Genomic DNA, 288,358 nt, shown 5'->3' on the forward strand with positions numbered 1-288,358 from the left:
CACAGCAACTATTGGCCCAGTGGTATCTCCTTTGGTAACCAAAAGGTCCACCACTGGTTATCATGCCATGAGATTTGGAATCAGAATTAATGACATTAATGATTGTTATTATTGGGGATTTAAATGAACTAATTGTTGTTTAGAGGCAAATACTCCAATCATATAGTCAGAAGGAGTCTCTGAGATCATGGCTGCTATCCACCTGCCAACAGACAGGACTGCATGCCAGCCATTCCAGAATGAAAGACAAATGTTCTCTGAGACATCAGGGATAAATGCACACACACACACACACACACACACACACACACGCGCACACACACACACACACACACACACACACACACACACACACCCTTCCAACATCCTTCTGCAGGACCATAGTATCTGTACCCTTGAAACCAGCATTAACAACCAGTTAAATAACAGCAGCATGAGGTTTTTCCTCATTTAGCAAAGAGAAGGAATTTAGTTCTCCAAATTACCCGCATTCTAATCCTAGCTCTGGCTTTCTAAAGGATTTAGGACACTTCTTGTCATTTCTCATGTTTCCTTCTTTCCAGATGAAAAACAAGAATAAAGGAATAAAAATAGTGGTGTACCTCACAGTGTCTTCTCTAAATGACTTAATGTTTGGAAAAGTCTCTCTGATTCCTCAGTGATAAATACACTCTATCATTTCTATTTAGCCTCTGACATCCAGCCAGTTCTAGTCAAATAGAGGTAAATAAAAAGATGGAGAAGTACAAATGTGCAAAACTGTTATTTCTAGGATATGATTCTACCTTAGTTATCATGGGGAAAAAAGAGAGAGGAGGGAAGAGATTGTCTGGTGCTATGTACTGCATGGTTGATATAGCCTCTATGTGACAATTATGTTTTTGTTGCTCTTTGTAAAACCTGGAAAAACAAACTCCTAAGAGAGAGACCCTAAGTTCAAGGAGTATGGAGAAAGAGGAAGGGCAGTGTGATACAGTGGAGAGAGCTCTGGAATCAGAGGACCTGGGTTCTAATCCTGTCTCTTATGCTACCAGTATGACCTTGAGCAAGTTACTTCACTATTCTGGGTCTCATTCTTCTTGACTATGGCAGTGATGGGGTAGGGCATGATGGACTCAGAGGTCCTTTCCCAATCTGTCACCCTATGATCATAGCTTTCCTCTAAGACCCAAAGGAGACTATTGGTGACTGGTCTCAGGATATATCTTTTATAAATCTATTCATGAGCTAGGAGCAGAGAAGCATAGCAAGAGGTACCTGGTTGAAAGACACAAGTGTCCATGGATTTTGAGGAGGAAAGAAGTTCCTTGTGGAAAGAAAACTTGTGCTGCAAGAAAATGGAGCAATTAGGTTCAGTGGAGTTAATTATAAGGACTTAGATAGCAATATACAAGCCCTCTAGAAAATTGCTTTATCAATAAGCATTTATTAAGCACTTGCTAAGTACCAGGCATTATATTTGGTATGGGAATACAAAGGCAGAAATGAAATAGTCCCTGCCCTCATGGAGCTTATATTCTATCCATGCAGACAACTTGTATGTATAAAAGATTATTCAAAATGAAATCAAGGTAATTTTGGAAAAGAAGATACTAGCAGCTGGGGATCGGGAAAGGCTTCATGTAGAAGATGACAGTGAGGTATTCTAAGAGGCAGAGGTAGGGAGGGATTGCATTCCAGGCATAGGGCAGGAAGTGATGGGTTTGTTGTTCAGATATTTTAGTCATGTCCAACTCTTTGTGACCCCATTTGGGGTTTTCTTGGGAAAGATACTGGAGAAGTTTGCATTTCCTTCTCAAGTTCATTCTTTATATGAGGAAACTGAGACAATAGGGTTAAGTGACTTGCCCAGGGTCACTCAGCTACTAAGTGTCTAAGGCCATATTTGAACTCAGAAAGATGAGTCTCCCTAACTCCAGGCCCACCAACACTATTCATTGTGGCACCTAGCTACCTTGATATCAGTAGGACAGAACAATTAACTTTGAAATAAAAGCAGCTCTAGGCTAGCTATGTAAGAGCCTGAGTAATGACCTTAAACCCATCAAACTAGAGAGAATGGGTCGAGGGTGAAATGGAAGATTTTTCAGAAATCTGGAGTCTCAATATTTCATAGAAATAAACACTGAGTTGGGGGAACCCCCCCCACTTTACAAACAATATTCTGCAACCTTTTTATTTTACATATGAATAATATAAGGTAGAAAGCAATTAAATGACTATCCTAAGAGCATACAGCTTATTCTGGGACAGAAATAGAGATCGAACCCAATTTTTCTGACTCCCATTTCAGGACTCTACTGTACCGCACTGCGATGACAACAAAAGGGTGTGTGATAGCTGCACAATTTGAACCAGATGTCTTGAAGTATAGGTGAAAGGACCTTAGAAGATTAGAAGGGAAAGGTTCTCTTGTCTGTATTCCAAAACAGATGATTTAGATCTGTAGGAACAAGACAAGACAAGACAAGCCTGATGCTTGTGCCCATTACCAGAGAGAGGAACAGGTAAGGAAAAGTGAGGATGTAGATATAGGTGAAGCCCAGCATGTATCGTCCATATCCAAAGAAAATCCATTAGGAGACCCGAAGAGACTACAAAATTTCCAATACAAGCTATTGGCTAGAGGCCAAGAACTGAGATAAGTCCTAGCCCCGACAATTCTCTGAAAACAGAATACAGTAGACAAAGGACTTATCCAGCAAAAGAGGGAAGAGTTGAGAGTCAATCAGGTTCTCAAAAGCTAAATATCTGTCTCAAAAATAATGTCTAATAGGTTTTATTACATTCTTTATTTCCATTATCACCTCATTCTCGTACAAATTCATTCTTATCTCTGCTGGAAGAGGGTCATCAAATTTAGAACTGGAAGATACCATAGAGACGATCTGGTTCAGAAGTTCATAACCTCTGTATTAGGAACATAAACACACACACACACACACACACAACATATGTGTGTATTTTGATAACTCTGTCGAGTCCAATTTGACTTCCTTTGTACTCCTACATATTTTATGATTAAAAAACCCCACACTATTCTAAGAATGGATTGCCAAAGAAATCTATTGGACAACACATTAAGAAAACTTGATCTAGTTCAATCCAATCATCTTCAGAGGAAGAAACTAAGGTCCAGATGACTAAAATTATTTGCTTAACGTCACACAATAATTAAATGGTAAAACTTGAATCCAAACCCAGATCCTCAAACTCCAGCTTCAGAAGACTAGCAATCAAACTGGTTTTTAAGCTTTTTTTTTTGTGGGGATGGGGGGAGTGGGATGGGGAAGGGAATAGGGGAAGAGAGAGTAGAATTGCTTTAGAATACAGGGTGTCCCAAAAGTCTTAGTGCAATTTTAAGCTTTAATAGCTATTAAGTTTATTCCCGGGAGATGAATTAGGAGGATGATCAAGATTTGTATATGTGTAAAAAGGTCAGAAACCAATTGAAAATTTGGTTTTTAGACCATCACATTTTGTTCCAATGTTTTAAAATCCTTGGGGTTGAAGAACAGAGAGTGAAAGCTTAGCTCTTTAAACAAAGAAAGCTCTAGCAAAAACAAGAGTAAACTCAAGAAACTAAGAATTTAATAGACAAACTTTATACCAATCTACATAAATTAAGTTTTGCTTTTTTTTTTTAATGGAGTGGGGTGAGGAAGGAAGATTAAAGGAATGATAGAGGAAGTAACTTGGCCAGTAAGAGTATCATCTTCCAGTGAGAGAGAATGAGTGAATCTTACTGTCATCAGATTTGGTTAAGGAGGGAATAACATACACACTCAGTTAGGCATGGAAATCTATCTTACCCTACAGGAAAATAAGGGGGAAGGGGATGGTAGAAGGGAGGGCAGATTGGGGGAGGGGGTAATCAGAAGCAAACACTTCTGAGGAGCGATAGGGTCAAAAGAGAGAATACAATAAATGGGGATTGGGATAAGATGAAGGGAAATATAGTCAGTTTTCCACAACATGACTACTATGGAAGTGTTTTGCATGACTATACATGTATAACATCTGTCAAGTTGCTTTGCCTTTTCAATGAGAGTGGGTGGGGAGGGAGGAGGGAAGAGAATTTGGAACCCAAAGTTTTAAAAACAAACATTAAAATTGTTTTTACATGCAACTGGGAAATAAGATATACAGGCAATGGGGTATAGAAATCTATCCTGCCCTATAGGAAAATAGAAGGAGAAGGGGATAAAAAAAGGGGGGGGGGTGATGGAAGGGAGGGCAGATTAAGGGAAAGAGGTGTTCAGAATGCACACAGTCTTGCGGTGGGGGGAAGGGTGAGATGGGAAGAAATTTTGGAACTCAAAATCTTGTGGAAGTGAATGTTGCAAATTAAAAATAAATAAATAAATACATTTAAAAAACGGAAACATTCCAATCTAACCCTCCCTGTTCTTTTTTTTTCTTTTTCTATTTGCTTACAAGAAATATAGTATATAGGGACAGCTAAGTGACACAGTGGATAGAGCACTGGCCCTGGAGTCAGGAGGACCTGAATTCAAATGCGGCCTCAGACTCATAACACTTACTAGCTGTGTGACCCTGGGCAAGTCACTTAACCCCATTGCCTAGCCAAAAAAAAAAAAAAGAAAGAAATATAGTATGTAAAGCCTCGTATCAGAGAAAAGTCATGGAGAGAAGCTTCTAAAAGTAACATATATACACAATACATATATATTCATACATATATATTCATATATATGTATATACATACATATATGTGTATATACATACACACATGTATGTATATACATGTACATACATATGTGTGTGTATATATGTGTGTGTATATATATATATGCTAACAGCAAAGACACTGTTAGAGGTAAGCTTATTTACCTATAAAAAGGAAATAGTGAATTATTTTGTTTTAAGAAGATGATAATGAAAGCATCATCATCAGCAACAGAACATGTTTAGAAAGGATTTTAGAATTTATAAAGTGCTTTACACATATCCTACCACTTAGCCAAGAAAATTTCAGAACCTAGAAAGAGATTCAGGATAAAAGTTGCTTTCCAGTTCTTCCTGGTAAAGAAAACTAAAGCTAATTTAAGCAGTTCTTGACATCAGCAGGAATCTAGTAAGCGAAGGCATGAAATCCTTACTCTATATTGTCTCTTTTTTTAAAAATAAAATTGAAGTTGTATTTAAATCTTGAGAAGCAGAGGGAGGAATAGCAATCTGGTCTTACAGTGAGGGAGACCTAGGTTCCAGTCCTACTTCTGACACATACTATTCTGGCTTGGTGACCCTAGCCAAATTATTCACCTTAGGCTCTTAGAAATTCTCTGACACTTTATGTTGTAGAGCAGCACCAGTGTGTATTGATGGGGGGAGTTTCCTCACTAGCAGCTCCCTGAAGCAATGAAACCAAAGAAAAAAGTTTAAATATTTATATTACTATGAAAAGTTATGGTTTTTTCTATGATGTATACATACTAAATCCTTTGATTCGAGTATTCAGATATGGGAAAGCCTAGTCATATAGCCCACCAAGTAATAAACTAAGTGTCAATGTGATAGGAAAAAACAACTCTGAGATGACCTCTGAAATTTATAATATATGTGTGTGCATATACATGCATGTGTATATTCATATATACTTGTACACATTAAATCTAAATATACATACGCATATATCGGGGTACATGTATATACACAACATACACATATAGATTTAATGTATGCACAGATATATGAGTAGCCACATGTGTACATATGCATGTAATGCATGTACAGCTATATTTTATGTTTCAAAGTTAAATTTATGCATGTATTTACATTTGTAACTGGGCTTATGCGTCTGCTTTAGCATATGTTTGCTTAAATATATGTTGATCTGTCTAAATTTGGTCTGGAGAGCATTGTTTATTTCAGTAAGAGAGAATTTCCATACAAATCTGATTAGAAAGAATTGAAATCAAGGGTTCTTTTAATTCAACATCTTTCAAACATCTTTTAAAACCTCACATTGGAAAGTTTTGTAGAATTTATCTCCTTATGCTTAGCAAGTGAGGGGCTGGAGAACTTCAGCATATTGCAAACACTGAAAGATTATATAGATTTTTGTAGATTTCTACATTCATTTGTGAGCTTATTTATGTAAAGACTTTTTGTTCAGTCAAGCAACAAAGGAATATTTGAAGCCATCATATTTTTAAAACTTCTGTCCATATTATACATTTTCTTCTTTTGAATTCCTTTTATAGGCATGCTTTTTAAAACAATATTTTTGTGGATTAAACATTGCTATAGGATATAAATTGCACTTTTGTATCATTCAAAGTACAGTGATTTGATAACTTTATCATTCAAATTGATTTTGAACATGGATTTGCACATGTCATTGTGAAGGGGTCTGATGCAAGGTTGGGATGAAAATAATATTTGGTGTATTTGCAGAAAACTGCAGTTGAACTTTGTAAAGTTATGATAGAAAAAAAACCTACGATGATTTCAAAGCAAAAAGCAAAGTCCTATTTGAATACCTCAAAAGAAAACAAAGGACAATTTTTAGCCATTTTATTATCCATGATTAATGAGATTTTGCTGTAGATATTTTTGTTCATGAGCTTCAGAAAAGAAAGGATCCTTGACACTCCACCATATTTTTATTTTCCCAGGTCTCGAAAAGTAGGTGGGGCAGAAGAAACTCCAGGGACAGTGGCAAGAGAAAGACTTGGCAGTCATCTTGTAAAACCAGCCCTGGAGATATCTTCTGTCTCTTTTCTGTTCTCTATATCCCTTCAATTGAGTGCTTTCATTTTAATCTTTTGAAAATGAGAGGTTTGGAATAGATGGCCCTGAAAGTCCTTTCCAACCCTAAGCCTATAATTTAGTACATGCTTATGAGGAGGGGACGTTTTGGGAAAAGATGATACTTCCTCACCTTTTGTAAAGGAAAATTTGAGTCACTTGATCATATGTCCTAGTCTAAATTAATGATGTAGTTGAGTTAAATTGTTTTATTATGTTCATAACTAGTTCTAAGCATTTAGCAACTAAAAAGAATCAGGCGAGGAGATATTAGAATGTCAATACATTCAAAGACTGGAATAGGTAAGCCCAACTCAAGTTACAGATCAAATTGGAAAAATGGCTTAGGATGAATGGTGAATGTATTTGAAATTCATCTGGTAGTTTCATATCTGATGACCCAGCAGCTAAATTAAATAAGGATTATGAAGAATTTTGCAGTGGGTATAAGACTCAAAAAGAGCCTAACAGGGAATTGAGGCAGCTTAGACTTTTTGGATAGTATATACAGATATAAAAGGACTATTAGCCTAATACAGAGAGAACTGTGCTAATTTACAAGTGAAACAGGAATGATGGAGGAAAAAAAGATTAATATCCACAAGATAATTAGAATATATGAAACATAATTTGAAATGCAAAAGGATAGAGTTCAGAAGTTCTCAATAGTATAACCTCCCCCAAAAGTGAGCTATTTAATCAACAGAGAGAAATTCACTAATTTACAAGGGAGTTGGTCTGTGTTGCAAAACACAAAACAAAACCAAAAATCTTTAATATAATTAGAGATTCCAAAACTTTATGGGAGAATCAAAAGTAGATTGGAAAGAGTTAAGGGGGAAGAGGGGCTTGAAATACCGTAGTTAACTTGAAACCAATTTAAAAGCTAATAATGTAAAAGTGTTGATGTGGGATGGTAGAAGACTACTCAAATAGATGTCAGGCAGAAATTGAAACGTTTTAAAGAGCAACTGAATCAGGTCTGAGGGGAATGAGTCCAATATCTGACCCTTCAACAGCATAAGCACCTTAATTTTGTGCTAGTACAGCCCTTCATAGATGAGTGTTAGGAGGAGAAGCCCAGGTGGCATGGGTTTTAGATATTGAAGGGATGGGAGAATAGAGAGATGCCCAGGAGATTATCCATTGTGGAGAGCCATGAATGTCTTCTGGGGAAATGCCTGTAATAAAAGTAGGTACCTGGATCACCAAAGGAAGAGCAACCTTCATTAATGTACATTCCCTGCTTGCCCTCTCCATCGAACTCACAATGAATTAAGCTAGAATTCAAGAGGTAGGAGGATGAGAATGATAGTGAGAATTCAAGGTCAGATGGAAAGACAAAAGCCATTAAGGCAGTTTAAAAATAAGAGCTCAGGACAGCTTCTACATGGTAGAGTAGACATTGACTAAGGAAAACAAATGTTTACAAGAAGTCAATCCTCTCTCCAGGGTGTTGTGGAAATATCTAATGCTATTTGAGTATAATCTCACAGATTCTGGAATAAATACTGGTAAGAAAATGGAAAGTTATCTTTAGTAACCTTACTGGAACACCAACTATTTTGCATATATATTTTCTGAGGAATTTTATATTCTCTAGCATATGAGTAATTTCATTTTACATTTGCCATTTTAGTTCTTGGGATCATAGGCTCATAGATTTATTGCTGAGAGGGATCTTGGACACCATCTAGTACAAACCCTTCATTTTACAGATTAAGTAACTATGACACACAGAGGTTATATGAATTTAAGTACATTTGTAGCAAGTGGCAGGTGGGCTGTGCATAAACATTTCATTAGATATACACTTATTAAACACCTAATGTGGCAGGTATTTGGGCTAAACTCTAGGGATTAAAAAAGAGAGAAAAAACCCCATTCCCTGCCCTCAAAGAGTTTACAGTCTAATGGGGAGATAACACATGAACAAATATTTACAAAGCAAGTTATGTACAGGATAAATAGGAAATAATTAAAAGTGGGAAAGCATTGGAATTAAGTGAAGTTGGAGAAGGTTTCTTGTAGAAGATATAACTTTAATTGAGTTTTGGTGGAATGATAAGGTCAGAAGCCAGATTATAAGGAGTTAAGAGAGTGAGAAGAGAGAGAGTGGAAGCACCTATGATAGATGGCCTTTTCAAGGAGTTTACTACAAAGGGCAGAAGAGAAATAGTTCGATAGTTAGCAGAGATGGCAGGATCAAGTAAGAGTTTTTTTTTTTTTAGGATAGGAAAGATGTGGGCATGTTTATAGGCAGTAGAGAATGAGCCAGTAGAGAGAGAGATTGAAAATAAGTCAAAGAGTAGGGATGTCAGAGGGGGCAAACTGTTGGAGGAGACAGGATGGGAGGGGATCACTTGATCCCTTGGTAAGGGCTCTGTTAGCCTTAGTAAAGAGTAAGACCACTTCATCATGTGAAACAGGAATGAAGGAGAGAGTGGTAGAAGGCAACTGAGTAATAGGAGATAAGGAAGAAAGGAAAGGAGGCACTCACTCCAAATCCACTTGCTTCAGATTAAATGGATTTGATGTAAATCTAATTGGATATGCTATATCATATGGTTGGGGGCGATATGACCTGTGGTGTATTTTGATCTTTGTTATAGATAGTATGTAATGCGGTATTGCCACAGCTGTGTATTTATGGTGTATTTATAGCACATTTATGTATTTATTTATAGTGTATATATTTATTTATGTATGTTTTTGTATATGTGCAATCAACATGGAATGCTCAAATTAGAGGGCACATAAATGGAGTATTTTTTTTCTTTTTGTGTAATTTGAAATACATTCAACTGAATTAATAATATTGCATGCTAGCAATACACTTATGTTATAAGTTTTGTGTTATAATTGGTCATATTTGTATTGCATGTTTATAGGTTTTTGCCAACATGTTTTGGAAAAGTTTATAAAGTAATACTGTAAATACACAGCTGTGGCAACACTGCATCACTTACTATCTATAACAATGATCAGAAAAATAGATTTTAGCAGTATTGATGAGAGCTATAAATGGCTTATTAATTTGAATATACTATAAATTTTAAATATCTGGATCACAATGGCAGAGCATAGAGGAGCTCCAAGTATTTATCATTCTCATTTTCCTGTCTATTGTTCATACACTATTATAGTGGTGGACAATTCTGGTAATTCAGCTTCTGAGGATATAGAGGATTTATGTAATAAATCAAAGGCATTAAGTTTGGTCATACATTGGGATTACGGGAGCAAAAGATGGGTTTCCTTTATTCCTTCAATGGTTAAAAGGTTTTTTTAACCTCTCCTATCTATTTTGTATTGATATATCCTCTTATGGTATTATTTTACTCTTTGGCAAAATTAATTTGTTCCACTGATATCTGGTTTGGGTTGCGTTATGATGTTTATGTGATGTGCTATATACGATCAAGTTGTGAAACTGGAAGCCGTGAAGAGATATAAAAAAAGTTTAATAGAAGCAGAACTAATTGGACATGTGCTGTAGAGATGTAGTTAACCAGCTGCATAATATTTATACAGATAGTTTTATATGTTTTGCAATGAATATAAACAGTGGAACTTGCTGTGTGGACTAGAATCCATTGAGACTATAGCTGCTTTTGACTATTTGTTTGTGCTCCTATTTTGATCTTGGTCTCATGGATTGAACAGTTCTATTTTAGTAGATTTTCTGAATTAGAAGACCAAATTGTTGCTAGAAAGTATTACTGTTGTGGTGGGTATGCTAATGAATTAGCGAACCACCAGAAAAGAGAGGATGTTAACAGGCTGCTTACTGGTGCTCATAAACACATTGAAACCACAGTAAAGTGGCACTCTGATTATTGTTATCAGTTCTATGTAAATATGTGAGAATAGAAAAGTGGATCTTTCCAGTGGATAGAACACTGGACTCCAAGTCAGGAAGACATAAGTTCAAATTCAGTTTCAAACACTTAGTAACTATGTAGCTCTAGGAAGTTACCTAATCTCTCTGCCTCAGTTTTCTCATCTGTAAAATGGGGATAAAAATAACATTCCTTCCAGAGTTGTTTTGAGAATAAAATGGAACAATACTTATAAAGAATTTTATAAACCTTAAAGTGGTATATAAATGCAAGATGTTATTATTAGCTTTACTAAGATAGTGGCAGGACTTTCCTAGAGATTTTAGTGCAATGGTGCTCTAATAAATGTTTAAAAACCAGCTCTCTGAAAATACATAGGATACATTTTAAAAATTTAAGTGATATTATTAAATTTTTCTCCATCACTTTTTATAGTCTAAACAAGCAAGAAAATAATGTCAAGCCCTGATTTCTCTCATTTGCCAATTTCTGAGGTATAAATGTTCACATTGAAAATTTAATAGTTGTCTCTCCTGAGCTAGTTAGAGCTGGTTCCAGCACACCCTTACTTTATTGTTTCCCCTTACTTGAAAGGGAAAGCCAACCCCAGTTCTGGAAAAAAAAACCACTTAAGGTCAAAAGAAGATTTCATTTAAAGAAAAAAAACAGACCCAGCCAAAACTTCTTATGTCAATCTATAATTCTCAGACCCAGACCTGACAGGGCACAATCCATGGTACTAGAAATGTCCTTTCTCCTATCCCTCTCACCCTTCAGTCACAGTTAGTCCTCCTATTCTTTGAAATTACTTAATTTCCCTGTAATGATCTTTTGTTCACTACCTAACATTTATGAAGAGAAAGCTCAAATATTTATAAGGCAAGATAGGTAGAAAAAACAACTCATATGCTTCTTCTTTCCATCTAACACAGCTACCACTTTATTGTTATTCTTGTTTCATTCATGTCCAACTTTTTGTGCCCCCATTTGGGGGTCGGTGCTTCCTTCCAAAAATTTCTCTAGCCTTGTAAGTTTCTCTTCTAAGTCATTATTAAATACCTTGCATGAATCGCCTTATACTTTGAATGATAGCTTATAGATCAGAGCTGGTCTGATAGACCTGATAGGCCAACTTGAGGAGCTTCTATAACAAGGGTCTATGCTGTTGTGTCTGTTGTTGTTGGTGGTGGTGGTATTCATTTAAATATTTGAATTACTGTATTTTGATATAATTGATTTACTTTGTAATCCTATGAATTTTATTTTATGCATTTACAAACATTACTTCCAGAAGGAGTCAACAGGCTTCACTACATTGCTAAATGTGTACATGACAAAAAAGGTGAAGAGCCCCCCTCTGCATAGGGTGTATGTAAAAAACCCAAACTCTAACAGGATAAATGCCATTTATCACAGTAATTGACTGTGCTGTCTACCCTGAGCATGCTCTTTTATCCTTGGATTTGCAACTGTAAAATCTCTGAAGTATGTGATGCTGATAAATGATTTTACTCCACAAGTTGGCTTGCATATAGGATGCACTTAACTGTATGCTGAATTGAATTGTTCATCTGGAGCCCTTTTTTCATCAAGAGCTATTCCATTGTTAGAGCTGTAAGTCAGAATAGATACTGTGGTCCTGTTCTGTCTTTCACAGTTACACAGCACAGCTGGAGGTTGTGCACTCACAGAAAATGAGGATTTCAAAATTGTTATTGAATTCCTAGATCTTCGAACGATCTTGTATAGCACAGCTGAGTTTTAGGGAAGAAGATGTATTTCATCAGCAGGGAGAGCCCTGGTGTCCTTGAGCTGACTCTTTTCAATGAAAGGTTAATGAGTTACTGGGCAGCGAGGTGGCACAGGCCTGAAGTCAGGAAGACTCTCATCTTCATGAGTTCAAATCTGTCCTCAGATACTTCCTAGTTGTGTGACCCTGGGAAAGTCACTTAAGCCTGTTTGTCAATTTCTTCATCTGTAAAATGAGCTGGAGGAGGAATTGGCAAATCTTTCCAGTATCTTTGCCAAGAAAATCCCAAATAGGGTCATAAAGTTGGACATGACTGAAACAACTGAACAAAATTAGCTATCAGCATGGGCAAGGCGGGGGAAATGGGGATGTTGATATCTTGCAAACAAAATTCCTTTCCTTTGTTGTGAAGACTGTCTGCAATTCTGCCACATTCTCTACCAGAATTATGAGTGAAGATGCTCCCTAGACTCTCCAGAAGAATTACGTTTTCTTTCTTTCTTTCTTTCTTTCTTTCTTTCTTTCTTTCTTTCTTTCTTTCTCTTTCTTCTTCTTTCTTTCTTTCTTTCTTTCTTTCTTTCTTTCTTTCTTTCTTTCTTTCTTTCTTTCTTTCTTCTTTCTTCCTTCCTTCCTTCCTTCCTTCTTCCTTCCTTCCTTCCTTCCTTCTCCTTCCTTCCTTCCTTCTCTTTCTTTCTTTCTTTCTTTCTTTCTTTCTTCTTTCTTTTTCTTTTCTTTCTTTCTTTCTTTTTTCTTTCTTTCTTCTTTCTTTCTTTCTTTCTTTCTTTCTTTCTTTCTTTCTTTCTTTCTTTTGCATTTGGGGTTAACTGACTTGCCCAGGGCTGCACAGCTAGTAAGTGTGAAGTGTTTGGTCTGAAGTCAGATTTGAACTCAGGTCCTCCTAAGTTCAGGGCTGGTGCTCTATCCACTGCACCACGTAGCTCCCTGTAGAAGAATTAGTTTTATAATGTTCCAGGCTTTTTGATTTTGGCTATTGTACGTCTTTTTGTTTGCCATTTCCTTCTCTAGCTGCTTTTACAGATGAGGAAACTCAGGCAAACAAGGTTAAATGACTTGCCTAGAGTCACACAGCTAGTAAGTGTATAAGGTGGGATTTGAACTCAGGTCTTATTGACTCCAGGCAAGGTACTCTATACACTGCACCAACTATCTGCCTTATAGTGAACATGTACATTTTAGCACCTAATAAATCTCTCTCTCTTTCTCTCTCTCTCTCTCTCTCTCTCTCTCTCGTCTCTCTCTCTCTCTCTCTCTCACTTACACACACACACACACACACACACACACATGCATGCACACAGAGTCAGATTTTCTATTAAAAGTACCAGGAATGAAAATTTTGTGATCACAAATGATTAAAATTTATATTGATCACTTAGAAGACATTATAGCTTATTTTAGATTCCACTCCCATGCTCGAAATACAAATATGCCAATTAATCATACACCAACTTTGCATGGAGAATTTTATCAGCATGGCCCAGTGGATAGAACTCTGGATTTGAGGCTCCTGCCTCAGATACTTAACCTCTAAGAACCTGTTTTCTCATCCGTAAAACAGTTCCGGTTATTCCCGTGCTACCTCATTAGGTAGCTTCGAGGCAAGCACTTTGCAGTCCTCCAAGTACTATATGGATATGAGTTGGTTTTCATTGTTTGCTGTAATATAAAAGTCTAGCCAATGCTCAGCTGTCAAGTATGCACACAGAAAGATAGGATATTATACTTTTCTGAAGTACTTAAGGGACATTTCACGTACCATGTTCAGTGTAAAAAAAAGAACTGAAAAAAAAATCTATCATCTCCATTTAACAAGGCTCATAAAAAGAGAGAGAAGAGGGAGAATGGAAGAAAGAGGAAAAAAAGGAGGGAGATAAAGAGAGAAGATCTTGAATTGAGCCGTTGAATGAAGCATCCAGGAAAACAAGTGGACACTTCCTGCCTCTGAAAGGCCATGCTCCTTTGATTCCATTTCTTTTCACTTTCCAGACCATTATTTCTAGTTCCTCCAAAGTCATAAACTTCCTGGTTCAACAAAGGCAATGTATATCTTCCACCTTGTGATATCACTGGGGAGTGGGGTTGGGAGGCTAGGGGAAGAGAGGAACACAGGAAGAAGATGAATGAGCTGTCTTTCTCCTTCCCATTCAACACATTGGAGATTGCAATGGACATTGTGCCTCCATTTTACCTTTTCCCTTTCAGCCAGGCTTAAGATCTTTCCAATGTGAGGATATGTTGTCCCCTCAAGAAATAGATGAAAACTCTGGAGAGCAAAGATATCCTTTTCCACCCCCATAAAGCTGTTTCTTCAGTTCAGTAATGCTGCTCAACTGTGACTTTTACCTTGGCTTAACCTGACCCTATAGGGGACCTATTCAGTTACTGGAAATGAAATCAAATATAAATCAGTTTATGCTATGGCCACATTAGTTAGTTAAAAATCAAACTGAAAATACCTTGAGGGGATTTTGTTTTCTATGCTGAATTTTTGTTTTGGTTTGCCCTTTGCCCATTTGGCATCTTGCCATCCTGTCCATAGAAAAATGTCATTGGTTTCAGCAGCATTGACTCCTTGGGGCATAGCGACCAAGAAACTAGAAATCTGACTTAATAAAGATAGGACCAGATTAGCATCTTTGTTACTTTTTTTTGCTTATACTATAAAATATTTTTTTTCTTTATGACATGCCCTGTTTGTTTTGTATTGATTCATTAAAATATAGGTTTGGATTTTGGCTGTGTCATGCTTCCAAGCATCTTACAAAGATTGAATGGCTACTCTGAGATGGATTCTATTTGATATCTCAAGTTTATTACACTTTTCAGCTTCACCCAGAAACTGGAAGGTTGGATGGCAGCAATTATCACAGAGACTAATGCAGAATGCTGGCATTGGTTTGTGGGATGGGATGTAGGATAATGGCTCTCGAGATAGAAAATCTTGAATCATGAAACTCAGTTTTCATTTCCAAATTGCACATATTTTTCTAACACTATAGACATTTTCTTAAGTGTGTGCTTTTGGCTGCCATTTCAACCTTTTAACTTTGTGCTGCGTAAGAGATTGTGGGCATAGGGACCAGATTGTAGATTTCATTTGTTTAGGGAATTCCCAGTACAGGAAACTCCCTGTATTAATATAGATCAGCAGTTTTTCTCCAAGGTGTCAGAAGGTTGTCTAAGTTAAATGACTCACCCAAGGCCACAAAGCTAGTATGTTATCAGAGGTAAAACTTGAACCCAGCTCTTTCTGGCTTTGAGATCAGCTTTCTATCTGTTCCATCAAGCTACCTCTCGTGTGTTATGCATAGTGGTTCTTTAATAAAATTGTGTCAAATTGAATTTTGGCTAGTTTGAAAGCTTTATCCACATAGAGCAGTTCCGTTCCTTAAAGTGGTATGCCAGGGTGCTATTTGTACCTCTCTTCCTGCTAACCACAGTTATGCAACATCACTTCAATTGTTGTGTTAGCAGAAAAATACGGTTTATCAAAATCATTGCTGGAACCCATAATAAAAATTCTTGTCCTATAAGGCACAAAGGTATGGTAGAAAAACAATTGGACTAGGAATCTAAAAAACTGAGTTTGAAACCCAGTTCTGTCACTAACTGGCTGTGTGATTTTGGGCAAATCACTTAGAAGTCAGCGTGTTCTAATGAAAAAGATTACTGAATATTTAGTCAAAGGTTCCAGATTTGAATCCTGATCACTTACTGGCTTTGTGACTTGGGGCCAGTCACTCAGTATTCCTGGGCCTCTGTTTCCTCCTTTGAAAAATGAGAGATGAAGCAGATGCTCTCTAAGGTCCTTTTCAGATTTAAATCTGTTATCTGATAAGAAAAGGATATTAGAGATCACTTAATCCAACTTCCTCATTTTAAAGATGAAGAAATTAAAGCAGAGAGAGTTTTTTAAGTTATTCTACTGCAACCTCTGCTTGCTAAGTTAGCCCTTCTGGAGAAGGGCTCTTGAGGGGAAATGAAAGCACTTGTCCTCTACTTATATCCACAGTTCAGATATATCACTGCAAGCTCTCCTTGGTGAGTTGGTTCTCAGACTTGGGAAGGACCCTAATCTTACCCCAAAAGGCTGTGTAAGCTTGCCTAGGACATCTGCCTCCTCTTACCCCAAACTCTCACAATCCTCAATATCTCTCTGTGATTACTCCACTTCAATTAGTTATATTGCAGCTGCTTAGGTAGCAAGCTGTCATCCAGTGTGCACATATGCTCAACTCAGGATGTGTTTGTTGTATTGTCAGGAAGATTACTTCTCTCAGGGCAGAAATGACTAAGAAGCCCTGCAGATTCTTTAAAAGAATTATTTATGCCCTTATTCTTCAACCAGAAAATGAAATTGTCTCTGGGGCTTTGAATTATGTCCCTGGGGAAAAAGAGATAAATATAACTTGAGTACTTCAGTACATATAGTCTTCAGAGACTAAAGTAACTGGAGAGAGAATGGAGCTAGAAGACCTGAATTACTGAGGTCATTGCCAACCTTGTCTTGGCCAACCTGGGTTTGCTTTCCTAGTAGCTTAGAACTTCCCCCAAAGTGAAATATTAAAAAATAAAAATAAAAAATGCTGCAAAATATTTTGGCCACATAATGAAAAGAAAAGACTCATCGGAAAAGACCTGCTACTAGGAAAGATTGAAAGCAACAGAAGGGGAAAGTAGAGGATGAGATGGATAGATAGTGTCATGGAAGCAATGAATATGAGCTTGGATAGATTTAGAGAGATGGTGGAAGATAGAATGGCCTGGCCTTCTATGGCCCATGGGATCACAGAGAGTCAGATGTGACTGAACAACTGAACAAAAACCCCATTAGAATGTACGATGCTTGAGAGTAGGGATTGTGTTTTCTTTGTGTTTCCAGAATTTATAACAGTGTCTGGCACGTTTTAAGTGACTGGTTGGCTAATATTTGTTAGAATAATGATGAGTATAAGAAAGAGACAGAGACAGAGAGAGCCAGAGCCAGAGACAGACAAAGACAGAGGATAGAGAAGAAAATAGAGAAAGATGGATAAACAGAGTGACAGAGACAGAGAGATACATACGCACATGGAGATCTTCAGCTGCTGCGATAATTGGAAGATGGCTAAATCATGCTGCTGTGTACAGAATTTTATTTTTTAAAATTTATTTTATTCTGAACTTCAGAAATAAAACAAGCATTCCCATACCATATTGCAATAGAAAAAAAGATGATTATACATGAAATCACAAATCTGTTACGTACAACTTGCTATTCCTTTTAAATATATAATAAAGTTATCATGTCATTTTCTTTTTATACCCTTTTTTCTTCCTTCTCCTCCCTTCTCCCACCCTAGAGATGGCTACCATTAGACACAAATATGTATGTGTACACACACACACATACACACACACACACACACTATATATATATATATATATATAATACATATATATTATACACACACACACACATGTAAAACCATTCTAAACATATTTCTATTTATCAGTTCTTTCTCTGGATGCAGATAGCATCTTACTTCATATGTCCTTTGTAGTTAATTTGGGCATTTATAATTGTCAAAATGACTTAGTCACTCAAGTTGTTCTCAAAACAATATTGTATTGTACACATCATTCTCTTTGATCTGCTCATTTCACTCTTCATTATTTAATGCATGTCTATCCATGTTTTTCCAAGATCATCAAGCTCATCATTTCTTATAGCACAGTAATATTCCATTACACTCATATACCACAACTTGTTCAGCCATTCCTTGATTGATGGACATCCCAGCAATGGGCAGTTCTTTGCCATCATGAAGAGAACTGTCATAAATATTTCAGAACAGATAGGTTCTTTTTCTTTTTCTCTAATCATCTTGGGAAACAGATCTAGTACTGGTATTGCTGGGTCAAGGGTATAGAAAGTTTGATAACTTCATGGGCATAACTTCGGATTATTCTCCAAAATGGTTGTATTCACCAACAGTGAATTAGTGTCTTATTTTTCCCACATTCCTTCCAAAATTTGTGACTTCCCCTTCAGTCATTTTAGCCAATCTAATTGAAGCAAAATGATATCTCAAAGTTGTTTTAATTTTCATTTCTCTAATCAATGATGTTTTAGAACATTTTTTATATGTCTATAAATTGTCTTCTCATACACTTTGACCATTTATCAATTGGGTAATGACTTGTATTCTTATGGACTTGATAAAATTCTTTGGTTTTTTTTTTATATTAGACCTTTTTTTCAGAGAAACTGTCTATAAAACATTTCTCTAATTCTCTGCTGTCCTTGGCTATCTTTGTTTTGTTTGTACAAAAATTTCAATTTAATGTAATTAAAATTATTCATTTTATATCTCACTCTGTGCTCTATCTGCCGTTTATTCATAAATTGTTTACCTCTCCATAAGTCTGATAGGTAATATATTCCATGTTCTTCAAATTTTTTCATATCTCCTTTATATTTGTGTTATGCATCATATTCCATTTCACTTAAATTGTTACATTTATTGGCATGTAATTCGGCAAAATAACTCATTATAATTGCTTTAATTTCATCTTTGTTGGTAGTATATTTATCCTTTTCATTTTTAATACTAGTGATTTGATTTTCTCTCACTTTTTAAAATCAAATTAACAAATCGTTGATCTGTTTTATTGTTTTTTTTTCATAAAACCAACCCTTAGTTTTATTCATTAATTCAATGGTTTTCTTACACTCAATTTTATTAATCTCACCTTTAATTTTTAGGATTTCCAATTTATCATTTTATTAAGGCTTTTTAGTTTGTTCTTTTGCTAATTGCACACCCAGTTCATTGGTCTTCTCTTTCTCTATTTTATTGATGTAAGCATTAAGAGATATAAATTGTTATCTGATCACTGCTTTTGCTGTATCTCATAGGTTTTGATATGTTGTCTCATTTTTGCCATTCTCTTTAGTGAAATTATTGATTCTTTCTATGATTTGTTCTTTAACCCACTCATTCTTTAATATTAGGTTACTTAATCCCCAATTAGTTTTTTTTTTAGGCAATTGGAGTTAAGTGACTTGCACAGGGTCACACAGCTAGTAAGTGTCAAGTGTTTGGTCTGAAGCCAGATTTGAACTCAGGTCCTCCTGACTTTATGGCCGGTGCTCTAACCACTGCACCACCTAGCTGCCCGCCAATTAGTTTTAACCTATGTTTCTGTGGTCTCTTATTAAATATAATTTTATCATATTGTGACCCGAAAAAGATACTTCTAACATTTTTGCTTTCTGCTTTTAGCTATAAAATTTTTTATGTCCTAATATATGATGACATCTTTGTAAAGGTACCACTAACTTCTGAGAAAAAAAATATATTCCTTGCTATTCCCCTTCAATTCTCTCCAGATAGTTTTCATATCTAGCTTATCTAAAATTCTATTTACTTCCTTGACTTCTTTCCCTTTTATTTTTTGATTAGATTGATCTAGTTCTGAGAGGGAAGATGAAAATCCCCCACTATTATAGTATTACTATCTATTTCCACTTATAATTCATTTAACTTTCCTTTTAAAAATTCAAATACTATAGTTATTTGGTGCATATAGGTTCAATATTGATACTGCTTCATAGTCTATGGAACCTCAAATTTTAATTACCCTGTTTAACTCTTTTAATTAAATCTGTTTTAGTCTTAACTTTGTCTGAGATCATGATTACTAACCCTGTCCTTGCATCAGCTGAAGCATAACAAATTCTCCTCCATTTTAATGCTGTGTGTATTCTCATTCTTAAATGGGTTTCTTGAAAACAGCATATTGTTGGATTCTTATTTTAATCCATTCTGCTATCCATTTCTGTTGTATGGGTGTATATCCCATTCACTTCCAAAATTATAATTTTTATTTGTGAATTTCCCTCCATCTTTTTTAAATTTTTTGAAATTATTGTTCTCCAGAACTATTTATAGCCTAAGACAGGAGAGTCTTCTTAGGGATCCTTGTTTCCTTTCTATTGACATCATGTTTTAAGAGGAAGAAACAAAGAGAGAAAGGCAGAATTTACACTTGCTTTGATATAAGAAGAGGCTTAGAGCTTCTTGGACAAAGGAGACTTCTAGTGAATGAAGAGATAAACTGCATTTTCCAGACTGCTTATGTGAACTGCTTGTCACTGAACAAATGCTGTATCTGTGTATCTGATCTATCTATCTACACATACACAGACACACACATATGTGTGTGTGTATGTGTGTGTGTGTGTGTGCTTGTGTGTGTGTTGAAGATGGTTGTGAGGTAAAACAGCATGTCATTCCTTCACTGACTTGAAAGTGAAATATTGCTTTTGCTTAGCATAACAGCAACTAGGACTAGAAGAGGAGTAGCTAGCAAAGAAATGGCTTTATGGGGTATATATTGTCCCTGAAAGAGCCAAGGACATTAAGTATTGTTGTTGCTTAGGCCACATGAATTTCCATCCTTAGGTCCCTCCTTGCCAAGTGTCTGTATTTTCCCACTATCCCCTCAAAACATTATATACATCAGTGAGACATCATGACCTAGGTATATGAATGGACTATTGTTATTATTATTTTGCCTTCTATTGAGCAAATATTAAGATTATTACTGCTTACGGTTTAGTGCTTAGCAAGTGTTTTGTTTGAAGTTAATAGTATCATATTGACTAATTTTGTATAAATGGGAAGCACTGAAATAGGGGCGTAGTGGTGAGTAGTAGAAGTTTATTTAGCAATACCAAGGATAACGATAGGACCCTGAGAGATGTTGAGTTATAGCCAAGCTGCTGTGGGCATCCATATCTTCTCCTCTAAACTCTCAGGAAAAAAACCTCCAGACCTGCTGGGTGGGAGAGGATAGGATTCATAAGCCAAAAAAAAAGGAAAGAAGAGGGATGTGAGTGCCACATTTGGGTGCCATGCCCATGGATGATATTGACTTCATGGATTGGTCTGATGACTCACCCAAGCTATATGAGGATCACGCAGTTTAATGCTAGTAAGTTTTGGAGCTAAGACATGAAAGCAGGCCTTCTGAACCCAAGTCCTACACTCCTTTCACTATACTACTCTATTTCTCTCAGAATACCCAGAATTCTCAACTATGGAAATCCATTTAGGCCTGCTCTCTGGTTGATAAATTGTCCTGCTTCTTCCATCCCCTATTCTGTTTAAACTTCTCTCTCTCTCTCTCTCTCTCTCTCTCTCTCTCTCTCTCTCTCTCTCTCTCTCTCTCTCTCTCTCTCTCCCTCCATTGCTTTCAGCTGAGTATTAAGAATAAAACATATGATTAGATTAATTTCCACTGAAGTATGAATGATTGATAGGCTGTTTATATATCAGCAGTCTCTGGGATATTTGCATTTTAAAAGAGATAAGCTTATTTATAGGAAGGAATGTGTTTCTGTTAGTGGGAGTTTGGGAGAAAGATGTTTATGCTGGAGATAGAGGTGAAGATGGAGACATTGACTGGGCTCCTAAAAATGTACTATCCAACTGTGTGTTTACCCAGTTTATCTGTAAGGTCAGCCCTAAGACAGGCTCTAAAACTTTGTGCCTTCATCATTTGTGGAAGAGGGAAAAGGCATCCTCTCTTTGAAGTTTCTTTTCAAGTTTCCATTGCTATGATACTCAGAAAAAAGGCTTTTTTTTTTTTGTTCTAGAGTGACTAGAGAATCACCCTGTGACTTCCTGGGTTTGCACGCATAGCTGTGGCTATTGAAAAAGGACTCCAACCACACATACTAGGATGAAGAAGGGTTTTGAATTGATATTGTACAAGAGTCACTTGAAGGGATTGGGGGTGTTCAGCCTGGAGGGTAAACAAAAGAGACTATGATGAAAGACATAAAGTGATGGACTAGGTTTTTGGGGACATGGGGTCTCATCTTGGACATTAGTTTGCTAGGCACCTTCATCAGATGACTTAGCACTTCTGGGCTTCAGCTTTCTAAGTGATAAAATAGGAGGTTTAAAAGTGATTCACAGCCCTAGTCTCAAACTTCTATTACCTTATGAAATATTTATAGGTTTATAATATAGAAGGACTAGAACTATCTTGGTTTGTTCTAGAGGCAAGACTGAGGACCAATAAGTAGGAGCATTTGAGGGACAATATAAGGTGGAACCTTAGAATATGGGTACAAGTCAAAAATTTAACAGGCAAGCCATGTGGATGATGTGAGTGAGCTCCTTTCATTACACATGTTCAAGCAGAGAATGACTATCTACAGGGATGCTTTAGAAAGGATTGCTGTGTTAGGTGGGAAGTTAGGCTACAAGATTCTTAAACTTCCTTCCAAATCCGAATTTATATGATTCCAAATGCATGGCAAGGTTCTGTCCCATAGCCTTCACATGAAGCCAGGCTTGTAAGCTATGTCCACACTACTCTTGCCCCACCACGGAACATGTATGGTCAAGGAGGGGCACTCTGAGCATATATATCTTCTGAAGTCATACTGTGATGATTTGTTTTGGCTTGGATGTGATTGGGTTCTCAAGGGTTATTTCAGTGGTTCACAGTTTTACTAAGTTGGAGAGTAAATGTCTGGTAACAGATTGTGCCCCTATGGTCTAGGAACTAACTTAGCTAAGTTCAAACAGGTTCATTATCATAATGTTATCCAGTCTAGAGATAAGTATATTTTTGGACATAGTTACTCATGAAGCTGTCAACTAAAGTATGGAGAGGTTGTGTTCTGCATTGATAGAGGGTCTCCCCTTTGTGATGTAATCATGATCATCCAGATTTCTGAAGAGGCACTCTTGAGTCACACTTATTGGGATAAAGATGTCCAAGATATGTGCTATGATGATGATGATGGTGATAATGATAATGATGATAGATATATGTCTCTGTATGTGCGCTTTAAAGTTCATAAAGTAACTTTACAGCATTATTTTACTTAATTCTTTTTAATCTCCTTGTAAAGAAGTATATTATCCCTACTTTGCAAATTAGCAAACTAAGGCTAAAGACTTAAATGACTTATCAGCATCTCACAGGGGCAGAACTGGAATTAAATTTAGGTTTTCTGACTCTAAGTCCATTGCTTTTCCCCAAATCCTCTTTTTGCCCCACAAATTTATTAAGTCAGCTCACTACCCCTGCCCCTCTTTCCCCCTTCTAGAAGCAAGAGAATCAAGCTTTTTTCCCCACCTCAAATGTAGGGTTGAGTGTGTGGAGTGGTGAAGGATGAGAATGATTCTCTTATTTTCGTCATCTGTAATCATTCCTATTTAACCTTTCCCATTTTCACTCTGTACACTGTTTAATATGCTAGTCTGTCACTTAAGAGTATGAGGGAGAAAAGATGGGTGGGATTGATAGGGGTGCTCTGGGATGGTTTGCACCTGTTCAGAAGTGGAAGAGTGTAATGAAATCTTCCAGAAGAAGAAATGGCAGTTCTTCTAATTGCATTTTGGCACATTTCCAAATGCAAGGTTCTCATATGTTCTCATCCTTCCTTTAAGATTGCTAAGTCAGCTTGACTTTCTTGCTGATGACACAAGTACCCCCATCAGGGGAAAAAGTAAAGAGAGGTCCCATACAACATAACATTTATTATTGTAATGTTGCTCTTATTATTTATTGTATTATTGCTCCTTGATATGATAGAATACAGCTAGGAATACAGTTTGGTGGAAGAATACACATATTGCATAGACTTTTCAATTTTAATCTTCAATTATTACCAATGTTTGGGACCCTTAAATTTCTCAGTCCTTTGATCTTGAATACTGTGACTTTTGCCTGCTGGATGCCTCAAACCTTCACAACCACTGCAAACCTTGTACACAGAATAGAAATCAGAGATGAATGCCTTTCTCCTCATTATTCATTCATTTCCTTTGAGTTTCCTGAGTGGTTTGTCAGTATATGGTATTTGTTTTTTTCTTTAGGAAACATTACATAATATGGATGATATCATGTAGTTTGTATGTTGTCATATTTAATATATTATTTAAAATGTATAAATATGGGTTGTTTTCATGTGGCCTATTATCAAACTTCTTGTTAAATGAGATCAAATGCATATTATTTTCATAATATCTTCAGGCTTTATAGGCCTTAGTTTGTGTAACTCTTTCATTACCCTTACAGAACTGCACTTTCTTTTACCATAGTGTTATTATAGGCTCTTCTCTTGGACCCCTACCCCATTGAATAGAAGGCTTTCATGCATTTTTTTTATTATATTAAAAGTGGAAATGATGGAAAACCAAGTAGAAGGTTGGAGGTCTCTTATTCATAAATGGAATTTAAAGAGTAATCATAGCTATTATAATTCCATGCTGTATATTTTATACAAAATGTGTTATAGTTTGTACATATTCATAAGATACTATTATTCCTGTTTAAAACAAAAGCTTTTATATAGATATATGCAATTAACATGGACCTTTAACATATCAAAGAAGAGTATCAGAGGCTCAAGTTAACTTTTTTTTTTTTAAAGATGTGCATGGAATTGCAGCAGCCACCATGGACCTCATGCTACTGTAGAATGGCACAGAATCTTTCACCTGACCTGTTTCCAAACTGGGCTGGTTTGTTTCATCTTAACCCTTTTCCCTACCCCCTGCCTTCTAGTATCTCATCATATTGGTGCCAAGGTAAGTTTGAATACCTGATTGGCTTTCACTGTACTATAACTCCAGAGTCTTAAGCAAGCTCAAGCAATCTGCCAGCCTTAGCCTCCCCAGTAGCTGGGATTAATTGTGTGATCCACCACACCCATCCTCAAGTTATTTTTTTTTGGGGCTACGCAATGGGGTTAAGTCACTTGCCCAGGGTCATACACCTAGTCAATTTAATTTTAAAACATGTTCAGTCAATGAATTTAGGGAAGCCTTATCTGGTATATATTTATGAACTTGTTACTATCCTCAATTACAACTAAAAAGATTTTGTTCCAGGTTGAAAATCGAGACTCCCAAATCAAATTAATGAGTTGAGATATTTGAAACTTGGACTCATTTTAAATCTTGTGTCTTTGGTGGATTGAAATCCGGTGGCTTATTTAAATAATGTCAAAGGTGCCTCCTCACTATCTTATCTTTCATTAAATTATTAGTTGATAGCCCAATATGCTTCTAATCACAAGCATAATGAAGAAATCCTTCATATTTTGGCTGAGATGCTCATCTTAGCCCTTGGGTTTCTCCTTCTTAACTACTTACAATATGCCCAGATACCTACCCTATGCTTTCTTAGATATAAAGCAGTATGTAAATACATTTTTGCTATATTGTGTTTCATAGTCACCCTCCATTAAACATGGCAGGTACCCAGAAGGCTCCACATTGATTGGCTCAGAAGGTATATGGGAGTGGTGAAGGAAAGGACCTGAATGATGATTCTCAATACTAAAAAGGGTTTTAGATTTTGCTTTCCTCACCTATAACATGAGAGAGTGGACTAAATGACCTAAGGTCCATTCCAGATTTAAATCCCATGATACTTTATTCCTATTCCAGCTCAAGAAGTGACACCAGGGGCTATTCTACCCTGTGATTCCATGGCCAGAGTTCAGGAACCATAGCCAAGAAGGCCTAGGCTAATATCTGGACATGGACACTTGTGAGCCGCGTGACCATAAGCAATCTCTCTCAGTCTCAATTCGAGGGACAGAATGAGGCAGTGGAAAGAAAATGACTTTGGAGTCAGATATCTAAGATTCAAATCTCGCCCCTGCCTTTACATTTCACATTTCTGGGCTTCAGGTTCCTCAGCTGTAAAATGAGACCACATGGCCTTTAAGGTACCTTCCAGACCTAAATCTGAAAAATAATGAGCAATAATTTTGATCTTTGTGATCTTTTTAATACCTGTTTTAGGGAGGGACAAATTAGATGAACAATAGTTTCAATCAATCCAATTTGGAGTGATTACAACCTTATGGGCCTCATGAACAATGATATAAACAGGGAGTATTATCAAGGCCTCTTTCTTTCACTGGAGGCTGCAAAGAAGCTGTAGCCAGTTGGAACAACTGGACCTTTTGGCTGCTTTTTGATGTTACAATTAAAAAAGAAAAACAAAAGAGGCATTGGCTTCTGTGCTGAGAGCATGGAAGACCAGTTATCAAACTGACGAGTTACCCTTGCTGCTTATACTTTAACTGAAAATACTAACTCTGATTATTAACCTAGACCACATATATCATGCAAAAGGCTCCTAGTAAAATATTGCCAGTTGAAACATAATGAAAAAATGCAGCTAATGTTCAGCTATTGTTTAGAGTCAGATAGGTGGCACGGTAGATAGAGTGTGGGATCTGGTGTCAGAAAGACTGGAGAAAATGCTGCCTCAGACACTTACTAGCTATGTGACTGGGAAAACTCACTTAACTTTCCTCTGTCTCAATTTTCTCATTTGTGAAATGGGGATAATAACAATGGCAATCCAAGGGGTTGTTGTGAGCATAAAATGAGATATTTGTAAAATGAGGTATCTGTAAAACTATAGAAGTGCTAGCTATTATTATTGTTATTAGATATGCACTGCATATTAGTTTTTAATTTTTTTTTCTCGTGCACATTTAGCCTGCATTAGAGCTTTAGCTGTAACTCACACTTGACCTTTTACTCTGTTTGATCACCAGCGGGGGGCCATCTGTGCTGCTACCATTGTTAGGAGTACTTTCAGCTTCTGAACTAATTGTAATGACATAGAAGATAAATTATTATTTTTTTTTAACTTGGGTATAATAAAGGAGTGATCTTGCCTCTAAACAATGACTTGATATCACAAGTATCCAGAACCATTTGATTTAGGAAAAAATACTGGAATTACTCACTGATAGGTATTTTCAAGTCTCTGATACCTACTTACCTGGTATTTTAAAGTGTAGTACTACCTGTAGATAAAGATAAATGAATCAAATAACAGATGCACCCATTTTGGCACTGATAGTTGAATATTCTTCCCAAGATATTGAATTATATATTTTTTACATTATGTAAAAAAGAGAGGTCCTGACAGAAAGAACACCCATCTGGAAGTATCTGTCGAAATCTCCTAGATTGGATGCAATGAAACTATGAAATGTTCTCAAAATGAGTCAGAGAACAGAGAGTGCACAACAGAGGCCAGTCACTAATATTTGAACAAATGAACAAATTAACTTGAAGCCACACAAATGCTATTTTGACTGATAGCATAATCTCCAAAATGTATCATTTTGATATGTGCAGCTGAGCTCTGTAAGGTTGCCTATACCAAGGGATATTGATAGAGCACATAGACAGTATCTAGCTAAGAATAATTATTCTCTCTAACATAAAATATATTACAAGAGAAAACTGATGGTATTTCCTTTAAAATTTATATTATGTTTAAATATTAGGTAATTCACATCTAGAATAAGTAGTAAATCTTTTCTTTGAAAGAAACACTCATGTTTTTCTCTCAAATCCATACATTGTGTGTTTCTCCATTGATATTTAAGCCATATGTTTCCACACCATCTGTTGTTTTCTAGTATCTAGTAATGTTAACTGTAGCAGGAAGATAAAATCCAAAACCCTAAAACTTTTGGAGCTACTAGTTTTCAAAGAAATTAGATTAAAAATTACCTTGAAAAGAATATTACTGCTGTCTCTTTTATCAGAAGGTATTAGAGAACAATGAAGGAAAGATGTAGGTTAGAATGATTTGAGCAAGAGAGAAATAAGATTGCTGATTGTTTTTAATTTTTGGTAGCATGAGGAGAGATTGAATGCTTTCTCTTCACTGAAGATTTTACTTTATTTTCATTGCTTCATTTTTAAAAATTTCCCAAGGATTCTAATGCTTATTTTTTTCCCCTTATGAGTATTTTTTTCTTATGTGGAATATAAAAGTTTGAGGGCAAGTGCCCTGTCTACTCTATACACACAAAGCACAACAGACACCCAGAACTGTGCTTTGAAAAACAAGAACATTTTGCAAAATTGTTAATGATCAATAAATGCATTTTCTGTACTTCCTTTCCTTCCTGGCCTTTATATGACCATCTTTCAATTTCTCATTATACACCAATAAGCAATGGTGAGCTTCTATGAAAGAGAAATACCTTTTGATTCATTCACAAATGATTGATTTGCAAACACACATTTCTTTAAATGACAGGAAGGAGACTGGTTTTCCTATTTGCTATAGTCTAGTCCACATGGCATTCTACTTGGCTAAAGTCTAGCCACTGATAGTAGATGCCATGGGTGGTTCATCTCTTTTCTGCCGCACAGCCATATATCATTAGCCCTTAAGTATTCCACAGATGACGTAAAAAATAATGCTCTGATAAATCATCATCCTTTTCTCCTTTCTTCTCCTTGTCTATTCATGTTGATAAAGATAATGTCATATTTCATACAAAACAAAATTCCCCTGGCCATATATCAATAGGGTATAAAGTATGAGGTTTCTATCCTTCTCCATCCACTCTAGTAATGGGCATTGTTTGTACTAATGTATCCATGTACTATCAACTACTCTTTGCTTTAATGGATGGCATGTTCCCAAAATTGGGCTAGAGTTAAGCACATTGTGTGTGGTCCACACAAGTATCCAATTCATATCATTGGTTTTATATTTACTCTTAACCATCCAGTGTAAGAATTAGTTGATACTCAAGATATAGAAACATTAATATAATCACATGGTTATATTGATGAGTTGATGAGCACTTGATGAGTTCAAGTCACCTGGCCCAGATGAATTACATCCTTAGGTACTGAAAAAAAAAGGTAGAGGAAAATCCTGAGCCACTATTAGTGACTATAATCTTATAGAATAAAACAGGTATTGAAGGATTGGAAAAAAGAAATGTTTTGATATTTTTTTAAAAAGAGAACTCATAATGAAATCTGCAAACTTAAGACTAGTGGGTTATCTTTTATATCTGGCAAAATTATTAAAGGAACAATCAGGAAACATTAGTGGCTGGATGCAAATTTTTCATGTCAGGAACAAATTCCTACAAGTTAGATCTGATCCAAAATGGAATGGTTTGCTTCAAAGATTTTCAAGGAAAAACCAACTACTGAGTACCTTGAAATGGGGAATTATTATTCAGGTAATGGTTAGACTCATTTTGAGATTGTTTTGGTGATTCTGTAATAAGTCATGGATATTCTTCCTGACTATAAGTCTGGGCATTTGTCCATACTACAATGGTGCCTCTCCCTGGTATGAATATATGAAAGGTATTCTTTGTTTCCTCTTCAGATATAAGTACTTTGTATTGCTGGGCCCTTGCAAATAGCTATGGGGCACATAAAACAAATAGTGGTGGGGGAGATTTTTCTCTGGGGTCTAAGAATCCCTAAGTAGACCAATGTCCTTGTGTAGTGATAAGTTTAATTTAGAAATGAGAACATTTAAAATGGCTTTCGTGAGGTCTACAAACTTCCCCAGGAATCAAAAATATTAAGATCATGATGTTTACTAGACTTTACACATGAGTACTTTGAGAGCTTTCTTGAGAATGGGTTTATAACTGTGAGAAGCTTTTACATGGAACATGAAACAGTTAGAGGTTTATTTCACATCTTCTGTGTCCTTAGTACAAAATGTCTTTAGAGCTGATGTAATATGTGAATCATAAATGCATATATGTATTTATGAGTATTTAATACGTACTTGTGCATGTATAATTAGGCTTTCTGAGGATCTATTGTACTTTTTTGACTTCCTGACTTCTCTCTTGTGTATGTGTATTTGCTTGGGTAGAAGAGAGGTCTCTAAAAGTTAGTCGTTGTAAAAATATTTGTCAATAAACACACAAGCCATATCTTCTCAGTGACTATTTCTTGCATGCTCAGTTGTAAAAATGATCGTGATACCACATCATGAAGCAGGAGAGAGTACAATTAGATGCATGCTCTAGAGACATAGTTCATCCTCAACAGTAGCCAACTGCCTTCTTTGTTCTCTCCATAGATACTACTGTTTGCTCAGGTAGAACATTTGAACGATAGACATATTTCAATGGGAAAATATATCAAATCAATGGAAATTAGTATATACTAATAACCTTGGATCTCATTTACAATTTACTTTATCAATTAGTTGTGAGGCATCATTATGCCAGTAAGGTATGTAGGTCGCCTGCACATAGAGATTTGCAGTTTAAAAATCATCTCCCTTGCAACAATACTGTATAGTGAGTATTACAAGTTGCATTGTCTCTATTTGCACATGTCGATAAAGAAATGTATACCCAGGGAGATTAAATGATTTTCTCAAAGTCACATTGTTAATAAGTAGGGGAGACCAAACTCAAATTCAGGTCACTCTAATGATGCCTCACAACTAATGTACCACAATAGAGTGTAGGACTATATGCAAGGACTTCCTTCCTTCCTTCTTTCCTTCCTTCTTTCCTTCCTTCCTTCCTTCCTTCCTTCCTTCCTTCCTTCCTTCCTTCCTTCCTTCCTTCCTTCCTTCCTTCCTTCCTTCCCTCCCTCCCTCCCTCCCCCCTCCTTCTTTCTTTCTTTCTTTCTTTCTTTCTTTCTTTTCTTTTCTTCTTCCTTCTTCCTTCCTTCCTTCCTTTCTTTCTTTTTCTTTCTTTCTTTCTTTCTCTTTCTTTCTTTCTTTCTTTCTTCTTTCTTTCTTTCTTTCTTTCTTTCTTTCTTTCTTTCTTTCTTTCTTTTTCTCCCTTCTTTCTTTCTTTTTCTCCCTTCTTTCCTCTTTTCCTTTTTATATTTTTTTTACTATTGGGGTCCCAGAAATAATTATGGAAACACAAAAATGAGAGGAGATCGTACCCTCTCCTTTTACCCTCAAATAACATTATTAGCGTACTAACCTATCAATCAGTATCAAACCAGCTGGTGATGATTTGACTTGGCTGTTTAACATGTGGATTAACTGACAAGTTAGTATTTCAGTGGTAGAGAATATATGAATTCCAGATGACTTTGGGCATATTTCTTGTGGAATATCAGATGAGCTTTAGAGTTAGGTGGATTTATAGGCCACCTAGGTGGTTAGGTCTTAGAGGCTGCAGTGGGATCCTTTGATGAAATCAATTTCTCCCACTGCCATTCCTGGGCTTAAATTCTATCATTAGAAATCAAATCCTTTGAGTCTTGATAGTGTTTTGGTCTTTATGTATTTCTTTCATTAAAGTACAAGTAGCCCCTGAGGTGTGTGACATTTTAAGCCCTTTATTGGCTAATACCTTAGCAAGAAATAGCTATCTTCTAGCTAAGCAAAAAGTTCAGTTCAAGAAAAAGTGAGTTTGGGTCAGTAGGAGGCCTAGGAGACAACCACTGAAGAGAAGGTGGGAGATCACCAAGAAAAACATCTCCTGTGTCATAATTTTGCCAAGGGTTGACTCTAATGTGAAACACAATCCAAAGTTAGACCTGATCCCAGTGTCTATCTCACTCTACCAAGCCCAGTTTGGAGAGGCAGATGTATTGAATTCCTTTGCCTCATACATCTGATATCAGTTGTTCCATTTTTTTTTTTTAGTGGGAGAGCATCTGGAAAAAAGCAAAACAAAACAAAAAAATAACAAAACTTTCCATTCCCTATCGGATTATAAGTTTGTTCCCCCTGACCATCACTTATTTGGAGAAGAGCTAAAATGATTGTAAATGTTTTGTTTTGCTTCCTCTTTGTATAATCAGATGTGAGATTAATTCATGCAGTAGGTGATGAACAATATTGATCACATAGGTGATCACCATGGTTGGCAAAGACATACAAGCACAAAACAATATCATTACATTTGTCTAGATCAGTAAAGGTTTATTATTTTTTTCTTCTAAGATATTTAAAATCAATGCCATGCTATCTCAGATTATAAAACAGTTTTAATATAGGTAGGATTTTGGCCTTATTCAATGAACTATCTTTCTTTAAAAACAAATGCTATTTCTTTTTATTAATGAATACATCAAAATCTACTTCAGCTACTTAAAAAGCAGATCAACACATCTCTTTATGCAATATGGACCATATTACATATTAAAATTGTGTGTACACATTGTATTCATAGGCATACAGAAATATGTATATCTATTGTACACTTTTATTACTTCATGTATAGGGGATGTATGGTATGCATACAGCATATTCCAGTAGGATACAGTAATTATGCACATGTTTCATGCTGTAGCGTGCACCCTTTTAAGAGAAGCATATTTAAGAGGCCCAGTATTGTATGTACATGCTGAAAATACACTTTGCACAATTTCACCTGGCATTGTGTGCTTTCCTGCTCTACTTGTAACTTTAGTGCTATGCTTGTGGAAAGTAAGATTATTAAAGCAGAGGACAAGGATTAGCTGAATTGAATGAATTACAATGAAGACAATTAGACTGTGTCTCTCTCTGGAAGAGCCTTATACATGGCCTTACACATATGGCCATCATTTTGAAGTCTTGCCTCTGTGTTTCAACCCATACCAGCAACCCATTTCGGTTGACAAAAAGACAAGTGGTTAATGAAAAGCAATAAGACTGTATAGGACCCCAAACTAAATCTACTTCTACCTATTCTCAGCGCTTGCCAAATTAGAGGCTATGGCTTAACTCTTTAAAACTGAGATTTAACAAGGATATGGATGAGATGGGGATTAAAGGGAGAACATTCCCTCTTCAAACCATCCATTTCATGTGCCCCAAACAAAACCCACTTTAGTTCTTTAGGTTATTGCTATGAGGCTAGGACAAATAGAAGTTAAAGGAAAAGTCAACTTGGTAGAAAAGAGACAGTTCTTCCTGCCATCAATATTGGCTGTATATTTCGCATTCAGAAAAAATAAAGCTGTAACTCAGACAGAAAACAATGCATCCACTGACAAACACTTCCTGTGGCCATGACTCGGTTCCTACTTCCAAACATTTTAATGTATTTGCTTCATTGTTTTTTAAGTCTTATTATCCAACAAAATGGCAGGGTTATATGGATACAAAGTCTAATTCCTTCGGATCTTGGAACCATTTCTTCATGTGTGCCAAATTGAAAGCATATTCTAATTCTTGGAACTCATCAACTCAACCACTTTATGAGAATTCAGAGAGGTAAAACAGTCAGATGGGATCTGGCTGGCCTGGTTTGGTCTGAGCTTCTAACATGCCAATTTCTCATAGATACACTAGACTCCATGGAGAGTAGTAGCTCCAAGAAACAATAGGTAAGTGTGAGTTTTCTTTAATAAGATGAGAATTTTTCATTGTGGTTTAGAAAATGGTCGATTCCTTTGTTACTTCCAAGTTTTAGAGATCTCTACAAATGGCTACAAAATGAATATTAGACAAAATATTTCAGAGAGCTCATTCATAGTTCTCTCCAAAGCTCTCCATTTTTCATGGTTTCCAACCCCACCTTCACCTTTTTTTTTTTTTCTGACTCCGTTTGGAGAAAAGTCTCCATCTGTCACTAACTTTTACATGAAATGCCTACTAATCTCCCTGTTAGCAAGGCCTTTTGCCTAAGCTCAAGAAGACGTGAATATCAACACCAGTGGGGAGATCCCAGGATCATGAATTTTGAACTACACAAGACTTTAGAATTTATGTAGTTCAACACCATCATTTTATCGATGAGGAAATAGTAGACCAGAGATGTTAAGTGATTTGCCCAAGATCACCCAGGTGGTAGATGTAGAGAGGTATTTTGGGATAATGGATAGAGCAATGAGCTCAAAGTCAAGAAGACTTAATTTTGGATCCTGCCTCTAATATTACTAGTCAAATGATCATGGGTGAGTCTCTCAATATCTTTGAGCCTCACTTTCCTCAGTTATAAAAAGGAGGGTAATAATACCTACAATACATACCTCAAGGATTGTGAAGAAGCACAAATGAGATAATGTAACTAAAGTGTGAAAGGAATTATGGCATTTTTTAGTAAGTAGCAATGTTGTTAATTAGAACCTACAGGAAATCCAGGAGTCTTTCTGCTGCACCACACTGCAGGGGGATCAGGAAGTATCTGAATCCAGGATGGACTGTCAGCGTATTTAACAGATCTCCAGAACCTTGAACCCTCAATCTTTGAATGTAGATTTTTTCCATTATTTAATTACTTAATCAACCAAACTGTTGCTTTATTTGCAAAGGTCAAGCAACTGGTACATGTGTATGTGTGTTTGTGTGTGTGTGTGTGTTTATTTCACCTACCAGTTGTCCATAGATATATCTTGAATAAACTGAAGCAGAGAATAAAAGCTTGACTTTGAAACATCATGATGAGGAAAACTAAATCAATTAAATGTTTGCATCTATACAAATAAAAGTTTTTTTAAAAAGTGGATATCAATAAAACAGTTACTTGGAAAAGTTCAATTTAGTCAAGAAATGAGATTGTTTTCTTTTTGTTATTATTGTTACTGTTTAAAAATAACAGTTCAACTGGCTGATGTATATAGTCAGGAGTCTCAAAGGTAAGTCTTTATATTTTGCCTGGGTATACTATGCTATACATGAATGATTCAGCATCATCCTATTAGGAGCTATGGTTATCATTATTTGATATATTCAAAGAATGTGAAACTCAGCAAAATTCAACACTAAATATATATATATTTATATATATATATGTGCACACACACACACACACACACACACACACATATATCTTAAAATGGAAACTCCTTTGCAGTTTAAAAGGCTATCCTTCCAAATTTTGATTTGAAAAACTGTCATACATGATGTGAGGAAAATGTTTGGGGTTAAGTTCATACTATACTAATGGCAATCAACACAAAGGTAAATATTATTTGGATTGAAACCCAGAAATTTTAATGGGTGAGATCCTATGGGCAGAAACTCTGGACAATAAAATTTCTGCTGTGTCTTTGTTTATATCAGGAGATATGGGGATAGTGAGAAGGTGAAACGGGAAAACCTACCTACATATATTTATTAGATTCTTCTGAGTTCACCCTGTCCTCAGTTTGATTATAATCTATATCATCAACACAAAGACTATAATTATTGTTTGGATAAAAGGACTGGGTAGCTGAGCTAATGTAGAAGGAATTGATAGTTGGAGTAGGTTTAACATGCTACTGGGGTGACTAGAATGGAATTTGTTTTTTCTTTTCCATTCTCATGGGCCAAATCGAAATATCTCATTCTGTGTTTTAATTTAACAAATACAATCCAACTGTATTTAACATGCCACAGGCACTGGCAGACAAGAAGGACTTTAGAAATATTTTATTCTGGGGTTAGAACCAGGAGCGATTTGAGGCACCATGTTAATCCAGATTAGGAAGAAGTGGAGTCTTCTTCATGACTGACAGCAATAAAGAATTCGTCTTTTTATAGGTTAAGATTTCTCATGTCAGGCAGATCCTGAACAGGATGTTTATATCTATTGGAAATAGTCTTCTCTTGCTCTATCCTCAATTTCCCCTATCTATTTCCTCATTTCTAAAATGATCTGGTCTCTTTTTGGGATTTCCAACCAAACTGCCTGGTGACTAATTTGATGAAACCCTTCATTTTGCAGATGGCTTTGATTCTCCATCCTGCCTTGGACAGGTTTTTTTAAAAACAAAATTAGAAGCTAATTGAGATGAAATCCAGCTCAATAGAAGATATTACATGTAAGAGCTCAAAGAAATTAAAGTTCCATTGACTATTACCTCACGAGAGCCCAAAAGGTACAATGAGCAGCAAGAAGCCCCCATATTCATGCCCATGCCTGTGCAGCTAAGCTCAGTGAGAAGTCTGTAAGGGCAAACCTATTAGGATAGAGACACCATCAAAGGGAGAGCAGAGCAACACAGTACTCTGATAACACAGCAAAATAAAGAAGACATTGGCCTCCTTCCTTTTTAGCTTCCTTTTGGAAAAGTGAAATATGTAGGGATGGATAAATGCACATATGTTACATTATGGTTTTCCATATAAAACCTGACAAAGCCATTGTATCAGCTTGATGCTTTGAAGATCATCTTCACACTATGATATCACTATCCCATTGTCTTTCCTTTCTACTTCTTAATATATTATTTATATATTTAGTGTCTAATTTCCAATAAAAATCACTATATGTTGTATATTATCCTCGGATAGACACACAGGAACAAATAATCCCAATTAAATTAAAAAAGAGAGAGATTTGATTGCTATTATACAGGAACAGACATAACTATAGACACGAAAGCCCTTCTGTGTGATGCTGTCAGGAAACAGGGAACATTGACTTAAATCCATGTCATCCATTGGCTCCTTCCCTTTCCTCATTGCTCTTGGATTGCAAATACTCTTTAAAGTGCAATTCTCCAAAGGAGCAGAGGCCCCATCAGGAGTGTCTTCACTGCTTTCCTTGATTGAACATTTCATACTGATCATGTAAAGTGCTATGGCGTAGTTTTAAAAATTGGGAATCGGTTTTCCCCTTCTTGACTCTTGACTAATCCCTTGGTTTCCCTCTCTCATCTTTGGTCCTTTTTACCTTGTGGCTCCTATGTTCTTGTAATTACACATGAGAAGGTGTTTGAAGGTTTTCTTGAAGGTGGCATTGCACAGCGCATAGCAAGCAGGGTTGATGGTGCTGTTGATGTAACAGAGCCAGTAGCCAATTGTCCATACTGTATTGGGAACACAGGTTGCACAGAAGGTGTTTATAAGCACCATGACATTATATGGGGTCCAGGTGACGATGAAAGCCAATAGGATAGCCAAGATAGTCCTGGTCACTTTCTTTTCTCTTGAAGGAGGAGGTTTCTTTTTTGCAGGCTGCTTAGTCATCTTCACAATCTTGCGGGCAACAATATTCTGTTTATCATCCCCATTCTGTCCCGAAGGACCCACAATCTCTACAGTGGTATTGGTGGGAGCACAGCAGTCACCCTTCTGGGTCTTGGTGACAATTTTGATGCATGTCAGCTTGGAATTCTCTTCTTTGGAATGACCCTGGGAGGTGGAAATTGTGTTTTCCTCTCTGGTTATATCATCTTCTTTGATGTTAGAAGCCACAGCACTGACAGAGGTGGAATCATTGGAACTCTCTTTCTCCTCCCCTTGAATACAGTTTTCAGTCACTGCATCTCTGGTGGCTTTGCCATTTTGGATTTTGTTATGCTCTAGACCATCATCACTGGTGGGGATGTTGTTGTTGTTTGGCTTCACAATTCTGCCTTGGACCAGACTTGGAGAGACTGGATCCTGGTTTGCCACAGCTTCTTTTTTGTCCTTTTTTATCCTGCTCTTGCTGGCTCGGGATATGTGCCAGTACAAGACTGACATGATGATCACAGGCAAATAGAAGGCGGCAATGGCTGTGCCAAAGGTGACAGCAGCATTGGAGAAAAATTGAATGTAGCACTCTCCATCCTTCACGGTCCTTACCCCTACAATGAACTGCCAGAAGAGAATGGCAGGTGCCCACAGTACAAAAGACAGGACCCAGGCAGCTGCAATCATCATGCCTGCCATTTTGGTGGTCCTCTTGACTGGATAGGTCAGTGGTTTGGTGACACAAAAGTATCTGTCAAAGCTGATGATAAGTAGGTTCATAACAGAGGCATTGCTGACAACATAGTCCAAGGCTAGCCAAAGATCGCACACCACAGGCCCCAAGGGCCAGTAGCCAATCACAGTGTAGAGAGTGTATAAGTTCATGGAGAAGGCACCTATGATGAGGTCAGCACATGCCAAGCTGAACAAAAAGTAGTTGTTGACAGTCTGGAGGTGGCGATTGACTTTAATGGAGACCATGACCAGGATATTTCCAATGGTGGTGACCAAACTGAGTGATCCTGCTACCAGTACAATGAATATTACTTCTACTGTTTTATATGGACTTGCAAGAACCATTCCATTGTTAGTGGAGTTTGGGCTCGTTGAATTATTCATTTTGGGTTTCTCTGATAAGGAGCCAGGCGTCCAATTGACCATTTAAACCTGTAGGAAAATGGGAGGAAAAAAGAAAGGACATCATGAGAAAGAGACTTTAATTGCTGTGGAGAGAAGCTTTCTTTCCCCTTTCTACCACCTTTGCCTCTTCTCCCACCTCCCCAACACCCACTGTAAAATAAAGTAAAATGAAGGGGAAAGATTTCAAAATAGGAAACAGCCAATTCATCAATTCAACTCAACCGACATTTAGTTAGGACCTATCATGTATAAGAAATTGTGACAGGTGCTGATAATTCAAACATGAAAACAAAATAGGCCTTACCTTATATTCTATTTCATGGAGGTTGGAAAGGGGCATATAACACACACATAAGTAATTACAAAATAATGGTATGTAGTTTCAAGAGAGAGAAAGTCTTCATACATGGAGCTTTTAGAAAAGGACTTATATAGGAGACAGAACCTTTTAATCCATCTAGGAAAAATGAGTTACATGTGAGCAAGACACATGGGGGGCCTCTTGAGTAAAGCCAAAATGGAAGGAGATGGAATATCATGTATGGGTGACACCTAGAAGGCCAGTACAACTACAACAGAAATATATGAAGGAGGAATAAGGAGACGTATATGACTGATAGGTTAGGTTATGAAAGAGATTGGAGGCAGATTGAGAACGGCCTTAAATGCCAGACTAATGGGAAATAAGCATGGGCAGACAAGTTTTTTTGAGGCCCATTGATTATTGGCCTATGTGCTGAAGATGAATATATGTCTAGGTAAAGAAATAATGACCCAAATCATTGTGAACAAGTAGAAGACTGAAAAATCAAATGAAAGTAGCTCTTGGAGAAGTTGAATAAAGTAAGGTCATTATGAACATTCCATTAGCTTGCTCACCAATTTAACTGAGAAAACTAATGGAACAAATACTAGAAGAAAAGTTTCTTAAATATCTTGAGATTTACAGGATGAAAAAAAAATGAAAAGATGAGGCAGTATAATTGTAGCATTCTTAGCATTAATTTTAAGCTTTGCTTGAATAGGTCCATAACAACTTTTTTTTTCTAGATAGTTCTTAGCGTTCTGTTGTAATGATAACTCAGTTTTAATTGGCTTTCATCCGAAAATTGTCATCCATAGTGGAATGTGCTTAAAAGATGATCCATGGCCTGGATGCCCTGCTGAGCCATTGAAATTTAATCACCATAAACTTTCTTTGACTGAATCACGTGCTTACCTTTAATCTAAAAGGTTTTGTTTTTGGAAATTTTCTTTGGGAATTAATGCATAAGCTGTAATTAAACTTAGAATCATAGAATTCTAATGCTAGAGGGACCTTAGAGATTATCCAGTCCAAACATCTCATTTTACAGATGAGAAGTCAGAGGTGCAAAGAATAACACAGTTAGTACGTTTTACAGTTTTCAAAGCTCTTTTACATCAATTATCACATTTGATCCTCAAAGTTACCTTGGAAGGTAAGAAGAGCTGCTATTCTTATCCCTTCTTTTTTTTGTGGTAAGTTTGGAAATTGAGGCCCAGCAAAGTTAATTAACTTGAGCAGTCACACACTTAGTAAAACACAGGGCCAGGACCAGATCCCATGTCTTTTGACTTGCAATGTTTTCTCCTCACCAAGCTGTGTCCCTGTTTCTTTGAAGGATTTTAATTAGTCTAGAAGTGAGTGTATGCCAGTGTTTGGAATCTGGCTAATAACAAAATATAACAAGAAGAAGCTAGGAGCGATTCCTTTTTCAGGAACTATGTCAAGAAAGCATGTAGTAGGTTTATGTAATCATTTACATAATCAGTTGGTTTTATTTCCACTGGATTGTTATATATATTTGACTTACATAATACTTGCTTAGAGACAGCAATACTGTGTGGAAAACAATGAAAAATTTCTTTCAGAAATAAATACTAATATCTGAATGTGGGGGATATCTTTTTGTTTTCATGTAAGATATTAGCAATATACATTCCGGCATTTTTATCCCTTGGGGATAAAAAAAATGGCTTCTTTCCTTTTTCAAATCTCCATCCTATTTATGCATTAGTAAAAGTTATCACTTCCTAACTTTCACTACCTATGGCTTGCAGTTCAGTGAATGAGAGAATGATGGCAATATCATTAATGAGATCAATTGATCCAGAGACAAAGTGGAGCAGGCAAACTCCTAAGGATCAATTATCCTACTGTTATACATACACATACATATGCATATACACATAAATTTCATATACAATACATATACATGTATATATATATATACACACATATATATATATATATATATATATCTTTATCCATTTGGCATTTTTTGTTCTCAATGAATAAGAAATTAACCCATACCATTAACTTTTATTACTATTAATGTTAATTTTACTATAAATTTAGGATTTGGGGTAGAGCTCCTACTGTTGGCAGAATTTTAACATTGGTGGAGTTTGTCTCTGGTAACTTTTATATAGACTTTCACATAATACTAGTTCATATTTCTTTATAACAACCTTTTGAGTAAGATAATGCAAGTGTTACTCTCATTGTAGGTATAAAGAAACTAAGACTGAGAGAGTTTATATGATTTGCTTCATCCCCTATAGCTCATAATGAATGTAGCCAGAATTTCAACCTCTCTCTTTAATGACTCCAAGTGTAAGACTTTTCCATTATGCCACACTGCCTCTTAATTTCCCCTTTCCTTTGGCCATGCTACTAAAAATTTTCTCCCACTGTTTGTTGAATTTACTCAAGATACTTGAACTGTGCTTACCCCTTTCTGGTAGTACTTAATGTTTTGACCTTGTCCTATTCCATCAGCTATCTATTTCTTAAGTGGGTGAAGGCTTGATAATCTGAGCAAGGAATTGTTCTTATTAGGTATGCCTACTGGCAGAATTATGGAATATCACATTTGAAAAGAAGCTCAGAGGTTATGTAGTCTTCTCTTAAGCAAATTAGTCCATTTTAACAAGGACCATATGAAGAAAGTGTTTTAATAAAAAAAAAAATAACGGCCACAATGGTGGGTCATTAGGCATTGAGCCAGGCCAGCAAGAAAAGTGTAATTTGGGTCAGGAAACAACAAAGAGGTAGCATGTCATAGTGGAAAGAGTCCTGGTTCTGCATCCTAACTCTAACACTTACTTAGCTATGTGAGTGATCATGGTTCAGTGAATGTATTTCTATGAACCTCAGGTTTCTTTATTATAAAACATAGATAAAATCTATGTTACTTATTTGTATTACTTATATTAGAAGAAAAATTCTCCATAAATATAGTAAGCATACTTTACACTTTGGAGACTCTCAAGAGATTTAAAACCTACGTCATACGTTTAGGACAGGGCTAGGCTTATTGATATCCATAGTAGGTCCAACTGTTAACCACAAATCTTTCATTAGAATAATGGATGCCAAATTTGTTTTTTTTCCTCTTGTGTACTATCATAATACAACAATTACTTTTCTTCCTCTCATGTATATGTACATCTCGTTCTACAATCAGCTTCTATATTGCATCATATTCTCTCTATAAATATCTTATTCATTGATATCCTTCATATAGCTATCTTTAGCACTCTGTTGTCATTTTTTTATATAAATAGCCTGTTCAATCAATAAATATTTATTGAGCACCTACTATGTGCCAGATACTGTGGGAAGCACTGGGGATACAAAAAGAGGCAAAAAAAGCCCTTAAGGCACTTAAAATTGAATGGAAGAGACAATACACAGATATATATATATATATATATATATATATATATATATATATATATATGAGCTATAGATAGGATAAATAAGGAATGATTAACAGAATTGAGAGGAGTTGTGAAAGACTTCCTCTAGAAAATAGGTTTTAATTGGGGCTTAAAGGAAGCCAGGAAAGCCTGTTGTTCTGTACAACCTCATAGATAGATATAGATTCATCTATAGTTATATAAGAGATTCCTCTATATAGAACTCAATGCTTTTCAGAGCCAGTAACTGGAATCACCAATCTGTTACTCTATTGCTATATATCTGTTATGTTCTGAGGCTCTATCCTCTTCTACTGTTGTTCATCCTTTCACATTTTCACTATTCCTTCACTTCTCTTCAGGTTTCTTAATACCACTTTAGGGCAATGTTATTGCTTAGGCTAATCAGCACATCTTTAGTTCTGTCTTTAAATAATTTCACAATCTCCACTCTGCTAAAGCAAATTTGGGGCTTTTCAGACTCATTTCTCCATGCAAAAGTTTCTTAGCCCTTTGTCCTAGCTCTGTTATAGTGAACAAATTCCATTTATGTCTATGTCTCTATCCCTACCTACCTTTCTATCTATATGTTCATCTGGCTGTCCTCAACAAAGAGGAAGATGGCTACCCCTTCCTCAACTTAGGAATCTTATGTAAGTCAGGTAAAAGTCTATATGGAGTCATTATGAAAGCATCAAATTCAGTATTGGGAGATACTTTAAAAATTAATCAACCACCACTTCAAGAAGAGATGTTACCTTTCATGAGAACCTTTCCCTCACAAGACCGTAAGATGGGGAGCAACAGAGTATCTTGCTCCTAACCTTTGGCCCAGGAGGTATTGAACTTCCCCATTTAACAGACCTGCTACATACCCTGGAACCACATCTTCCAGGGCCCAAGTGGTAGCTTGATTAACGGGGCTTAAATAATTGTCCATTCTTTTCTACTGTCTCCACGGATCAGTACAGTAACCATTAAAACATAATAGAAATAGAAATTATTTTTATAATATACTTTTTTCCCTGCTTGAATGTTGGCTAATTCCTACTCTTCCTGAATGCAGAGGAAACATTGAATACAGGTCTCTGCTTTGCTCTGATGGTATATTCCATTGTAACCTAAAATAGTAGGTGGTATGGTTGCTGGCAAGTACCTTGACCTTCTGGATCTTGATTTCATTACCTGTAAAATGAATATCTTGGACAAGATGGTATTGACAGTCTGTTCTGGCTCAAACATTCTATAACTCAGCAGTCTGTTCTGGCTCAAACATTCTATAACTTCAGGATACAGTGAATTCTTTCCCAAACTATGTGGCAACTCTGTTCTACTTTGCATATATGTTAAATATGGACAATGAATCAATATTTCTCAAAGTACCTTTTGGGAATTTTTACCAGCATGTTTGTAAAGTTCAACACATGTAACCCTAAACAGTGTTGTGTTAGAACAACTATCTCAAAGCTTTCTCATATGCAGATCTGACCACGGAACCCCATAATCAAACATCTTCAGCAAGCCCTTATTGCTTCTAGGATTAAATATAAAACCCTCACTCTGGCATTTATAATTTTCCACCATATAACTCCACCTCTTTCTCTAGTATTATTGCACATCACCCCCCTTCACCCATCTCTCCATTTCCAGCTATTTCTTGTACACGACATCACATCTCTGTGCTTTTGCACAAGTGTCCCATGTGTCTGGAAAGCCTTCCCTATTCACCTCTGCCTCTTATAATTCTAACTTCCTTAGAAGCACAGGTCTGATGGATACCTTTTACACAAAGCCTTCCATGATCCCTTTAGAGTAACAGTTCTTAGCCTAAAGTCCACAGAGAGCATGTAGATCTATTTCAAGGATCTATGAACTTGGATGGGGAAAAATACATCTTGGATGGGAAAAAATACATCATAATTTTTATTAACCTTTGCTTTCCTTCATAATCTCATATATTCTACTTTATGCATTTATAACATTATTCTGAGGAGAGGTACATAGACTTCACCAAACTACCAAAGGGGTCCAAGAAACAAACAAACAAAAGGCTACGAATTCTTGGTCTAGAGATTAGTTTTCTCTTTTTTTGAAGTTACTTTGAATATATTTGCTTATCTGTGTACCTGTTGCATTCCCCCATCCCACCCAAAACATCCTGGAGGCAGGGATTACCTCTTTTTTGGCTCTGTTTCCACAATACCAAACACAGTATATTACAAAAAGGTACTTCATAGTTTGTTAAATTGATTGGAGTGATCATGGTAATATTTTAATCCAAAAATAACTGAATTATAAGCCCCCATGTTTTCTACCTATGACTAAATATACTTCAGAGCCAGTTCAGTTACTATTCCAAGATTTTTTCCCTCTTTCATATAGATCATAGACCCCGACTTCCTAGTTCTATACCTAAAGAAATGAATGCCCATGGAGACTAAACATCATGCTGAGGCCACATAGCTTGTGAAGAAGAAAGGAATAAACGTTTACAAAAGATCTACTATGTTCCAGGAACTGGGCTAAGTACTTTACAAATATCTCATTGCATCCTCATAACAACCCTGACAGGTAGGTACTATTATTATCCCTATTTTACAGTTGAGGAAACTGAGGCAAACAGAGGTTAAGTGACTTGCCCTGAGGCACACAGCTTGTAAGTATTGAGTCTGGCTTTGAACTCGGGTCTTCCTAACTCCAGGCCCAGTGCTGTATCCATTGTGCCACATAGGCGCATCAGCTAGTATATAGCAAAAGTAAGATGAGAGCCTTGGTCTCCTAGCTCCCATCTCAGTGCTTTTTTCTTTCCCAATATACCATGCCAACTACTCCATATCACATATTTATGTGGAACTTTGCTGAAAAAATAAGCTTTTACCTACTTGATCTCACTTTATCCTCACAAAAGCCCTGTGAGATATATGGGAAAAAATGTATTATTGACTCTATTTTGCAAATGGTTACATGGAATCCTGGGGAATAAAATGTCTTCACAAAGGTCACATAATTATGTTAGGAAAAGGAGCAGGAGTGGAATCCAAGACTTTGTCCATTACATTCCATTGATCTTCCTATGTTGCTTTCCATCTAATGAACATAATTTAGAGGCACTATATAATGCTATTCTTGTGGTCCCTTTTATACCAGTACTGCTTTAACTGTAAGCTTCCTTTCCTCAAATATGTCCCAACCAACTGTTCATGACTCAGTTCTTTGCTTATTGAGCCTGAAATTCTGATGTTTAGAATTATTTCCCCTAGGTTAGACAACAAAGGAAAGGACATTGTCTCTAGGTCACAGTTGACTGCTTTTGACCAGAATCAGTTGTGTGAATTACAGAGGAAAAAGGAGGTATAGTGTGATCTTCAGAGGAAGCTACAGAAAGAATGAGTTTCTGAGGATGAAAATCTAAGACACTTCAGAGGCACAATAACTCCATAAAAGGAACCAGCAGACCAGCATCTCACTGGGTTGATTTCATGCTAGTGTATGAAATCACTTTGACCATGGGTATTAAAGCAGCTATTACGAGCTTTGTTGTTGTTGTTGTAGTAGCAATTTACCTTTTCTAGAACTGATCTTGGGTAATAGCTACTTAGAATTACTACCCCCTCCTCAGAACTGTTCAATGAGGGCCTAAATGTGGATTTGATTGGAAAGAGAAGTCTCCTTTGGATACCTGAAAACATTGTCTAAAGAAAACAATAATGAAAATTCACGCTATCTGGCCGCAGCTCTTTAATATATTTACGAATGTTAGCTTAACTTCTTGACATTTTCATTCTAAAAGTCTTAGAAACAAGACAGGGCAGCTAGGTGGCACAGTGGATAGAGTACTGGGCTTGGAGTCAGGAAGACTCATCTTCATGAGTTCAAATCCAGCTTTAGTCACTCACTAGATGCGTGACTTTGGGCAAGTCAATTAATGTTGTTTACTTCAGTTCCTCGTCTGTAAAAGTAGCTGGAGTAGGAAATGGCAAACCACTCCAGTATCTCTGAAAAAACAAACAAACAAACAGAAAAACAACCAAATTGGTGTCATAGAGAGTCTGACACATCCAAAAAGACTGAACAACACCAACAATAGGAAGAGGCAAACAAGGAACAAATTGAGTGGGAGGGGGGATGGAATGGAAGCCAGAGAGGGTGTCTTAAGAGTGCTGAAATACTTGGGTAAAGGGAAGGAACCACAAAGGGAAGAAAACCTCAAAAGGAGAAACACACTAAAGGCAAAATATTCATTTCAGTGAACAATTCTGTCTAAAGCAGCTGTGAGGCCATGGAACCAACTTAGAGATGAGGTCAACTTGGAGTCTCTTCTATTGACATTTGTATAGCATACATTCCTGTTTGGTCATTTTTAGTACCCACAAGTTCAACCTAACTATCTGCAATTAAAAAAATTCAGATAAAGAATGTTCATCATACAGACTTTGATAGTCCTTAAATCTTTTGGTTTATATGTTGCTCAACAATTTTCATATAACACATTGCAGATTTTGTTCCTAGGAAGGAATGATCTGCAATTTCCATAGGACTGCTGGTTTTGTATCTCTTATTTCTAGTAAACAAAAGATGTTCTGCATAGATAATCTAATAGTGAGGTTAGATAACCTTTCATAGTGAGAATAACCGGTTTCTAGTAAACTAATCCCTGTGTATTTTTCACAAGACATGAAAGTATGAGGATTCAGTTCAATTAAATGATAATTTATTATTAAACATGTACAAAGTATAAGACACTGGAGAGACAAAGAAAAAAAATAAATGTCAAAAGCCCTGTCCTCAAGGCGCTTACATTCTACTGAGGTGATGAGAACAGATGTCTGGAAAACATAGCAAAGCACCTGAAGGAAGACCATGATCTCCTGGGGGCAATTCAAAATAGCAGCAGGAGAGACAGAATAAGATTGAAATCTCATTAGCTCTTGAAGGATGGATTGCATAATGATTTTATTGATAGGATTTCATCCTCTAAAAATTATGAGAAGGGAGAATGTCCTGTCTCTAGTAAAATATAGTTACTCTATTTTTAATAACAAAATTTAAAAATGATCTATCTGCCCAGCCATTGGAGAAAATTCAATAAATTATGATATAGTAATGTAATTGAATATAATGGTGCCATAAAAATGATAAATAAGAAGCATGTAAGGAAATATGGAAGGATTTTGATGAACTGAGACAAAGGGAAATGAGAATAAGAATTGCATACACATTGATGATAAAAGTATTAAAAAAAGAAAATGAAATATGAAGAAAGAAAAATACAAAATTGATGGAACTTCAGACAGTCATGGGAGGGGATACAGAGTGAAAATTCTGTCTTTGCTTGTTCATTCTTTTAGAATTAATTTGATTCTGTTTTTTTTTTTTCCCGTGCTTGATGGAAGTGGGGGAATGGAGGTGCCATGGAACAGTTTTAAGATTAATAGATTATTTGTTGTTGATAATGCTTACTTACTAACCTTCTAATCAAACTTTTTTTTATTTTAAACAACAAGATGAAATAATTGTGCCTTGCTATTTGTAGCAAGTGAGAATCAAAATGGAATAAATTGACTTTCAACCCGATATTGAAAGGAAAGCTTTCTTGGAAGAGAAAATATTGACTACTAATTACATAATCTATTTTATGTTTCTCTAATAGATCTAATATTCTAATTTGCCTATACATCAATTTCAGGATTCCCATTTGCCTGGAAACATTATCAGTGCTTATATTTCAATGGCTCAGAGATTATTCCTAATTCAAGGGACTGATGTTACCTGGTCATTACTGTTGCTTGATGGGGGCGGGGAAGGACTACATCTCTCTCCCACTTCTTTTTGTCTCTGCCTCTGTCCCTCTGTCTCCTCTCTCTCTCTCTCTCTCTCTCTCTCTCTCTCTCTCTCTCTCTCTCTCACACGCACACACACACACACACACACACACACACACACACACACAGAGTAATTCCTTGTTCCTGTTTCTGTAATAATCACTGCTGAAGTACTTCATAGGGACATTATAAAGAAAAATGAATATCTATAAAAGGACTCTGGTATCCCCAGGCGAAAGGTTTCACATACAATATATTATTATTATCTTAATAGCACTGCTTGCTTACATTAGCACGGGTGTTACAAATCACTAATTATGTTTGGACTCATTGTATGACATTTAATGGCCTGGACAAAGAGTTCCTGACTGGGGCCAAAGAGATGGTCTGGCTCTGATACCTGAATGTGCTTTGACTACAAACCATAAGCATTATGCACCCGGCTGCTGCTTCTCTGGGGATATTAAACAAATCCTGACTTTGTTTTGCATCCTATTCACTAGAGGGGAAAGAGCAGAGCCATAACTGGGGTCAGTTGATTGGAGCTCTCCCCTTGGTTGACAGTGTTTGCAGAGGTAGGCTTTCTCTCCACAGCACTCCTCTGGTCTTCTGTCTCTGTGCCTCACAGCCTTCTTCCTCCCTCGCTCATTCACTCAGCTCTTATTTGCCAGCCTTTCACTGCGTCCCACCTCTCCCAGGACTTGCCTTCCCAGCACCTTTCCTCCTAGAGATAAGGACTTTGATAACCATTAACTATCATTTAGAGGCACAGCCTAACTCTTTGGAGGATGGGCCACCTGCTTCTGACACGGATGCTCGAAGACTGGAACATCCATTTCCTGAATCCCTTTACCGTCCTGACTAACCAGTCAATTGATTTTGCCCAAGGTGCAAGAACTCCTACCTACAGCCCTGGTAGATAGACACCAATGTCTCAGTTTAAGGGGGGCATTTAGAACTTGTTCTAGCCTGCCCCTAAACTCCTAAACCCAATGCCAATAGTCGAGGTGTTAGTGAGTGCTGAACTTTTCATTGCCCCTGCTAGGATTGTAGGGAATCATCACTCCTTCTGAGGTGCCCATCTAGTCATTGAATTAATAGCATTTACTGTGTACTGAGCTCTGTACTAAGTACTGTTAAACAAGAGAAGAGTGAGAGAAGAGGGGGAAATGAAAAGGAAATAGAAGGCACACTTTTGCTCCTCAGGGAGCTTTTAATCTATCTAAGAAGGCTAAATACTTCCATAATCTGTGAATTCATCAAGGTGAGCCCTTCTACCAAAGCAACCACACAACCCTGAGCTCACCTTGAAGCTACTAAGTTTCTGTGCTGGGTCCTTTTTTTCTCTAAATCAATATAAAACTACCTTTTCTCTCTTAAAGTCTAAAGGTTGGGAGGCATAAAGTTGAAAATTAACACTAGATGTGGTAGTATATGTGTATAGTCCCTGATAATATTTGGGGCTGAAGCTGATGGATCTCTTGAACACTGAATGCAGAGCTGCTACGGGCTGAAAGCCTTCACTAAATCTGGCATCAATATGGTAGATCCCTGGGAGGTGGGGTGGCCTAGCTAAGAATCTTAAAGAGAGTTGAATCTGACCAAGTTAGAAAAAGAGCTTGTTAGAGTTTTCTTGCAGATCATCAGTGAGGTTAGGCCCATGAGTGGCCACTACATTCCCATTTGGGCAATATAGGGAGAAAAAAGAAGGAGAAAAAGAATGAAAGAAAGAAAAAAAGGAAGGAAGGAAGAAAGAAATGAGAAAGAAGCGAAAAAGAACAAAAAGATGGGTTAAATTCCCAACTTAATCTTAAATCAGTTTTTGAAGGAAGTGAAAAAAAATAGAAAGATTAGCAAAGATTTCTCATACAGGGAACCAGAGCATAATATTGTAGACAGTTTGAACAGTGAATTGTGCAGAAATTCACAAAGAAGAAAGGAATATACGAAACATGGATGATAGGGCACAATTGATGTGGAAGACAGGCAGAAGTGGCTGAGGCAGCATTCTGGGACCTGATTTCAAAATAAGTACAAATGAGGAAGGCAAAGTGCTCCATCAGTTCTCAGAATGTAAGAAACACAAGGATTTTCCTAGTCCTTATTAATAGGTAAACACACACATGTATTAATATGTAAATACACCTACACTCCTCTCACAATCAAACACTTCTCACTGACACAGGAACGGTTCTCCCATTCTCCACATCTGCCAAGTTACTTATTTCTCTGTCTTTTCCTTCAAAATGGAGCTCAAATACTCCATCCTTTGGGAAGACTTTTCTGATCAAAAGAGGCAAGGCAATATCAATCAATCCAGTAACCTCATCTTCACTACTCTCTCCTATTGCCACTTCACCATTACTCTGTCCTCTAACTTCCAGTCCTGGTACACGTTGCAAACACAACATATGCAGGTTAAAGGAAATAAGCCATCCACCTACTTTTAATTGGTAACAATCATTCAATGAATGGATCAATCAGCAATGAAGAAGAAAATGGTCCTCCGGTATTTTTGCCAAAAAAACCCCAAATGGGGTCACAAAGAGTTGGACACAACTGAACAAGAACAGGATTAACAACAAAATCCACAAATATTTTTCAGTGCCTACTCTGTGGTAGGCACTCTGCTAAGTGTTGGGGATACAAAAAGAGGCCAAAGACTCTCGGCCCTCAAGGAGTTTACAGTTTAATGAGGAACACAACAAATAAACAAATATGCACAAACGAGTTGTACAGTATAAATAGGAGATAATTAAGAAGGCGAAGGCCCTGGAATTAAGAACGGTTAGGAAAGGCATTCCATAGAAGATAGGATTTTAGTTGGGACTTAAAGGAAATCCAGTTTCCAGAGATGAGGAAAGAGAAAGAGTTCCAGGCATGGGAATATAGCCAAAGGAAATGCCTTGGAGTGGAGAGACAAAGTGTCTTGTTCCTGAAATAGCCAGTAGGCCAGTGTCACTGGACCAAAGAGTATGTCTGTGAGAGTAAATTGTAGGAATACTTTGAAGGTCAGAGGGGGCTAGGTTATGAAAGGCTTTGAATACCAAGCTGAGAATTTTTATTTGGCTCTGGAGGCAATGGGAAGCCACTGGAGTTAATGAGTAGATGAGGTGACAGGCCTAGGAGTCTAGGAGGATGGTGTTGCCTTTAATACTAATAGGAAAGTTAGGAGTGAGTGGGGAGGTTAAGTGGAAACAGAATGAGTTCCGTTTAGGACGTGTTGAGTTTAAGAAGACTACTGGACAACGAGTTCAGGATGTCCAAAAGTCAATTGAAAATGCAAAATTGGAGGTCAGCAGAGTGGTTACGTTCCATTAAACCAGGACTCATAATACTTGGTCCTTTTGGTGTCTTAAACTTTTAAGAAAATTCATTGAGATATTTCAAAATATTTATAGAATCACTGAATTTGGAAGGCTTCTTAGCTTGACAGGACTTTTAAGAGCTTTGCTCCCATATCATATCTATAGGATTTTTCACACTACAGTGAAATATCAGAGTAGGACTTTGAGTGAAGTAAAATTTCATTGACTAAATAGTGAGCTTCAGAGGGAAGTCTAAATATAATTAGACTCTCAAAAATTAACAAGGCAAATATATAGTATTTACAAGAAGATAAGGAATGAAAGGGAAAAATAAAAAAATAAGCTTCAGCAGTTGGAGTTGTTTTAAAATATTTGAACTGTTTTTTAAAAATTATTTTTAATGTTTCAAGGTGGCCTTGAATAATTCTGTGTTTCTTTAATGTGATGTGGTGGATTTGTTGAACACACTTTAATTTGTTGATTATGCTTTAAATTTAATTTTTTCTCCTCCCCGAACCCATAAAATTTGGCCTCAGATTTGATCATTAGGGCTTTGAATAAAGTAACCTGAGTAAAACGTGCACAGAACTGAGGGTCACTATGACTTTGGAAGCTTTCCCCGGGGGCAAGGCATGGAGATTTTAGAGCAGGTACTTATCTTTGAAGGTACAAAGTTTCTTTCAGGTATCCCTCAAACCCAATCAAATCACAGGTCCAGTTCAAACAACAATAATGGTAACAATAATGTCTGCAGCACTTTCCTCACAAGGTTGCTGTAAGCATTAAATGAGATAATGCATTTAAAGTGCTTTATGTAAGTGCTGGTTATTTTTATTAGGCATAGTGTATACATCCCTGTTTAACAAATAGGGAAACTGAGGATCAGATAGATTAAGTGACCTGCTCAAAGTGATACAGTGAATAAGTGGCGGAGCTGGACCTCAAACTCAAGTCTTCTGTCCTACCAGCTATAAGTCTATGGTCCTCCCCGACTTTAAGACTGGTGAAATTTCTATCACATCCTACATTTGCTGGTATGATCTATGGATACCTAACTGTGGGTATATCTGAAGAATAAGACTATCCATGAGAAAGCGCCAAATATATGGAATCAGACAGAATGTGGGCAATTTTATTAAACCCTGGTTCTTTCTTTTTCAAAGCTATAGGTAATGGTTTAGAGCACTTTAATCTCATACAGATGACTTCGCAAGTGAAAGTTTTTCTTCCTTTTCTTATGTTTAAAAAAAAATAGAGTCATTTTGAAATTCTGCCTGCTCTACCACCCCAAAAGAGTTGCTCCATCTTTCTCTAGCCCAGGTCTTTTTATTCTGGCTTTTACCCAAGAAGGTTGAAGGGAATGGAAGAACTAAACTTTTTTGATTTATTCCCTTAGAACAATAAGGTAATCCAGTCAACAAAACATCGTCTTGGAGATGATGCTCACACGCTAAGAAGGGCCTTGTTTATCACTAATAAACCATTTTAATCTCCTTGGAGGTAGAGATTCTTTTCACATTTTCTTTGTTTCCCTAGTACTCATTGCAGTGCAAGGTACATGTTGCTGTTCAGTTGTTTCAGTCTCATCTGAGTCTTCATGACCCCAATTTGGGCTCTTCTTGGCAAAGATATTGGAGTGGTTTGCCATTGCCTTCTCCAGCTCATTTTACAGATGAGGAACTGAGGCAGATAGGCTTAAGTGACTTGCCAAAGGTCACAAAGTTATTAAGTGCCTGAGATGGGATTTGAACTTAGGAAGAGGAGTCTTCCTGATTCTAAGCCTAGTGCTCTACCCACTGTACTACCAAGGCACATACTAGATGCTTAAAAATGCATATTAATGATTTATAAATAGGCATTGCCAAGCAATATATAGGCATACCCTGACTTAACCTTTCATCCTTTTTTTTGGTGGGGGGGGATGGGGTTAGGCAGTGGTCTACATACACAATTTCAAAATGTGATGAACTCCTATTATGGAGGAGGTTCCTTCCCATGTATGCATGTGTGACTATGTGTATGTTTAAAGGGGGGTGTCTAGCTGAGTCCTAAGAAAGTAGGCTGTAAAATGGAGGAGTCATTCCCAAAGAAGGAGGGGGCTATAAGTGAATGAATGTGAGAAAGTGAGTTCAGTCATGGGATGGAACAATACAGCATATGGGAATTTTGGGACTTGGATCACAGGCCAATCATAGTTTTGGGGAAAATAAGTGCAGTGACCATTGAATACAGGATGACAGGGAGATATTAATGAGCCAAACAGTTCATCATCTGAACTTAAATCTACAACTGGCTAGAATAGATATGGCTGGGGACTATAAAATATTTCTCAAATCACTCTGAAGGTGAGAAAAAAGAGGAACAGCCTTTTTCTCTCCCTAGGTTTGAAGGAATGCTTATTTAAGTTCAGCTTAATTGATCCTCTGGCTTCAACCTCTTACTAACTTGAGCCTTAGCCCTCTATATTCCTGTCTTACTTTTAGGTGCCTTTACTGATTTACTAATGATTCTTTACAGTTTATAAATACCTTCATTTTACATCATTTTCTTTGTCTTTTTCCATCATCTGGTGCTCACTGAAATCTAGATTTGTCTTGAAGATAGACATTTCCCTCACCTTCTTCAAGGGTGGTTCTTCCTCCCATATCTTCCCCACCTCAAGCAAATATACTTATACCCATATCCACCCATCCACACCCACATCCACACCCACCCTCACAACCCCCCCAATCTCTCTCACACACATCCCTCCATAGACACATTCACACTGACACAAACACAGAAACACACACACACACACACACACACACACACACACTTAATCACACAGGGCCATTTGTTAATGAGGAGCTTCCATTTACCTGCATTCAGCTACCTTAAGTACTAGCATAACATCTGGGAGAAGGTGACTCATCTTTCTAGTAACAGAAAATTGTCATAGGCCTGTATAGATATGAATTTATAGCAGATTTCTCTATACTATAAAAATAAAACAATGAGAAATAGAAAATAATTAGTACCAATAATTTTTAATCATTTAAAGATTGTAAAACACTTATTGCAGCTCTAAAAAAGAAATGCAATTTCCAAACCATTTATAGAGGTCATTAAAAATGAAAAATGTGATCCTAGCTGGTAATGAGATATAATGGATAGTACTGGACTTGGAGTCAGGAAAAACTGGATTCAAAATATGCTTCTGATACTTACTGTCTGTGTGATCATGGATAAGTCACTTAACTTCTCAATCTCAGAGGATTCTCTAAAAGTCTGAGTTGCAGATAAAGTGTGATTTGCTTTCTGGAAGGAGTTGTTGTACTGGGAGTTCACATAATAATGCAATCAGAAGTTGATATGTGACACACAAACACAATAGTGCTGTTAAAAGGAAAGTCCTTTGTTTTGGCTTTCACCTTGATTAATGAGGTAAAACTCAGGAAAAAGAGAATTCAAAGTTGTTTTTTTAAAAATACATCGAGGAAGCAATACATTGATGGCTAATCATTAAAGATTAACAAGGGCTTCAAGATGAAGTCAGCTTTTATTGATAACTTTTGTAATGAGATAAAGGCAATTTGCATAGGTCCATGCCAGTAAAAGGGGATGGACTATTGCATCTCAGCTCCTCCCAGTTGCCTGCATGTGATATTTAACTGGATGGGCAGTGGTGCTAACAGCTAGGGATATGTGATGGATAACAGGTAATTTAAAAAATTACAGACTGGGCGATGGTTTTCCGAACACTAATGTCCAAGCAGGACTGGGAACAAAGGGTCACTGAGTCAGCAGAACTTTCAATAACACCTGTAATTTACTATTAAAATATCAAACTAGTATACCAATGCTGTTATACCATCAACCTTAGTAACTCTAGGAACAGATACTGGACCTGCGATTTTATTGGTATAAAGTAAGGAAACTCTCTGTACCAATATAGGTTAATTTTTCTCTGCAATTTATAATCTTAGAGAATCTCCAAAGTCATTGAGAGATTAATGGCCTTGCATGAGGTCACACAGCAATTATGTGTTAGAGGTGTGTCTTGAACCTGGGTCGTCTGGCTTTAAGATCAACTCTGTGTTCTCTGTGCTGCAGTGTTTCTCTAGGCAACTCTAGGATCTAGCCAAATACAATTTAGTTTAATGCATTTTAACAAATATTTGTTAAGTACATAAAATGCGCAAAACACTGTGGTAGACATTAGAGAAAACAGAAAGAAAATAAAACAGGGTCCCTAACTTCATGGAGTGTATAATCTAGTGGGCAGGTAAAATATACAGAAATATAAGCACCTTGAAACTTTTATGCCAAGATGGTGGCACCAGTCTACCATTAAAAATTTAACATATATTTATCATATAATAAAGATTTAACTTATATTACTCACTAGCCATCTATGTGATTTTTGCAATGTCATATGTCTGTATAATCAGTTCAACTGAAACCCTTTGCCAAGTGATGTAATTGGCAAGTTTAGCCACGAAAATCTAAAGAAAGCTTCACAGTCTGTATAATCATCAACTTAGTCAAGTACTTGGGATCAAAGATCGAGTGCTGGCAGGAACTTTAGAGATCATCCAGTAAAATTCTGACATTTCACAGTAGGAGAACAGAAGTCCCCAGACATGGAGTGATCATTACAAGGTCACACAGGGGATGAGTGGCAGAGAAGAAATTTAAACTCAGCTTCTCTAACTCCAAACCTAGCATTGTTCCCATGGTATCATGCATGTTGTTTTGCTTCTGCATCTTAAGGAATATATTGCGGAAAGGAAGAAGGGTTTATTGTGATCAAAGAGCAGTAGATTTTTTACTAATAATTATCAAAAGTAAAAATAATATTCTCCTTGTCTGCTTTGGGATGATCACAAATAGGAAGTCTATTGTATCCTTAATACGAACCAGCACTGTGACACAGCTACAAAAATCCAGTGGAATCCTAGGTTGCATTAACAGAAGTATTATGTCCAGAACAAGAAAAAACACATCCATAGGATGGTAGATTGGATTAGGAAAGGATATGAAAATTATGTTATATGTGGAATAGTTGAAGCAATTACAAATATTTAGCAAAAATTTGAAGAATAGTTATGTGGAAGAAGGATTTGAGCCTAGAGAGCAGAGTTGAGGGGGAAATGAATGGGAATTCTAGATTCATAGATATTGCTTAAGTGAAAGGAAAAACTTCCTAACAATTAGAAAGTTCCAGACATGTAGTAGTCCTCCCTGAGTAGTAATGAGCTCTATGCCTTTGGAAGTCTTCAAGGAGATTCTGGATGGCCACTTGTCAGGGATGTTAAAGAAGGCAGGACTTCTTGAGTTGAGAGATTGGTTGAGTTCAGTGGTGCCAAACTCAGATAGAAAGGCATCCCTGCTAGACCCATACTGACTTAGAAAGCTACGAATTAAAATTATTTATGTTGTGTTGTACTTTTGTTTATTTTGTTAAATATTTCCTAGTTGCAGGATATAAAATAAACCCACAGAAATCATTGGCATTTCCATATATTGCTAACAAAGCCCAACAGCAAGAGATAGAAAGAGAAATTCCATTTAAAGGTACTGTAGACATTATGAAATATTTAGGAGTCTACCTGACAAAACAAACCCAAGAACTATACGAACACAGTTACAAAACACTTTGCTTACAAATAAAGTCAGATCTAAATAATTGGGAAAATATCAGTTGCTCATGGGTAGGCTGAGCTAATATATTAAAAATGCCTAACAAAGGAGCTGGTCTTTTACCCTGGAGGCAATAAGGAACCATTCAAGGTTCCTGAGAAGGACAGTAAGGTAGTCAAAACATTTAACACCTCTTGAACATAGTTTCCTTCTCTGTAAATGAGGGATGAGAAGACTCCTTACACTTTTGCAGTTCCAATGGTCTTTGGTTGATTCCAAGGTGTCCTGATACCCAAAGTTTAAAGTTCATGCTATGTTAGTTTTTATTAGAGCTATACCAGAGAATATTGAGGTGGAAGGGAAGAGAAAGGAATAAACATTTATAAAACACCTACTATGTGCCTGGCACTGTGCTGTGTTTTAATTTTTTAAACAAATATCTCATTTGATCCTTATAACAACCCTGTGAGGTAGAAGGTGTAATTACCTCATTTTAGTGATGACAAAAATGATACGAACCAAAGAAATTAAGTGACTTGCCCAGGGTCACATATAAGCGTCTGAGGCCATATTTCAACCTAGGTCTTCCTGACTTCAGGCCTAGTGTTCTGTCTACTACACCTCCTAGCTGCCTCAAAGGTGAGGAAAAATTGAGTACAGAGGATTTGGGCAGCTCAGTGTAGTGGTTTGCAAATTACTTTTTCCCTTCACTGCTCAGTGTTCTTTTATGAGGAGGGATGGCACAATAAACATTTGAGATGGCAACAGGATTCCTTACAATTTTCCAGGAACACCTAGTGAAAATTCCTTGGCATACCCTTTGGGAATCAGTGATAGCGAATTGTTAATGCATGATGAGAATCTTCAGGATCAGAAGGATTTAAAAGTATAAATTTTCAGGAAATGAAACCAAGATTGTTAGTTGCCTGAGTAAATGATGGCCTATCAAGGTGTTCTATATGACTCCTTGTAATAACACACTCACATGTTTGTAGAAAGATTACCAAAAAGAAAATACCTCTTTCCTAGGAAGAGTATTACCAAGATGCCTTGACATACCCACACATGTAGCCCTGAAACTTTGGGGAATGAGCAACTTCTGCCCCTATCATAATCTTCTAAGCCAATCCATCTGGCCTACCTTTGAATCATACAGAGATGTAATTAGGCTGGAGTGACTGGGGCCTAATCCTGCAGGGCTCAAATTTAGAGAGAACTGAGAGCACTTGATTTCAGCACCATTAAAATAATTGAGTTTACCATTAAGTTAGTAAGAATAATTACTTAAAAGAGGAAGCTTCCTGCTCCTCACCTCCAGGGGCCACCCCCCAAATGCACTTCTCACCCCCTCCAATGACTTCACCAGAAGTAGCCTTGTGGTATCCAAAGGTGTCTGCTCCACCCCCTAACCTCAGTGATGATAGACAGCGTCACAGGGTCTCTCCCCTCCGAACTTTTGTGTTCTAGCATTTCTTCCTCTACTAGATAAAAGTGTCTTAAACTTTTGTTTGAGGAAACACTTCATGCTGCTAGTGGCAGATACCAAAAATTGATCAATGGATAAGCTCTGTGTACAGGAATTCTCTCAAGCAGTAAAGGATGGGTGGGGTTTCCCATAATGTCGTAACTCACTATTTATATTGAGGCCGTCACCAGTTTTCTAGTCACCAGGGGTCACCACTCAAAATCATCCATGATTTCCTTTCCCTCATCCTCAGGAATGAGTTAGCAAGAATTTTTTATTCTACTCCACAATATCTTTCTTATCTGCCTCCATATCTAGTTTAGGGCCCCATCACTTTTTCATATGGACTGCTCTCTCACCATTTATCTCCCTGGTTCCTGTTTCTTCAATCCGTCTTCCAGACATCTACCAAAGTAATCTTCCTAAAGCCCAGGTTTGATCGCATTCTGTCTTCCTGTTGCTTTAATGATGAGATCCAGACTACTCAACTAAATAATGAAAACGCTTCCAGAGTTTGGCTCCAGCCTGCCTTCCATAGGACTCTGTTTCCTGCATTTTGGCTCAAGCCAAACTTCTACACTTGTTCTTGTTACCTTAACTCAACGTTTTGTCTTCCACACTTATCCATAATTTCGCATGCACTTCCCTACATGCTTTGAAGTAATGAAGGCGGGATATAAGTATTGCTCAGGTACTTAGTATGTATCATGCACTGTGATGAACGCTGGGGATGCAAACATAGACAAAGAAAAAAGCCTATTCCTGCAAAGAGCTTATGTTCAATGAGGAAAGACAGAGATCTGAAAAGTAGAAGGAGTCAAGTACAGGGTCATGGTTTGGAAGTTCAGAAAGTCAGGAATAAGGTCAAGAGGGAAAGGGAGACAGGCTTGCCTGGGCCCAACCACAAAATGGAGCCACCAAGGGAAACTCAGCAATGAAAGAAGGGCACTGGATGTTGTGGAGGGATATTCCAGGGTGACTAGAGCTCAGGGTTGGCAGTCTGTTCCAGGGTGAGGAAGGCAAAGGTGCCGAGGGAGATTCTAGGGTGACCCGTGAGTAAGAGGAATCATGATCTCTACCCCAACTTTTTATAATCTTTAGCTTTATCCAAAACTCAGCTCAGGTGTCACCTCTTAATGATTTCTAACAGGAGTGTCCGTTCCTGTCCTCAGATTATCTTATTTCTGCTAAGATATTCCCATGTGTGATGTAAGTGAATTAAAATTACAATGAAATTTATTCAAACTCTTCTTCTTTTATTTCTGGGATAGACAATATAGCTAAAATATGTTATACTCTATCATCCAATAGAATGGAACCTCCTTGGAGGCAGGGTCTGCTTTGTTTGTTATCTGTTTGCCCCTATACCCTAGTACAGTACTATGCTCATGGCAAGTGTTTAAATTGTGGCTGAATTGAATTGAATGGCAGGAAGTTACTTGTTTGAGGATAAATAGAAGTGAATAACAAAGAAATTAAACACTTGCCTTCCTATGTTGACTCAGCCCATTCTTTTTTCTTTCTCCCATGTGACCTTGGATTCCCTGTGTTTTCTGTTCATACTCATTATAATTCACTTTCTTAGCCTGAACTCCCCTACCACCTTTGCTACCTGTATCCTGATACTTACTGAACTACCAATCTATAGCCCTTAACTTATATGCTCTTACCACATTGGGATAGGTAGTCTATGACCTGACTATGGTTCTGGAGAGAGGAAATCTATAACAAGCAACAACTGTTCAATTACTGAAATGAGTGATCTTTTTCATAACAAAAAAGACAACTGTGACCATTTATAACCACCCTCTTCAATCACCAACATGATGTTTTCAAAAGGATATCCAATTTAATTAAGCATTTTTTGCATAATATAGGTAGCCAGGTACTATTTCTATACATAAATACTGCACCATCAGGACGAGATCATCTTTCAGTAGATTAACTGCTAAATGGCTGGAGGGTTGAAGAATATAATCTGTCATACAGGATTTTTTTCCATCAAACAAAATTCATTGTATCCACAGCAGCAAAGCTGGGTGATATGAATGCCAGAAAAGCTAATGCAATCCTAGGCTGCAAAGACTATCCTCTGGGAAATGGAAATAACTTCCTTATATAGAACTGGATTTTTCAGGGCTATTTATTGAAGTGGAATTCTATCTGTAATTATCTATTTAACAGAATATTGCAAAAGGAAAAGAAATAGGAGTTTGACAGAATCTTAACATCAGAACTGGACTCTCCCAGTGTATAATTGGTCATTTAGACAGAGGCAGGAACTTTCCTGTTCTAGAGGAGTGGAAAGTAATAATAGCTTCTAAGTCCCAGATAAGTTTTTTTTTTTAACATGGACCCATGGAGGTTGGCCAACTCTTCCCTACATTATCCATTTCCAAAAGAATTTCATTAATTGGTTCCAGCTAACCCACAAGCATAAGTGGAAATCTCAAAGAAAGACATATTATAGCATATTCTAGCTATACGGTCTACCTCAGAACTGTCAAGAATTTGAAGTCTACTTCAGTGAGCACAACTCCAATGGGCTGTCTATGGTGTTTGAACACCAAATGTATGTTTGTCTAAAAAAGTATTTTGTGGAAAACTTATGCAAGGCAAGCAGTCACACAGAGGTAAGAAGTGACACAATGACACTCTCAAGGTCTCTTTAAAGAACTTTGGAATTGATTGGGAGACATGGGAGAAACTGGCACAGGATCACCTAATACAGCATGCCCACATCAAATAAGATGCTGTGCTTTATGAGCAAAGCAGGATTGCAGTAGCTCAAAAGAAACAGATGCATAAATTGAGAGACCTCTTCACTTTGTGTGTTCATGTGGACTATTTGTGCCCGACCTGTGTACAGCCTTCCAAGCTCATATTGGTCTGGTGAGTCACAACTGGACACATTGAACCTTGACCCCTACATAGTGATGTTATTTTGATCCTCTAAGCAAAAAGTACAACAACTAGTGAATCCCAGAAATAAAAGGAGAAAAGGTTGAATGGGCTTCTGTATAATTTTAATTCACTCACATTGATCTTGCATTTTTAGTTGCTGGCCACAGCCTCCTATTAAGCAGTCTTTATGTCAACTTGCCATTGTTTGAAGGTGAAATCTGATTCTTGTTATACTATGTTTCTATTAACCCAGTAGTTAATAAGAACTCAGTCAACCCAAATGATAAGAGATCTCTGAATTTATGTTGAAAATGTTTACCTTATGTTCCAGAAAAAAAAAACCATAGATGCCAAGCTTGTAGTTCAATGAGAAAGAAGACAATTTCATTCTTTCTTTCTTTCTTTTTTGCAGAAGTTTTTTTTTTTTCCCTGAGGCAAATTTCTGCCTTTGGGCAAATTTAGAACAAACGGTAGAACTAGAAGAGAATTTTGTTGTTGACAAATATAAAAATAGCAAGATTCTACTATATGTCAAATTTGTGAATACTTAAACAGCAATATGGTTTTTCTATGAATATCCCTAAAATGAAATTGTGTTATAATATTTCAGTGAAGTTGTGGATGTCATGTCTTTAAAGGAACTGATTTTTCTAAGATCTCATTTTAGTTGTTTTGCACACCTTCAGACCCGCCAGGTATTTAGATCTCTCAATATATTTAATTTCATAAGCATTGGCAGTTTGCGGTGAGAAGCTCTATTGCTGTATTTGTTGCCTATCTCCTCTCACTCCTACACTACATTTGCGTTCTCTTCTTTTTCTACCCTTTTAATGTACATATTAATTACTCTGTTTCCCATCCACTAAGACATGAATCTACTTATGATACACACTAGCGGACGTTTGTATACCATGTTATAAATGTGTTGATGTATTTTGGTAGGTAGGTAAAATAGAGAGAAAAATTGGACATTTGACTTAAAGATGTTAGTTCATTCTGATTTTTAATTTATGGTTATTATGATATTGACATATATGCAATAGCAATAATACTCTGATCTTTTAAATAGAGACAATTAAGGAATTTACTCTTATTCATTCTGGTAAAGAGTGGCTGCAATAAGCTTCTTTAGAGTCATTACAGCATGCTACGTGGAGCAAATCTTAATATTCCAGACTTCTAAGGCTGCATGAGACATCAGAGCTCATGGAGTGCCCAGGAAAAAAAATACATGCACTATCCCAGATAATATGACCATTTATTAAAACGAGATTCCCCAACCTACTATGAAGGTCCACTCACTGATTTCAGACATTCCATTTTCATTTGCTTTCCCATGATTATCCATGATGAATTTCTTTATTTTAAGCATCTAAATAGCATAGTAGATGAAGTATTGGACTCAAAAATCAGGAAGATCTGAGTTCAAATGTGACCTCAGACTCTGTGTGACTCTATCTGCCTCAATTTACTCATATGTAAAATAAGGATAACAATTTCATTTACTACCCAGGGTTGTTGTGAAGATAAAATGAGATGCTTCTTGAAAAAGTATTTTGAAAACTTTAAAATATTCTATAAATACTAGCTATTTTTTATTACTTAACAAATGAGTTTCAAAGATTACATCCTTAAAGGGTGCTATAAATGTGGTATCATCAGACAACCTGTTAGTATAATAACACTGGCACCTGTGTCTGTGCATCTACAAATACAACCTATGAGGCACTCGCCTCTGGCTCCTCCCTTGTGTTCAGTCCCCTTCAAAGCTCATGGTGAGGTTTGAGGAGCTGAAGTGTTGACCTGCATGGCTATTTTTTTTATTATGATAATAGAGAATGAATGGGTATACAAAATTGACTTTTTTTTAACAATGGCTAAAATAACCATCTAGATATTATTGTGCAATAAAAAATGACAAATAGGAAGAAATTTAGAGAAACAAAAAGACTTTTAGGAATTGTCATAGAACAAAGGAAACAGTGCAAGGAGAACAACGTGCAACACGAGTACGATAATGTAAATGAAAACAACGATAAAAGGCAGCCTAGCTCAGATTGCTTTTAATGACTAATCCCAGCCCCAGAGAATCAATGATAAAGCATACTTTCTTCTTCCACTGAGAGCATAGGGAAGGGGATTATTGGTGCAGAATGTTGCATGTGCTGTCAGATGAAGTCATTCTGTTGTTTCTTTTCATAGTGACAAAGGAGGATTCAATGGGGAAGAAGAGGAACATAATGAAAATAACTGTGATGTAAAAACAAAAGACAGCAATAAGACTTAAAAAATTACAAAATGAAATAACTATTCTGAGTGGTAAAGCATTCTGGTAAAAGAAACATACTGGGAAAGACAATCTATTGGGAACTCAAAGAACGGTACACTTTTTTTTTAATAAACAAAGAAACTTGTTTTATTTCCAAGAGGTATTTAAAATAATCATAGAAGAAGACTTCGACTGGTTAGCTATTGATTATATTATTGTTTTTATCATGCATAGCTGATTATTTTATTATTATTCCAGTGGAGGGGAAAGCATTTTTAAAGGTTTATTTAAAATTACTCAGAATACTTCTTGGTATCAGATGTCTCTTACAAAACAATATTTTGGTAAGTTATGTATAAATGAATCAGAAACATATGGATGATGTTTCTATGAAATAGCCTTGCATGGAATGAGCCAGAGATAAGAATTGATCAAATGTGGCCTTATTAAAATGAAATACAGCATTTGGAGTTGAGGTATAGAGGAACATGGTGAAAAAAGTTCACTTCATTTCTGAGAGCTCTTTGAGAGTTTACTTCAGATGGGCGAAAGCTTCTTTGGAATACCCTACATAGCTTTCCTTTTTCTTTTGCCTGGGTCTTACTCATGGGTGTAGGTTGGGGCCAAACTTTAACTGGCAAGCTGATTGTTAAATTTTTACTGTGAACATTTACTTCTTGGAAATTGGAAAATACTACAAATCAAGGCTCAGTTTAATGTTTTGTTGATTTTTCTAGACTAAAGAAAGTCATGGAGAAAATCTTAATGATTCAGATTCAACTTAAAAGTATGCCATACATGCATTTTTTTTCAAAGACCTGGTTGACTCACATTTACCAGCATGCCCTTCATCTGATTCATTCCACTTAACCTTTTTGATTGGTTTCTTGTGGTGAGATTAGGGGCAGTAAATTGTAGTGGAACATTACTCTGAGATTTCATAGACCTGGTTTCCAGTCCCATCTCTTGCTACTAACTAGCTTTGTCAACTTGTACAAATGACTTTTCTGAGTCTTTTGAGTATTTGTACTAGATTTCTCATGTACCTCCCAGTGCTGACTCTGTAGTTCTGATCTGCTAGTCAGAATTTCCCTACATTCCATATCAACTTACTGTTCACTCTGTTGCCCTGTGCCTGCCTGATTAGTCAGGCCCTATCTTGAGTATTTCCATTCCTGACCCATTACCTAATTCAAACTACACTCCTGACTTACATCTTCTTTCAGATCTGCCCAGATACCCTAGTTCTCCCTGATTGACCATTGACTTTTATGGCTTTATCTCTCATTCATCCATTAAACATCAATTAATGTGTTAGGAACTATGCTACACATTGGAATTATAAGGACAAATATAAGGGTTATTTACTCTCAAGGGCACAGTAGATAGAGCAGTGGCTCTGAAATCACTAAGACCTAAGCTCATATCTGGTTTCAGACACTTATTAGCTGTGTGACGTAGGCTGTTCACTTGACTTTCTCCTCAGTTTCATCATCTATTAAATGGAGATGATAATAATAGAACCTTACTCTCAGGGTTGTTGTGAGGATCAAATAAGTTAATATTCATCAAGTGCTTTGCAAACACTAAAGTACTATATAAATGCTACAATAATAGTTATTATAAATAAACATAACATATAAAGTAAATAAAAAGAACTTAGAGCAATAAGGGCATTAATAGTGGAAGGGGAAATGTTATTTATGAGGTTTGGTTAGAATATGTTATGTGTGAAGTGGAATCATGCACTACTCCTAGAAAGGCAGGCTTCTGTTAAACAGTGAAGAGCTTTATATGCTAGAGAAGTTATAGATATATGTTTGTTTATGATGCTAGTGGCAGCCCATGATTACCTAGCCAATATGTGGGACATGTACGTGGGACAAACTATATCAGAATATTCGTTCTCATAGAGCAGAAAGAGGTCACGTGTATTACGACACATTCATTTAGTTACTAATGTTCTGGAAGCTTAAAAAATAGTAAACAACTGCCAGTATGATGACTCAGAAGAGTTCCCTATTTTAGGCTCTATCGATAGCAAGATCTAAATTACAGGAAAGTAAAAATGAAATAAGGCCAGATCATTAGGCTGTGGGGCATCTTAATGACCAAACTGGATGAATACATCATGTGATATCAGCCTCTACTTTACATATATATAGACTGATCCACACATATATAGTATGTGTGTAATATACTATATAGTATATTGCATATATGTGTATATATAATATGCACGTATGTATGTATGTATGTATATACACACATATACAGCCTGTATATATCTTGTTTGTACACAATTATCGCATGCTGTATCTGTCACTGGATTATAAACTCCTTGAGGGCAGGATATATTTTTGCCTCTTTGTATCTCTAGGGAATAGTACAGTGCCTGGTATACAGTAGGTGCTTAATAAATGCTTGCTGATTTCCTAATTCTAATAGTTTGGTGATATTCTGGTTAAGCAGCTGATGTTAACCAAATACTATTTTTTTCCACCTTAATTTCCATGCATGTCACCTAACTAATTGAACCTCCTTGCCTGATGGAAAGATAGCTAATTTCTGCCTCCTTAGAACCCTTTGCTTTGTTACATATAGCCTTTGTTCAGTCTGTTTTTTTCTATTGTTGTTTAAGTTTTCGATAGTTAGAAAAATGGTATTTTACCAGTTGGACCATGTTGCTGTACCCACTAATAAAATCATTTATTTCCTCATAAGCCTAATAATCTCACCAAGGAGCACATGACAAGAATTTGAGACTAGAGTAGCCACTTAACCTGGGTATCTATGGAACCCTAGATATATTTTATGAGGCCTGTGAATTTAGGTGGGGAAATTACATAGTTATTTTCAGTAACATCTAGCTGAAATTTAGCATTTCCTTCAATTATTTAACAGTATTCTGAGAAAGAGTCCATAGGCTTCACCAGCCTGCTGAAGGGGTCCATGCCCATGACACACAAAAGGGTTAAGAACTCCTGGATTAGAGTTAGTGGAAAGAAATGGTTCCAAGTATCAGGAGTCCAGGCTCTTTTAATATTTTGCACTATTTGGAAAGAGCTACATCCCATGTCTAGGCTCAATTTTCTTATTTGTTCACTGACAAGGTTGGACTAGATGACATCTAAGAATGAAAGCATCAAAGGTAAAGAACTGGAAGAGACCTTAGACATCACTGAGTTCAACTCCTTTATTTTACAGATGAGGAAACTGAAACTCAGAGACACTAAGTGACTTGTCCTGTGTCTTATAATAACTATCCAAGTAATATTTGAACTACAGTCTCCCCACTCAAGGTATAGTTCTCTATCCAAGACAATATGCTTCCTTTCTTTGCATTTTAATAGTCTATGATTTCAGTGTTGCTTCTAATTCTTTTACAATTAAGTTGAATGAGAGGCTACCTGGGATCATGGAGATCATGGAGAGATTAGAAGACCTGGATTCATAGTAATTGTGTGACCATGAGCAAATCACTTCACCCTTTCATTGCCTGAGCAAACACTCTATAAAAAGCCCAGAAGAGTTGCTGATCTTCATTGGTTAAGGGAGTTTCTTTGGTAGGAGTTTCCTACAATGATGAAATCACAGATCTAGGGACACACATTCACACACACGTTGTTGTTGTTGTTGTTTGTCCTTCCTTCTTGAAAAGGGCCAATGATATCACCTCATACACACCTATAATAAAGATGTTTGTATGCGTGTGCTGTACATAAACATGCCCACATGTAGATGTGTTCATCCAGGTCTTTAGTCAGGATAGGGAACTCCCAGTGGAGAAACTTCCTCTCTTTAAATATCTCTATTTCTATCATCTCTATCTCTACAGGTATGTGACTATGGCATAGTAGCATTATTAAGGCACTATAGCTGGAGCATCTGTCACAGACTAACTGCACCCACTGTCACTTGTCCTATTTTCCTAAATATTGTGCATAATGCCCCACTTGTGGCCTGGCCTACTGAGTGGAAATTGCTTCCACCCATTCCATTTGTACTATTTGAATCCCTCTGCCTTATTTATTTATATCCTGCTTGTCCTTGTCTATTGAAATACTTGTCTTCTCTTAGGTTGTTTCTCTCTCCCTCCCTCTGCCACCCTCATTCCCCACCCCCAATACCCTGGTAAGCCTCAGCTTCCCTCTGTGACCCTTCATCCATGCAAACTTGAAAATTAGATTCAAATTGCTATCTGTATCTTCATTTCACTCTCAATATTGGAAACCTCACAAGCATGAACTAATTCTCCCCATCTAGTTCCATATTTACCTACCAACTCATTAAAAAGTGGCTTTAGCACTGGAGCAAGAGATCGTATATTACAGAGACAAAGCAATTTACTTTGCGAGTTGGTGTTCGTGCTTTTCTTGTTGCCATGACAGGAACTTGTCCTTGGGATAAGGGTTCTTTCTACCCTAGACTGGGCTTCTTCTGTTGTCAGATTGCATTCTGCAATTAGCTTTAACTTTCTTTTTTTTTTTTATCACAGGCTTCATCTTGTATTCAAGTGGAATGGTAAAGTAAAAAAGGAGATAGACCCTAAAAAGTATGGTAAAAAGTACAAAGAAATCAGAAAATTGAGGTTCTAGTGCCAGCTCTTTCATGAACTCATTGCAGGTCCTTGAACAAGCAACTACTCATATTTGGATTTTAAAATGTCCATAAGTAAAAAAAAAAAAAAGGTTGGATTGATGATGTCTAAAAGGGTCTCTGGCCAGCCCTGACATTCTTGCTTGTTTTATAACACCAGATAAGAATTGCAAAATATCTTGTATATGGAATGAAGGGGATGACATGAGAGGACTTCTCCACCTGGGATTATATGAGCAAAGAGACTAATTCTGAAGTATCTTTGGTGGAGAGAAACAAATGACGCTTTATGTAGTGAATTCAGGCATCTTTATATAAAGTTGGGTATCTTGCTGAATTTATGAATTTCAAACATATACACATAAATATAGAAAGGTATTTATATTGATCTTTAGCTGGGTATGTAGACATGCCTGCATCTCTCTCTGTCTCTCTCTCTCTCTCTCTCTCTCTCTCTCTCTCTCTCTCTCTCTCTTTCTCTCTCTCTCTCTCTCTCTCTCTCTCCATGCACAGGTTCCCTACCCATACCCCCTTAAAATAATCTGGAACTGATTTTGTCAGTGAAGGAAAGTCCTTGTATGGAAATTTCCTCCACTGATATAAATCAGCCGCTCACCTGAAACTTATCTTAAAGAGTTGGGGTGGGGTTGAGGATGAGAGTGGGTTTGTGTGATACTAAGATACATTTCACTTCCACCCCATTGTCTATGGTTGCACAACTAGTATATGTTAAAGGTAAGATTTGAATCTAGGCCTTCCTGATGCAAAGGATGGTCTTCTATCAACTATGTCCCACTACTCTGGATGGATAAATATTTACAAACACATGTATTTATTTACACATTCAAATACACGTGTGTTTATATTATATTCACATAACACACATATGTAGATTTAGATGCTCAAATGAACATAAATAATTCATATATGTCTGCATACAAATATCTTGAATATGTAAATTTTGTTATCCAACTGTTATCTGCCAACGTGAAGAGACTTTTCATTTTGAACAACCATAACAGTTCAACCAGCAGAAAGACAAATACATTACCTCCTCTTTTGAAACACCACTAATATTTGAGCTCTGACACTTTTGACTATAAAGATGACAGGTTTATTTTTGTATTAAATTCTTCCCTCATCCTCCCTAAGGCCTGTCAGTTCTGTGATGGGGAGGTCAAGAAAGAGGCTAGAGAATGGGAAGGAGGTGCACACTGAGAGAAGCAGGGAGAGCATTTAGACAGGCAAGGTCCTGGTTTCAACCTTTCATTCTTAACTCTTCTTTGCCTGTGTCTATATGTCATCCCAGAAACAGATTAAGTAGTGAACAATTTAATCAGCTCTCTTTCCTCCTTAATATTTACTAAGCAGCCTTTGGCTATGAAAGATAACTTCGGTCAAACCACTGATTACCCATCAAGTGGCATAACACTACCCATGCCACGTGGCATGATGTAAATGGATGCATTTAACTTTATATGGGGCACTCTGCTAGGTTCTGTGGCATACAGATTAAAAATGGTATTAGCCCTGCCCCTGAGGAGTTTACAGTCTATAGATCAGTTAAGATGTACAAACAAATAACTACAGTAAGAATGAGGTACTAAATATCCAGAGGAGGTTCATGTGAAATTCCAGAAGGGAGCCTACATCCAACCCTGGGCAGGGTGGGGCTGAATGGTGGCAAAATACGGAGGAGGGATTAGGGCAGGGTGAGCAGAATGGTGTGGAGAAAGACATAAAGGAAGAGTTGTTTGATTGAATCATTTTTTTTCATGCTTTAGTTGGCTATTTTACATAGACACATCCTCTGGGAGATTCTTTCAGAAATTAAAATAAAAAGTGGGGTGGGAGTGTTAGGATACATTTTACTCCCAGCTCACATTATTTCCCATAGCTTTTTTGGAGTATTTCTCAGATCATGGGACAATTCAATAAGAATTCTGAAGGTAACACATAGGCCGGGCCTCCTTTACATATTCAATAACATGCTTTTCCTCACTTTAGAATGAAGGTGCAGAATGTGCCACCTATCTCTGCCAGTGTTCTTGTCCTGGACTGAGCCAATCTCCAGGACAAGTGGAACATTACTGAGCTGCCGCTAGCTGCTTTCACAAAGTGGTCAATGCTCACACATCTTAGGATGCATGTAAGATGGTCATTCACCAGCAATGACAATTCCCAGACCTGTCCTGCTTACAGCCTACTCCACTTTCTAGCAGTATGTCATTACAAGGATTACCATTCTGTGTGTATGCATGTGTATATGTGCGTGTGTGTGTATGTGTGTGTGTGTGTGTGCGCGCACACATGCACATGTGTTAGTAGGAGGAAGGAGTGGAGGTTAGAGAAAGTCCAAAGAAACAAGGATGAATTCTTCCTGTGCTTGAGTCAGAGACTAGGCTCCTGGTGAGCACGTGATCGCATGTCTGGGGCCAGGTCCACACAGTGCAGAATTAGATGGCATTTTATTAACTATTTTATCGAGATGGAAGGTCCAACTATGTAATAAAAATGCTAAAAATTCAGGAACTGAACTATCCATTTTGACAATCTACATTGATCAGATTAGTCAGAGAATCACAGCCTTCATTCTGCCTTACTTATGTTGCTGACACCAAGGCTGAGACTGCATGCACATAACATCAACAGAACTTTAAAATAAAAAAAAAAGAAAACCCACAGATGAAGCCATTTTTCAGGGATAATTTAGGCAGAGACAGCCAATTGCTCAACTGAATTCAAGCTTTTAATTTTTTTAACTGACTCATTAAAATGTGTTTTGTGTGAAGTTTTTTTTTTTTAAACTTTCTGTTTTATAAAGGTATTAATTATGTTAGGGTATTCTTTGCTATTAGTGCCATAATGTACAATGAGTCTCCTGGTTTTAATGCAGCAGTTCATTGACTAAATGCTATTTGTTTCTTCATTTGGAGAAAGGTATGTGTGTGTATTTCTGTGTATGTGTGTGTTTGGAGAGAAAGAGGGAGCGAGAGAGAGAAAGAGAAAGAGAGAGAGAGAGAGAAGAGAGAGAGAGAGAGAGAGAGAGAGAGACAGAGAGACAGAGAGACAGAGAGACAGACAGAAAGAGACAGACAGACACACAGAGAGAGACATAGAGAGAGAGAGACAGAGAGAGAAAGCATCCAGAATATATCAAGTAGCACAAGTAGCAATCCCTAGTGAAGTGTTGTCCTGGGAGGTTTACTGTATAAATAACAGAACCAGCAGAGAAGAATGAACACTAAAATTAATGAATGTTATAAAGAGAGACAGTAAATAGAATGGAATTTCTCAAAGCTTAAAAACATGGTTTTCTTATGGTTCATTTATTTCCTTTCTATTTAAAAATGTTCATGGAACAATATCCCAAAATAGGGAGAAAACATAGTGGAAAGAGACCTGATGATGGATTCAGGGGACCTGGGTTCAAACCATGTCTTAAATATTTACTTGTGTGTCCTTGGGAAAGTCACTTTATGTTCTTAAGCCCTAGTGTCCTCATCTGTAAAATGAGGGATTTGGATTGACTCTATGACCACTGAGGTCTCCTTCAGCTCCTTCTTGGTCATTTCTCTTTGCCCTTTTTTGTGAGTTGTAATTTTGCTCTCTATCTTGCCTCTTGTACCATTACTGCCACCTGCAACAATTCTCCCCACTTTATTCTAAAGTTAAGTTTGTGCTTTAACCAGGTGCTAGAAGAAGGACATAACTGAGACAAACTCTTCTCTTCTTCCTCTTCCCTCCTGATGTCCCTTGCTGTAACTCTAGAAGCATCACATTTTAATTGGATTTGAGTCACAAGAGACCTTAGAGATCACCTAGTTCAATGCTCCCATTTTACAGGTGGGAAAACAAGGGCCCCAAGATCATGGGGCAATTTGGTGGCAAAGTATGATTCAAACCCAGATGTTCTGACTCCACATATGGTATATTTTCCCCTTCCCCACGCTCCTTCCCTATCCTGTCTCTATCTTAAAGAATTTACCTCCTGAATATTTGTCCTCTCTGGTTCCCTGGCTTTCCTGTGAGGAAATGTGGGGATCAGTATAACTCACTTCAACAAGGTTTTATTTTATACCTACTATGCACCAGGCACATGACAAAGTAAAAAGACAGAAATTAAACAGCATCTGTTCTCCAATTACTTAAGTTCTACTCTGGTGTGCAATTGGTACACCCACATATGTAGTATAAGGACAGTTAAGGAAGGAGGTAGCACAAAAAATGAATACAGAGAGTATGAGGGATCACAAAAACGTCTCAGAATAGGAGGCAGCATCTGGGAGAGAGTCTTGAAGGAAGACACAGCTTTTGAAAAGTATGGTTGGGAACAAAGTACATTCCAGACACTCCACGTAGACAACAAATAATTTGGTGAAGGAGAACAGAGTTCAGTGAGGAGCTTCAAAGTCAGGGATAGTCTGCGTACTTCCTGTCAGGGATAGTAATCAGCAGAATGCTAGCTTGGGAAGGCTACCCCAACTGGTTTGAGTAGTGGCATCACACTCTGGACATAGACGGATGCCTTCAGGCAGCATGTTGACTTCAAAAACCACAAAAGTGTGTCATTGCATGTGATTCTGCATTTTTATTTATTTTGTTCAACATTTCTCAGTTGCATTTTAATCTATGTAGGACATTCAGAGTTTTGCCAGCATATGTCACCTTGCAGGCCATGAGTTTAACATCTTTGGGTTAGAGCATAATACTGATGAGAACTAGGCTGTGGATTCGATTCAGGGAAATAAGTCAGTGACTTTTTCATAAGGAGAACCCTTGTTCCACAACCATAGGCCACATGGAGCCAAGCACTTCCTAAATATGTGCTATTGATGACATAATGAATCTCATGAGACTGTGGATGGGTTAGTGCACCAAATCCCTACACTGGAAAAACAAATTATATAGAGATAAACAGCTTTCTAATGTGTAGGGTGCTTTTATATACATGGTGATATTAAAGTCCCACATCAGCCCTGTGGTTGTCAAAATGCTTTACATAGATTAGATATGTGAAATAATTGTTGCTCAGTGCTGTTACTGCTGTGGCTGTTATTACTCCGGTTATTATTATTATAATTTGAGTGAGAATATTCCAGCTTCGTTCTTTAGAATATTATTCCAGAATAGTTTACCAGGTTAGCTAATTGTCACCTTGTAAGGCACAAAGAACCTTATCCTGAGGGGTAAAATACAGGACAGGTAAGTTTCTGTGACAGCAGAAGCTGGAGGTTAAGAGTGAAGGAGAACAAGGCCCCCCAGTGGGCTTTCAGGAAGTATCAGGAGGGTGCAATGTGCCTCGAGGGTACTGTAAGTGTTTCCCTCTCTGTAAGGGAGGTGCTCTGAGCAGCGCTTGGGACAGCATGATAGCTCTACAGCAGAATTCAGACTATAACAGGTGAGACTTCCAGGGCAAAAAAATTAAAAGGGAGGGGAGAATTAATTAGGTCCTTCAGGGTAAAGTGGTGGAGGAAGTTGCTTAAGAGGAGGCAAATGGAAATAAACATCAGAGGCAGAATTTGAAACCAGAGTGTCTGACTCCTGAGCTAGTACTCTTTCTACTGTACTTTAAGAGAAATGCAAATCAAAACAACTCTAAGGTTTTTATCTCATACCAAGGAAATTGACAAAGATAATAAAAGATGGGCAAAGTCAATGTTTAGAGGTCTGTTGGACTCAAGGAACAACATTATACTGTTAGAGGAGCTCTGAATTAGTTCAACCTTTCTGGGAAACCAATTGGAATCATGCGACAAAATTATTGACCTAATCATATGCTCTGACCCAGGAAAACTTGGCATATTTCCTAGTCAGTTAAAGGTTGAAAGGTCCTCAGATACTCATAGTGGCCCTTTATGGAGGTAGTAATAAAGAGGAAACAAACAAACAAACAAAAAAAGACGACCATTGATTGAGGAAGAGCTTACCAAACTGTAGCATATGAATTAATAAAATATAAATGTTCCATAAGAAACAATGAGATGACTCAGAGAGACATGGGGAAGATTTGTATGAAATGGAGTAAAGAAAGTTGACCCAGAATAATGCAGTCAATAACTACAGAAATGTAAATAAAAACAATTCCAAAAGGCAGCTGAGCTCAGGTTAAATGCAATGACAAATCTTATTTTTAGAGGAAAGATGGAACACTTTTCCCTGTTCTCATCAGAAAGGTGAAACATTCTAGGTATGAAAAGTCACCTGTACTGTGAGTTGGCCACTTTTCTTTAACTGATTTGGTGTTAATTATCAGGCAGAAGAGGGGTGGGGTGCAGGATAAGTTTCTATGGTGGTCTTGGTACTGATTTTCAGAAAATGATTCTTGTATAAAAAAAAGAAATGACATCAATTTTTTTTAAATAAATGCCCTCACTTCAATCCCAGAGGTAAAATTTTACCTGGATATTCAGGGGCAGGGCTGGTACTCCCACTTCATTCAGCGTAGGCATGACTGAGAAACCTCTAAGATAAGAGGCAAATGTCATTCTGGGGTTGGATCTTCCCGTTTGTTGAGAGTTTTCGTGGGTGTGTGTGGACTGTGTGTAAATGAGATACGTGACTTCTATTTGCAGTATATATGATCTTGGCATGGAATGGAGCCATTGTCATTTTCATGGGGATGGGTCACAAGATTATTCATTTATAGGAAGTGAGATTTAGGCTAGACATAAGGATAAATGTCTGGAATCAAAAGTCTGTAGATGTTGAAATAGATCATTGAGGGAAATTACGAATCTCATTCCTGGAAAATGTTAAGGCTAAGACAGGCAGCTATCGTTTTATGGATATCAGACCAGATGACCAGAACTGGTTTCTGGGTAGCATCTTCCAGGGCTTCTTTAGCTGGGACACAGTATGTACTAAGGACAGTGACAATAAACAGTTTCACTTCATTGCTAATGGCAGCTATCAGTGTCTTTTCAAAAGTAATGCCAAGTGCTTACTTTGATTCCCAAAAGACTGATTCTTGAAAGATACTCACTATCTCAAAGCTTCTATAAGCTAAGTCTGCAGGAAATTAAAATGAGAGTGCATTAACTTAATCTGAATTAGTGGATTGGTATATTGGGTAAGATAGAACCACAGAGAGAATGACAATATTTTTACAAGTCCAGATGGGGACATGGGATAGTTAGATCCCATTAGTCATGCCCACTTAGATCTTTCATGTACACAGGTTTGTGATTAATCATGATATTTCTTTTTTAAAAAATTATGTATATAGTTTATTATAATCCTTGCTAGGATGATGCATTCAATTACTCTTTCCATTCACCTATCCCTTTCCTCATTCTTCTTTCTTAATGTCACTTCTTCTTTCTCATCTTTCTTGCTTCCATGGATATAGTCCCCCTTGCCTGTGCAATATAATCCCACATTCTCAGAGGAAGTATCAAGGAAGGACACAATCCATGAATAGGGAGATATTGGAATTTCTGGGACATTTGTATGGTTTATGGGAACAAATAGGCTGCATATTTGGGCATGCATAATCTCTAATAATTGATACCCCAAATGCTCTTAGAGGGAGACATTATCTAAAAAATATATCCCTAATGGGATTATGCATCGAAGAGGTGTATGGAGGGAGAAGAATAATATAGTAAAGTGACTATTCTCAAAGTGTTGTCCAAGGACCCCTCAGGGTCCCTGAGTTCCATTCAGGGGATGCATAAAGGCCAAATTATGGCCCCAACATACTAAGATGTTGTCATTTCTAGTATATAAATAGCAAAAGATAAAACCCACATGAACAAAAATTTTGCAGAATCATCAATAATTAATACTTTAACGAGTCCCTGAGACAAAAATTTTGAGAACTATTATATTAAAACATTAATATGGTATTGAAGGTATTTTTAAGCATTATGATAGAAATCAATGACTGCTTAAATTTCACAATGATGGGAAATGTTTATCATTCTTAAAACAGGAAAAACTATCACTTCCTGTTCTTCATAGTTCTGAATGTTAGCGTGAGGAGAAAGAGCAGGAGGATATAAAGAGAAAACAGGAAAAGCACAGCTAAAGGGAATGGAAATATGGATGTGCTAGTGGAAATGGATGGGTGGTTCCACTCAGGGAAACTAAGTGGCTGAGATTTCCTGTGGACTAAACCCTGGGCTTGATAGTGGCCTTTATCCACATGATAAAATACATTTAAGAAAGAGAAGTGTTGATTGCAAGGAAGATGGTAATCCATGTTGGACCAAGAGAATTGCTGATATTAAGGCGATAGCAACTAATAATAATAGTGGCCATTTAAATAGGGCTTTAAATTTTGCAAAGTACTATAAAGGTGTTATTTCATTTGACCCTTATAAGAAGCCTGTGAGGTAAATGCTCTTATTATCTTCATTTTACAGATGAGGAAACTAAGGATGAATAAAGTTGAATGACTTAACCAAGGTAACATAGCTAGGAAGTGCCTGAGGCAGGATTTGAACTCAGGTCTTCCTGCCTTCAAGTCCAACAAGACTTAGTAATCTAATGAGCTCGATAAAAATTATTAGGGGAACTGTGGGATCTGAGAGAGATGTCAGGAATGCAAGACGAATTGTTTGATTGGAGGGATGGAGGGAACAGTCTACCAGAAAATCTTTAAGAACTGGGACAGGAAGAAATCAAGCAGAGTTATGGAAGAATGGAAATTGAGGTGGACATCTAAGACCAAAGAAATGGAGGCTAAGACTTCCTCTGGTCTGAGTCTCAGAGTCTACTCTGAAATTGATGTAGCCAGTGCCTGTTAGGAGAGAAACTATCCTGAAACTCAGTGAAGCTAGACGTAGGGCTCAGACATGAAACACTTCTAGTTTTCTAGAAATTTAAACCAGAACCTGCAATTTGGCTGAGTTCTGGGTATTGCAGGATGGATTTGAAAAAACAGTAACATTAAGCATGGGGGCCTGAGTACTGAGTGCTAGGTTTGCAACAAGGAGTGTCCTGAAGAGATGGTTTAAATCCTTAAAATTTATGTCAATCTCACTGAGTAATGAATGTGGACTTCAGTGTTTGAATTGACGTCTTTCACACCACGAGCCTGGGAATCCCATGATATTATCAGAATAAGGAGCCAAGGACTGTCTTGAAAATTCTCTGAAGGTGTGAACAAGGACTGTATTAGGCATTTTCTACATTATTGCCTCAGCACTTAGAGGTCCTGGAACTTGACCACTTTATTTTAATTTTTCTTCTTTGGACCACTCAGTTTATGCAATTATTTACACAGATGGTGGCCTTTGGAAATGGATAGGACCCAAAAAAGGCCTAAATTTAGAATAAAGACAAACTGATCATGAAGGTAAAGGTGATGATCTGTAGAATGCCAGGCAATTGTTTAGGCTAGAGGAGGCCCACACATCCTATAACATAAATTCATTAATAAAGCTCTTTAAGAATTCAGTCCAAAGGAGAATATAAATCAATGTCAATAAAATGAAGAGGGTCCTTAAAAACACCTCCTATCACTCTTCTCCCCATCAAATGTGCACATTTTTTAGTGTCCTCTCAATAGCTACTCTGATGACTTGCTTAGAAAAGTAATAGCTGTCAGGAATAGCTGAATACAGTGACCAAGGAAGAGCCATTTACTTAGTACATTCATGACTGTTGTGGAATTGTATGTAATAAATATGAGTCACTACTTTCATCATCTCTATTAATATTTTCCTGGTCTGTCATATTAGCCTTTTTAGTTAAGGTTTCTAACTTATCAATCAATCAATCAATCAATCTACCTATCCATTCCTTTATTCATTTTTATAGAGAATTTTTTTTGACTCAATGTATCTGCCTGTTTCTGAGCACATGTGCCTAAGAGTTGGAGCTTAATGTGAATATGTGCATTGCTGTAGGGTGTGTATATATGTATATATGTGTGTATGTATACATATGCTACTTACAATAATAATAATACTATTTCTAGCCTAGCAGCATTTAAATATTCATTCAGCTTAAGCAAACAAGGTAGATAAAACAACATTTATTAATTAATATACCTTTTGGGGCATCTCTTACTGATATATTTATATTTAAATAGTGTATTCAATTAGCAAATGCTTGACTCTCTTGTGAGTGCATTGTAATGTCAGAAACAGATAGAGACTATGATGTCTAGCCTCAGAGCTAGGGAAGAGTCTTACCAAAACTCTTAGTCTCCCTTCAAATGTGTGACATCAGTGGCCACAGAGAAGTTGGTTTGGCTATCCATAGAATCAAATATTAAAGAATCACCCTGCAGGTTTGAAAAAAAAATAGAACGATAGGGATAGGGAATAGACCTATAATTCCAGTGTATGTTTGGCACCCTTTATTTAACTTAGAATCTTAGAACTGTGGTGTCAAACTCAAATGGAAATGAGGCAAGAGGGGAAGGGGACTACTAACTCATACATAAAGATCCTTTGTGACACTCTTTTTTTTAAAGGCAATTGGGGTTAAGTGATTTGCCCAGGGTCACATAGCTAGTAAGTGTCAAGTGTTTGGTCTGAGGCCAGATTTGAACTCAGGTCCTCCTGACTTCAGGGCTGGTGCTGTATCCACTGCACCACCTAGCTGCCCCCCTTTGTGACACATATTGACTTAAAAATCACATATTAACATTATCTATGTTTTATTGTATTTATATTTATTTATTTTGTTTACTATTTCCCCATTACATTTTAATCTGGTTTGGGTAGTACTCAGTAGTGTTGGGGGCTGCATGTTGTCAGTAGACAGCATGTTTGACCCCTCTAATCTTAGAGAGTTGCCTAGAGTACTGAAAAGTTTAATGGTTTGCCCAAGGTCACAGAGTAAACGGGTCAGAGGTAAGATGTAGTTTTAAATCATCAGCATAATCATCATTGCTAGTATTTCTCTATCATCTATTTCTTTATAGGTACTGTGCTAAGCACTTTAAAAATGCTATCACATTTTATCCTTACAAGAACCCTGAGAGGGGCAGCTAGGTTGTGCAGTGAATAGAGCTCTGGCCTTGGAGTCAGGAGGACCTAAGTTCAAATCTGGCCTCAGACACTTGACACATACTAGCTGTGTGACCCTGGGCAAGTCACTTAACCCTGATTGCCTTACCAAAAAGCAAAAAAAAAAAAAAGAAAGAAAGAAAGAAAAGAACCCTGAGAGCTAGGTTCTATTTTTATCCCCATTTTATAGTTGAGGAAACTGAGACAAGCAGATTAAGTGACTTGCCCAAGATCTCGAGGCTAGAAAGAATCTGAAGTCATATTTGAACACAGATCTTCTAGGCCTAGCCCTTCGTCCAATGTGCTACCTGGCTGGAAGACCAACTCTGTATACCCTATGTCACTCTGCCTCTGTTCCTGGTAATTATAACCACTATCTAGATAGTTACAACATTCTTGAATATGTGCATGCCCACCAGGAAAGAGTCCTTACTTGAATGTATCTGTATGACGGAAGATACACAATCATATGAATAGGATAGTAATTGATAGGGCCAAGAGGAAAATGAATATGACTCTGGGGAGCGTATACTCCGGCTAAGTGCCCTGATGGACCATGCATTCACACCACTGAGGGGATATGACCTGCAGAATCCTCAAGATGAAATGTCCAAGGTTTAGATCTGCCTGCGCAATATTCAAGGACTTTTCAAGCTTTTTATATTTGTTGCAGTATAGAGTAAGTACGGTGGGAGAAGAGTCAATGGAATTGTTGTGGATAGAAGTTGAGCCTGAGGCTGGAGTTTGTGGGATCATCTCCAGGATAAAGGAAAATCTTTAAGTTCAAGTGGCCACACATAAGTGTTCAGCTCTAATGTTTCTAATGTCTAGACAATGTGATGTGTAGACAAAGGGGATTATAACCATGGAGGTGAGGGGAAAAAAAAAGATGAGGAGAAAGAGAAAAGGATGTCACAAGAGGAGAATTGGAAAAGCAGTTGGTGAAAGGAAACAAGAAGGGATTAAAGTCCAGAGAGGGACAAAATGTATCAATGTAGGTGATTTGGAAGAATTCATTGCTTGGTAGTATAGCAATTTAGGACTGTCTTCCTTAATATGGGACATCTGACTTTATTAGGCATGAATCCATATAAGTTTTGAGGTTGATCTGAAGATGTGAATGCGTTCTACATTGAGCCTGGGGTGAATTTGAGCTTTTATTGCAGCAAATATAATTCTTCTAGTCAACTTCCAATCCACTGAAGCATCTTCCAGGCTCCAGGATTAGATTGTTTGTGATGTTTCCTGGGCCTACCCAAAACTTGTCCTAATCTTGATCTGCTGGCCTCTGGGACAAGAGTGCAAAGAAGTGTTTTGGCTCCTCATTTGATGCACCAAAAAAGGAAGGATAGAAGAGAGAGAGAGGAAGGAAGGGAGACAGTTTAGTATGTGTATGGAGGGAAGAGAGACAGAGAGATAGGCAGATAGAGGAGAGAGAGGGAGAGAGAGAGAGAGAGAGAGAGAGAGAGAGAGAGAGAGAGACAGACAGAGAGAGACAGAGAGAGACAGAGAGACAGAGACAGAGAGACAGAGAGACAGAGAGAGAGAGACAGAGAGACAGAAACAGAGACAGAGATAGAGAGAGACACAGAGAGAGAGAGAGAGAGAGAGAGAGAGAGAGAGAGAGACGGAGACAGAATCAGAGGCAGAAAGATAGGCAGAGAGAGACAGAAATAGACCAAGAGAAAAGAATTTGGGTCACATTATCTAAATGATAAATATTGCCAAATGTGTGATTAGGCAATATACTGAAGAAAAAAAGTAGCAGATCCCAATTGGCCTAACACTTTTCAATAGATGGCTTGAAGAAACAATTGTGTCAGGTCTACTTCTGGTAAGCAGTTGAGCAGTTTACAATAAATTTAGCTTACCTGTCATCTGAGCTTTGTGTATTCTGCTTTTATTTACAGTTTCATCCTAGCCAGGTCTTATAATTCAGATTGAGGCAATAGAAGAGGACTCAGCCATCTGGATTCACAGTAAACACATTACTTAGATATGTGTAAAGAATGGAGTTGGGGGGGCAGACTCAGTAATTTAAGTTTTGATTGTGAGCCCCCCCCACGCATATATATATATATATATTATATATATATATATATATATATATATATATATATATATATATACATGTCAGGTCAGTCAACCTCAAAAAAGCTTTAATTTAAAAAGTTGTTCTGAGGAGATACTTTCAAATGTCACTAAAAAGAAGGTACCCATCTTATCTCTTCTATCACTGGATACAAATGCTTAATCCAGTAGCCACTCCTATAGAATATAAACTCTATTGAGGGAGATGGATAGATGGAGGCAATTGGTATCACTACTGGATATATTTCAATACATCAGTGACCTGTAAGGCAGTTACCTAGCACAGTGGATAAAGCGCTAGGCCTGGAGTCAGGAAGACCTGAGTCCAAATCCAACCTCAGCAATGTACTTGCTTCGTAACCCTTGACAAGTTACTTAACATTTGTCTCCTTCATTTTCTTCAATGTAAATTTGGGATTAATAATAGCACCTACCTCAAAAGGTTGTTATGAGAATCACATGAGTAAAGTGCTTAGACTAGTGCCTTGTACATACTAGGCACTTAAATGATTGTTCTCTTCCCCCTTTAACTGGTGCAGATGCTTTTTCTACAGGTATAGATAATGGGTGCTTTCCAGTTTGGCGCACAACTTAAAAAGTTTTTGAGCTTTGCCCTTCCCTCTCCCTGCACATCCATTCCCCTAAAACCAACCTGGAGTTGACTGCCTTTCTGAATTTAATTCTTTCAATTTAACTATGCTAGTCCCCAGATAATAAACACACATACAGTTCAACAACAGGTCTATGCTTGAAACCATTATGTTCAAATAAATCATGGTTAATTGGTCTCTGGTCCACAAACCTTGAGCCCCAACTGAAAGGTACACATTGGAGCTTCCAGGATATGAAAAATCATAGCACACATTTTGCTGACAACAAATTTGGAAAAACTCTTCTCTGGATAAATTCAGAAAATCTAGTTTCTATCTATCAGGTCTGTACCTATCAGGTCCTTTTAGATATTAAAGGCCTACCTACTCAAGAAGGGGACATACAGACCTTAAAGGGAAGGTTTAGGGAATGAGGAAGAATAATGGTATTACAGGGCTACTAGGACCCCATCTCTGTTCTGTGACCCTGTTCCTTGATCTCTTGAAGCTATTCAAATGATGGAATCATTCCTAGATGACATTAAACTTTGAGTCATGTGGACAAGCTCTTGGGATAATCAGGCTCCCAGTTGCTTATCAGTTGGCTATAGAAAGAAGCACGTGGAGAACATCTCTTGGACCCCAAAGCAAGCCGATGTGCTTCCTCTCACTCTGGGGATGGACCGCTTGTTGAACAGATTTTACAAGGAGTCAACAATGGCTGGCACAGGGTGAAGCGGAAATTTCATGCATTTTCACAGATACAACTGTGGTATTAACACAGTCAATGGACTGCAACATTTCCAGAAAGAAAAAAAAATTATGAATGAAATTTAAAAATTAGTCTAATGTTGGTAGAAAGCCAGTGAAAACATCCCTTATTCTCCCAATTTGCATTTGTTGTTTCTTTTGAGTTAAGGAATACAAATTTTTAAAATTATACACATATTAGGAAAAGGAGGCTGTTATATTTCTTTAGGTTTGTTAGTATACAGAATTTCTAAATTACAGAATTGGGGAACCATGGATAGGCAACCATTACTAAGAAAAAAATCCAGGGGTTTTCGTGGACTGCAAATCAACATCAGTCGATATGCATCATGGCAGCCAAGAACCTGTGTTATCTGGGGCAATTCAACAAATCTTTCTGGCCTCAATTTCCCATCTGTAAAATGAAGGAATGGACTAAATGACCTCTGACGGCCCTTCTAGCTCTAGAAAACCCCATTCTCAAAAGCTAAAACACTGTAGGTCTACATTAAAAGAGTCAGTGTCTAAAACAATAAAAGTAATAGTTTGCTATATTCTATCTTGATCAGGCTACCTTTGGAGTCTGTTGTTCAATTCTTAGGAAATGACATACCATGTCCAGAAGCGGAGGACTGGAATGGTGACAAGATACTACATGAGGATCAGTTAAGAGAACTAAGGCTTTTTACCCTTGAGAAGAGAAGGCTGTGGGAAAGACATGACAATTGTCTTCAAGTTCTTAAAGGAGCAGAACTTTCTGCTTGGCTCCATAGGGTAGGGCTAGGAGCAAGGAGTGGAAGTTGCAGAGGAGCAGATTTAAGCGTGATGTAAAGATACACTCCTTAATGATGTGACCTATTCAAAAGTGGGATGGGCTGCCCCATGATATAACAGGTTCTCCCTCCCTGGGAGCTGTTTAAGCAAAGGCTAGATGACCATTTGTCAAGTTGAGGAATGAATGAGTTTATAGATTTACCTTGCCTTGGCTCCATATCCAGCCAGACAAGAAGTCCTTTCAAGACACTAAAAGTGATTTGGCCCATCAGCAAAACTCTCTATGGATAGCAGCCTCCAATATTGCTTTCTCACTCCTCTAGATAATCTCAAAATTCCAAGGTGCTTTGGGATCCAATAAGTATTACAATAGCATAGCAAATTTTAGCTTCTATTCCTGACAGAATCTTAATTCAGGAAGAAGCATAGAGTCTAGAATGGCAAGGCATGTAAGATATCATTTAATTTCACTAAAGTACAGACTGGTGAAATCCTATCAGTAATAAATGTCATGGACGGGATTCAAACCCCAATTTTCTGGCAACAGATTCAAAGGGCTTTGAACTGTACCATGGCTGTATTTCTTAAGGATCTCAATTTCTCCAGGATCCTAAGGTCAGAGTCTCCAGGGAATCAATCAATCAACAAAAATTTATTAACTGATTGCCATATGCCAGACAATGAAGATACAAATACAAAGAATTCATATTTTCTAGGAGCTTACATTCTGATGGGGGAGTCACCAAATACTTATTAACAAGTATATAAAATAATGATTAAGAGAATAAATATAAATAAATAGAAAGTAGTTAATTATAACTTGAGGTGGGAGGGCATTAGCAGTTGGGGAAAAGGCTACATGTAGAAGGTGTTTGAGTTAGGTCTTGAAGAGAGGAATTCAACCAATCAATCAATCAATAAGTGAAGTGTTTATTAAGGAGGGATTGCATTCTAGACAGGGGAATAACCCATGCAAAGCCCAGATATATGGAAGATGGGATGCCATGTCAGGGACAGCGTGAAATTTAGTATATCTAAATTGCCATATTTGGGAGAAATAATGCCCCATGAGGTTGGAAAGATAGGTTGGAGCCAGATTAAGCTAAACAAAAGAATTTATATTTTATCCTGTAGAAAATAGGGAGCCACTAAAGTTTATTGAGTAGGAGAGTGACATGGTCAAATCTATGTTTAATGAAAATCACTCTGTTAGATAGGCAGAGAATATCTTGGAATAAAGAGACTTAAGGCAGGGAGACAATTAGGAGGACATTGCAATAATCTAGGCAAGAAGTAATAAAAACCTGAATTAAGATTGTGGCTGTGTGAGCAGAAAGAAGGGCTGAATTGAGAGATGTTGTATAGACAGAAATGACATGGAGATAGTACTGAAGTTACAAACCTGAGAGACTGGAGGAATGGTGCTGCTCTTGATAGAAATAAGTACATTTGAAGAGGGGGAAAGATGAGTTCTAATTTAAATATATTGCATTTTAGACTTTTACTTTTGAATTTGTTGAATTTTTTGAATCTTTTTTAATGATGAATCCAGGTTGAAATATCCAAAATGTAGTTGATGATATAACCCTGAAACTCAGGAAAGAGACAAGGGCTGGATCTATATATTTATGAATGCTGGATCTATATATTTATGAATGTATGTACATATATATATATATATGCATAAATGCATCTATCTATCTATCTATCATATATCTATTGATCTACCTATCACCAGCTATTTCCATAGAAATAAAAATGAAACCCAGGATGTGATGAGGTAACTAAGAGAGCACATAGAAAAGAGAGGGCCAAAGACAAAGCCTGTGGGTACACCCATATTTAGAGGATTTGAAACAGATAATGAGCCTGCTGAGGACACTGAGAGAGGGTGTGATGAGATAGGTAGTAGGAGAACCAGGACACATTGGTGTCATTAAAACCAAGAAAGGAAAAACTACCTAAGAGACAAGAGTGGTTAGGAATGTTGAAAACAGCAGAGGTTAAAAAAGGATGGGGACTGAAAAAAAGAACATCAGTTTTGGCAATTAAGAGATCATTGTCAACTTTGAAGAGAGGCTTTTAAGTTGGAACTGTGGAAATGTCTGAAGGTTGCTTACATTCACTAACATGCAATTTAGATATGTTCATACACCCTGCCTGACCCCAAATAGCTATTTTTTTTAAAAATAGAGACAAATGCTTCTAAGTATGTCACTGGAGGTTATCTTGTATAAACCAGAGAATCCTTGCCCTTGTTCCACCTATATTCCTTGTCAATTAGGTGCCAGGAAGTAGAGCTGTACTGTCAAGAATAGAGAGACTTGCATTTGTTTCTTTTGTTTGTTTGTATGTTTTTGTTTTGTTTTGTTTGTTTGCTTGCTTTAGGTTGCACATATTTTGGAGATAGGAATACCAAACACCCTGTACAGTTCTTAAGGAAAATCAAATCCTGGAAAACCTGAAAGTGTATCAGAGTTGATGAGCCCTGATTTTTTTCTCCTCACTTTTAATCTCGCAATGCACCAACATCCCTGAATAACAAGGTGAAAGTTTAGTTCCCTAAGAGAGGACAGCATTCTCCCTTGTTCCTTTTACTAGCCTAGTTCTGAGTTCTACCCCTTCCAGAAAATACTCAGTACCTATGACCCTCCTGCCCCTCCTACTTAATATTAATTCATTTTTAATATTTATTCTTCTGTATCAGAGCCTCAGTCACAGTAGATATTTAATAAATGCTTATAGATTGGTGAACAATTGTCAGAATAACTGAACTCTTTGAATTTTCTATTTTCAGACAGCTGTTGGGTTTACTGAGAAACCACTTTATTCAACACTGTGGTCATTCAACTACTCTTTAACATAACAGCAAGTATCCTATTTAAATTAATGTTGATTCAGCCAATCCGTGTTCTGCTATTTTGTCATCATTTAGGCAAATTTTCAGAAAAAAACCTTATTTTTTGAGGCATGAGCTATATAGGCAAGAATAATTTATTCAGTGCAAATACATATATGATGGGTGTTTCCTCAGCAGTGTACAGTGCTGCAGACATTATTGGAGCAAGTAAAATAAGAAAGCGAATTGCAGCAATGAGAATAACAAACGTATAATGGGCACTTGCTATTACTGTCATGTGTGATCCTGTATTCCTCACTTTAAACTAAAAAAAATTACTAAAGTAACTTTCTACTCTTAAAAAAAAGAGAGAGACATTAATGGGTACTAGTTTTGAAGACTAAATAACCTCATACTATTAATCAGCCTATTTCCTTAAACCCTTAACCATAACAGTCTCTCTATATTCTACCATCGAAGCAGCTGAGTTAGTCATCTACTTTACTCAGAAGATTTAAGGCATTATGTGGGAGCCCCACAAATTACTCAACGTCATCATTACTTCTCTCTTCTTAGCCTTTTCTCTTGCTAAAGCTAATCCATATAGCCATGGTCTTAGTTGCATAATCTATTAGCCTATCCAAGACATTGCTCTAGCAATAATCCCTTCTTTCACATGCTTCTTCAACACTATCCACTCACCCTTCCTCATCTGTCTAAAAACGTATTCAGGTCTACATAATCTCCAAATGATCCTTAACCTTCTTATTCCGTCCAGAAGTCAGCTCATGTCTTTCTATTCCTTTATTGCCAAAGTTCTTAAAAAAAAGTCATCGCCTGATGCTGCTGGTTCATCTATACCCATTCTTATCAACACCCTATTAGAATTATAATATTATATCATATACCTATAAAATAATATTATATTGTATATCTATTATAATAGAGTTTTAACCCCCACCATTATACTGAACCATTTCTTTGGAATGCCACCAACCTTTAAACTATTGAATTCAATAGCTCTTCTCAGGACTCATCTCCCTTTGTCTTTTGCTGTCATTTAACACTGTTGACCATCTTCTACTTACTTTCTCTTGTTTACAGAGAGTCTGTAGACCACTTTTCTGCATCTTTTTATAAGATCTTTATCATTTTTATGACCTATTAAGATCTAATCTATAAGTTTCCATTCTCTTCTGTCTTTTCTTCCTACATGCTCCCCATTTACATTTTTTGTCATGTCTAGGAAGATGATTTCCAAGCCTCTGATTCTAAATCTGACCTTTTTCCTTAGCTTTAGATGTATATGTTCAGCGAACTACAGGAAGTCTCCCTGTAGCTATCTGATGGACACACCCCCATTCAACATGCTAGACACCAAGCCCACAATCTTTCCTCTACACTTATCAGCAGTACCACTTACTCTCTCATATTTGAAATTTTGAAGTTATCTTTCACCTTTAACTCTCTCACTTGTAATGTTAACCCAGATCTCACTTACATCTGCTTTCTCATCCCACTGTCACCGACCTAGTATAAGCCCTCATTCTTTACTAGACTATTAGAATAGCCACCCCCAAATCTTCAAAACCAGAGTATGCTGGAGCTGCTCACATTCTCCTGAGAGTTAATATCACATTTTCAAAGTGAACATATACACCTCAGCAGTTGGCAAATGCTACAAAGGATGATTTATTGTTTTGCTGACTGTCTATAATTAAGGAAGTTATAGAGAAAATGTTAATAAGGTACATTAAATTTAGAGGTGCCATGCATATATTTTGAAGAGATGGTAGTTAAACATTTACCAGCATACCTCTGCTCTTACCTCTATACTTCCTTTACTCCATACTTCGCACTATTGCCAGTCTTACCATCTTCATGAATAGATCTGATCTTGTTACTCTTCTCAAAACTTCATGATTTCACCTCATAGCATACTAATATACCAAGTAAAATTCAATATTTTTAGTCTGGGCACTGAACATTAGGGTAATATAATGGAATATGTGCTGTACTTGGAGCCAGACCATCTGAGTTTGAATACAAACTCTGATATTTATTGATTAGTTATTAGCCTCTTTCTGGCTGAGATTCTTCATCAGTAAATTGGTTATAATACTATTTTATTACCAGCCTTACAGAGTTGTTGTGAGAAAAATACTCTGCAAACTTGAAATACTGGATAAATGTATGTCATCATCGTCATCCTCAGCAACTCTTCTGATATGATGCCATCCAGTGCTTCTGCCCCTTTCTTACACTTACCTTTAGAGTTCTTCACATACCATATCCCATATCCTACCTCTACATCTTTACACAGCTGTACTTAAATATCTGATGGGCTTCTTTCCTTACTTTAGCCTCTTAGAACCCCTGGTTTTCTTCAGTACTCATGTTAAGTTCCACCTTCTACTTGTAGCCTTTCCTTTCCCCCTTTAGCTGCTAGGGTTTCCACTGCCCCAAATTACCTCAGATTTATTATTATCCAGTACATATTTATTTATAGTACATATTTATCAATATATCATACATATGACTACATTTTTCCGTCAGTGCAAAGTAAAGTACTCAGAGGGACAAATTTATTTTTGTTTTAATACCTTGCACAGTACTAGCAGTGAATGAGTACTTAAAGAATATTTGCCGACTGGTTGGTTATACACTCTTCCTTTTACACAGTCTGGACTACTAGGATGCACTTCCCTGAGACTTCTTTTACCTGTCTTACTCTTACTGGAAAGTAACTCCCATTCCTCACTTATTATATGGTGACCTTTCCCTTAAAATGTAAATCAATCAATTAACAGGATTTTATGAAGGGCTTACTATCCTCCAGTCACTGTTCTAAACATTCAATGCAAATGTCACCATCTCTGGGCCCAGCTTTTCCCCTTTGGATGTCATATAACACCTTCATTTTTCTTCTTTTATATATTTACCACTTAATAGTTGGTATAATACTCACTGTAGTATGTGCTAACTACTAATGATAGACTATGGAATCCATCTTGGAAAGGATCCGACCTTGTTTCAACTTTCTGTATCCCTTAGGACCTAGGATAGTGCTTTGTTAATGGGATGAACTTAATACATGCTGGTTGTATCAAAATGTGCTAATTTGATGACTTTCTAAGAGACTTTCAATACTTAGGGAAGTCAATTTGTTTATTTTATTGGTGCTTCAGAGACAATGCATATTATATATGAGTTAACTTTAATTGGAGAAAGGCAGAATCTATTTCAATGAAATCATTTATTTTTTAAAAATTCTAATCTTTTAATTTCAGAAAAAATGAATTTCATTCAGAAAACAAATGATGAAATCATATATTTTTAAAAGAAGCATTGAGACTCACTTTCCCCAGGCTCCTTCATGGAAGAGGATCTATTTGGAATGTACAGTGTCCCACTGAAATATTCTTTTCAAGGTCTGTGCCTGGAGCTATGTTATTTGTGAAGATTCAGAGATGAAAAGGACCTTAGAGATTATCTAATCACCCTCTATAACTACCTTGTCCTTCACTAGCTATCTTGTATTTATTCTCTGTGTGTGTGTGTGTGTGTATTTTTTTTTTTTGCATTCCTTTCCCAATTGTGCTTCTGACTGTAAAGACTTTGCCCCTGTGATTCAGTGGTCTTCTCACCTTGGAATCCTTTTCTGTGCTGGAGGCCTTATTCTGGAAGTCTTTCAATCTTGCCAATTCCATTTCCATTGTTAATTTCCTCCAGGGGCCTCCATTTGGGGATGAGCCCAGGACAGTTATGCTTCATTCCCCTCCCAGCTGTGCTTCTGACTCTAAGAACTTTACCACCTGCCCCCTACCTTCTCTCCATTTTCAAAACTCTTTTATGTTATCTTCCCCCATTATAATTTAAGCTTTTTGAAGATAGGAATTATGGTTCTTTTTGCTTGTATTTGGATACTCAATACTTAGCCCAATGCCTGGCACATAATAAGTGAATGCTTAATAAATGCTTAATAAATTGGCTATTGCCTTGCTTTCTGTATATACTTACACATACATGTTAGAAAAGAAGTTGGGTAACAGACAATTTAAACAGGAGGGGTATTGATTTTAAAAAGAGTAAGATTCGTTCTCAAGTTCAAATACAGTTATCTTTCCCCTGTATCATGAAGTAAATACTTCCAATGATGAGATCTATTGGATGAGATTCTAAAAGCTCTACCTTAATTTAAAAACCAGCAGCAACAACAATAGTATGTTATAATCTTTGACTTAGAGAAAACTCTAGGGCCCAACTTTAAGTAGAATACATTAATCCAGGCAGAAATCAATGTGATTCTAATCTAAACCTAAGAATGTGGATTTGGTCCAAACAGACCTAGAAGGTCCAGTTCAGTATCATGCCTCACAAAGCACGACTCACTTCACAAGGTTATCATTAGGAAAAAGCTTAGTATTTTAAAAAGTACTGTGCTCATGTGAACTATTAATTTCTTAGGAATCCAGGATATGGTAGAAGAATAGTATGTTTGTCTCCACACTGGGAAATTGGTTTAAGCTGAGACTCCTGGAGACATCTTAGGTGTGTTCCATGCTGGGGATAGAGAGAATTGTCTTTGCATGTTTGGAGTTGTCATGTGGAAGAGAGACTGGATTTGTTTTTCTTGGTCACAAAGGGTAGAATTAAGAAAAATGGATGGAAATTATAAAAATGCAGGTCTTGGGACAATTTATGTAAAATTTCTTAATAAGTAGAGTTGTCCAAAAGTGAAATGGACTGCTAGGTAGTGAGTTCTCAGTAACTCAGGATATTCAAGGGGAGGCTGGATAACAATATATCAAAAATCTTATAAAAGAGATTCCTATTTGGTTACCAGTTTGACTTGGTGACTTTTGGCATCTCTCAACTCTAAGTTTCTGTAATTCTGGTGTTACCAGTTCAAGGTTAAATTTGATCCAAGTTGGAATAATCAAAATATTATTACTTTTCCCTTTTAGACACATTGTGGCTCTTTTGGATACTAGACAAGATGCGTATTCCAAATTGTTTAACTTGTCTTAGCATCCCATTAGATTTTTTTTTTAAATTTACCTGTGGCCAGGATATCATTTTATCTGTGGATCAACTGATTTACTCATTTGTTTATTTATTTAATTTATTCAACAAACATTTATTGAGCATTTCCTATGTACCAAGTACAGTCTGATTATTCAAGTACAAAAACACATCCCTTGTTCTCAAAGAGTCTATATTCCACTGGGTGATTTTGGTAGTCACAGTGGATAAGATGTATATGAAGATAAGTGATCCTCTATATCTTTCAGTTCTTTAAGGGGCAGCTAGGTGGTGCAGTGGATAGAGTTCTGGGCCTGAAGTCAGGAGGACCTGAGTTCAAATTTGACCTCAGACACATAACACTCACTAGCTGTGGCCCTGGGCAAGTCACTTAACCCCATTGCCCCATTAAAAAAATAAAATAAAATAAATACAACAATTCTTTAGTTGCTTCCTAACTTAAATACATTATTATCATGATTTTTATTGTTCATAACCAATCCTCAAAAATCAAGCATGTTCATTCAACATGGAGTTTCCCACTTGGATAACTATAAACCACATTTTCTTTTCTTTTTTTTTTCTTTCTTTCACCAGGAATTAAATCTGAAGAAAGTGCTACAGGGAATAAAGTCACTGGCCTGGAAAAGCAGAGTTCTTGGCAAAAAAACCCAGACCGTTGTGTCACTGAACAGAAGGGAGAGAATAAATAATGTGCATGCCACAGGCTATTATTTCTAGAAACAAGATACGTGAAGTAATAGCCGTTGTTATCCTCCGAGTTGGACAGAACAAAGCCTTGTTACAAGGCAGGGGAACAGATGAGCCTGACTTAAAATTTAAAAAGCTATGAGAACTTTCCTCTGGGTAGGAGGAATTGAGAAATGAGGTAATGATCTGATGCTGCCCCATAAAAGAAATAAAGCTTTTGAACTTTATTTTAAAACAGATTTAGTTGATCTCTCTGGAAAATGCTGTGAGTGGAGTTAGTAAAAAGCAGTCAGGCAAGATGCAACCAAGTTTGTCCAATCTCTGAAGTGGCCTTCCCCCCACCCCTACTCTTTCAAGATGCCCAAGGCATGAGCTATATTAGTCAATCACATAAGTTACTTTGCCTCTTTTGATCTCACATAGAACTTACCAGCAAGGAGGTTGACTTGGTTGTTTCGGCAGAATCTGAACCTGTATCATTCAGTTCAGAGACTTGGCCATTTCATGTGCCCTACCAAGCTTACCAGGAAAGCAGATGATTATAGCTACAGGTTGTAGAATTACAAAATTCTTGTTTTGGAAAGGCTCTTTAATTTCATTTGGTTTTCAGAGACAATGTTGTATGGTGGAAAGAGTAGCGGTTGATTAATCAAAGAATTGGAATCCCTACTCTGGGTTTTGCTAGCTGTGTGACTCCAGGAAAGTTACCATAGGGATTTGTCTCTCAATCTCATCACCTATAAAATTGTGATAATATCACTTGTAATATCCTTTCAAAAAAGCTGTTTTGGAGAAATCTTATAAATCTTCAAGTTCTTTGAGAATGATATTGTTTGACTTTTTTGTCCATTTGAAGAGTTCTATCTAACCTATGTAAGGATGTTGTGCTGTCCATTATAAACTCCTTAACTTAATTCACTATTACTATTCCTTTTGACCTTACTTTCTCCCTGCTTCTCCCTCCACTCCCATCCCTTACCGCCTTCAGTGATTTCTGTTGTCCTTAACTCTTTCTGTAAAATTTATTAAGTTTCCTTAGAATAGCTCATAGCCGTACATTTTCTAGCAAATTTAGACATTTTATGGATGATTTTGAGAGCAAATAATTCTCTTTGACACTTACTATTTGGGTAACCCTGGACAAGTCTCAGACTAATAATGAGTTAAAACATAGCCCAAAAATTATTTAGAAAAGTTGCTGATTGCCAGTTAAAAACTGATGAATATTCAAGGGGACTTTCTAACTTTAAGTCAGATAAATTCTTCTTGAAGACATATTGTTCCTGGTGAGGAAGAGGAAGTAGGTTCTCAAATAAGTTAAATGTTGTAGCACATCCTACTTAGCTGGTTGCATCATTGATTTTCCAAAAATTCCCTGTATTTTCTAATTACCATCTGTATAACAATGGGCAAATCTTTTAATCTCATTGGTCCTCAGTTGCCTAACATAAAAAACCCCCCAAAAATCACATGATCTAAAGTCTTTTCTAGTTGGCATGTTCCCAGGTGCTATATTTGTATGAACAGATGCAGAGTGAAGAAAGTAGAGAGAACAATGCATGCAATTATTACAAATGAAAAACACTCAAAATGCTACCTAGCTCAGATTAATTGCAGTGATCAGTCTTGATCCCAGAGAAATGAATCAGACACATACCTCCCTCTTCTCAGTAGAGAGGTCAGGAACTACAAGTACAGAATGCCAGTATATCATGCCTGATATGGCTTTTTTTTTTCAGTTGCATTTTGTTTAATTTTTTCTGTATTACAAAAGATAATTTGATAAGGATGTATTTGGAAGTTTTTTCTGATATAAAAATAAAAGCATACATAAGTTATTCTTTGGGAAAAAAACCTGAACGAAAACTATAATCCCCTTTTCCCACAGAATATCATCCATAACTCTTTATTCCTTCTGCTAGTGTGAACAGAGGGTAAATAATATGAAAAATTAGAGATCATACTACTTAGGGTGGTGGGTTGTAAGAGAGGTGAGAGATCACTTTTCAAACTCTTCCCTATTTTCCCTCTAACAATGTAGTCTTGATTCTGAGATGACTGAGAATTATATAATAATATATAAATAAATACAAATATACAAACATATACCTATATATTATGTATATGTATGTGTGTGTGTATATATATATATATATGTATATATATATATACATGTATATATATATATACATATGTATATATATATATATATACACACACACACATACACACACATATATATGTATGTGTGTGTGTGTGTATCTCAAAAATAGGGAGAATGTTCTATCACAGAGCTACCACAAAAATCCAAAATTGAACTCTCTTTTCCTTCAGAATCTCTAAGGATTGTTAGGCATAATATTTTTTCAACTCTGCTATGTTTTGAAGAAGGGTTGCTATGGTGTCCTGGATGCAGCTTGGACCAACTCCTGAGAAGTAATTATTGAATTTTCAGTGCGAGCATTTTCACCTCAGATATTCACAAATACTACAAATTGGAGCTTGTTTTATTGTTTTGTTGGTTGTTCGGACTTAAGAAGTGATACACTGTTAATAATGAAAACTAAACTTAAAAGTAAGTCACACATAGTTTCTCCCCGCTCTGGAGACTGGATTGTTAAACAATTACCAGCATACCCTGGGTTGTCTTCTAATATTAAAAATGTGGATTTTGTATTGTATACGTGCATCTAATTTACTGTGGTGGATGTTCCAGAAAGTATAAAGGAATCTTTTGAGTAAGGTTATGAAATTTAGGGACTATTGCATCTGCAGAATGATTCAGTTCTAAACATTTGAGTATCTACTGGTATTTCCATGATTCTGTGCATGGGCTTAGAAGTTAGAACATCTACAACAAATCCTGAGGTAAAACCTCAGTGAAAAGCTAATAAATCAGATAAATGGGAAGAATCTAACTGAAAAATATACCAGATCAAAAGTGAATAAAGAAACATCACACTTTTCAGTGTACAGTGGGCGTAAGGGTGGGACACAGGTTGGAGGGAGAGAAAATAACTGATGGGTAATTGAAAACAAGTGCAATTTAATAAGAAATGACACCTTGAGCATTCTGTCATGGGAAAGGGAGAAATAAATGCGTTGAGAACATGATCACATGGTATTTGCTTATGGTCATAAAGCCTTACTATTGGTTCAGGCCTGTTATCCCAGGTAACTCCAGGCTCAGTATGTCTCACTCTCTAGCCCCTTATTGCTTCTGGGATAACAAGAAGAAATTAAAATAACATTTCAGAACGGTAGAAGAGGTGCCACAAATTATTAAATGACACAGATCATGATCACAAAGGTGTCTATGGAGGAAGTGAGATTTGAACTGAGACTTGAAGAATGGGTAATATATGGCTAGACAGGAGGGGAAATTGATTAGAATGACAGAATCAAAAGTAAAGGGTTGTGTTTATGTGTGAGTATAATAATTTGCCTGGATAGGAAGATTTATTTAAGGAAATAATGAGGGATAAGAGAAAAGAGGTAAGATTGCGGAAAGATTATAGAGTACCTTGAAAGTCAAGCAAGGAGTTTAGATTCTATTTTATAATTATGTCTCTGACCATTGGAGTTTTTATGCAGGGGAGTGACATGATCAAAGGGATGGTTTCAGAAGACACATGTGTAAGGAAGGTTTAGAGAGAGAAACACTAGAGGTCGGATAACGGCTAAGGAGACAATTCCCAGGAGGCCAGAAACAATGAGAGTTCCTGATTTAAACCTCTGCTGCAATAATCAGGTCACCTGTTATTGGTGTCTGTTGGAGGATGAGTCAATCCTGGGGTAGAGATGACACTGTATCATAGAGTTTAAAGATAGAAAGGACAATATTGGCCATCTGTTCTAATCCTTTCTATGTAAGAGGAAACTGAGGCCCAAAAAGATTACATGTGTAGTAAATGTGCAATGTCACACAGGTAGTAACTGGAGATTTTAACCTCAGTCTTCTGACAATAAATGTAGCATTCTTTTTGGCAGGTTTTAAGAAATAAAATTTCAAATTAAAATGTATTCATTTGCTTATAAATAAATTAGTAAAAGGACAGTGGGTAGATATTTAACATTTCTCTAGCTATTTAACATCTCTCTAGCTAATTTTTTCTCGTGGATGTGTGTGTGTGTGTGTGTGTGTGTGTGTGTATTTTCTCATGGATCTCTCTCTCCCTTCCTTCCTCCCTACTTCTCTCCCTCCCTCCTTCTCTCTCTCTCTCTCTGTCTCTCTCTCTCTCTCTCTGTCTCTGTCTCTCTGTATGTGTGTTTTTCCAGGATTTTTTTCTTATGTTTTGTGCTTCTTCTTTCTGTGTCTTTCTTGCTTTGTTTTCTGCTGTTTGTTTTTCTGTGTCTTGTCTCTGATCCCAGATTGGTTTCTTCTCTCAATTCTCTTGTAGATCTAGTTTGTCTTTTTATATTTTGGAAAGCTGGTACTAACTGAGATTCCCCCAAATCCATTTTTTCCTAGGAGTACTTTGTATTTCAAATCTTATATTTTCCTCTGTGACTCTCTGTATTCATCTTACTTTCTTAATAAGGCCATGAGCTTCTTAGGACCTCTGATTGGACCACATACTTCTCCTTAAGTTCCCGGGTGATTTTTGAACATGATGCCTGTCATCTGTGGGTTTCACTTTCCCCTTCTCTAAAATGTAAGACAATTATTATTTCTCCTCAGGGTTAACACTGTGATTCTGTGATTTTGTAAATTTCCCCAGAGGCAGCAGACAATCCTGAGATATTATTGTCAGTTAATAAATCCTTAGACTCAGACTGCTTGGAGCTGGAGGGGACTTTCTAGATATCTAGTTCCACCTCCTCATTTTACTTGTTGACTCGAAGGGTGTTAAATTATTTGTTTGAGAGTGAATTCTGACTCACACTACGGTTGCTTTTTTATGCAAATACAGAAAGTACTTTGTGGTTTAAAAAAAAATAATTTGACCTTTGAAGTTCTTGTAGTGCCCCCACAACCTTTTTTCTCTCTGGAAAGAAAAACAATCTTTACTTTCTGCTGCATGTTAGAGATTTTAGACTGGTTCACTTAGGGAGATATGGATTCCTTCCTAGTTCAGTCAGCAGTCCCAGTGATTTGATAGCTACTATAATACGGGCTATTATATTGGGCATGTCACTTTTTCTGTCTCGGGGAATTTCCTTACCTTTAGATTGAAGAGTTTCAGTTAGGTGATCTCAAAAAATCTCTTCCAGTTCAAACGTCTATGAAACTGAATTTTAACATCCTTGATCTATAAATTTTTGTCATTCAATCATCCATATTTTTAATTTAAAAGTTCTGGTTGAATGATAAAACTACAGATATAGAGCTGGAGGAGAATTCAAAGGTCATTTATGTGAAATCCTTCATTTTATAAATGAGGCTTGGAGAGAGTTGACTTAAAGTCATGCACGAAATAAATAGATGAGCTGGGATTTGAATACAGGTTCTCTAACTCCAAACAGTTTCAACATTCAAGTGCTAAAATGAGATTTTCCATGTAATAGACAGGATAACTAAGAGGCATATGTGGTTCTTGTCGTTTGGCCTTTTCAATCATGTCCAACTCATTATGACCCCATTTGGGGTTTTCTTGACAAAGATATTGGAGTGGTGTGCTATTTCCTTCTCTAGTTGCTTTAAATTAATCTAGCCCAGATCACTCTCTTCTGTTTTATGCTAATTCTAAAGTGCACATAAATATCTGTGAATTTTAGAAGGAAGGGGAGTCAGAACCCTGTGCAAATATAGCACAATTATTTTAGTGCTTTCTGTATCCATCAGTGAGAAAGGGGAGAGTTCTGTGCCACCTCTCACACAGTTCCTATGTTGATTACCAGAAATTAACTACACTGGTGGCACCCATTCAGCCATTTACTTCCTATACTATTTTATTCTTTGTTTTAGAAATGACTCTTGTGTTCATAGGAAATATTGTTTAAAATGAATATTTTGTAAATCTACAAAACAGAAAATATTAACTTATTGACTTCTTTTCAGTCAGTTAGTTCTCTAATGTTCTCCTAACCCACTAGCCTTCTCCATATTCCTCCACATGACTCCCACTGCTTTATATCTTTATAGAGGAAACATGGTCTCACTTGCCAGTGTGTGTAAACTACATCATAGCTTAGGATTTATTTTCATTCTGGGATATAAGAGGAAAATATGGAATAACCTCCTCTGGCCACATTGTATATGACAACTACCTTACTTCTCCCACAATTACCATTATATTTCTTCCATTCTCATCATTTCTTCTTTCTCTAACTACCAATCTAGAGACTCCCTCCCTCCTAGCTGCTAAGCATAATACATTTACATCTATTTATCCTGCTATTTAGATGAGTTGGCATAGCTGAATGTGCACTAGATATAATGTCACAGGAAGCTATGGTCTACAAATACTCCAAATACAGATGTAAGGGTTACTGCAGCCTAAAAACACATGCTAGTGTAATGCGATGAAGAACAAATGATGAAAGCATCAAATTGAGAATCAAACTTGAACGTCCACATGTGGAAACAGCTATTCAAACGTTCAGTCCCAGATTGGCCTCATTGGTCATTTAGGAACACAACACACACAAATGTGCTCTCCAAACTAACACAACAATAAACTACTGGCAACTCAAGCAAGGATGTGTTTGTGTGGGTGGGGGTGGGTGGAGGTGTGTAATAAATGTACCCTATGAAAATGTGGGAGAATGAAAATACAGAAATGAAATAATCAGTGCAAATTGCTTAAAGGTCAGACGGAACGAGGGGAGACTTCCATAGGTAATTAGTGCAAATTGCCATTTTTTAAACTTTGTTTCTTCAAAATTCTACTGTCTTACTCTCCTAAACCCTAAACTTCTTTGTTTTACTGTCTTTTTCTAAATTTCAATTATATTGTGGCTACAAACATCTAAATCGTTCACAGGAAATGCTTATGCTCCTCAAATTTCACAGTCCACACTGGTTACAGCTATATAATCTTCAGAAGAAATATTACTTTCATTGTGAGCCATCCTCGTATAGGTGCAACCTTATATCTTGTCAATGAATGTACAATTGCATCAGTGATAATAAATTTTAGAGACTCAAATAATGAAATGACCCCAATTATAAACATATCTAACTCCCCCCCCACAATACCCATCTCGTCTTAATTTGCAACCATTAAATTGTTTTGAATAGAATTATTCTTGTGAAAATTAAAAACAAAAAAAACATGCAAAAATATTTTCTAAACTATGGTAACTTCTATTACTCTTTAACTTTCTTGGGAAAATATATATGCATATATATGAATATGCACATATACACACATGTACAAATATGTGTATATGTTTATATATGCATATATGTATACTCATGTATACATTATGTGTGTGTGTGTGTGTATAATATGTATACACACACATATTCGTTCAAACTTTTCCTAATCCATAAATTTAATAGCTAGAACATTGTCCTAAAATGAACTGGTATAAGATTAACCAGCTAAATTTTTATAATCCAGAGTTTTATAAATGTTGAAGTCCAAATTCAAAGAACCTCTTATTCTAATTTTAGTGGTAATATTCAGAATAACTTTTTTCTTTCTCACCGAATCTGAATGCCACTCACTCCTGTTTCTATAAATGTTTAATCCCCTCCCTCTCCCCTGCCCCTGGTCTTTTGTACTTGTATGCAGGAAGGAACAGTGAATTCCAAAATTAATTAACTCTCAAATCACCCATCAGCATGTATTCAAACAGCAGCTTCACATGTTTCCACACATAGACCCAACTCTCTGCCATCATTTTCTGGAGGTGGTTTAACATTTAGCCAAATTCTCTAAATCCACGCTAATCTTTTAGCTTGATTTCGCTATCCCTGTGCAGCCTCTTGAACTTATTGTTTCTTTTTTTTTCTCTAATGTCTATGTCTATATCCTCTGGGGGCTGATTTGGCTCTGTTCTCTTCCTTAGTACATGGACGACACAACTTCTACCAGTTTTTAATTTTTTGGTTCATTTGTTTTCGGTTTTGGTTTGTAGGGTCACTACAACTTCTCTTTCTGTACTTGAAGAAGTCATTCCATTTTACAACAGTCACTATTTTTTTTTCTTAAAAACAATACTTTACCACTGCTTTAGTTCAGCTTTCATCATCAATTGAGATATCCTCCCTATCCTCAAGAATCACTGGTAATAATTGAATCGTTTACTGTGGCACCATATCCACAGGTCTCTACAATTACAATGTTCGGGTGGGGCTAGGGCAGCTAGGTGGTGCAGTGGATAGAAGGCTGGGCCTAGAGTCAGGAAGACCTGAGTTCAAATCCAGGTTTAGACACTTGCTAGCTGTGTGACCTTGAGCAAGTCACTTCACCCTGTTTGCCTCAGTTTCCTCATCTGTAAAATGAGCTGGAGAAGGAAATGGCAAACCATTCCATATGTTTTAAACAAAAAACAAACCCCAAATGGGGCTACAAAGAGTCTGAAATGACTGAACAACACAAGTTCCTCTATTACTTCCCCTTGCCTTACATCTTCCTTATCATCACCCTAGCCTTCATATTTAGTCGCTGCACCAAATTCCTGGTACCAATTTGTCTTAGCCTGATGGACAAATGGATTAATGTTTAGGTTTGAATCATATGGTTCAAGAAAGCAGTATATGAGAGACTTACAAGCCACAGGATAAAATAAGGATGATCGTTGAGTATCTTCAACAGCCCTGTCAGCTGAGTGACAATTGCTAGGCTTGAAACCAGAAACCATTTAGTTTACTCCAATTCCTCAGTTTCTGGGATATACAGGACACCTAATCACCAATCAGGAATAACAGCTATAACTGGAAGTGTATTCCAGAAGTGATGAGGCCTTCTTCTCAAGGGCAGAGGGTCTATCTATGTATCTCTTATACTCCAGATGGAAAAATTCTGAGACAATTCCCCTCCAACCCTCTCTACCTCCATTACCGGGTTCCTATATGGTGGAAGGTTCCCACAGGGCAGAAGGATATACCACGCTTCTCTATTCTGGCTGGAACTTTATCTGCTTTGCATTGTGATATACTTCTAGAATGGCTTTGTAGGGGAATCTTTGTGGGAGTTAGGGAAGCTGATTCTTGAAAACAGAAACTTAAGTAGAAAAGGAATAATTAAGCCTTCCAAAATTATGGTGAGGTGAAGTTGGAGGGAGAGCACAATAATATAGAAGCAGTGTAGTCTACCAGTAAGTAGACTTAAGCCTTTGGAGCTGATTCACAGGCCAATACTCCCAATGATATCCTTCAAAGTAGTGCTCCCTCTGCCCACAACCCCTACTCTCCAGGTCCTGATACCTCACTGGTTTAGGAAGAATCTTAAGCCAGTGCAATATCATATCAGCTCTGAAACAAGTAGGGATCCTATTTACTAATGTTTATCCACTTGGACAATGAAAATACAAATACAAGTCAAACATGACACACACACAAACAAATTGATTTTGAAATTTTCCAACTATAGCATTTACATGTTGGAATTGGAGTCTGAGGACCCTAATTTGAATTTTGGCTCAGCCACTTCTCACGTCTGTAGTGTTGCTAATAGTGTAGCTGATCCCCAGTTTCCTAATCTATAAAATGAGGTTAGACTTAATGATGTTTAAGGTCACTTCAGCTCAAAATCTATGAAATTTTGCCACCATCACAATCCCCTCAACTTAGTTAAGGCAGCATCTATATAACACTAAAACTACTGACAGCAAAGTAAAATTTTCAGTCATTGTCTGGTCTGTGCAATGTGAAATCAGCTGTACTACTTTCCCTTAATTTATTATATTTTGATATCCTAGAGACACTAAACTCAATTCAGTCTAGTAAACATTTTTGAAACACTTATTATATCTTTTGCTGGATACTGGTGATACAAAAAAAATTAAATCATTTCTCTACACCACAAACACATTCTATTTTTATGTGCTTGTTTATAAAATCCTAGCACATTGAAACATGAATTTGCATTTTCACATCTAGAGGTCACATCATTAATGAGCCCAAGTGCTTCCTGGAGTACTTAAAAATGTCTACATATGGCTGAAATACTTTTTTTTTCAAATTAATACATAACTCAGTCTTCTGAATACTAAAAATTGCATTCTTTTCACATGATGTTTCAAAATATTTTGTCTTAATGTAAACACACACACACACACACACACACACAATGGAACTATGATTCTACTGAAATGGGTAGAGTCCTTCCATTATTGAAGATTGCAAGTTGTATATACATAGTGCTTTATGGTTACAAAAATATATTTTTATATTGTAATATATTTTAATTAACTAATTATAATAATAATAAATTTTGTGTAGTAATATATTCAGTATCTCATTTCGTTCTCAGACTCTATGAGTTGTGTGACATGTATTATCACTATTTTACAGGTGAGGATACTGAGGCACAGAATGGTTAGTTAACTTGTTCAAGGTCACACATCTGGTAAATTGCAGAGCTAGATTTCAAAGTCAGGATCTTTACAATCAGTTTTTGTCTACCATCCACCATGGTCCACTGCTTCTTTTATGGATGGATGTCTATGGCTTTTTTCTACTAGTAAACACTTCCATTTCATTTCATGAGTGCCATTAAGCATCTGTCATAGAATGATCCAATATTTTCATAGTGTTAAAGATTCTACAAACTTGTGAGCCCCACAAAGCCATTTATTCTCAATGTGTCTAACACAACTTTCTTCAACTTATACCCAAGGAAAAGAAGCCCTTTTTGTTTGTATTGCATTAGCTAGTGTTGTTTTTTGTCCCCATTACATCTGAATTTCAGACTTATATCTCTCTAAACTTGGGAGATTGACAGTTCAGAACACAGAGCTCTACCTGAATCATTTGCAAGTTGCAAATGATGGAAAGTTGGCAAAAGCACTCCACTTGATCTAATAGAGCTGTTATAGGGACAAAAATGAAGCTCTGACAGCTCTGAAAGAGCAGAGGGTAGGAGCTTATTCCTCAAACAAAGAACTGTACCATCCAGGACCCAGAAGTGGACATCAAGAATCTTGGCTTCTATTCCCATTCCATAAGTGACTCATTGGTTGTCCTGACACAACACCAAGTGAAGTGGCTCTTTGGCAACTTGATTTACTTAGCTGGCCAAGCTTAATAATCAGGTCAAAAAATGCCACTTTTTCCATTAGAACTTTCAGACCTCAAGCAGAAGAAGGGGAGAATTTCCTTAACTTGCCTTGGCATGGGCTCCTAGAACAAAATCTTTGTAGTGTTCTGATCTCTACGCGATCACCAATTCAACTCATTTCAACTCAACTCAACTCAACTCAACTCAACTCAACTCAACTCAATTCAGTTCAATTCAAATTGGCAAGAAATTAAATGCCTACTATTTGCTAGTCACTGTGCTATATATATATATATATATATATATATATATATATATATAACATAAATATATAATATAATATATAAATATAAAATATAATATAATATAAGAGTATAAATATAATATATAATATAAAATATAAATATATAATATTTATGGTAATATAAAAAAGAAAAGCAAAACACTCTTTTTCCTTAAGAAGCTTATGGGATGAAAACAACACATAAGCAGATAAGAAAATACAAAATAAAAACAAAATGAAAACAAAATAAAAAATGCAAAATGGGTTTCTTGGTTGGAGGCTGAGAAGAGGAGAATCGTGAATGGCCAAATGGCCATTATGTATGTCATGGCATTTGAGCTGAACCTTGGAGGATGTTAGAGTTCCCAAGGGGTATACCTAATGCAGGAGATCATTCTGAGCATATGCAGAAGCATATAACCAGCGTTACCACAACAAACACAGCAATAATTAGTCTTCAAACAATGTTTTCAGATTTGCAAAGTGCTTTACTTGTCATCTCATTTGAGGAAACTAAAATAGACTTAAGTGAGGTGACTTGCCCAGGATTACAAAGCTAGCAAGTGCCTGAAGTAGGATTTGAACTATGTCTTCCTGATTCCAAGTCCAAAGTTCTGTTTTCTGCATGAAGAAAGTGAAATTTGATGTTTGATGAGCATTTGAGGGAATGGTGAACATTTGATATAGGGTTTCATTTGATTGGAACATGGAGGAAGAGGAACATGTGAGAAAGAATAATGTTATAATTTCATGGAAAGATACATTGCATACAAATTATGAAGGTCTACAAATAAGAAGAAACTGTGACCCAGAGCAAGTCACAACTCATTTGTGCCCCAGTGTTTCTATTTGTAAAATTAAAAAGTTGGACTGGGTTAGAGGATTTTAACATTTTGTGTGTATCCTCGATTCTTGGGCAATCAATGAAACTGATTGGCTCTTTTCAGAATAATACATTTCAGTGATACTACTACTACTACTACTACTACTACTACTACTACTACTACTACTACTAATCAGCTTCTATATAGCACCAAATTTATGCAAGGCATTATGTTAATTATTTTACAAATATCTCATCCGATCTTTACAACAGCCTTGGGAGGTATCTTCTCCTCAAGTTAAATCTTGAGAATCATCATGGTATAGGCTCCAGGGCATTGGACCTGGAGTCAGGAAAATCTGGGTTCATATCCCCCTTCAGAGCATTTACTAGCTGTGAGATCCTAGGCAAGTCACTTCATCTTTCTAAGAGTCGGTTTTCTCATCTGTAAAGTGAGATAGTTGGACTTAATGGTCTTTGTGTCTCTTTGTTTTCTCCATTTATAGTGCTAGATTCTTATGGTTTCCACTGAAACAGGACAAGGAAGCAATTCTAAAAGAAAAGAGGAAGTTAAAAAGCATAGGAGTGAAAAAGGAATGAGAGGAGAAAAATGGAAGATCTCGATTTATGTTTTTGTCTCTTTGTCTTGCTCCAGGCACAGTGACATCTTTGTTAGTCCTTGGGATCAATGTCCATATTTTATTCAGCAACACAGCTTATTCCCTCAATCAAAATCTTCAAATTTTATCAGTAATAAGCACATTTCTGAGACTAGAGAAGCAATGGGGGGAAATGGTTGAGTTCTTTCATCCTGTCCTAACCACCACCCCTTCTCCATTGACATTGTCACTATGTTGTTAAAAAATGGACCAGGACCAAAACCTCCATTTCCTTTTCCTTTGTATCTCCTCCCATTGGCCAATGCTGAGTAAAATCCTAGTCACACAGAGGCTTAATAAATACTTCTCAGGTGAATACTGTCAATTTCAAATATCCTAAGTCAAGTTAAATCATAGAAAAATAAAATTAAAAGGAAACCACTTTAGGGATGTGTGAGTAATAATTAAGTATAGCCAGGCAAAGATTTATATGAGTCACATGTTCAGCTTGCCAAATTGGGATGCAAATGTCTACAGATCAGGGATATAGATGACCATCAATATGTTTTTGATGATAGGATTCTGAAAATGAACTAGCATTTAATGTTACATATCTATCGATCCATTTACTTACATGTATATTTATATAAATGTTGCATATAACAGTGTTATATGTAGTTACATATACAATGTTATATGTGTATATGCATATATGTACATGTGTGTTTATCTGTGTATATATGTATACATATATACATAATGGAAAACCTCCAGATGCAATCCCTGACTGGTACATTGGAGCAAATTTAAGATCTAATTTTGCAAAATTTTTGCAGAACCACCTCCCCTCTCCTTTGCTCTACTCAGGATCATCTGTTCTTGGATCATTAGGCCCTTAAGGTAGCCCATGTATAGGATGTATGTGTGTGTGTGTGTGTGTGTGTGTGTGTATCTATCTATCTATCTATCTATCTATATCTATCTATCTATAATATATGTGTGTGTATATATGTGTGTGTGTATACACACACACACACACACACACATGTATGTATGCCTCTACATGGGAGTGGGTAGATTCCCTTTAGACAGGAAGTAAAAGCTCATCTTAGCGCATGATAATCAAGTTGAAGACTATTATTACAGCATGATTGTGGATAAGTCAAACCATGACTGGAAATTACCCAGCACTATTATGAAATAGTAGGATGATAGCTTATTTCTATATAGTGCTTTGAGATTTGTCAAGCACTTTCCAAATATTATTTCATTTTATCCTCACAATGATGCCGGGGAGGTATGTGCATAATTGTTCTCCCCACTTTATAGATAAGGAAACCAAGGCCAGAGAGATTAAGTGACCTGTGCTGGGTCACACAGCTAGTGAGTCTCTGAGACCAGATTTGAACTTAAAACTTTCTGACCCCAAGTCCAGCTGTCTCTCTACTATGCCCATAGTCACCTGAAGAGTAATGGAAGCCCAAGAGAAATTGTGGGAATTGAAGATAAGTGTAGGAGGCTGTAAAACAGGCCCTGGCCTTGAAACCAAAGAACTTGGATTCACATCTAAGCTCTGTGGCTTATTACCTACTTGATTTTGGGTAAGTCACTTCATTTCTCCTTCATTTTCCTAATCTATAAAATGATGAGGTTGGACCAGATCATCTCTAAGTTTCTTTCCAGTTCTAAATCCTAAGATCCTATTTTAGGGGTGGGTGGAGGGAAATAGATGCAAATTTGAGAATCCTTGAAAGAACATATACTCATGCTGTCTCACTGCAGTTATTGTTCTTATTTTTGGATCAGCAAAGCAGCTTATAGGAGCATAATTGATTAAATGTATGGATGTGACCAAACTATCAAACATGTCTTCTAATGAAGAAAGACAACAGTGGGCATTTTAGAATTCAGACAATCACTGGGATTTCATTTACATGGAGGTGCCCAGTCTTTTAAGGGAATCAGAAATGTTCCAGATCTTTTTTTTTTTAGTAGCTGAATTGAAGCATAAACTATAATGCTATAAAGGAGACCAGAAAATATTGTTTTGCCTGTGGTTGCTGTACCTGTTAAAATAATTAACAACCAACCAAATGCAAATTGTCCTAAGGAGGAGGACTGAATTCTTTGAAACTAAGATGCCATAAAGGAGAGAAAAACACTTGAATCAGAAAGTAAATGTATTCAAAGTGAATACTCAGAATGGAGCGATATGTGTACACACACACACACACACACACACACACACACACACACACACACTTTTGTTTCATAGACCAAGGCATGTACTATGTACTATGTGTTCATTTTTGTGTATATCATATACACATATACATACAGTGTATGCAGAGAGGTTTTACAAAGGCTGGTATAGCCAATAAACATTTATTATCTACTGTGTGCCAGGCACTGCATTAAGCCTTGGGGATACAACTAAGAAAAATTAAGACAGTCTATTCCCTTAAGGAGCTTAAAAATCTAATAATGAGGGAGAATAAAATATAAAAAGGAAGCTGCAAAGGGGAGATTGAGAGGCACTAGGGGGTTCCTGGTGCAGAGGCATGATGTTCACAGAGTCAAAAACCAAGCAGAGCCATAGATGGAAAATGAAAATTTACCTATGAAGTTCTGAGCCCTTTATCATGGAAGATTTTTGGAGCAGTTCATTGCTCTATCCTACAGCCTTCCAATCAGAGGAAAGTGGGCTGTGGGGGTATGTTTTTTTCTTTGCTAGTACTCTAATTAAAAAAGGTTTTAAAAACCAGCAGTTTTGAAATTACTCTAATTTGCCTTAAAGGCCAAGAGAGACAAGTGAAAATATGTTTTATGGCTGATACTGCCGAACTCTACAACTTTGCTTAAAATATGGTCACAAACTCAATTTCAAATACACAACTATCCCTTTACTAGATTCAGAGTGACTACTGCTCTCCACCTGCTTGTTGCTGAAAAGCAAAATGGGGTAATGGGAGAGGTTGTGTGTGATGACAGACAGCCCTTTTATATTGAGGTCAAGGAAAAGAGCACTGGACTTGAGATGAGAGGATTTGGTTCAAATTCAAGCTTTGTGTGACCTTGTATAAGTCATGTAGCTTTTTTGGGATTTAGTTTGTTTGTCTATAAATAAAGGGATTGGACTAGATGATTCACAAGGTCTTTTCAATTCTAAAATCCTATGGTAGAAAGAAAATGACTCTCTCAAACTGATGAAACGTGACACTCCTCACTGTTAAGTTGCCCAATACCCTCCTCAGTGATCTCTGCAACAGAAACCAGAAGGTAAATTCTGTTGCCACATGGTTTATATAAATCACACTGAATAAAATGGATCTTAGAGTTTTTGCAGCTTCCTGCAAGTCGATATAAGCTTACAGTCAGCCCTAACAAGCAGGCACACATCACAACACCCATGGAGTAGAAAGGATCTCCACTATGGGCTGCCCAGGATTCCCATCCTCTGCTTTCAGCTGTCCTCACTTTGACTTGTCAAGACATTCCTGAACATTAGAACATTGCTTCCTCCACTCGACCTCTGCTCTGCCCACATACTTCATTGTTAGAACATACTTTCACCAGGAGCACTGCTTGTCTCTCCTGTATGCTATGCTCCAATTCCTTGACACTCCCACATTGTCCAAGGATTGCTATATGGGCTTAAATATCACCCCTTCCCCCTCCATGGAATTCCAATCACTCACCTTATGCCCTTCTTCACAATGATCAGAACTGGAGAGAAAATCTTCCTGTGCAAGTGGGTTTGTCATCATTCTTCAGAGTAAGTGCTTAATAAATGGTTTTCATTCATTTGTAAGATACCATCCTAAACCCTCAACATTCTTTTGATTTAACAAGGTTCAAACATACAGTAGTTATCAACAGAAGTACAGTTTGGATAAGTTTGTTTATTTTTAGTAAACTGCTGGTATCTTTTTTGGCTAAATATATCACTTGCATATATATGTGCATATATACATATTATAATTATATGTGTACATTGTATTTCATTTATAAGAAAAAAATACTTCCTGTACTAAAGCTCCTGGGTTCAAGTTGTGACTTAGTTATATGTTATGTTAAGGTACTTAATAATTGCTTATTGATTGCTTGTTATACATGCATGTGACACACACATATGTGTATATTAACACACACATGCACACACATATATGTATATTATATATGTATATTTGCATATGTAGGTGTGTGTGTCTGTGTGTGTATGTGTGTATAAGAGAGAGAAGCCATGTACATATAAAACAGTAATTGTGGGGCGTTTTCAATATGCCTGATTTGCATGCAGAGGAAACTGCTGAAGTTGTCAACCTGCCCCTGATGACATGAGATGTAGTCTACTAGCCAAGAACATTTCATGGTTTCCCCAGCATAGTTGGAAGAAACAGAGGATGCCCAAAACAAAAGTCGCCGGAACTGAATATGGGTTTATTCTATCACTCCCTATTCCCAACTCCACTAATTGGCAGAAGAGAAGGGAGTTGGAGTACAGAAGCCATAGGAAAGGAAAATCTAAAAGGGGAGTTGGGTGTGCCACTCGGGAAGTGATACAAAAGACTTGACCCCAAGTCAGTTTCCCAGAGGAATGTAGATAGAATTTGTCACGAATTCAACCCTGCTTTTTTTTTTTGTGGTCCTCTGAATCCAAAGTGGAAACAAGTAAAGAATGAGATCATACCTAGAAATGTTTGCCCATTGATATCTGTGTCTGCTGTCTCACTTGAGTTTCTCTTCCCCACAATTCTTTCTTCTGCTGAAATAATCTCTTTAAGGAACAGACTTGACGCTTGCTACTGTCTTACTCAAAAATCTCCAGAGCCCCCCCCGCCCCTTGCCATTGTCTACATAGGATAAAACATACAAATCCATAGCCAGTCTTTTAAGCCTTCTACCTTTTTCAGACTTCACATTACTTCCTTTGCTGTACTCTAGAGGGACGATAATTTGGACTTGTGCTTTCATTAGCATAGGAACTTTAAGGTAAGGAAAATCTCTACCAAAACAGATCAAAATCTTCTCCATAATTTATAATCTTAGAGATTCATCTAGAGCACTGAGAGGTTAAGTAATTTGCCTATAGTAACACATCTAGTATGACTTAAAAGCAGACCTTGAACTAATGTTTTCCTGCTTTTGTAGGCAGCTGTCTAACCATTACACAACACTGCCTTTGTCCATATTCACCATGTTTCAACCAAAATATTCTACCTCCTGCCTTTTTGCATTTGCATATGCTGTCCATCATGTCTGGAATGCATGCTTTTATAATTGCATTTTTTAGACTTTTTGTTTCTTCAAGGCTCCCTTCAGGTGCCACCTTCTCCATGAAGTCTCCCCAGCCCTCTTCAAGTAAAAGTGATCCTACCACAAGTTTTCCTAGAGCCTCTTGTCTGGGTATCATTTCTGCTTTCCCTTCCATTATATCTCACAGGAGGGTCTGCAATACATTTCATCTCTGTGGGAACCAAAAGGGCCCTGGGGACTGCCTCAGGAAAATTATGTTCATGGGACATTGAAAGCAAGACTGCTTAAGGAATGGTTGGAAGTTGCACGAATCCTCAGGAGATAGGGCAAAATACTGTGTGTGAGTTTGCAGCCCTTCTCCTTATAGTATTTCACAACGTTTTCCCTGGAGAGATTCAATCTGACTCTTTTCCTAAGGTCAGGAACAGAAAATGAGAGTCAAGGAGCTGCCGGTGGGGGTCACGTGGCTATCAATTAGTCAGTCAGATAATAAGCATTTATTAAGCACTTACTATATGCCAGTCACGGTGCTAAGTGATGAGGCTACAAAGCTGCTTGCTGCTACCGCTGCCACAACAGAATATTGGAACAAGAAGGAAGACTGGGACTGGGGACTGGGATGTAGCCTAGAGAAATATAGTGGCTGAAGTGGATAACCTGAGGCAGAGAAGGGACCAAGGTGCCAGGCCGCCAAGAAAGAACAGTGAAAGAGGCAGACCCAGGATACTCCCGAAGGTGCTGGGGGCAGAATTTCCTCATTATGACTCGGTGCTCAAGAATCACTGCTGTCTTCCTTTTATAATCAGTACTCCTCACAGGCTCCTCTGCCCATAATAGGAGGTGGCAACAACTTAACAATAAGATAAGATGGAGGAGTGATCCAAAACAACAAAGAGGCTCATGGGAAAAAAAGAATTTGAGAAGGAAGAGGAATGGAACTCTAAAGAAAGAGTGCCTGGCTAGGACATGGTAATCACAGGAGGAAATTCCACACAGTTTCACTAACTGTGGGGCTTTGCCAAACTTGACTCCGGAGAATAAGAAAAAATAATTATCACATCGGATCAATTTTTATTTGTAGTGTGACAGGAGCCCTGAGGGCCGAGTCCATGAGTATCCAAGTAACTCTAGACAAGAAGAAAATTGGAATGCAGACGTGTTAAGAGTTGGGCTTGTTTCATTTTTCCATTTCTCTCCCCAGTATCTAACACTGTGCCTGACACGGAGAAGGTCCTTAGTAATTGCTTGTGGCTGATGGATGTCTCAGTACACCTAGGTTGAACATGATTTGGTTCGATACTACCTGTCCCTACATGGCCCAGAGCGAATTATTTCCCTTCTCTGGACTTTAGCACCCTCATGTATAAAATGAGAAGTTGGAATAAATTACTTCGGAGTACCCTCCGTGCTCTAAAACCAGGAAATCATAAGACGGTCCAATCCCTTCACATCTGAAGAGCTCACTCTTTTATGTATTTGGTCTTAGTAACACCATGATGCTGGGAACAGGCTCACTTCTGTGGTTTTACAGACTTAGTCCAGGGACCTCTTTTCACATTAAAAATGAACATGGTTCATCTATGATACTAATCATTTTGTTTATCTATTCCCAGTCATGTTAGAAGGACTATCAAATTCATTCTGGAACCTAAAAAAATAAAAAATAAAAAAAACTAGGAAAAAAGAGCTGTCTGTTTAGTCTACTCAACACAAACCAAGAGAAATCTCACCTATGGATTATACATTATACACTCCTTCCGTGTGAGGAATGTTGTTGTTATTCAGTTGTTTCAGTTGTGTCAGACTCTTAGTGACCCCTGCAGGGGTTTTCTTGGCAGAGATACTTGGCAGAGAATGGCTTGCCATTTCCTTTTCCAGTTCATTTTACAGGTGAGGAAACAGAGGCAAACGGAGTTGAGACTTGCCCAAGGTCACACAGGTAGTAAGCATCTGAGGCCGGATTTCTGGTCTCTCTGACTCCGGGCCCATCTTATCCACTGTACTATCTAGCTGTCCCACTGTGAGGATCCCCTAAAGCATGCAAAGAAGTTGCCTGCTTTGTCAGAAATCAAAAATTGTTTTTAAGCATCTATTGTGCAACCAGAGCTCTACTAGTTACTGTGGATGGAATTAAATTTGATGCAAATTTATAGATTTGGTTTTATATAGGACGAGAATTCCTGGAACTGCTATACAAATATGCACACATAAATCAGTACATATGTTTGTGTGTGTATAGAGATATGCACATGTTTATACATAGAGCATGTACATCTAGATATTGCATATGTGTGTATACATATGTATGTATAAATAGAGAGATGTTATATACATGATAGATATAGGATAGATGTGATATATACATTTGTACATACATACATACAGATACACACATATGTCAGCTAGCTTGGGTAATGGATAGAGTGCTGGACCTGGAGTCAGAAGGACATATCCTCCTGAGTTCAAATCCAGTCTTAGACACTTACCAGCTGTGTGACCCTGGACAAATCATTTAACCTTGTTTACCTTCCTCAGTTGACTCCCTAACCATAACGTCTACCTAAATAATCACTGATTAATTATGTATTTTCTCCAATATTATGTACTCTACTTAGGCAACTGGTCATTCTAGATTGGGCCAAATGCTGGTGGGTAAATTCTCTTCATGTGAGATCTTCAAGTAAAGTAAGTTAGCTCCGGAATTAGAGGATCTGAGTCTGAATCCTGCCTCCACTGGTTACTACATATATGGTGGGCAAAATACTTCAACTTCCTGGGACTCACTTTTCTCATCTGAAAAACAAGGCAGTTGGCCTAGATGGCTTCTGAAATCCCTTGCACTTATAGTTTTATGGCCTCGTGAGTCTAGGAAAATATTCAGACGAAGATTTCCATCATTTACTCAAATTCCTGGTCAGGGAATTTTTAAATGGATGTTCATGCTTCCAGCATGGTTTGAAATAGATGACCTCTGAGATTTCTGCCAACTTAGCATCTAGGTGTTGGTTCAGTGAATAAAACACCGGACCTGGAATCAGGAAGAACTGATTTCACATCTGGCCTCAGACACTTACTAGCTGTGTGACGCAGGGCAAGTGACAATCTGTTTGCCTCAATTTCCTCATTTGTAAAATGGAGATCATAATAGCACCTACTTCCCATAGTTGCTGTGGGGATCAAATCAATAATAATTATAAAGCACTTGGTACTGTGCCAGCCACATAGTATGTACTATATAAATATTAACTACTACTGCTACTGCTATTATCTTTAAGATTCTATTATTCTAATAGTATAAGCAAAGGTATAGAGGTGAGAATACACGTGACAAATATGAAGACAAGTGAGGAAAGTGGCTGGCCAAACATGGAAGCTGTGTTTTTCTTTTTTGATTCTTTGTTTATAAGATTAGATGGACAGGACAGAACAAGATTAAGGAAGGCCTTGAAAACCAGACCAGGAGTTTGGACATGTTTTGTTTTTCTTTTTTTTGTGTATCTTTTTCTTCTTATATGTTATTTTTTTCTGTTTTTTAAAAAATATTCATTTATTTATTTTTAGTTTTCAACATTCACTTCCACAAGATTTTGAGTTCCAAATTTTCTCCCCATCTCATCCCTCCTCCACTCCAAGATGGCATGCATTCTGTATACCCCTTCCCATAATTTGCTTTCCCTTCTATGTCTTTCCTCCTTCTATTATCCCCTTCCCCTTCTTTTTTTCCTATAGGGCAGGATAGATTTCTATACCCCATTTCCTGTATTTCTTATTTCCCAGTTGTATGTGAAAATAATTTTTTAACATGTGTTTTTAAAACTTTGGATTCCAAATTTTCTCCCTTCCTCCCTCCCCACCCACCCTCATTGAGACGGCAAGCAACTCAATACAGGTTATACATGTGCAGTCATGCAAGCACTTCCATAGTAGTCATGTTGTAAAAAACTAAGTATATTTCCATTCATCCTATCCCACCCCCCATTTATTCTGTTCTCTCTTTTGACCCTGTTCCTCCTCAGAAGTATTTGCTTCTGATTAACCCCTCCCCCAATCTGCCCTCCCCTCTATCATTACCCTGCTCTATTGTCCCCTTCCCCACCCCCATTTTCAGGTAGGGTAAGATAGATTTCCATACCTGATTGACTATATATGTTATTCCCTCCTTAAGCCAAATCTTATGAGAGCAAGGTTCACTCATTCTCTCTCACCTTCCCCCATTTCCCCTCCACTGTATAAATCATTTTTTGTCTGTTTCATGTGAGATAATTTGCCCCATTCTACCTCTCCTTTTCTCCTCCTCCCAGTATAATCCTTTCTTACCCCTTAATTTTATTTTCCAGATATCACCCCTTCATCTTCAACTCACCCTGTGCCCTCTATCCATACATATATATATATATATATATGAACACACACACACACATACACACACACATACATACATTTTCCCTCCAATTACCCTAATACTGACAAAGGTCTCATGAGTTACAAATATCATGCAGGAATGTAAACAGTTCAACCTTAATAAGTCTCTTATGGTTTCTCTTTCCTGTTTACCTCTTCATGTTTCACTTGAGTCCTGTATTTGAAAGTCAAATTTTCTATTCAGGTCTGGGCTTTTCATCAAGAATGCTTGAAAGTCCCCTATTTTACTGAATGACCATTTTTTCCCCTGAAGGATTGTATTCAGTTTTGCTGGGTAAGTGATTCTTGGCTGTAATTCTATCTCCTTTGCTCTCTGGAATATTATATTCCATGCCCTGTGGTCCCTTAATGTAGAAGCTGCCAAATCTTGTGTTATCCTGATTGTGCTTCCACAATACTTGAATTGTTTCTTTCTGGCTGCTTGAAATATTTTCTTCTTGACCTGGGAACTCAGGAATTTGGCTACAATATTCCTAGGAATTTTCCTTTAGGGATCTCTTTCAGGAGGTGATCAGTGGACTCTTTCAATTTCTATTTTGCCCTCTGGTTCTAAAACATGAGCACAGTTTTCTTTGATAATTTCTTGAAAAATTATATCTAGGCTTTTTTTTTTTATCATGGCTTTCACATAGTGCAACAATTTTTACATTCTCTCTCCTGGATCTATTTTCCAGGTCAGTTGTTTTTCTAATGAGATATTTCACATTGTTTTCTATTTTTCCATTCTTTTGGATTTGTTTTACAGTATCTTGATTTCTTATAAAGTCACTAGCTTCCAATTGCTCCATTCTAATTTTTAAGGAAGTATTTTCTTCAGTAAGATTTTAGACTTCCTTTTCCATTTGGTCAATTTTGCTTTTTAGGGCATTCTTCTCCTCATTGGCTTTTTGGACCTCTTTTGCCATTTGGGTTAGGCTATTTAAATTTTTTTTTCTTTTGCTTTTTTGGTGAGGCAATTGGGGTTAAGTGACTTGCCCAGGGTCTCACAGCTAGTAAGTGTCATGTGTCTGAGACTGGATTTGAACTCATGTCCTCCTGACTCCACTGTGCCACCTAGCTGCCCCTAGGCTATTTTTAAGGTGTTATTTTCTTCAATATTTTTCTGGGTCTCCTTTAGCAAGCTGTTGACTTGTTTTTCATGATTTTCTTGCATCACTCTCAGTTTTTCCTCTACTTCTCTAACTTGCTTCTCAAAATCCTTTTTGAGCTCTTCCATGGCCTGTTACCAAATCATATTTTTCTTGGAGGCTTTGGATGTAGGAGCTTTGGCTTCATTGTCTTCTTCTGGTTGTATGGTTGATCTTCTTTGTCACCAAAGTAAGATTCTATGGTCTGACTCTTTTTGTGCTGCTTGCTCATAATTCCAGCCAATTACTTGAGTTATAAACTCTTTGTTAAAGTAGGGATCTGCTTCCAGTGTGGAGAAGGTACTGTCCCAAGCTTTGGGGGTTTTGTGCAGCTGTTTTCAGAGATACTTCTAGGGACCTGTAAATTTTCAGTTCTTCCAAGGTGCTATGATCAAGGGCGAGGTATTTATTCCTTTCCTGGCCTGTGTTCTGGTCTATGAGTGACCACAAGCACTCTTTTCTGCCTTGGAACTGTGAGGAAGATTTTCTCTTCCTAGCCACTATATGCTGCACCATGCCAGTGCTCCTCCTCGCCCCAGGACCACCACCCAGCACTGTGCCCCAGATCCAAGCACAGGCAAAGCAAGAGATCCCTGCAGTCTCCCTCTGATCAGCCACTTGATTCCTCCTCAATCTGTGGGCCAAAAGCTCTGGAAACATCTGCAGCCCTGGAGGCCAAGCTCAGGCACTAGGGCTGGGACTGACCATGCTTCTCTCTCTCACCACAGACACAGACTTTTCCCACTGACCTTCTAAGTTGTCTGTGGCGTTCTTGGGTTGAGAATTCTAAAAACTACCACAACTGTCCGTGATTCAGTCCTCTGAGGCCTACTCCAGGTTCACTGAGGCTTGGGCACCCACGCCTAACTGTGCTCCTTTCCGAGCCTGGCGCGATATACCTTTCCAATCAATTATCCAGGTTGTCTTGGGCTGGAAATTTGTTTCACTTTGTCTTTTTGTGGGTTCTGCTGCTTTAGAATTTTTTTATAGGTTTTTGAAGTGGCTTGGGGGAGAACTAACACAAGTCACTGCTTTTGCTTTGCCATGTTGGCTCTGCCCCCCCACTCCTGGACATGTTTCTTCATGGCCAACAAAAATCTTTTCTGTTTAAATTTAAAGCCCAATTCATTTTGTTTAATTGTCTTTGGATATTTTTATAGCTGGAATTATATGTGTTATGTTTGCAAAGTACATCACAAATATCTCCTTAGAGCCTCACAGCATCTCTCTCTTTTTTGTTTTTGTGAGGCAATCAGGGTTAAGTGACTTGCCCAGGGTCACACAGCTAGTGTGTCAAGTGTCTGAGGTCAGATTTGAACTCAGATTCTCCTGACTCCAAGGCCAGAGTTCTATCTACTATGCCACCTAGCTGCCCCTCAGCATCTCCTTAAGGTAGGTACCAAAGGGATAATTATGTCCATTTTCAGATGACAAAATTGAGGCTCTGAGAAGGATAGTAGGAAGAACACTGAGCTGAGTCTCAGGTGTCTGAGAAATTGTTCATATTCTACCTCCAGTACTCACAACCTTTGTGACATTGGGAAAGTTACTCAACCTCCTATAGCCTGTTTTGGAATTTGAAATTGGAGGGGAGGTGGTATTAGATGACCTTTGAGGTCTCTTCTGGCTCTAGCTTTGTGAGTCTGTGAGTTGGTTTCATAAGCATAGAAAAAATTATCACATTCTAAGAACAGCCCTCCTTATGCCTGAAAAAAATTATATCCTTACCTTCTCATATATAGGATAAAAAATTTTGTTTTTTTCTATTTCATTTGTTATATCGTTTCTTTTTTTAATCTCTTTGATTACTTGAGTGAGTCTTTACTTTGTCCCAGGTTTTCCATAATATTTTTAAAGTTTAATGGTGATCAGATAAAAATTCAGAGGGCACTAATTTGCCCAAATCATCATCATGGGGTCCAATATGTCATTAGCCTACTTACATAGGAGGCTTTGCCTTGGACCCTCAAACCTTCTCCACCCTCTACTCCAACAGATTTCTGTTCTTTCCTAGTAACTATCGCCATTCTCTAATTTATTTTATTGCACAGCATTTAGGATGAGAAAGGCACGGCATAATTCCAAGTCTGGGCCAGTTATGAATGTAAAACATTAGGGTATAGGGAGGTGCTGATGAGTTCAGCCAGTCAGACTGTATGATGATATCATGGCACTGAGATCATGATTCAATAACCATAATGACTTTGGAGGGAAGCGAAGGTGATTTTCATCACAGTATAACACAACAGTCAGAAAGTGGGTGGTAAGTGGGTGAATGCTGGTTTTCATGGCTATTCTAATCACCCAGTACTTTAGGGACCCGAATAAATTGACGCTTGCAGTTTCCTGTGAGTGTACCAAATTCAACTCAATTTAATTCATCAATTATTGAAGTGAGTAAACTCCACCCAGAAAGGCATTTACTCAGCTCCCCAAATAGAATTCTAAATGCTTTCCAGACAACAGATGTGGAGTTCTTTCCATAGTAACCAGAATGAGATATTGTTGTTGTTGTTTTGTGGGGTTAACCATTGGGCTACTCAATCTGCTTACAAGTAAGAGGTAAGCACTTCATAACTGCATAATTTATAAGTTATCCTGGGGATTTTGTCTTTTGCCTTTGTTAAGAGATTTTTCTGTAAGAGGGTGAAGCAAAGAGAGGAAAGAAAAAGGAAGAATCTCAGCAAGTTTAGAAAAGATAACAAGAGGGAAAGAAATGAACCAATGAATACTTCAGGGTGCCATTCCATTTGCAAAATGCCATTCGCCTCCCTAATTCAATCTAGTCATACCATCTCATCCAGAATACTGAGGATTATAATGATGACAACTCTTGCATACTGTGCAGTAAGGTTTATACAACTTTTTTTTTTCAGCACAACTCTACAAGGTCGGCAACACCATTTTTACAGATAAGGAAACAGAGGTTCAGAGAAATTGACTGCTTTCCCAAGGTTACACAGAATAAATAATGGAGCCAAGACTCAAGCCCAGATCTCCTGATTCCAAGACCAGTATTCTTGTCATTGCCCTATAATTTAGCATTTTTAAAGAACAGGTAAAAAAATACTGAATGAATGGTTAGAATATATGAATGTGAGTAATTTGATCCAATTAAAAAAAGGCATTTATTAAGCATGTGCCACATATAAGGCATTGTATTCCTATATCCCTAATTGCAGGCTGTTCTTAGATGACTATTTTATCATCATTTATATCCTTATTTCCCTATTTACATGTCAGTCCCTTCTGCCTTCCCTTCTTCCTGCTTACAGAATCAGAGAGAATGCCTGATGATCTTTCAAGTGTTTTATAAATACCTTGAAACAAAAGGGTATATGCTGCAGTAATAAAGCCTCATAAAGCTGGCTCACCAGCCTGCCTCCCCAGCCAGTCACTTTTTATTATTTTCTGCTCCAAGTGCTATTTCCCTAATGCTTCCCATACATCTTACACAAGGTGACAAATCAAATCTGCATTCAACCCTGTGTTTCCCAAGCCTAGGAGCCCTTTATTAGTAGACAGCTTATGGAAAACAATGTGCATCATTAGAATTGCCAGGGTTTCCCTTGTAATTGATGTATCTGACATGTTTTATTCCATTTTTGTTGTGGAGCTGAGGACAAGGAGAGGAGCTATGTCCTAGCTTTATATTTTTTTTGTGGTCTCAGACAAGCCCTTACATTCATTGCTGCCCATCTAATATTTTTCTGTAGGAACAGAAATAATGGAAGCTACCATCCATAACGCTTGGGGACTAGAGGTTGTCCTTGACACAAAATGGGAAAGAGCCTGATTCTCCCCGCATAGAGACACTGAGGAGGGAAAGTACAGAAAAGGGAAGCTGGAAATGAATAAGGTGTGCTCAAATAGCAGAGACAACTGAAGTATAGATATCTTCGGGGAATTTAAGCAGACCTAGGGAGAATGCATACTCCCTGAGGGCAAGGAATATTTTCACTTTTGTCTTTGTGTCTCCAATATCTAGCATATTGCCATACATGCAGTAAACACTTAATAAATACTTGTTGCATTTGAATTATTGTGCTGTTCCTATGGTGGTGGCAGCTAGGAAGTAAATAGTAGATACACTGTTAGATTTGGAATTAGGAAGATCTGAGTTCAAAACTTGCCTCAGAACTTAACTAGCTGCACAAGCCTAGCAAAGTCATAACTTCTCCCAGTCTCATTTTTTTCACCTGTAAAATGGGAGCAATAATACCATCTATTCACATGTACAAGCAATATCATATTGCTTGCTTTCACAAGGAGTTGGGGAGGGGCAAGAGGGAGGAAATCTTATTTTGTATCTCAATTTAAAAAAAATTAATGTTAATTTTTTTTTAACTGCAATCGGGAAATATTTGATGAAATAAATAAAATAGGGATAGCTAGGTGGCACAGTGGATAGAAGACCATCCCTGGATTCAGGAGGATCTGAGTTCAAATCCGGCCTCAGACACGTAACAATTATTGTCTGTGTGATCCTGGGCAAGTCACTTAACCCCATTACCTAGCCAAAAAAAAAATTAATAAAATATAATTTAAAATAGCATCTATGTCATGAGGTTGTTTTGAAATAACTGATATATATATAGATATAGATACAGATAATATATGTATAATGACTATGTAAACATATAAGTATAAAATAACTATATAAAATAATTATAATATATAACTAGATACTATAATATACTATATATAATTTATAATAAATATAATTTTAATATATAATTAATTAGAATATGCTCATATATGTGTATTCATGTACACACACGTATATGTACATATATGCACTATTTATTTTTGTAATTAGTTTTTATATCCACATTGATTTATCACATAATGAACAATATATTGCCTGGTAAGATGTGAGAGTTGAGGTTAAAGAGTCTGAGCTTGAGTTTCGGGTTTGACATTGACTGGTCATGTGATTTGGGCAACTTATTTAACCTTTCTGAGGCATAGGTTCCCCATCAGTCAAACAGGAATGAAAATCCATAATTAGTATGGGTTGTTGTGACCATTAAAGGAATGCTGTATGTAAAGCCCTTTATAGCCTTCATGTTCTAGATAAATATAACATGAGATCAGCTGTAACTGTAACCAATTATATTATGTTCTAAGCAAATGGAATTAACACAGCGGAAACTCCTCATGCCCATGTTCATTTCAACAAGACTTCCTCTCTCTCATCTACTCATTGCTAGTCTCGTATCTATGTTCTTTCTCAATCCTAACCCACCATACCCCTTTTCCTGTTTACTACAGTACCAGTCCATTCTCCTCCACCACTAAGCCAAATGTTTCCTCATTCCTCTACCTACTGTTGTTGCTATTTAAATTCTGAGTCCATCTGTACTACTAATTATCAGTCAATACCATTGTCAGATAAAAACAATAATATATTTCTATTGGTTTTTATGCACAAATGTTTTTGTCTGTATTCTTGTGTGAAATTAAGTGATATTTGTTGGTGAATGAGAGTTTTAATATAGAATTATAATAACAATCTGCTAATTTGCATTTGCCCATGGTTTTACAGTTTAAAAAAACACTTTCCCTTTAATTATCTTCTTGAGTCCTCAGGTTAATCTCCCGCAATGGTAAAGTAGGTATTAGTAATCACATTTTTTTTTTAAAGACCTAGATTTTTTTTTTTTGGTGGGGGGTTATGCAATGGAGTTCAGTGACTTGCCCAGGGTCACACAGCTAGTAAGTGTTATGTGTCTGAGGCTGGATTTGAACTCAGGTCCTCCTGACTCCAGGGCCTGTGCTCTATCCACTGTGCCACCTAGCTGCCCCATCACATATTTTTTAAAAACAGACAATGAAATTAAAGGCCTAGAAGTTAAGTGACATGCCTATGTTTATACAGATATTAACTGGTGGGTTTGGGACTAGGAGTCAGACACACTGATTCCTAAACTGATGCTTAAAAAAATGAGTGCATTTGTTTTTGTATGTCAGATTGTGTGGTGGAGTTCCCATATGTCTGAGGGGGGAAGTACCTGTTCATATGTATGAGAGCAGGCATAGCAGAGAGGAAATGGGCAGTGGGTAGGTACACAGGGCAGAGCTACAACTAGCAGGGCAGGGTGGTTAGGCCTTTGGGGCAGGTTACCAACATGACAGGACCCATGTCCTTCTCACAATGGTCATCTGGTCTGTTCCTATGCCTTCAGGTCTTATATTTGTGCTACTTCAAGGTTGCCTTCTCCCACCTTTGTGATGCTGTTTACTACCACCGAGGGTTGGTAAAGATGCCTTGAGTGGGAGGGAAAGGGTCTGAGGGACAAAGAACCTCTTTATTTATTATGAGTGCACCTGATTGTGGTGAACTTTCCTTTGCATGTCCATTCCATTCCCCAAATGAATTTCCCCAGATTTTCTAATTTTGGCTCTGTTCTGGGGTCTATCTTAACACCTGATTCTTCCCCTCTCATGGTTCCTTTGTCATTGTTCCAATTTAAGCAGCCTCTTCTTATTTTGGGGCTTCAAGAACTACGTTTCCCTCCTTTTTCTTTATCCTATCTTTACCTAGGCCTGGACTTTCAGTGAAGTCAGAGAAGGGTGAAAAAATAAAATCTCAGCTCAGAGATTCTGTTCAGTTAACCAAATCTCACATTTTTTTCTCCTTAACATCCTCTGTATATTTCTCTACTCTCAGTCACAAATTTAGTTCAGGCCATCATCCCATATTACCTGGACTAATGCCACAGCATTCTCATTGGTCCACTTCCTCATCTCCCCTCTGTCTAACCTGTTCTTTACACTGCTGCCAAAGCGTTATTCCTAAAATGTCGATCATGTCAACTCCCTTTACTCCCTCTCTCTGCTTAGGAAACTCTAGTGCCTGTTTGTTTAACCTCCAGGATCAAATATTAAGTCATAGCTCTTAATAGCCAAATCTTCCTCTCCTTTCCATCCTTCCCCCATTTTAGTCACTTCCACGTAGTCTCTGACACAGCCATATTGGTCTATTGTTCCTTGCACGAGAAAATTCATCCCCTGTCTCTCTGACTTTGATTTGTGACTTTGTGACAATTCTCCATGACTGGCATGCCTTCCCTCTCAAACTCTGACTCTCAGAATCCCTGCCTTTAATTAAGACTTAGCTCAAGTATTTCTTCCTCCTAGCTGTTAGTGCCATTCCCTCTAAGGTTACTTCCTATTTGCTTCATATTCCTACCACGTCCACTGATTTACATTGTTATCTCCCCCTACTCCTTGAGGGCAGGGGCTCTTTTTGCTTTCTCTTTGCATCCCCAGAGCTTAGCACACTGTAAGCCCTCAATATATGTTTGTTGATTGACGAACCCTTTCAAGTCTTTATTTTTTCAGTTGTAAAATGACAGTGTTCTACTAGATGCTTTTGAGGTCCCTTCCAGCATTAAATCTACAATCTAAGTCCACAAACGAAATGTTAGCGGGCTTTCTTATAGACACAAGAGTAGTTATCTGACCTCAGAATCTAGCTCCCATTCCACTTTGCCATACCGCTCCTCATTTCACTGAGTTGTTTACTTGACACACCTAATCGCTTGTGGGGTCTTGCCATGTTTACGTGACGGTAAACATCTGTCCCCTTCTTTCTACTCAACTGGCTACCACCCTAGTTCAGACAGAGCCTTATCGTCTCTCACTTGGACCATCACAATAGGCTCCAAATTAGTCTCAGTGCCTCAAGCCTCACTCTGTTCTAATCCATCTTCCACAGCTGCCAAAGTGATTTTCAGAAACTGGAGGTGAGACCATGTCATTTCCCTACTCTATAAAAATCCCAGTGACTTCCCAGGACCACTCCATTCAATTGTAAGCTCTTCACTTTGACATTTTAAGCCCTTCACAATATAGCTCCAGCCTCGCTTTCTAACGCTATTATGTTTACTATCCTTCACACAGCCTATAGTCAGGCCAGACTATCCTTTCTGGTTTCCTCACCCAGCATAACATCTCCCATGACCATGGCTCTGCACAGGTCATTCCATATCCTTGGACTGTTCTCCTTCCTCACCTCTGCATTTTAGAATCCTTGCTTTTCTCCCAATCTCAGCTCAAACATTACTTACATTGCTATTGTTATTGCCGAGTCCTTTCAGTCATGTCTGACATTTTGTAATACCATTTGGGGTTACGTTGGCAAAGATGATGGTTTACCCACAATTTGAAAATGTTTATGATTCTCCTATCTGGTAGCATCCTCCTCCCTAATTAACATTTGTTCTGTTGTGTGTGTGTGTATACATACACACATGTGTATATGTAATATGAACATATTATACATGTACCTACACATGCATGTATGTATACATTGAGGCACATGTCTCAACACATATGCATATAGGTATATGTACGTATTCGTATATATGTGTATGTTCTTTCCCCCAATGAAGTATGAGATAGAGTGTAACCTCCTTGAAGATGAGGACAGTTTAATTTTTGTCTTTGTATCCCAAATGCCTTGCACATAGTTATGCTTATAAAAAGTTTTCTGATTGATTCTTGGCATTGAACTTTATTTTTATTTTCTACCTCAAAAAATAAATTCATAGTTCCCTCAGACATTTATTGATTTCTCTCATTTTATACTTTCTAGCTTTTTGTGACTTTATTCCTGTTCTCTCCTAGTCCTCATAAAAATATAAATAAGGAGTTCTACTGTAATCCATGCCCTGTGTGTCATAGTAACTATCTTTCCTATATCAAACATAAGCCTCCAAATGTGAGGAGCCTGGGAATTGCAAGCCTGGATCTTTTTATTTCCTTCTCTGACAGTCAGCTTCCCTCTCTGTCACTAGAAGAATGAGTACAGATTTCTTAGCACTCTATCAGAGGTCTGAAGACTCTTTAATGGGGCAGTAATTGGTGTTTTTATGGCGTTCCACATCATTTGCTGGCATTGAACACTTGACTGGTTTAATCCTACCTCACACTGTAGAGAAAATACTGGTTCGATGGACTTCATGTATGATGACGAGGAGCCCAAACTGACTAGCTGGTGTGGAAAAGGTGAGGCTTGGTACATAAATTACAAGAGAAATTACTCTGGTGATCTAAACTCTGTCTACCTTGAGTTCTTGGTCTAAATGACAAAGCAATTATAAATATTCACATGAATATTCATCCTCTGTGACTGAAAACACTATCTTGGTGAGAAAGGAGTACAGTGGAATATGAGGATGGCAGAAACCTCAGAGAATACTTTAGGAGGCTGTCACTATGTTATGGCAACTGGGAGCAGTTAGGGGAGGGTTGATAATATCAGTACCTCTTCCAGGGTTCCCTCTATCCAGAGTATTGAGAACAAGCAGATACCATGTACTGGTGTATCTTGGGAAAGCCAGTCATTATATCATGTGGGTTTGTGAATATAAATAGTGTGAAATGGGGGTATGGTTTGGTCACACTGATATTCAGGAAGCATTTATTAACTTTCTAGCATTTTAATAAGTGGTAGAGATTTTGTTGTTGCTCCATCATTCAGTTGTGACCAACTCTTCATGATCCTATGGACCATAGCATACCAGACCCTTCTACCCTCTGTTATCTCTCAAAGTCTATCTAAGTTTACATTTGTTGTTTTCATGATGCTATCTATCCATTTCATCTTCTGCTTTCCCCTTTTGTTTTTTCCTTCAGTCTTTCTAAACATGAAGGTCTTTTCCATGAGTCCCTTCTTCTCATTTTATGGCCAAAATATTAAGCTTCAGCTTCAGGATTTGATCATCCATTAAATAGTCTGAATTAATTTCTTTAAAGATTGACTGATCTGATCTCCTTGCCGTCCAAGGGACTCTGAAAAGTCTTCTCCAGCACCACCATTTGAAGGTGTTGATTCTGCAGTACTCAGCTCTCATAGTCCAATTCTGATGGCCATACATTACTACTGGAAAAATCTATAGCTACTACAATGCCTATATGGACATTTCTTGGGAAAGTGAGGTCCGTTTTTTAGTATGCAGTTCAGAGGTGCTGTAGCTTTCCTTCCAAGGATCAAGCGTCTTTTAATTTCATGGCTACAGTCGGATTTTGCAGTGATTGTTGAGCTCAAGAATATAAAATCTGACACTGTTTCCACTTCTTTTCCCTCTATTTGCCAGGGAGCGATGGGACCAACTGTCAAGATGTTAGTGGTTTGGTTTTTTTATGTTAAGCTTCAATTCAGCTTTTTCACTCTCCTCTTTTCACCCTCATCAAAAGGCTTCTTAATTCCTCTTCATTGCTTTCACGGAGCTCAGACTCCTGGGTATATTCTGTATGTGCTCTTCTTAAAAATTGCTCCCCTTTTCAGAATGAAGTTAAGTTAATCAGAGAGTGTAGCCCAAATTTATTGTTTGTCTTTTCCCATTTTTTTCTGCAGATCAGAAGCAATAAGGTGATAGGCTTGGATATTTTTTAAAAAATGTGTCCAGGGTCAGAGGATTCTGTGACCTTGGGAACCTTCTTTTTGAGACATTCCCTTGCCTACCGGGCCAATGGTCACTTGACCTTGACCAGAAGTCATGAGCACTTCACAGCTATAAGAGAAGAAAATAATGTACCAGGACCAGGGTGTAGTGATAACTTGTCTGCTCTCATTTTAGAAAATAATTTCATAACTGAAATTTAGATACAATGACACTTCATAAGTGTTTCCAACTTGCTATTTTGAAGTTCAAATTATTTAAAAATTGTTAATATGTATCAGTCTATTCATGAAAGATAATGACAACAAAATTGTCAGTACTGCACATATTACAATATCTCTCCTTCCATTAAAGTCTTGCTCTGATGCTTCATCATGTTGTGGAGGTGCCTGTAAGTCCTGGAAGGCTATTCCTGAGCAGCAAAGTTTTAGTTATGTAGGTCCTATGAAATTGGAAGAGTTCCGTGTGCCTGTTCAATTATAGATTTTGTCTTTCCCCTGATAAGAAGCCCAGGTAAATTTTGAGGAGCTCACTCACAGAAGACTGAACACCCACATAACAAATCATCTTGGCCACAACAATTCAAGAAGACCATCTACAAAAGCCTCAGTTCTAAGTATAGTGGCTTATGGACCTTTTGAAGCTGAAGAATGTGGCAGGTTACATTTTACAATATAAAATCATAAAATCTTAATGTCAAAGGTGTCTTCAAAGGTCATTTGATCCTATTTCCTTCCTGAAGGATTAGCCTCCTCTGTAGCATTTTTGATGTGGTCCACTAGTTCCTGCTAGAGCACTGTCAATGGTGAGAAAATCACTGATTAAAGGACAAAGTGCCTATTCTGCTGTTACATGGCTCAGTGAGATAGGTTTCCCCTCTATTGAATTGAAATTGTAATTATTACTGATTAGTCTGAATTCTGCTCTTTTGCTTCATCAAAATGTCTAACCTTTTGTCGTAACAAACCTTCATATACTTGAAGACGGCAATCACATTCCCCTGCAGTCTTCTCTAGTTTTGACCAGTCTTCATATGGTATAGTCTAACATCCCCTGGGATACAAGAACCTGAAGTAAAAGCCTAATTAATAGAGTATGGTTAGTCTAGAACTAGGAGACTGGTCCATTCACCTGACACCAGCTTTCTACTGAGTCTTCATTTCATATTACTCTTGCCTTATTTTTCGATATACCTCTCTACTTTTGGTTTGTTCACAGGTTGCACATTGTTTCTCCCATTAGACACGAACTCCTTGAAAATGGGGACTGATTTTTATTTTTTGCCTTCTTTTACATCTCCAGTACTTAGCACAGTGCCTAACATACAATAGGTGCTTAGTAAATGCTTCTTAACATGTTGACCTTCATGTATGTTCACAACCTTAAACTCTAAATTATTTTCCTTTGGGCTTTTCTGTTTACCTCAGAAGTATCCCATTTGATGTGTTAGTACAGCCACTGTAAAGGCTCTGAGAATGAGGCAATAAGAAAGCTCACTTCTAGGAACTTTTCTACAGTTAAAAGAACAGACCTGCATTTTAAGCACCTGTACCCAAGTAGTGCCCAGGATCTCCTTCTCATTTGTGGCTTCCATGTCGGATTTTGGCAACCATTCCCCAGGGATTATTACCTGAGTCCAGTTTTGAAAATGTGATGATAAAATTGTCCACTTTCCAGGACTCTAGCAGAGTAACTATTTTTAAAGATCAAACCCATTCTTTTGTAAAGTGCCCCAGGGCTCTGTTCCCTTCTTTCTTCAGAACCCAGTAATGATGGCATCCATTCTTTGTGCTGCTGAGCAATTTAAGACCTCCAGTTGTCCCTTCACTCTGTTACTTAACATGCCCCTCTTTTTACAGAGCCTCATTTTCCCTACAGGGGAAGAATAACCGGAGGGCAGGAAGTTTTCTCATCATCCTCTGCGGTGGAGAGGGATGCAGAGACCTCATTTAGTTTCTCAGCGATCTCTTTTTATCTTCTTTGATTTCCTCAGTCTTTGGTGGATTGCAGACACTCACTGGGGCTGCTACAGACAACACACCAGAGAATTTCTCATTCAGTCTTTTAAAATTTTATCTTTGCCCTTCAAGTCATTCCCTGACCTTACTGTACTAAGTTTCTGTTTCATTGTATTGACAGCATTTATCTTTTTTCCATTTTATTCAGAACCTCTGAGGAGAGCTTGATGAGACCCTAATGGGCAGCTAGTCTAGCTTCCCATTGAATGAGAGAATTCTTTCTACAATATCCCTGAAAGATGGTCGAGCATCCTTTTCTTGAATGCTTTCAGTGATGAGTAATATTGTACAACTATGTAGAAAAAAGTTCTGTTTTCTAGTGAGGTAAAATCTAACTGCAATAGTCTAGTTGTCTAAACTATAGACTACAAGTAGTGGAATGATGGGAAAGCAAGCTGGAAGATGAGTTAGGGCAGATTAAGAAGCCACCTTGAGCACCTTTCTCAACTCCTTTGCAGAGGTAGAGGATTACAAATGTGGAACAGTGAATATAACATCTGGCTTTTTTGAAGTCTTGGTTAGTTTTGTTAAGAAAATCTTGCCCTCTTTTAAAATTCTTTTTTTTCTTTTATGAGGGGTGGCTCTGGGTGGGAGAGAGTGGGGAGACATGTATTAAGAAATATAGGTGTGTAAAAATAAAATGTGTAAGTACACATTTATTTTAAAACCAAAATAAAAAGGTATTTTGAATAAAATGATTTTGGACTTTGCTAGGAAATGGAGAGATCTAAGTTTCTGAGTAGGAAAATAGTGGCAGCACGTGCAACAAAAAGAACACTGGACTTGGAATCATGAAGGCTCAGTTCAAGACATGGCTCCACCACTTACTGTGTGATCCTGGACAAATTTTTCAACTTCTCTGGATCTCCTCCACACCCAGTGTTAGGCACTACTATACCCATTTTACAGATGTGGAGAGTAGAGGCAGATAGACCTGAATTTAAATCCCTTCTCTGATACTTGTGCTACTTCTGTGATCCTGGGCATTGTATCACCACCACTGTGTATCTCAGGAGAATCACCACAACTTGTCTACTAAGTCATAAGCAGGTTGTCCTCTGTGGTTATGTAGGCATTCCCAAGTTGCAAGTTCCCTACCCTAATGAAATTACAGATCATTTCCATATCCATGTAATAAATATACAGCCTAATTTATAAGGTTATTGTGTGGTCTGTAGCAGATAATAGACAATGAATGCAAAGACTTTTAAATATTAAAACAATATGTAAATATGACATTATTAGGATATCCCAAACTGAACTTTCATACATGTGTCTATACATATGTGCATACCCACACTCAGATATACATGTACATGTGTGTATCTAATGAAAATGCACAGGATGGATTGGAGAGTTGATATGGGCACATTTTCAATTAATGCAGTTTATAAGTCCTCCAAATGTTATCATACACTCATATAAAACATATATTTATATAAATTTATGCTTACATAGATATACATTTAGGTACACATGTATATGTGTGTATATTTGTATGTGTATCTGATGAAAATGTGCAGGATGGATTGGAGAGTTGGTATGGACATATTTTAAATTAATGCAGATTATAGATCCTTCACATGTTCCCGTAGTTGTAATCACTAATTTCGTGAGTTACCGCGGCTGAACAATTCTTCAGCTAATAACTAACTTTTCAAAGATACACTTTTCTTCACTTCTCTAAGGTGGTCTGCAGCCAACATCCAGGGCCCATATTCAAAATTTGTCTCATTTTGTAGAAACTACCAAAGATTTCATTCTACTGACAAAGTCTTTGGGCAGCTAAGATTATTAATAATATATAGTAATGAGTCATTAAAGGAGCATTTTTCTCAAGAGAGAAAAATTTATATTTATGCTGTACTTTACATCTTACAGTGATTTCCTCTCACCTTCCCTGTGAGTTAGGTAGTGAAAGTATTGATATTCCTATTTAAACATGAGGAAATTGAAGCTCAGAGAAATTAAAAAAAAATTGCTTGAGTATGATCATGTGAATACTAAATCCCTGAGCTGAGACTCAAACCCAGGGTTTCTGAGACATCATGGTATGTGGAAAGCAACAAACAGGCACTGGATTTGAAGGTGGAAGACCAGTGTTTGAATCATGCCACTTATCATCCTTGAAACTTTGAGCAAACAAGCCCATAACTCAGTTTCCCTTTCTGTAAAATGAAAGAGTTGAATTAGATAATCTCCAAGGTCCCTTCTAAATGCAAATCCTAAATTCCTATAACCCCAGGGATAGCACTCATTTTGCTACACCATCCTAGTTGACTGATTAAGGAAAATATATTTTGCCTTATCAGTCATGAGGTTGGACCAAAAGATCTCCCTTGCAATATAGGATTCATTAAGTCATAATTTACAAATATTTATGAATTCCTTTACAATTAAAGAATCAGTAGGATTTGTCAAATACCTACTATTTGCCAGCTTCCATGGAAGTGTGCAAAAAAAAAGTATATAAATAAATACAGTCAGCAGAAATATAAAGGAATAAATGCAAATATATGAAAACTAGTTACCTACAACAAAATTTTGGGGTCCAGGATATTAGCATTTGGGGTGGTACTGAAAGGTTCAGGAAAAGCTTCATGTAGAATAATGTGCTTAAACTATGTCTTAAAAAATAGAGAGTGGCTTTTGAGACAGAAGTAAAGAGGGAGCACCTTTCAAGCATGTGGGAAAAGGCACATGCAAAGGCAGGGAGATGAGGGATGGCATTTCCTACCTCACAAACCAAAAGAAGATAAGTTGGTGCATAGTCTTGTGCTAAATGTTGTGAAACATACACAATACCGTATTCTGTACTCTTGAGAAGTTTACAATATAATTTGTGAGATGGGGGTGTATCCACATGGAAAGTTAAATACAAGAGTATGTGATTTGAGTAAATGCCCGAAGAGAGATATAGTCAGTATCATGGGACACCAGAAGATAGAAAGATGGGAGGGGAGACCTCATGCAGATCTGCATTATGTTGGGTTTTGAATTCTCAGTAGGGTTTGCATAGTGCCAGAAGAGTTCGGGCACGGGTGGTAGTCATCGTGGGCAAAGGCAACAAGATGAATTAGAGCAAAGAAGTAAGAATGAGAAGTAAGAAAGATGTCTTTGGGGGATAATGAGTACAACAGATAACCCAAGTGTTGGAGAGTAGTTAGATTTAAAAAATAGTTTATCATTTGGCAAAATTAGGCAAGTAGATTGTAAGCAGAGCTTAGAACATTTGGAGTACTAGCGTAAGGACTTTGGATTTGACCCTGTAGGAGAATTGTACAGTGCCTCTAATGATTCCGAGTAGGAAATACAATAAAAGCAATACTTTAAGAATAATGTGATATTTGTACATAGGATGCATTGATGAAGGAAAAGACACAAGGCAGGGAAAACATATGGGGAAGGACAGACTCTTCCCCGGGTCTCTTAAACAGATCTCTGCCACTTACCCTGAACTGACTTATTGTGTGTTCATAATAAATTATTTTTTTCCCCCAGCATCTAAATGACTTTTCTCTTTTCCCTATATGTATCCTGTAGGCTGAGATTTCAAAAGGACACTCCTGCTTTTTTCTTCACTTGCTTTTCCACTTCCCATTTTCACTTGAGCCACAGGAGATGGGCTACGGATATTACTTTGGACTGCTTCTAAAAGAAGAGAAAGGAGAGGAGAGGAGCCAGTGGGTGGTCTCAGAATATAAGCCATTGACTCAGAGGTAGCAGGAGCCTGTGACTCAGAGGGATATGGGCAACCCCTTACTACACTTGGATGAGAATATAATTGTGTTTGCCCTTTATTATCCAAGTACACATATCTAGGGCAGATATTGCAAACATACTGAGCCAAGAACTGAATAGAAGGAGAAGGGTGAGCAGAGATGCCTTTGGAAACTACACAGTGCTGCTTTCAATGCTTACAAGATCCTGACTAAAACAAAGGCTAGTTCTTTAAAATAAATACTATTGAAGTGATGCTTTGTGGCTGAAAATCTTGGAATACCTTAATTTCCAAAGAATCACATCTGTAGATCATCTAAAGGGCAATGGCAAGACTCATGATGATAATAAGCTACAGAACACTGCCAATGAGGAATGACACAGTGAAGGGATAGAAAAGACACTAGCAAGAAAATGGTAGAAAATGATGAGTTGTTCATATATTGGAATCAGAGATAACACATAAACAACCCTTGTCCTCCATTGGTATGTGCATGACATTAAAAGATCTTGAGGAAATTCACCCAAAAGATTGAGTAAACACCCAATGAAAGATTTACGGGATCTTGTGGAAGAGAATCATACTAGAGGAGATAGAATAGGTAGATTTCAATGTATCCAAATATTTTCATTAAATATTTATTGGACCTATTGGTTGCATACTTTCATTTTTTGAGTGACAATTTCCTATCATGATTTGTTTATTTTTATCATACCTGTTTCCTGCCTTTAAACCTGTTTGTTGAGATTTTCTCTCACATTCAGTTGATTTACCATCTTAACATGGTTATATTGCTTCCACCCGTAGACTCAGAGTTGATCAGTCTGTGATTGACTCCAGCTGCAGTGTGAAATATATCATAAATATATTACATATTTTCTGTTTGAAGTAAGTTTTCTGAGTTTCATGATCTTATCTCTAGTGCCTCATGTCTAGTTCATGACCATTTTTACTTTGCCTTGACCTCTAATATCTGTGTATTCCCTGGCTCCTAGCTGCTGATTGCTTTCCTTCAATTTCTAACATTTATCTATAGCCTGTCTCCTAACTACTTGCTTGGCCTCTGACCCACTTCTTTCTTTTGAAGTTCAGTGAGTATGAGTTCTGTGACTCATAGAATCACAAATTTAAAGCTCAAAGGGAAATTAGATGTTCTTGAGTGCAACTTTTTCATGTCTTACAGTTAATGAAACTGAGGCCTAGAGAGGTTAAGTGGCTTTTCCAGGGTTACCCAACTATTGGGGGCCTTGAGTCAAGATTTTAGCTCAGGTCTTTCTGATTCCAAATCTAGAGTTCTATCTACTGTATCACTTAAATGCCTTGCCTTTGAACTCCTAATTCAGTCCTTGTATTCCAGGTGCTCTGAATCCACCCCTCTCCCACACATGACTCCCATATTTCATTTTCAACCTTACTTTCTAATTCCAATCTCTCACCTTGTCTTCACAATCCACAATTGCCTACCACATCATCCTGGTGTGACACTAAGTCAGAAATGGTTACTTGATTCCCTCCAGGGATAAAGTAGAAGCTATTAGGGACTGGCAAGCCCCTGGAAGTATAAGATAAATGAGGTTCTCATACCAGGATACTACATAAAGTTCATTCCTCATTTTGAGACAGAGTTGAACCTTGCTCCATCATAACATAGAAGGACATACCTGATGAAATTATTTCAACATTGAAATGATATATTTAAAAAAATATATGAAAAGAGTTGGATTCTTTTGTTAAGTTTTGAAAATTTAGACTTTCAAAAATAGCAACTAGAAATCTGATAATGGACTGGGATAGAAATCTAAGCTATTTTGTAATGGATCTCAGAAGAAAATCTCGTGAAGGGAAATACATTTGTCTTCAGTCACAAAAGAAATATCTGGTTATTGTCTGGACTTTGGATGAACTGAAGTCATAATTTTTTTTTGGGGGCAAGAGTTTATTTTATAGACTGACAAACAAGCCCTAACATGGATAAAATCTAGGCAGGACCATAGTAGTAAAGGACAGATATAGTCAAGGAAGCCTTGGGCCCTCTGGATGAACATTGAGCATGCTCTTGGATGAGAGAATATCTTAGTAGTTTTTTTCAAAAAGAAAGTGAGAGAGTGTGATTCCCAAGCATCTCCTGGACCCATCCAATTGTATGCATGTTGCATCCTGAACTTCTGTTAAGATAACAGCAGCACTGTATACAGAGAAGGGCAAGGAATGAAGAAATCAAGGAAAGTCGAATTCAATTAAATGGTTTTTTTTAATCTGTTCTGGGAAAAGGGATATCATTTTAAGTGAGGACACTGGTATGTGAAGCCTTTTCTAGTAGCCGTAGGACGGTGTGGTATAGTGGAAAAGGACACTATATATGTGATCAGAAGACCTGGAGTCAAATCCCAGGTCTTCCACTTTCTAGCCATTGTGACCCATGAACAAAATAATTCATTTCTCCCACCTCATCTTACTTATTCATAAAGTAGGGATAATATCTCATAATGTTCTTCTAATGAAGGTAATTTGTGAATTGTGCACCCATTAAATAATATTAGTATTATTATAAGTAATGAACATTTTAAATATTTCAAGGGTCTGAAGTTTCATTACTATGGCTATGTTGATGATATTACTATGATGGTGACCACTCTAACAAAACAGATAGACCATCAAGAGTTGCCCTGACTAAAATTCTCTTTAATCTACATACAACTTGGTGATGAACCTCTCTAGATTCATCCAAGAGTCTTCAAAGACAACTGGCATTCAGTACATTACTGGACCCCAGTTAAAAGCCCATATGATATGATCAGCTTGTTCTATTGGCAGAGCTTTGAGTAACCAGTATAAATTCCAAACTATGATGAGCCATTAAAGTAGAATTTTAGTGGAAGAAAAAGTGATATTTACACCAGTACTCCAATGGATCTGAGATATCATTGATGTGGGCATTCATTCTTGATGTAAATCGTAATCCATTTTCTGAATTGTGGAGAGGTGACACCCACCTTCCTCATCACCACCAATGGACAACTGCTAACCAGCTGCTACTGACAGTCACAGGAACCCTGAGAGTGGCAGCACCTATTGGGCCACTAAGGCTACTTTTAATTCAGCTCTTACAGCCTTCATCCTGGGTAACAAGCCCTGCTAGGAATAGTAATCGCTCTTGTAAGTGCTAAGGACACAGATACTGAAGACTCAGAAAAGGAAGCTCCTGCCACCAAAGGCCTTGGCACTGTCAAATGATCCCACATCAGAAACTGATATAATTTTATTAGTGGAAATGACATCAAAGAAAAGGGATTACCATCTGCTTTACTGCTGCATCCTAGGCAGTATGGAACTTTTCCCATCTAATACAGCTGAGTCTTTCCATGTGTATTATCTCCTCACTTGGAATGATGTGAGCTCCTTGAGATCTGGGAGTATCTTACTTTTCTATTTGTATCCTAGTTCTTAGCACAGTGCTTTCCATATAGTAAGCACTTAATAAATACTGTACTGTTTAATTCATCCATGTCTGCCCAATCAGAATAATAATTGCTCATTTTCTAACATAAACCTATGCCAATAAGTCTATCTTATATATGATGGACTTTCTCAAATTCACTTGACATTGGGTGGAGTCCATTGGTACACTGAGGCTGTTCATTGGTTATACCTTTCTCTCACCATGAGAAAAGTCTGTCCTTTATAGCCAATCAGACATATCTATGACTCATTACATTTTTATTGCTTTTCCTGAATTATTCTTCATTTGTAAAGTGTTGCAGCCTAGAGCCTAACATACACCTCTCTATTGTCCTCTGAGTGATCCTCAACTTAATTTCTTTGGAGACTGTAGTATGCTGACTCATAGCCACAAAATATAACTAGAGGAATGATGATATTACAAAGATGGACCTTTGTTTCAGGGAAAATCTGAGAGTCACTAGAACTGCATAAGTTTCCAAAGGAAACAGCTTGCTTTCTTCTTTTTGTTCAATTCTAGCTCAGTGTCCATTTTCAGTGCCTATCCAAGATATACGTGCATTGATGAACGACCTCTATTGTTTATTCATTCAATTGCATGGCATCATCGGGATAACAGGTATTCTTCATCTGTGTGGTTTTTTTTATGACAAAGCATAAGTAATGTGGCTTAGAAAACTTCAAATTAAATAGTCACTCTGGCCTCACTTAGGCAATAGAGAGGGGTCAAAGAAAAGTGAGTTTTTCTAAAGAGAAAAACAAAATTTCAAAAACACTTTCTTTTCAAAGGGAAAGAGACTTATCTATGGGATAAAGAGGACTGAATTCTGAGATGAGTGAATACAGATGAAATTGGTGAGAAATTAAATCTAAAGCAGGTTGTGAATAAGGACAGTGACAGCAATATATCTCTAGAATGAAGTCATTGTATCTCCTGATCATGCATTCCAGCCATTTATTAAAGTTAGGGCATTGCTTTTTTTTTTTAATGTTATTCCCTTTTCAACCATTCTTTGCTTTCAACACTTGCTCAAGCTATCAACTTAAAGACCCAAACACACATATATTCTGGTGGATGACAAAGATTTTTAGAAGTAAGTCACTGAACTTCTTGAGAAGCAAATACATGTAGATTTTGTTTAATAGGCTTACGTTTAGCCATTCTACCTATATGACCTACCATCCATCAATATGGCTCATGCTCCATGAAAAAAAGCAATTTCAACTAAACCAGCTAATATATGAGTAATCTTGTACCGTGGGAAATATGTTCTTTTAGTTTTACCTATGTATAACAGTGCAGTTGAAAGAAACCTACTTTAGCTATTTGTGACTCTTAAAATTCACGCCTAGGAGGTACTGTAATGGTACCTAAGGTCCACTTTATTTCCTCCTCTGCTACTTTTGGAAACTTATTTTAGAAGAAAATAATTTAGTTCAATCTTAATTTATTTTAATACCCAGTTAGGAGAATTCACAACACCAAGGCAGAAGTTGTCTCTGTATATAACCTTACATTTATATCTATCTCTCATAATCCCTTGGCTTCTTTCTGGTTAAGGTAAATCTCAGTTTATTGAAAATATTTGGTAAAAAGTAACATATTTTGTTATAACAACAATTGTCATAGTGCATTAATATTTGCCAAAGAAAAACTTTAACAAATGTTATTTTATCCTTACAACAACCCTGGGAGGTAGACGTTAGTGTTATCCCCACTTTACAGATGAAGAAACTGAGGCAGATAGAAGTTGAGTGACTCATCCAGGGTCACAGTGCTAGTAACTTGCAGGTGAGGTTTGGATTTAGTTCTTTCTGATTCCAGGTACAGTGTTCTATCCACTGCATCACATAGCTACTGTGGCTAATGTCTGTGTAAGACAGACATCAGAAGATGTTGGAGAAAATGCTAATTTATTGTTTGGCTTTTCCTCAACCTGGTAGTCTGCTTATAGATTTCTGAAGGGCTGACCACCTTAGTATCTTCCTCTTCTACCTCCATCCTCCAAAGGGAACTCAGTCCTTCCTTTGATATTCAGAGGTGTTCTGGAAACATCAGGTTTGCTCCAACATCTCAAATCTAGATGCTCAGAATCTCTCTCCTTTTTTATGAGATAGTCTTTCTTTAATGCAAATCACTTAAGGCATGACCAGTCTCTCACACAATGGCTTTGGTTGATTACCGGAATTGTACAGGCCCTGTTTAAACTCAGTTCTGATTATTTGATTCAATAAACAAGGGTTCTTATCTAGTTGAGGTAAAAGAATAATTCAATATTACCATTACATATGGTAACATCCTTGCTCCTACTTGTACTATCATTAAACCATTTTCCAGACACAAAAGAGCTTTCATTTCTTTCGATTTTATTTATGTTCTATGAAGTCATATACGATGGAGAACTTTTACCATTGCCCTTGACATAAGAAATGTGATCATCTGTTATTTATTAAGTGGCAGTTATGAACTTTGACTTTTTCCCACTTACTTCACCTCTTTTTGTTTATTTTTTTTTCTTTTGACACTGGTAGACATGACTTTTCAAGACCCGAGTTTTTCAATTCTGAGATTTTGTCTTACTAAATTTTTTTTTTCACTCAGAGGAAAATCCTTTACTCTTCTCCCATGTGGATAAGTGCATAAGGCTCATTTGCTCATCAAATTACTGGAAAACCTAATTATACAGAACCAGATGTTCTGTTCAACACCAACGGATATGGCAAGCAGTTGGTTTTTGACAATGAGGTATTAAACACACACAAATATCAAAAAAGCCTGCTCAGAATGTACATTGGGAGATGAAGTCCAAATGTCATTACTACCACCATAGCTCTTGTTTTTAAACTTATGAAGTAATGAAGGCAGCCAAGTACTGAATAAACTGTAATGCTATAAGAAAGGAAGTAGCAAGATTGAATAGAAAAAAATTACTAAAAAACAAAATATGGGTGGGGGAAGGAGACCAAAACATGAATGACACTATCTCTAAACTTAGGGATGGAGCTGAAGTGGAAAGAGCATTATACTTAGTGTCAGAAGACCTGAGTTTAATTCCCAGCTCAATACCCAGCAATCCAATGACTGTGCTCATTTCTTAATTTCTTAGAATATTGATGCCTCTGTGTATGAAATGGGGATGAGATTCACTGCAGTGTAAAGTCTGCCTTGGAGTCAGGAAGCCTTGACTTCAAGCCCCACGTCTGGCATAGGCTAATTATGTGGCCATTGCCATGTTGCTGCTACTCTCAGTGAAGGAGTTGCTGGTTTGCACCACTGAAGAGAGTTACCACATCTACAATTCCTATATCGGGAGTGTCAATCACATGGCCCACAACATTCCGGATCCAAAACCAGATCAAAATGTAATTGGGAAATATGTATGTGTATATATGCATATGCGTATATACAACATACATACATACACACATATATACATACATACATACATATATATGTACATACATACATACATATATGTACATATATATATAATTATATATATATATATATATATATATATATATATATATATATATATATATATTATATATTATATATATAGTTTTGTTTTGGCAAGGCAGTTGGGGTTAAGTGACTTGCCTAGGGTCACACAGCAAGTGAATATCATGTGTCTGAGGCTGGATTTGAACCCAGGTCCTCTTGACTCCAGGGCCGGCGCTCTATCCATTGTGCCATCTAGCTGACTCAAAAACATTTAACAAAATAAATAAAATGCAATAAAACATAGATAACATTTGGATCCTTTTGTGCAGATTAGTTGCCTTATTTGTGTTATAGTTTAACTCCACTGACAGTGAAAGATGAACTAAAGTAGTGGTAAAGTATTGTTTTTAAGTAAGTAAGAGAGTGCATTAGGACCCAGATGAGTTAGAGCTGTAGTTATAGCTATGGATCATACTATAAGGGTTTACAAGCACATTTCTTCCAACATCTTTATAGTTCAAGTATCATCATGCCCAATCTACAGAGGCAGATACTGAGGCTTAGAGAAAGAAGATATAACTTGTCTATAAGTAACAGAATTAGCCAATGTCAGAGTTGACACTCATACTCAGATTTTCTCACTCCAAATTCGGTGTTCTTTCTATTATATAGACCAAAGAAAGGAAGGAAAGAAGGAAGAAAGAGAAGGTGGGAGGAAAGCAATAAGCATTTATATTGTATGTTCCAGGCACTCTGCTAAATTTTTAGCAAATATTAACTCCTCTGATTCTCACAATAACCATAGAAGTTAGGTGTTATTATTATCTCCATTTTACAGTTGGGAATACTGAGGCAAGGTTAAGTGACTTGTCCAGAGTCACGTAGCTAGAAAGTGTCTGAGGGTGAATTCAGGTCTTTCTGATACCAGGCCCAACACCCTATTCAACTGCACCAAGAACTGCTGAATTAAAGAACTTGGGTGCAAAAAAAAAAAAACTCTTGCAAAACCCCCATTTCTATTACTACCTGACTGTCTTTTGAGGTGACACTGTAGATTTTGTCTTTCCTCATATGGCCATCACCATCTACGATCATGCATTTCAGAGATCATTGAGAGAAAATTTTCCAGTAGAAAATCTACTTTAAAAGAAATTATTCTACAACAAAATACCCCTCCCCAGGCCTATGGACAGCTAGAGGACCTTTAGCACATCAGTATTCCCTCCATCCTTGAGTGAAATATTCTAGTTTCAATCACTGTGCTAGTAAGGAACTCTATTCATGTCCACAGGTTTGATGGAAATGGTTTGATCTTGGGACTTGAAGGCATGTGTGACCTCCATTTGCCAGAAATAGAGCAGGTTTGAAGGAAGCACAGACACAAAAGCTCTTGCTCTATCCAGATACCTCTGTTTAGAACTCTCTTAACTTTCTACCATATTAAGAAAGAGAGCCATAGGTTGGCATTTGGGGGCAAATATGAAATACAGTGATAAATGGGGCACTGTCAAAATGAACTCTAAGCCTGCTGCAGACACAGGAATGCTAATTCTCTTCATGTAATTTAATGCAGTAATTTTCCAATTTTCATTAGCTTTTCCTCAAAGGCATTTTCAAAGTGTGTGGGGAATAGATAGGAGCGACATGTGTCATTCTGAGGGCACCTTCCTTCCCTCTATGTACTCTGTGATGCATCTTTGCTGTTGCTCCCATATGACATTCCATCTCTCTAAATCACGTCTTTCCCCTCTCTTTTGCCCATATCTAAAAGGTTTTCCTTCTTCACTTCTACCTCCTGGCTTCTTACAAGACTCGTCTCAAATTTTATCATCTACAAGTGACCTTTTCTAGTTCTCTCTAACGCTAGTGCTCTCCCTCTGAAATTGACCTCACTTATATCTTGTATGCACATAATTGTTTACATGTTTTCTCCTCCATTAGAATGTGAGCTCCTTAATGACAGAGACCATGTTTTTCACTTCTTTGTATTTATGGTGCTTATCATGGTGACTGGTATATGTAAGGCTCTTAATAAATGCTTATTGATAACATATACACATAACATGTATATACATATGTGAATAGTTATACATATATGTGTGCATCATATGTATGCTTAGCTAGACAGGGATTTATGTGCATATGCATAATATACATACTTACATAATGCAAATATACATATTTTTTCAAGTAGTAGGGAAATAGCTGACCTTAGCAGAAGTATAGGTGTCAGTCATAGCAGAGCAGCTGTGTGTCTAGCAGTGGTATGCAGTTGCCCCAGATTTCCTGGGCCAATTCAAGAGTATTAGGAAGCATCATCCAGAATCATGTCAATATTTTAGGAGGTTAGAAACTCACCTGTGTGAGGTGAGGGAAAGCTCATTGAGAGAGAGCTAGCATTATGTTAGTGTTTTAGAATGAATGAGTCAAAACAGAGCTTTCAAGGGAATGAAATGAAGGAAAGGGCTGATTGTGTGGTGAGAGGGAGTGAGAGGAAAAGAAAGAGATGGAAAAAGGGAGGGAGAGACATAGAGAGACAGAGACAAAGAAAAAAGAATATGTATGAAGACAGAGGAAAGAGATAGAGAGGCAGAGACAGAAAGACAGAGATGAAGAGAGGCAGAGACAAAGAGAAGGGTGAGAGAGCGAGCATGAAAAAGTGAATTGATATAGAGAATGCATTGGGCAGGACAGGCTCTGCATTGAAACCAGTCCTTGGAAGGGCAGTCTTTTGTAAGTTTGCAACTTAATGTCTTTGCATATAGCAATACATGCCAGCACAAAGACCTATGATGAGAAACTATAGTCAGATTTCATTTTTTTTAAATCACTAATCTATACTCTGCTAATAATTCAGGAAGAGAGTATCTAGGGAAATAGGACAGCGGGGAAAGAATGTGTGTGTGTGTGTGTGTGTGTGTGTGTGTGTGTGTGTGTGTGTGTGTGTGTGTGTGACCTTAGTGACAATAACAAGGCAATTAAAAACAGAACAGGGCTGGTAAAACAGGAAAAAGATAGAAAGTCGTCAGGGCTAGAGTTCAAGAGGAAGCAAAAAAGTTGAAGGAGGCATTTATCAAAGGGAAATTTCAAAGTGCAAGATGCTGAGAACGAAGGAGTTTTTAGTGATAGTAAAGTCTGAAGTATGGATGTGACAGTAGGTGGCAAAACTGAAGCAGAAACAGAGGTCAAGGGACCTGAAGAGTTTGAGGCATTCTGTGGTCAAGCTGTTAGAAGAATTATAAAGATGAGTATTAAAGCCACTACTGATAGCAAAAAGAGTTGGAGTAAGAAGGAAACATTAAGAACTAGGTCCTACAATCCTTAAAGAAGATGAGCAAATATACTGAAAGTTCATAGTTGACTCTAACAGTGACAGAGAGTGGTAGAATCAGAGGCACAAACTTTTAAGGAAAATTATTGTATCATAGTAGCAGAGCAACAGCCAGAAACGAATACTGTGGGCAAAAAAAGTGCTAAGTTGTTTTCTTTTCTTTTTTTACAAAAGTTAGAGGAACAAATGAAAAAATCTCATCCATTACAAAGGAAAGAAAGGGTCATATCCCAAGAGGACAAAGTACTTTCTAAGACTTTTCCTTGGCCCTCAACCATCCTGACACACTCTCAGGGAACATTAACAATGAGGTAGAGATCCTAGTAAGGCCAGGAGATAGGAACTTCGCTTCCAATGAAGAGATCAAAAGTCCTCGAGGAACGAGAACAATTCCCCATGTATATAGAAAATGAGCCTAGAAAAGGGCTTTAGTCTCTTTGATAGAATTTTAGAGAGGAAGTAGAATCAATGGAATAAGCTTTGGGTTCTGAGGATAAAAGCTCTCAGACTAACTTCAGAAGATGTCAGAGTAACTTCTATTGCAGTGAGCTATCCAAACTAGTGAAGTATTTCTATCTGAAACTTCCTGTAACCTTGAAGATTCAGATGAGAGGGTTGCTTTTTTTTTTGTCTCAATGTCTGACCTATTATCTCTACCTGACTCACTTTGTTTGTGACTACCACTAATAGAAGCTACTTGGCACAAAGGAGGAACTATATAAATGATTGTTATAACTATTATTATTATTAGACAATAACTCAACTTTTGAATTAGTGAGTTGGTTAATTTCTTGCTGTCTGCAATAAATGAGCGAAAAAACAATACATGTAATCATATTAAAAGAAATATTTTTAAAAACCAAAAAAATAAGAATAAGTAGAATTTTATTGAGTATCTTTTACATGTAATGACATCTTGGAAACAAAAGTTACAAGAAATATTCTCAACCTCAAGGAGCTTATTCTCTCACCAAATAACAGGACAGAAACGTGAAAAGATAATGAATAATACTACGTAGCATATAATGGTTGCTGGATAAATAATATAATTTGTGCAACTAGAAAGTCTCAACTTACTTCACTCTTACTTGAGGATGGTATGTAAGATTACTATTTAATAAAAAATATTTAGATGATGGTTAAAGTTCATTGTAGTTCTAAAATACTACTCAGTGTAGTTCAAATGATGGAGCATTCATTATGGAAGATATGTATAATCAGCGTAGCTTTGATAGATGACATAATTGCAGTTGGGACTTGAAGAAAGGCGAAGGATTTAAATGAGTATGGGACAGAGGATAAAGCATTCTAGATGGAAAGACAAAGCATAAAGTTTAGAATTCATATTGGCATTTTGGGAATAATAAGTAGGTCAGTCTGGCAAAATGATGAGTTTATAGAAGTGAGTAATGAAAGACCAGTCAGGTATTGGGTGATAGTGGACAGACTGGCATGTCAGCTTAAGGAGTTACCCATTTGCTGAACAATACTAAATGAAGCCCCCTGCAGTTTTTTGAAACCAGATGAATAAAGATATGATTGGTAGGTACATAGAGGAATGTGTTGGGGGAGGGGCTCTGAATTTAAAGTAATGACTTTGATTTTATGTAGAATTTTATGTAGAGTTTCTGGAGATGTGCAGTACACTCTTAGATATGTGGAATTATAGCTCAGAAGATGGCAGGTATGAGGGAGCAGTGCTAGAGAGGTGTATTTAATAGTGATCTATCTAGAAGAGAGAAAGGAAGCCATTGATATGTGTGATGAGAAAGCACTGGTTTTAGAGTTTGAGTATCTGAGCTAAAATCTCCACTCTTCCATGTACTACCTGAATGACCTTAGGTAATTCACTTGACAATTGTGTGGGGGAAACTTTACTTATCTGTGAAATTAAAGGTTTAGAATAAATGACCTCTGAGTCCCATTACAGTTGTAAGTCATAGGAAGAGAAATAGAGAGTATTGAGAGAAAAGAACAGAAGGCTCAAGACTGAGTTTGAAAGGGTGCCAACATTCAGGGGACAAAATAAGAAATTAAACCAGTAAGATGGACAGAAAAGATAGAAGAACTATAGAAATATATTGCAAGATATGAAAACTAAGGGAAGATAGTGTCTTAAGAAAGATGAGGTAGTCAATAATATTGGCTGCTGAAAATAGAGTAATGAAGATAAAGAATGAGAAAAATTGATTTTTTTTCATGATCACTTGTACAGTACTTTTCTTGTCTGCAATCAATTGTTAGCAACCCCAATTAACTTTACTTTGGAGTTTACCTTACCCTTTTTCCTCAGATACATTACCACAAGGCCTATTCTCGGTCTCATTCACTTATATCTTGATTCCAGCTGTTCTTGCTGCTTTGAAGCTTTGGGTTTCAAATCTTCATGTTAAGCCTGCTGCTTAAGGAATCACGATTCTATCATTCTTACTGCTATATTTTAAAGTCATCTTTTCCTAGATTTCAGCTGTTCCTATTAGTGCAGCTGCTGGAGTGAAAACCCCTCTCTGTTTTTGCTTTCTTTAAGCTTCATCTCGAGTGAAAACTAAACTAAATTAACACCCCTTCCCCCATATGTCTGTGTTCTCCTATCAGGAAAGACCCATCTGGCTTTCCTGCTCCTGCTGCATGACTACTCCTAACTCTTGTTAGCAAAATTAACCAATCAGTCAATCAGCCATTCACATAGTGCTGAGAGTTGCTTTTAAGATGTCTTGCTGTACCTAACTACATGACAGTGTGATACAGTATCATGCAGTGGAAAGAAAGAAGGAAAGAAGGAGGAGTGGAAAGGTGGAAGGAAGGAAGGAAGGAAGGAAGGAAGGAAGGAAGGAAGGAAGGAAGGAAGGAAGGAAGGGAGGAAGGAAGGGAGGAAGGGAGGAAAGAAGAGGAAACGGAAGAAAAAGAAAAGAGGAAAGAGAGGAAGGATGGGCGAAAAGAAGCATTTTAAAAAACATTTTCATTTAAAAAATTTATTTATTTATTTATTTAAAATATTTATTAAGTTGGTCCTACAGCTTTCAGCAATCCTCAGCTTTATGGTCCTACTAAAGGCAAAGGAAGTAGTAAATAGTCTTGAACCCATCTAGGGATGAATTAGGATTTAGGATATATAACATGATCACTTGTGCAAAAAGGCAGGACCTGCCTTCATCTATGGAGGCCATCACAGAGAACCAAGGTACAGGCTGTCCACATCACTCTTTAGTCTAGTTATTTTCTGTACTCCTTTTTTGAACCAACATTTTAAAAATCTTCAACAGATAGTACTTATACTCCATTCTGTTCATCATTCCATGATAGAAGCTATACAGAGTAATTAAACCACAACCCCTTTCTTCCAGAATTTCCAGTCCCAAGAGTTCACTTAACTGAAGAGATATTTTGCATTTTCCTTCAGAAACAAATGCCAGCTACAGTCACCTCGTTGCCTACTAGCACAATTTCCTAATATTTTAAACTTTTTAAAGTAAATTTTTATTGATATCTTTTGTTTCTCCCATCACCCATCAGAATTCTTCCCCCTTACTTTATAAGAAAGCCATCCCATATTAACAAATAATATTTATCACAGAGGAAAAAACAAGAATGGGAAACTCCCTCCTAGCAAAACTTATCAATACTTTGACAAAATCTGGAAAAAAAAAAAGGAAATGCCCCATACCCATTGACCTCCCATTTCTGCAAAGGAGTCAGGTGGAGGTGTCTTTGAGTCCTTGCTTATTCATGTGAAATTGACAGCAGTGTCCTGAAAAATTCCTCCTCTAGGAAGAGTAAGAAGAAGTAAAAAGAGAGCCAGGCAAGAGGAGCTGTGTCAGGCTTCTTTAGACTTAATGGAAAATTAAATATGGAGACCAGGATTTTTTACAAAGCAAATCTTGTCAGACACCTAGTTGGCTTCTGAGCTGGTCATGAAAGAGGTTGTTTGGTATCAGAGAGTGGCACACCACGTACCATGAAGCAGGCAGAAAACACGGCAGTAGAGTGAGTGGAGCTACTCCAATTGCTGGTGCCATTAGGAGTAAGAACAGGAGCAAGGCCCAGAGTTCAGTTCTTATTGGTCTATAGTTATTATAGGCCTATAGTTATTATAGGCACCAGTTGATTACTTTCATGAATGGTTTTCATGGTATTGGTAATCAGGGCCCAAGGTGTTGTTGAAATCCCACAGGATTCAAGCAATGAAGAGCAACAGGAGATCTAAGAGAAGTTTTCAGAGGAAGGTCAACTGCTGGGGAGGGATTGTGGGAGTAATAAGGGTTAATTTACTACCTCTCAGGAGTTCAATGCTTGGTTATCTTCATATATCAAAGTCAGTGCCCATGAGTCTTCTATTTCCCACTTGAGGGTATCCATTGAAATGAGCTGGGTTCAGGTTCTTCTTGAAGAAGTTCCCAAAAAATTCCCTTGGGCAGTGATTTCTATTTTGCCACTTGAACTTTTGATATCCTGCTTGGAGGCTTCTCAGTCAGGAATACTGCTGTGGCTGGAATCTAGGTTCAGGGCAGGAATTTCTCCAATTTCCCAAATTTTGAGCATTGCATAAAAAAGGTGGTCTGGGCATCTCAGAAACAACTTCCTTCCAAATATATTAAGTTGTATAGACTGAGCATACATTAAGTGAGTTTCGTTCCATACTCAAATATAACTTAAAGCTAGCTGGACCTGTCCTGTGCTTAATAATGTGAATAATTGCTAAGGTCATGCATGGCAATTAAACAAGGACATTCATGTTAATAGAAATAATAGTATTTTTAAACAAAGTGTTCGGTAAGTCCTTTAAGGGAAAGGAACAGTCTCGCTATGGGGAAGTGGAGTAAGGCAAAGAAAATTGTTAGCTTTTCAGCCCTGCCAAAGAGTGAACTATTTAGATTTAAATGGTCTGTTTTATTTTTTCCTCCTTTGTTGGGTTAGAGTTAGACCACAGGAATGGGTATAGTCATAGTGGAAGGCAGGACCCAAATGTGCATCCGGGTCAATTTTCCAATATTTGGGAGTACCTAATAGCCAAAGCAGAGAGCTCAAGGGCTCTTTCTAAAATATAGGTCTTACCTCCCCCTCCACGCCCTACCCCAACCTCTTCTATATTCAGTTAAGATTGGTGGTTCCCCGTTGCCTCTAGGATCAAATGGAATATCATCACCCTTCATAACCTGGCCTTTCCTACCTCTTTCAGGTTCTTTACACATTACTCCCCTCCATGTACTCTTCAGATTCAGTGACACTTGCCATCTTCCTGCTCCCCATGCATGACTCTCCATCTTCTGACCCTGGGCATTTCACTGGCTGCCCCCATATCCAGAATCCTCTCCATCCTCTTCTTTGCCTCATGGCTTCCCTGGTTTCTATCTAGTCTCAACTAAAATCCCACCTTCTGCAAGAAGCCTTTATGTTCATGATTAAATGGAAGCGATGTTGAGTCTACAGTAAATCTATAGTAAAAAAAAAATTGTCTCTGAATCTATGACCCCAATTTTATATATTCTATTCAACTAAAATCTCCTGGGAAAAGTTTTCCTCTAGGGCCAGAGAGGGGAATCTGTGGCTTTGAGGCCACATGTGCCCCTCTAGGTCCTCAAGTGTGGCACTTTGACTAAATCCAAACTATTTGTTCTGTGAAGTTTGGATTCAGTCAAAGGGCCGCACTGAAGGACCTACATGCCATATGTGACCTCAAGGCCAAAGGTTCCCAACCTCTGCCCTAGGTTTTGCCATATGAAGAATGATAGAACTCAGATTTCATTTCAAATCTTTACTAGCTATATAATCCTGGCCAAGTCACTTAGCCAATTTCAGCCTCGGTTTCCTTCAATGTAAAATAGAGGCAAGAATTACACACACCTCACAGAATTGTTGTGAGGATCAAAAGATATAAGCACTTTACTAATTTTAAAGTACTATATAAAAATGTTGTTATTATTATAATAATTGAAAAAAAAATCTTTTTTTCCATTCCCTTCCTTGAAAGTCTACTTCTGAGGCAGCTAGGTGGCACAGTGGATAGAGCACTGGCTCTGGATTCAGGAGGACCTGAGTTCAAATCCGGACTCAGACACATAACACTTACCAGCTGGTGACCCTGGGCAAGTCACTTAACCCCATTGCCTAGCCAAAAAAAAAAAAAGGTCTACTTCTTCCATAAAATCTCTGATCAAGCAGAGGTGATGTTGAATGTATAGTACACCTTGTAATAATCAAGATATGATACTCCTTAAATATGGAATCTTGACCAAGATATTGAGCTAAGCAAAGTCATCCTAGGACATTCAAAGTTGAAAATGAAAAGAGGACAACAAAAAAGGATAAACGTGGGAACTATTTAAAATATTTTTTCAAATAAAATGTTTTTTTCATCACGGATAAGTAGAATCCTTATATGGATTTTAATATCAGAGTAACTGGGGTGCTTATAAGATGTAGAGAATATAAGATCCTTTTGGCCTTACTATTTGTTGACTTAAAAAAAGAAACTTTTGACTCAGTAAAAAAAATTAGCCTCATTACAAGCTCTCATATATACTGAGGGACTCAGACAAATATATCAAAATCATTCAGGATTCCTTCAGAGATGTGCTAGAAATAAGACTATTCAGTGACCTTTTGATAATAAACATCATGTAAGACATATGACAGGGAGATATATGTTTGCCAAAAGTTATCTGCTACTGTGATGGAAGAGAGCCACATAAGAATCTAGGTCAAGAAGGGATTTCCTCTGGATGCTAAGATACTCCAGACACTTCTGTTTAGAGATGATATTATATTGATAATATCAAATCTCAAGGCAATTAAAAGCCTCCTGGAAAAGATCTGAAATCACTCAAAGGAATATGTCCTGTACATGCACACAGGAGAGACCAAATGGATGAAGAATGGCTATTGTCCAGATTTCAATATGCATCCAAATGGATGCCAGCCAGAACTTTTCTAACAATTCACATACACATACACATATACACACATACATACACACATATATATACACACACATGCATATATATACATACATGTATGTATGTATGTGTATATATACGTGTATATACACACATATATATTACATAGATATATACACACACACACGTATACATATACACATATGTGTGTGTACCCAAAAGTAATAGATAGACTGGGCCCAGAATATAAATGAGTTGGGGCCAGAGTTGAAAAGGAAGAGACTTGTCACTGGGTTGTTTTTAATAAATTACAAAGAACATTTGTAAACCTTAAGCTACCCATAAAAGTAAAGACCGTTGTTACAAATATTTTCTGTTATTGTTTGGCAGTAAGATCCGGAATGGCTTTGCCTCTGATAAACTAAAGATGAGCTAACAGAGGGCATTTTAGGCTCATGGTACGTTTGAGCAAATTGTAACACATAATTGATGGACAGATTCTGATGAAGAACAGTAATAAATGATGTCATTAAGGAATTTTATGTAAGAGGAAGATATGCTGGTGATGAAAGTAAGAGATGACTGGTAAATGACCAAACACTGTACTGGTATTCTTGCAATGTGGGGAGAAATTGAGAAATTCCTGCATCCATGATATCACAGATCCAAATGAGAGTATAGAAGGAGGAGGAAGAGGAGAAAAAGTAGGATGAGGAAGGTAATGAAGAGAAGAGGATGAGGAAAAATATAGGCAGGGAGGAGGAGATGCATTTGTTTCATTTCTATTAGAATAGATATTCTTCGCAAACAGAATCTTATGCACGAGGAAGAACATATTGTAAGAATTTATAGACTTATGTCTGAGCTCAATTTTCTGCTATACAGTAGAAATTACATGCCTTCTACCCTTGCTTCCATGATCTGAAGCTGCAGAGTTGAGAGTATGCTTGTCTCTGTGGACAGATGACATTTTCTCTACAGCTGGTAACTTCTATAAGTGGCAAACTACCAATATCTCCTGAGTATATAAAAGGAGGGTTTTGGAAGATAACCTAGGACCACTTATATACTCTGCTCTACTTAGTTCTGTTCCATGGAAATGTTGACAACACATGCATTGTCCCTATATACTCTCGGGTTCTTTATGGGAAATGGGAGAAAAGTGGAAGTGAAATCCATTCTATGTTTCAAAATGCATGAGAGTGCATGGCATGACAGAAGGTGTGTTTGCACATAGAGACAAATGTGACATCTACGTGGATCAGTGTGTATATTTGTGTTTGTGTGTGTGTGTGAGAGAGAGAAAATAATATTCTTTGTGTTTGCATATGTAAATATCTAGTTGGAATGAATGTCGGAGGACAGATCAATAATAACAATGCCCAACATATACAGAGTGCTTTAAAGTCTACAAAATGCTTATCTTATGTGAGCTTAGAACAAGCCTTTTAGAGACGTGTACATTACAATGGAGATGTCAAATACTTGGGCACAGGCTGCTTTGCAGCAAGCAACATCAAAATGTAATCAAGAAATATTGAATAAAATATAGATAATGAAATATATTGTTTTCCAAATCAATAGGTAGTCCACGGGGATCCTTACATATGGTTAAGTGGCCCTGCTTTCTTTTGAATTTGAACCAGTGTATTACAGTAATATTATCCTTATTTTTATAAATAAGAAAATTGAGGCTCAGAGAAGTTAAAAGTCTTTCCCATTGTATAGCTATAGTATTGTTGCATAGCTATTGAGCATCAAAGGCAAGATTTAAACTCAAGTGTTCCCTTACTCCAATTCCAATACTCACTATGGGGCAAAGCAGAGTTAGGACATCACATTTAGAGGATATTGATGATTTCTATACTCTTTCAGTAGGTAGAAAAAATAATCAGCCCAGGACCTAATTGACAAGCAAATCAGGAAGCTACCAGATGGCCTGCTTCCTTTATCAAGATCCATGTAAGCCTCTATCCAGCACTTTCCTGTCTTGCACCTTTGCCCAGTGGTAGCTTCCAGAGCAGCAATCTCATGGTACTCCATGATCTCTGTCTCTTCCAATGTTCTATCCGGCATGGGCTCTTCTGTCACATGGCCAAGGTCTGTTTTCCCCTTTCTTCTCCTTCCCCTCCACCCAAAAAAATTCCTCTACGTGTTTTCTGGTGGTTGCTTATGTTCCAGAATTACTAGCTTTGGTTCAGTAAGAAGATGCTTATATGAATGAATATACTTAGATGCTTTTGTGTTTGTGTGTGTGCATGCGTGCACATTCATGTCTTGTGTGTATGCTTATAAGTGTGTGAATGAATGTTTGTACTCCCTCAGTCTCAAACAAATAGGGCAGTGAATCATCGTAAAGCTTGCTTCCTCTATTCTTAGTTACTTTGAAGTTTGCTAGTACCTTTCTCATATTGGCTTGGAGAGGTTTTTTTAGTTCTCTTTATTCCTTTCACTTCATTTTCCTATTTGGAAAGTAGGTGTTTTCCTGCCCCAAGCCAGTTATTCCCCTGCTTTCTTTCCCTACTCTCAGCTGATGCTAGCCTTTTCTTTTTCTTTTTCCTTTTTAATTAGGAGTATTTTATTTTTTCCAATTACAGGTAAAGATAGTTTTCAACATTCATCTTTGTAAGATTTTGTGGTGCTAACTTTTTCTTAACAACATGTGAAACAAATGGGAAAGTGATGATAGGAAGAAGCAAGAAAATAAACAAACTAATAATAACCAAAACAATCATTGGTTCAGAAGCAGCCTCTGAGTTCAGTTAGTCCTAGTCTAATGTGTGTCCTCATGATATGAATGGGTGAGCAAGCATATCAGAGAAATAACTGGAACTCCACTATGCCATCCTCAAGGTACAAGTTGTGGGTATAGCTAATTGGGAAAAATGAACTTCCTTCTGATGAAATTCTTTGCTTATATTAAAAACATTTAGAGAGTGTTAGGAGTTGTCCAGGGACATCTAGGTGGTATAGAGGATAGAGTGCCAAGCCTGGAGTCAGGAAGATCCATCTTCCTAAGTTTGAATCTGGCCTTAAACACTTACTAGCTGTGAAACCCTGAGTAAGTCACTTAAACCTGTTTGCCTCAGTTTCTTCATCTGTATAATGAGCTGGCAAAGGAAATAGCAAACCACTCTAGTATTTTTGCCAAGAAAACCTCAAATAGGGTCATGAAAAATCAGTCATGACGGAAAAATGACTAAAAAAGAGTGGTCTGCTTTATATTAATCCTACAATAGCACAATAAATATTCCTATGGAATTATGGAGTCATGTATGTGCTACTTTAGCTGAGAAGAATCTAATTGATTACCCATTAAGGCAGAATCAACCATGACCATGTCTATACTAAAGGAAAAATATCCAGTCAATTAAATAAAATAAATCTATCACTAATCTTTTACATTTTTTTCAATGAGAAGACAAATATGCCTACCGACTGAATTTTTGACTAAACTGATTGTCTATTTTGGCATCAATACTTCTTAAATGCCTTAGGAATTTAGAGTTTCCTTCTGCTTTACTTTAGCCAATGCTTTCCTCAAGAGCAGAAAGAATCTTGTCTCCCTCTGTTCTATCAATTTGTAGCCAATTAATAAATATTAAATGATAAAGATTATTGTGAAGATTGGTGGTGGTGATAAGAATGACAGCCCACAACTGAGCTCTTGCCTCATCTCGAGATGATCAACTAATTGATGATTGCAAAGTGAGCAGTGAATGTTAACACCAATGTCAAATGTTGTGATTTAAATGGACAGAGGCTGAAACAAGGGACTTCAATGAGTGTGTGTGCTTAGGCAGCATGGTTTGGCTTTCTAAGTTTATCTCTATTTATAAATAGAATTTCATCAATTATGTTTCTGTGCATCTGACAGCTGCATTAGGAGAGCTATCAGGAGACATTGCAAAGCCCATAATGTCTTGTTTCTTAATGCTAACAACAGGGTGTGAACATGTGGACGAGGAGAGGGAGGTGGGACAGATTAGGAAGAGACCTAGGTTGCAGCTCAACCCTGCAAATATACCTCGTCACTTCCATTTCCAAGGCCATGTCCTTTTCTACTGAGGTCCACACAAGGGATATCAAAGGAAAATTGAAACTCAAGTTCTTAAGTTTCAAGACATGGCATAATCTGCACTTGCTTCTCACTTTAATGCTACATTGCTAGCTAGAGAAAATTCACTAGGTATTTGTTAGGTCTCTCAGTAGGGAAGCATGGTGACCCCCAAGTCTGGAATGCCCTCCATCCTTACCTGCCACCACCTGGAATCTCAAGCTCCCTTTAAAGCACAGTTCAGGTGTCACTCCCTATATGATGCCTTTCCTAACAACCCCTCATTGCCCCCTGACATTCCTGTACTATCCCATTTGAAATCACTTCTCATTACTTGGTATATACTTTTTATTTATCACTGTGTATCTTGTATTCCCTTTCCTGTCACACACATCACTAGTAGAATGTCAGTTCCTTGAGGACAGGGGCTATTTCATTCATTGTTATCATGAATAGTACCATAATATAATATTAATACCTAACATTTATGCTACACTTTAAGTTGTGCTAAGTGCTGCGTATATGCTATCTCATAACGATCCCATGGGGCAAGTGCTATTATTATTCTTGTTTTTCTCTTCAGAAAACTGAAGATGAAAAAAGTTAAATGATTTCCAAGGGTCATAAAGCTAGTTTGTACAGTTTGTCCAGACTCCAAACCCAACACTCTTTCCACTCTATACACTGGGACACCTAGCTGCCTAGGACTCTATTTCCCTAGAAATTTGTTCAGCCACTTGCATAGAGTAAGCATTTCTATTTTTCTTTAATTGAATCATGCTAAGCTCTGAAATGATTATAAATTTTGACTAAAAATAAAGTCTCTGCCTATACGTAACTTTTAGAAAAAGCTCTTGGATTTGCCAAGTTGCCCTTAAATAGATGTCAAAATATCTTTATTTACTTGGAAAGGGAATAATGCTATATTGGGGCAGATTCATTGGCCAATCTGATCCAGTACTTTGTCACTGGCAAGAGTTGGGTGTAACAGTAGGTAGTAAGATGGAACAATAAAGGAAGAGGCCAAGAACAGAGCATTGAAACACATTAACATTATTCTAGATCCAAGAAATTCAGAGAAGGGTGAAGCCAGGATGGAATAATAGGTCAATGCCATGCAAACAATAGAATAGGGTAATGGATGGAAACAAACTGAAGCGTGAATTCCAGGAAAATTATGAGGAGTTAGAGAGTACCCAGAGGCCAGAAGTCAAGATATAGTAAAGCTAAAGTTGTGCATGATGGGCATCCCCAGACCCCAAGTGCTTGAATCAAAGGTATTGAAGAGACAGTAATGAGACAGACCTTAGTGGGCCAAACTTTTCTGAGGTAAAAGCACCTTGCCTAGGACAAGAATTATGTTAGGATACAGGAAAGGACAAGTCCATGGTTGAAGGGAGCAAGGTACATATGACTGAAGAAGGTGAGAACCAAAAAAGTTTCTTTTACCCCTTCTCAAAGATACTCAATATTTTGTTCGCCTTTCTTTTTCATTTCTAACTACAGGTACAAATTAGGCCAGTGTTCTCAAGGAAGTGTTTCATGTGCTTTCCAGTTCTCCTTCCATCCGTCTCTACCAATATGGTCCATGGGATGAAGAACCCTTTAAATCACAGCAACTCTGGGAGAGTACACAATCCCTGCCACTTTAAAATGCATAAACCATACCCAGCTTTGTAGAAGCAAATGCTGTTTTATCTGTCCTTGAGATCTGACTTCAATACATCTATAAATATAATTTGTTTTTTTCCCCCCAGTATATTACCTTGTACTGATCTTCACTGAAACTAAAATTTGCATCTGATGGTCAAAAGTTAGTTGTAGGAGCAGTGAGTGATACACGATGATGATATATGAGTCAGTAAAATCAAGTAATGACAGATTGGTCTATTTATAAAGATCAGATCCCATGACACAAAATTATGGGAAGGATAGTTAGTTCCTCCTGAAATATTTAATTTATCTTAAATCCTTTCTTAAAATGTCTTTTTAGGTCAAATGACTTGGAAAGCTATGAAAAGAACTTTCCACGTAGCAAATGAATTCACTCTATCTTTAATTATTGTATATAAGGAATCAAGAATTCTTGATTTCACTGGTGTAGGTTTTCCCTCCATCAATGCACATTTTAACTCTTCCAGGTCTGAGAAGATGATTCGGTGAGTCACTGTCACTCAAATACAAAAAATCACATGAGGGCCCACCCTATGGTGATGAACCTTTCCAACATTAGTCTGTACTTCAGACAATAGGCATATGGTGTTAGATTGCCCCAGGTCTACCTTGCATAATCTTTGTTGAAATAGAAAGCTCGACTTTTGATCCTTATGATTTAGATAAGTTCTATTAGGAAAAAGAACTGATCATGTTCCTCTTTTTATCATTGGACACTTCATACGTTATGTATCTTCCTTCACTGGGCTGAGGGGAGGATGTTATGCCTTACAAATGGCCCACAAGATCTACTGCCATGGACACATTCATAAAGGAGAAGCAGCTCCATGACCAACTGTATGACTACAAGAGTTTCCCACATCTTTACTCAACTACTTTCACTTTTCCCTAAAGGCTATACCTTCATAATATCTCATTGTAGCCATGGAGAATCCTTTTTATCTCCTACCCTAGGAGGAACATATAGATAAAACATATAACTGATCTATAAAGATCCTCCCTGAGAGCGTTTTTTTGTCCTTCCTTATGATAACATGTTATCACTCTCATCATCAAGGACTATTGACTTCTTATAATAAATACCACCAAAAACAGATTACAGCATTGGACATAAAGAAAACTGCATAATAATTGAAATGATCTTATTAGGAAAAAAGAACATTTATTAAGCTCCTTGAGGACAGAAATAGCTGAATTCTTTTCATCTTTCTATACACAATGGCAAACACAATGTCTTTTATGTTGTAGGCATTTAATAATAGTGAATTTTAATTTTAAAAGAATAGTATTGAGCTGAGACTGTTAACCAATGCAACAGAAAGCAAAATGAAAAGATTTTAAAATGTTTAAGCTCTGTTGGGGAGAAAGGGAAGATCAAAAAAGGGGTAAGACTGTTACAAGGGGAAGATGGGATGATGTTAATAGATGACTCTATTCCTTCAAAATCCAATTCAAACATTTCCTTCTACATGAAACTGAAGCTACAAGTGCCCTCCCTCCCAATCTACTTTGTATTTTGCTACATGTTTTGTTTTTTATTTATTATTCATATCATATGCAAATATATTTGCATTTGTTATCTCTTCTGTTGGAAGGTAAGCTCCTTGTGAGTGAGGGTTGTAGCATTCTTTGTATTTGTACTTTCTAGTACAGATAATGTCCACTGATCAATTCATGATGGAGAAATCATTTATACTCAACTAATTTTTTTTTGTTTCTGTGTCTCTAGCATAAGAATTGTCTTCGATTGAGAACTGGCAGAATAAAAATGGGGTAACTGGCAGTTCAAACTCAAGGCAAGTGAAGTCACTGAAAGAAAATGCATCAAGGAGATTGTCAAGTAATTGGAATGAACTGTGTGTCTAGATATTGAAAACTTTGGTAGATTTGAGTTTTCAAGCAGTGTTAGTAAATTTCAACAATTGAAGCAACTAGGCAACACATGTGTAGAAAGGCGAAGTATTTCCAATTTTTATTTTAAAAAATGGAAGAGGATGAACTCTTTATTAAATTAGGTTATGAACTTAATTCTCCTTGCTATAGGATTATATGATATATTATGAAAGAGAAGGTCATATTTTCATACTTGATCACCCAAAGCCACTGTGAATTAAATACAAGTCACACCAGACTAAACATATTTCCTTTTCTGACTGGATTACTCCGTGGATAGATGAAGGAAATGCTATAGACTAGAATTTCATTGAGGCATTTAAAAAGGACTCTCTTGATATCCTTGTGAATAAGATGAAGCTCTAGTCCAGATCAGACGTGTCAAGCTGAATGCAGTCCTTAACACTCTTTAGCGAGGGCTGAACCAGATTAAAATGCAAGTGCGAAATATTTAACAAAATAAAAATACAGTAAACATAGATAACATTACACTTTAAACTAAGTCACTGTATAGCCTATAGGGATCCTTATGCTTAGTGATAACCCTTTCTACTTGAGTTTAACATCCCTGGTTTAGATTATGATATTTAGGTGAATTCAAAATCAATAAAATAAATGGAATTGAAAGGTAGTAATTGGTGGATTGATGCAAGCCTAAAGTGGATGCCCTTACTAGAATACCCTAAGAATCTATACTTGAGCCACTTTTTTATCCACAGCTCAGATGAATGAATAAATGGGGGTACTTATTGACTATGCAGGTAACGTAAAACTTAGAAGAAAACAAATAGGTTGGATGAAGAAATCAAGGTTCAAAATAATTTTTAAGCTATAATGGTGGATTGAATCTAATTTGGTATCCCAAATGGGGGAGGCCAATATCTCTGCCTGCTCAGACCACATCCAGAGTGTTATATTCAGTTTGAGACACTGCATCACAGTGTTGAAATGGATTATGACCAGTGTAATCCGAATGCTGAAAGAAGTTGGGGATATTTAGTTTGGAGATGAAATAATTTGAAGGAACGTGAGTGGTGGAAATAATAGCTCTCTTCAAATTTTTGAATGGCTCTCATGTGGAAGAAGCTTTACATTTGATCTGATTCTTTGCACAGTAATGGTTGGAAGTTGCAATGAGGTGCACCAAAGTTTCATAAAGGGGGAAATAAAACAAAACTTATAATACATAGAGGTGAGTGAAGTTGAATGGGCTGTCCAGGACATCTTCAAGCAGTTACTGGATAGCTAGTAATCACAGATGTTGTGGAGGGGAATGTTGTTCAGGGTCAAGTCAGACAAGATGACATCTGAAGATTCTTTGATTTTATGCTTCTGGTCATTTGGGGAAATGATAGTGAAAGAAGAATTCTGGCTAAGTGGGTAGTAATTAAGTACTAAACCTCATTCTCTCATTCACATAGGAGAATATGCTTAGTCATATACCTCCCCAAGGAAAGAGAGAAAAATACCTTCTTTCTTTCTCTATTACTACTGGGTTAAGTGTGATTTGCTTCAGGATATTTGGTAGTTTCCATATATCACAAGATGTTTTGAAAACAGCATAAATGATACTGTAGGGGGAACAATATAGTGACTTATGCTAATGAGAGAGTACCATTTTGGAGTCATGTTTAGATTTGGCCCCGTTCCTCGTCCATAGACTCTTTTAGAGCTGAATGGTTAAAGCCGTACTTAGGTAGGGCTTCCCTCATTCATATTGGGGAAAAGTAAATTTCTTTTCATTTTACAAGATTAAACTCACCATCTAGAATAGATTTCTACAGGCTGGCCTCTGTACAAAAAAAAAAATCAATTTCACCATTTCATGGTGATGTTAGCAGTAGTAATGAGCTATGCAAACATGCTTTGATGTTCATTGTAAACAATTAGTGAGTTCCTTGTCACAAAATGTTGAGTGATTCAAGCCACAAGACTTACTTATGCTCCTCATAGGAAATAGTATTCCTATAATAGCCCTGTTAGGGTGTCCTGTCCTTACCTCAACCAACCAGAATCACTCCCTTTGAATAAAGGTAATAGAATAAAATACAATTTTAGAATAAAATACAATTTAGATTAAATACAGAATAAATATAATTTTAGAATAAAATATAATTTAGATTAAATGTAGAATGAAATATAATTTTAGAATAAAACAAAATTTCTCAAATACACTCTACCCATTTATGCACGTGTGTGTGCATATACCTATGAATGCATACCAGCTGGGCAACTGTTCCTGTGCCAAGAAAGGAAGTTTCTTTCAAAACAGAAAATCTTTTCAATGGAAAAAAAAAAACAACTTTAAAGTTCTGCAGACAGACAATTTCAGGACAGACTACATGTCACACCTAGTCTGAAATTCATCATTTTCTGGAGTGAGATCTACTTTCCAGAAGAATCCATCAAATATCATGGGCCATAAAAGACATGTCAGAGCTGAATTACTAATTCCCCAGTTTTCTGCCTGCCATTTTCTCTCCTTTGTGGTATCATCATGAATCCCATATCTGGAGTAAACTGGGAAACTTCTGCTGTAGAGAAAATTATCAGGAACTTTGAAATGGCAAACCAGGCCTTAAAGTAGCCATAGTAAACATCACAAAACTTGTGTCCTTAGTTTTAGGAGTGCTCCTTAGGACCTCATTCAGGGTCTATGTATTCCTTTTTTTCACATAAATTCTAGCAAGTTGTTGTTAAACTGAGAGTTGCAGAAGTGGTAATTATAGAAGAGGGAGAAGCACTAAAAAGTTGACACCAGGATTTTTAAAATTAATGTCATTCTAGGGCCACTTGAGATAGTGGCAAGTGCTTGATCCCCATTGCTACAGTTTATCTGAACAAAATAATGACTGCTGCTCACAATCTTGACCCCGAGGTTTGAGAAAAGGTTAAATTATGTTTGGTATTGTGGTTCAATTCACCAAACATTTAGTGAGCACATTCATTGTTCAAATTACTGTCTTATTTAAGAAGGCAGGGAATAATGTCATACTTTTTTATTTTAGGAAAATTTCCATCAAAATGGTTAAAATTTAACACCAAATGTTTGGGATTCAGGATCATATTGTCATGTCAGTTTGGCTTTCTATTCACTATGACTTCTTGGAATGAGGAACACCTGGGTTAAGGAAGACTAGCCTCTTACACAGCCTGTATATATGGTCCTGGGCAAGTCACTTAACCATTCAGTTCTCCAGGCAACTCTTTGAGAGTATAAGTTGCAAAGGAGGCACCAGTCTTCCTCGGTAGAGTGATTTTCCTTCTTTCCTTCTTCCCTCCTTCCTTCCTTCCTTCCTTCCTTCCCTCCTTCCCTCCCTCCTTCCCTCCTTCCTTCCTTCCTTCCTTCCTTCCTTCCTTCCCTCCTTCCTTCCTTCCTTCCTTCCTTCCTTCCTTCCTTCCTTCCTTCCTTCCTTCCTTCCCTCCTTCCTTCCTTCCTTCCCTCCTTCCTTCCTTCCTTCCTTCCCTCCCTCCTTCCCTCCTTCCTTCCCTCCCTCCTTCCCTCCTTCCTTCCCTCCTTCCTTCCCTCCTTCCTTCCCTCCCTCCTTCCCTCCCTCCTTCCCTCCCTCCTTCCCTCCTTCCTTCCCTCCTTCCCTCCTTCCTTCCCTCCTTCCTTCCCTCCTTCCCTCCTTCTTCAAACACATGCATATATTTCAACAATCTCAGTTTTTTCAATATGCAGATTTACTATTGGGCAACTAGGTGGTGGAGTGGTTAGAGTGCTAAGCCTAGAGTCAGGTAGACTCTTTTTTCCTGAGTTCAAATCTGGCCTCAGACACCTACTAGCTATGCTACCCTGGGCAAGTCACTTAACCCTGTCTACCTCAATTTCCTCATCTGTAAGATGAGCTGGAGAAGGAAATGGCAAACTATTCCAGTATCTTTGCTAAGAAAACCCCAAATGGGTCATGGAGGATTGGACACAACTGAAATGACTGAACAATATTTACTATACACATTTCCTTACACAAAAAATGCACACACATACAATCTCTTTGGGGAGAGAGAGAGAGTGAGAGAGAGAGAGAGAGAGAGAGAGAGAGAGAGAGAGAGAGCGCAGGAAATTCATCTATAAAGAAATGTGCACTCCCCAACAATGCTAGGGGGAGAAAAAGGAAATATAAAAGCCTTAGGTCAGCAAAATGGATGAGTGGACAGGCTTTAAAGGGTTACTCATTCAGGTACAAGAGGAGGGAATGGCCAACTCTTCTACTAGCATCCTGCATTCAGAAAACAGCCCACCATACAGACATGATGCATTTTCAATGACTATGCAATTGGCAGCTTATCTAGAGCCATTAATAACAGCTGTTTCTCCAGCTGTATCCAGCCTCCCACTCTGTCAGAGTCAGCCAGCCTGCTTCTCTTACTCTTCATATTTCATCATAAAAATAATATATGTTGCTTTCCAGAAAAATAACGGTCCAGACAGTGTTGGAGGAAGAAGAGGCAATGAAATATACAAAAAAAAAATTTGTATGTGTTAAAGAAGAAAGAAAGAAAGTTCCTGACCTCAAGGAACTCACATTGTGAGTTATTACATTACATTTTAAGGTATTACATGTAATGACTAGGTACACACATACAAGATATGTGCAGAATAGATGCCAAGTAATGTGTGCAGAATTAGACTGAAGTTCTCTCAGAGGAGAACTATTTCATGAAGATACCAGTCTTTTATCATTTACAGCTGTTATATTTAGGGACCATGATTTTATGTAAAATGTTTTGTATCCCATATCTTAGTTAATTCTCATAACAGGTCTGTGAAGTAGGTAGTGCAATTTATCCATCTCCAGTTTTACAAATGAGGAAGTTGAAGCTTACAGAGATTAAATAACTTGCTCACTATCATATAACTAGCAAGCGGCAGAGCTGGGATTTGCACCGAGCCCTTCTAATTTGATGCAAGGGCTTTATTCTGCTGTTGCTAAGAAGCCATGTTATTCTGGGGTTCTAATGTATCTATACTTGGCTTGATTCAAACACATTTTCCTTATAGACACATACTATAAAGAAGTATATTTTCTCCAGTGGCTTTGTAGACTGTCTCTAATATTTTAAAAAGTTGTAGGTCAATTTCTTCTTTTCGAGGCATTTCTGCTTTGGAAAATACTTCATCCCTTGTGCTCTTTTCCTCTTATTCTTTCATATCATGAACTCTCTGAGACTCAAGTATTGTCAATGTGGATGTGAGTTTTCTTCCAGAAAAAAAAAAACACAAGAGGGTTCTGTTGCTTCCTAAATTTTCTGAACTCTGTGTGCATTAACTCCACTAGCCCCAAATCAAATTTAACCACCTTTAAAGAGGTCTGAGATTAGAGTTAAAGCTGATTGACACACATGTATCTGGAAGGTTAGTTTGCTATTAAGAAGATTTTGATAGATTCTAAGGAGCAAAATGATTCACATGGGAAAAATTATATGAATATATTTTTATCTATCTATCTATCTATCTATCTATCTATCTATCTATCTGTATCTTTTCAAAGTTTTGTCCTTGAAATCACTACATAATGTTCATAGAGTATCGTTAGAAGTGCATTTGTGTGTGTATTAGGGGGAAATCCTAGTTATTCAAATCATTATATGATTGATTAGAATTTAGGAAGATATGTTGCATTCCACCCTATTAGTGATAGCCTAATATGGGCTTGTATCCAACACAATCATATTATCCCCTTCATCCATCATAGCTCAATACTTTCCTACTCAATTGACTCCCGTCTCTGATCTTAAATGGACAACTTGAACCTTTCATTCTGCTTAAATCCTAACTAGGATACAGATATACTCAACATTACCATACTTTGTCTCCTATATTCCCTCGTATCTGCTACAGGCATCCTTCAGCACTTAGTTTCTGCACTGGAGCAAGGACCTTGGTGCATTCTTCACACACATTTTGGTGGAAAAGAGTGAGTAGCACAGGATGAGCAGGCAGGGACATTTTGCAATCCATATCATAGATCTTAATTACATCATTTTCCCTTTCAAATCCACTCTTCTTTCAAACTTTCTCATTACTTTCAACAAGGACAAAACCATCCTTCCAGGTACCCAGGCTTGCAACCTTGATGTAATCCTCAAATTTTCACTCTGTCTTATCCTACATTTCTAATTAGTTACCATATAATGCCATTTCTGCCTGTAAAATATCTCTCACATCTGTCCCTTCCTTTACACTTACAAAGTCACCCCAGTAATTCAGGGCCTCATCACCTACCAAGAGATAGGTATAGTGGATAGAGAGCTGCTCTCAGAACCTGGAACAGCTGGGTTCTAGTACTTCTGCCACCTATGACTGTGTGATCCAAGGCAAATCACTTGAATTCTCAGTGCTCTAAGTAAATCTCTAAGACTACAAGCTGCAGAGAAGGTGCCAACCCGCATTAATAGAAGTAGGTCCTTCTTTCATGAGTTCCCCATAGCAATAAAATCATAGGTTCAGGCTCCACCCCATATTTGCAACATTTTAAGGATCTGTTATTTTATCACTAATTCAGATTATAAGTCCTCTATGCCTTTGCAGATAGTCTTCTTCAGTTACTGTGGCACAAAATGTGGGGGCCAGTATTCTGGTGATTTTTTGAAATGGACAAGGTAACAATATTTTATCTATTACTATAAGCTGTAAAAAAAAAATAAGGCATGAAATAATGAATGAAAACCAAGGCAATTTCCTCCCCTTCAATATAACCTTTAAATGTTTTGTTCAGCACCCTTTATAATCAACTGGAGAGCAGGTAAGGCTAAAGTTGCTGCTTCAGTGTGTGTACAATCAATTGAGAAAGATTGCAGTGAGGAACTGGAAATAACAATTGGAATAGCAACAAAATGAAAGAAAGGGAATGAGAGATAAGTAATTGCTGTGGTATTTTGGATGGCTGATGTTTAGATAGGAGATTGATTTAGGTACAGAAGGAAGGAGAAGTAAAGGGACAGGTTTCATTTGTGCTGTGTTTATTCAGTCTTTGGAAATGAGGTCAGATCCTTTCATTCAAGACATTAAATAGCATTTAATGAATTACTGGGTTTGTATGGCATAGAACAAAGCAAAATCTGGAGGAGCTAATACAATTACACATGATCACTGACCTCTTGAAGGAGGTTATCTGAGTTACAAACAAAATGGAGCTATGGATGAGGGAAGAAATGGCTGTATTATTGGCATCACGAAAGTAATTTTGTCATAATAACGTGTGATGTGTATATGATATGTATGAATATATATATATGTATATATATATTTGCATATGTATCACTAGTATGGAGGCATCATCATCATCAAGCTAGATTAATATACAATTTTAAAGTTTGCAAAGCACTCATTTTGTCCTCACAACAATCTTGTAAGGTAGGTACTGTTATTTTTCCCATTCTATGGATAAGGAAACTGAGGCTGAGTGAGGTTATATGACTTACCCAGTGTCACAACCCAGTAAGTGTCTGAGGCAGATTTTCAACTCAGGTCTTCCCAACTTGACTTCCAATATTATAATGACTGCATCACCTTGATGCCATTAATTAGGGCAAGCTGACCCAGGTCTTGTCCCAGTGTACCAAAAATTAGAGAGGTGACTGATATCACTATCAGTTCTTCAGCACAATAAAAAACAACTGAGTTTAGTTAGCATCCCCAGTCTAACAAAGTACTGTTACTATACAAGAATATGTAAGTATCTTAGTGGAATAGGGTATAGGTTAGTTATTTTCTAAGAGCCATGGCAGAGTGCTGCAATGAATACAGAAACTCTCATGGAAATATGTACAAATTCCGAACTATCTTGTAAAAGGGATGAGTGGAAGACTAGCAAATAGACTTTTAGAATTGTCTGGCTGTTATTAAAGTTGGAGAAACATTAGCTGAGCAAAGTCCTAATAAGTCGTGCAAAGATTTGCTCAAAGCATGTGTGATAAAATTATCTGTCCAAGAGACTAAGGAACCAATTTAGATCTTTCTTATACCTTTCTTTTTAATATTTAGAGCTTATGTTTTCACATATTAAATGAACTGTAATGAAGAAAATAGTTTGAATTTGGACTAACAAGTCAAATCCGACCTCAGATATTTACTACTTCTGTGGCTCTAGTCAAGTCACTTAACCTCTATTTGCCTCAGTTTCCTCAACTGTCAAATTGAGATGATACTAATAGCACCTTTTTCTCAGGATTGTGATGAGGAAAAAAAGAGATACTTTAAAAGTCCTTAGCGCAGTGCCTGGCTTATAGCATGTGCTATATAAGTTCATATTCCTTCTCCTCTGTGTTACATAGTATTAGATTAGTGCTGTATTTTGCCAATTTCATCAATATTATAACTAGTTACTTAGATGCATGATCTTGTTTGTGTGGAGACTTCTTCTATCAGTGCAAATCCAACTCATTTCTGCCTTTTCATTTTTCCATACGTTGAAATAACAACAGTAGCATAACAAACTGTGGTTTGTGTAATTATTTTATACATATGCATTGAAGACCTATCATTTATAGAGCTCAGCCTACAGGAGACACAAAATTTATATCAAATACGGTCCCTGTCCTCAAGGAATTTGCAATCTAGTAGGGGGATAAGGCACAGACACAAAAAGTTCTAGTACAGACCTTTACATAATAGGTGCATTAAGTAATAGCAAAAGAAAATTATTCAGAAGAAGGAACCTCATGACCAACCAGGTGAGGAGGTGAAGTAGAGATAGAGAGACCAAAGAAAGCTTAAATGAGAATGTTGCCTCTGGGGCTGGACTTTAAATTCTAGGTAGCATTTCACAAATTCTAGGTAGCATCACCTTACACAAAGCATAGAGTGACTAGGTGATATAATGGATAGAGCACTAGACCAGAAGTCTGATAGACTTGAGTTCAAAGCTAGCCTTAGAAATTTAATAACTTGGAGCAGCTAGGTGGCACGGTGGATAGAGCACTGGCCCTGAATTCAGAAGGACCTGAGTTCAAATCTGGCCTCAGACACATAACACTTACTAGCTGTGTGACCCTGGGAAAGTCACTTAACCCCATTGCCTAACCAAACCCCCACCCCAAAAAAAGAAATTTAATAACTCTGTGACCCTGGACAAGTCACTTAACTTGTCTCAGTATTAGTTTCCTCATATGTATAATGGGGACAATGATAACACCTACATCTTAGGGTACCGATCAAATGACATAATATTTTTAAAGAATTATAATGTGGGGGCAGCTAGGTGGTGCAGTAGATAGAGTACCAGCCCTGGAGTCAGGAGGATCTGAGTTCACATCTGGCCTCAGACGCATAACACTAGCCTGTGTGACTTTGGGCAAGTCATTTAACCCCACTTGCCTCATCAAAAAAAAAAGTATTATGTATATACTAGCTATTATTATTATAATTGTTACCATTAAATGGCTCTGTGAAGAAGGTGATACATAATTTCCCCCATTTTATGGATGAGGGAACAGGTTTAAACCTGTTAAGTGACTTGTACAAGGTCACACTGTAAGTTGCAGAATATAATGTCTTGAACCCCAATCTTCTGACTCCAAACAAGTGTATTTTTTAAAATCCGTATGATATTACTTCAACAGCTGCATCACTTTTATGGATGAATATTGGTTATGTAGTACCCAATGTCATGATTTCAGATCAACAGCACTTGATAATTGAGGAAACAAAACATTTCTTCATTCATTATTCCTCCTGGGTGTTCTTTATCTTCCTATCTCTGTTTCCACCCTTCCCAACTCCCTCCTGCATTTATCCAATTTTTCCTCTCATTTAGCCCTTGAATTTTCCCATTTATTTAAGTATTCATTCACCCACTAACCTATATATCACTTTAGTAACTATTTATAATATATAGAGGGAAATGAATTATGAAGGTGAATTAAAGCAAATCTTTAAAAAATCAAAATGTCAGAAACATCAAGCAAAGTTCCTTCCAACTTAATTATAAAAAATGAACACTACACAGAGTACTCCATACAGGTGCACATGCACAATGCATAATATTATATTTATTTGGAAAGACATCACGATGTAGCAGATAAAATAGTAGAATCTGATGTAGAAAACCTGGGATCAAATCTTGCCCCCAACACAACAAACTCTTCGAACCTGGGCAAGTTACTGAAATTTTCTTTGCTTCAATTACCTCACTTGGAAAATGGAAATAATAATAGGGGTAGCACCTACATCACAGCATTGTTGTGAACTTCAAATTATATACGTAACTATAAAATGTTATGTAAATACCAGTATTATCACTACTACTATGTAGACAGAATAGGTGGATAGCTATAGCATTCACCTTATTGACTTCCTCATATATTTTTGTGTCAATTTGTATATCTTTGCGGGTATGTATATGTGTACATATATGTGTGTGTGTATCTATATAATTATATATAATTTACAATATTTTCTCATAGCTTAGCTCTGCTAAAATATAAAAGGCAAAAAGGAAAATTCCAAGTTTTCAATAACTCCTCTCATGACAATCTGTTCTATCTCAGTCCAAGCAAATCAAATGTATATGTAATCTTTGAGAAATTCTAAGGTGTGTATCCATACCTTCCACTGGAAAATTTAACCAGATGTCCTAAACTAAGGTTTATCTCCCTGTGAAGCCATCAAGTAGATCAGAAATTCCCTTGTTTCATCTGCTATACATGTACATGAGAATTTTGCTTTTCAATCCCTACCTTCCTTCAAACCCCCTTTCTACTGACCTGAACTCTTGTAATTTGTAGACTTCCTAGTTCTAGCCAGGTTTCCCTAGAACAACAGTATCAATATTTCATAGGAAAGTTCTCTCTGAGGAAAAATAAAAGAAAATGTATTTACCTTTGATATTGATCTTGTGAGACATTCTATATCTGTTTATCTATATGGCAGCTAGGTGGCACAGTGGATAAAGTACTAGGACTGGAGCTAGGAAGACCTGATTTCAAATCTGACCTCAGACACTCTCCTATCTGTGTGACCCTGGGCAAGTCACTTAACTCTGTTTTCCTCCGTTCCTCATCTATAAAAGGAGCTGGAGAAGGAAATGGCAAACCACTCCAATATCTTTGCCAAGAAAACCCCAAAATGAGGTCACCAAGAGTTGGACATGACTGAAATAAATGAATATCAACAACTATTGGTACAAGTGAAAAGTGAATGTGAAGAGTTTGTGTGAAAATATATATATGTGTATGTATGTGATATAAGGTAGGAGTGCATAAGCTGAAAGTCTATGAGCTTTTTCTCTAGGTTCTTCTACACACTTGAAGTGGGAGGGGCATTAGAAGTAGCATAGGAGTATCTTGCTTGTGCACATCTCCATCTTTGGATATGTCTGTCTGGGTGTGCGATTGTCTGCATCTGTGTGGGGGAAGGGGAAGTGACCTAATGTGGATGAAAATGAGCATTAAAATCTGTTCGGGAGAGAACGTCTGTTTCCCTCTGTGTGTGCATCTGTGTGTTTATCTAGACAACAGCATAACAGGATGTCTGTTTGTCATCATATGTGTTTATTTTCTATCTCTTTCACCTGTAGCTAATGCTTCTTTTGGCCACAGGAATAATGAATATAATAGGAGAGCTGACCTGGGAATAAATAACCTGGAATCCGATCCAATCCAACCAATCCAAAAGGGGATACAGAGAAAACAATAGATTCTGATCTCAAGAATCTTACTTTCGTTTTTGCTGTACCTATGATTTTGTCAGATTATATGCACTTTTCACTGATAGTGCTCTCAATTCCTCTATGTCTTCCTGTCCTATGCAGTTCTGGCAAACATCTTTCCATAAATCCTTCCTGAAAGATGAACCCAAGGTACTGGAAAACTTCCTTTACTAGTTCTACCAACATATCAGGTGTACAAATAAAACCAACGATCACAAGGAAAGCAGAAAATTGGGGAAAATTATAGCAATTTTCTCAGATAAAGGTCTCATATCTCAAATACATAAAGAACTTTGTTATCTATAAGAATGAGTCATGTCCAATTGATAAATGGCCAAAGGATATGAATAGACAGTTTTCTGATGAAGAAATCAAAACAATTTATAGTCATATACAAATGCTCTAAATTATTATTAATTAGAGAAATACAAATTAAAACAATCTTGAGATATCACTTTACTCCTGTCAGATTGGCTAAAATGACAGAGGGAGAAAGTGACAAACAGAGGAGATGTGGAAAAATTGGGACACATTCGCTATTGGTGGAACTGTGAACAAGTCCAGTTTTGGAGAGCAACCTGGAATTCTGTCCAAAGAGTTATTAGGGTAGCTATACCCTTGATCCCCCTTGATCCAAAAATACCACTACTAGGTCTGTTTCCCAAGATGATTAGGGAAAAAGGAAAAGAATCTTATTTTCCACCCCTCTAAGCCAATAAATTATCAACTGACAGTTTCTGAATCAATGGGAATTCTGTGTATCACAAAAGAAGATATCCTATTAAAGAAATGATACATCTTACAAAGTTACTGCTTTGCTTAAGAAGTAGAAGACTTGGCATTTCTGAGTTGTATTTAGGAGAATAGTTGCATCAGAGGTAAACGATCTCAGGCTCAAAGAAATATCTTTAGAAGTGACTTTACATTATTCAACATAATCATTTATCAATGGCACTACGTACAAGTCACTAGATATTTCAAGTTCAGTTTTCATGGACATGGTTGTGGACAAACTTCTGAGATGCTTCTTTTTCTGTCCTTCCTTATAGTTTCAGTATGTGTCTGCATAGAGCTTCTTCTGATATTAGTGTGTAGTAGGTGTGGTTGACGCTTCCCCCAATGAAATTCTATACCTTCATAATCAGAGTACACAGATTATTTTTATAAGTTTATTATTTAACTTAACACCTACCACTAGGTAGGGTTTTCTTATTATGAACTAGTATTTATGTCTAATTACTCAGCGTTTATGAGTGTTGAAGTTTCTTCATGGATAAGTTAGAGAAATGAGTCATTAACTAAAAAAAACACAACACCATAATTCTAAGAAAGCTTTTGTTTTTGCCTTTTTTTTTCTGGATTGTTATTATTCAGTTGGGTCTGACTCTTTGTGACCCCATTTGGGGTTTTCTCTGCAAAGATTTGAAGTGGTTTGCCATTTCCTCCTTCAGCCCATTTTTAAAGAAGAGGAAATTAAGGCAAATAGAGTTAAATGATGTGCTCCGGGTCACACACTAATAAAGATCTAAAGTTGAATTTGAATTCAGTCTTTCTGACTCCAGACCTTGGTTCTATTCATTGCACCATCTAGCTGCTCCCTTTTTTTTGGATACCCAGCCCTAAATTTCCACCTGAGGCCTACCTTCTCCACTTTGCTTTGTCTGAGAGGGCCTGTTCATAGGGAAGAATTGAAGCATCTCCTGAAGATTCAGGGCAATAAAATCCGGGTCCAAATCTCTATAAAGAATAGCACATTGCCTCAGAAAGATTTAAATTGATCTGTATATGGAAATTTAAAAAAATCTAAATTTTTCATAGAGGGTTTACTGTCTATAAATTACAGCCTTGTTCAGAGATGTATTGATTAATAAAGACGTAAGTCATGGATTCTGGGAAGGCCAGCTTGTACATCGGGAAATGGAACCACAGAATGGGGCCTCTAGTTCCACAATTATCTGAAGGCCTACAGTATTGAGTCAGTGTTCAGTTTGCAAAATGAGGCTGCAAAATTTGTACCTGTCGCATCTGTTGCATCCACTATGACACTTTGCCTCTCTTCACAATGACATTTATAGTAGTTTACTATTTTTCATTAATGAATATAAGGAAAATTCTTCTCTCTCCCTCCCTCCCTCCCTCTCTCTCTCTCTCTCTCTCTCTCTCTCTCTCTCTCTCTCTCTCTCTCTAATTTCTAACTTTTATACATTCTATGTGCCCTGATCACCAGGCTTCCCTTTGTATTCTCTGCTTACTACCTACCAATATCTTTTTTGTGGTACAGACAAAGTAATGTGTTCTTATTATCTACACTGCACAAAGACTGGAATAATTCCCACAGAAATGTGGTTAAGAAAGTCTAGTTCTATTTTAGAGTCAGACAGAAGCATGATGTAATTGAATTAAAATTTGAAAATCCAAGAAAGAACTAAATCACAACTCAGACTTCTTTTATATTCTCTTCTATGCTAAGTAATCTTTGGTGCCTACCAAAAGCACCTGTAGGTCCTATCAACTACTTTCAGCCAGATAGACGTGGTTTTTCATTGACCATCAGTTCAGAATTTGACTTGTGGGTAGCCATATGCTACATTCATAAATGCTTGGAGCAGACACAGGAAGCCTATAGCCATACTGGAGAATCTTCTAAGTGGGGATTATGATGTGCAGTAAATTAAAACCAGTCAATTTCCCATTGTTCATTTCAATTATGAGATCCATTAAAATAAGAAAAAAGAAAAAGAAAAGAAAACATATGTGCATTCAGCTGTTAGTCCTCAACAATTCACAGTACACTGGATAGTTTTAAAAGTAGATAGTAAGAGAGGATGTGCAAAAACTGAGGTACTAGTACATCTACATTATAAGCAATTCCATATGATACAGATGATATCGTCTGTTCTTAGAATTTTATTTTCCTTTGTGGAGCACAACAACCATAACAATGACAATAACAATGCAAGACTTCTTATTAAAACATTTCTTGTGTTCTTTTTCCAAATGTGCTTTAAATGTTTAATTTTAGAATAGTCAGGATAGGGAGCACCAAAGCCTTTTTAAAGTAATCAGCAGTATGGGTGTTGGAGACTAAAGTTATTTCATCCTGTGTCTATGAGGAAAAGTGATGGACTTGAAGTCAGAAAACTTGGTTTGAATCCCAGTTCTGCCACTTTGTGCTGGTGTGATGTTAGAGAAGTCAGGGAGCCTCTTGGAGACTTTTGACTCATCAGGGAATTGAATTACATGAATTCTAAGGACCCTTCCACCTCTAAACCTAATGAAGTGGAGATATTTTACTTGAATGTGAGAAGATTTAAAAAGAATATTACAACCCAAGTTGTTGAAATTGTGTCAAATAGTGAAAAAAAAAAACTTATTCTGCTTGGCTCCAGAAAGAAGAAAAAGAAACAAACTGTCATGGAAGTAGGATACATAAGAATTGACAACTAATTTTAGGTATGAAGGGAAGGGGAGCTTCAAGATTTTGAGACTGAGAAACTAAGAATTTTAAGAAGAGAAAGAGCAGGAAGACCTGCATTTAAGTCTTATTTTTGACTCATGTGATTCGGAGTAAGTCACTTAACTTCAATGTGCACTATAGAAGAATAGGTACCAACTTGCATTGGGAAAAAGAGTTCCTCCTCATCTAGGAATTTCCTAATGCAATGAAATTATAGTTTTAGTTTCTAATCCTACCCAATTTTTGCTTAAAATAAAGGAGAGGATAGAGTGGCAAACCATTTACCCTCTCTGATTCAGTTAACCATGCCTGTGGGAAGCAGAGCTTCCCATAATACAAATTCACTGTGAGTATGTAGCCAAAGTACAACTGCCCATCTGGTAATAGTTTTCTCTAATTTCAGCTCAAATACCTAGAAGGAAATAAACAGCCTCATTAATACCAGCCTTGAAAATCCAAACCCATAAAGTGACTTCAAAGTCATAGCCTCCAAAGATTTTAGATTAATTTAATGTTCAGATCCATTTCCAATTTGACTTAGAATCACAATTTAAAATTTTGAAGTTAACAGATATCAACTTGCCTAAGAGTTTTAATTTTACAAATAAAATAGCTAAAATTTAGAAAGGTTAAGATTCATTTTAAGATTACCCAGTCAGGACTAGATTCTAAGTCTCTTGGCTCCCAGTTCAACTAAATCACACTGCTTTTCAAAATTTCTCCTTCCTTACTTCTAGAAAATAAAATATTTGTGTATTAGGGATAGTGATTGGGGATGGAATCAAAAATATTTAAAATATGCATGATGTTAAGAATATTTTCTCTAAGGCTCATTTTAAGTACTAATCAAACTTGAATTCGATTGCAAGTAAAGTGTTGTTTTTTTCTTTCCTCTTATTTTCTTCCTTAAGAATGAGAACCCTCTTCCTTATTAAGGAAAAAGGGGAAAAAAAACCCTTATGAAACTTTCTCCTATTAGTTCATCATACTAATCCTTCTTTTATTCCTCATTTAGCAGATAAAAATTGGAATATATTTGGCATTGGATAGATAAAACATCTGATTGACTAAATATTTTATACCACATTTGGGCATTTGGGGATCATGGAGCCATATTCAGAACTATACACCCATTGACACATTCTCATAACATCCACGCTTATGTATGACTAGAATCAGATGCACACATAAATTAATCTGAATTTGTATATACAGATATACATCAGATAATGTACAGACCATGATAGATTTGCCGTAGTCTAAGAACACATACCCCAAAAAATTGAGCGATAAGGTGGTGCTTCATTTGATGGATGTAATTATATGAGTGGAAAGGTAGATCAGAAAAAAAAATGTGGATCTTGGGGCAGTAAATACAAAAAGAGCATGTGATGGGTAGTAGAGAAGGTGAGTGGCAAACAAAACGTCTGCAGTGTTGTAATGTGAAAGTAAAAACAAAAGCATTACATTTTTAAGAACTCTCCTATCATCATACAAATATATGCATTACATAATTCAGTTATGAAGGTCAATACATTGCCATTGCATATCATGTTTTTATTTCATGATATATATTTTTTCTGAGCCATGACCAAGGAGCTGATCTCTTATTACAATGTGCATCATGGTTATGGTGGTCTTAGCCATTTACCATCAATAGTAACACATCGTCATAATCCCCCTTTGAAAGGTAATATGTTATGCTCCACCCTGGAGATGCCTTTTGACCAAAAGAGTTAAGGAAGACAAAGAGAAGGTCTATTCCTGGGGAACATGGAGGATGCTGGTGTCTGCTGCTAGTGAACAGCTCAACAGCATGGAGTACTTCAGGTTGGTGCATTTCTAACCTTGACCCACCTGGAGATCCATGGTGTTGAACCATGAACTTTCAAAATAAATGTGGCCTCCCCAAGTTCAAGGAAGTTCATCTTCACACCCAGTTGGTCAGCTAATCCAGAGCCTACACTTGCTCTAGCAAGTTAATTTCTTCTGTCTTCTCTGTCAAGATTTCCTCCATGTGTTTCTTCTCAGATGAGATCTGGGTTTAAAAGGTTCTCCTTAGGCTCCCTAGCTAAGTACCTTCCTTGCTGTCCTCAATAGTATCTTTATAAAGAGAATAAACAAGGACAAGGAGACAACAAAGAAAATTTTGAGTGGTACCTCCCCGAGCATGAGAAGGGAATAAGCATTTATACGGTTCCTACTATGTGCCAGGTACTTTGCTAAGTGTTTTTTACAAATATTATCTCATTTGATCCTCACAACAACTCTGCAAGGTAAACGATATTATTATTCCCATTTTACAGTTGAGGAAACTGAGGAAAACAGAACTTAAGTGACCTGTCTAAGGTCACACAGCTAGTAAGTGTCTGAGGCCAGATTTTAACTCAGGTTGTACTTGACTCCAAGCCAAGAGTTCTATTCACTGTGCTACCATCTGCCTATCAGTTATACACAGAGAATTTTGTCTCCATTATGGCTACATTGTGACCATAAGGGTGAAATAAATTAGACATCTTTTTGATAGAAAAGGTATTATATACATCCCCAAGGTCCCCTACATACTATAAACATGTGTAAAGACCATCTTTAGGGCAACTAGGTAGTGTGTTGGATAGAGCACTGGGCTTAGAATTAGGAAGATTCCTCTTCATGAGTTCAAATCCAGGCTCAGACATTTATTAGTTGTGTGACCCTGGGAAAGTTACTTAACCCTGTTTGCCTCAGTTTCTTCATCTGTAAAATGAACTGGAGAAGGAAATGGCAAACTACTTCAATATCTTTGTCAAGAAAACCCCAAATGCAGTCACAAAGAGGTGAACATGACTGGAACAACTCAACAACAAAGACCATCTTTTGATTTGAGTTTACAGCTGTTATTACAGATGCTCAAGATGATGAAAACTGCCCAATTTGGATGGGATACATTTGAAGTCTCTGCTCAAAGAACTAGCCTATTACAAAGTGTTGCACACTCTCTAATCTGTCTGCCTGCTGTTGCCTCCCAGATATCCCCAACAGTGCTGCTTAGTGTGAAGCCTTCCTTCAGAGCACCATAGAGCCCCATTGCTTCTACCCTCCCAAATGACTCTTCTCTCATTTGTGTCCACCGTCTAGTCAGTCACTGCTTCAAGTCTTCAAAGAATCCTAGGCACAGCATGAATCACGTTCTTAGATAAAATGGGTGTTTCCATATGTCATCAATCTCAGAGGTCATGTCCTAATTTCACTCTCCCAACCTGCTCTCTGATAATTTAAAATTCTTTATTCAACAAGAGATAAAACCTTTTTAAAAATTTATAATGGGGGTTGTACAAAGTTTAATAGGCAAACGCCTGCACAGGAGAAGAAATACAGACTAATTCATACAAAATGTGACTAATAAAAGATCCTTTCATTAGAGTGAGTTTTGTTAAGAAGAAAGGCACTGGTGTCCTCAGATGAGGAGAGGAAAATGCCAGAGACAAAGGAAAGGAAGGCCAAAGATAGTGAAGACACATTTGAACTACTTCATCTCATTCAAGCGAGCTAGCAAATGTCACTGAAATACTGGAAAGTTTATTATGTTCTGAATCTCCTAGGTGTTTAATAAGTTCTGTATGAGTGAAAAGAACCCTGGATTGAGAGTCAAGATATCTGAGTTCGAGTCTAAGTTGTACCATTAAATGGCTATGTAACCTAAGATAAGAGAAAGGCAATATGGTACAGTGCAGTGGTGTCAAAATCAACTAGAAATGGATCTCTATGGGTGGCATATTGACTTAGAAAGTCACAAGTCAACATTATGGTATATTGTATTTTTATTTATTTTGTGAAATATTCCCTCATTACATTTTAATCTTGTTTCCACTCAACTCCAGCAGGAGCTGGACACCTCTGGTGTAGAGCTAGGTAGATGGCACAATGAATAGAGTTCTGGAACTGGAGTCAGGAATCCTTAAGTTCAAATCCCATCTCAGACATGAACTGTGTGACCCTGGACTTAATCTCTGTCTTACTCAGTTTCCTCCCTTGTAAAATGAAGAGGACCCCTCAAGCTCCAATATTCTTTGATTTTATGACTGGGGTGGTACTGATAAAATTGACCAAAAGGGTAAATTGACGTCTGTATTGATCTATATACTTTTGCAATAAATATCTAAAAAAAAAAAATCTGTGTTTCAAATAAGCACAAGCAGAGGGAGAAAATCTATGTAACCCTTTAAGCTGCTGAGAATATCCCAAAAGAAACGCATCAGGATCTAAAGAGCAGCCGCCAATTGTCTAATTTTTTGTTTTTTTGTTTTTGTGTTTTTAATTTTTAATCTTCCATTCAATCAGAAAATCTGAGCCAAAAAGCAATGCCAAGGATTGGAAAGACTGGACTTGGGAACCATAGAACTAGATTTAAATCCCAGTCCAGAAAGTTATTGACCCAGAAGTCCCAAATTCATCATTTACCTTTTACGAAACTCAGTTTCCTCACCTGTATAAAGAGCCTGATAATATTTTTTTTAATTACCACCTCAAAATGTTGCTGTGAGATGCTATGCAAACAAAAGTTATTACTATAATCAAAGAATTTTAGTATCCCTACATTCATCTAGTCACACCCTGAATTAGGAATCCCCCAAAACAAGCGATCATAAAAATCTCCAGAAATGAGGAACTTACTGCTTCATGGAATATCCCATTTGAATTTAACCCAGCTCTTTTCAATAAAGAATGTTCCCCCCCACCCCATTCTCTTACATCAATCTTAACGCTGTTCCCTACAACTTCCACCTCAGGGCAGGGAGGATAGAAGTGGTGTACAGTGGAGATTTTATCTCTTTCTCTAAACTAAAAAAAAAAATAACTAAGAATGTAGCAATCCAGGGCATTTTAAAATATGTTAAATACTTACAATTACATATTACAAATAAACCTGCCATTTTTTATTTCTGCTGAGATTTCTTTTTTATTGCTCATTCGTGCTAACAAAATCATTCACCAGGTTTCTGTGTTTATTTTTGTTTACTTAAGTAGTCTGCAGTGCCCCCTGGAAGCTAGAGGAACGCAATAATGGCAATAATATAAAACTAAGCACTCCTTCTTAGAAAATATTCTTCCTCTTGATCAGATAGTTTTTAGTTTTTATCTTCCCCTGAGAGTTTATTAGAGATTTGCATGAAAACAAAATCTTCATGCTGGAGAGTTCACCCCTCTTGACTGTTTGCTTGTCACTTCAATTCATAATCCTCTATTTATATCACTTCAGTGATTAACCATAAAGCTGCTGCTGGTGACTCAAAAATAGGCCTCTCATTTCAAAGAAAAAAGAAACCACAAAACATGTAGTATAAAGAAGATGAATAAGAAAAAAGAAAAGGCAAAGAGTAAACAGGGCTTGCTGCAATAGATATGGCTATTGCATTATGTATTTAAAGAATAGTTCTCCACCTCCCCTTTTTTCCTGGCCAAAGTGCATTGATAACTCACTGATATATGTGTATGTGCACACACACACACACACACATACATATGAATACATACATATATATATATCTAAATTAAAGACTAGAAGAATACAAATGTTCATGTGTATGTATATGAGTTCATGTATATGTATATATGTACATAAGTCTATATATCATATATGTATGTGAGTGTATACACACACACACATACACACACACACACACACACACATATATATATAATTTAGAAACTCTCTGAGATAAGCAATGACTGAAAGTTCTAGTTTTAGAAAGTTGCCTAGAGGCACTGACTGGTTAAGTGACTTGTCAAAAGTCACATAGCCAATATGTTTCATAAGGGCACTTAACCCCTAGTCTTCCTGCCTTTGCCTCCCTGGTTCTTTCTATACTATACTACACTGCCTTGTGTGTGTGTGTGTGTGTGTGTGTGTGTGTGTGTGTGTACGTGTGTGTGTGGTTGAGGGGAGGTGCTACACTGCAAATCTTACACATAGTAGGCACTACATAACAATTTATTTAGCATAGTAGAATTGAACTAGAGACAGTACTTTCCACTCCCCAAATCTGGGTCTGAATAAACATGATTGCAACCTGGATATGAGTTGTCTCTTTCACTCCTCTCCTGGCTCTGCTCCTGATTTTCTGACCTTCCCATGGCCCAGCAGCCTTCTCACCCTGCTGGAAGATCTCTCCGCCTTTGTAGCCTCTTTCTGTCATTAGTTAGTTCCTCTGGAACCCCCTAATTTTGAGGGTCCAGGCCAGGCATATTCACTCCATTCCTCTCTGGGCTCCTATACTAACTCTCCAGACTTTTTTCCCCCCACAGGTCCCTAGCCCCTTACATTTCCCTTTTATAAATGTTGACCTTTTCCCATTAGAACATAAGTTCCTTAAAGGCAGGGACTATCTTTTGCTCCTATTTGTTTCCCAGCACTTAACACAGTGCCTGGCACATAATAATCACTTAATAAATTGCTAACTAGACTCGATTTGGTATATCATTCATTCGAGGTTGCAGTCAGGTTTTATAAAATCTCTAAGTAAAATAAAATTTTCCATAAGAGAGCACACACACACAACACACACACACACACACACACACACACACTCCTTATTTACAAACTAGGAAATTAGCTGATGCTTGGAAAAGTTGAGTGACACCTCTCCCTCCACACCCACTCTTAAATAGTCCTCTGGTTAGCTAGCAATAACATTGATTACAGTCAGTTTTTTTTCCCCAAGAAATTCAGATTTGGAAAAACTGTATTGATTATATCTTAATTCGATTGAATTCAGCCGAAGTTTATGAGGTGCCTACTAAGTATAATTCATTCTGCAAGGTACTAGAGCTGCAAAGAGAGATAAACAACAGGCCTACATATCTAATCCATGGCTGAGCAGGAATAATGACTTATATTAGCAATTTATCTCAAGGCTTGAAATGTTTTCCTCACACCAACTTTATGAGATAGGCAATATTTAGAACACTGCAATATCGTTATTCCAAATGTTAATGACTGGACTGATGAACACTTATTTGCAGCATTTATACTTACATTTGAGTCAGTCAGTCATGCATCTTATAAGCACTCACTACGTGCCAGGCATTGTGTTAAATGGGCTACAAATGCAAGCAAAAAGATAGTCGCTGCCTTCAAGGAGCTTATATTCCAAGGCGGGAAGATAACACATGAAAGGAAGGTGAAAATCTGTGGTGGTGGGGGAAGTTCCCCATTAAACATGTAGTGATGAAGTCTAGGGAATCAGAAAGTCAGGGGAGAAATGAAGGATGGTTGGCCTGGGTACCTCACCAAAATAGAGGTTCAAGAAAGAGATGACCAACGGAAGAAGAGGGCCACAAGAATGGGGGTTGTTTGAGAGTGAAAAAGGCACAGGAGCTGAAACTCTAGGATGAAGTAACTTCGATGGCTAATGTACGAATGAGGGATGAAGAATGAGCAGGGAGATAAAAAAGAAAAGGTGGGCTAATCAGAGAGAGGGCTTGAGGACAGCAAAGCAACCACATATTACCTTTTTTTATGATAATCTAACTTTTGGACTGAAAAAGGATCATATTGGTAAACATGATTAATCCTTGAATTAACACGAAAATCCAAAAGCATTATTTGCTGAGTTTCAATTGCCACATTCTATTTTAATCTTTATTTTTAATGGAATGTTGTTCTGTCCATCAGTAAAGACCATAACTTTTTGGTGAGTCAGTAGACAATATTTAACAGTTGTTATGGCGAAAAATAATCAGCACGTTCTGACCAACCTAGTGATAAAACTCTCTGATGTCATCTAGGTTAGTTCTCTGACAAAGTCCATCCAACAATCATCCTTGAAACATGTCCAATGTGGTAGGGACCCACCAGAGATTGTGTTGTATTGGGCACAAAAGCTGGGCACAGCTTTCAAGAATTCAGGATCAGCTGTCTGCTATGATGGAATAGTCAAACTTTTGAGTTAGTGATTCATCTGTTCTTTTAGGATACAGAATTATAAGATACTAAATCTCCTTCTTAGTCTCCAAAGAATCAGTGGCTTTCTGTAGAAGGTTAATACTGATCTGAAGAGCCAACATTTGTCTAAGGGGCCCCAGAATAATGGAAAATGATGTAATGTTTCATTCTGTAAGAGCAATGGTCCACACCCACTAGCTTAGTATTGTCATTTCCCAGATTGCACACTATGAAAGATCGCTAAGAACCTAATCAAAATATTGAACCTTGGAATCACATTCTGTTCTTTGGGAATGTGACTCCCAGGATGAAGAATACTGTAATATTTTTCATTATAGCACTTTTTACTCACTAACTATAAAGGCAGCCAACTCCGCTCTAACACTTAAATTTGTACCACACAATTAAATATTTCATTGTGCTCATATTGCCTTCTATTGTGCCCTAATTTTTTTTTTATGTGTGGTATCAGTCTCTCCTCTGGAACTAGATTTTAAATTTGTTAATAAGGAATTTGTACTTATATGGGTCTTTAAAGTTTTTAAATAATTTTGTTTGTGTGTGTATGTATGTGCATGCGTGTGTGTGCGTGTGTGTGTGTGTGTGTGTGTGTGTGCAATCTCTTTTGATTTTCCCAATAAAGCCATGAAGTACATTTTATGGATAAGGAAACTGAGGAAAGAAATTAAGTGACTTGCCCAGGATCATATAGCTAGTATCTAAGGCAAGAGTTAAGCTGATGTCTTCTAGACTCCCAAGTCTAGTAACCCATCCAATTGGCTCCCAGGCTTATGGTCAGAGACCATCCATCAGGGTTTGGCAAACTTCGATACTGTAGAGTATTATTTTATAATAGGAAAGAACTTGGTTCAAATCTTCCCTCAAATACTAATTAGCTGTGCCGTCTTGGGCCAAACACTGAACTACTCTAAGCCCCAATTTCTTTATCAATAGAAGAGTCTTCTTATATCTTCAGTATATCTCATAGGTGTTTGTGAGATTCTGTTGAGGTACTGGGGAAAGGAAAGGAATGGAAACTGAACCGGTGATTTCATTAGTTTAGGGAAATTTCAGGTGAGGATAGTCCTTGGAGAAATACAAGAGGGTCAGCTAGGTAGTACAGTGGATAGAGCATGGCCCTGGAGTCAGGAGGACCCCAGTACAAATCTGACCTGAGATACTTACTAACTATATTACCCTAGGCAAATCACTTAACCCTGACTGCCTCAAAAAAGGGGGAGGGAAGAGAAATGAAAATGCCATGTGATAAAGTTCTTAAAGAATTTCCTAGAGCACTGAGGCAGAGGCAGGACTTAGATACAGATATTCCTGCTTTCTATCCAGTACTCCATACTGCCTCTCTCCAGTGAGATAATGTAAATAAATTGCACTGTGAACTTTAAAATGCTATAAAATATTAATTTATTTTGCTAATATGACAGTTCTTTGCATCTTCATCAGGACTGTGCTATATGGAAAGCAGGCTGTCTGGATATATTTACTATTTGACTTGCAAGCTCTTCGGGCTAGAGAGTAAATTTCCATGTTGGCCCCTTTGACTTTGTTTCCTGCCAGGATTCAGACTGCTTTTTGTTGCTCCTGCTGTTCAGTTGTTTCAGTTATATTCAACTCTTTGTTATCTCATTTGGGGTTTTCTTGGCAGAGATACTGGAGTGGTTTGCCATTTCCTTTTCTAGCTCATTTTATAGATGAAGAAATCAAGGCAAAGAGGGTTAGGTGGCTTGCCTAGGATCACACCTCTAGTAAGTATATTGAACTCATGAAGATGAGTCTTCCTGACTCCAGGCCCAGCCCTCTATCCGCTGGCTTAGTTAGCTGCCCTGGTCAGACTTATACTATAGGAAAATCACTTTGGCAAGTGTGTGGGGAATGTACTGGAGACTTGAGGCAGAGCCATTATTGACAATTAATAATAGTTAACATTAACAGAGGACTTTTAAGTTTTGCAAAACACTTTATGTATAGTATCTTATTTGAGCCTCAGAGCAACTCTGTGACATTGGTGCTATTATTATTATCATTATTATTCCCATTTTACAAAGGAGGAAACCAAATCCAAGAGAGGTAAGTTAATTTCCCAGAATGACACAGCTGGTAAGTCCCTAAGGCAAGGTTTGAACTTAGGTCTCAAGGGCCATTATCTAAACACTCTTCTACCTAGCCACAACGGTCCAGGTAAGAGGCGATATGGGCCTGCACTAAGGTGGCTCTCTGAGGCTGAGTTTCAGAGAGAAGTGGACATATTGAGAGAGCTGAGGATGTAAAACAAGATCTGGCAAACGATTGTGTGTGTGGGGTGACAGAAAATGAAGAGTTGAGAATCACACTAGAGTTGTGTACTTGTAGGAAACTGTGCAGAAATGAGCAAGTTGCAAAGGGGGATGGATTAATCTCTCCATTTCCTGAATGCAAAGGTTGTCTTAGCCTTATAGAACTGACAGGCATCTGTCTACAATACACACAAAGTAGGAAGAAGGCAGAACTTTTCTCCACTGATTGTTCAGATAGAGAATGAGCTATCCTAGCTAGTACTTTATTTAGTAACCATTCCATAGATACTGTACATGGATGGTGACAAAAATATATACCTCCCCAAAGTGCTCTTTATAACCTTAAAATTAAGGTTCATTGGAGCTTCCTGTTTCTTCCCCCACCAGAACATTTTCTATTCTTTAGCTGCACTACTTCATATCCAGAAAAGAATATTCATCCTTGGCTGGCAATTACATTCTCAAGGCTTTTAATTATTTTTCCTTCTTTCAGAAATAGTCTAGTCACTGATGATATCTATATAGATCCAATGGGCTTTTAGGAAGTCATTCATTCCTGTATAAATTTCTCCTCTGGTTAAATAAGGGACAGTAGCTGTTGTTCATTCTTTGTTTTTCAAAGAGGACAAATGACATCAGCAGGTGATGTCTTGACTTGTGCATGTTGGATTTAAGTGAGTCAGGACTGCACAGTCATCAATTTCACTCTGTCTTCCAGAGTCATCAAAGTCTAGAAGCAAAACAAAAGTCAGGATGACTGGCAATGGCCTGGGATGCAGTGGATGACCTTGGTGTCTTTAATGTCTGACCAAGCTCTAAACGCCCCACTGCGCCCGCTTCAGCCACCTTCGTGGCCGTTGGAGCAAATTATTCTCATCCACCCATTCTGTTGGGCTTTGCATGCTTGGGGTAGACATTCCCCTAATTCACCAAATGGCTTAAGGGCTGTCAGTTACCCTCAACCTGGGTTAGACTGTATGCCAAGACGTTTTGTCAGGGTGTGGCTGCTGCACATGCTACAGCTTGTTTGTGCCTCAGGTAACAGTTGGGTGAAAGGTGGACACCAAAAGTCGATGAGCAGCCCTGAAAAAGGCTCAGCAAGCCCTCACATCAGAGATCCTAGTCTTCCCCGAACACCTCGAACACCTCAGGGGAGGTGAAATCAGGAGGTCAAGAGCATGGCACCCATGTCATTATTTTTTCCCTGAGCCACTATTCATACTAAGTACATTTACCATTTACGCTAAATTTTTATGTTTTGGGGTGGGGATGGACAGAAAATAAACAAAGAAGCAACAAAATGAAAATAAATCAATTAGGAGGAAGAAAGGAAGGTTTTGTCCCAAAAGAAAAATGTAACCTTAACAATGCGGGGGGAGGGGGGCAATGTACTTGCCCCTTCCCCCAAACCATGTGAAATACCGAAAAAGAAATTGCCTTTCTGAACTTTTCATGGGTGTCATTAAAATGGGTTTAAAAAGGCTCAGTACAATGGTGCACTACAAGACCCATTAATTATACTGTGAGTTACACCTACAGTACCCAGGGGAAAATAAAAAAAAAACAAACCACAAAGAATTGAATATAAGACAAACTGTATTCAGTTAAAAATGCAGCACAGTTTGGAAGCCTAGTGACTGCAAATAGGTTTTTCTTTGCTCTCTACTTGGTAATTATCTTTCCTAAAAGTTATGGGGATGAGGAGTAGTGCATTGGGAAGGAGTATAAAGCGTTAAAAATAAATGTGTTCATTAATAAATGTAAATATGAATCCATACATGTTCATACATGAATTCCATTTCAGCTAAGTGTGTTTATAGCATGCATTGGCATCATGTAACATGATTATATGAGACACAGCAAGGCTGATTATTTTTTAAACTATGCACAACCAAATTGGCATTGTCCCAATCATAAACAGTATTGGGAAGGGTGGGCAATTTATTCCAATCAGGATTCCCTTGTTGCTCCCTGTTGGGGATCACCTTAAGAGTCTGTAGCATATTCTTTTGAACACCCTCAATTATTACTATTCTTCACTTTCAAGAATTAACTGTATATTTCAGGATTAGGCAAGATCCATTGAGAATGACAGCTGGTGGGTGAACAAGGCAGGTGATAAAACTGAGTCATTCCAACTGGGTTCAAAAAGAGAAATATGACTACAAAGTTCAGAGACAATTTTCCTTGAGTGGAGTACAAAGTGATTTTGAAAGGAAACTTGAATAAATGAATTCCAAAAATGTTGTGAGTAAAAAGTTAGTGATCTATGATTTCAGAAGTGAGGGAACTTCCGTCGTATTCAGAAATTGCAGCCCACTTTATCTTAACCAACAGAGGTTAAGAGACTGTTTCATGGTTGAACCTCAGGATCTAAATGTTGGTCCTCCTGATTTTAAGTCTGGCACTCTATCTACTACACCAAAATATTATTAGGCAGTAGTATTAGTTGTAAGACTATTTTTGAAGGGAAGATAATTCATTCAAATATATAAGTTCTGATATATGCGATATATTAATATTATTGTCTTATAACCACACCTCATCTATGATTAGCATTGTGTAGTAGGAAGAATGTTGGATTTGGAGTCAAAAGGACTTGGGTTCAAATCCTACCATTGCCACTTACTAGTGTGACCTTGGGTAAGTCATTAATCTTCCCTGTGCTTCAGTTTTCTAATCTGTAAAATAAGGGGGTTAGACTAGATGACTTCTATGATTCTTTCCAGCTTGAAATCTATGATCCTATGAAATCCAGGAAGCCAAGGGGAAAACCTTGTAGAAAGCCAATGAGTGAGGATCAATAAACATCAGGAAATTTATATATCTATATATCTATATATCTATATCTATATCTAGATATATCTATATCTATATATCTAGATATAGATATAGATATATACTACTTGTTGTCGTGACCCTTTCTGACCCTATTTGGAGTTTTCTTGGCAAAGATGCTGGCATGGCTTGCCATTTCCTTCTCCAGCTCATTTTATGGATAGGAAACTGAAGCAAACAGGGTTAAGTGACTTGCCCAGGGTGACATAGCTAGTAAGTGTCTGAGGTTGGATTTGAACTCAGGTTTTCCTAATTCTAGGCCAGGAGTTCCATCCACTGCACCACCTAGCTGCTCCTTAGTATACTACAGACCACCTGAAAAGTTACTGAAATATCTCAGGAGTTTGTAAGTCAGGCCAGAAAGGGCAAAGAAGGATGATTTTATAGTGATATGTGATATCAACTATCTGGACATCAGCTGAGGACTGAGTACCCAATAACAAAGTCATTCACTTCCTTAGACTTAGATTTCAGTTAAATCAGATTGTGTTCACACAGAACACACACACACACACACACACACACACAGAGTACACAGTCACTTGATGAAGAACTGGAATTCTCAATTGCCTACATCCAGTGTCAAAAACACCACCTGCTTACCCACATGCTGCCTTGTGTGGTAGAATCAAATTAAAACATAATTAAGAAATATTTAACAAAATAAGTTTTCTAAATCAATATGCAGCCTACCAGGATACTTATGTACAATTTAGTAACCATTTCTACTTAAGTTTGACACCACTGATCAATAAGATATGATTTGATCAATCCTGGCAGACGTGACTGTATCTCTGGTCTACTCCAGGAATTTTCATGGCATCACTAATGTTCATCCTAAAAAGGATTTCTGGAGATAAGTGCCTTTTTGTCGAGGATGCATAATTTTTCATCTCTATGTCTCTGAGCATAGAATTTCCTAGGCCTAGAATGCCACATTCCCTTCTTCTCTTCTCTACCCATTGGAAAATTAGCTATCCTTTTAAGCACCCTTATAAACCTTTCCTAATCTCACAATGAAAAATTGATGTCCCCATCTTACTTAATATTATTTACATTTTGTTTGGCAGTTATGAATATAATGGGACTTTGGCCCAAGGGTATTGAAGTGATATTAAATATTTATCTCCTCTACTAGGTTATAAGCTCCATGAAGGCAGGGACTAGCCCTATATTGGTTATCTCTTTTTCTTTTCTAACATCGAGCACAGAGCATTGCACGTGGTAAGTGCTTAACAGATGGTTATTTTTATGCTTCTGTTCTAGGAAAGGTGGAACAGGTCCTCAAAACAGAATTATTCTATTTTTCTTTCTTTTTTTTTTCAATCAGCATTGCAAACCCACACAGGTTATAAAAATAATAGCTGATATGTATGTAGTGCTTTTAGCATTACAAAGCCAAATCTCTCTGTCTCTATCTGTCTGTCTCTTTGTCTCTGTCTGTCTGCCTCTCTCTCTCTCTCCATCATCTATCTATCTCATTGCATTGAATTGAAAAGAACTGAAAGTTAGTTTTAGGATTAAAACTAGAAACTAGATCTTCTGACTTCAAGATCTTTCCATACAAGTGCAGAGTATATATGCTTAGGCACACAGATACACAGAAACCTAGATACACCCAGACACACTCAGACACAACCAGATACCCAGACACACATACGAACACACACACACACTAAAGCAGTATTCCCATATGCAAAAAAAATTGGAGTTTCATTTAGCATAACAAAATAGATATGAGCGATTTAGCACCTTCATTTGACTCTTCATTCTGATTGGAAGGCTGCAGGGTAGAGCAATGACCTCCTCCCAAGAACCCCATTTATACAGGGCCCAGATTTTTCTAGGTAACTTAATTTCTCATTAGCTGCTCTACTGGTTTTAACTCCAGGAACATCACATCCCCAGGGTGTCTCTCATTACGCTCCCTTCTCCCTTACTCTCTTATCCAATTTTTTGACTTCCTTTTGTCTTTGCTAATTTTATTGTTCTGGATATAGGAGTAAGGCATTACAGTGTGTATGTGTGAGCGCGCACGTGTGCACGCGCGTGTGTGTTTGTGTGTGTGTGTGTGTGTGTGTGTGTGTGTGTGTGTGTGTATCTATGTGCCTGCACTTGTATGGAAAGATATTGAATTTGAAGTCAGAAGATCTAGGTTCTAGTTCTAATACATACATGTTGAATCTGCCTTGTAGAATGCAATCTCCTTGAGGTCAGAGACTGGAACATTTTTCATCTTTATATCAACTCAATTTAACAAATATTTATTAATTGTCTATTATTTGAAAATGTTTGTTAAATTAAATTGGAGCAATTCATTCCTGATTTTTAGTCTGCTTTAAAATACCAAACATTCTCCTGATTCTCTGAAAGGGGAGAAAAGGCTTCTTATGGTCTATAAAGGCTCTGAACTATACCTTTACTTAGTTTCTACATGCTATGTCTGACATTCTTGTGAAATCTCTCAGTGAATCTGCAGGGAATACACTGGGAATACAAAAAAGATTGGAGTTACAAGATACTATCCAGGTGAAGCACCTATAGTCAACAAACATTTATTAAGTATCTACTGTGTGCTAGGTATTTTGTTAAGTATTAGAGAAACAAATAAGAAAAAGGAAAGACAATTCCTGCCCTTGAGGGACTAACAATAAAATGAGGCTGGATTTGAACTTGGGCCTTCTTGACTTCAGTGCCCTTTGCCCTGTGCCACTTAGATGTTTCACAGGCAGCACCTGAAGCTTGGAGAGAGAGAGGAAAGAGAGAGCAAGAGAGAGAGCAAGAGAGAGAGAGAGAGAGAGAGAGAGAGAGAGAGAGAGAGAGAGAGAGAGAGAGAGAGAGAGAGAGAGAGAGAGAGAGAGAGAGAGCGCATTTCAAGGATGAGAAAGAACCTATACAAATGCACAGGAGAAAGCATGTTGGATTTATGAGATAGTAATTACAATTTAGCTAGAACATAGTGTTTAAAGGGGAGGAATTTAAAATGAAGCTAAAAGGTAGGTTGGAGTCTGATTGTGGAGGGTCTTAAATGCCAGGCTACAAAGTTGGCATTTTATCTGTAAGTAATAAGTAGTCCGTGAAAGTTTTTTAGCATGAGTCACATGGTGAGATTTCCTCCTTAGGAAGTTTTGGGTTGGGGATATATAAAAGAGAATGGATTGGAGAAGGCAAGAGGATAGAGGCAGGGAGGACTCTTTTAAAGGCTACTACAAATGTCCCAATGAGCAATGGTGAGGATAAAATCTATGTTTGTGGCAGCATGTGGAGAGAAGGAAAAAGATGCCAGAGACATAGCCAAGATAGGATGGGAAAAATCTGGATTCTGATCAGTACAATCTTCCTTAGAAGAAGTGTGGCCTGTTTTGTTTTTTTTTTAGAAGGACTAGGCACTTATTTTTCACTCTTTTGAATCTTGCAAATTCCTTTTAGAAGTCTTCAGAAAAAAAAATAGCCCATGGAGTTTGTTGTACAAGCTGATAAGAGAAGCAGATGCAACCAGTAGCAATGTTCCATTTAACAAGGAAGGCCTCCAGTCCCGGACACTCCTCTCCCCTACAGGGCAAGCCATAAAAAATGACACCAATTTGAATCCCATGACTTTCAAGCCTTATCTGGATAGTAATGACCTGCTGTGAATAGTATGGCATTTATGTTCTCCCCCTGAAGTCACAGGAATCACATGTACTCCTTTTTGTCAGTGTTACTACGAAAGGGAAAAAAATGAAGCCAACAGAAGCCAAATAACAAGGTGGTAACAGAGTGGTCAAGAGCATTGGATTTTCAATTATAAACTTGGGTTCAAATGCTGACATGGCTTTTTGGCTGTAGTTGTGACTCTGGGAAAGTTACTGGACCTCTCTGGGTGTTTCCTCATTGATAAAGTGAGGGGGTTGGGCTAGATCACCTCTAAGGTCCCTTCTAAACCTCGACATCTGGTGACTCTGTGAGTAACTATATCATCCAGGGAACCGTTCTGTGTTTGAATGATTATATCTCAGAGTGAGATACAGAAAGCCAGAAGGACAGAGATGATAAGATAGCAACTGAGGAATTCCTGTTAAAGAGATGTGGTTCAATTTAGAGAAAACGAGTAAAGGATGGAGCATACCAAATGAAAAGAAAGGCCAGTTAACTTGGAAATTGCTTAGTATTTATTTTGTATACATTTTATGTTTCTTTTCTCTGCTTGCATGTTTCTCCCCCTCCCATCATCAATCTCACCCAATAGAATGTAAGCTCAATCAGGACAGGGACTTCTTTTTTGTTTTGTTTTGCCATTTTTTGGGTCGGGGGGCTTTTATATTCCTAGAACCTCAAATAAAATGCCTGGCATGTAGTAGCTTTTTAATAAATGCTTGAGCTGAAATGAATTAAATTGAGGGTCACCAGCCCTATTAGTGATAAGATAGCAGTTTTGGCCTGGTATTGAGGCAGGAATATGACTTGCTACTCTAAGGATCCAGCAGACTGGAAGAGAGAACTCAGTCTATTTCTGGAAACAGATGTGGTCCAGTGGTGTCAGACTCAAATAAGAACCTTTCTCTGTGGACTGCATATTGATTTAGAAAACCATAAATTAATGTTATCTGTGTTGTATTTATTCTGATTTTTTTTTACACATTTCTCAGTTATATTTTAATCTGGTTTGGGCAGTGAGATTGACACCTTTGGACAAACAAGGGGAAATGCAACCCTATCAGTTTAAACCTAGGGAAATGGCCAATACACTAGAAAGAAGTAAAGAAAATGGGTTGCTAGAGGTAGAGCTGAATGCTTTAAATCTTTATCATACTGAGTAATGAGACGTAAGTTGTGATTTTCCTCAGTTGTAGACAGTTTATACCCTAGGATCCCTTCTTAGTAATTGAGCACCTCTTTACACTTTAAGTACTGAAGAAGAGGAAACTGTCCTGAAATTACCCATGAATCCAGTGGCTTGGCTTTTAGTAAAGTAAATTGCCTTCTTTTTGTCATAAGGTGCAAAATTTACTCTAGACCATCAATACAATTTTTCTTAATAATAGTAATAATAGTGATGAAAAGAATAATTCACATTTATATAGCCCTTCAAGATTTACAAAGTGCTTCCTCCCTCCTCCTTCTTTCCAACCATAGGAAATCAGTGTTTCATTATCTCTGCTTTGCAAATGAGAAAACCAATTCAGAAAGTTTAGGTGACTCACCTAGAGTCATAAGACTAGTAAGTAGAAGAATTGGTTGAAATCAAAGCTTCTAAATTCAAGCTTAGCATTTTTTTTCCCATTTGTGTATATGACATAATACACTGTAAATTAGAAATTAGGTGCCTTAAGGACAGGGACTATGTTAATTTTCATCGTTAAATACCCTGAGGTTGTTTGTTTGTTTGTTTTACATAACATATGATCAATACATGTTTGTGAAATTTAAATAAATATGACTCAAAGTAGAATGTGATAAAAGTAAAGAAGAGGTTCAGAGAAAATACCTTAAGAAAATGTGAGAAGGAAAACAATCCTTTCAGCTAGGAACAGGAGAGAAGACTCCATGAATGGAGTAAAACATGAGCTGGATATTAAAGGAAGAAAATTATTTCAACTGGCTTTCCTTTAGAGGGACTGCTTTCCGGGTATCATAGGTAATAATACTGAAGTAATTTATGATGGTGGGGAAGGATGGGAAAGATGAAATTGGAAAACAACTAACAGTTTGGTTTGGTGATGAGTTGAGGGTAGTGACATGACCAAACATGGACATAAAGAAAGTTTTTTATTTTTTTTGGCAATTGGGGTTAAGTGACTTGCCCAGGGTCACACAGCTAGTAAGTGTCAAGTGTTTGGTCTGAGGCCGGATTTGGACTCAGGTCCTCCTGACTTCAGGGCCGGTGCTCTATCCACTGCACCACCTAGTTGCCCCAAGAAAGTTATTCTGGAGGCAGGAATCTGGAGGCAGGGTCACCAATCAGAAAGCTATTGCAATAATCTCAGTGAGAGGTGATGACATCCTGATGAGAGTTAAAAGGAAGGGAAAAATAATAACATTTATATAACCCTACACTATGTGAGGACCCGTGCTAAGTGCTTTACAATTAGTGTCTCACTTGATCCTCAACACCATGTGAGCTATCACTGTACCCATTTTATAGATGAGGAAAGGCAGTTAGGGACTAAATGACTTACCTAGGCTCACACAGCTTATAAGTGTAAGAAATATAGGCTGTCCTAAAAGTCTGTTAAAGCTATTAAAGCTTCAAATGTCACTAAGACCTTTGGGACATTCTGTAGTATAGAGATAGAACTAATAGGACTTGGAATAAGATGAGACCATGCCCATCTGTAAAATGGAAATAGAATGGAAACCTATTTCACAGCTGAGAAAAAATCTTCTTAAACTATTGAAAACCATGAACTGATATAACCATTCTGGAGTGCAATTTGGAACTATGCCCAAAGGGCTATAAAACTGTGCATGCCCTTTGATCCAGCAATACCACTACTAGGTCTATATCCCAAAGAGATCATAAAAATGGGAAAAGGACCCACATGTACAAAATATTTATAACAACTCTTTTTGTATTGCCAAAAAATTGGAAATTGAGGAGATGCCCACCAATTGGGTAATGGCTGAACAAATCATGCTATATGAATGTAATGGAATACTATTGTGCTATAAGAGATGATGAACAGTTGAATTTCAGAAAAACCTGGAAAGACTTACATGAACTGATGCTGAGTGAAGTGAGCAGGACCAGGAGACCATTGTACAAAGTAACAGCAACATTGCTCGATGACTAACTTTGATAGACTTAACTCTTCTCAGCAGTACAATGACCTACGGAAATTTCTAGACTTATGTTGGAAAATGTTATCCACATCCAGAGAAAGAATTATGGAGTCTGAATGAAGACGAAGGCATACTATTTTCTCTCTTTTTTTTCTTGCTGATGGTTTTTCCCTTTGTTCTTACTCTTCCACAATATGACTAATGTGGAAATATGTTTAATATGATTGTACACGTATAGCCTATATCAGATTGTTTGACAGCTTGGGGCGGGGGAGGGGAAAGAGGAAGAAAAAATTTAGAACTCCAAATCTTGTAAAACTGAACGTTGAAAACTATTTTTATATGTCATTGGAAAAAATAAAATATATTAAGTGGGGAAAAGAAAACAAAACAAAAACAGAAAGAAAAAAAAACTTTTGAAAACCATAAATGTGAACTGTGATTATTAGCTATTAAAAGAAAATTGCTATAACCAAGAGACAAATCTTAAGGGTAAGCCCATTCATAATGTTACTGCATTTAATCATATCATACAGTGTAATTATAGGACTACAACTTTTGGAATTAGGTGGATGTTCCTCTGTGATAGACAAGTACTCCATAAGGGGAAAACTTTTATCTTGGAAGTCCTAAATGAGGGCTTAGGTTTTGCACAATAAACATACGCTGGCTGTGAACTGTGAGAATGTAAGCTCTGTGAGGGTAGGAATTGTGTCATCTAACATTTCACCTTTCCCAGCTCCTGGCACAGGGCTCTGCACACCTACTGGAAATGCTTCATCAATGTTTGCTGAATTTAAATTGGACTGTCTCCATTTCTTAGGGAAGTTTCCTATGCTTCTTTAACAGAATGCTTTCCCGTATGTGTTAGACTTCAGTGTTAGAAAGTGGCAATTAAGGTTATTTCCTTTCCCTTTTTCCAAACGTTACATTACTCAAAGCTTTAAAAAAAAATCAGGTTGAAGTGTATTCCACATGCATGACCCAAATTCAGTGGAGATAATGACTTTAACCAAATGAAATGGAGCAATATTTATAAAAATGCCAATATTTTAATCAATGAAAGAAAGATTATTTTTTAAAAAATTATATATCCCAGAATTTCTGCCTGTGTCCAAACTGTCTATGTGGTCCTGGAAAAGTCACTTAAATTCTCAGAAATTTCAGAAAAGTTACTAGATGAATTTCCTTACTGGGAGCTCTCTATAGAAATGGATGCTCAGATCAAGGCCCTTTTCCCCCCATCCCCTTCTCTCAGGAGTGATGAATAAACAAGTTCTTCTTCCTACTTGCCTTCTTTTTAACCGTCCTCTTATTTCGTCAAGGCCTGGCTGAAATGCCACCTCTACCATGAAGCTTTTCCCAGTCCCAGAGATGGCAGCATGCTCTTATTCATCAAATTTTCTTAGCTTATTTTGCCTGTATCTTTCCTTTCCCCTCTTCGCCTCATCACACTCTAGCTTGTACGTAACTTAATTATGCATAAATCTACCTTAGCTACCTCTGTACACCATGGAGGTTATTAGACATACTTGAAGATTATGCTCAGAGAATAGAAATTCTGGGAATTGTTATTGAGTTGGGAAGACTGAAAGTGCAGACCCAACAATTTCCACCAGTCATTGCAGGGCCAGTCTAAGTTTGAAAATATCCATCATAAGATTAACCACAGGATTTTTAGGAATAGCAATTCAAACACTACCTGCTATTTTGTATAGAGGTTGTTATTTACACCAACAAAATCATGGCTGTTGGTAATTTGGAAGAAGCATACGTTTCTTTCACTAGGCTGAAAACTATGTTAGGATAAGAAATATGTCATTATTCTCATATATATCCTCAAAATGTATGCTTACACATATTGATTATGTACTTAATAGCTGAATATGTTCAGAGGTAAGCCACTCAATTGGCTGGCTTTCTCTGCTTCCCTCCTTGAACAATCTCCCACACCAAACTTTTAAATACGTTAAATCATTAAGAAGCTTATGTTCTATTAAGGAGCACAATATATTCAAATATCAGTTTCTATCTTTTTTTTCTTTTTTTGACAAGGCAATTGGGGTTAAGTGACTTGCCCGGGGTCACACGGCCAGTGTCAAGTGTCTGGTCTGAGACCAGATTTGAACTCATGTCCTCTTGACTTCAGAGTTGGTGCTCTATCCACCAGGCTACCTAGCTGCCCCTCACATATAATTCTAAAAGAAAATAAAGGCAAAGATTTGAAGGGATCAGAGGGTGCCACCTATAAAAGAGGTGCCTTTTGATATGAAGTCATAATGCTGTTCCTAGTTAACTAGTTAATGATCTGATTAGGTGATTTGAAGGGTATTTTGTGGTATATTTGAATCTATGAGATGGAGACTATGTCATATCAGCATCCTTACTAAATGACTTTCAATTACAATGTAGTTGGTAGCTAACAAAATTTTGTGGTGTTGTTCAGTTATTTCAGTCACGTCTGGCTCTTCATGATCCCATTTGGGATTTTCCTGGCAAAGATATTTTTGCCATTTCCTTCCCCAGCTCACTTTACAGATGAGGAACTTAGAAAAACAGGTTTAAGTGACTTGTCCAGGGCCACACAGCTAGTGTCTGAGGCTGGATTTGAACTCATGAAGAGGAGTCTTCCTGATTTCAAGCCCAGTGCCCTATATGTTGTGCCACCCCCCAAAAAATAAATTACTGTTTGATAAGGTAGCTATTTAGTTAGAAGTATAGTTGCAGGAGACATCAAAAATGAAGCAGGTATCTAGTCAATGAAGTGCCACTGAGATGCTGGTGTCGTCACAGATCCCTTAAGGACACTCAGCCATAAGAGATATTTCAGAGTGTGTTTGTAATTGAATTATGGGATAAGAGTGGATGAAAATATTCAGAAATATAACAAAAATTAATGGGGAGCCAACAGTGGCTATTTTCTCTAAGTCTTTTTTTTCTCAATTTCTGTATTTCTTTTTCATAAAGCATGAAAACAATTAACCAAGATTATTAAGTATATATTGTGGATATATACAAACATACATGCATATATATAAATATCAGGTTATACATCAAGCTCTATACTTGGCATTAGAGTTAGAAAGACAAAAATGAGTTAATCCCAGTTTTAAGGAGTGTGAGAGATAGCATATACACATATAAATATTTTAACATATATTTGCATACATAATGTAAATATGTTTCCATAATTAATTGGTGATTCTATCTTTAAAATTCTTTTTATTAAAATATTTAACTTTTCTAAAGATACTTAGATTATTTTGTCTTTGATCCATAGCAAAACACCTCTACCATTTGGTGACTACTAACTGAATCCAGAATTAAGTCTCATAGAAGTTTCTGTAGCTTCTAGGGGAGGTGCATATTTAGAAATGTATTTTGGTATTGAGAAACAACAGACATAGCCTCTATATAACTAGTCAATTGATTGATGTCTGGTCAAAACAAATGCTGATTAACATAAAGGAAGGAGAAACATAACTGTAAATTGTAGTGGTTATACCCTTTAATGAACAGGTAATTCATGGAATTAGTACATTCATTTATTCACATGGCAGGTCTGATGAAAATCTTCAGTGGTTTCCAGTTTGCCCACTGAGTAAAGTCCATGGACCTTTGCTTGCCCTGTGACTATCTTCTTCTGTGCTTTTCCCCATACTGTTCTTTATGGCTATTCTATTCTATTCTCTAATGCCTTTCTTCTCTTTCTCATCTTTAGCATTTGGATTCTTCTTTTAAAGTCCATCTCTGTACTTTGCCCACCCACTCCAACTCTCAACTAGTATAGATCTTGTATCTCTCAGATATCATATAAGATTTTGTTTTGTACCTCTATGATTTAAACAGTCATTATATTATTTTCTGTGTATGTGTCATATCTCCCTACTCAACTGGAATCTTTTCTAACAGTTTTATTACTCCTATAGTATGGCACAATACTTTGCATAGAATAGGCAGTTAATAAGTATGTGCTGTGATGTATTCATTACAAAAAGGTCTATTGGAAAAAATGAACTCAGGTATTTATTGAGTCCTTCCTTGACTAGAAAGCAATAAAACCATGTACCCTGAGATTCTATCATTCCTATTTGATATTTATTTTAATGACCTTCTCTCATCATTCCAGCATCACCATTCTCTTTAAGTAAAATTGCTGAGTTTTGAATTATTCTTATGAGAGAAAACCAAACTACCCAAGTTCATGTTCCAACCCTTTTCCGACCTGTTCTATGTAGGAAACTAGATGATATGGATCATCAAAGACTCATACAAAGCAGCCTCACCCTTTCCTGTAAATGGCAGCATTGTTCAGGGGAAACAATGATGTAGCAGAATTCTAATTGTTCCCCCTAGAAGTATGATAATGTATCTCCTTGGACCTTAGGCTCCTCATCTGTAAAATGAAATAATGACAATCTAAACATTATAATGTTTTGGTGTGAAGGAAGTAAGGCATAAATCATTATCTAAATCTGTTATTGCAGTTTTATAGAAGAAAGAAAAAGTGTAGTATAGTAGAAAAGGCAATAGATTCTGAGTCAAGACCCTAGATTTCAAATCCCTTCCATCCTATTTTCTATCTTTATGACCTTCAACAAATCACTGCCCTCCTTGGACTTCAGTTTCCTCATTTGTATAATTAGGGAGCTGAACTGGTTGATCGCTAAGGCTTCCAGTTCCCAATTCTATGATCTCATGGATTTGGGCATAAGGAGAAATCTGTTCCTTTTCACTTTGAGAAAATGTATATTCCTCAGTGTGGGGAGATTGAATTCCCAAAGCTTAGAGTTGGAAGACACACTGGAACTTATTTAGTCCAACCCATCAGCTTTACAAATGAGAAAAATGTGGCCAACGAGATGAAGTCACTAATTCATTCATCCAAAGATATCATAGCTAGTAAGGAGTTGGGAAAGTATTTGAATTCAAGTCTTCTGATTCCAAATTCACCACCTTTTCCATCACACCACACTGCTTAGAGTCAAATGCTATTAAATAGTTTGCACCCAGTTTTGTCCAGAAATACTTTCACTCTTGCTCCCCTTCCCATAAAGCACTTGACCTCTTCACGTTTCTTATATGAAGCCAAGTTTATCTGACTACAGAGCTGCATGGAATGAAATAATTCTCCAGATAAAAAGAAATAGGGCAGAAAAAGGAGAGAAAGGGAAAAACAAACCATTCTGCTGCAAGTAAACAATTTATGACAAGTTGTATCCAGCTTCATCTGTGAAAACAGCCCTTACTAAAGCTGCACATATTGTTCACAAGTCTTTACTCTCTTTGGGATCCTGACATTGGCATTCTTGTCTCAGGGCACCTAACCCAGATTTGGAGCGATATATCATTGTTACAGAGAGATTATAATAATCACAGGGAAATGGATGGAAAAGGAAAAGTGGATGCATTCACAGTGAGCAGGCCCAATTATCTAACTTCTGAGTTGAAGGGCTGCATTTCTGTCAGCCTTTAAGAGAGAGAAATGATGATACACAATCCTTCCCCCTTTTCTTATGAATTAAGATATTCTAAGACCCCCTAGATACAAAGACTTTGTGAGCTTTTCCATATAGTTTATAATACTTTTGTTTAAAGTGGATAACAACACACTGGAAAATGTCTGAAATACATTGTTTTCATAAAAAAATATATTATTGTCTTGATTTATAGTTTAAAATTTTTATTATAAATTTAGTAAATATTAAAAATAAATACTTATAAAACACAAGGAATTATATTTGCCAAAAATCATGTTTTGAAGTTATCTGTGCCAAAATATGGAATGTATTTTCTTGTTGTTATAAAGGATATTATATTTCTATCATTTTTTCTAGATTTTTGGAATATAGAAATGTGAATGATCTTCCTTGCCTTATTTGGTATCTTTCTTTTTATGACAATTTATTTATTAACTTTATTACATTTTAATTAACTTTCTTGGATTTTTGACATGTCATCTAATATACTTATTTCATTATTTCCATTGCTTATTCCTTTGGTTCCTCCTTCATGCTTTATTGCTAAGAATAGATAGAGTATACATTCTTATGTGATCATTATTTTTAATTCAAGTACTTTTTCTCCAATGCACATGAAGTAATATACAGTTATATGCTTCTATTCTTAAATTTTAAAATATCTTCTAATATAAATTAAAGCTATATTTTACTGAAGGTTTTCTCTATATGTGATGTGATCTTATAGTTTTATTTTTTTTCTTTTTGATATGATTTGATGCATTGATTATTCTCCCCCTGGTTTTGAATTACTCTTTAATTGCACTTAATAAACTCTCCTTGGTCAAAATGGATCATTTTTTATGCACTATCATGTCCTATTTCTAATATTTTATTGCACAATTTTGCATCAATACTTATTAAGATAATGGCCTATGATTTTCTTTCTCATCTTTGTCTTTATTTAGTTTTGTGTTTAAAATTATATTTTTCACAGAGAAGAATTTGGACAGTTTATCATCTTACATCTTTAAAGAAAAATATATTATAAAGACTATTTCAAAACATATAAAAAGGTGAATTTAGCTTTTTATAAAAGTATTCTGTTTAGATTATTTCTTATTTTTTCTGCATTTGTAATATTTTGACAATAGATGTTAAATTATACACATACATCCTATATAATTCAATTTTCTTTAAAATAAAAAAAAAGTAAGTCAAAGCTTTCTAAATTTTTTCTGTCTCTTCTTAACAGAACTCTCCCTTTGAACAAAGAATTGTAGTTAAACAAACAAATAATAAATGAAACGTATTGGCCAGGCCAGACAACTTTACAATAGCCCTACTGAGAGGGAAGGTATATTTCACTGTCAATATTCTCCAGGAAAGACTGCTTATGGCTTTGGTCAGAATTCTAATGCCTTTCATTATTTCAATTAATTTCATTGCCTTTTATTTTGTCTGAATTAACCTATTTTTGAATATTTTTGTATATATATATATATATAAGCATATATACATTCATGAATAACACACATATATGGTTTCATTTTGTGTTATCTATAGTAGTCTTTTTCTTCAATATTTATTTTTAAATGTTTTTAAGTCTAATTTGATTTCATCATGTATTTTCTTCAACCTATACTTGTATTGGGTCTTATACTGTGTTACTTATTTTTTTAACCACAACCAATTCTTGGTTAATTTCTTTGAATATTTCCTTTATTTTTCAGGTGCAATCTTTTTCTCATTTCTGTCGCATTTAAAGCTTTAGCTGATTCACTTGTTTTATCACATTTTTAATTTGTATCATTGTTTTGTTAATTTTAAAACCATCCCTTGTGTGTTTTTAAAGGTCAGTTACTTCTCTTTTGTGTCCCTACTTGCTGAACACCCATGTGTTCATGTATAGATTTTTTGTTTGTTTGTTTTGTTTTTTAGGCAACTGGGGTTAAGTGACTTGCCCAGGGTCACCCAGCTGGTATGTGTCAGGTGTTAGGTCTGAGGCTGGATTTGAACTCAGGTCCTCCTGACTTCAGGGCCAGTGCTCTAACCATTGTGCAACCTAGATGTCCCGTCATGGGTACATTTGTGTGTGTATGTTTGTAAAGACCTATCTTTGATTTTCCCATTCAGACATGATCTGTCAACTCTATAAGTTGTTCTTAACATTTTAATTTTCACTTCAAGATGCGACAGTTACTCTGTGTCCTCTGGACACAAGGAAATAGAATATTTCCAACTGGACTTCTCTGTTATTTTCTTTATAATCTTGGCTTTTTTTGAGTAGTGTGGCAGTCCATGGTATCTAACCCCATCCTTCCAACCTATAAGTGTGTCAAAATTAACAGGATTCCCTCTCCTGTGGTGTTTCAGTTTGGCGTCACTGAGGAATGAGTGTCACTCATGGTTCTTATGGTTCTTTACTAGAGACTTTAAGCCAAAAAAGGGACAAAGTCTAGTCCAATGAGAGCAAACCACTTAGTGATCTTCCCAGCATCTATTATTACCTCATTCCCTTCCCTATTCCCTATTAATCATATCACTAACTAATATTTACATAATGTTTTCCCCATAATCCTGTTAGTTAAATGTTGGGAATATTGCTCTCTTTGTTTTACAGATGACTAAAGTTCATATGGTTGAAGTTACAGAGCCAATAAATTTCAGTGTTGCCATGCACACCCAGGTTTTCTGACTTAAAGGCCAAAGTCTTCCACTTTACCACATGCTTTTCAGGGCTTGTTTATACTAGAGGACACTACAAGCTATGATCCATCCTGCAAACTTTAGCCCCAGAGCATGACCTTGAGTGGAATGAGGGCTCTCAAACTTATAAGTATTGAGATTATGGTTTTTCTCTATGTTTTCAATAGCCCTTAATACTAGCAAAGATCTCTGGCATTGCTTTTAAGAACAGAGAAAACAGTTTCACGGACAGGCTATGTGACAGGTACAATCCAGTGAGAGAAAGAACATAAGATAAGTATTCTATGAGAATATTTGGAGTTATGGGATTATTCTGGAGTGTTATATTTTCTTTAAGGTAACATTTTAGGAAGGATGCTAGAAAAATGGAGCACATCCATATAAAGATGACCAGGATGGTGAGAGGACTATACAAAATAAAGATAGCAGTTGAAGAGTTGAAGGTAGTAAGAATGGTTAGCATGAAGAAGAGAAGGTTTGGTGGGAAATCATAATTGAAAGTGTGTTATCTAGAAGAAAGATTAGATTTTTTTTTTGTTTTAGCACCACAAGGTGTAATGGACAGAGTTTGCAAAGAGATAGATTTAGTCTCAATGAAAGGAAACATTTTCTAAAATTTAGAACTGACCAAAATTGAAATGTAATGATTGCCCATAATCCTATGTCTTACAATGGAAGCTGTATGAATACTTGTAGACATTATTTAGAGAATTCTCATGCAGTTAGTGTATGTTAGACAAAATGATCATTCGCTATCCTTCAAGTGTAGAGATTCTGTGATTATGGGAGATACCCAGGCTAAATTCTCGCATTAGCTGACCACAATGTTCCCTAAGCATTTTGGGACCTCTAGTCATATGCCTAGTATATTTGCTGAATAGCCTGACCCTGACCTCTCAGTAACTCTCATAAGTACAGAGATCTAAAGAAGCGAGCAATGATTCATTCAGCCCCTTTTCTCCCCTCAACTGTTCCCCAATTAATAACCAGCCACTCATCCTAAGTAAGTCTGGATTAAGCAAAGACTCTAGTTTTTGCTTTTCCCTTTTCTCTTACTATACTCACTGACTCTCATTCCGAAGGGAGCAAATGAAACTTGCCATTGCCTGTGGTAATGAACAATTACTTTTTTTTCCTATTTCTTTGTACTATTCCCTGCCCCTTCCCCTCAAAAAGAGGGCTGCTATATATGTATGTGTTGTTGAAAATAAGGCCTTTGCTTTTTTGTTTGTTTGTTTAATAAATCCTTGTAATATATGCCACATAACATCTCTTCTACAAGGGCTATCAATATCAAATTTTCGTATCTATCACCATTCTAATTAGGAACCAAAAACATTTCATTCATTGGACATATTTTCTCCCATAGTCTAATGAAATAATTAAGATAAGACTTTGCACAGTAGGGGGAAAGAAAGGAATGGAGAAATAAATGTAGTATGGAAATCATTTGAACGTGGAACTACAAAGTTCCAAGTTACTCCCTTTCCAATGGATTCTTTCTACAAATTTGCCCTCTGCTGGAGAACTCCTTCTCTCATAGAGTGTGAAAACTGATAATTGGTGTGTCTTGCAAATGTTATCCTTGATGATGTATGTATTCTATCTCCTGAAACTGGCTGTCTTTTTCAGAGCAGCAAATGCCATAGGTAAAGCATTCACCATAAAATTAAGTATGTTTTAAATTAGGACAATTTTCACATTGCTTCCTCTGTCTAAAGAAATTATATGAAGGCGAATTTAGGGAGTGACTGGGGCTAATATAGCTTTGAAGTATATTATTGGATTTCTAATCATTAAAAGAAAGGATGTGCTCTCTTCTTCATGTTCATAAGTCATGGACTGTATGTTCAAGATCATGTCTAGGGAACAGGAAAAGTCTACTTGGTTATCCTTTTCAAACTCAAAAGGACACAACTGCTTGTCCTGCAGAGTCACAGAAAGGGGGCTGGGGGGAGAATAGATTTTCTGTACAAACTGGCTTTATTAGTCACTAGCAGTCTCACAAGAAATGGAAGAAAGAATAGACATTTGTTCTATGAGTTTCTATAAGTAAGGACTAGATCAGTGAATCAAATGTAATAATCCTTGAATCATAGGATGTCTCTGGACAAGGAACCCTGCCTCTTTACACCTCAATTTCTTAATTTGCAAATTTTCTGATGTGGGAATTAGAAAAGGGAACAGGTATAAAGGGACTGGGAACAACAGCCAGACTTGTGAAGCTTTCGAGAAACAATCAAATAGACTATAAAGCCTCCCTAAGAAGGTAAAATGTGTCACTAATGCCAAGTAATAATAACTTTCTCAGCTTGAATCTGTTGTCCTTCCTGAAGTTAAGCTCTTATTTTTCTCAAGACCAGTGTTAGCACAATTTAGAATATGGGATTACAGCCAAAGTGGCTTTTTTTTCAGTGAGGGACTCCCTATCGTTGCCAATGAGTCCAGGTGGAAAGAAAACATTTACTTGACTCTTATCTCATTATTTCTTAATGAGCCTACTTCTATGATATACCCAGCAAGAGAATTCTTGACAAAGGAACTGCCCATTGAGATGAACATTACACACTGTTAGGACCTCTGGCAAAGACAATAGTGGTTTTGCCATGTATATTCATCATGAAATATAACATAAATGTATACATCCCCATTGCCTGAAACATTCTAATTTTGCAAAATTATTTTCTAAAAATCCATGTAGATACTAGGAAAGAAGTAATTGTTAACCAAGAAACCACTAAATTAATCATACATCTAAGGAGTAAAAAAAAAATCCTATTTCACATTACTTTTTAAAATGGTCATGTTTTGCCATCATCCACACTTCCCAATGTATCTCTATCCTTTCCCTCCCTGACAACTATCCCTTATGAAAAAGAAGAAAAAATAGTTCAGTAAATCTAACCAACACATCAAAAATGTCTGAAATTATCTGTAGTATTCTATAATTATAGTTCCCTACAACTAAAAAAAGTGTAGGGAGGTGTCTTTTCATATCTCTTCATTGGACCCAAGTTTGGTCATTACAATTTCAAAGCATTCAGTTTCAAATATTTGGTTGGTGACGACTACTTTTGGGCAGCTAGGTGACCGTGGACAGAGTTAACAGAGCAGTGGACAGAGTGTCCTGCCTGGAGTCAGGAAGATCCATCTTCCTGACTTCAAATCTGGCTTCAGACACTTATTAGCTTAGTGACCCTGGGAAAGACACTGTCTCAGTTTCCTCATTTGTAAAATGAGTGGGAAAAGGAAATGGCAAACTACTCCAATGTCTTTGCCAAGAAAACCCCAAACTGGGTCATGAAAAGTTGGATATGACTGAAAACAACTGAACAGCAAGATCTTTCTATTTATATTGTAGTAGGCATTGTGTATACTGTTTACCTGATTCTGCTCAGTTCACTTTTCAATGGTTCATATAAATTTTATTTAGTTTTTCATTCATCATATTCACTAACATTCCATTACCATGTACCACAATTTGTTTAGCCAATACACAGTTGAAGTACATCTACTTTCCCCCCCTATTTCCTTGTACTACTTCCTACCTCTTACCCCTCAAAAACAGTGCTGCTATAAATGTGTTGGTGAAGATAAGTCCTTTGGTTTTTTGTTTGCTTGTTTAATAGATCCTTGGAGTATATGCCTTAGAGTGAAATCTATGCGTCAAGGGATACAGACATGTTGGTCATTTTTAACCCATAGTTCCATAGTTTCCAGAATGGTTAAATCAATGTGCCTGTTATTTCTACACCTCCAAATTTGATTATTCCCACCTGTTTTCTTCTATATCAGTTTTCTAGGTATGTAGTTCAAGGTCAGAATTGTTTTGATTTACATACCTGTTATTATTAGTTATTTGGAACATTCCTTCATATAGTTGTTAATAGTTTGCTATTCTTTTGATGACTCTCTTCATATATTTTGATCACTTGATTATTAGGGAATTTTTTAAAATCACTATATAGTTCTTTTAGTTAACTATGCCAAACATTTATACAATATATTTGATATAAATTTTTTTCCAAGTTGACTGCATCCCTTTTTATCCTATTTGCATTAATGTTGTTCATGAAAAAAATTTCAATTTCATGTACTTGAAATGATCTGCTTGTATCTTTTTTAATCACCTCTATTCTGTATTTGATTAAGACTTCACATCCTAGACATACTTGTGAAAAATACCACATTTGGTTCTTCCCTAATTCTTTTTTTTTTTTGATAGCATGAAGGAGAACACCTAAACCAAGAGGTGACAGTAGTCAGTGGTGGGGCAAAGCGGCAAAAGGGCCTGGACCTAAGTCTTCTGAAAAGAAGATGGAATACATGACCATGCGGTTGAAAGAATAATAAAGGAAAAAGTCATGATGTGGGGGAGCACTTCTTGTCCATACCTATTATTGTGAGGTATTCTGATGGTGCAGATGTAATGAGAAGAGGACAGCCTCCCTAGCAAGCCTGAATTTATTTTATTTCAAATATAAGTCTAAGCAAGGCCATTGGGTTGTGCTCAAAGGCTAGATAGAAACATCTAAGTACCTGGGTTCAATATGGGAATCCATAGAGCATGTGTGCAATTAGGGGCAGTGGTAGTGGTGGCTGAGGGTTGTTATAGAGGGTTTTTTATCAAGTTTGTTTCTCTTCCAATGGGGTTCCAATCATTTAAAGTAGTATTAAAAGATTGAAGGACTATATAGGTCCCTATATGGGCCAATGGGGATTCTTTGTGGGTTTTATTTAATTGTTTATTTGTTTATTCATTCATCCATTATTTTTGTTATCTATTTATCCATTCATATTTTGGGGGGTTTTATGATTTATTTTGCTCTTTTAAAAATGAATTATTTGCCTGGTGATGAAATAAAGGCTGTCCAATATTTAAGAGGCATTGTTTCTTTGGTTGTATGAAAAGCACATATCCATGTTTATTTGTTTGTTTTAAATTTTACCCATATCTCCCTGAAGATCTAGATAAAAATATATATTCTCTGGTTTCCAGGTTAAATTCTGACTGTGGGATAATCGAATCAAATAAATATTCCTGGGGGTGGGGATGGAGTAAAGCTGTAACTAGAGCTAGACCAAGCACCATTTACATGGGAATAGGCAACTACCTACCCTGGAGTCATTCTGTCGGAGTCTTCTGGAGACAGGAAAAATGAAGAAAATTCTAAGGTTCCTTCTCTGTATATGAAATAAAAACTGAGTTTGCAAGAAGAAATAAATACATAAATATGTCTCTGCTCTAATAGAGAAAAGCAGTGCATAAATATAAGGTAGACTTTCTTTGCAAGTTGAATAGGAAATTGTGTTTCCAGAAAAGGAGAAGAAAATCCTCTTTAGGCCTCAACCCCACTCAGTCTGAGGGTCAGAAACCTTTCTGTATTGCTCAGCCAAATAATTTTCCTGCAAATGTTTTGAATGCTGGGAAAGGGAGGAAGAGAGGGGAAGAGTTAGGTAGTCCATAAAATGACCTGTTTGTCTATCCCAAAAATTTTGGAAAGTTGTTTTTCCTTATCCTCTGGTTAATACCTCAGCCTTTGCAATCATTCTTTTTGCTGCACAATCCCTCTCTTGTCTGTTGCCAAATGTGTTAGAGACGTGGCACAGTGATCAAATGCAGAGCATATCTCCAGCAGTTAAAAAAAAAATAACCCCCAAATGGGAAATACTTGTAGAAAGTGATTCACGGTGAAATGAGAGATCTAGGGAAAAAAAAAACTTTCACAGTTATGACAACATTCTAAGAAAAACAGCTTTGAACTCTTGGTGACCAACCACTCTTCCAGAGTACCTGTGACTAAACATGGTATTTCCCTCCTCATAGCAGAGTGATAGATTTAAGATAAAGAATGAGAAAAATATTTTGGACATAAACAATTCAGGAATTTATTTTACTTGATTATGAATATGTATTACGGAGTTTAGCTTTTCTTCTTTTCAATGGGAAAGGAACAAAAAATAAATGCTTATTATTTGACAAGAAAATTAAATCAAGATTCTAGATGAAGAAATTCTTACACAAAACTGTAGTTCTTTTTTTTTGTCATTGTTGTAAAAATCTCCTGCACTCTCATCTACTCCAACGTACAGACTTCAATAGACACTTGTGTTTCTAGGAGGGTATAAGAACAGCTGAGTTATCATCCCAGAACTCCCTGAGGACAACCCAGGGAGGTCATCCTGGACCTCCTGAATTCAGTTCCTGCTTTCCTTGTGAGCATGAGTGACAGCAGAGGTGCACAGAGCCCTGATCTTCTCCTGTGGGATAGGACACAGATTCCTCCCAAGTCATCCTCCTTGCCCTTCAACCCCATCCTATTTGGATTTATACAAAAGTAGAAGAAAGGCTTATTTTCACAAAATAATCATATATATACTTGCTCTAGGATTAGAAGGATAGATGTAGAAAGAAAACAGTTTCTCTGGCTAAACTCCCAGCTATGGAACTCCAAATCAAGTGGTTCCATTACAGGAATCTATACCTAAAGCTCACATACAGCTGATTTCTTACAGAAAATTCTGCAGACAAAAGAGAGGAGGGAAAGAAGGTATGTATGAGCAGTGCAGACAAACTCAGGTGGCCCATGAAATAAGTAACCCTGCCCGTGTACTAAGAAACATTTCTCACTCCTGCAGGGAAGAACTGTGATGAAAAGTGCCATCACTATAGAATAAGAAGTTTAAAGTCTATTTTAAACCATTTCATAGCCTAAATAGGCTATAAATATAAATATATAAATAAGTTTTCAAAAGTTATATTCTTGTATTGAGTAGGGTTTTAGTAAGTCTTTGTACCTTTAGAAGAGCACAGATGGTATGAGGTGGTAGGCCATGATAATTATAAGAAGGAGGAAGCTCAAAGTAAGTTAATGAGATTGTGAACTTCACATCTCTATTTGGCCCTTTCTCTTTGGAAAAGGCTCATAAGCAAGGTTTTCAAACAGAGCAGGATATTCTACTTCTGATAATTTTTTTTTCTCTTTTTAGGCCTGTCTTCTTGTGAGGGTAAGGGGAAACACTGGCAGTTAGCAAGAAACTTGAAAGAGAAAATATAGGGTTTTTTTTCACACAATAAACTCTAAACAGCCAGATAATACCTCCTTTAAGAGGGCCACCTAAAGACACCTATAAGAAATAAAAGCTTACTGTAAAAGGGTCTGAAACTAAGCTGCTTAGAAGATACAGAAACAGAGCTGAGGCTTTATACACACCAGACACACACATACTCACGGAAATCAACAAACATATGTAATACATATATACCATGCATGTATATTTTGTGCAGATTTGTGTATATGAATGTATGTATACACATATATATATGCATGTAATACATATACACATATTTCAGAGAAGAGAAATAAACAAATACAACTTTGACCAACAAATAGTCCAATTGGGGGGAAATAAATTAAGAGCATGATTTGGGGATCTCCTATTCACTACTGAGTACCTGTCTTTTGAATTCCTAGGACCAGTGATCATTGGCACTAATTAAGGCAGGGGGCTAGCTTAGAGAGAATGTGCTCAGAAATGCAGTATTCTTTGATCTTGATTATGTCTTATCATCCCAGTATTATTCTGTCTTCTGGATGCTGTCTCCTGGACAATGGATTAAATGGCCAGAAAAAAAAATACAGAGAACTACAGATTCCATGACTCCCTGATAATATTTCTAATGGAAAGGCAATGAAGAAACCATACAAAACACCACACATGAAAGATATGATTAGGAGCCCCCAACTGTTGAATTCCTGTTGCTCTTTCACATACACAAACATTACCAGGCTCTTTCCTCATCTTGTCCTTACTCATGTAAGAGTATCGTCTACAACATGAAGAAATCAAAGGTAGTGTGCCCAAATACATACTAATAGCCTTCTTTCTACCTGCTTTCTTTAATAAGCCTAGTTCACTGCATCCCTGAATAGAAGTGATCTTGGAATCAGCCCACACTTTATCTTAGCTGACCCAGTTCTAGGAAAATATCCAGTAATCCATTAATTCAGTTTTACCTGGCCTTCTTCTGACCCACTAAACTTGCTGTGATCCTCCATGCACCTTCACCTCCATTATACTTACATGCTCTCATTTTAAAATCGATGACCAGTAAGCTAAAGCCAACATAAGCCACTGGGGAAGTAAAACTGGCTTTCGGTGTGCTTGTCACATATAAATCATACAAGTGAATTGTGGAACATGTCTTAATAAGGATTTGGGGGTTTGGCTTTCTTTTTATAGCAACTCAGGATGGGTCACAGCAGCTAGGTGGTCCAGAGGATAGAGTGCCACACCTGGAGTCAGGAAGACTCATCTTCCTGAGTTCAAATCTGGCCCTAGACACTTACTAGCTATATGACCCTGGGCAAGTCACTTAACTCTGTTTGCCTCAGTTTCCTCATCTGTAAAATGAGCTGAAGAAGGAAATGGCAAACTACTTTAGCACCTTTGCCAAGAAAATTCCAAATGAGGTTGCAAAGAGTCATACACAACTGAAATGACTGAACAACAACAAGAGGGATGGGGTAGAGGGACAGATTTGAAAGTCCTGGGAATATGAATGTAATGAAATACTATTGTGCCTTAAGAAATGATTAAAGTTTTTTTTTTAGAAAAGCCTATTAAGACTTATATGAACTAATACAGTGTGAAGTGAGCGGAACGATTTACACAAATATCACGATCATAGGAAAGACAAGCAATTTTGGAAGATTTAAGATCTTTGATTAATGAAATGACCAGTCACAATTCCAGAGAACCGATGATGAGCTGGGCTATCCATCTGATGACAAAGGTGTGATGTATTCAAGATGTAGAATGTAACATACGTTTTTGTACACGGTCAACATGGGAGTTTATTTTTCTTGACTATACACATTTGTTTTTTAGTTTTAGTTTTTGCTTTTTTTTTGGTGAGGCAATCAAGGTTAAGTGACTTGCCCAGGGTCACACAACTAGTAACTGTCATGTGTTTGAGGCCAGATTTGAACTCAGGTCCTCCTGATTCCAAGGCTGGAGCTGTATCCACTGCACCACCTATATGCTCCAGACTACACACATTTGTTATAAGAGTTTTGTTTTCTTTTTGTCTTCTTTTAATTTGAGGAGGTAGAAGAAAGAGAAAATGAATGTTTTTAATTGAAAAACTTTTTAAATGAAAAAATAAAAGATATAAAAACGAAAGCATTAGGCACAAAATTAATTATTAATCGATTTGTCTCAGGTGTAATAATTTATTCTTTCTTAAGCTGCCCATTACTCATTTAACTGAAGATCTTCATTATGACATTCAAGATTGTCATCTCGTCCAACACTACCTATCTGAATTGTTCCCCAACAGCAACCATCCCTTCATTTCGTTCTCTTCTCTGGGCTTCATCATCTGTAAAAGAAGGGGGTGAGATTTGACAGATTGATCCCTAAAGTCTCTTCTAACTCCAAGGTTACATGGATAATGCCCCAGCTGGAAGGGACTGCTGACATTATCCAGGCCAACTAAAACCTAAACAGGAATCCCTTCTAAAATATTCCTTCCATGCAATCCCAACTCCATTTGAAGCACTCCAGAGAAAGGGAATCCTTTACCTTTTGAGGTATCCTAGTACATCATACTGAAGGCATTGTAGTAGAAAAGAGCATTAGATACATACTTAAAAAAAACAGGTTTAAAATCCTAGTTCTGCTACCTGTAGCCTATGGGACCATGGGCAAGTCACTTAACTTCTGTAGGCCTCAGTTTTGTCATCTGTAAAAGGGGAAGAGAATGGACTAGATGACCTCTGAGGTCCGTTCCACCTCTAAGTCTATCATGCCCCTTTCTAGCATTGAATCAGTTGAAACATACTTTTATTGGTCTATAAAAATCACCCCAATTTTAATCATTTTATTTCCCCTTGTTTCAGTTTTCGTCAGTTGCAAAATGAAGACAGCAAAGTAGATAAGCAAAGTAGATGCCAATTGATTGGGGAATATGGTTGAATCAAGTCATGATAAATGTACAAGAGGCAATGTTACTGCACTGTAAGAAAATATTGAATACGAACTACACAGGGCAACTTTGCAAGACTTAACATGAACTGAAGCCAACTGAAGTAATACGAGCCAAGAGATCAAATTGTGCAATAACCTCTGTGATGCAAAGACATACAAATCGCTGCAATGGCCAGTCTCGACTTCATAAGATGGATATTGAAACATGCTTTCCATCTTTCAGGTAACTTTCAGAAAGAGGTGCATATTGTCATATATGGACTGGTCATTGTTTTGTTTTGTTAAATATACTTTTTTTTTGTTACAAGAGAGGGTTCTAAGTGGGTGGGGGAGTATTAAGAAATGACATCAATAACCAAGTTGCAATAAAACATTTATTATTTTAAGAAATTAAAAAAAAAACAAGGCCAGAAATATCAACTTTCTCAAGACAGATTTAGGAGAAGGCCAGCCATCAGCTTGTTCCCATTGCAAGGTAGCTTAGAGGTAGTTCTTTCATGTAATTAAGAGGGAAACACACAGGAACAATTAACCTACTTGCTTTCAAAACCTATCTAAAGCACCATCACTAGTATCAATCAACCCAGTGAGAAATACTTATTAAGCACCAATTATTTGCCTGACACTATGGTAACAAATATGATAAATGAAACAATCCCTGTTTTCAAAGAGCTTACATTTAAAGGGGCAAACCACAAAAGCATGTCACCATGTGTGCCATAGACTGCAAACACCTGGTACAGACCAAATCATTGACTTTTAAAAACTATTTTTTTAATCAAGATCAATACAAACTATGTCTGTCAGGTAGCTAGAAAGCTTCAAGTGCTAAAGAAACGGATGCATTACCAAACTTTTTATTTTCTTGTTTATGCTTTACTGAGATTTGGTTTATCCTGACTGACAAGTGGGCCTAGTCACCAAGAAAACTCCTTGCCTGTGCCCTGTAGACTAATGGAGAACAACGCATACATTCAGAGCAGCGGAAAGGAACAATAGGAGGGTGCAAAGTCATTGCTATCTGCTTCAGAGATCATCTCGTACAGGCCCATGCCCATGCTAATTTTGCATAGCGCCATGATGATGCTATTAAACATGCATTGATAGTGACCCTGACCCCTTCACACCATGGGACATCTGGTCATTTACCCTGTTCTGCTATGGTTATGGCAGTTTTCTTGTCACTATTGTAAAGGCAACCAAGAGCAGAGCATTCCTATGGCTTGAGGGAAACGATCAGAACTTTGCTTTGATAAAGGAAGGCTACAGGGAGCTCATTGGAGGAAAGGAATATCTGTGCAGAATATTAAGATAAGGCTATTTTGGGCAGTGGTGATTGCAGCCAGTTTTAAATCACAATAACGGCTGCTGTTACTATACAAGGGTGCTACTGGCTCACAGTTGTATAAGCTTCAAATTGTTTCTCCCATGGCAAGTATGGGTTTCCATGAGGGCCATTTACTTCCGCGAACCCTTTCCCCTTTGTGACTGAGGAGTGCCAGGATACCGTTTTGAAAATGACAAATGTGCCACTGACTGCTCAAGACTGAGAAAACTGGCATAAACTAAGAATTCTTATAATTGACTGGTTTTTGCTTTTGTTGTTGTTTTGCTCTTTATACCTATTTATTCTGTAAGCTTACAGACAAGGGCCAAGTTTCACCATCTGCCAAATGGGTATAATAGCATCTCCAGGAGAAGGGTAGAAGAATGAATAGAGCACTTTTTGAAGTTCTTTTTGTTCATTTGAAAATAACCATTACATAACTACTGGATACTATTTTTAGAAAACTACCCATCCAATTTTTATTATTATTATTAACTGTTTGTATTGTTTAGCTGACAACTTTCAATCATTTTGACATCTTACAACCACAATCATAGACCGCTCAAGCCTGAGAAGACAGGTATAAACAAAGTATCCCGACAATTGACTTTTTTTTTGGGGGGTAGCTTTTCATAGCTATTTATTTTGTAAGTATAAACACAGACTAAGTTTCACCATCTGCCAAATGGGTATGATACCATCTCCAGGGGAAGGGTAGAAGAATAAATAGAACACTCTTTGAAATTCTTTTTGTTCATTTGAAAACAATTATTACATAGCTACTGGGCATTATTTTTAGAAAACTACCTCCACTTTTCTACCCATCCAATACTTTTTTTTTCTTATTAACTGTTTGTACTATTTATCTGTACAACCTTCAAACATAGTGACATCTTAAAACCACAAATTGCTCTGTGAGCATGGGCTATCTGTCCTCCGAAGCCCTGCCTTCTCCAAGTGGAGTGGCACAGTCCTAAATTTGGGCTTTGGCAGGTCACAAAGGGAGAGCATGCCTAACAACAACTCTCTTGAAAACCATTTTACATTTAATTTGAAGTCAACGCTTTAGTGGTGGCTCTTCTTCGTGAGGGGGCGTTGTAATGGCTTGTGTTGACTTACCAGCCTTTCAGTTCTTGTCCTTTCGTTTCTGCGTAGCCTCAGAAGAGAATACTTGGAAAAGAAGTTGCTGATATTTTCTCCTTCACTTCCTTGCCCCTCTCAGCCCCCCTGCTGCCGCCCGAAATAGAATGCAAGCGCCTTCCCAACATTCCCTGATAGAACATCACGTTCCCTGGATAAGTGACAGTGGCCTGAGAGAGCATTCTATCACCTCTGTGTAACATTCTCTGGACCTTGAAATACCCAAGTAGGCAAGAACACTAATTTTTCAGCTCACCAGCAACTACCTCATCTACCCTGGACCTGCAAAGCTGACTCACAGAAGATCAGTCCTAGATGAGATACAAAGGATTTGATTTTGTGAATCAAATCTAATACTGGATCAGATCTCCCCTTTACAACATTCCTGTCAAGGAGTCATCCAATCCCTGTTCTGAGCAATATATCTTTTATTATGAAAATATGCATAACTGTACTAGTTATATTCACTGTTACTATAGGGCAGACCTTAGTCTACTGTTTAGAAGATACTGCACTGATGATTGGAGAAAAGTGAAATGAATTATATCAAAATGTAGGTTTCTAATTTCTCTGAGTCTCAGAAGCTAATGGTACTGCAGGGACAATGGTAGCCAATTTGGCAAAAGGCTAAGCAGCAAAGGTTCCAAATGACCTCAAGAAATGCATAAGCAAAAGAAAGCTCCATGTTTTGTGACTTCTGTTTTTAAAGATTTTATCTATCATCAGATATTTTCTAATTTCTTTTAAAAAAAAGGCATGCATCTCTGGAAAACAAAAGCAACATATCACTTAGCACATACCACCATGTCTGGCACATAGTAGGAACTTAATGAATGTTTATTGATTGATTGATTCACTTTGAGTGAATTTTCGTTTTTCTAAATATGTAAATTTTGACAGTTCTACTTTTTATGTTTTTTTTTAAAGTATCTCTTCTGGCCTGAGGAGATGGTTAAAGGGTTAATGAACTAGTAATACTTTGTACCATTATAGAGGGTTCAATCTCCAAAATAATGTGGAATCTGGAAAGAATGAGTGAATGAATGAATGACAAAGCTTTTGCCAAGTGCTTATTCATGCCTGGCAGCCCCAGAGATACAGATACAATGAAGCAAGATAGTCCCTGACCCCAAGTAGCAAAACTAAAGAGTAGAAAAAATCAATCTGATCATCACTAGGCTCATGGTAGCACATTGAGATGGAGAAATATAGGGTTTTTATAAAGGATACATACACTCTCAGTGTATCTTCCAAGCATGAGATCACTGCTTCAAAGTCACACCCTTATGAAAGGCCCCAGCTGGATGGTAAGTAAACATGAAAATACTTAATGGAAAGGGAAAAGAATTGGATGTCTTAAACAATGAGGGACAGTAATAGGGATTCAGAGTCTGAAAATTTTTCTTTGAAAACACTAGATTCAAAGAAGTAAGAAGAGTCACCAGGGAGTTGAAGGAAAGTTGAAAGAATCAAGAAGCAAGCTTAACTATGAAATAGAAAATCAACATCATTTTGGAATATGATCATAATAGCAATAATAGATACAATTTCTATGATGCTATACACAGACACATATATGTATATGTACATATATATATATATATATATATATATATAAAATTTGCTTTGAAACATGTAGAAAATGACACAATATGATTGCTCTTACAGGTGAGTCTCAGATCAAAGGAAAGGGCAATTGGGATGGCCCATACACTTCAGGTAGTTGTCACACACCATAAGACTACCAAGGGTTTGACAGAAGCCACTACCTCATCCTCCACCCCACCAGTATCCTATTTGGAGTTCAAGAGCCAATGGAGAACTTCAGAAGACAGGAAACATAAAAGCATGCTATATGCACTACTGTTGCCATAACAACTTAGGAGTATTTTTTGACCAGTATGGGATTGGGAGAGGGGGAAGCAAAATATTGCCTAGCTATGTCACTGACAGTAAGGAATCAAGTAAAGTTACATGAAGGTTGTAGAAACGGCTCCATGCTGTCTTAATAATTTGGAAAATAGGCAAACATTTTAGTATTTGGAAAAATAATGGAATTTTCTAGCTTATTTGGCAGGATGTTTAGCATCCTGTGATTCTAACTAAGGCATCATTTCCTTTAGGTAAATGCTATGGGATTCTCTTAGTTTTATTGTGATCTCAAACTATCAATGAAAGGTAAGCTTTCCATGGATTTCTGAAAGCCTATTTTCCAGCTTCAGGACTATAGTGGTGGGTGTCCTTGGTTGGTGTTTAGCCCACGAATTTCCTTGGTATCTAACCAGTCCTTAACACTTCTAGATGGCCTTTAAGCTACTCCTGGAATGGGAAGAGGGAAAGCCAGATACAGCAGCTGTGCTAATCATTAGGACCAGGGGAAGATCTTGATGAGGTAGGGGCAGAAAGCAGTTGGTATACTACAGATTCATTAACTACAAGGAAAGAAAGAGGAGAATGGCACCAACATTCACTAAATGCTGTGGGCAAGATTTTTTAAATTTTTTTATTTTTTTAGGCAATTGGGGTTAAGTAACTTGCCCAGGATCACACAGCTGCTAAGTGTCAAGTGTTTGGTCTGAGGCTGAATTTGAACTCAGGTCCTCCTGACTTCAGGGCCGGTGCTCTATCCATTGCTCAACCTAGCTGCCCCGAGATTATTGCTTTTAAGCTATGTAGCTAGTATAAAACACATGTGGAGATAACTTTCTTCTCCATTGCTTAGGTCAAGCCCTGGGGTTATATAATATTTTCGTTCCTACCCTGGCTTGGCAAAGTTTTTTGAAAGAGCTGAGAGTAGTTAAGTTACCTCAGAAGGTAGTGTTCTAGCAAACAGTACCTTACTCAAAGGATATGTTTAATAAATATTTCTTGGATGAATGAATTGGTAGATGGTTAGATAACTAGCTGGATGGATAGATGGATGGATGAGTAGATGTTTTAATATAGCACTAATGAGATGAAGGCTGGAAGTCCGCCGCACGTGCCAAATGACATCATTCTGCTCCGTGAAAACACACTGCATCCCTGATTCAGGCCAGCCATCTTGCAAATGGAACCAGATAAGAAGGTGCAGATGGCATAGTGTAAATGCATCCCCACCGTGAAAAAACCTGTTTGTTTAGCTAGTATGTGCTCTTTGTTGGGTTAAATTCATTTTTGAACATATGTTGTGTATTTTAAAAAATAAGCCGAGTTCCTTTAAAATGTCATGTGCTCAATCATTCACTCAGCATCTGCCGGAGAAGGTTAATTGGATTCAGCTGAAGCAAAGGAACACCACCACAGACCCATGGTATCTAACAAGCTTTCAGAGACTGACTTGATTTAGTTCAAAATCTCAAGGGAAGAGAAGCTACTTCAGAAAAAAAGAACCATGGTGGTGATATTTTGCTTCATGAGTGCAGCTTTTCTCTGGAGAAAAAAGGTGGTTTCAAGGTGCTCATCCAAAATCAAACTGACCATTCTGAAGCCCAAGGAAGAAGAGACTAGAGGTATTTAGTAATGCCTGTGGATGAGAAGAGCTGCTCCAGAGAAAAGTAATATTTACCTGGAGTTAACACGGGAATTCTGATTATGTACAGACATGTAGTAATAGACTATGGGAGGTTATGGGTCAAAGCAAACATAATACAACCGCATTAAGAGAAAGAGCATACTCTTCTCATTCTTTGTTCTTAAACTTATTCTCCTACACTCTCTGCAATGGTGTTCCTTTCAAAAATTGTACTTCTAAAGGAAATTAAGGGCTTATTTGTTATTGTAACTTATTAACTACTATTATTATAACTGTATACCTACATAACCATTAACACTTAGTTATTGCTATAGCTACTATTTATCACAATTATTGCATGAGGCAGCTAGATGGTACAGGGCATAATGTTCTGTAGTTGAAATTAGGAAGAAATGAGTTAGATCCTGCCTCAGACATTTACTAGTTGGGTGATGCTGGGCAAGTCACCCGTCCTCTATTTGCCTCACTTGGTTTCCTCATCTGTAAAATGGGGATAATAATAGCACATACCTCCCAGATTGTTGTGAGGATCAAGTGAGTTGATATATGTAAAGTGTTTTGTGAAGTTTAAAGCACTATACAAAAGATTATGATTATTAGAAATATAAATTGTTATTATTATTAACTGTGTAACCATTATAACTATTACCTATTTATTTATACTTGTAAATATGTGTAAGCAGTGCCCAAATGATATATGTATGTGACAGTGTGAAATATGCCCATCATCTCACTAATGATATATTTCCTTGTAGTATCTTTATTGTCCAGTCTTTAGACTCTAGATTGAATTAAACTGCTTTAAGAAGCAGCACTCATCTAGCATTAGCTAAAAGACATTCTTAGCTCCAAGAAGAATAAATAAGCATCTTCGATTTTGGCCCCACCTTCGAAAAGCAACAAATAAAAACAAATAATGCATATGTCTTTCTGCTGGTGAGTCAGTAGAATTACCTTCTCATTATTCCCTTTCTTGACCATCAGGCAAAAATAAGACCTTACCCTGCCATCACCCCTCTACCCACACCATACCAGCCACCAACCAGTAAAGGAAGAAAAACCCTTCTGTGCTGTCCCTCCCCAAACAAACACACACACACACACACACACACACACACACACACACACACACACATACACCACAGGTACACACGCATGAGAAGATAGGTCTTAATTAGTGTGAAGAATGAATCCCCTGAAGTATTCTTTTTGTTCAAATTTGCACTACACATTTCCATTGGACTAGAATAAATTACCATATTTTACATGGTTATAACTTCAAATAGCATGAATTGTAATACATGTGACTATTTCAGGGGTTCCTTCTTTACAAAATCTGGACATATCTGTAATTTTCTCAGCAATAGTATGAGCTGTGCCTTAGCTGACCTACATGAGGAAAGGGAGATGAGTATCTCAACCTTGTCCTATCTTGAGATAAGCAGTTGGGCTTACAGATTCCACTGATTCTTGCCTTGTTCATCTTTTCTAAATTCCTGTCACATAGTATTGTACTTTTCCACTGTGCCTTTGGAAACCCCACCCCAGCCCCTTCTATTATTAACAAACCACTTTTTTTTAATACAAAATCTGTGTCTTCCCCCTGGAATTATTTATATATGTGTGTGTGTGTGTGTGTGTGTGTGTATGTGTATATATATATATTATAATATATATATATATATAAACATATATATAAAATATATATATGTATGTATATTATATATATTATATATATATATATATATATATATAAACATATATATAAAATATATATATGTATGTATATATATATTATATATATATATATATATATATATATAAAATTTAATTTTCAATGCATGCATTGTTTACCCCAGATAGAATGCGCTTCTTGAGGGTAGCAACTATTTGTATATTTTTTTTTAATTTTGTGTCTCTGGTCCTTGTCCATAGAAGCTACTTAAATGTTTCTTGAATGGAAAGAATGTTGGCAGCCAAATCAGGATTTAGGTTCCTCTTCACTGATCAGTGTTTCAAATGCTTGGCAGAAGTACAGGAAAATAAATACAATTGGAAAAGGATCATCTCAGTAATGCTGCTACTCTTCCTCCCATTTCCTTCCTCCTCATCGGCACTACTATCACTCCTGTCCCTGGGCAACACAAATTTTGAAACTGGACTGTTATATTATATCTACCTTCTAGTAAAGAAATAAAATGAAGGTGGGCTAGTAGAGGAGCTGAGATTTGCTTTTTTTTCCTGTTGGAGTTTTTATTGTTGTTAGTTTGGATAAAAAAAAAAAAAAACAACTCCACAGACTGGATCACAGAAAGCCTACAATAAAGGAATGGAGAAACAAAGCTACCTTAGAAGGAAAGTGCAAGAAGCTGAGATATTAAGCAGGATGCCAAAATGAAGGGGCAATACATTTCATTAAGAATGCTGATGTGTGTGTGGGGGGGAGGATACTAAAAATATTGAGTAGCTTAATAAGAATTTAGTCAAAGATCAGAGGATAAAGAAGACTGAATGGTATAACTGATAGAGCAGAGGGACTCAGTTCAAATTTCAGTTCTGCTTCTTCTTATCTTGGGGAAATTGGAGAAAAAATCATATCACCTTCAGTGTCTCAGTTTTTTAATATGTAAAATAGGGAGGTTGGACTAGGTGATTTTCAAAGATCTCTTCCAGGTCTAAATGCTATGAAAACTAGGTCACATAAAGTTCACACACACACACCCCTTCAAGAATATGACAAGCAAAATACAAATTTTTTTTTAAATGTTGGAAAGGTTGTCCTCCTGTGATTGTATAGAAAGAGGCTAAGAAATGAATGATGGATTTCATATCAGTGAACATTTGATTCCAAATTTCTTTGGCAAAAATAAAGTAAATCTCCACAGGATAGGTGTTTTAAGAAATAAAAAAGAGCTCATTAAATTCTGGTTGAAATCTGTGTGGATAAGTTATTTCTTCCTAATTTGAAAAACAGTTTCAGATGGGAGTGTGCAGCCATTAAAAGACCTCAGATGTTATAATTTTCAGACCAGCAGAATTTTTAATTTTCCCTGCACTTTAAATCTTTAAATCTCCAAGTCTTAAGACAATCAGATGACAAAGTTAAAGATACTGTCAATTATTTCTGAAAACTCATGTCATGCCTTGAGGTGCCAGCAAATCGGAATATTATCTGGATGCATTAGAGGAGGTGAAAGAAAAAAAAAGAGCAGGATTGCCAATTACAGACAGCATTCAAATCCAACCTTCTCTAAAAGGGTGGTGGGGGGCGGGGTGAAGCTGAGCAAAAGAATTACCAGTTAGACACTAAGAAGCTACTGAGAGGCAAAGGTAATTAAGTGGCATTGAGCATTTAGGAAGGTAAGAGGAGGAATTGATACAAGAGGAATTGTGTACTGTGTAGTCCATATGAAGTCTCATTGTGTTACTGAGGCTAAAAAAAGCCAGTGATATTTTGTTTCTCTGAGAAGCCTGGAATCAAAGGGTAGACAGTTGACAACCCCTCTTTCTTCATGAAAACCACCCCTGGGATTCAATCTTGAACACCAGTGCTAGAAAGGTGTCATTGCATTGCCTTTGAATATGGAAACTTACTGGGGGAAAATGACGTTTATTCCATATTATGGCTAGGAATAGAAAATTATAACATTTTTAAACAGGTAAATTTTTACAGAGGGAGGAGCCGAGACCTACCTCCTTGTAGTTTGGTTCATGGTGAAACAGAAAAAAAAAACCTCAAATTTTCTTCAAGGAAATGAGTCACAGCTAAAAGTTAAACTGCAAAGGTGAAGAACAGTTACCACCTCCTAATTAGGGTCCTGTTGTAGCTCCTTGTGCGAGATAATGCTTGATTAAAAGTGTCAATGCGGGGAAAATATTGACTGATATTGAAATGTGAGTGTGAAATTTTAGTTACTCGTGAAAATTTAACAAAGATTATTGACTGATAGGCACTAACGACTCTAATGAAGGCTAGAGGCTTTCCCGAAAACAAACAAATGATTAGCCTTGACAGTAGAAATGTAAACAGGAAACCTAAGGAATGCATAGTAGCTAACTCAGGGCCTTTATTTTGTGTAATGCCAAGGCAAAAGTCAATCTCTATAATATGGTAGCAACTGCCAAGGCAAAAGACAATCTCTATAATATGGTAGCAACACTGAATTCAATTAGCATTCATAAAGACCTTACTCCCTGGAAGGAACTGGGCCAGTCTGGGGATAGAAAGACAAATAGTGAAAAACAACCACCCCAGCCCTCATTTCCAGGCGGAGTAGAACCTTGTTCTCAAATATTCCAATGGTTTTGTGATGTCATCACTATGTAAATTCCTCCCCTCCCCATGCAGAGTGAAACCCATCTTGACTGAACTTCCTGTGTGATTCTTGCTTATCTCCTCCCATAAAATCTTGACAGGGCCTCCAACCAATGCACTGGGGGGCCTTCCTCAATTTCTCCTTCCAGTACTAGTGGGTACCAGTGGAGCACCCAGGTACTTCATAATAAGCCTGTATTGTGCATATAGAGATAAAAATAAATAAAATATAATTTGAGGAGGAAGAAAGTACGAATAAATGTGGGAAGTCAAATGGAACCTGAAATTAGCAGGGAGTGCATTAAAGGCAGGAGGCCCAGCCCGTGCAAAGACAAGAAAGCTTGACATGGAATGAGAGGCAGGCAAAGCAAGTAAAGAGAATTTAAAGTACAAGCTGTCCATTCTGTATGTGTGTATTTGTGCATGTGTGTGCAAAAAACCTGTTTGTCTACATGTTTGTATTTACATATATGCTAGTCACTTTTCTTTATTTGAGTTAACCACTTGTTACTACCAAAACTCTACTTACATAAAATTGTGAAGTAGATATAATTTCCTATCAGAAAATGGTCTTTACATCCCCTGTTTTACTCCCTAATAGACTCACTAAGTGTCTAGTGCCATTATATCACCGTACTTCCACCCACTTCCGCCTAGGACTCCAAGTGCCAGATATTTGATTTCCCTGTTTCCCTCCCTTAAAATTTAGGGCTAATCTGACATATTAAGTTATACTTTTCATGATAATGGATACTGTGACACTTAATAACCTCTCAAGTAACATAATTTATACTTTAAAGGAAATCTTTTGGAGATAATTTATATCAAAAGAATTATGGCAGAGTAGTGGGAAAGGGATTTTGGAGCAGGGTGGTTCTTTCCACAGGATTTACCTCAAATCCTATAAATAAGATCTTACTCCTCTCTATGTAGAAAACCAGGCCTATGTGTTTTTTAAGGCTTTTAAATTTATTTCTGTAGAGGACCCTGGGACATTTCATCTTATGAGGCTTATTGACTATGTGGAAAAACTGGAGTCATTGAGTGGCCTATTCACTGCCTCTGCATAACACCAGAACAAGAGAGTAGAATTATGGGACTTTACACTTGGGAGGGACTTAGGCTCTTGTCTAGTTCAATACCCTCATTTTACAGATGAAGAAACAGGCCCATGAGGAAATATGACTTGTTCAAGGTTCTACAGCTCATTAATAGCAGAACCAATGTTAGAACCCAAGCTTCCTGACTTCTGTTACACAAATATACTTTTCTCCACTAGGTGAGGAAGGTACTCCAATATGCCTATGTTTTGTGTAAAGTCTGATCAAACCCCAGTGACTCCTGAACTATACATGCAGGCAAATTTCAAAGCATTTTCATCATCATTTTCTTATTTCTTTTTTGTAACTCTCTGAAATACACCAGGCAGGTATTATTATTACCATTTAAACAAAACAAAACAAAAAACAGAGGTTCACAGATATCAAATTATTTGTCCAAGTTCACTGGCTAGTAAGTAGAAGAGTGGACAATAGAATGAATATCTCCTGATTCTTAAGGCCAGGGCTTCTCCTGCCCATGCCCTTACCCCCACCCCACCCCCAAACAAACAAACAAACAGGTTGTCTCTTAGGCCCCAGACATGATGTCTGACTAAGAGAGAAGCATTTTCTTTCTCCAAAGGTATACAATGTGTTTTTGTACTCATTCTCTCTTTTTTTACCTTACTGATTCACAGTTATGCATAGAATATTATGGTGGCATTTCCTCTGAAGGAGCTGCTTGTGATAGATGTCAAAACCTTTGCATCCAACCTTCTGAGGTTTGTACCAGCAGTCAAAACCAAGCGAAAAGAAATCTTCCTTCATTAATCCCGCCTTTGTAATGAAAATGTGAAAACAAACTCCTCACATGGTTCCTTTTGAATGACAGCAAGCTACCAAAGACATGAGAGACATAACTCTGTACAGTCTTCCCTTCCCCCTGCCTCCACCCCTTGAAAAGTAGCAACAGACATCTGCACTGAAAGAAAAAAAAAGACTAGTAAATTGTGACACCCTTGGCCTTTTCATATGAGGCCTTGGCTACAGAGGTAGAAAATAGTAGATAAATAATGAGACCATCAGGGTAAAACACTAACCATGCTTGGAAAAGTGGCTTTGATACTGAGACTTCATAATCATTCTCCCTAAAGAGGAACTGAGGACCTTGGCTTCCTTGAAGAGCCTCATTATATACAATCTTTATGATCTCACTTATTTTCATACTGCCTATGAAGGAAGCATTATATATCAGGGAATGTCCTAATGAAGGCATTAGGATTATAAAATTTTCAATACCGTCCAACAATATGAAATTTAATGGAAGTTTTATTTTACTCATTGTACTGTGTCTATGTCGAAGTCTTAGAAGCTGATATTAGATAGGAATGATTGCATCAGCTTCTTTTCCTATGGTAGTTCTTGTTAAGCCATCTATTCTAGTTCTGGGTCTTATTCTTTTGGTGAGTAAGTGATTCAGGAAGGGTGGGTGTTCAGGATCTTTGTTTTACTTGAGAGTAGCAGTGAGAGGGACATCAAAATCTGTACAGTTGCATTCCAAGAGAAAAGTCCGGAAAACTCTCCTATCCCTGGAGATTAGCAACCTATTACTATCCTTGGATCCATTACTGAACTCTAATTTTATATAAACTATCCCCCAACTGATGGAGAAAATTCTGATCTTGAGAAGAGAACAAAGAAAAGGACTTGAAATGCTCCTATTCTTCCCCCATCCCGGCCATCACCAAGCCCACACCAAACCCAATTCCATATTCACAACTGCCTGCTCCACCTATCACTATTGGGGGGATGCCACACGATGAGCAAGGTGAGAGTGTATGATGGGAGAGTAGGAAGAAGAAGCTATGAAGAGTTTTCTAGTATGTTTTTCATCCATGAAAAGTAGAATTAATTAGAATGCCAGTGTAATTTTACTTTTATCCTTCTCCCACCCTTGTATTCTTTAGACATGGTCCACGGAGGTTACAAGACAAATGAAGAGTGGGAGGATGGAGAAAAAACAATAATAGAGTGAAAAGTGCAAAAGGAAAACAATAACAAGACTATTCTGAAATAGCAATATCAGCCATATTAAAAATTGTGGTATATAAATGTAATGTAATATTACTGTGCAACAAAAAATGATGAATATAAAATATTTAGAGAATCTTGAGAACACATGTGTAAACTGACCTAGAGTTAAATAAGCAGAAGCAGGAAAATAAGGATGACTACATTAATGAAATGGAAAACAACACTGAAAAACATAAGAACGCTGATAAACGTAGTCAAGGAAAGCTATTGTGATGTATGTCTCTCTCCTCTAAGCAGATGCAAGATAGGCTGGAGGAGAGGAATGAGGCATACGCTATCAGACATGGCCAGTGTGGTCTGTGTTACTTAGATGCACTTTCTTTGTACAACTAGGTAGTCTAGTGGGTAGAGCACTGGCTAAGCACTGGCTAAGAAGACCTGAGTTCAAATCCAGTCTAAGATACTTCCTAGCTATGTGATCCTGGGCATGTCACTTAACCTTTCTCTGCTTCAGTTTCCTTAACTGCAAAATGAGGATAATACTGGAATCTCCCTCACAGGGTTGTCTTGAGAGTGCTTAGTACAATGTCCTCATTTTCCAAATGAGTCCACTGATGTCCAGAGTTGTGAAGTAACTGCTCCAAGGTCACACAAGTAATAAAGAACAGAGCCAGGATTAGAACTCAGGCTCTCTGACTCCAAATTCAAAGCTCTTTCCACTGCACTATGCAGTAGTTTATGGACTAAGACAATAAAGATAATGAGGAAGGCCACTGATATCCAATAGGAAAGAAAGTTTGAGAAAAATAGTGACAATCTGCTCTTGAAAGGTTATCCTTGGTTGTTCCTGATTCAGAAAAATGAAAACCCATTTTCATATGCAGTTCAGATCAGGAAAATATCTTTGAAAATAATGCCTTTCCCTCAATTTTTTCTTTTCTCATTTTTGATAAGTTATGAGCGGAGCAATATATCTACTTATTTGTATAGAAAAAGATGCAGTACACAGCATTCATGGAGTACACGGTGTATTTTTGTTTCATGTGTACACAAGATTGAGATTTTATGAGTGCGACTTAATTGGGGTATCTGCGTGTATATTTAAGAAGATGCGTATTATCCTGTAAAATGGAGAAGTTGACCAAGTAAACGGGAATACATTACTAACATTTATCAAACTCACACTTCTGCCATTTGGAAAATCACGTTCATGTTTCCACTTTAGCTGAAAGATAGCCCTATTTTCATTTATCTAATCTTTTTGGTGTTTGCCCCAAATCATCTAAAACAATGTATTGGAAGTAAAATATTATGATTCAGGGGTATCATGCCTTGCAGCTTCTTTGAAGTCGATGCTTTTAAAAATACTCAGGTTTAACCCCAAGTTGGAATTACTCAGACAAAATAAAGTCTTTGAAAACAAGGATCATATTTTATTTTGATGACCTGCATCATGCCCAGCAGAAGTTCTGTGCACTATGGTCAATCAATTTTGAATTTATTGCTTAAGTATTAATACATACATATGTGTGTGTATATTCTGACTAGTTTTCTCTAATATTAATTTTATATTTTTAGGAAATGTTTTGTTTGCTATATTTCTAGTATTAATGATATACTATTAATAGGAATACATATTGTTTACATAATATTAATGTAAATGAAAATGATAACAATATGACTTTTACTACAAAGACAAAGGACATCAAGAAATCTTTAAAGAGGATAAAATAGTGAGAAAATTTCTGAAGTAAGAAGACTTTGCCTTCAATACCATTGGTCAGTCAATAAATATTTATTGAGGATAGAACATGGAGAAGCACATTTGTGTGTGTGTGTCTATGTATGTGTGTGTGTGTGTGTGTGTGTGTGTGTGTGTGTTGTATCCTTATCTTCCTAAGAAACATCTCCCAAAATACAGCAAACCCACAATGAAATAGCCTGCTTGGAAGCAGAAGGATACATTAAATGGCTTCTTTAAATATCTCTTTTATGCATGCTTCTAATGATTCCATATCACTGAATATTAAGCTATAAAATTTCTTCTGAACGTGATCCAGGGGAATAGACTTTAGTTAAGTATAGCTCTTATCAATTTATTTTTCAAAATCAAGTTGGTATTATCTGCACCCTCAACATTTTAATCAGGAGTCATCCCTTTCCAAATCAAAGCTCTTACTTTTAATAAGCAACAAAGGGCAATGTTCTGTGAGAACCATGAAAGAGAAAGGAAAAGAAGGAAGGAAAAGAAAAGAAAAGAGGAAAGAAGGAAGATAAGAAAGAAGGAGGGAGGGAAGGAGGGAAAAGAAAATCAAAGAAAGAAGAATGAAAAGGAAAGACAAAATAAAAGAAAAGGAAAAAGAAGCCAGGAAGGAAGTTAAGAAGTCATTCAGCTTTAGTATCTGATTTTTGACCCAATTGTACTCTCTTTGAGTGTCATGAAAGGAATTTCTTATGCTAATGAAGGAAAGTGATTTATTAGTGTGTCCCCCTATCTTCCAGGCAGTATTACCATGGAAACAGCATCAGTTAAGGTGATTGTATATGTAGGTCATAGTTTAAAACAGGAAGTTTGAGCACATAGGTAAAAGAAAGGAGGATGGGAAGAAAGACGGGAAGAAGGGAGAGAGGGGAAAAAAGGAATGAGAAAGGGAAAGGGAAGGAGAAAGGGCAGGGGAGGGAGTGGAGAAGGAAGGAAGGAAGGAAAGAAGGAAGGAAAGAAGGAAGGAAGGAGTAAAATTCCCATTGCACCTTCTAGTGATATAATGGATAAATGAAATCAATTAGAATGAATAGGCATAGTTGGCATATGCAGGCTAATAGACAATACCAATTAGAATGGAAAAAGCAAAGAACCGACTAAAGACCAATGCATATACTTCAACCAGATGATGTCTTGGGCAACCTGATCCGGAGACATGCCATCAACAGAAAAAATACTGTCTCCTTCAGGGCTTTGTCATAAGTATTTGTAAATGAAAGAGAACAATCAGGTTTTGCCAAATAAGAGTCTCCTCTATCCACAATCTGCCACATCAGGTTTTAGGACATCAGAAAAGATCATATATATATCTGCACTGTCATTCTAAATGCAGGGTGCTATTTCTCAAACACGCACACCCTGTTCAGACACACTGCTCCTCCACCCCCAATAGTATCTTGACTGCTAAGCATAAACCTTTATATGACCTAGCTGAGCTTGGAAGATTGAAGGAATGCATTGGGACTAATTTTCAGCCTTTAGTTATTAAGGATATCTATTCTTACTGAAGTCCAGAATAGTAATGTAGTATCATAGATTTAGAACTTTAAAGGATTTTAGAGATATTCTAGTCAAATTGTTGCATTTTATAGATGAGAAAACCGAGGTCCAGAGAACTGGTAACTTTCCCAAGGTCACAAAAGTGGTATGTGGCATAACTGGGCTTTGGAACTAGGCCTTCTGACTCCACATCCAATCTTCTTTCCATTATGCTACATTGACTGCTACTCCTAAAAGAATCAATCCCAATAGCTGAACAACCATTCTAAGTCCCTGACAAGGGATAGGCTTTTGTGTCTTCATAATGAGAACAGGGAAATAATAATGGCAGTGAAAATGCTTGTGTAGATTGTACACCATCAAAGCCTTGCTAACGTAGAACTCTGAATAATTCCTAGTCCCTACTTCCTTCCCTCCTACTCCCTAGTTGCTGAATACTGCTGGAGTAAACCATGAAAAGGCAATGGATGACCTGAATAAGTATAAATCTATATAATCTACCCTGAACCTGGCCCTAACCTTTTGTTCATTTGTTGTATCCTACTATATTCGCTGTAGTGACTATTAACATCTTTTTTTCTTCTCCCAACTTTTACCTGCTACTTTACTGAAAAGATTGAAACTACTAGATCTCCGTCAAGTTTCCTTTACTCTTTTGAAGTGCCACAAGATTCTCTTCCATTTTATCATCCTTCTGTCCAGCCTCAGAAGACCAAGTAGCTCTCTTCCTTGATGCAGCTAACCGTATTACTTGGATCATTTGTCTATCTTTCTGTCTCCCAACCGATATTAATAAAACACTTAACATAGTCCCTATTAGTCACTATTTATTAATATTTGTTCTCTACCTACCTGATAATGCTCCAGCATTCCCCTACTCACTCATATACCTTCAATATCTCTCTTGACTTCAAGTTACAAAAGATCTAAATTCTCCTTTAAACTAAAAGCAAACAAAACAAAAAATAGAAACAAACAACGAACTCCTTCCTTTGACTTTGGCTTTCCCTTAAGCTATTATACTAACTCTGGGCCAGATTTCTGTAAAGGATAGTCTATCTCCATTGCTTCCACTTCCTTGTCATCTACTAACTTCCTGGGCCACGAAGATTTATTTGCTTTTGTGCCAACCATTCTACTGAAAATATCTCTTTCAGGAGGAAGGGAAGGGTATAATCATTCCTTAAGTGCCTCCTACATGTTGAGCATCTTGCTAAGGGATTAACATGGATTATCTCATTTGGTCTTTGATTTTACTAATGATCATCTGTATCTATATCCTTGGTTTTTCCTCTATCCATTTTTATCTCTTTGTACCATTTGCCATTGTGGACCATTCTTCTTTCTCAATAGCCAGTCAGACAACAAACATTTATTAAGTTCTTACTAAGTGCCATCCACTGTGCTAGATGTGAGGGATCAAAAAGAAGTAAAAATACTATTCCTGCCCCTGAAAGATCTCATATCCTAATGGAGCAAACAATTAATAAATAGGTACATTGTATACACACACACACACACACACACACACACGCATGTATACATATGCTGTGCATGTATAAACACATGTGTATGTACATATATTTGTGTATATGTATGTGTGTATATCTGTACATATACACACACATATGTGTATATATGATAGGAGAAGTAGGTCATCATTGCTGGATTATAGAGTACATGGAGGGCAGTAAGTATAAGAAGACAGGAGATGTAGGAAGCATCCAGGTTATAAAGATCTTTAAATGCCAAACAGATGAGATCATATTTAATCCTGGAGGTAACAGAAAACCAATGGATCTCATTAAACAAGGTGGTGACAAGCTCACATCAACATTTTAGGAGAAAAAAATATCTGTGGCAACTGAATAGAGGATAGGTTGAAGTGGGATGCAGGTAGAGCAGAGAATTACTGTAATTGTCCAGTAATAGGTGATGAGGGCCTGAACTAGACTTGTGGCTGTGTGAGTGGAAAAAAGCAAATGACTATGAGATATGCTGGGAAGGTAGAAATGTTGAGATTTGGTGATGGATTGTATATGTAGGGAGAATGAATGGGGAGTCTAGCATAACACTGAAGTTGGGAGAGTGGGTGGTTGGGAAGATAGTTGTACCTTCAACAGTAAGAGGGAAATTCAGAAGAGGGGAAGGTTGGGGGTGGTGAGTGGTGGTAATGAGCTCTATTTTGGACATTTTTAATTTGAGATGCCTAGGTTAAGACCAATTTGAGTTCAAAAGGCAGTTGATGCATGATAATAGTGCAGGAGGGAGATTTCTTCCTCTGGATTTCATGACATGACAACTTTTCATGATTTTCCTCTTACCTCTCTGCTCATTACTTCTCTGTCTTCTTGAATAGCACATATCCTCCTTTCCCTCTCTTTAAGTGTGGATTTTTCCCTCTGGATCCTATCATTGAGTTCTCTTTTCTTTCTAAGCTCTCTTCCTTCAAAAATTCCATCCATCCCTATGGCCTTAATTATCTATTCTATTAAAAAAAAACCCTTCCAAATATTAATTTATTATCATCCTCTCTCCAAAGATTTACTCCCATACATCTATCCACTTAGATACTGGTGCCTCAAACTTAATATGCTTTGAACTGAAGTTATCTTCTCTCCAAAAGCTGTTCCCTTTTTGAATTCTCTGTTTCTGTTGATGACACCACTGTGGTCTTAGTTACTCAATGTTATAACCTGATAATCATCTTTGACTCTTCTATCTCCATCACTTCACAATCCAATTAGTCACCTAGTAAGTCATTTTCATTCTACTTCTGAAATAGTTTTCATAGCCGCTCCACCTCCTCTCAAATCCCCTGGTAGCAAGTCTGTTCAGATGCCCAGCCGATCTCACCTATCTTATGATAATAGCCTCCTAACTAGTCCTCCTCCCTCCAGCTACATATTTTTGATTTATCGTTCAAAAACATGAACTCATCTTCTTAATACATGGCTCTGACACCACTAATTCTCTACTAAAAATCCTTCATTGGCTTTCCATTGCCCACCAAATTAAAGAAAACTAAATGTGGCATTCAAGATGCTCTACTATATTGTTTTGCCATGCTCTCTTTTCAGTCTTTCATTACAAGTTTTTCACTCTGAACTATAAGCTGGGATAAATTCTGCCCCTAAATCCCATTTTCTCTTTCCATCCACTCTGGACCTTTATTCAAACAGCCTTTGTCCCTGAAGTTAATTCCCCCTTAATTTAGTCAAGCTGAAGCATTTATTAAATACCCACTATGTGCCAAAGACAAAGGCTAGCTAGGTGGCACAGTGGGTAGAGTGCTGGTCCTGGACTCAGGAAGAATTATCTTGCTGAGTTAAAATCTGACCCTCGACACTTGCTAGCTGTGTGACCTTGGGCAAGTCACTTATCCCTGTTTACCTCAGTTTCCTCATCAAGAAGGAAATGTCAGACGACTCCAGTATCTTTGCAAGAAAACCCTAAATGGGTTGGACATGACTGTAAAACAAACAAAAACCCAAAAATGAAAAAAAATACTGATGTGCCAAATCCTGTGCTAAGCACTAATCTTCCTCCTCCCTCCAGCAGGTGAGCCTGATCTCTCCCTCCTTAAACTTTCATTTCACTCTTTCTGATCCTCTCATTTCCAAACTTATTTTCCTGTCATAGTTATCATAGACAGTTATCCTTTCCCTCAAATTAGACTATGTGTTCCCTGACAGTAAATCTGCCACTGTATCTGTCTTTGTATACAGAACATATCACACCACATTTTGCTCCTAGTGGGCTCTTGAGAATAATTTTTTCTGAAGACAAGTGATCTTTAGGAATATCCTAATGAATTTCACCAATGCTCAAGTGGTGGGTGGAGCAGAAGGAAAAGAGAAAGGAGGGGAGGGGAAGGAGAGCAAGGGAGAGAAAGAGGAGGGGGGGGCAGAGACCAAATCATGGCACTTTGGTGCTGTAGTGAAAAATGGAAAGAGGAATGGACTTAGAGTGAAGGGCAATTGATTTACTTGTTTATTCAACTGTAGATCTTATTGCTTTCTTTTTCTGAGCTATTAGTAGTGGGATGAGAGAAATTATTGACCCATAGTGCAAAAAGTATCCTCATCACGACAGAAATCTTTGGATCTTGAAGAAATCCTACTCTTAGAACCTTCATATTTCCTGGTAATTTTGGTAGCATTTTATTGAACCCATGAGCCTTTCTACTGCTCACTGTAGTATATTCATTCTACTAGCTAAGCAGGGGTGGTGTGAGGGTTAGAGGAGGCCAGAAAACTTGCCTGAAGATGAGAAACGGTCATGACTAAACATTGCTAAATTCAAACACAAATTAAGTGACATTAGAAGGATATTTGAGCAAAAAAAAAAAAAGAAAATCAGCAAGAATTTACTTCAGATAATTTGTACATACTTATATTGCAATCACCCACCTCAGCCCCAACCATATTGACTACATGGGATATTCAATCTCAAAAGGAAGTTCTTATAGGCATTTGTTTGTTTGTCTCACACATTCTGTCTCTGAAGTCAAGGTCTACGTAACAGTTTGCTCTGGATTGCACATAGTCAAAATAGGGTAGAACAGGAGTCATATAACAATTTCCCTCCAAATATACATGGTTGTTTTGTTCCATAAATTAAAAATAAAATTTTAAAAAGAAAAGGCTTTACATAGGGTACATCTAATTTATTTTAAAATTATACAACTTTATATTTTTATCCTAATAAGTTTTATATTGTTTAAAGTAACAAAGAGTATAAAAATCTTGATATTCATCTTTTAAATAAAAGTCATATATTTGTAAAAAAAATACGTGCCTATGTGCAGATATATACATGCGCATATACAACACTCCTCCTGCCGATTAAAAGAAATACAGAAACACACACACATACACAAACATAAACATAGACAAACCTCTTCTGGGGCTATGGGAAGGGAGCATAATTGTAGGGCTGCCTGAAAAATGAATTGTCAGTCTCTTCCTTGCATTTTAGCCAGGTGAATGCCAGAAAATCTCCCTTTTTACCCTCCCTCATCCAGTCACAGCACAGTAAACTAAATGCCTAAGAGATCTACATTTAACACTTGACCGAAGGTTATATTCTACTTTTCTTTGGCCAAAAGCAGTGTACATGTTTAACTTACTCAGAGTGAAAAAAAAAAGTGGAATGGAAAAAGTTAATTATTATTCCACTGTTTTGCTGGGGAAAAAATTAAAAAAAAGTATTGATTTAGTTCATGGTAATTTCAGGTCCTTAATAGACAGATATATATTACAGTGAGATATTGTTGCGATAGGAATCTCCTGGTGGTGTGACACTAATGGACAGTCCTCTGAATTGCAGCCAAAGCATGATATATTCTCAAGTTCCATAAAAGTCTAACCAGTGTAAATGAAACTACCTCAGTTGCCTGAAATGACTTCTCCGTTCATTCACTTCCACATTTACTTTTGCTTCTTCAAGACAGGGACACAGGTCTTTTTATTCATAGGTTTTAGAGCTGTTTTCTATATATCATAATCAACACAATAGCCATCACCATCACCACCAACACTACTCTATTATTTACTTATTAATAAAGTAACTAGTAAGATCCTGCCAGTATGTCCATTAAAGATGAGATGTAGCCACTATCCCTCACCCCAGACATAGTATTCCAAAGGAAACAACCTCCCCTCCTTACTTTCTTGCTCTCTTATCCCCCAAGTTGCTACAGACAGTTTGGAGTTTGGGACAAAGAATGGGGCAAATAGCCTGAAGGAATGTGTGTGTGTGTGTGTGTGTGTGGTGTGTGTGTGTGTGTGTGTGTGTGTGTGTGTGTGTGTGTGTGTAGGTACAATTTAGCTGATCTATGGAGTTAGGTCACATAACTTTGTGATGGTTCAAGATGAAGAGCAGGGGGAATGCTTTTGCACAGTTGCTGCTTCATGCTGGGCCTTTATGTTCCACAAGCATGCTAGCTCTGCAGCCTGCTTTGCTTCAGGTTGGAGTTAATTACTCAACCCTTCTACCCCTACCACCATATCCTGTGGGCCTTCTTTAATCAGCTGTTCCCTTGGTCTGTTTTTGGTCCCCTGGTGAAATCTTGAACCCAGCCTTAGGAACATGTGTAAGTGTTGGACTTAATCTGGGGGAAGGTGAGCTATCCTGCCATCACCTAAGTCCCTTCTGAAGTGTCTGGGGTCACTGTTTCAACTTCTTATAGGATAACCTTGGCTAACTTTATTTGTGGGTGTCTGAAAACCTGTCTCTGCCAATGCTAGGGGGTGGATAGTTAACCAGAGGAGAAGTGATGTCTACTGACACTTCATGCTTAAGTAATGGACAGACCCACAGAAAATGAAAGCAAGCTTCCTCTTGGATTTAAGGACACTCTTACTCACATGCTTTTCCCAGTAATCTCTAAGCAAAAGGAATAAGAATGTACTGTATGTAGTTAGCGCAGCTACATTAACTACAAAAGGGAGACTCTGATAAAGCAGGGGTCTGCAGGATTTCTCCTCATTAATCTTATTCACATCTGCCCCTTACCTGCTCAGTCTGAATGATGACTCGATTCTCTCTCTCAATCTTTCTGTCTGTCTGTTTCTGTCTCTGTCTGTCTCTGTCTGTCCCTGTCTCTGTCCTTCTGTCTCTGTCTCTCTGTCTCTCTGTCTGTCTCTGTCTCTCTGTCTCTGTCTCTCTCTGTCTCTCTGTCTCTCTCTCTGTCTCTCTCTCTCTCTCTCTCTCTCTCTCTCTCTCTCTCTCTCTCTCTCTCTCTCTCTCTCTCTCTCTCTCTCTCTCTCTCTCTCTCTCTCTCTCTCTCTCTCTCCCCCCCCCATACGGGAAATTGCCTGCTTTGGGTTGAGGACTACCAGGTGTCTGATAGCTTCCTGACAAAGCAGGCGGAATAGGACAGCTCTGAGTAAGGCAATGGAGAAAACGAGAGGGGGAGGTGACGAGCAGAAACCTGGAGCCGGGTGAAAGGGAGGTGCTGGCTGAGACATGATCCCGCATTAGCCTGTAGCCCTGAAGGTCCCTCCATTGCAGGCAGCCGGATCTAGACATCCTCTCCTACCTGCCCCATCTTGGGGGATCAAGAAAACCAATCAATGATGCAATTTCCAAGTTTCCACTGAGCCAAGATCCTTGCAGCACCTCGGATCCTTACCTGTAAGCTACAAGTTATTGGTGACTGCCAGGATTGGAGGATATCAACTGTCTAACTACCATCAGCAAGCGCAATCACAGGCCCCAAAGCTTGGGGGGGACCTGGAAGACTGCAGCCCGTAGTCCCAGAGTGGGCAGAGAGCGACAAATTTAGGTGCGCGATTCTGCCCTGAAACATTGTGGGTACCCCCCTGAGCCCTCACGCTGCTGTTGATTAGAAGATCCGGAAGGGGCAGAAAAGGAAGCCCGAGCCTTTGGAGATAAAGCAGGACTTGGGATGTGTGTGTGTTGTGCGTGTGTGTGTGTGTGTGTGTGTGTGTGTGTGTGTGAGCGCGCGCGTGCGTGAGTTAGCGCTGCGGTTCCCCTTCTCTTTACCTCCAGCATTCCGATCCTACCTCTCTCCTTTACTCGCCCCCTGCCCGTTTTCACCACTCGCGTTTCCACTAGGCACAAGCCATCTGGAGCCGCCCTCTAAGCCTTAGCCCAGGCGCAAGATGGTCTCCCCCTCCCACCCCCCAACTCCCCAGTGAGGCAGACAGAGCCTCAGAAGCCAAAGGAAAAAGTGGGCGACCCCCTACCCATCTTACTTCAGGATAGTGCCCAGGAACCTCTGCCAGACCAGACCCACTCTGGTAAGAGGAGTCCTGAGAGAAGAGAGCCAGATGCCCACTCATCTTTTCAGGGCTGAATCTTAGCTTGCGGATGGTGGGCGAAGGACTAGAAGGAGTGTGCTTGTGGGGGAATTGTCTGGGCGGGTGCTGCTCCCTTCCCTTCATCAAGTCCTAGTAAAATCCACCCCGGGTTAGGTCATACTCCTTTCTTTTGAGGGGCTGTGTCTGCCCTTTCCTCCTTCTCAGGGTACATTCACGCACACATACGCACGCACACATACACTCGCACCTTCGTCAATCTTTGATCCAAACCCACCCAACCTAGAAAGCTAAAGTTTCTTTATGAGAATCCCTGGTTAGAGAAAACACCAGCAAAACACACCCACACAAACACACACAACACACATACACATCATAGGAGATCCAAAGGGAGTGCGCAAAAAGGATGCCCTCAATGCTCAGATCAAGGCCGGCAAGGCAAAGGCTTGAGGAAGAAAGCAGGGAGCTCCTTACCTGATCTCGGGTCAGCAGAAGTTGCATACACTCCCTGGTGCTGGCGATTTGCTTCTCAAAGACGAGGAGGGGCAGGGAGCAGCGGGCCACCAAATTGGAAGCCCGGGCATGTGGTCTCTCAGCAAAATGCTCAGAGTCCGGAGCCAGCCGCTTGCTGTCTCTCTCCCATGATCTTCCAAGAGAATAGAAAAAGATTAGTTAGTACCGCGACAGCGGCAGGGGAAGTATGGGATGTGGTAGAAGGAGGGGACCAGCAACTGTTCTAGAGAGCCTCAGACTAGAGGCTTCATGGTCCTGGCTTGAAGACAGAGTTGGTCCTCACGCGTCATGTAGACACAGGGCACTCAGCAAAACTCGAACCTAACCCCCGTGTCCACTCAGTCCGCTAGCCCCCGCCCTCCGCAGCAATTAACCTGAGATGCTGTAACGAAAAAAAAAAAAAGGATTTTCAAACCTGGTTTTCACCGTTGAGATGGAGCCGGAGGGGCAAACATAATACAGAGAAGAGTCCAAGTGATCTGGAGGGCGGGACGCATTCTCTTCCAGAGAAGCTGGGGAAAAGAAGGCAGAGTTGACTGTCGGGGAGGAAACACTCCTTCGCTGTGTCCCTGGGTATTTCCTAGTAGAACTGGCAAAATCCAAGATCCAACCCACCCGTAGGCTGTGTGTGAGTGTGTGTATGTGTGTGTGTGTGTGTGTCTGTCTGTCTGTCTGTGTGTGGTGTGCGTGTGTGTGTATTAGGGCTCAGAAAGTGTACCAGAAGTGTGTGCTGTGTATGTGTGTGGTGTGTGTTCGATTAGCTGCAACGGGCAGGCAATTTCTGGAGAGAACATTTACAATTTTCTTTCAATATGATAGGATTAGTTGCTACTGAAAGGTTTCCTCCAATGAGATCCTCTCTGCTCTCTGATTTGGTAGTCCCAAGGAGCAAAGATGACAGCCTTTTCTATCTCCCCTTTCCCTCTAGTTCCCTCCTCCATTGTCACCTCCCAACCCTTTCTGGATTCATTAGGATCACAAGTCTTTAGCGGCAATTTTCACATCAGAACCACAATTCCCATCCTTTTTTTTTTAATTTGTAATTGCTAGAAACTTGAAACAACATATAGGGAAGAACACAGGGTTGCTTTGAGATGATTGCCGATGTTTGACTCCATGTATCAAGGTGGGGGAAATTTAAATGTCAATATAGTTTACTTTTTAAACAGATTACTGCGTTGAAATATTCATGGGTTATTTGTTTCTTTGGTTCAATGATGGATTCCAGAAAGAGGCTGCTTTAAAAAAAATTAGTGTTTATTATATGTAGCTCATTTCTCAACTAACAGTCATCAGGCTGTAAAAAATATTTACTGTGCAATAGGAAATGTGTGCATCTGATGAAAAATGGTCTTGAATATAATCATATTTTGGCCTGACTAGTACTGAGTTGTTGCTTTTTTTAAACTCTGGCCTGGATGGGCTTTTTAAAAAAATATGTGTACTGTATTTATTTTCAACCTTGTGATATATTCATTTTCACAGTACAGTGGCATTTTAATTTATCTATCAACCGTTTGTATATTCAATTCAACTAGCACTTAGTGAGTTACTCATTTGCCAAGCATATATGGTATTACAGAGACAGACAGAGAGAGAGAGAGAGAGAGAGAGAGGGGGGGGGAGAGAGAGAGGGGGGGGAGAGAGAGAGAGAGAGAGAGAGAGAGAGAGAGAGAGAGAGAGAGAGAGAGAGAGAGAGAAAGCAGGGAGTTGGGAACCAAAGTGTCCAACTATTGGGGAATGGTAAGATTAATTATATTATATTAATCTAATGGACTACTATAATGCTATTCAGACCAACAAGTTTGAAGTATAGAAAGAAATACGGAGAACCTTTATTTAAAAAAATTTGTGGAGGAAAAATAAAGATGAGAAGAACAATAGTACACAATAACTACAATTATATTAGGAAAGGTGAATGACAATAAATAGATAGAAGTTTGAAAGGAGCTAAGAGAAAGTGACTGAAAAGTGTTGTGACACTTCATATATTGAAATTAAGGTAAGTAAACTAAGGCTCAGTGTTTTCATTTTTAAATTCGTATTCAATGTTGTTTCCCATAAAATATTTACTTTTTTAAAAAAGTATATGACCTATGCCTTGCAGTCTTACTGAAAAGACAACAGGTGCACATACATATAGCGATTACAAACCATGGTCAGTTAATCTCTGCACCCAAATTCAACTGTTGGCTGAATTCCACACAATTTCTTCCAGCATGAAACAAATCCTTCTAAGGCAATGTATTTGCACGTTTTTAAACTCCTCTTTCTCACTAGCAAGTACACAATACTTGAAAGCAAAGGGGTGCATCCAGTTCCTTTCAATTTGAACTATGCTGCAGGAAGGTTATAAAAAAATTCATGATGAAGGTGGATACACAGTCATTTCAAGCTCTCTCTGCTTATAGGCTAGGGACTGGCACTGTGATTTAATTGATAAATGTAGCTTCCCCAGAGGAGAACACTCTCTCCCAGTATAGGTAGGCAACTTTTATGTAGTTCACAGTGTTAGGGAATTGCCTCGGGTACTAAGAGAATCATCGATTTGCCTAGGGTCATACAGCCAGGTTGTGTCCCAGGCAGGATGTTCACCCCCAATTTTCAGGCCTTACTCTATCCTCTGTTCTATGCTGTCTCTCCACTTACAGCTAAAAACAGCATATTCATTTTCTTCCTTTTACCACTGTACCTTCATCTTCTAACTCTGCAACCCACCCTACCCCACTCCACATGGTATAAAGTGAGAAATGAAGGTAACAAGACTCCTGGAAAATAAGATAAATGACAGATGGTCATGAGGACTCTGTGTCAAGCTTGAAGACTCTCAAACTCATTGGGCATGAAAATCACTGAACTCAATCTCTGACATTCTCTGTTCCTCATGTTAAGGTGAGTGTGCTCTATTCTTTTTTTTTCCCCATCCTTTAAATCCTCCCCACCTCAGGGTAAGAAAAAGGAAACTCAGTTAGCTACATATATCTTTCTATTTTTTAAAATTTAATGTCATTTTAGTGAGGCAGAAAATGTTTTGAGTGTACCTGAAAAAGCAAAAAAAAATCAAAATAGGGTTTATTTTTTAAAAAGTCATTAAAGTTCAAAGGTGTATTTGCTGGAGAAATTAGAAGCATGTTCTGTCATTCTTAGCTGTTAGCTGCTGAAAAATCCCAGGTTAGGAACTATTCTAGTGGGTCAGATCTATATTCTATCCAGCTCAGTATTCTTTTGCCAACAGAAATTCCAAACAACATGCCATAAGAGGGCATGGTTGTCCTCCCTTAAAGATTAGCTGTATACTATCTTTCTTTAGCAGTTGTTTATGGCTCTGTCATTTGTAAGTTTTTCCATACCCCTTTTTGAAGCATCTTTCCCCCCTATAGTCCTTCTCTTCATGGGTGGGGGAGTAAGGGGAGTTGAACTCTATAAATTTCCCACCCTTTATCTGAAATATGACTTCCTTTATTTGTCCTAAAATTTTCTTGGTCCAAGTTTCAAAGGGTAATTACTCATATCTCATCTCTGTGCTTTCACACAAGTTATACCCTCCCACACACATCTGGAATGTTCCTTCTCTCATCCTTGCCCCAGAAGCCCTAGCCTCTATTAAAGCTAACCTCTAGCTACTTCCGAGAACAAACCTTTGATGATTCCTACCCCACTGTCTCTATCACGATGCGCTTCCCACCCCCATAAACTACATTGTTCACATTTTATGTTTACTTTTCTGCGTTAAATTTTTTCCACCCCAAAATATAATGTAAACTCCTTGAGGGTAGGGACTTTTATTTTTTGTCTATGTATCCCCGGTGCCTATCACAGTGGACGACACATAATGGTTTCTTAATAAATGCTTGTTGAATGAATGTACCACAATGAATCATATCTTAGAACCTGGTGAATAAGCCTGGGTTTACCTTGTTTGCACCATTCTTACTTTTGTAAAATTCCATGACACCTCTAAATTTCTGTCTTTTAAGACTGAATTTTTTCTTCAGTCTTAATCTGAGAAACCTAGCCTGTACTCACTTGATCCCTTCTTCCATCTGTCTCAACATTTTACTGTGTCTTCTCTGGATGTATATTTTTTATTTCTATTATCTCATTTTTATGAGTGGTGAATAGAACTGTATACGATATTCCAGAAGCAGATGTCCCATAGTTTTGTTTAAGTGTAGTATAAACATTTCACTTTATTTCTTAATTGAAAGACATGCTTTATTGGGTCTTCACAGTATTTTATTGGCATTGGGCACCACTTAGCAATACAATGGACCAACATCCTTCATGGAGACTTCATGAGTTTGAAGTCTTTTTTTTCCCCTGGATCATGACCAATGCCTCATAAACTTTAATTTTATGCATGTAGTTTGGATTTTTAAGTCCCTAAATACATTGGTTTGTACTTACATAAATTCATCTGCCACTTTTCTTCCTAACCTCACGATTTAAAGATGTTTTTATAGTCTATCTCCATCTGCTTAGCTCTTAATTACCTGGAAGATTTCATTATTAACCTAAAACTTATATATTTTACCATGTATCCTTCCTAGACTATTTTAAATTTATTAAAGAAGATGAGTCAGTTAAAATTATGGAAGGATACCAACATTTGCATTTCTCCATTCAAAATAGCTTTTCACATCCCAATTCTTTATTTCTTCTTTTGAAATTAATTCATTGTCCATGTCCCCATTCCAACATCCAAAATCCTGTGGTAACTACGTTTTTAAAAAAATGTCTTTTAAGGGGTAGCAACTTGTTAAAGATTTTTGAAAATCTTATCAGAGGCAGTGGAGCATAGTAGAATGAGTAGCTAAAGCTAAAAGTTATATTCCAAAAGATTAGGGATCAGGGTCTTGCCTGATATACATGTAAGTTGAATAACCATGAAATGCTCATTTTTTAAGATTAAAGTGTTCTGTATGAATTACTGGGGATAAAGCAAAACAATTAAGTGTTTTAATATAGAACAGACCTTATTACTTTTGTATTTTAAAATTAATATTCAATATCTCCTCCTTTTCCTGCTGTCACTTGTTTTATATAACTTGGTATTGGGTCCAAATGATTTCAACACTTATTCTTTAATTCTTTACCATAAAATCATACTTTTATCACATTAGATCTTAAGTGTACATTTTAAATAGTCCACTTTGCCAAGTCTAGCTTTGATTATAACTTAAAGGTTATTGTTGTTTTTGTTGCTGTTGTTGTTGGCTTTTAAAAGTGAAGTTGGTCTTTCTGTCTCAGGCTGCAAGTGGAGTGACACAAAAGTTTTGACCTGATCTATTTCTGACCTAAACTGGTTTGTCCCTCCTTCAGAAGCCCAATGTCCCTGATCCTGGAAAGGTCACATATTGATAGCAGTACAAAAACCCAATTAGCTTAGGTCCTACTGTAGCACGACACCTAACCTAAGCAATTCACCAATCTCAACCTAACCATTAGCAAGGAAGATGGGTTTATGCCACTACATTCAGCCCCATAGAGTTCCAGGGAGATTTAAACTACCTGATTTCCCCAGGGTCACAGGGCTAGTAAATATCTGAGGCCAGCTTTGAATTCAGGTGGATGAGTCTTTTTGACTCCAGGCCTAGTACTCTTTCCACTGTGTCACATAGCTGCCCCATGTTGCACTAAAGAGGAATAAATACTAACCCTTCTTCTTGTTAGGTGCCTTTGAAAGTTAGTGTTTATTTTTATAACTAATTAGGGTACTTTGCAGTAATAGCTTGTTAGTTCTAAGAATTGTTTTTTCTTTTTTAATCACACTTTCTTTTGTGTTTGATTTTAATAATCAGGCTTCACTATGAGATTTTGATAATCTATGAGATGCTTGATGTCCCCACAGCAATGGCTGCTACAATACATCTAATAATCATTGAAGTGTGCTCTTTAAGAGGTAAAATGTTTGCATGTTGCCTTGAAGTAATATACATTCTTAAAACCACAGGATTAAAAACACAACAAAAGAGGACAATAAGCAAATGTACATGGCATGAAATACAATATCTAACTGATAGAGAGCTAACAAAATGAAGATATCAGCTCAATTTAGGTTTATTTGGTCAATCAGATGTTGCCAGTTAGCCTAGTGTCAATTGAACCACATTTGCATAGCCATTGATGTCATAAAATGAAGTCATATCAAAATCATTGCTTGCTGCAAGAAATGTACATACATATACTTTTTTTTTACATTACAGATGAGTTAATAATTTGCATTAGTACCTGAAGTTCCCACTATGTAAGATCACTGCATCAGTAAGATAATAGATCAACACAAATTAAAAAAGAAGAAAAGAAAAACTCAAAAGCAAAAAATAAATTATGGCTCCTTTTTAGTCTTCCACAGTCAATATACCACAAGGATTTATTTCTCTTGAAGAAAGCATAAATTCCCAACGAACAACTATAGAGCCTCTTCATGTATCCTTGCAAGAGTCTCAACTTCCTGTAAGGGTTGACTTTGAAGTCTTAACACAGCATACTGCTGGACCTGAGTGTAAATAAGGTCATCAAGGGGAAAGGCAGGTCGCAATTCTGAGAGTGTGGTACATATTTGATTGTGAACACATTGATTTCAGTATGGCAATAATTAGACTTCAGTAATTAGATGCACAAATCAGCACTCTATCAACCTGGAGTAGATTAAGAGGGAGACAAGTTCAACTTGAGTGATTTCCCACCAGGTATGGCTGCCATCACCATTCTTTCTGTTTACAGATTGTCAGGGAGGACAAGGGCTTTGCACATGGAGGGAGAGGGGCAACGAAGATAAATCAAGATCTTGCCCTTGTCCTTCATCTTCCACTCCGATTTACAGCTGCAGAAATGAACAAGGGAAAGATACAGCTCATTGGCAGGCAGGCTGCTTCTTCTGAGTGCCTGCCAAATGCCCCTTCCTTTATGCTGACCCCATCTTGATATATGGTGATGCTTGTGGAAAAAGGGTTGGGGAAGCAGATTGCTCTGTAGGAAAAGTATTCTTTATCAAGGAATTCTTAGCACCTCTCTTTGCTCATGTAAATCTTATTAACACCTTATACCTACCAGCCTGGGATTGTTCAGCAATTTTACCTGCATTGTGATTTCAAACCCTCTAGCTCTTAGCTACAAAGATTTGTTCTTTTTCTCCTAAAAAAATCCTAAGGCTATTTTTTTTTTCTTCTTGGTCCAATTCTAGGATTATTTCATATCCAAATGTGGCAGATTCTGAGTGATAATATTTGATGACAGGAAAACAATGCTTCCTCCCTCTTTTTCTATTTTTTTTTCCTTTTCTAGTAGCTTGCCATCACAGCTGTTTGAAACCATGCCTCTCCCAGAAGTGGTGGTGTTATCCAGACCATCTGAAAACATTTACTGCTGCTGAGTCTAAAATATTTAAAATACAGAGCTCTCTTTCAAACAAGGAATATGAAAAAAAAAAACTACCACCCTGCAAAATGTTAAGCAGCTGCTATAGAGATAAATCAGTGTTAAGAATGCAGAATGAAAAGGCCACGTGGAGCGCATGTTTACTTAGGGAAGCCTTTTGTGAGTGTGTCTGTGTTTTTCCTATCAAGAAGCAGGGCTAGGTGATGGCATGAACCCTTGGGAAGGAGAATTTGGAAAGAAAAAAAGCAAATCAATGACTGGCTAATATACGTGCACCCTCTGCTGCTTATTAAGTTTCTGGTGTCCCAAGACAGATCCGCATCTATCCCCTCTGAGAAGCCTCACTTTACGAAAACTTTCTTTAACAATCTAGGCTCAAATTTCCTGAATCAGCATCTTATCTATCCAGGTAGGAGGTCAGGAATACTGAAAGCCCTTCCAGTTTATAGGGAAATCCATTGTTTTTCCCCTCTGGGAAAAAAAAATCAAAGACTCCTGTGCTGCATTATTACCAGGGCAGGATGACTGTGGCTTTGCACTAGGATGCAAAGATCCAGAGTGTGCGTTTCCTTCCATGATCTGATATTAATGATGATAATAATGACGATGATGATGATGATGATGATATTTATAAGGCATTTTCCACACACTATCTAATTTGATTTCATTTGTATCCTTTAGGTCCTCTGATGGTCTTGCATTGTGTGTACCACACAGAGGTCTATGCCTCTGCAATTACCTTCCCAGTTTCCCAGTTCCTCTTTCAGTATTTCTTAGGGTTATCAATGAAATTGCAATATATCCAACCTGGGGAGACTCTTTATCCATAACATCCCTGAAACACCACACACACACACACACACCCCCATGGATTTTTGTCCTTGATGCTAGAATTTCTAGGTATGGTTCTGCTCCTGGGAATGTCCACTATGGACCAAAATCTATCTTAGTCTAAAATGAAACTGATGATGTTTCAAAGGAAGTTTTCAGAAGTATGAATCTCCCACAGTGTTCTGGAGGCCAAGGCTGCAGCTGCTAATGTCTCCTCTCCCTCCCTTCTTTGAGAGTGATTTAGGCAATGGTGGCTGCAGAAAGAAGCAACTTTCCAAGTCTAATTCAAGTGAGTTTTACTGAGTCCATCTCCAAGCAAAAGGCATTTCACTTAAAACAGACCTTCTTTCCTAGTGGTGCACCCAAGGAAGCATTCCCTAAAGGTTGATTTACTGTGCTTAATAAGATGGATCCTGAGCATTTTGTCCTTTCCTCCTCATTTAATCAGCAAGGTGACTGAGTATTAGGCTTAAGTGTCTCAGAATACAAGGAATCTTGAGCTGTCTATTCACAAACTTCTACAAGATAAAAGGAAGGACAGCTCATGTAAATGAATATGCTTGCTTCTCCAATTCTTTTATGAACATATGCTTTCCTAGAAGGAGACTTTTTTTTTTAAAGGATGCACTCTATTAGGACATACTGGCTTGGGTATTAAATTCCTCCAGTAACATCCAGATTAGCATTTGCACTAAGTTCTAAAGTAAAATACAATTTGTCCTCGATGGCTAATTGGGTCAAGAAAGGCCTATATTTTTTTACTATATGAACCATATAGTAAAAGGTAGTCAAATTTTCCCATCACGAAATGATCTGGGGTGGCTTCTGAGTGTATTTTTGATTACTTAACCTCCAAGCCTCACATCAAATTCCTTGATTCTTGCACCTATGTGGCTCACGGGGGAAAAAAAGTGTCATGTTAGGAGCTAAATGTTGCCTCATCTTCCTCAGAGGGTACTTGGGGGCATTGTCTGATGAGCACAGAATGTGAGGTTTTCTGGATGGAGAAAGACTTCCCTAGTCCCAAAGAAGAAGCTGACCCAGAAGCCTGTAGTTATCATTAGTAGAGGACAGTGGTTTTATTATTAGCCTGAGAATTGGCTCAAAATATCCTAAACTTGAACAGATTTTAGTTAGAATCAGCTAGGTGGCATTGTGGCTAGAGTGCTAGATGTGGAGACAGAAAGACCTCAGCTTCAATACAGCTTTAAATATTTACTAGTTAGACAACCCTGGGCAATTCACTTAACCTCTTTCAGCCTCATTTTCCTCATCTGTAAAATAGGGACAATAATGCTAACTACTAGCTTTTTGTGAGGATTAAAAAAGCTAATTTATGTAAAGCACTTAAAAAAACTTAATACTACATAAAAATCTATTTACTATTTTTATTATTTCCTTAATGTCCTGAAAAACTCTAGTTGGAGTGACTCTCCTCAGCAATCACTATAGATTTTTACATATAGTTTTCAATAATGTGTGTATATATGTGAGTGTGTATATGTATATATGTGTGCATGTATGCATATATGTATAAATATAAACATAAATATATATAACTATACATATGCATATACACACGCATATAGATATATACACATATATCTATATATAAGACAACAAATAATCAACAAACATTTACTAAATAGCTACTGTGTGTCAGACACTACACTAGTTGCTAAAAATGTGAAGACCAAAAAAGAAAAAAAAGAAACACATAGTTGGTGCTTAATAAATACTTATTGATTGACATGTGGTAGACATATGCTCTGTATCTTAAGCTTTGGTTGCAAACCTTAATGGGCTGTTTTATCTATAGATAGATATAGATATGTGTGTATATGTGTATATATACATAGACATGTATATGCAAACAAGGTATGTATATATAATAATTATCATATATTATAATTGTATATAGTTATGTATACTCTTATTCATTATTGTTATATGCTTAGCTTTGTGTTCCCTAGGAATCAGCCACCCCTAACTCTTACTGGCACTCAGGTCTGAAGTAAAGAAGGCACATACCATTTCTCTCAACTCCTATCTTATTACTACCCTTTAGAGAAATCCTGACTCTAGTCTGTCTCAGGAGGAATAAATCACATAATCAGGACTGGGACAGATTTATTGGCACCTATGCCCTGCCATGAAGTGGTCAATAAACCCCTGTTTGGAATGATAAATGATACAATACCCACTGCTTCTTCTTAGATAAAGCTCACATCCAGCTAATTAGTAATAGCACAATTTGTTGATTTATGTGTGCTGCTGGCTATCCAGAGCACAGTGGGAAGGAGGTGATTGGCCTAGAGATTGCTGCAGATGTTGGGAAAAGCACCTCGTGTGGAGTCAGCACAGGGACATTCAGTCCAACTATGGGTTTCTGGGACACTGTCCAAACCCCATTCCAACAAGTGATATTATACTGAGAAATGCTTCTTGTCTCTTTGAGGCTGTTGGGGGATGCAATAAAGGGTAGTGGGCAACTTCAGTATAGGATAATGTAAATTCAATATCTATAGAGATCCCAGCATATCTTCTGAGTGCAGGAAGCTGAGGCCCATGATAGATTATAATAAATGGGGCAACTATTTCAGGACTAGCAGAAATGGACTGGTGTGGGGAGGTTCCTGGTTTTTCCTTGATTCTAAGTGTCCATAAATACATTCTTGTGACCTTGTAAGTCTTTGTCATGCGACCATTTCCTACATTTTATAATTGAAAACCAAGCACCAGTGAGAAAGTCAATCAGGCTAATCATTGTTTTGAGTGTCCGTAGTAGACCTTTTGGGTTTTATCTCCCTCTTTAAAATGGATAACACAGGGATAGCTAGGTTGCTCAATGGTTACAGCACTGGCCCTGAAGTCAGGAGGACCTGAGTTCAAATCCGATTTCAGACACATAACACTCGCTAGCTGTGTGACTCTGGGCAAGTCACTTAACCCCAATTGCCTCACCAAAAAAATAAATAAAATGGATAGCCCTAATAATGATACAATTAATTTTAATACCTTATACTTATGTGGTGCTTCATAGCAAAAACGATACTATTGATAAAATATCTGAGGCTTCAATACTGGATTGCAGTTATTCTATGGGTAGGAGGAAGGGAGATTGGAATCCTTTTGAATCAAACACCCCTCATAAATATCTGTCATCAAAGATCTATATGGAATTCAGACTAATCTATAAGACTAAAAACATTCCCCAATAAAAAAATTGGCAAAGGTTGTGACCAAACAATTATTATGAATTCAAATGTTTTACAAACATTATCTCCAGGTCATCAAAACCTGGATATATACAGGGTTCAACTCCTGGCTTTGTGGTAAATTTATGACAGCAATGCATTGTTTATGTAAGGATGATTACAAAAGCACTCCCAAATCTGATCTCACAGACTCTATACATTATTCAGCTTTCCTTTCAGCCAAGTATGGGGTTGACATTGTATCACATTGTTATAAATGAAGTCAAGGGAAGGGACTTTTAGTAGCTCTAGGGTTTGTTAGTTGTGAAGCGTAAGATATTGCAAATGCCCCTTTAGTAGTTGACCACTGTGTTGTGCATCAGCATGTGTTTCCAAAGTCGCTGCATCTCATCACTGAAAATATTTTACCATGCTCCCATTCTCATGCTCACACTGGGAACAAGGTCATTGTGAATGTATCTAGTAGTGCATTTTGTTGGCACATCAGCATCGCCATGATGACTCACAAAGAGAACTGTTGACTATGGATCACAGGCCTTCATTAATCCTGACATAGAGCTCCAGATAGATGGAGAAAACAATTAAGAGGTGGGATATGGTGATAGTTGGCATGATTGAATAAGGAAATGGAAATTTGCCTAGGACTGTGACTCCCTTTATGATGAAGATATACTTGGCAATAAACAAAATAAATTGTATCTACATGCACATACTTTCTGTTGGCAATGTATTGCTAGCCACAGGTCCACTATCCCAACATGAAACTTCTCCCAATTTTCTGTATACTATGGTAGGTGAAAAATATAAAAGGGCAGAAGAAAACTCTATGGAATAAGGCCATCCAGTAGATTGATAGGCTTCATAGGTTTAGAGCTGAAAAGGACCTTAATGATCACCCAGCCCAAACGTTTTGTGTTACTAATGGGTAAATGAAAACCAGGGAGGAGAAGTAAATATCCTGATAGAATGCAGTAGAGTGTGGATTCAAATTCAGGTCTTGTGATTCCAAATCCAGGAATATTAACATTGTACCATGTTGGTTAGAGAAGGATAGTCTGCTTCCCCTTTCCTAGGGGTAGTGTTTAGGTTGAAAATTTCTTTCCCAGGCCTACAGATGTTGCTTTAATCATTTTCTTTACTTGTCTGACAAGGCAGGAAAATGAGGTGATGGGAAAAAGACTAATAGAAACTTGACATGAATTACATAATGGCTATGTGGGAAGATAGGTAAAAGTAATTCACACTGGGGTACTAATTGTTAATCCCTCACTGGGCAACTTTGACCTCTGATCTTCACATCTTTATTCCCCCAGACTACCACAACTCTGAGTGAAGTTAGGAACATTCTTTGATAACTAAACCTGGCAAAGTTATTTATGGATCAATCTCTGCCATCTCCAGTCGTCTTAACTTTTGTCCTGCCATTGCACTTCAATGATTCTGAAAGAGAGAAGTGAGGCTGATGACTTTGTGCAATTCTGCCTCACATAAACCCGTTTCACTCACAAACCAAGACTTGTTGTATCCTTGATGACATCCTTGACATAACTGGTCTTCTTCAAAAAAAAAGTATGAACAACAATAACTTCCTAAACTAGAGGTGTTGCCTCTTGGAACTTAGGATGGACTTAACAGCACTGAGGTATCACCTTTCCTTCAGTCATTAACTAAATATTGTTGCTGTATACTTAGACTGCATTTGCCTATACAGCATAATGGTTTGCTCGTGTTGAATGATTATTTACTCAAGATTTAAGGGGAAAATAGAGGAAAGAATTCTCAGGCCAACTTGGTGTGACAATTTAAGTCAACTCAATCCAATTCAATTCTACAAACATTTATTAAGTATCCTACTATATATAAGGGACAGAGCTGGGTGCTGATCATACAAAGATGAAGACAAAACAACTCAGTTCTTACTCTAAAGAAACTTAGATTCTATTCAGCAAGATAACACACAATTAGTTAAATAAATTCATGGAATTTTGAATGATAAGAACATTAATAATTAAGGTGGTCAGAAAAAGATTTACTTACTCTAAGAGGTAATAGTTGAACTAATTTTTAAGGAAGCAGGGTATTTTAAGAGGCAGAGGTGGGAAGTAAGTGGATTCCAAGTATGGAGGACAGAATCAAGTGTGATACAGTACAGAGTACTGTGTTTCTAATCACATAACATGGGTTCAAATACTAGGTCAACTACTTACACGAACTCATCTTTCTGTTCCTCATTTTGTTAAATGGTAAAAAAAAAAAAGACAGAGATGGACTACAGGACTGCTGAAGTACCTTCTTGCTCTAAATCTTTGATTCTTTGATCCTAGGAATGTTGAGTCATGGGAACAGTTAGCTAATAGACTATTTCGGTGGGAGTATAAAATACATGGAAGGAAAGAACTGTCTTGAAAGCCAAATGAGAGTCATATTTGGGAAGTCATCAAATGCTAGGCAGAGAAGCTTATATTTTATCATTGAAGCAATATCTATCCACTAAGGTTTTTGATCATGGAAAAGGTTAGATGTGTCTTTAGAATATTAATATGGAATTTATGTGATGGATGAATTGGAGAGAGGAGAGACTTGGAACAGAGAGACCAAATAAAATCCTATGGTTTATTGCAATAGATCAGACAAGATGTGGCACAGTAGCTAAAGAGCTGGGCCTGGAGTTTGGAAGACTTGTTTTCCTGAGTTCAAATCTGGCTTCATACACTTACTAGGTATGTGACCCTTGGCAAGTTACTTAACCCTATTTGCCCAAATTCTTCCTCTATAAAATGAACTGGATAAAGAAATGGCAAACCACTCCAGTATCTTTGCCAAGAAAACCACAAAGAGTAGGACACAACTGAAATGATTGAACAACAGCAGACAAGAGGTGATGAAGATTTGAAGTAGGGTACTGACTGGAAGAATGATGAGAAGGGTACAGAGAGGGAAGATGCTGTGGCAGCAGAACTGACAAGAATTGGCAATCGTTGGGTAGCAAGGGAGAGGGAAAAATCAAGGATAATTCAGATTGCAAATTTGGGTGAGCCTAGGGATGGTGCTACCTTAATAGAAATAGTGAATTTTGGAATGAGAATGTGGAAGGAACAAGTATTTAATAAGTGCCTACTATGTGCCAGGCACTGAGCTAAACACTGATCATAGTAGGTATCATAGGATCATGGGATCGTAAACTTAGAACTAGAAAAGATCTTAGATGCTATCAAGTCCAACCCCTTAATGTTATAGACGAAGAAATGTTAAGTGACCTGACCAAGGTCACAAAACTACTAAATATCTGTGGTTAAGATTTGAACCCAAGTCTACCTGACTACCATTCTAGAGGGAAGAAAATAAGTTGCATTTTGGTTATATTGATTATTCTCAAACTGGTTGCAGGATGGGACTTACCTAGCCTCATGAAAATTCAACAGAGTAAGATATGAAAATTTAATTGAAATCTTTGGGAAGATTTCTGGTGTTAATTTACTGTTTGAGTTAACTAATTGCTATGAGTTAACAGATTGCTATGGAGTTTAGCGGGTTTGAGTGGACTATTGTCTCTAGTGATCTATTTTTATTTACTCTTTTATTTTATTTCTAAACAACCCCAGTACACATATTACCTTTGATGCCCGTAGGGACTCACATTAAAGAGCTGGTATTTGCAAATGTTTATTTTTAATTGATACTTTAACTGTTTAATGTCTGTAAGTTATCTTTGACTTGATCTGGTTGTGTGGCCTGTGTGTATATCGCTGGGGAACTGTGGAGAAGACATTAGGTTGACTCTAATAATAATAAGGTAGTGATATTGGCAAGAACTGCAAAGAAAGATCCCAGGAAGACTGGAAGAGATTGGGATTGAGAAGAGAGAACATACAAACGAATGGTAAGAAGGCACTTACTTATGGAAATGAAACATCCTAATACAGTCTATTTTCAATGGCTTAAAGAGATAATGATGCTAAAAGCAGCTCCCAGTGTCCATCCCAACATGCAGGAACAAGAGCAGAAAGGCCATAGAAAGGGAAATAAGATCTGCCAGGGAAAAGCATTGATCCATTGCTTTATCAGAGCTCCTTGGCTACACAGGACTAGAAAGTACAGCAGTGCTTTCCTCCCAGGCCAAAAGCTTTTAGCCTCTCAGATGCATCTCATAAAGGTGATGCCTTTAGCTTTTAAAAAACATAAGGTTTTGGACTCATAATTTGTTCTTTAAAATCTGTTCTTTTATTCCCTCTTATACCCTTGAATGGTGACCATTCTCTTTTTGTAAACTTTAAGGTAGGGATGCAAATAATGTATTAAGAATAGCTGGGGTGGGGGCGGGGATGGAATTGAAATCTTCAGCAGTCTAGTTGCCAAGGATCAGGGTCAGAGTCTGATTTTCAAAGCCAATGTGACATAGCGTCTCTCAAAATGGAACAGTGTTGAACTGGAAAAATTAATCTAAATGCTTTATTAAGGATATAAATAGCATCTTCCATGCTAGTTTCACCAAGCACGATGGCTCTAGGGAGACACAACATTTTGGAGGCATTCCTGTGTGAGTGTATATAAACATGCAGAGTGTTTGTTCAGCTCCTAGTTAGACATGCATAATGCAGATTTCTCTGATGCCTAGGTTGGGGGGTGGGGTGGGTAAGCATTTCATGGCAAGTTTGCAAACAGCAGAGATTTTTAGGTGAATGGTATGGGTGATATGAGGACAGATCCCATGGATTTAGATGAATATATAGATTCATTTTTTAATAAGCTTGCATTGCGATCATAAACAGTTGTACATTGCTATCACATAGTGATCATAAAAATTCATCAAAAAGTATGACAGCAAATGTCCTATGCTAAGTCAGTAAGCATTTATTCAGCACCTATTAAGTACAAGATATTGTGCTAAGAGCTGAAAATACAAAGAAAGGTAAAAAAAATTTCTTGTTCTTAAGGATTTCACAGTATAATGAGGGAGACAACGTGCAAACAACTAGGGTGTTGTTGTTTGGTCATGTCTGACTCTTCGTGACTCCATTTGAGATTTTCTTGGCAAAGATTCTGGACAGTTTGCCTTCTCCAGCTCATTTTACAGATCAGGGGCTGAGGCCAACAGGGTTAAGTGACTTGCCCAGGGTCACATATCTATTAAATGTCTGAGGCTGGATTTGAAGACAAAAGTCTTCCTTACTTCAGGCTCAGCACTTTATCCACTGGGCCACTTAGCTGCCCCAAACCACTAGGTACAAACAATACATATGCAGAATAAATTGGAAAAAAACTCAGAGGGAAGGCTTCTTATAGAAGATGGGATTTTAGCTTGGACTGAAGGAAACCAGGAAAGGTAGGAGGGGGAGATGAAGAGGAAGAGAATTCCAAGAAGCCAATGAAAATGTTTAGAGGGAAGATGAAACAACAATTTCTTTTCTGGCTTCACAAAGAGGTTTTGCTACATATACAACTATTTTGACAGTGAGAGTAATACAAACCTTTTAAATATACATCTGACAACATTTGGAGAAAATAGAAGTGTGAATCTGAGTTGTGTAAAACAAACACAGTACCCTTTATGCAAGAGCCTTTATGATTATCTTTCATTTGCCTTGAAATGTCAGTGAATGATCAACATTATTGCACGAGTGAATATTCCTGATAAATGAAGCTCACTTTTAAGTACTAGCACTATCTTTTTATGTTAAATGTCTTATGAAACTTTCTGAAATGTGTTTTATATTTCCCTGCTTTCTTAAATAGAGAATGGCAATGATGCTATAGGATGAAATGTAAAATACAGCAGACAAAGAATCTAAAATCCTGAGCTCTAGTACTCTCTGCCACCAACAAAATATATGACTTTGGGCAAATCATTAAAATTTTAAGCTCACAGATTTAGAAGGGGATTTAGGGACCATCTAGTCAGGTGCCTTCATGAGAAAGTGGAGGCCCAAAAGAGTCCAAGTGATTTGTCCAAAGTCATAGTGGTACCAAGTGACAGTTGAGATTTCAACCCAGCTCCCCATCCTTAAATGTTTTACTCTTTGGACTATACCAAGCTGAGTTTCTCTCTACTTCACTTTCCTTATATACCAAATGATGATGTCTAAGATAAATTCCTACTCTTAGATTTTATATTTAATCTAATTTAACTGGTTCTCAATGTTCAAAAGCTATTTTTTGTGACTACCACACACTATGTTAAATTGTAATACAATTGTTGCTTCCAGGATGATTTAGTTATGTAGAATTTTTGCCTATATAATAAACAGCTCCAAGATTGTTGTGCTTTTGTTCTTATGTCTATTTTTCATAGTTTTTCATCTCTTCTTTCTCCTCCTATCTATATGACCATCTTTCTCAACCTTCTTTTTGGTTCTTCATCCAGGATCTTCACGCTTTCTTAGCATGGGTATCACTGGCTCAGTTCTGGGCCCTCTTCTCCCTCTATACTATCTCACTTGATGATCTCATCAGCTCCTGTCAGCTCCTATGTGTTCAGTTATCATCCCTTTGCAGCTGATTCTCACTATATTTATTAAACCCTAACCTCTCTCCTGACCTCTAGTTTCACATCTCCAACTGCCTATTGGACATCTTGAACTTGATATCCTGCGGATACTTAAAATCAACATGTTTGAAACTGAACTCATTTTTCATCTTCACGTCCTTTCTCTTTATAACATTCCTATTACTCTTAAGGGTACCATCATGATTGTGACTTCGGTATTATCCTCAACTCTTTGTTCTCTTTTACCCCACTATTTTCAATATGTGGTAAAGTCTTATCAATTCTGTCTTCACATCTTTCATATGTGCCCCTTTCTCTTCTCTGACCCAGCTGCCACCCTTGTCCAGGCCCTTATCACCTCCCACCTGGACTATTACAGTCTGATTTTTCTGATAAGCTTCCTTGTCAGTCTTTACCCAATTAGGTAAAGACTAACTGCCAGTCACCTGTCAAATAGGTCTTCCTAAAGAGAAGGCCTGATTGTATCGCCACCTCTCAATTCTTCCGCATCCCCACTTACTTAATAAACTCTATTGGGTCCCTATTACCTAAGGGATAAAATGTGAAATCCTCTGAATTTTACTGATTTTACGTCCCTTCATCATGTGGCCTCTTCCTAATTTTCCAATCTCTGATCCTCTGATCATCTATATGAACATCTATTTTCTGATTCTGTGAATTGTCACTGGCTGTCCCTCATATTTGGAATTCACTTTCTTCTCCTCTCTACTTCCTGGCTTCCTTTGTCTCCTCTAAATCACAGCGAATGTCTTACCTTCTATCTTTCCCAGCCCTCCTTGGTGCTAGTGCCTTCCCTCTGAGTTTACCTCCAGTTTATCCTGAGTATATCTTGAATGTACATAGCTGTTTATGTGTTGTTTCTAGAATGAGAAGTCCTTGAAAGTAAATATTGTTTTCGCCCTTTTTTTTGTATCCCCAGTGGTTTGTATCATACTCATTATACAGCAAATGCTTAATAAATGTTTACTGACTCAACTCCTCATTTCTGCAAGTGTCTCTTACTGATTCTAATTTGAAGCCTTATTTTTACACAAAATTGAGTGTTGAAATGAGACTGACTGCCTATTTCACTGAGTAAAATGCATGGACTTTGCTAAAATAACTGGCTACTCAGAGGTTTAGGGGGAGAAGCATAATACAAATTAATTTATGACTATTTTTTCAATGTTTAAACTTTCCAGGGTTCTGATATATGAACTAATAGCATGATGCTATTCAACTTTATCTACCTGATGGTAGCAGAATTAGACATTATAAGAGTGACAAAAGAGTCTAGTGGAGAACAAACTAAGCTAGAGGTCATGATACCTGGGTCTTCATCTTCACTCTTAACTAGTTATATGATTTTGGGGTAAGACATTAACCCCATTAATGTCTCAAATACCTTATCTATAAAATGAACCTAACTATAACTGCTAATTGCGATGATCAGAGAGGCAGAACAAGTAAGTTGTGAGGACAGGAAGGTAGCTTATATAGGTATGTTAGAATAAAAGAAGAGAGAATGCTCAGGCACCTGGACTGCTTCTGTCCCTTACATGATGCATGTTGAGTTGATTATTTTGACATGAGAATGAGCAAAACAGCATGTTGTTTCTAGCATTAGAATGTGAGGCCCTTGAAGGCTATTGTTGTAGACCATTACTACATATGGATGCCTAGGTGGTTTTGTTATGTGTGTCTATTTGTTTTATGTGTCTTTGGGGGGAAAGTATTCTTTATGGGATATTCTGTATGCCACCTGAGTTCTTAGGTGTGTAGTATGCTGATGGATTTGGCAATGCTCACTGTGGCATAAGGTCAAAGATTGCTATATCTTTTATTCTCTAAAGCATTTCTGTGGGGAGTCATGCAGTCCAAAGTCACAGGACCCTGAATTACCCTATTCACAGCATTAGGATAAGTGAAAAATGAGAAAATATATCTGAAGCACTGAAAAGTGAGGTAAAAATACACACGTATTTTCATTATAGCAAAGACCATTAAAAAGAAAATGTTCTTACAAGAAAATGCTTCCAAGCAAAAGTTAATGACCTGATTATTTACCTCATTATTTAATACTTTATAATTTCAATGTTGTCAATATGTGGATTGTCCTTTAGGGCTCAGCATAAGGATATGTGACCTAAAAGCAAATACAAGATAATTCGTCTGCATGGCCTTCCAAGTGGTAGAGCTCTAATAATCCCATTCTTACTGGCTATGGGGTTGTTTTCATGATGATAACACAGTGGAAAAATATTTTAGGTACATATGATTTCTGTAGTGTTCTAAATGATGATCTGAGTTGATATACTAAAGTATATCTGTGATTTCACTGACATGGCTATATCTTCAATCACTGCATATCACAGCCCATACATGCCTGATATTCTTTTCCATGTCCTTCCACAGATCCTCAAAAGAAGATCTGTCTCCCTCTTGAAATGGCTCTTCCTCTAGATAGCATTACATTCTGTGAGTGCTATTGAAACAGATGGCATGCAAGTAGCCTACTTAATTTACCAAGTATACCTTTCCCCACTTCTCATGCATGGGTGGTATCTGGTCACGTGTTGCAGGCTACCATGTGTTTTTTGATTGTCCTTTTGGGACATCCACACCTCTGATTTTTTGGAGACTGTGATGTTCCAAGATTTGCAACCATTCTTCAACTTCATAAAAATGTGTACAAAATAGTTTTCAAGTACATCTATCACTAGTATAGTTGGTGAATATTTCAAAAGGATATAGGCAGTATTTTGCACATGATCCCCTGAAAAAATTCACATATTTATAGTGTCCTAAGGTACAAAGAAAAGATTAAGAGATTTTACTCTCTTTATTGGATGTTAGTTGGAAAAAGGGGTTTGACTTGGTAGAGGAAAACATATCAGACCTAAGAGATCTCCTCTATGAAGAAGTACTTACTGTGTATTTTAAGATCATGGAGGATTCTACAATAAATGCAACCACACAGATAATTGTGTTCAATGACCCTTGGATGAATAACACCATTTGAGTCACAAAACATGGAGACACATGCTTGACAAAGGTATTTGTCATTGTCATAGAGGTTGAAAGGGTATCAGGCCCACAATCAGGAGTTCAAATATGACCTCAGACACTTACTGGCTGTGTGATGTTGAGCAAGTCACTTAACTTCTGTTCATATCAATTTTCTTATTTGTAAAATGGAGATAATATTAGTATCTACCTCCCATGGTTTTTGTGAGGATCAAATGGGAAAATTATAAAATGTTACTACAGTCTCTGTTACATAGTAAGTGCTACATGAATGTTATTTTAAAAATTATTATTATTATTATTATTATTGTTAGGAATATGGAAGAAAGATTGTGAAGAGATGATGGGGTTATGCAGGTATTCCTTCCTGCACATGCTATTGTAATGACTGCACAAAACCCAGAATATTGTAGGTCATCCTCAATGTAATCCACGAATACTCAAAAGAGATATAGTTGCTGTGCATATTAATACAAATCTAGTTCAGTGAGAGCTTCCAGCTGAGTGAGTGCTTTTTCCAACTGAATATACTTGTGTCAAGTGAAGCTTTATGCAAAAATGCTTACATTGATACTACAGATACTAGACAATTCACTTTCATATATTAAAAGACTTTAAGGACTGTTTCAATCACTACTAAATGTTCAGTGTGTAGCAACTCAATACATTTTCCTGAAAGATTTCAGAACCTTGGAGAGAGGATAGGGTACACATACATTTCTTCATGGTAGATTGCTGCCATGGTCTCCCAAGTGTGGCCATTTACTCCACTTATATAAGCCTCTGTTGTGATTTACCTGATGTGGCAAGTGGATGTACTGAAGACAGTAAGCCTCCCGTGCCCAACTGGACATGCCGTTGGAAGCTGTCTTTTGATATATTAAGCATTGTCATGTGAAGGGATTATACGTAATCTGTGCTGTTTGGGAGGGCAGAACAAACATAAATGGGTTAAAGTTATAGAGAGGCAGATTTCAGCTCAATAAAAAGAAAAATATCTAATAGTTAGAACTGTCCAATAAAGAATGGAACTGCTTCATGTAAGGAGGTTATGTCACTGAAGTTGTTCAAACAATGACTGGATGAAAGTATAAAAGAGCATCTGTTATAGACAAATTTCAAAGTTTCAAGTCATAGCCAATAGTAAAATAGAAAAATAGCAAAATGAATTTAAATAGATTTCAAAACTCCGAAATTAAAGAGAAAATATTGCAAGCAACAAGAAAAAAAATTAAATACTGTGGATATACTATCAGGATTTCTCAAGACCTAGCAGCTTCTACACTAAAAGAACATATGTCTTAGAACACTATATTTTGAAGAGCAAAAGAGCTGGGGTTGTGAATGAGAATAACTTACCCAGGAGAGTTAAGTACAATCTTGAATGAAAAAAGAAATGGACAGCTAACAAACTGAAAGACTTTCAGATATTTGTGACAAAAAGACTAGAACTAAATGAAAAAATTGATATATAAGATGCAGAAGAAATATAAGGAAAACATTGAAGGCTAATTATAATGGATTGAGGTCAAACTGTTTACTTCTTATAGATGAAAATGGTACCAGTATTCTTAAGAGTATCATTACTAGGGTAATTTGAAAGAAAGGTTGAACCTGAGTTGAGTATGAGGGTGATTCTAAAAAATAAAATTGGGAAGGAAAAGGCAAAAAAGAGTAATTATCTCACACAAATGGGCTGTGAAACGAAGAACTGACACAGAGGAAGCATGTGGGGGTTGGGGACTGGTAGTGCTGGAACATTACTCTCATGAGATCTGGGTTAAAGAGGGAATAGTGTATACATCTAAAAGGGTATAAAAGTCTTCTAAACTTAGTGAAAAAAATAAGAGAGCTAGGGGACAAGATAAGAGAAGGACTTTTAGAAGAGAGTGTGGATTAAGATTGAGGAAGGAGATTGTTGGAAGGAGATGATAAGAGAGAGATGGTGGGTAGAATAAGGAAAAGGAGGGTAAGGGAGAGGATAAAGTAACAGGGCTAGGGTTAAAAGGAGAGCCTGAGGGCTACAATGAGTAAAAACAGGATGGAGAGAAATTCCAAATTGTAACTATAACCTTGAATGTGAATGGGATGAACTCACCCATAAAATAGAAATCGATAGAAGAATGGATTAAAAATCAGAATCCAAGAATATGTTGTTTACAAGAAACACATTTAAGAATAAGAGATTCATGCAGAGCTTAAATGGAGAGTTGGAGTAAAATGTATTGTGTTTCAGCTGATACAAAAAAAAAGGCAGGGGTAGCATTTATGATCTCAGACAAAGTTACGGCTGAAATAGATTTAATTAAAAGAGATAAACAGAGTAAATATATTTTGATAAAATGTACCACAGACAATGAAGCAATATCAATACTAAACTTAAATGCACCAAATACTGTACCATCTAAATTTTTAGAAGAAAAGTTAAATGAATTATAGATGGAGATTGATAGCAGTACTATAATAGTGGAGTACTTTCATCTCCTCTCAGAACTAGATAAATCTAACCAAAAAATAGATAAGAAAGAAGTCAAGGAAGTGAATGCAATTTTAGATAAGCTAGATATGATAGATATCTGGAGAAAATAGAATGGAAATAGGAATACATCTTTTCCCTCAGCAGTTCCCAGTACCTTTACAAAGACTGACCATATTAGGGCACTAAAATTAGGACATTAAAAATTAGTTAAAAGCAGGAAAATGGAAAGTATCATTTTCAGACTACAATGCAATAAAATCATATTTATGAGTGACCATAGAAACATAGATTAAAAACTAATTGAAGAATAAACAAGCTAATCTTGAAGAATGAGTGAATTAAAGAACAAATCATAGAAGCAATCAATAATTTCATTAAGGAGAATGACAACAATGAGACAACATATCAAAATGTATGGCATACAGCAAAAGTGGTGTCTAGAGGAAAATTTGTGTCTCCAAATGCTTACATCAAAAAAAGAGAAAAAGTAGACCAATGAATTGGGTGGACTTAAAGAAACTAGAAAAAAAAGAAACAAAAATCCCTAATTAAACAATAAATTGGAAATCTTAAAAATTAGTAGTGAGAGTAATAAAATTAAGTTTAAAAATCGAATTAATAAGCAAAACTAGGAGTTGGTTTTATAAAAAAAAATAGAGAAACCATTGATTAACTTGATAAAAAAGGGAGAAGAAAACCAAATCGCTGATATTAAAAATAAAAAGGGTGAACATACCACAAATAAGTATGAAATTAAAGCAAATAAAAGGAGCTATTTTGCCCAATTATATGCAAATAATTTTAACAATTTAAATGAAATGGAAAATATTTGCAAAAATACAAATTACCTAGATTAGCAGATGAGGAAATAGAACATTAAAATGGACTTACTTTAGAAAAAGATATTAAAGAGGCCATAAATGAAATTCCTAAGAAAAAAGCATCAGGTCCAAATGCATTTACAAGTGAATTCTATCAAATATTTAAAGATTAACTAATTTCAATGCTAAATGAATTATTTGGAACAATAGGTAAAGAAAGGATCCTACAAAATTCCTTTTATAAAACAAATATGATACTGACACCTAAACCTGGAAGAGAAAAAACAGAAAGAAAATTATAGACCAATTTCATTATTGAATATGGATGCAGAAATCCTAAATAAAACAGTAGTTAAAAGAAAGATTCAACAATATATTACAAAAATTATACATTATGACCAAGTGGGATTTATATCAGGAATGCAGGGATGATTTAATATAAGGAAAAATATTAACAATTTATTATGTCAATAATAAAATTTTATAAAATCATATGATTCTATCAATAGATGCAGAAAAGTCTTTTGATAAAGTTCAATACATATTTCTATTAAAAACACTTGAAAATATAGGTATAAATGGATTTTTTCCTAAAATTGATAAAAGGTATTTATCTAAAACCATCAGCAAGCATTGTTTGTAATGGGGCTAAGCTATAAGCATTCCTAGTAAGATCAGGTGTAAAACTAGGATGCCCACTGTCACCAGTATTATTCAGTGTATTGTTAATCCTAGCAATAGTAATAAGAGAAGTAAAAGAAAGAGAAGGAATCAGAATAGGAGTGAGGTAATAAAACTCTCTTTTTGAAGATGATATGATATGTTTAGAAAATCCCAAAGACTAAAAGATCCCAAAGACTTAATTAAAAAGTTAGTTGAAATAATTTTAGCAAAGTAGCAGGATGTAAAGTAAATCCACATAAGTCATCAGCCTTCCTATATATCACAAATAAAACCCTGCAAGAAGAGACAGTCAGAGATATCCCATTTAAAATAACTCTAGACAGCATAAAATACCTGGGAGTACACCTTACAAAACAATCCCAGGAACTTTATGGACAAAATTATAAAAAAAAATATACAAATAAAATCAGATTTCAGTAACTGAAAAATAGTCATCGTTCATGGAAATGCAGGGCCAATATAATAAAAACAACAGTTTTACCTAAACTAATTTATATATTCAATTCCATCCCAATTAAATTACCAAAAATATTTTATTGGATTAGAAAAAAATAATAACAAAAATCATTTGGAAAAACAAAAAGTCAAGAATATCAAAGAAACTAATGAAAAAATGTAAAGAAAGCAAGTTTTAGCAGCACCAGGTCTTAAACTATATTATAAAGTAGTAGTTATCAAAACCATCTGGTTCTGGCTAAGAAATAGAAAGGTTGATCAATGGAATAGATTAAATATACAATTTATAGCAGCAAATAAATATAGTAACCTTGTATTTGACAAGTGTAAAGACTTAAGATTTTGGGATAAGAATTCATTATTTGGTAAAAAAAAAATCATTCAGAAAACTGGAAAGCAGTATGGTAGAAACTGGGCATAGACCAATATCTTACACCATTTACCAAGACAAGTTCAAAATGGATATACGACCTAGATGTAAAGAGAGATATTACAAGAAAATTCAAAGAACATGGAACATATTACTTATCAGACTTACAGATAGGTGAACAATTTACATATAAAGAAGAGACAGAGACCAGAGTAAGGTGTGAAAAGGCTAATTTTGATTACTTTAAAAAGAAGTTTTTGTATAAATAAAACAAATGCAGACAAAATCAGAAGTAAAGTAGAAAACTGGAAAAATTATAGACAGTTTCTCAGATGAAGGTCCATATCCCAAATATATAAGGAACTTTTTCAAATCTATAGGAATACAACTCATTCCCTAACTGATAAGTGATTAAAGGATATGAACATTTAGTTTCACAATGAAGAAACCAAAACAATTTATAATCATGAAAAAATGCTCTGGATCATTAATAATCAGAGAAATAAATATTAGAAGAACCTTGAGACATCATTTTATACCTATCAGATTGGCTAAAATGATTGAAGAGGAAGGCAACAAATTTTGGAGGGTATGTAGAAAAATTGGGATATTAAGTCTTTGGTGGTGGAATTGTGAAATGATCTCACCATTTTGGAGAACAATCAGAAATTATGATGAAAGAATTATTAAATTGCCTATACCCTTTCATCCAGCAATACCACTAATGGGTCTATTTCCAAAGATGATTAGGGAAAAAGGAAAAGAACTTATATATTTTAAAATATTTATAGCAGCTCTTTTTGCAGTGGCCAAGAACTAGAAATTGTGATACCTGTCAATGGGGCAATGGCTGAACAAGTTGTGGTATATGATTGTGATGGAATACTACTCTGCTGTATGAAATGATAGTGTTGATGACCTTAGAAAAACACTGATAGACTTGCACAAAATAATGAAGAGCAAAATGAGTAGAACCAAGAGAACACTGTATACAGAAACAGCAATAGTTTTAAGAACAACTTTGAGTAACTAATTCACTTTGACTACCATAAATGCCCAAATTGACTACAAAGGACATATGAGGGAAGACATTTTCTGCATCCAGAGAAAAAACTGATGAATAAAAGTGTGGAAAGAATGATTTTACATATATTTGTGTGCATGTATACACACATATACATACATACATAACATACATATTTGTGTCTAATAGTAGCCATCTATAGGGTGGGGTTGAGGAGGAGGAAAGGGAAAGAAAAGGGAAAAAAAGAAATTTACACGATAATATACACACACACACACATATAAATATGTATTTAAAAGGAATAGCAAGTTGTACCTAATAGATTTGCAATTTGATGTACAATAATCTTTTTAATTATACTATGTTAGGAAAAATGATTGTTTTATTCCATAAATTACAAATAAAATAAATACAAATTTTAAAAATGGCTTCCTGAATTGGATAGAAGTTGGACTAGATTGCCTGAGATTTTAAGAGTTTGCAAGTTTTCCTATATGAAGTAGGGCTTGTGTAAATGTTGATATCTTCTTATATCTGTATATATGACTCTTTGTCTATGGTTTCTGTATTTTCATTCTAAACTTTTGCCATTGCTTTCCTGAGTTGACCCATGGCTTCATCCCACACATATTTCCAGATTAACTTTTTACATTTCTTTTTCTTTTTCTTTTTCTTTTGGCTAAGCAATGGGGTTAAGTGACTTGCCCAGGGTCACACAGCTGGTAAGTGTTATGTGTCTGAGGCCAGATTTGAACTCAGGTCCTCCTGAATCCAGGGCCGGTGCTCTACCCACTGCGCCGCCTAGCTGCCCCAACTTTTGACATTTCTTGATGTTTTCTTGCCTTTCTTTCTCCAAAATGGTCTCTTCCTTGCTACACAGGTTCCTGGGATCGTCCTGGGCCTGTATTCAAAGCCTATTTCTTGAAAACTACTGCTTATAGTCTTCTGACATACTACTATGTGGTGTTTTATAAATGAGTTTTTGCTTAATGCTGGTGCTGCCCTTGACTTTCCCTTCTCTCTGATTAGCAAGAAAATTAAGTATCTGGTAACTGAGGCAGTTATTAGAATGCTTCAATCTCATTGTAATTGTTTTATAGCAGCTATTTTTTCTTAGAATAGGAATAGAATAAATGACTTAATTATGTCCATTCCCATTTGGGGGAGTCAGCAGCTTAATAAGACAGGTTGTGATTGTACATACTCAATTTTCAAATTTATCCTTTCTTCTAAATTTATACTGTTTTTGAACATTGATCTAATCAGTGAATGATATGACTGCACATGAACAGCTGATCCTGAAATGCTTTCCACAGCTGTAGCAAGTCATTTATTGTATGTAAAACTGTAGTCAATTTCATTTTCCATTCGTGAGACTTTAGTTTTGTGCTTGCCACAACCAGTTGCTTGTAGCCCTGGTTTTTTTTGCATATTTTATTAATTTATTTTGATTTATCAACAATCATTTCCACATGCTTTTCAGTTTAAAATTTTTCTCTCCCTTCCTCCCCACCACCCTCCCCAAAATGGTGCATAATCTGATATAGGCTATACATTTACATTCCTATTAAACATATTTTCACATTAGTGAACTTGTAAGTAAAAAATTAAAAAATAGGAGGAACCATCAGAAAGAGGAAACAAAACTCAACAGAAGAGAAAAAAAGAGATAGCGATTCAACTTTCACAGTTATGATTACTATCTGTGTCTTTTTCTCTATCCTTTTCCCCCCCGTTTATGCTTTTCTTTGTCCTCTCTCCCTCCCCCCCATCAGTACTTTGCTTTTGACCACCACCTCCTTCAGTCTCTTCTCCCTTCTATTATCCCCTTCCCCCCCTTTCCCCTTCGCCCCCATGACTTCTTTCCTCCCTTCCATCCCCCCTCCCTTTTCTTTCCCCTTTTTCCTCCTACTGTCCATAAGGCAAGTTAGATTTCCATACCTAACTGATTATGTTATTCCCTTCTTGAGACAAATCTGATGAGAGCAAGGTTCAAACAATGCTCACCCCCCTTCTTTCCCTCTGCTGTAATATTTTCTGTCTTTTCCTGTAATGTAATTTATACTTGTCTGCCTCCTCCTTTCTCAGTACATTTTCTAAGATCAGACTAATCCACTTACTTGGATCCATTTAACCCACTTGATTACATTTTTATCATTACCTCAAAGTCAACTAATATCCACCCCCTATACGTATACTCCTTTAACATGGCATAATAACAATACAGTTCTCAAGAGTTGCAAGTTTCATCTTCCCTTGTAGGGATGTAAACAGTCCACCCTTATTAACAACATTTTGTATCTTTCTGTCTCATTTACCTTTTTATGTCTTTCTTGAATCTTGTACTTGAAGATCATTTTTTGTTGTTGTTGAGCTCTCGTCTTTTTATGAGGAAGGTTTGGAAGTTCCCTATTTCATTGAATATCCATCTTCTCCCTTGAAAAATCATGCCCATTTTTGCAGGGTAGTTGATCCTTGGTTGCAATCCAAGCTCCTTTGCCTTAAGGAATGTGATGTTCCACAGCCTGCGGTCTTTCAATGTAGAAGTTGCAAGATCCTGTGTAATCCTGACTGTGGTTCCATAATATTTAAATTGTTTCTTTCTGGCTGCTTGTAGCACCTTCTCTTTCATCTGATAATTTTGCAATTTTGCTATTATATTCCTTGGCATTGTCAATTTGGAATTTCTTTGAGGTGGTGACTGGTGTATTCTTTCCATGGTTATTTTACCTTCTGTTTCTAGGACTTCAGGGCAATTTTCCTTTATGATTTCCTGAAAGATACTGCCCAGGCTCTTTTTTTTTTCATCATGATTTTCAGATAGTACAATGATTTTTAAATTGTCTCTCCTGGATCAATTTTCCAGGTTGGTTGTTTTACCAATGAGGTATTTTAAGTTTTCATCCATTTTTTCATTTTTTTGTTTCAGTTTGACTGATTCTTGCTCTCTCATAGTCATTAGTTTCCAGTTGTCCAATTCTAGTTTTTAACAGATTGTTTTCTTCTGTTAGTTTTTGTACTTTCTACTTCAATTGGCCAATTTTATTTTTAAGGGATTTGTTTTCTTCAGTGTACTTTTTTTTTCTAGTTTGCAAATTGTGTTTTTTTAGGGACTTGTTTTCTTCAGCGTACTTTTTTTTCAATTGGCCAATTGTATTTTTTAAGGACTCTTCTACCTCTCTCATTAGACTTTTAAAATCCTTTTTGAGCACTTCTAAGAAGGCTTTTTGGGCTTTAGACCAGTTCATAGTCTCTTTTGATGTTGCAGATGTGGGTTTGTTGACAATGTTGTCCTCTTCAGAATTTCTGTCTTGATCTTCAGTCTTCTCATACTATGAATCTATGGTATGTTTCTGTTTACTCATGGTGTTTCTTAATTCGCTGGCCTTTAAAGAGATTGAGCTCTCCTGATGGGGAAGAGAGGGCACTGACCCAAGCTACTTGTGTTGGGAGCCTAGGTCTTGCTCACTGGCTTTGTGTGTTGGGGCCTCTTATGTTGGCAATTGGAGGCTGTAAAGTTCTGGCAGCTTATCTGGTATTGGGCTGGAATCAGCAAGGCTGGAACTTTCAGGCAATTCTAGGTTGCCTGCTTTTCCTTTCCTTTAGTTTTCTTCACCTCCTTTTAGATGGGTGCTGCAGGGTGTTTATCTGCCTGGGGGCCCTTGCGGAGCTGCCTCCCTTGTTTCTGCTAATGCACTGGAAGACTCCTTTGTGGTAGAGTTCTGAGGCACCTGGTGGTTTTCTGAGCTGGTTTCCACTGGTTCTCCTGCCCTCACTAAGGCACTAGGAGGTCCAGGTGTTGGTATTTGCTTGCTCTGCCACCTGGGTTTCTGGATCTCCTCCTGGTTGGCAGTTGGAGGCTATAGGGTTCTGACAGCTTACCTGGCTGGGCTGGAATCAGCAAGGCTGGGACTTTAGGGTGACTCCAAGTTGCTTTTTTCAGCTTCTTTCAGATGAATGCTGCAGGGTGCTTACTTATCCATCTGGAGCCCTTTGTGGTACTGCTTCCCTTATTTTTGCTGAGGCACTGGGAGACCCATTTGATATAGAATGCTGAGGCACCAGGATCTCCTCCTAGCTATGCTAAAGTTTGGCTTTCTGTTGGCTGGCTGGGGCGCCTCCCATTCTGTACTGATATCCTTCCTCCAGGGTAAGAAGCGCTTTTCCCATTAATCCCTCAAGTAACCTGGGCTACTACACTGCTGCTCCCTGTCTTTCTTCTGGTTCGGCTGTTCCGGGGTTTTTTCTGGGGTGATATTTTCTGGGTTTTCAGAGGTTGATAGGGGAGGGTGAGAGCAACTACCTTTTTACTCCACCATCTTGGTTCCCTGACATTTTGTTCTTCTAAATGAGTTTTGCTACCATTATTTTCTAGCTGTATAAAGTGGTTCTTTGGTAGTTTGACTGGTATAGCATTGACTGAGTAAATTAGTTAGGTGAAATTGTAATTTTTATTAGATTAGTTCAGTCTGTCCATGAGCAATTAGTGTTTCTCCAATTGTTTAAGTCTGTCTTTATTTGTTTGTAACATGTTATGTAATCATATAATCCCTGGATTTGTATTAGTGAGTAGACTCCCAGGTATTCTATACTGTCTATAATTATTTTAAATAGAGTTTCTTATTATGTCTCTACCTGCTGTGTTTTATTGGTAGTATGTAGAAATGCTGATGATTTATGCAGCCCTGTTTTGTATCCTGCAACTTTGCTAAAGTTGTTAATTGTTTCAACTAGTTTTTTAGTTGATTCCTTAGGATTCTTTAAGTATACAATCATATCATCTGCAAAGAGTGATAGTTTTGTTTCCTCATTGCCTGTTTTTATCTTTCAATTTCTTTTTCTTGGCTTACTACTATAGCTAGCATTTCTAATGCAATATTTAATAATAATGCTATGGACATCCTTGCTTCACTTCTACTCTTCTTGGGAAGGCTTTACTTTTATCCCTATTACAGACAATACTTTCTCTTGGTTTTAGATAGATGCTACTCATCATTTTAGGAAAAGCTCCATTGATTTTTATGCTTTCTAGTGTTTTGAATATGAAAAAAAATTTTATTTTGTCAAAAGCTTTTTTTCTGCATCTATCAATATATTTTTTCTTATTGTTATTGACATGGTCAATTATGCTGATAGGTTTCCTGACATTAAACCAGCCCTGAATTCCTGGTATAAATCCTACCTGGTCAGAGTGTGTGATCTTTGTAATATACTGCTGTAATATCCTTGATATTATTTTATTTAAAAATTTTGCATCAATATTCATTAAGGAAAGTGGCCTATAATTACATTTCTCTTTTGGCTCTCCCTAATTTAGATGTCAAAATCATACTTTTGTGACAAAAGGAATTTGGTGGGATCCTTCTTTACCCATTTTTTAAAAATAGTTTATGTAGCATTAAGATTGATTGCTCTTTAAATGTTTGGTAGTATTGACTTGTGAGTCCATCTGGTCCTGGGGATATTTTCTTAAGGAGCTCATTGATGATTCATTCAATTTCTTTTCCTAAGATCTTAAGTATTCTATTTCCTCTCCTGTTAATCTGAGCAGTTCATATTGTTTTGTAAATATTCATCCATTTCACTTAGATTGTCAGTTTTACTGGTGTGTGATTTTTCACTTGAGGTCCATTAGCTTCCATTTGCCTAATTATAATTTTTAAGAAATTATTTTCTTCTGTGAGCTTTTGTACCTATTTTTCCATTTAGCCAATTCTGCTTTTTTTTTTTAAAAAAAGTTCTTTGCATCAAGGAATCTTTGTACCTCTTTTTCCATTTGACCCATTCTGTTTTTAAGGTGTTTTTTCATTATTTCATTACTTCATTATTTTTGTGCCTCTTTTACCAAGATTTTTTTTTCATAATTTCCCTACCTTTGTTTTCATTTCTTTACCTAATTTTCCTTTACCATTCTTATTTTATTTTGAAACTTATGTTTTAGCCCTTGTAGGAATTCTTGTTGAGACCATCTAATTCACATTTTTTCCCTTTTGAGGCTTTCCTTGTAGCTGTTTTGATGTCATTTTCTTCTTCTGAGTTTGTCTTTATCTTTCTTGTCACCACAGTCATTTTTATGGCCAGGTTCTTATTTGTTGTTTGCTCATTTTTCTGTTCTATTTCTTGCTTCTGTTTTAAGCTTCAGGTTTTTTCACACTACTGGTTTCAGAGCTAGTTCTAGGGGTTTAGAAGTTTTTTGCGCTTCCCAGATGGTGTGATCAAATCTAGCTTGAGAGCTCCTGAAACTGTTGCTGTTTCTCTTACCACTGCCTAGTCCCACTATTGGTATTTAATCAACATGAGCTCTGGGCTAGCCTCCCCTCACTCTCACAAATTTCTGTTTCTGACCTCCTAAGTTGACTGACTAGAATGCTGTCTCCCTCTTACCTTCTGTTGGCCTGTCACTCCAGAATTTGATTTGAAGCATTATTTTAAAGTTGTTTGGAGGGGAATATTGGAAGCATGTTGCTGACAGCTACTCTATGCCACCATCTTGGCTCCACTCACAGACATCCTCACCCCTTTTTTCATCTTATGAACTCTAAAAGAAGCTTAAAGTGTTTCCTTCATGGAAAATCTATTTACCTTTAAAAAACCACATTTACTTTGTCTCTATAAATAATGTCAACTCACAGACCTTTCTTAATTTGTGTATGATGTGTGTGTGTTTGTGTGTGTGTATGTGTCTGTGTGTATGTGTGTGTGCAAATACAGTTAGGAAACAACTAAGAGAGTTCTTGTTGAAAAAAAAAGAGATGTCAGGTTTTTTTTTCCATGAGACAATATGTTATCAAAAGCTTTTAATGTATCTATTAATAGAATAATATGTTTTAGAATGTTGTTTTTAATGTGATGAATTATTTTCTTCATTTTCTTAACATGCTACAATCCTTAACTCATGGTTTCATTTATACTGATAGTGTCAATGTGAATAAGGTTCATTTCTTCCAGGACTGTATCAATTCAATGAATGATGAACAAATATTACAAAATAAGACTACCTACAATTAAATCATTTTAGAGACCTTAGCACTGTGATACTAATATTAGAGGGAAAGCATTTATATAGGACCTATTCTGTGTCAGAAATTGTGCTAAATGCTTCAGAAATATGTTTACACTTGTCCCTTACAACTACCCTGGGAGGTAGGTGCTGTTATTTTCCTTATTTTCAAGTTGAGAGAATTGAGGCAAACAGGTTAAATCACTTCACCAGGGTCATAGAGTTAGTGTCTGAGGTAGGATTTGAATTCAGGTTTTCCTAACTCCAGGCCCAATGCCACTGCTCTACCTAGCTGCCTCTAAATTAGTAAGGCAGATTAATAATTTTGTGGAACAGGAAGGCAGAAGTTGATGCCAATTACCCTGGTGAAAGGACCAGGTGCTTTTCTCTTTTGCTTATGAAGGGTAAATTAGTCTTATCCAGTGTTTTTAAACTGGCCTTTTTATAGCAGAACTGACAATATTGGAGAAGGAGAATGAGAAAGAGGAGGAGGAAGAAGAGGAGAAGGAAAAGAAGAACTCAGTGAGATGTCTGTGTTGTGTTCCTGCTGCTCATGGGAGTCTGGTTTACCTGAGTGTGTTTTTTCTATATATTTCTATTAATTTTTTTGAATGTTATATTAAACCTTTTGGAGAATTTTGTATATTGGCTATATTGCAACAATTAGAGGACTTAGACATACTTTACAACAAAGGAATGGATGGAGGCATGAATGAATGAATGAAAAAGCATTTATTTAATGTTCTCTACATGCCAAGCTCTCAAAATGAGCAAAGACAACACATAGAGGGAGCTAGAATTTGAAAGTGTGGGGATGGGAATTATAGAGACTTCAATGTTCCATGGTTTGAACAGGGATGAACAGCAGTGGTGACCAGGTTCTGAGAAAGATAGTGTGGAAGCTCACCTTTCAGAACCCAGGGACCAAAGGGAAGCTGCCTGAGTTGTGTTGGGAAAGTTAGAATCCAGACAACATGTTTTAGAGGTGCCTGGGATTGTAATCAGCAGTGCCAACTAACCGCTATTTGCAGTGTATAGTTGCTTGATAAGAGATTGTAAATTTTTCCACATTTTAAGTTATTTTATATGGTTTATGTATCTTTTGCGCATCATGATGCTTGTTCTTGAATGATATCATGTGGAGTTGGGAGCCATTATTAATTCCATTCGAGGAAGGAATTTTTGATGAGAATGGATAACCTTTATGTTGGAGTGGACATGAAACAGCTGTGGTAAAATTAGCTTATCTCACTTGAATGGGAATTCTGCCTTGATTCTATTTTTATAGGCTTTTCTTCAACAGATTCCTGACAATTGTCATTAGGCCCTATGTAAGAACCTATTTCTGTATATCTTTATTATAAATTACTCAATTCCCTTAAATTTTTTGCCCAATGCTAAATACTAAGAATTCCTGTCACTTTAAAACACTCAAAAAGATGATCCTTTTTTATTTTTATTCAGCTTTCCTTAATCTCTTGACCATGTCATTTCATATAGACAGGAACCCCTCTCAGATTAAGATTTATTAACTGCTCTGCATAGCTGGTCATGGTAGAAAATCAAATAAAAGGTTTCTAATGCCTTTAAGATCTGTTTGTGAAGTTCTTAATATACCCTCCAGGAAATAGTAATTACTGTTCCATTTATCTTGAGAAATCTTTCTTATAAAAGCCACCAATTAGTTATGTTACTACAGACTTGTCAATATAGCCTCTCATAATAAAGCTCCAATCAATAAAAAAGGCCTTTGGAAAAGATTTAATAAACATCCAAGTATATAGTGTTTATATGTGGATACATTTGTGTACAAACACACACAGATAAATATATACAGAAATACCAATGAAATCAGATAAATGTTATGCAAAAATCTTAATTGACTAAGTAATAAAATTATAGCAAACCAATCTTCATATTAACTGTCTTCATGATAGCTTATTTGGCTCTGCAAACTGTCAAATCAGCTGACACCAATCAACATTAAGAGAGAAGAAGCTTTTATGTCAATGTTATCTGGAGAGAGGGCCACAATTTTGTAATATATCATGCTAACTATTAAACCAGACTTTTGCTATATGGAATTGTGTTTTGGAGAACCAAGGCTATAATCGCATTTGGGAACATTGCTCCCCTTGAAAGCAACCTGGCCTAGATGGATGTTCCCATTATCACAGATTCTGAAGCCTTGCCTCTCTGGGCAAAATTAGGAAAATCAGGATCTGGGATGAAATGATCTCTAAAGATCCTCCCAGCTCTATCTCTCATCACCTGCACATAGCTGTGAGGCAGTGCTTTCTCTTGTTACTCCAGTATTTCTGTAACAACCTATACTTTGTGTCCAAAGACTCTCTAGAGATCTTTTTATGTAAATCAGTGGAGGGCACGGGGACACAGTGTTCAGTGTTCTCAGCCTGGGCCTCCTGGGCATTGAACTGTCTGGGTATTAGTTTTGCCGCCCTATAACTATGTATGATGCCCCTTTACTACAAAATCCCCACTAACTGTTATGGCTTTAGAAGTCACTGCAAATTATATACAGATAATGAATGAGATAAAGGAATATAGGAAAAAGTTTGCTTCAACAAGGGTAGGTTGATAGGAAATTGTAGAGGAACATACCTGAATTACAACCTCATGACTGTCACGTGGGGTCTTTGGACCAAGGGCACTGGCTCCTACAGGATACAGACTGTTATATAATATAGTTTAGAGGAGTAAACACTGTTCTGGGAGCAAGCAGGTCTATATTCTAGTTCTGACCGTGCCATTTTAAATTTGTGTGACCTTAGAAAAACCTCTTACTCTCCGTGTACATCATTGTAATCATCTCTAAAATAATACAAGTACACTATGATATAATTTTGGTTGTTGTTCAGACATTTTCTGTCATGTGCAATTCTTTGTGGTCTCATTTGGGGTTTTCTTGGCAGAGATACTGAAGTAGTTTGCCATTTCCATCTCTAGATCATTTTACAGATAAGTTACTGAGATAAACAGTGGTTAAGTGACTTGCCCAGGGTCACATGGCTGGTAAGTGTTTGAGGCTGGATTTGAATTTAGGTCTTCCTAACCCCAGACTCAGCACTCTACCCACTGCACCTCCTAGCTGCCATTATACTGGACTTCGAATTCTAAGTAGGCTACTTTCTATCTGTATGTCCTTTTGCAAACTGCCTTGAGACATCAGACTTAATTTCTTCATCTGTAAAATGAAAACAAAGGAATAGATATGATGGCATCTAAGGTTCTTTCAAACTAAAATATCATATATTCTCTAGGACTACAGAATCAGTAATGTTCATTTCTTTTCAGTTTTGTCTAGATCTTTTAAACCCTCTGAGCCTCAGCCCTGCTTTCTGTAAAAGGTGATAATACCACTTAACTCCTATGAAGATGAAATCAAATTGTGTATCCAAAAGCACTTTGCAAAAATTAAGTACAAGAAAAATTAAGCAATAATATCCACAATATTAGGTTGTCTTAAAATAGCCACATATTTCAGTGATTATTCATATAGGGTATATTTGAGATCTGATCCTGATGGTCTCCCATCTTTCTAAATTGTTTTTCATTATTTCCTTGAGAGTTTTGATATTTTTTCCTTCATGTGAATTTTGCTATTTTTTCTATCTCTGTAACACTACATTTTAATAGTTTCATTGGTATGGCACTGAATAGGTAAATTAAGTAGCATTTTTTTTTGCCTGATCACCCCAAACATAAGAATATCTCTCCAGTTATGTGTTATCAGTAAAAAAATATTTTATACTTGTATTCATATAGTTTCTGTGCATGCCATAGTATTAGAACCCCCCAATATTTTATAGTTTCTATGGTTATTTTGAATGGAATTTTGCTATCTCTTCCTGAAGAGTTTTTTTTTTTTGATAACATATAGAAAAGCCAGCAATGGTTGTGTGGATTTATTTTCAACCCTGAAAGTTCACTAAAGTTATCTTACTTTGCATTGACCCTTTTGGGTTCTGTAAGTAGATTATTGTCTCATCTACTAAACGTGCTAATTTTTTTCTTTATATCTACACCTATTTCTTTTTCTTCTCTCATTTCCAAGGATAAAATTTATAGCACTATGTCAAATAATAGTGTTGAGAATGCACAGCCTTGCTTTACTTATTGAAAAGGACCCATTTATCTCCATTTCCTATCATGTTGGCTCTTGGTATTAGATATTACTTACTTCAAAGTTCATTTATTCCTATGCTTTTTATGGTTTTCAACAAAAATGCATATTGTATTTTGTCAAAGGTTTTCCCTATATTTATTGACATAATCATATGATTTTGATTCTTATTAATACGATCTATCATGTTGTACTTTTCCTAATATTGATCCAAATTCTACTTTCCTGGTATAAATCTATCATAGTCATAGTATATAATCTTTCTGATATGTTGCTGAAACCATTTCGCTAAAACTTAAAATTTTGCATGTAATATTAAGGATATTGTCTTATAGTTTCCTTTGACTCTCCTTGGTTTAGGCATCAAGGCCATATTTCTATCAAAGAAGAAATTTGATAGGTTCTCTTCTCTTCCAATCTTTTCAAAACAGTTTATGTAATATTGGAATTAATTGTTTTTTGCATGTTTGAAAAAATTCCTTTGTAAAACCATCTGGTCCTGGGTTTCTTTCCTTTAGTAGATCATTTATGACTTGTTAAATTTATTTTTATCTGACTGGGCTATTTAAATTATCCTTTCTTGTTGTGGGTACATTAAATTTTGTAAATATTCATCTATTTCACTCGTTGACAATTTTGTTGGCATAGAATTGGGCAAAACACTTTTGAATAATTTTCTTTATTTATTCTTTATTGTGAATTCTTCCATTTCTGGTACTGTAAATTTTATTTTTCTCTCTTTAAAAAATTAAATTTGTTAGTGTTTTACATATTTAAAAACATTTTCCTAGTTTATCAGTTTATTTTCCCTTTTACTTTCTCAGTCTTTGCTTTCCTCCTTAGAATTCCCATCCTGACACTGTTTTAATTTTTTTTCTTTCCTCAATTTTTTTCATTTTTTAGTTGTGTGCCCAAATCATTCATATGTTTTATTTTCTACTCTTTCACTGATGAATAAATATGCTTTTATTGAATATTATTTTTATTGAATTATTGGTAGTAAAATAGGTTTAATATTTCTGCTTTTCTACATTTTTCTGTAAGGTTTTTATACCCTAATACCTGGTCAATTTTTCCAAATAGATAATTTAAGCTGAAAAAAAAAAGCATGTATATACATACACATACATATATGCTCCTTTTGAGGCCCTATCAGAAATCACAAGTAATATATCATATTTAGCTTTTGGAAACCCCCCCTTCAGCTCTTTAAATTTATCTTTGCTCATCTTCTTGTTAGATTTGTCTAGGTCTAAAAAGGGCCCATTGACCTTTATCCATAATTTTACTATTTTTCTTTTAAAAATTGTGGTGTCATTTGTTATTAAATTATTATATCGATTATTACCATTTGCTTATTATCTATGGTGCCATTAATAATAATATATTTTCTCCATTCACATCTCTTTCTTATTTTAAGGTAGTTAGGAAGTGTAGTAGATAGAGTGCTGGTCTTGGAGTCAGGGAGACATGACTTCAAATCTCAGACACTTACTAGCTGTTTGTCCAAATCATTTAATCTCTCTCTGTCTCAGTTTCCTCAAGTATAAAATAGGGATAAGGATAGGACCTCTCAGGACTGTGGTAAGGATAAAATTAAATAATATTTGTAAAATGCTTTGTAAACTTTCAAGTGTTGTATAAATATTTTTATTAGCTTTAATATGTTTTTTTCTATTTTTACTGTTGCTTTCTGTGACATGATGACAACTCCTGCATTTTGAGTTCTCCTGAAGCATAATGGATTTTTCTCTATTCCCTTATTTTAACTTTACGTGAATCTGTATATTTTAAGGGTGTTCCCTGCAAACAGCACATTGTTGGGTTATCTTTCCCAAACAACTCTATCTTCTTTCAGATTACAAGTGAATTCATCCAAGTTATAAATGGTAATTATATATTTCTCTCCATCCTATCCTCATACTTTAAAAAAAAATACTTCCAACCCCCTATTAACAAAGAAGAATGTAATGAAAGAGGAAGAGTGAGGGACACTAAAGATCTATAATTGAAGTTCATCTCTTTCTGTTACTGACCCTTCTCCTTGGCCTCCTCTCAAATACAGGTTTTTACTTTCTCTCAATTCTGAAAGACACCCGGACTCTGGAGGAGAGAGCGAGGCTGACAACTGCAGAGCTCTGCCTCACTTAAATCCACTTCACACTCAAGTCAAGACATCACTATCATGATGTCATTGATCCTCTTCAGGAATGAAGGACAAACAACAGCAAGGACACTGTAAATTTGAAATTTTATTTTGCTTGTGACTATTCTGTTCCTGACACTACTTGCCCTCTTATTCTCCTTTCTTTCTTCTCCCTTTCCCTTCCTGTTTCCCTGTTGAGATTAATGCATTTTTATACTACACTCTGTGAGTATTCAATTTGCCTTTCTTTGGTTCAGATGAGAGTGAAGTTTATGTTATACCAATTCCTCCCAACCTTTCCTTCACTTTTATATATCCTCCATCTTGTTTTCTCAAATGATATAAGTCCCTTCCTCCTCCTTTCTTCATGCTGCCTTCCTTTATTTCTTTTTTAAAATGTCTTCTCTTAAGACTATCAAACTAGACCTTAACTACACCAGCCATTTGCATTATTTAACTTCTTCTATGATCCTGGAAGTCATTAGGGATCTGAAAGGACTTGTTTCTTCTCTTCATATCAGAATGAAATCACTTCAATTATGTAGCCCCATTTTAATAATTTGACAATACTTCCTCTTTCAGTGTTCTCTTTACTCCTTTGTTTGTATTTTTTTCTAAGTTTCTCTATAGCTCAAGTATTTTCTTTTTTTTTTCAGCCAAAGACAAGTTTATTAGAACATCCATCATATTAGGCAGACTCTTAAGGAGTCTGAACATTAATAAGCTATTGGCTAGATTATAAGAATCTGTAGCTCAGGTATTTTCAACAGGATTTTTTGAAACTCCTCTATTTCCTCAAAGATCCATTTTATCTCTTTAGAATTACACTGAGTTTTTCAGGAGAAGTCATTCTTTATAGTAAGTATCTTTTTAATTTTGGCATATTTTATTGTGAACATTTTGCTTTTAAATAATAGTTGCCAGATCCTGTGTGATGCTGACTGTGGTTTCTTCATACTTGAGTTCTATCTTCCTGGCTGCTTTTGATATTTTCCTTTGACTTGGAAGCTCTGGATTTCAAAGATGACATTCAAGAGGGTTTTTATTTTAGGGTTTTTCTCAGGTGATGTGTAGCATCCTTCTATCTGCCCCATGATTCTAACAGACGTAGGCAGATTTCATTCAAAATTTATTAAGATATAATACTCAGTATTGGGGGGGTTGTGTATTTCCCACAATCTAATGGTTCTCATTATTTTTATTTGACAATTCTCTGGGACAGTTATTTTCCCTAGTAGATTTCTTTTGCTTCTACAAAAAATAAATGAGTTTTTTTTCTAATTATTCTTATAATCTCCTGGAGTAAACAATTACTGTTTTGGCCCTTCTAATTTTTAGTGATATGGATTTTTGATAAAATTTATCTCTTTTGTTCTAAGTTATTAATTCTCCTACCAAATATTTCCTCCATAACTTTCATTTATAATCTCTTACTTCAGTTATTTCAGTTACTCTTGTAGTTCTTATTGCAGAGCCATTTTCTTCCCAGGTGATGCGCTGATCTCGCTCCTGCTGTGGCTTGGGCATAGATTGCTTGGGCACTGGTCTGGCCACGTCTGCTTCTATCGCTAGGGAATGAACTTTCTTGGCACAAGCTGACTCTGTGTCCTGAGGCTTATTGGCCTGTGTGGAGACTAACATAGCCCAGTCTCCTGCTATGACTCTAGCACTGGTTAACTGGATGTTATACTCTTCAAGCACTGATTTGGTACTTTGTGTGATAGCACTTAGACTATTCCCTGGGCACTTCTCTGGTCTTGTCTCTTGCTATGGCTCCAAGGTTCTTGCACATCCTCCCTTTAGCCAGTCCTGGCTTATCTCAGATCAGAGTTTCCTTGTCTTCTGATGCTTTTCAGGCACAGTCTTCTACTGCATGGAGGAGTATAGAGCAGATTTTCTTTTAAAATTGTTTCTTTGGCTTCATTTTTGGTCTGACTTCAGTTTTGTCAGCCACCTGGACTCATCATATCAGCTGGAACCATAGAACTTCTCTGAGATACAACATTTTAATAAAAAAAATTCCTGAACTTATAGTGAAATAGGAGAATAAGCCTCAAAAAAAGAGAGAGATAAATATGACACATTACATGCTATTTTTATGTGTGTTAGAAAGTAACAAAACAGGGGCAGCTACGTGGTGCAGCGGACAGAGTGCCAGACCTGGAGTCAGGAGGACCTGAGCTCAAATCCCTCAAACACATAACACTCACTAGCTGTGTGACTCTGGGCAAGTCACTTAACCCCAATTGCCTCCTATAAAAAAAAGTAACAAAACAAAATGCTAAGTTAAGTTAAAAGTAGGGAAAGGTTAGTTAGGTAAGAGGATTTTTGAAGATGACACTACTTTTCTTACTCCATGACACATGATATCAGAGTGGGAGAATACGTTCTTTCCCACATAAAACACACATACCTGTACACTATTCATATACATGCCTTAACTCCAAATCATGTTTATGAATGCATGAATACATACATATGTCCATATACATACATACATACATACACGTATATACACACCTCATCACAACAGACCAAAGCATGACAAGCAGCTAGCTGAAAAATAAGAATATGAAATAAAATGTATATTGTGTATGAAATAATATGTATATCTCACATATACACATGATAGCTTAAAATAATAGTATCATAGAAGAGAATCTCGATTCAAACAGATGTCCACATACACCCTCTATATAAGCATTAAATGTTTGTTCAGTTTGCTGATAAAGTTAAGCTGCTACACAAAAGCTGACAAGCACTAAATTGACCACCACAAATAGAAATAAATGATTCTCCATTTTGAAAATAATGTTTTTCTTAAAAAAAAACATTGAGATTCTCAATTTGACATATGTAGAATATCATTGAAAACTTCACAGTTTTAGTCATATGTGTGTGTGTGTACATGTTTGTGTGTGTATGTGTGTTTGTGTTTTGTTCAATTTGCTCATATCTTAAAATTTATTAGAGGAACAAATAAAGCTCTCCATTTGATCTAATTCAATTGCCAAATTGGATATTTGTTCTCTTCTGACATTGACTAATGTACCTCAATTAGATAGCTTAAAAAAAACCCCACAACTCCATTCTTTCATTTATATTGCCCTGTGTGTCCAAAAATGTCTTTCCTTTTGTCTGAGCCACTGAGTAGCTTCCTGTTTCCAAATGTTCATTGGTACTATAGACACACATCACTGCTCCTTGTTCTCTCCCCCGTTATTTTCTCTTTTTCTCTGTTGCCTCACTGCTACATATCCTCTTCTTCTCCACTCCCACATGACTGTTTTCTTCCATTCTTTAAAATGCATCTCTAATTAACCTCTCTGATCACCTCATTACCAAGCTTCCATAGTCCCTTTCTGAACTATACACTATCAATCCAAGGGTGATAATTATTAGAGTGAGGAGCTGAATCTGAGGCCCTACTCACTTTATTCATTTCTATGTTGGGGGTGGTGAGTCCAATTTGGAAATCCTAGGGAGTTTCAACTTTCATCCATCTCCCCAAATCAGAAATGATCACTACTTCTTCACTACTCAAGGGGTCCCATTTTTTGGTTATCATTTCTTTTACTTTTCTCCAGTGTAATATTAGCAATCACTTTAATCTTTCAAACACTTACAACAATCTAATTCCAGTATTGTACTATGATTTATTTTACTTGTGCCACTCATTCCTTCAACAAATTAAATGTCTGCTGCTTGAATGAGTCTTTATTTAATGAAGAAACGAGACCATTTAAAAGTACAGTGTATTTTTATAAATGCAATCCTTCCTGCTTTCTTCCTCTTATTTAGTTTTAGACCCAACTAATTATCAATTTGCATTGTCTACTCAAGTTAAATGTATAGATACACTAACTTCATGGGTTGTCCCTTCAGCTACACGTCATAATCTAGATCAATCACTCTCAAATCATGGACCAGGGACCTCTAGAGATTCCTGCCACCCTTTTAAGAGGTCAAAACTATTTAGATCAAAACTATTTTTATAACACTACAGTATTTTAAGCACCAATCATGGAGAATTTCTCTTCATTCTGAACTATGCGATGAGTTTTCTGTATAAACATGGCAAATATCTTTGATAAGCATATAGCTGACCTAGGCAGCTAAGTGGCACAGTGTAGAGTGAGACCTGGAATCAGAAATACACGTCTTCCTGAGTTAAAATCTGGCTTCAGACATTTACTAGATATATGGCCCTGGGCAAGTCACTTAAACCTATTTGCTTCAATTCTTCATCAGTAAAATGAGGCAGAGAAGGAAATGGTAATCCACTCTAGTACCTTTGCCAAGAAAACCACAGATGAGATCATGAAGAGTCAGACGTGATTGAAATGGTAGAACAACAAACATTGTTCTCTTGTTCATGGCTTTACTTGATGGTAATAATCTGAAGGTTGATGAACAGTTATCTTTGTTGTTTCATCTTTCAAGGCATCATGTATGCTTTGTATATATGCATGAGAGTCATCTTGCTGTAGGAGAGCTTTTAAGGTGACATTTTGCTCTTCCAAATCAAAAACTATGAATATAGAAAACAACAACAACAACAACAACAACAACAACAACAAAAACAATGACATCAGTAGGAGCATGAATTCTTTCTACCGTTCGGTCCAAAACCTCACAGCTATCACATTGGCAAAGCTGACAAAAAAGGAAGATGACAGATACTGGAGGTGTTTTGGGAAAACAGGTACTTTAATGAACTGTTGGGGACATGAATTGGTCCAGCCATTCTGAAAAGAAATTTGGAAATATGTCCTCAAAATTAACAAAATGTGATTACTCTTTGATCCAGCCATACAGGTCTCTACCAAAAGAAATTAAAGAAAGAGGAAATGTCTCCATATACACACAAACATTGCTATGAGGTCTCTCTGAGTTGTCATTCATTCTTCTTGCAACCAAAATAAAACAAAAGCAAAAACATCAAGGAAAAGAGATAGCTGTATGATCAAAGAACGTATGATCTGCTATGGGTGAAAAGACTCCTATATAAATAAGTGTGATACCAGTTTAAAAAAGAGTAGTAAGCGAATAAAAGAAGCACAAAGCATATAAAATCACCTCCATTTTACTCCCTTAAATATTATATTTTCTGTTGATAATTTTTGTGTACACAGGATCTTGGATTTAGACAGAGAAGGGATCTTAGAGGTCATCTACTTCGCCCTCATCTTTTTATAAATTAAAAAAATCTAAGATAAAAATTAAGTGATCTGCTCAATGCAGCACAGATAAGGGATATCTGAAGTGAGAATAGAACTCAGCTTTTCCTGAATCCAATGTGTTGCATACATTTCTTCTCCCCTATTAGATTGTAAGCTCCTTCAGTGGTATAATAGAGACTTGATCTTGTCTTTTTTGTGTGTGACCCTCAACATCTACCATAGGGTATGAGGCTTTAGACATTTACTAAATATATGTTGACTATTGAATAACCTTGTTTTGGATCATTGACTGGCTGATATCTACTTCCCTTTCCCCCTTTCTACCCTTCTTTTTTTAGGATATTGTTGCTATTGTTGCTGCTGCTGTTAGTGTAATTTTTAACTATCATTATTAGAAGAATCATTATACCTACTTTTTCTTCCCAGAAACATCCAACATTTGCTATGATTGATTGTTGCATAAAGACTTTTGAAGGATCTCTTTGAGAGCCTGTAGGCTTAGTGATTTAAAGCAGCCCCAGCTTCAGGAACACAGCTGGGAGAAGTTAACAAAACATGAGAAACTTGAGCCAAAAAAAAGTGAGCTCATTTACAGTCACAGACTATTAGAGCTATAAGGGGCCTTAGAGATCATCTCATCCAAACTTCTCATCTTATAGAAGGAAACTGAGACCCAGTGCAAGGAAGTTGTTTGGCCAAAACCACATAGCTAGTCCATAGCAAAGATAGGAGCGGTCCATTTTCCTGACTTCCAATCCCATGTGCTTTCCCACTGTACTATATATTTCTGTGATCATAATTAGAAAACTTGAGAAGCTCTTTCTGTCCCCCCTTATGATTAGGGGTTGAAGCGGCCCCTTTGGGCACCAGATATGTGCATCCTGTCACTTATTCCAATCTGTTGTCTGAGGTTCACTGATTCCTCCAATATATCAAGCAAATTACCTGCAATGGGAGAGAAGAAACTCTCTTGAGGAGTTCTGACAATAGCTCAGGCGCTCACAATTGTATTGTTTCAAGATGAAGCTGCCTCTGTGCTCTGCCTCTTAAATTATAGAGGAGGGAAAAGCAAAAACAGAACAAAGCTCCTAGGAAAGTTTTAAATAGCATCTCTCAAAGGGTATACTGACTTTGAATAAGTGTTCCATCCATGATAGTCCCAGTATCACTCACAGGCAGAAACCCAGAATGGGTACCCAAGAAAAAGAGGAAAAATCTAAGTATGCTGCCATGAAGGCCAGGGTTTTCACTCCCTTGTGAGCAAGAGCCAACAGTTCTCTCCTCTTAGGCAAGGAAGGCATGAAGGGCCTCTCATTACTCTTCTTCCCTTTGCACAATTTATGGTCACCTCCAGGGGAGAATATCTCTAAGTTCCTGGAAGGCAACTGCCACCAACAGAGGAATTTAGCTCTTTCCATTGTGCTGAAACCATGGCAAAGGCCCTCTGGCCACACGGCTCTTTGCCAGGAGTTGGAATCTTCAGTTACACAGCTATTGTTCCACTTCAGACATCACGGGCTGGACTCTTCCACAGTTGGATAAGGGGAGAGGAGATTATAGAGTTGAGGGATTGAGAAGCAAGGGAAAAATCATTGTGGATCTTTTGACAAAGAAAAATAAAATGTATCTCCTTTTCAGCTTGATCATTTTGGCTTTGTTTCTTATATGGGGTCTTGAGATCCTAACAATTCCAAGAGGCCAATAGGCACTTTTGTTCTAAGGCATAATTTCAGGGATGTACTTTCCATGCCATGATGAGGACTTTGACCATCAAGCCAAGAATGTCAGTCATTTTTTCAGTCATGTCTTGCTCGTCATGACCTCACTTGGGGTTTTCTTGGCAAAGATACTGGAGTGGTTTGGCATTTCCTTCTCTGACTCATTTTACAGATGAGCAAACTTAGGCAAAAAGAGTTAAGGGACTTGCCGAGAGTCACATAGCTAGTAAGTGTCTGAGGCCAGATTTGAATACAGAAAGATAAGTCTTCCTGACTCCAGGCCAGACACTCTATCCACTGTGCCACATAGCTGCTGAGGATGACTATACTTTATTAGGCTGCCTAGGCATTCTAAAAAGTGTATATTAGGCCATATTCACCTAAGCTAATTATGGGTACCACCTATGATTTGAAAATTTGCCCACCTGGTATTAGAGAAAAAATGGCTTGTAACTTTCTTTACTGAGACTAAGATCATGTCAGATGGAGCTCAAGGACTATATCCTTGTCAGAAAGCTGGAAATTGCTAATCAAGGCCAAATAACGAAATGTGCCAAGAATAAATTGGAATATTGTTTTTATGCATGTGAAATCTTTTTCTTCCTTCTGCCTGAACCTCCCTACCCAAAGCTGAGCTTTCGGGTAGTCAAATAATCTTGGACAACATGTAATTATAAGCACAATAGTTTGCAAGTGGCAGTGGCTACTGGGTCTATTATCACTTAGCAAATCATCTCTCTCCATTTTACTATAACTCTTTGTCCAGATCCTTGTTGTGGTAATTTGCTGCCATATAGACTATATTAATTCCTTTTGCAGAGTTCATTAGCTACTTCATAGTCTTCTTTGCTACATTTATTCATTTCTTCCATTTTGGAACTTCCAAAGTAAATCTTGTCTCATGCAATATGACCATCTAGTTTCTCAAACTCCACAACCTATATTTTGTCAGTGGCGTGTAACATGGATTAAAGAAAGAAGGAGCTTGAAACCATAATGGAGATTATGAGGCTATTGAAATAATACAAGCAAGAGGTGATGAAGAACTAAGGTAAGATAGTGGCTATGTGACTGGAGGGGAGGGAGTAGATGGGAGAAATGTGAGGAGAAACCCAACAAAATTTGAAAATAGGTTGCGTGTGGCATGAGAGGGAGAGGCAACATTAAGTTATGACTCCAGGGTTGGAAATACAGGTGACTGGAAAGATGATGCCATTGTCAGAAACAGAGAAGATAAAGAAGATATGTATTGCACCGAGGAAGAAATTATACATTCCCATTTTGGACATGTTGAATTTGTAATGCCAGTAGTACATCCAGTTAGAGATTTTCTGTAAGACTGTTGAAAAGCTGAATAGGAGTTCAAGAGAGAGCTATGGGCATGAAATATAGAGTTGGGATTCATCTGTGTAAACATGATAATTAAAACTATGAAACCTGAAGAAATTGCCAAAAGAGTGAAGACAGAGAAGAACCCTTAGAACATCCATGGTTAGTAAGACATGAATATTTATTTAGCAAAAGAAACTGAGAAGTTGTGATCAGACAGGTAGAAGAACTAAAAAAAAATCAAATGTCATAGAAACTATGGAAGGAGAGAATTGAGTAGCACAAGGAATGATCAAATGTCAAACCTTTCAGGGACTTCAAATAGAATGAGTAGAATGAGGACTGATGAGAGGCCATAAGAATGAGCAGTTAGAAGATTATTTGTAACCTTAAAAAAGTAGTTCAGTCTGAAGCCAGATTAAAAGAGTTAGGAAGAGACTGGGAAATGGGAGCATAATAGTGATAAGTGCATCCTGGACTTGGGCTATGAAGAGGTGGAGAGAATAAGGTCATAGCTTGGGCAATTAGCATGATCACATTAAGATGTTGGCATGGTGGTAGCAAGTCCCTCATTTATTTCTGAAAATATAAGGAGTGGCTACTGAGTAAGTGAAGTAGACTATGTAGAGAGAAAGAAGTATGTAATATGTATTGAATATATAAATTTGCTTTAATTCTGAAAATATGAGGAGTGGCTACTGAGTAAGTGAAGTAGAATATGTCAAGAGAAAGACACAGAAAAGGACAGAGATGAAGAGAGAAGAGGGAGGGAGAAAGGAAGAGAGAGAGAGAGAGAGAAGACAGACAGACAGAAAGAGAGAGAGAGAGACAGAGAGAAGGAGAGAGAAAATTATGACTAACTATATGTGTGAGGGGAGTACTGAGTAGTTGATATAGAATAGAAAGACCAATGTGGGACACAGGGTGAAAACAGAACTTGGATCACATGGAGCAGTTGAGAAGGAGTGGAACAGATATTAGATACTATTGATTAGACTTAATTCAGCAAGTATAAGGATGAGGTCTTGAATCTAATTCCACACTCAGGGTATTGGAGTGAGAGCAATGATAGCTTAGTATGGATGCACATAACCAAATTCATTTTATGTGTGAGGGGAGTGGTTCTAGGGCCATGCAAAACCAGGCTAACACTATCTTTGTAACTAACTAGAGAGGGTGTGAGTACTTTTTCCTGTATTGATCCCCATGGAACAATATAAGCATGCTGGGGACTATGACCAAAATTCTCTAAAAGAAATAAATATTTGATCAGAACTGCACTAAGCCTCCAGTAATCTCCTTGTGAGAAAAGAAAGCGCACGGAGAGAAGCCAAAGGGTTCAGAATCTGGATGTATTTTTGTGTGGAGGTCTATGTTTCAATCATCAACCATACTGTGGAGATATATTTGATGTAACACTTATCGGTAGACATATTTTCCTCTAAGAAAATGCTAGTATCTGTTTCCTTGTTCTCTTTATGTCATTTGTTCTTTACCCATTTACTGGACAACACACAGTTATTTATATAAGCTAATTGACTGACTGAATGAATGGTAACACTTCTTCTGACAAGGCTAACAGGAGTAAGGCTGAAATATCATCTGTAGAGCCTGAATCTGGGACTACTAGGAAAAAGGAGGCTGATTATGCTCAAAGTAAATCTTGGGAAAGAGTTCAACATACTTTCAATCCAAAGGTGACCCTGAATAAATCTCAGTAGAAGGAACTGATTGAGAGCCCACTGGAGACCATTTTTAACACCTTTCAGTAGCACTGGGATGATGAATCTTTGCAAAGATGACTGAAGTTGATAAAGAAACAGATTGAGATGTCCATAAAGGAGAAAGAACAGGAACTATTTATGGATAGAAAAATGAGCATATGTGGGCTAAGAAGATTCAGGCAAAGAGTTAAGAGTGAGAGGATAAAGTAGGGGAGTGATAGCACTTGGCAGGGATAAAAATCAAAACCCAAAAGATGGTACATTCTCAGGTTCATAAGTAACATGAAGAGTATTGAGAATTAGGAAGGAGAATACTGAATAGGTAAAGAATGTACCATATGTGTGGAATATAGGGGAATATGCAGATTGAAGCAATATGTGAATGTTTTAGAATACATTATGGGTGTGTAGCACTATCGTTTTTCAGTCTGTGGCACTGCTTAAGGTGAGATACTCTGCCTTCCCTTCGGGAAGGAACTATGGAAAAGGGAGAAGAGACTTGATACCTGAAGGTGTGTTGATATAGTGATAGTGAGATTAGGCCCTAGAGCATCTTTTTAGATTTTTATTTTTCTCAATTATATGTAAAAATTTAACATTTGTTGTTTTTTTAAAATATTGAGTTCTGTGTTCTCTCCCTCCCTCCCTTTCCTTCTCTTAGAGAAGGGAAGCAATTTGAAATAGATTATACATATGAAGTCATGCAAAACATATTTCCATGTCCATCAATTGGAGACTGGCTGAACATGTTGTTGTATGTGATTATGTTGGAATACTGCTGTGCTATAAGAAATGATAAGCAGATGCTCTCAGAAAAACCTAGAAAGACTTACATGAACTGATGCAAAGTGAAATGAGCAGAACCAGGAGAACATTGTGTATAGTAACAGCAGTATTATATGATGATCAACCGTGAATGACTTGGCTATTCTCAGCAATGCAATGATCCAAGATAATTGTAAGGGACTTATGATGAAAAATGCTATCCATTTCCAGAGAAAGACCTGATGGAATCTGAATGCAGATCAAACCATATTTTTTTCTTTATTTTGATTGTATTTTTGAATGTTTTATTTTAAAATATGACTAACATGGAAATATGTTTTGCATGACAAATAAAAATACTAGAAAAGTTAAGTTAAAAAAAAATGCTTCAATCTTCATTCAGACTCCATCAGTTCTTTCTTTGGAGGTTTTGTTCAATCATTTTTCAGTTGTATCTGACTCTTCATGAGTTTTCCTGGCAGAGATACTGGAGTCATTTGCCATTTCCTTCTCCAGCTCATTTTACAGATGAGAAACTGAGGTAAACAGGGTTAAATGACTTGTCCAGTGTCACACAGCTAATAAGCATCTGAGGCCAGATTTGAACTTAGGAAGATGTCTTCTTGACCTCAGGCCAGGCACTCTATCTACTGTGTGACCTAACTGCCTTTCTTTGGAGAGGAATAGCATTTTTCATCAAAAGTCTTTCAGAACTGCCTTTCATCATTGTATTGCTTAGAATAGCTAAGTCATTCACAGATGATCACCACATAGAATTGTTGTTACCTTTGTACAATATTCTCCTGGTTCTATTCATTTCACTTTGCAACAGTTCATATAAGTTTTTACCAGTTTTCTTAAGCTATCCTGCTTGTGATTTCTTTTTTTTTCTTTTTTTCTTTTGTTTTCCCTTAGGCATAGTTCTAAATTACTCTCCAGAACAGTTGGATGAGTTCACAATTCCACCACCAATGCATTAGTGTCCCTACCTTTACATATCCCCTACAACTTTTTGTCATTTCCCTTTTCTGTCATATTACCTAGTTTTCATTTCTCTATTCAATAGTGATTTAGAACATTTTAATATGATTGTAGATAGTATTAATTTCTTCTACTGAAAATACCTGTTTATAACCTTTAACCATTTATCAGTTAGTGAATCACTCATATCTTTATAAATGAGAACTGAAATCTTTATGAGAAAAATCTTTATCAGAAAAAAACTTACTGTAAATCCCCCCCAGTTTCCTGCTGTCCTTCTAACTTTGACTACATTGATTTGATTCATGCAAAACTTTTTCAGTTTAATGTAATCAAAAGCACTCATTTGGGACTTTGGGGAGCCAAGATGGTGGAATAAGAAGGAAGTCACTCCCACCCTCTCTTACTGACTTCTAAAAACCCAGAAAATATTGTCCCAGGAAAAATCCTGCAACTGCCAAGCCAGCAGAAAGATGGGATGCAGCAGTCTAGTAGCCCAGGAAGCTTGGGGGATTAATGGGAAAGGTCCCTCTTGCTCTGGCAGAAGAGGAGTAGTACAGGATAGGACGCATCCCAGCAAGTCAGTGGAAAGCCCCACATCAGCAAACCAAGGGAAGATCCTGAACCCCAGGGTGGTGGAGCAGGCAAGTGCCAACACCAGGACCCCCTGAGTCCCTTGGCACAGCAGGGGAACCAGTAGACTCCAGCTTGGAAAATGACCACATGCACTGGCATTCTCCAGCAGCCACATTTCCTGGTGCTTCAGCACAACTCCAGGAAACACAATTCTAGGATACTAAGGTCCAGGCTGGCAGACATCCTCAAGCAGCCAAACATTTCAGTGCTTCAAAGGAGCCCAGGTAAGCAGGCACCCTCCGGGGCTGGACTCCCTACCCCACCCCAAGAGCACCAGATAAACTCCCAGACCCCTACAGCCTCCAGCTTCCAGTACCTGAGGCCCCAGCACACAAAGCCAGTGACCAGTTCCCAGGCTCCCGGCACAAGAAGCTTAGGTCAGTGCCCCTTGCACTCCAGTAGGAGAGCTCAACTTAAAAAGCCAGGAAATAGGCAAACACCATAAGCAAAAAGCAGAAACAGACAATGACCATAGATTCTTATTATGGGGGCAGGGAAGATGAAAAGATAACATTGAACAACATTGACACAAAAGTCAACTTATACGGAGAAGAACAACATTGGAAACATAGCCACATCTGAAACCTCAAAGGGGAATATGAACTGGTCTCAGGCCCAAAAAGCCTTCTTGGAAAATCTCAAGAAGGATTTTAAAAGTCAAATAAGAGAGGTACAAGAAAAATTGGGTAAAGAATTGAGAGATGTGTAAGAGAGTCAATAGGAAGGAAAAAAAATTGACTGTGGAAAACAAGTCCTTAAAAATATAATTGTTCAAATGGGGAAAAAAGGTACACTGAAGAAAACAACTTCTTAAAAAGTAGAATTGTCCAAATGGAAAATGAGACACAAAACTCACTGAAGAGAAGAACTCTTTAAAAAGTAAAGTGGGCCAAATGGAAAAGGAGGTACAAAATTTAACTGAAGAAAACAATTTGTTAAAAATTAGAATTGGACAAGTGGAAGCTAATGACTCTATGAGATAGCAAGAATCAGTCAAAAAATGTCCAAAGTGAAAAAAATAGAAGAAAAAGCAAAATACCTCATTGGAAAAACAACGTACGGGGAAAATAGATCCAGGAGAGAGAATTTAAAAATTATTGTTCTACCTGAAAGCCATGATGAAAAAAAGAGCCTGGATAGCATCTTCCAAGAAATCATCAAGGAAAATGAGGTCCTAGAAACAGAGGGTAAAATAATTATAGACAGAATCCATCAATCACCTCCTGAAAGAGATTCCAAATTGAAAACAACAAGGAATATTGTAGGCAAATTCCAAAATTATCAAGTCAAAGAGAAAGCGTGAGAAAACCCTGGAAAGACTGCTGCAAGAAGCTAGAAAGAAACAATTTAAATATCATGGAACTACAGCTAGGATTATACAGGACCTAGCATTTTCTACATTAAAAGATCAGAGGACCTGGAAAGTGATATTCCATAAGGCAAAGGTGCTTGGACTACAACTAATGATGACCTACCTAGTGAAATTAAGCATAATCTTTCAGATGAGCAGATGAACATTCAATGAAATAGGGGACTTCCAAACCTTCCTGATGAAAAGACCAGAGCTGAACAGAAAATTAGATCTTCAAAAACAAGATTCAAGAGAGGCATAAAAATGTAAACAGGACACAAAAAAAATGTTATTCAATAAGGGCAAAATGTTTACATCAAGGGAAGATGATACTTGTAACTCTTGAGAACTGTAATTTTATTATGATATTTAAAAGGGGTATATGTAGATA

At 37.1% G+C, this 288,358-nt stretch overlaps 1 protein-coding gene across 1 annotated transcript; it reads right to left on the reverse strand.

Annotated features, from left to right (window-relative positions):
- Positions 1-32,389: 32,389 nt before the first annotated feature.
- CHRM2 (cholinergic receptor muscarinic 2) lies at positions 32,390-235,023 on the reverse strand. The gene is made up of 3 exons (XM_020998095.2): positions 234,632-235,023; positions 234,178-234,349; positions 32,390-38,235 (listed from the first exon to the last, which is right to left on the reverse strand). The coding sequence occupies exon 3, from the start codon at positions 38,227-38,229 to the stop codon at positions 36,781-36,783; it is 1,449 nt and encodes a 482-aa protein (XP_020853754.1). The 5' UTR covers positions 38,230-38,235; positions 234,178-234,349; positions 234,632-235,023; the 3' UTR covers positions 32,390-36,780.
- Between the last annotated feature and the right edge of the window lie 53,335 nt (positions 235,024-288,358).

This window comes from Phascolarctos cinereus, unplaced genomic scaffold (assembly GCF_003287225.1).
Source record: "Phascolarctos cinereus isolate Bilbo 61053 unplaced genomic scaffold, phaCin_HiC Scaffold_1;HRSCAF=81, whole genome shotgun sequence".
In the NCBI taxonomy this organism is placed as follows: Eukaryota; Metazoa; Chordata; class Mammalia; order Diprotodontia; family Phascolarctidae; genus Phascolarctos; species Phascolarctos cinereus.

What these genes read in the sequence shown, in the direction of transcription:
- CHRM2 (XM_020998095.2), bottom strand. Translation starts at nt 38,229, where the DNA reads ATGGTCAATTGGACGCCTGGCTCCTTATCAGAGAAACCCAAAATGAAT.